The sequence below is a fragment of the Hippocampus guttulatus genome, chromosome 17, assembly GCF_054856545.1.
Source record: "Hippocampus guttulatus isolate MCC_2025c chromosome 17, RoL_Hgut_1.0, whole genome shotgun sequence".
NCBI classification, from domain to species: Eukaryota; Metazoa; Chordata; class Actinopteri; order Syngnathiformes; family Syngnathidae; genus Hippocampus; species Hippocampus guttulatus.
The window spans coordinates 1863975-2143390 of NC_141277.1; the positions used below are offsets into that span (position 1 = coordinate 1863975).

General features: G+C 44.9%; 22 protein-coding genes and 2 long non-coding RNA genes across 51 annotated transcripts in view; 12 read left to right on the forward strand and 12 right to left on the reverse strand.

Moving 5' to 3' along the window:
* The first annotated feature begins 8724 nt into the window (after positions 1-8724).
* On the forward strand, positions 8725-9252 carry LOC147191436 (uncharacterized). Its single transcript, XR_015103420.1, has 2 exons — positions 8725-8904; positions 8989-9252. It is a non-coding gene; the product is annotated as an uncharacterized LOC147191436 (long non-coding RNA).
* A 55-nt stretch (positions 9253-9307) lies between these two features.
* Positions 9308-13752, reverse strand: LOC147191437 (growth arrest and DNA damage-inducible protein GADD45 gamma-like). Of its 2 annotated transcripts, XM_086134228.1 has the most exons (4): positions 13716-13752; positions 10426-10717; positions 10129-10336; positions 9308-10040 (listed from the first exon to the last, which is right to left on the reverse strand). In XM_086134228.1, exons 2-4 carry the CDS (start codon positions 10524-10526, stop codon positions 9927-9929), a joined length of 423 nt encoding a protein of 140 aa, XP_085990354.1. In that variant the 5' UTR covers positions 10527-10717; positions 13716-13752; the 3' UTR covers positions 9308-9926. The 2 variants fall into 2 exon arrangements, with proteins under 2 accessions (XP_085990354.1, XP_085990355.1); XM_086134229.1 differs by lacking the exon at positions 13716-13752 and having other exon boundaries at positions 10426-11320.
* LOC147191438 (growth arrest and DNA damage-inducible protein GADD45 gamma-like) lies at positions 13442-14855 on the forward strand. Its single transcript, XM_086134227.1, has 3 exons — positions 13442-13650; positions 13740-13947; positions 14036-14855. The coding sequence occupies exons 1-3, from the start codon at positions 13502-13504 to the stop codon at positions 14147-14149; spliced, it is 471 nt and encodes a 156-aa protein (XP_085990353.1). The 5' UTR covers positions 13442-13501; the 3' UTR covers positions 14150-14855.
* A 1512-nt stretch (positions 14856-16367) lies between these two features.
* nim1kb (NIM1 serine/threonine protein kinase) lies at positions 16368-19968 on the reverse strand. Its single transcript, XM_086134225.1, has 4 exons — positions 19012-19968; positions 18109-18400; positions 17665-17933; positions 16368-17480 (listed from the first exon to the last, which is right to left on the reverse strand). The coding sequence occupies exons 2-4, from the start codon at positions 18398-18400 to the stop codon at positions 16716-16718; spliced, it is 1326 nt and encodes a 441-aa protein (XP_085990351.1). The 5' UTR covers positions 19012-19968; the 3' UTR covers positions 16368-16715.
* Positions 19969-20102: 134 nt separating this feature from the next.
* Positions 20103-22670, reverse strand: ccdc152 (coiled-coil domain containing 152). Its single transcript, XM_086134226.1, has 8 exons — positions 22453-22670; positions 22152-22257; positions 21866-21934; positions 21586-21650; positions 21323-21458; positions 21003-21130; positions 20511-20612; positions 20103-20390 (listed from the first exon to the last, which is right to left on the reverse strand). Exons 1-8 carry the CDS (start codon positions 22513-22515, stop codon positions 20265-20267), a joined length of 795 nt encoding a protein of 264 aa, XP_085990352.1. The 5' UTR covers positions 22516-22670; the 3' UTR covers positions 20103-20264.
* Positions 22671-23497: 827 nt separating this feature from the next.
* On the reverse strand, positions 23498-30536 carry ghrb (growth hormone receptor b). Its single transcript, XM_086134224.1, has 9 exons — positions 30399-30536; positions 29117-29195; positions 27189-27324; positions 26638-26816; positions 26397-26575; positions 26099-26243; positions 25610-25700; positions 25296-25365; positions 23498-24918 (listed from the first exon to the last, which is right to left on the reverse strand). The coding sequence occupies exons 1-9, from the start codon at positions 30441-30443 to the stop codon at positions 24145-24147; spliced, it is 1698 nt and encodes a 565-aa protein (XP_085990350.1). The 5' UTR covers positions 30444-30536; the 3' UTR covers positions 23498-24144.
* A 1273-nt stretch (positions 30537-31809) lies between these two features.
* Positions 31810-38011, forward strand: LOC147191442 (complement component C7-like). 2 transcript variants are annotated; one of them, XM_086134431.1, is made up of 18 exons: positions 31810-32080; positions 32302-32363; positions 32515-32590; positions 32715-32856; positions 32967-33111; positions 33258-33396; positions 33802-33930; positions 34014-34257; positions 34506-34619; positions 34687-34853; positions 35122-35350; positions 35556-35727; positions 35846-35933; positions 36240-36372; positions 36618-36809; positions 37148-37244; positions 37323-37486; positions 37767-38011. In XM_086134431.1, the coding sequence occupies exons 1-18, from the start codon at positions 31922-31924 to the stop codon at positions 37943-37945; spliced, it is 2631 nt and encodes an 876-aa protein (XP_085990557.1). In that variant the 5' UTR covers positions 31810-31921; the 3' UTR covers positions 37946-38011. The 2 variants fall into 2 exon arrangements, with proteins under 2 accessions (XP_085990557.1, XP_085990558.1); XM_086134432.1 differs by lacking the exons at positions 37148-37244; positions 37323-37486; positions 37767-38011 and adding an exon at positions 36888-37140.
* Position 38012: 1 nt separating this feature from the next.
* Positions 38013-44279, reverse strand: c6.2 (complement component 6, duplicate 2). Its single transcript, XM_086134433.1, has 18 exons — positions 44218-44279; positions 43560-43613; positions 43323-43479; positions 42970-43114; positions 42618-42759; positions 42155-42293; positions 41665-41835; positions 41257-41500; positions 40986-41105; positions 40739-40905; positions 40419-40644; positions 40112-40280; positions 39879-39990; positions 39598-39730; positions 39323-39517; positions 39142-39229; positions 38806-39050; positions 38013-38706 (listed from the first exon to the last, which is right to left on the reverse strand). Exons 4-18 carry the CDS (start codon positions 43049-43051, stop codon positions 38528-38530), a joined length of 2412 nt encoding a protein of 803 aa, XP_085990559.1. The 5' UTR covers positions 43052-43114; positions 43323-43479; positions 43560-43613; positions 44218-44279; the 3' UTR covers positions 38013-38527.
* Positions 44280-45097: 818 nt separating this feature from the next.
* On the reverse strand, positions 45098-49027 carry rgs7bpb (regulator of G protein signaling 7 binding protein b). The gene is made up of 6 exons (XM_086134434.1): positions 48485-49027; positions 48161-48333; positions 47363-47493; positions 46948-47086; positions 46754-46824; positions 45098-46401 (listed from the first exon to the last, which is right to left on the reverse strand). Exons 1-6 carry the CDS (start codon positions 48605-48607, stop codon positions 46310-46312), a joined length of 729 nt encoding a protein of 242 aa, XP_085990560.1. The 5' UTR covers positions 48608-49027; the 3' UTR covers positions 45098-46309.
* Positions 49028-50679: 1652 nt separating this feature from the next.
* On the forward strand, positions 50680-52151 carry htr1ab (5-hydroxytryptamine (serotonin) receptor 1A b). The gene has a single exon (XM_086135591.1). It carries the CDS (start codon positions 50758-50760, stop codon positions 52009-52011), a length of 1254 nt encoding a protein of 417 aa, XP_085991717.1. The 5' UTR covers positions 50680-50757; the 3' UTR covers positions 52012-52151.
* Positions 52152-53342: 1191 nt separating this feature from the next.
* Positions 53343-56671, reverse strand: LOC147191446 (uncharacterized). Its single transcript, XM_086135592.1, has 3 exons — positions 56635-56671; positions 56086-56299; positions 53343-55285 (listed from the first exon to the last, which is right to left on the reverse strand). The coding sequence occupies exons 2-3, from the start codon at positions 56238-56240 to the stop codon at positions 54862-54864; spliced, it is 579 nt and encodes a 192-aa protein (XP_085991718.1). The 5' UTR covers positions 56241-56299; positions 56635-56671; the 3' UTR covers positions 53343-54861.
* A 9739-nt stretch (positions 56672-66410) lies between these two features.
* On the forward strand, positions 66411-68089 carry scpp8 (secretory calcium-binding phosphoprotein 8). The gene is made up of 3 exons (XM_086135099.1): positions 66411-66569; positions 66750-66822; positions 67262-68089. Exons 2-3 carry the CDS (start codon positions 66760-66762, stop codon positions 67793-67795), a joined length of 597 nt encoding a protein of 198 aa, XP_085991225.1. The 5' UTR covers positions 66411-66569; positions 66750-66759; the 3' UTR covers positions 67796-68089.
* A 563-nt stretch (positions 68090-68652) lies between these two features.
* spp1 (secreted phosphoprotein 1) lies at positions 68653-78748 on the reverse strand. Of its 2 annotated transcripts, none has more exons than XM_086135622.1 (9): positions 78423-78748; positions 73330-73442; positions 72305-72374; positions 71988-72032; positions 71845-71919; positions 71657-71722; positions 71392-71559; positions 70990-71310; positions 68653-69563 (listed from the first exon to the last, which is right to left on the reverse strand). In XM_086135622.1, exons 1-9 carry the CDS (start codon positions 78606-78608, stop codon positions 69276-69278), a joined length of 1332 nt encoding a protein of 443 aa, XP_085991748.1. In that variant the 5' UTR covers positions 78609-78748; the 3' UTR covers positions 68653-69275. The 2 variants fall into 2 exon arrangements, with proteins under 2 accessions (XP_085991748.1, XP_085991749.1); XM_086135623.1 differs by having other exon boundaries at positions 73330-73555; positions 78423-78557.
* A 1458-nt stretch (positions 78749-80206) lies between these two features.
* On the forward strand, positions 80207-91926 carry sh3bp2 (SH3-domain binding protein 2). Of its 8 annotated transcripts, none has more exons than XM_086135086.1 (13): positions 80207-81094; positions 87389-87528; positions 88327-88429; positions 88529-88646; positions 88764-88831; positions 88942-89027; positions 89097-89186; positions 89454-90159; positions 90317-90440; positions 90603-90658; positions 90865-90940; positions 91338-91397; positions 91479-91926. In XM_086135086.1, the coding sequence occupies exons 2-13, from the start codon at positions 87393-87395 to the stop codon at positions 91602-91604; spliced, it is 1749 nt and encodes a 582-aa protein (XP_085991212.1). In that variant the 5' UTR covers positions 80207-81094; positions 87389-87392; the 3' UTR covers positions 91605-91926. The 8 variants fall into 8 exon arrangements, 7 of the variants coding, with proteins under 7 accessions (XP_085991212.1, XP_085991211.1, XP_085991210.1 ...); XM_086135085.1 differs by lacking the exon at positions 80207-81094 and adding an exon at positions 81352-84941 and having other exon boundaries at positions 89097-89177; XM_086135084.1 differs by lacking the exon at positions 80207-81094 and adding an exon at positions 81355-84941.
* A 1903-nt stretch (positions 91927-93829) lies between these two features.
* On the forward strand, positions 93830-105518 carry vldlr (very low density lipoprotein receptor). Its single transcript, XM_086134679.1, has 19 exons — positions 93830-94264; positions 96940-97059; positions 97165-97287; positions 98053-98175; positions 98252-98460; positions 98755-98917; positions 99213-99335; positions 99600-99722; positions 99861-99980; positions 100115-100240; positions 100469-100640; positions 100704-100928; positions 101039-101157; positions 101444-101583; positions 101802-101943; positions 102322-102471; positions 103373-103447; positions 103772-103941; positions 104510-105518. The coding sequence occupies exons 1-19, from the start codon at positions 94087-94089 to the stop codon at positions 104543-104545; spliced, it is 2637 nt and encodes an 878-aa protein (XP_085990805.1). The 5' UTR covers positions 93830-94086; the 3' UTR covers positions 104546-105518.
* A 405-nt stretch (positions 105519-105923) lies between these two features.
* LOC147191451 (potassium voltage-gated channel subfamily V member 2-like) lies at positions 105924-111118 on the forward strand. The gene is made up of 9 exons (XM_086134680.1): positions 105924-106213; positions 106508-106627; positions 106933-107111; positions 107211-107382; positions 108963-109163; positions 109240-109494; positions 109800-109916; positions 109992-110117; positions 110387-111118. The coding sequence occupies exons 1-9, from the start codon at positions 106058-106060 to the stop codon at positions 110741-110743; spliced, it is 1683 nt and encodes a 560-aa protein (XP_085990806.1). The 5' UTR covers positions 105924-106057; the 3' UTR covers positions 110744-111118.
* Positions 111119-111704: 586 nt separating this feature from the next.
* On the reverse strand, positions 111705-117480 carry pum3 (pumilio RNA-binding family member 3). Its single transcript, XM_086135212.1, has 18 exons — positions 117406-117480; positions 117005-117069; positions 116688-116921; positions 116427-116625; positions 116215-116290; positions 116019-116112; positions 115857-115923; positions 115498-115672; positions 115105-115208; positions 114752-114830; positions 114429-114527; positions 114093-114146; positions 113844-113924; positions 113375-113517; positions 113022-113244; positions 112776-112863; positions 112354-112444; positions 111705-112189 (listed from the first exon to the last, which is right to left on the reverse strand). Exons 2-18 carry the CDS (start codon positions 117066-117068, stop codon positions 112066-112068), a joined length of 1995 nt encoding a protein of 664 aa, XP_085991338.1. The 5' UTR covers position 117069; positions 117406-117480; the 3' UTR covers positions 111705-112065.
* Positions 112070-115111, forward strand: LOC147191453 (uncharacterized). 2 transcript variants are annotated; one of them, XR_015103530.1, is made up of 6 exons: positions 112070-112198; positions 112295-112531; positions 113178-113316; positions 113404-113550; positions 113634-113710; positions 114769-115111. It is a non-coding gene; the product is annotated as an uncharacterized LOC147191453 (long non-coding RNA). The 2 variants fall into 2 exon arrangements; XR_015103529.1 differs by having other exon boundaries at positions 112295-112486.
* On the forward strand, positions 117055-128884 carry LOC147191454 (cilia- and flagella-associated protein 44-like). Of its 2 annotated transcripts, none has more exons than XR_015103528.1 (34): positions 117055-117992; positions 118074-118212; positions 118368-118530; positions 118821-118923; positions 119008-119224; positions 119514-119628; positions 119706-119870; positions 119959-120114; positions 120195-120242; positions 120603-120702; positions 120819-120913; positions 120999-121193; positions 121445-121555; positions 121647-121799; positions 121940-122122; positions 122377-122519; positions 122613-122880; positions 123007-123062; positions 123418-123580; positions 123668-123798; positions 124106-124320; positions 124386-124530; positions 124639-124816; positions 124976-125214; positions 125325-125544; positions 125620-125823; positions 125982-126174; positions 126237-126335; positions 126459-126589; positions 127030-127146; positions 127277-127478; positions 127557-127689; positions 127830-127964; positions 128166-128314. XR_015103528.1 is itself a non-coding variant. In XM_086135210.1 (34 exons), exons 1-34 carry the CDS (start codon positions 117863-117865, stop codon positions 128427-128429), a joined length of 5337 nt encoding a protein of 1778 aa, XP_085991336.1. In that variant the 5' UTR covers positions 117058-117862; the 3' UTR covers positions 128430-128884. The 2 variants fall into 2 exon arrangements, 1 of the variants encoding a protein (XP_085991336.1); XM_086135210.1 differs by having other exon boundaries at positions 117058-117992; positions 127557-127717; positions 128166-128884.
* Positions 128885-129587: 703 nt separating this feature from the next.
* On the forward strand, positions 129588-141361 carry LOC147191455 (cilia- and flagella-associated protein 44-like). The gene is made up of 34 exons (XM_086135103.1): positions 129588-129611; positions 129746-129888; positions 130200-130362; positions 130529-130631; positions 130709-130925; positions 131912-132026; positions 132204-132368; positions 132458-132613; positions 132708-132755; positions 132827-132926; positions 133194-133288; positions 133374-133577; positions 133651-133761; positions 133864-134016; positions 134235-134426; positions 134575-134717; positions 134842-135121; positions 135545-135600; positions 135688-135850; positions 136130-136260; positions 136398-136603; positions 136683-136824; positions 136901-137078; positions 137280-137521; positions 137605-137806; positions 137911-138114; positions 138225-138417; positions 138494-138607; positions 138926-139056; positions 139620-139736; positions 139828-140029; positions 140103-140263; positions 140339-140473; positions 141083-141361. Exons 1-34 carry the CDS (start codon positions 129588-129590, stop codon positions 141359-141361), a joined length of 5268 nt encoding a protein of 1755 aa, XP_085991229.1.
* Positions 141362-141770: 409 nt separating this feature from the next.
* Positions 141771-143070, reverse strand: brcc3 (BRCA1/BRCA2-containing complex, subunit 3). The gene is made up of 2 exons (XM_086135993.1): positions 142165-143070; positions 141771-142049 (listed from the first exon to the last, which is right to left on the reverse strand). Exon 1 carries the CDS (start codon positions 142958-142960, stop codon positions 142178-142180), a length of 783 nt encoding a protein of 260 aa, XP_085992119.1. The 5' UTR covers positions 142961-143070; the 3' UTR covers positions 141771-142049; positions 142165-142177.
* Positions 143071-143908: 838 nt separating this feature from the next.
* Positions 143909-162674, forward strand: rab27b (RAB27B, member RAS oncogene family). Of its 7 annotated transcripts, none has more exons than XM_086134799.1 (8): positions 149440-150042; positions 150268-150570; positions 150650-150688; positions 157201-157375; positions 158328-158416; positions 159285-159388; positions 159531-159654; positions 160156-162674. In XM_086134799.1, exons 4-8 carry the CDS (start codon positions 157223-157225, stop codon positions 160340-160342), a joined length of 657 nt encoding a protein of 218 aa, XP_085990925.1. In that variant the 5' UTR covers positions 149440-150042; positions 150268-150570; positions 150650-150688; positions 157201-157222; the 3' UTR covers positions 160343-162674. The 7 variants fall into 7 exon arrangements, with proteins under 7 accessions (XP_085990924.1, XP_085990926.1, XP_085990930.1 ...); XM_086134801.1 differs by having other exon boundaries at positions 150454-150570; XM_086134798.1 differs by lacking the exons at positions 149440-150042; positions 150268-150570; positions 150650-150688 and adding exons at positions 143909-144037; positions 144115-144224.
* Positions 162675-166835: 4161 nt separating this feature from the next.
* Positions 166836-196973, reverse strand: LOC147191458 (uncharacterized). 5 transcript variants are annotated; one of them, XM_086135127.1, is made up of 23 exons: positions 196847-196892; positions 186340-186453; positions 184169-184296; positions 179986-180103; positions 179562-179746; positions 178996-179077; positions 175277-175774; positions 174595-174870; positions 173558-173659; positions 173147-173308; positions 172970-173071; positions 172684-172742; positions 172412-172559; positions 172238-172342; positions 171888-172040; positions 171181-171348; positions 170915-171088; positions 170033-170122; positions 169861-169944; positions 169358-169476; positions 169125-169233; positions 168696-168859; positions 166836-168614 (listed from the first exon to the last, which is right to left on the reverse strand). In XM_086135127.1, exons 6-23 carry the CDS (start codon positions 179023-179025, stop codon positions 168467-168469), a joined length of 2691 nt encoding a protein of 896 aa, XP_085991253.1. In that variant the 5' UTR covers positions 179026-179077; positions 179562-179746; positions 179986-180103; positions 184169-184296; positions 186340-186453; positions 196847-196892; the 3' UTR covers positions 166836-168466. The 5 variants fall into 5 exon arrangements, with proteins under 5 accessions (XP_085991253.1, XP_085991252.1, XP_085991255.1 ...); XM_086135126.1 differs by lacking the exon at positions 196847-196892 and adding an exon at positions 194040-194075; XM_086135129.1 differs by lacking the exon at positions 186340-186453 and having other exon boundaries at positions 196847-196973.
* Positions 196974-201172: 4199 nt separating this feature from the next.
* Positions 201173-279416, reverse strand: part of tcf4 (transcription factor 4) — a 112853-nt gene continuing 34609 nt past the window's right edge. For 2 of the 6 annotated variants that reach the window (XM_086134213.1, XM_086134212.1), the window contains 15 exons: positions 262448-262506; positions 256103-256229; positions 254649-254698; positions 224725-224830; positions 224407-224555; positions 224100-224250; positions 221822-221892; positions 221565-221643; positions 218864-218943; positions 218404-218613; positions 211857-211989; positions 209197-209362; positions 207896-208125; positions 207261-207402; positions 201173-205875 (listed from right to left, as the gene is read on the reverse strand). In XM_086134213.1, the coding sequence (XP_085990339.1) occupies positions 205827-205875; positions 207261-207402; positions 207896-208125; positions 209197-209362; positions 211857-211989; positions 218404-218613; positions 218864-218943; positions 221565-221643; positions 221822-221892; positions 224100-224250; positions 224407-224555; positions 224725-224830; positions 254649-254698; positions 256103-256229; positions 262448-262506 (1802 nt within the window). In that variant the 3' untranslated portion in view covers positions 201173-205826. Of the gene's footprint in view, positions 205876-207226; positions 207403-207895; positions 208126-209196; positions 209363-211856; positions 211990-218403; positions 218614-218863; positions 218944-221564; positions 221644-221821; positions 221893-224099; positions 224251-224406; positions 224556-224724; positions 224831-254648; positions 254699-256102; positions 256230-257131; positions 257768-262447; positions 262507-279416 lie in introns of those variants that run through there. The other 4 variants (XM_086134214.1, XM_086134216.1, XM_086134215.1 and 1 more) reach the window with 4 other exon arrangements.

A 279416-nucleotide genomic window follows, 5' to 3' on the forward strand; every position in this document is an offset into this window, starting at 1 on the left:
GAATCCTCCTTGTAGCCCAGCCACATTTTTGTCTTTGAAAGCCAATTAGCATTGATTACAGAGATTCTTGCCCTCAGCCCCTAAAACAGAGGGCAGGCCAGTTCTCTGCATATTTAACCTTGACTACTTAAGCGTGACCCGGGGGGAGGCAAATAACACATCGCGCTACGATTACGTATTTGCTTTAGCAAATGTGGCTCAGATGAATGCTTTGTTTTTCTTATTTTTCAATCATTGTCAACAATCCAGGCATTCATTATATTAAAAGAACACATATTCTCATATATACGTACACATTTCGGTACGATTTTAAAAAAATCCCCAAGTGTCTCTGACATGCTCTTGCGGTTCAAGAAAAATGAGATCATATTCACAACACGGTAATGTCCTGCATGTCGCATTTGGAGAAACTTATATTCATTTGGAGAGATCAAGTGAAGCAGAACGCAATGGCAACGCTCCTCTGAGATGTCTTATTGAGTTATTGAATTTGTCAGGCCGTTTCCCTCTCCAGGGCCCGGTCATTCCCTCGATCTGCTCCTAACTATGATAAACACACCCGCGCTCATTTGACCTCAACAACAGATTCAGTCTTGCGCTTATGACCAACTCTTGACAGTGAGAGAAAATACCCAGGGGTGACGAGGGTGGAGGGACTGGTGGGAGTATGAAGCGAGGAGGGTCAGCGAGTGTTAGGTGAAGAGATGGTGCTGCGGGGGTCTGCCTGGTGGGCTTGTGAGAAGTACTGACAGACTAATTAGGACTTTCCTGTGTGATGCTTTATTTTTATATTTACACCAGAGCATCAGAAGGCCAAACGACCCTCTGACCAGGCCATCTCTAACTCACACACACACACAAACACACACACACACACACACAAAAAACAAGTCATCAATGTTGCAAGAGGAAAACGACAACCAAGCACGTGACCAGAGAAGTGGTCATTTGTGATGCCCTCTGCTGGCAGCATCAGGATACTGTACTGTCCTATGTTCTAGGAAAGTTCCACAAAGATTTTTTTTTTACTTTACCTGCGACCAGAGGTGCCCAAAGTCGGTCCTCAAGGTGCTGCGAGCTCTCCAGCTCTCTCAGGAGCAACACACCTGAATCAAATCATCAGGATTGCTTGCAAGCTGCTTCGGAGCTGGCTGCTGATGAGCTGATCATGTGCATCAGGTGTGTTGCAGCCGGGAGGGATGGACAACGGACATGCCTGCCTTAGACCAATTGTTGCTATTCGATTTCATTCTTCTTCTTCTTATTTACAATTATGTTAAACGACACTGAAAGTACAACAACACTATCACATCTGCAGTAAAATATCTTATACTCCTTTCAGTAAACATCAGGGTTCAAATTAAGGGACAATATATTTTAAATGTGATTTGGATACTGTGTTGTTTTTATTTATGTGCCATGAAATGAGTCAGTAAATGTCTTCATTTCCTTCAACCGGAGAGCAGGTCATTAACTGTTATCACCACCAGCCGATTTGGCCCCAAGAAAAATAACAGGATCGCTCCTTTCTGCGATGTGTCACAACTGGCACTTATGCCTCGCTGTAAGGGATGAAACGGGAGCAAAGGAGGACATTGAATCATGTTATTATGTAAGTAACAGTGAAAAGTCAAATTCAAGGTTGATTGGTGGGAGGTTACTGTTTATATTGCTTTTTTTTTTTTTTAACCGTCTGCATATTTACGTAGCAATCTCTATTTAACTCAGACCACAGTGCTTTCCTAACCCTTAGTAAGTACTTGTTTTAACCTAAACTATAATATTCCCTGACATCAAACAAAGCGGTAATTGTGTCTGAGCTCAAGTCAGACATCGACTACTGCACACAATACAAACTTTTAAACTATGACTTTATTGTTTGGGGAGAACAAGTTACATGACCCAGTCATTAACTGTGGGGCTGTGATGTCCCCATAAATAAATCGGTGGAAGAATAATTTTAAATATACTATGTGTAAGTTTGCTGGACCATCGACAAATCTGAATCACTTGCCGTTGGTGATGCAAAAATTGTTTTATTTATGTTCTTGGTAAGTAAAAGTCAGAAGTTAACAAAAAAAAAAAGAAAAAAAGATGGGCTCCAAGTGCCCGGTCAGCGTGTCAAGATTAATGCATTTTAAGGTGACCCATATTACTATGAATTATTCATTGTGTAGTAAACAATGTCCTAATGCGCATTACTCATAGGCATATGATGGCCTGAAATTCATACCTGGGGAAATATGACACGCATCTCTGGAGCTTTCCTATATTTTTGGCTTTGGATGAGGTTTCTTAAATGTGTTTAAATTGTACACCGCTTCATTAAAACAAGGGTCCTCGTTCAATATTGTTCATTAAAATTCATTTAACGATGCATGACCAACTCTCCAGGGAGTCGCAGAGAAAATACAACTTTGGTTAGGAAAAAGGGGGCGACCGGGGGGGGGGGGGGGGGGGGGGGGGTTGACGGATCATCGATCCAACCATCCATTTTCTAATTGGCTCAACCTCGGGAGGGTCGCGGGCATGCTGGAGCCTATCCCAGCTGTCTTTGGGCAGTAGATGGGGTACACCATGAACTTGTTTACCAGCCAATCGCAGGACACACATGGACCAACAACCATCCGCGCTCACACTCACACGTCGGGACAATTTCGAATGTGCTGACGGATCAAACTATGTTCATTTGCATTGCTTATAACTCCAAAAACAACCTCTGTGTTGTGAGTCGTTTGCCATTCCCTTTTTCTTTTAAATACTTGCAGTTCTGTATCCTGTATAACACATTCAGCCCTGGCTTGTAAGAGAGTTTAGTTTAAATTAGGAGACAGCGGTCATTTCAGAAGGGCCGCTCAGGTGATCATCGTTGTGTCACGATGGTGGGAAAACGCAGAGTGGGAAGAGAGAAATGCCGGGCGTCACCTCAGGGTCATGACACGAGGTTCAGTGCCCACTGAGTGAGAAGGCCCCAGGGGGATCAGCTCATGTAAGACCCCCCCCCCCCCCTCAGCCCCCCAACAAAACACCATGTTTCATTTGCCTGCTTCCAGACGCTTATGCTCAACATTGTGTAGACATTAAAAAAAAAAAAAAAAAAATCACATTTGTCAGTCAGCACAGTGGAATTGTTCACTGCTATTTTTAAGACATGAGAGAACACTTTGTCAAGAAAATGTACGTGACCTTCTCACATTTTGTCTGGTTTGGAGGTCTCCAGTCCTGCCATTTAACATTTTGTCCGACTGCAATGGACAGTTCGGACTTCAGAAAAAAAATCATCGGCGTCGCCCTACTGACACTCAAGGACTTGCACACTGCAAGAACTAAAACAAGGGTACGAAAAATCCTACTGATCCCCCTACATCCTGCCCACCACCTCTTCCTGCAAGTCCCTTCAAGGTAAGTGCTACCGAACCACGCGCACCAAAACCGGCAGACATTCCAACAGCTCCTTCCCTCTTCTCCAGCTGAGATCAAACTCAAAGCATTCTCGCGGTCCCATTTGAACTAATATTTATTCATCACGAGCAGCATTCAGTTTGTCTTAAATGGAGGCCTCCTGCGTCTTGGACCAAAACCAATATCAGTTATCCCTTGAGCACGGCAAGGAAGAAAAAATTCCCGAGAGGAAAATAAAGTGTCCATGCGGATGCCGGTCTCGTATGTTCGCTGATAAGACAGCATGTTTTCACTTAGGTCTGAACATAAACGGTCATTGAAGTCCAATAAACAGTCTGCCTGCAATGGTTGCAAGAAGACGGAGTTAAATCACAAAAAAATGATAGGTTAACCGTGAAATACAAGAAGAATTCTTTCAATCATGAAAGCATGTTATGGCTCATGTTGATGTGACATCTGCTGTTAATCTCGAAGAACAACCCGACTGACCTTTCTAGCTCGTTGGAATTGTAAGAGAAACTCCCATCCGTCATCCGCCCATTTTCGAGATGCTTTTTTTTTTTTCTGTTCAGGTTTGGGAGTAGCAGGAGTGGATCCCAGCTGACTTTGAGCTGGAGCCACGCGAATGGTTGCCCGTCATTCACAGTGCACGAGGCAGACGGTCACGCTGGCATTCACGCCATCACCCGCGCGGGAACCGAACCTGTGTTTTGCGTATCAGCTGAGCAAACCATTCCATAGACCAAAAAAACGTATTTAAACATTCTTAATTGTCGCACAGGTGAGAAATGGAAAAAAAAAATGCAAGAATGCAAACCTGCAAGCTCAGAGTTGTTGAACCAGTTGTGCTAACCGTTCAACCACCCGGAGAGCCGCAAATGTAATCAAGACTACAGCCGACGTTCAGCTCTAATTCTTAAACGATGAGATGAGACAAAGATGACAACAACCATCCAATGAGGATGTCAGGCAATAACGGGATACGACTCATTGAACGGCAATTTTCGCCCGCTCATAAATATATTCACTTATCCGAGCGCCGATGAGATAAGAATCAAATCAGGTGAAGCGTAATGACCGCCATTACTGGCGTGATGAGGACAACATCGCTGCGAAAGTCGATTACGTCTGATCGATGAAGGTACTTGCTCATTCAGGGACGGGAAAAGTACTTCTCGTTTGCATATGATGTCGGTCGTAATCTTTTGTCTCATCTTCCTGCAATCACCGCCGAATTACTTTTTCCAAACGTTTCAAAGGCATCAAACTGACAACAGTCGCACTTTCTGTAAACACAGTTGGGATGGAGATGGATTGGGCCTCTTGTCTTTTATTTTCTTTTTGGGCCAATTAACGTGAACAAGGAGGAGTTGCACAAGGAGTGTTTAAAATCTCGGGATGAAAACAGCAGCTGCGACACGACGCGTTAAAACCCGAGCCACCTCATGACCACAAAACACGCAAACTTGCTTCGAGTTACTTGGATGCCAGAGTGGAAAAATAAATAACCTCGATGAAGGAGCCACATGCGACTTCATCAAGTCTTGAGACAAAGACCGTCTTTTTCCGATCTGTTCTGCTCCATTTCCATGACAGTCAACCTGAGGTATAACAATAGAAAGTTGGAAAAAAAAGTCATTAAGTCAGACACCGAGAATGTCCTCTTCCTTGATGCGATTTACAGCAACTTTGTTTCCTTGGCTGAATCACCGCCGTCCCCGTGAGCCCATCTAGTCTTTCTCAAAACAATGAGGTACTTTTCACAAAAATCAATCCGAAATACATACGACGTGCTTGATCCGGCTCGCTCCGGGGGTCTCCCGGAGCTCCATGTTTTCTTTGATGGATTACGTTTAGCGTTGCGCCATGCCTGATTTCATCTCATTCTGGTGTCACACAGAAATCTCTTGAAACTCGACTTCGCATAGCATATACCATCTTCTTCGTATTCATGTTGATTCTTTGCGGCCTCCCGCCGGACTCGTTCACATGTCAGCACTGTCAAAGTACGTTTGACAGCTGCAGGAAGATTGTGAGACATGAAGAATTAAAGTACACCCTGCGCCTGGCAGATGACGAGATGCCGCAGTCGTGCCAAAGTGTTGACACACAATGGAAAGCGGGGCCGGCTCAGTAATTGTCCTCCTTGTCAGCCTCAGAAGTGAGCCGAGGCAGCGAGTGCGATCTGCGATCCCCGTTGGACGGCGTTATCAGACTCCGAACAGCAACGGCGGAATGAGAACGCTAATGATCCACGCCCTGCTCCAAATGAGGAGCAGATTGATGGAGCACGGCGAGGCTTTCGAGACACCGACAAGCGTGCGTCAAGTCAGCGCATCATCTTGGCTGCTCAAGATTTCGAACCATAACAAAGGGTTTCTGATCCACACATGAATATTCATCATTTCCCAGAGTTTAATCCAGGCGGCACAACAACAGAATATCTCCTTTTAATTTTTTTTTATTTATTTTTTTTTTGTCTCTTCACTCAATTCAATAGTCCAGGTGTCTCTGATATTCCATTTGATGCCGTATTACGTACGGCATACAAGAATTTTAATGAAAGCAGTCAGGACATCATATTGTTTTAGGTGGACTATGCGCCAACTTTCAAAAAGTATATCGAACATCTCGATCAGGGGTGTCCAAAGTGGCTTGTCAAGGTCTTGCCTGCTTTGCAGCTCTCCCAGGAGCAACACACCTGAATCAAATCACCAGGATTGCTTGCAAGCTGCTTCAGAGCTGGCTGCTGATGAGCTGATCGTGCGAATCAGGTGCGTTGCAGCCGGCAGGGATGCAAAACAGGCCTGGCAGGCCGGCGGCCCGCCAGGCCCGGAGACGGACATGCCTGATCGAGATGATTCGATTTTGCGCGGCCCCCTTGACAAAATAACATGGAGTGAATTCAGCACGTTTTTTTCAGGGTAGGTCATTGCGTGTTTTGGGGAGATTTTCTTCGTGCTCATTTTAGGAGGGTTGTACCATGGTTATAACAACCATGCCGCATGAGCAACTTTTCACCACAAGATGGTAGTATTGGATCCCATAATATATAGGTGTCAAAGTCAGGTCCTGGAGGGCCGCTGCCCTGCATGTTTTCCAAGTCTCCCTGTTGCAACACACCTGATTCAAATGAACAGGTTCAATGTCAGGCTTGCGCAGAGCTTGCTGATGATCTGATCATTTGAATCAGGTGTGTTGCAACAGGGAGACTTGGAAAACTTGCACGGCAGCGGCCCTCCAGGACCTGACTTTGACACCTATGCGCCATAATACAAAAGAGCAGCTGAGCGATTTCAACATGCAGGATCTCCAAAGCGTCATTGGGTGGCAGCAAAAAATCCAGCAATCAACAGAAATGTGTAGCGTCAAATGACCTTAATTGAACGGATTTAGTATGATGCCCCAGAATTATTTTTGGTACAAAAGTAAAAGGGAAACCAACATATAATTCCAAAAATATCGCAGGATAAATCGTTTACAATTAAATAAAGAAAGTGTGTACATATTGAATGAGTTGGGTATCGAATGGACGTCTGACCTGCAGCTCATTTTGCGTCTTTCTCCGTGAACAGAAAGAACTCAGGGGGAAAAGGTTGAAAAGGCAACAGATTTCAAAAAGCAGACCTTGCTTAGCAACTCGTTGAGATGATTAGCGAATGGCAGCGACATAAATCAGAAAGCGCACTTGTTGTCACTCGGTTGAGATGAGGCCAAGCGTGATCTGCTATCGGTTCAGACTGGATTTTTAGGGGGGGGGGGGCAGATGATGTGCGTGCATCCATATGGTCGAGCTTGAGGCCTCTTTTGTTCCGTGACTGATGTGCCTCACAACTTTAAAGGCTTCCTCCTACACTTGAAGCCCCCCCCCCCCACCCCTTCTGTCGATCTGCTGGCTGAATGACAAGTCAGCCCCACGTTGATCTGGCAAAGTGTGCCTTTCGTTTTGTGCGCTCTGACCCCCGTGCTCCCCGGCCCCCCGGCCCCGAACCCGCCCACACCCGCATCTCCTCCTGCAGCCCGCACACTCACTCGCTCCAGACTTTGCGTTTGGGGTGAAAGGCACCGTCTCAAATGTCCAATGCAGCCACAGCAGCTGCTGCTGGACCACTCTTTTCTTTTGCACAAAAGAGGCGAGAGCTGCAGGGTCCCCATGCACCTTTGTTGGAGGCCCCTCCCCTCGTTTTTCTGCTCTCTGCGCCCATTGAAGAGGGCGCAGAAGTGTTGGCTGTAGCTTTTGTCCGACTTTTGTTTTGGCGAGCGGAGCTGTTGGAGGAGGTGCGGAACAAGCGCATTTTTTTAAATGTTTTTCTGCAGCGAACACCAACACGGACGCACGACGCAAAGTCATTGTGATGTTCGTGAGATATACATGAGTACAAGTGACGTTCAAGCCAAAAGGTCAATCGTGGTTTTACGTCAAAGGAGAAACGGACTTAGTCACTGGCAATGTTAAAAAGACAATGACGGGGAATTAACACGGGTAATCATTTTTATGATACACTAAGTTCCTTCTTGGGGAAGTAAGTTATGGTGATGTCTGACTGCACTGTACTATGCAAGATGTTGTTTCGAATACTCTGGACAATCCAACATGTATTCTAACACGTTTGAATTCCAAATGCGAGTCCTTAATTGCTGTTATTAGTGTCCGTGTAATATCACTGCTGCTGTGTCTGGAGGAAACCCTTGAGGGCCCCAGCCTTGCAGCACTCAGGGGAACAGCAACAGCTGTGTGTGGGCTTAAGTGTGTGTGTGTGTGTGTGTGCGCGCTTGGGTGCATGCGTGCGTCAGTGCATGCTTATGTGCTTTCATGGTCATGATGCATCATAATATTCGCATCGTTACCAGACGGCCTCTCGCCTACTGATGACATCATCACCCTACAAATCTACAAATCTCTCATTCACACACACAAAAAAAAAAAAACGCACTTAACGATATCACTAGTCCAAACATAGAGTTTTTACGACAAGGAAATCATATTTGAATCCAAGCTCAGCGTGGCAGCATGTGCGCGCTGGCTTACCGGCAGTGATGGCAATTTGTACATTGAATCGTTGACTTGAATAATTAATTAAACCATTCAATTCGATTTATTAGACATGCCCGAAAGCACGCGCGCGCACGCACACACACACACGCGCACACACGCACGCACTGAATGCAGTCCATCAGAACCATCTGCTGCAACTCTCGCACGTTGAAAAGATTTTTTGGGGGGGGAGGGCGACTTTTACGTTGAAGGGACACTTGAGAAGCAGCATGCGGCTGCAGCAGCAGACCTCGTCGACGGACCCGGTTGAGGAAGAGGGCGGATGAGGTTGCTGACGGTGAAGCTGCGGTGAATGTTGGCCAAGAGCACGACTTGAAGCCAAACGCGCCTGTGACGTGGAGAGCCGCGCGGATGGACGGCATGAAAGCGGGCGCTGAGTTGAAATGTGTTGAAAGTGGGTAGGATGGGGAAACATTGACACGAATAACCACGGTATGAGATCGGAGGTGCGTTCATGTTCCTCAAACGGCATCCGCGTACAGTATATGGATGAATTGCCTGAGCCTTGGTCGTCACTTCTCTTCATCCAGCCTCTCCTTCTTCTGCTCATGAAAGCGAAAAGCAGATGGAGTGAGTGCCGGGTGGGTTGCCGAGGAGATTGAAAGTGCTGATTGCGTTTCAGCTGGTCCTGCTTTGTGTGCGACGGTGGGGCGTGGAGACGACAGCAGCTGTTGACTCGCCAATGGTGACACGATGCTCCGAGGCCAGTTTGCCTTTGGAGTGGGAATTCAAAGTGGCAAAGGACAAATGTCTGAATTGCAACAGAGAAAATAAAGTGCGCGTGCCAAGTCCAACGTTTTTATTAAGATTTACCACACTCATTTTCCAAGAATATCTGAAGTTTTTTTTTCTTTTGCATTTTCTTTTCAAGTGACATACGCTTAAGTACATTTCTTTAATATTTAGCGTTCATTGAAATCAGCCGTATCCTAAAGTGAAACCTTTAGGGAACAGGCATGGGTTCTTTTTTTGTTTTGTTTTTTCCAATATGCATCTTTTTTTTTTGTCATCGTTAAATTTCTAAAGTGAAACCTTTAGAGAATTAAGACCATTCTGGAAAGTGGGAAACATTTTGGCCGACTGCAAGTGTTGCGCTGTTGCTCAGCCAAGAGGCCGTGGTTAAAAAGTCCCTTTTTAACAAGTCCTCTTCCTTCAGCACCGCTTCTTCTCCTGCTGCGCGTGCTTGGACGAGCGACGCGAAAGCGCGGCACGCACGCACGCGCCGCTTCTCCTTCCTCTCCAAACCTCATCCGCACAAAGAATGAGGGTCGATGCGTCGCTCTCGAGGCATACCGGACCTCATTCGCACAAAGAATGAGAGTCATCTCGGCATGGACGGGACAAGAGGCGACGGTCGCGCGGGGGCCCCTCGCGCCCGGATTGCGAATCCTCCTCAGGAGTATCCGGTGCATCGGGATGAGCGTTTCCCATCGATGGGAAGCTTGGCAGAGAGGAGCCCGATCCCGCGTCAGCGTCCGGGGAGGCTGACCTCGGGGACCCAGTCGTTCAGACGCCGGCTCTCCTCGCAGAACAGGTGCAGCTTCTCCAGAGAGGGGTCCTCCCAAGCCCCGTCCGCTGGGTTCTGCTCGGGCAAGAACAGGAGACGGAATTCAGACGCCTGCTCCCCTTTCACGCAAAAGTTTCGCAGTGGACTGATGAGCTGTACCGACCGTGATGAGGACGCAGTGAGCATCTTCCAGCTGCTGCGGCTTGTCGGCCACAATCTCGGCCAGACGCTGCGAGTCGCTCACTCGGACGATGCTGATGTCGTTGTCGAAGCAGAAGGACTGGATGAGGGTGAAGTGGATCTGCAAAGCGACGTCGCACTCGAAACCCTCATCCACGGCCAGCACGCAGAAGGACACGCTGTCCGGGTCGCTGTCGAACCAAAACACAGACGGTTGGCTGTTTCAACTGATTCAAAGAAACACAATCTGAGACGTTCACTGAAAGCGACTCCAACTCACTCAGTCATTATTTTGGCACTTTCATAGACTCCAACGGTGAGTCGAGCCTCGCTCCGAGCACAGAGCAGAGCTTCCTTCAGAGATTTTCCAGGAGGCGGCATTTTGGTGAGGTTGTTTCCAAGACAGTTGAGTCGACGATGAGCGGTTTTTGCTTCTGAACACGCCGCAGCCTTTTATACGGTCCCGGCACACGCCGAGTGTCTGATTGGCTCTTTGGTGCACAATGGCAACAACAGACCCGCTGGCCTCCGCCTGCCTCTGGGACGTGTGCCTTTAGAACTCTTCCAGCATCCTTTGATTGAAAGGATCAGATGGAGAGACTTTTTGACCTTTAGATTATTTTGGAATAATGAAACCGCACAAGAGAGAAACCCTTCTGTCAAAGCTCTGACTTAAAAAAAAAAAATTGAACATGTGGAGGTTGCGGATGTTTAAACAGTCCATTCCGAATGACATTTTTAGATGCCTTGATGTAGAAATGTTTGATTAATCTGATAGGAAAACTTGGACTACACTAATAATCCATTTTAGGGTCATCATGCCTTAATTGACCGCAGGGATTTTTTTAAAGAAGTATTTTAACAAGATTAGCTGTCATAAAGAAAATACAAGTGTAAAGTTAAATTGGCATGCCCTCTTCATGATGAACGCACCATGCAGAAGCGAGTCACGTTGCAAGTGCAATTGGTTGCATGCGTCTCTGAAGTCGTAATTGGGAATAACTTTTGCTCTGTCTTTACACATTTGTAAAAGCAATATGCAATTCATACTGTTCATGCAGCGTTGCAGCATTCAAAGAGCTAAAGAAAAGGGGAAAAAAATCGAACACACGAATGGTCTGTTTATTGGCAAGTCGTTCCAGAAAAGCAATCCACGTCGTCAAGCGAACCATGTCGAGTGTGACTTCTCGGACTTTGACTTTTCGAAGGCCATGTTCGCTTGTACTTTGCATAAGTGAAATGCGGCGGCACGCGCCGCTCGTTTGCATACGCAAAGAGCGACCTGCAGTCGAGGCGCGTGGCATCTGGAGATATACCTCCCAGTCTTATCTCCCCGTCTGCATCCATCTCCATGACGACCGAGCGGCGCCATCTGTCCCCCATGGGGAAGGTGAAGGGGAGGGTGGACAAAGGAAGTCGGCCAGCACCTGCTACGCGCTCGGGCCGCACACGAGGTACTTTTACATTCGTTCGACTACTAAGTTGAGAAAAGTGCATACTCAACAGACGTTCGGCTCCTTTGTTTGAGTCTGCATCATCAAAGTGTGCAATAATGCAGATGATCGGGATAGTTAAACGCTTCCGAGCGTCTTTTTTTTTTTTTTTTTTTTTACTTTTGTTCTCAACTGTAGATAATTATAATTATTATCCAGTGAGCGCGGGGATCCCGGAGTTGCAGTGAGTCACCAGAGATCGGGGGCTCATCCCCAAACCAACACCTGTCGCGCGACTGCCGGTCGAAGCCTCCGGAAAAAGCAGATGTGCCGCATCCACAAAGGATCCTATCGATTTGCACGCGCCTGACCCGTGGCTGCGTGGCCATCAAATCCTCAAATCCCCCCCCCCCCCCCCCCACGCATGTTTGACTGAGCGTCTGTCCGCATGGAAGCCTGCAACGACGAGCGCACAAGCCGCACAGAAAGTGAAAAAGTGCAAGTTTGCAAGTAAACACTTTTTGTTGCTGCAATAATGTCCCGATAAGCGCCTGTTGTCGCAGAAAACACACGCTCAACCTTCTTTTACGAATATGTTGACAGTATACACACATGCGGGCGATTTTATCACCGCGTTTGTGCGCCCATGACAGGTTCGGCACTTTGCATTGTAAAAGTCTGGACATGCAGCAAACTGACTGCGGCCTCTTTGGCATTCAAATTCAATCACAACTCACAACTTGTGGACAAAAGGTGCGTGCGGCGCCCCGGGTAGGGTTTGACCTGGGTTTAGGAAGGGGGGGGGGGTGTAGGGGGCCATCTCGACACTTCTCCATCTGCCGTTTTGACTTGAATTGCACAATGGAGCGAGCATCACGCCCCTTAAGCAATGGCAGCACGCCTGATGACATTTTGGATCATGACGCACGCGCATATATTTTTTAAATGCGAGCAATGGGCTTGAAATGAGTATGCGGCAATACAGAAATCCAAATTGGAATGACATGAACTCCACACAAAAATATTAAAAAATAAATAAAACATTTTGCCGAGAAGTGAGCAATTTTCCTTCAAAGTTTGCAACTTGAAGGTGTTCCCTATGGGGGGGATGAAATAATCATGAAATAACAAACAGGCAAAGTTTTTGTTGTTGTTTTTTTGGGGGGGGCGCAGCTGATGATCACGTGGTCTGGGTGACCCCTTGCAGCAGCACGCACAACGTTCTGGCACGCGCTGCTCATTTGCATTTGTATGGCCACTGTGATAATAGAAGGCTTTTCTGCACACACAATAGGGCCCAGCCCCGAGTCCACAGATGGCAGCGTCCACCTGCCCTCATGTGCATGGGCTGCTGGCTGGGGTGGGGGTGTGGGGGGGATTTGCACACTTTCTCGACGCTGCCCTTAAAAAAAATGAAGCAAACGGAGCTTTATGTTTGTATATCTTCTTCTGAGGAGGATTCCTCAAAAGCTTCGTTTTTGCATCCTATTTTTAGACGTGAACGATGCGTGTCTGCAAGAAATCGTTCACATGGAATTCACTGAACCGGAGTCACGTGCTGCTTCTTTTGTAAGTTGCACAAAAGAAGCAGCACACTTTTTTTTTTCTCTTTTTTTTTTTGCGTGCGTGCTTGCGTAAATTGGGCTATTTTTAGATTCAGGCCAGGCTGCCGCATCCCCGAGGGGGAGCGTGCGTGGCTCGATGACCACCATCAATCTGCCACGAGTCAGAAGTGCGACAAAGGCATTATCATACCAATACACGCGGCTGCGGCCAATCAGGGAGCAGCTCATTCAAAGCCTCGCGCGAGCGGCTCTGTATAAAAGGGGCGAGCCTCTCCTCCGAGGACACTGCTCTTTCTGCGGATCTACTCCACGCAACCTTTTTTAGATATTCCAGCTTGTGAGGAAACGCGTCATCGTCATGACCCTTGAGGAAGTTCTGAGCCAGAAATCCACCGAAGCCGAGCGTGCACGTTGCAGCGGCAAAGCCCTGGAAGAGGTGCTGGTTACCGCCATGGACAACGACGCCCTCACCGTGGGAGTGTACGAGTGCGCAAAAGTGATGAATCTGTAAGTATTTTATCGACCGGCAACTTTGCAAAAACTTCCGAGGACATTTGGAGACGGCGGTTCACCGTTTGCCCCGTTTGCTTTGACAGCGACCCGGACAGCGTGTCCTTCTGCGTGCTGGCCGTGGATGAGGGTTTCGAGTGCGACGTCGCTTTGCAGATCCACTTCACCCTCATCCAGTCCTTCTGCTTCGACAACGACATCAGCATCGTCCGAGTGAGCGACTCGCAGCGTCTGGCCGAGATTGTCGCCGACAAGCCGCAGCAGCTGGAAGATGCTCACTGCGTCCTCATCACGGTCGGTACAGCTCATCAGTCCACTGCGAAACTTTTGCGTGAAAGGGGAGCAGGCGTCTGAATTCCGTCTCCTGTTCTTGCCCGAGCAGAACCCAGCGGACGGGGCTTGGGAGGACCCCTCTCTGGAGAAGCTGCACCTGTTCTGCGAGGAGAGCCGGCGTCTGAACGACTGGGTCCCCGAGGTCAGCCTCCCCGGACGCTGACGCGGGATCGGGCTCCTCTCTGCCAAGCTTCCCATCGATGGGAAACGCTCATCCCGATGCACCGGATACTCCTGAGGAGGATTCGCAATCCGGGCGGCGCGGCGCCGGCCCGAGGGGCCCCCGCGCGACCGTCGCCTCTTGTCTCGTCCATGCCGAGATGACTCTCATTCTTTGTGCGAATGAGGTCCGGTATGCCTCGAGAGCGACGCATCGACCCTCATTCTTTGTGCGGATGAGGTTTGGAGAGGAAGGAGAAGCGGCGCGTGCGTGCGTGCCGCGCTTTCGCGTCGCTCGTCCAAGCACGCGCAGCAGGAGAAGAAGCGGTGCTGAAGGAAGAGGACTTGTTAAAAAGGGACTTTTTAACCACGGCCTCTTGGCTGAGCAACAGCGCAACACTTGCAGTCGGCCAAAATGTTTCCCACTTTCCAGAATGGTCTTAATTCTCTAAAGGTTTCACTTTAGAAGTTTAACGATGACAAAAAAAAAAAGATGCATAATGGAAAAAACAAAACAAAAAAAGAACCCATGCCTGTTCCCTAAAGGTTTCACTTTAGGATACGGCTGATTTCAATGAACGCTAAATATTAAAGAAATGTACTTAAGCGTATGTCACTTGAAAAGAAAATGCAAAAGAAAAAAAAAAACTTCCGATAATGTTGGAAAATTAGTGTGGTAAATCTTAATAAAAAATCACCTTAAATTACAATGTGGGCTTGTGTGTTTTCCTTTCCCTTAGAGGACAGGGTAAGGTCTTAGAGAGGAGGAGTGAAGGGCTTTTTTTCCGATAAAGTTAGAAACTTGCCTGAAAGGGGGGGCTCTGGTCTATCATCTGCTCACTGTTGTCCCCCTTCAGCACAAGACACGACCCCCCCCCCCCCCGCACCCCTCCCTCACCACTCATCTAATATGCATGTGTAAAGACACAATAGAGCAGCTCCGGGCCTGTCAGATCCAGCAACCCAGACAGAGCCCCTATTGTCTGCCCTGCAGATGTCTCCACAGCCACGCTACGCCATCTGCTGTTCCTACGGGAGGGGGGTCGGCCAGGGCATGGCTGAGAGGGGAGGAGCAGCTCTGTTGGGGGCGGGGGACGGGGGCCGTTGGGTTTGGATCGATCTGGTTTTGGCCGGTCGTGAAAAAGAGAGGGGTCCCGACCGCGCAGCATCTGGTGTCCTGCCAGCTGCGTTTGGGACAATTGTTGACTCGCAGGAACTTGCTGAAACTTCAACGTCAACAGTCCATACGAAGACCCCGTTTGCGTCAGGTATATGCCCTGTTCAGGATAAGCGGTGTTGAAAACGGATGGATGGAGATATCAATAAAGAGATGTATTTTTCAGCTCCTATGCGTTGTTTCCAAGCTAAACTAATTAATGAAGACCAATCAAGCCACAATTGTAAAAGATTTCCTTTGAAGAAATTCACCGGAACAATGTTATTATTTTAGCACTCATATATGGACCCAAATGATTATATGCCAGCGTCAATCAAATCAAATTCAATCCATGTTTGAAATCATGTCGTATGCTGTTTGACAAGGCTTCATAAAATCTCAATGCACCTTCCCCTGTCATGATTTGGTTTGGGACCAACAGGTGGCACTGTAGGGCTCCCTCGGCAGCTGCGCACCTGTTGGTCGTTAGGCAATTAGTTGTATAAAAGGACTCCCGCCCGACCACTCATTGGCGGGTCATTGTTGCTGTTTGCTACGGTCACGTTTGCGTGTTTGTTTGCCGCTATCAGGTTTCTTTCAGTCATGTTTCGGTTACTGTTATGTTTTAGCTTCAGTCGTGATTTTTGTTTGATACTTTGGACTGTGTTTGTTTTGAATTGAGTTTTCTCTATGTTTTAATACAACTTGTGTACCCCTCTCCTGCCTGCTTTTTGGGGTCCACCACCTTGCAACGTGACAACCCCACTGACAACAATTGCGGCTGTTGGCGAAGGTAGAAAAATGTTGCCTTCGCGGCAGAGTTCGTTGAAAGTCGCGAATGACCGCGAATCCTTCGTCAACAGTTTTATTGTTTTTTTTGTTCTTGTTGGCGCCCTTGAACGAACCCTGGCAAACTCTGACGTGAACGCAACAGTCACTGCCCTCAAAAACACTGGGAATTGTTCGCCGCTGAGTGGGATAGGGGCTGATAACCACGCGATGAAAAACACACTGGGGCGGACCTTGTATTTTTTAGATATATTGACTTAAAAACAAGTAAAAATACAGCAACACCAGAGAGGTTGTGGAATCAAGGAAACAGAGAATTAAGAATTACAAAATGCACATCTCTTGTATTGCAACAAATTATCCCCCTCCAAAAAAACCCGATGGGGACATTTTTGAATAAGAGTCGTTTCACACATCGAGATGTGAATCCCAGGGAACAAAACCTCGAATTCTGAACTTTTGTCTCAAATTCATATTTGATGTGAAACCCAAGTGTACAACAAAACCGGGGGAATTGACCGCGCCGTTGCAATACCTTTGGACGGGTCTGTAGAAAATCGATTGAAATCAACACAAATGCAAAACCGGTATCGGTACAAAGATCCGCTGAACGGAGACCTTTATATTATGAAAGCACGCAGAGTTTGGAGGTGTGCCTGAGGCCCCGGTATGCTCTAAGTCCCTCCCGCTTGGGGTCCCTCACCATCCCTCGAACCACCGGCAGACTGTCGCAGCCCCTCCTCCTTTGCGCCCGGTGCAGCAGGATTCGATAGACCCCCGTAAGGGGGCTGCGGCAGTCATTCAAGTGATTGTTCAGCAGGTGTGCCGAGGTAAACCCCAGCTTCTCCAGGGAGCGCCTGACCTCCTCCGTCTCCTCCTCCTTCACGAGGTCACTACTTTCCGAATCCGACAGGCCTTGCAGTGGGCTGGCTGGTTCCGGAGATGCCAAGGACCAGGGGAATTCCACAGGCAATAGCCAGTCGCAACCCAGCATCTGGTCAACGGCACAACGCTCGAGGGGATCTGCCTTTAAGATGCCTCTGATGAGCCTCTGACAGGGGCCGGGAACCCAGGGGGGGATACTGTAGGTGCCCTGGATGACGCATCGCCTCAGCTTGCCCATGGTTTCGGCACGGAACGGCATGGTGCCGGTCACCATGAAGAAAAGGAGCACCCCCATTGCCCACACGTCCACGGGAGGGCCCAGGTAGCACTCGTCCCTGAAGAGCTCCGGGGCGGCATACGGGGGCGAGCCGCAGAAGGTGTCCAGCGTATCGCTGCGCTTGGAAACCTGCGTGCTGAATCCAAAGTCTGCCACCTTCACGCAGCCGCTGGCGGTGAACAGAACATTTTCGGCCTTCAGGTCTCGGTGGACGATGTTATTGTTGTGCTGCAAGGAAAATCATGACAGCCGCTTTTATTTTTGAGGAGTGAGAATTTCGTTAGGACAAACCGCGGGAAGCTAACCTCCGTAACGAGGTTGGGTCGCCGTGTATTTCATGTTCGTGCTTACATTTGACCTGAAAGTCAAATATCTCGAACAACGGTGAGTCATGCTCACTGCACCGACTCACCATATATTTAATGGCAGAGAGGATCTGGGAGAATGTGATCTTGCTGGTGTTGTCGGCAAGTTTGCCCTCATTGCAAATCTTGTTGTGGAGGTCTCCACCACCGGCGTACTCCAGCACCAGGTAGAGGCGGCTCGGCATCTCCACCACTTCATAGAGACGGATCACGTTGGGGTGCTGTAAGGAGTTCATGCTGCCGACTTCCCTGGAGAGAAGTCGCTGGGCCTGATTGTCAAATCTCGTCTTGTCCAGGATTTTAAGGGCCACTTTATCTGGAAGGACAAGGGATGAGACTTCAAACACACCACATTGAAGCGTCCTTAAACAAGATATCAAAGCTGCAGTTGCTCCTGACGTGGTGTCATCATTGAGAAGACGGCGTCAAAGCACTCCCAGTACCGTATGGCAGCACAAACTCACAACATTGAGATCACTGTTGATGGGTACCTTTTGTCAGCGCATGAAAAGCCAGTTTGACTCTGGAGAAGGTCCCGTGGCCAATCTCTCCTCTGACTTTGTAGAAGCCGACCCTGCGGCCGATGACCAGTTCCTTGATGGTTCGGTCGTCCTTGTGCATGTCCATCGTGAGTTTCTGCAGCGGGGTAAGGCACAGCGGGCCATCTGCTTCCTCACACTCTGGTTCAGGGTCTGAGCTGTCGGTCAGGCTGTAAAGGCTGTGGTGGAGTTTGGGGCTCGCTACCTGGATCTGTCCTGCAGGCATCTTTGGTGATGCTTTCATCTGCAAACCATCATAGTCAATTGTAGAGAGTACAGCCAACAACTTCTAAATCAAGAGTGACTCACTGCAAAAAGTAAAAAGGAGCGTACAGGGTAAGTTTTGCGACCAAGTATATGACTAAATGTACTTTGCGCGCGCCAACCTCCTTCATGAACTTAGGCGAGTCTGTTGCTGCTTTCGCAATGTAGACCTCGCACCTTATTTGCACTGATTTTAAAGCGTATGAGACGAGTCGTTTCGACTGGCCCGGAATCAAGTCGGCCGCGTTCACTCCCACAATGGCGCAAATGGCCATTTCTACCTGCGGCCAGACTATAAAAATAGCAAAAGAAAGAAAACTCTACCCATGTGCACGGTTAGACAGGGAAATATTTGTGCACCAGACTTGCGCACAAATACTGCATGTCTATACGTCTCTTTCTCTCTATGTAACCCATTTGTTATTATCAAAGCCATTTTTTGTACGTACTTAAAAAATGGACGGCAGACCGCAAATGTGCCCCAGGCTGTAGTTTGGAAACCTCCGCTGTACACTTAAGTATGACCAAACAATCACACACAGATTGATGCAAAGCCTTCATCGGGCATATTTAAGAGATGCATTTTCTTACCGAGTTTCCAAACTGCTGGTTGGCATCAAAACGCAGCTGCGATGTCCATTTTGGGGGGGGGGGGGGGTATCACGAACTGCGGACCTTGGAATCGTTACCCATCACAACGCTCCGATGGACGACAAAACTCTGATGAGGAGGAAGGCTTCTCAGGCCACACCCATCAGCTCCACCCATCCATTATCTTTTTGCCTCATTGAGGGAAGATTTTTTATGCTGGGGTCATGAACTTGAATCCTCTTTAAGTTTGTCCCAACCCTCGAAAAAGGCTGATATCAGCTCACAACAACAACAAAAAATGAGGCGCGACCGCCTTCACGGCAAATGTGATAGCGGTGAATTGTGGATGCTTCCTGTTAGCGCGTGGCTGTGTCGCATGTGGCGACAAGTGATCTACTCGCTTTTGGGAGATGAAACGTTACGCAACCTTCTTACACAATGTTCCTGGTGAGATTTGTGCTGGGCTCCCTCTCAAACGCTCGTCTGAGTAGCGCAGATAATGAGATTACAAAGCGTTGTGTCAAAGCTTCACCAGGAGGAGCTTCTCCATTCAGGTGTTGCGACACGGCGAGCAGTAAAGCGGGCACACCTCGACTCTCAAGCGTCTGAATTCCTGGAAAGGTGAATTAGAAAAGGACTGGCGACCTGCTTCTTTCTTGCTCACCTGCAACCTCAATGAGGACAAGCACTATAGCAGATGGAAGGATCGAATATCATCATAAAAATATCACGATAAGTTGAACTATGAATCCATACGTTCATTTTCAATCTTGTTCACCCTGTAGACCACGTGTGTCAAACTCAAGGCCCGGGGGCCTGTTTCGAGTTGCGCTAACTCCAACAAATGAATCATTCAACGAGTGGACGTGAGTTGACCGTAGAAAAGATAAACAGAATCGTTTTTTGAACGGCAATCGGTCTCGTGTTTTTCGACTTAGTGCTCCTCCTGCCTGCCCTCCACCGATTGAGATGTCTGATTGGATTAAAGCCTTAGGCAGGAATACAGCCTGTGTTTAACTGCAATCTCGGTGCACTGGTCACCTGCCAGCTTGGCAGTCAAACAGCAAATCAAGGTATGACAGGACACGGCGCATTGGAGACGATGATCCTGTTGGATGACCCCGTGAGAAAGTCAAATACCGGAATTCAACGAATCCGGAAATGTTAACACCCAGGACACTCGCAGTTGCCAAATGTTGCTTGAACCTTCGGAAGTGACAGGGCAGCAGCCTCCTATTAGCGCTGAAAACAATTTAGGTTCTTCTTTTCTTCGAACGGCTGCAGAGGCTGGCAACACGTTGGCTGTCCTCCAGCTCTTTGACTCTCTGACGTAGAGCCCCAATCTCCTTGTTCTTTTCTTCCTGAATGAACTGCAGCTTCTGACGGACAAACAAGCGCAGTCAACACAAACAGGCAAGAGTTGACTAAAGGGCCAACCAATCACTGCGTGAGAACCTGAACGTCGCTCTCTCAGCAGAATCACAAAAATACGCGCTCACCCTCTTGAAGAAATTTTGTGCGGATATAACGGAGTCGTGTTGCTGTTGCTGCTGCTGGCTCATCTGAGCAGTATTCTGCATTCTCCCCAACTTTTCACCAAACTACAAAATAAAATACGCTTAGCACGTATGAAGCAACATCATTCAAAACCAAGGCATGACAGACGTTCTCCATTGCTCAATTTTAAAGCAACATTTTGACGACACAGTACACTGCCTTATAATGAGTAGAAGAGCATCGCTGCCATTGCACCAAATCATATAAATGCAATCGACGGTAGGCGAAATCCGTGAGGTAGTCCGGGTAACCGCTCCTTCAGCTTTTCTTCCGACTTTTGAAAGACTTGACGAATCGGACAATGTTCTACATAGATGATACATTAGTGCCTGCTGCTTTGGATCTGTATTTACCACTTTGGATGCTGGTCCTAAAGTCCATCTTAAAACTAAAAACAAACCGCAGCACTGACGGAGAACCAAAATGTAATGGACCTCAATTTGCAGCTTCAGAAGCTCGCTTTGCTGTTTTCTCTCCTGGTCCTTCAGCTTCCTGTTCATCTCCTCCAGATCCAGATCTTTTTGGGCCAGTAACTTCAAAACTTCAGCCTCTTTGGCTTGCACTGCAGTCAGACACATGCCGCCCAAAGATTTTTTTTCTATTGAACTTGCCACACTGAAAATGTATATGGACAACAACAAAAAATACAGTTTGGTGCTGTTCACAATGTGAATTTAAGAAATGGAAAAAAAGAAAGTTTATATTTAAAAAGAAACCAATTCAATCATGTGAGAGTAATGATTACTGCTTTTACTTTGACCCAAAGCTTCTTTGTGGGCATCCTCCACCTGCCTCTTGCAATCTTGAATGGCAGTGTCTAGCGCCCTCTTGTGGCTTTCTTTGTGTGCTTTCATTTCACCGTGCAGTCGTTGGAGCTCAGCCTCCTTATCCTGATGAGTGAAAAACAAGATACATCGCACAGCCACACATATTTTTATCTGTTCAAAAAAAACATCACAAAGCCATCAATATCAATGACTATACTCAAGCCCAGTTTTCACTCAATTCAAACGTTACCTCTGCTGTTCTGATACTCTGTTGCTGCAAGGTTGTCATATTGCTCTTCAGCGTCTCATTCTCCACTAGTCATGAGAAAATAAAGATCTGCATCATTATTCTTATATGGGCCATACTGTAACCTGAGTTATGTTGTGTCATAGAGAGGAAACGAACAGTAAGCAGCAATAAAAGAAACGACATCGGGGATACAGCCTACAGAAATGAAGTGACATCATCTTGGACTAGTTAACAAATATGTAACAATACTGTCCTAATTCAACACGAGCACTAGTGTTACCTCTGAGGTTGCACTGCTCCCGAAAAGCCTCCTGCAGCTTGTTCACTGTGGCAAGTAGGGCATCTCTTTCTGAAAGAATGTGATCCGATTACCCAGCAATTTATTGAATAAAAGCAGACATTTTGACGGATGAGGATGTTGATTATCACAACCCTCGGTTACAGTGTGATGCTGTACAATTCGAGGTCAAGACTATCTTTAGGATACCTCTCGTGTAATACAGTACTGTATAAACACAACCGTGCCACAATCATTTCAAATGGATTAAAATGAAACAGGAACTCACCTTCAGTGACTCTTTTCTCCTTGCTCTCATAAAATTTCACTTGTCTGTTGGCATCTTCGAGCATCGTTTCCAGCAGGATGTTTTTACCATTTAACGCTGTAATTGTCTGTGTTTTTAGAGAGAGAGAGAAAAAAAAAGATTGGGTCAAAATACTACCGCCAACATGAACATGCCTTTCTTTAGCACAGAATATACACTAAATATACTGCAAAAATACATGTTGCCTAACTTTAAATGCGGTGTAGTGCATACAATAGCACCGAGCTTAACTTCCCGGGATCAAAGTTAAATATGAACTTACATTTTCGAGGACGGTGAATTCCTCTGTTAATTTGTCAAGATTAATTCCATTTCGCAGGGCCATGTAGAACAGAGGTTTAGAATCAAAAGCGAAAAACGTCTTAAACTGATGGAGCAAAAGGGAAGTAAGCTAAATCGTGTCCTAGTAACAAGTAGCTAGCTGCGCAACAATGAAAACTAAACGCTACAACCACTACCGGTGACTGCCGATGTTTATTGATACGCTCTGAAGCGTCATTTGCGTTTTGAGTTGAAACCAGATACGGTACTGCCTCCACCATCACATAATTAAAAATTGAACTGACACAATAAAGTCTTTGAAAATGAGATGTATTTTATTTTCAGTCGAAGTTCACGTCTGTAAAACAATTCATTATTAATTTCCTCATTGGTGTACACTCCAGTTAAAACAATAATTAAAAATAATAATAACTGCCACGTTCTGCTCTGCCTTGTTTTTGTTTTGGTTTCAGCACCGGCTGGAGTGTTGGGCGTGACCCTTGAGCAGTGCACCAGTGTCTTGTCAAGCAATCAAGCTGCAGCGTATTTAAGGACTGACTTCGGCCTCTCTTTGTCAGATTCTTGACCTTGATTGTCGTTTATGTACAAGTGCCGTTTTCTAGTCCTCTTGCTCATAGTTGCTTTTGTTTCGCTTGCTTTTTGTGTTGTAAATGTCCTTTTGTTCAAGTTATTTTACTAGTGTTATGTTTGTGTGTTTGCACTTTTGTCATTTTGTTTTGTGGATTTTTGTTTGTCAAATTTTCCTTGCCGGTAGCAAGCGTTTTTTGTTCTTGATTGGTTTTCCTGGCTGTTTGTCCCCAGTGATTTGTGTTTGTAGTTTGTTGGCCTCTCTCCTTTCTCCAAATAAATATTTTTTGTATCGCCACTGATCTGAGTCTGCATTTTTGGGATCCACTTTCCAATCAGTCTTTGTTCAGACTTGACTATTGCAAATTTGTGTCGCATGAATTCCACGGCACAAGAACCAGACAATGTACACATGCAGTGAATACTCGAGAAGCTCAGAAATCACGATGACAGTCCAATTGTCACAGAGCATTTTTATTATAGCTGTATAAAAACATGGCAACACATTGCGAGATCGTTTTGCAATCTAAGTCACAATGAATAGTCCATTTACATGAAAGTTCACCCTGAATATGGAATACAAACACCTGTATACTGTACTTTCTGTAGAAAATGCTTTTGGCATATACGGTTTAGATGAAGGACAGCATGTATTTAAAATTCTGTGAAAAATGGCGTTTGCAAAAGGAGCATCGTAAAGCATCAACACATGCTTCTGGCTTGTACACAATCATGAATCAATGTTATATAAATGTCAATTCAGTAGTTAAATTGTTCAACGCAAGCACTTCCGCATGAAGCTCATCAAGCGTATTAGCTAGCATGTTACCCTCAACAGGCTTGCACAAACTGACGTGAGATGACGCACGGTCAAATTCATGTGCACCGACACATTTCAACTCTGGATTATAATACGGGTTCCCTTTTGTTTAAGAAGTAAACACATCTGCCACTAGGGGCAGTGTCGCATCCCTCTCTATTTTTGGTGAACTGACATTCAACACTGACACATACTATTCCCAGTCATAAATCATCAAGACTTTTTTTAGGAGTTTGTCCTGGCCGCTGACAGAATCATTTTAACTTTAGAAACGTCATTGCAGGTTCATGGTGTAATACTCCCCAAAAGGTCGGGGGTCAGGTAGCCATCTGGTGTTGTTATGGCCTTTGAGGCTGTCTGCTGCGAGGAAGGTATTGAATTTGATGTTCGTACGAGGCTCTTTTGCCCCTCGACATCCTCTGATGTAGAACTCAAGTCTTCACCCGTTGAACATAAGTCATTAAAATTGCACGCAGGCAAAGATGGGCTCATTTTTACTGCATTGAGCTCCGAGGTGTAGGTTACATGGGGCTCCAGATTGTTCTCGTCCTCCTTTTTTCCTGCTGTTTGGATTTCTTTGGCATCTGTGAGTGCGTTGTTTTGCATCTCATCCTCGGGGGACAGCAGCACCTTGCCAGATGGCTTAATCTCGCTTACCTGCGTGTACAATGCCTCTCTGGCAGGGACTTCTGAAGGAGGCTCACCTGCTGTGGCGTTTGGGCTCGGGCAGCCCGGTTGAGAAGCAATAGCCGGCTCCTTATTGCGGATTTGGTTTGTGACGAGGGAATGCAAGTGTGATGTTTCTGAATTGCTGGCTAGATCAGGATCACAGCAGCTCGCGCGGCCTGAGTCATCATCCCTGAAGCCCATGGAAAGATGTGAGCAGTTGGAGAACAACGATCGATCCATGAGAAAATCTGTGTCCAAGTTCGTTAGTCTGTCGCTCTGCTCCTCGAAGTCCAGATCGATGAATTCCACCCAGGCGTTGTTGGTGTCCAGCTCTGGCCTCAGATCAGGGGGGGAGCTCAGAATGGATGTCAACTCCTTTAACTTCCCTTTCTGTGGGATTATAGAAATATAACTTTGAGACAGAAGTTGACAACTTTTGTTTGATGAATCATCAAATAGAGCAAAATATAATGATCAGTGCAGGAGGTAGCCCGTGACTTTTGTAACGCGCTATGGTAATATAATACGTTGAGACGGGAACAAAGTAATATAACGAGTCCTTCCTTATACATTTTTTAATACTATTACAGTTACTGGGACCAGTAACATGTCACAATATCTGCACAGGACAAAAGTGGACACACAAAAAATATATAAATATATTTTTAGGTGCTACTTGGTCATGTCATTAATTGATACTGATCATTTTATTTTATTTCATTGCCAAGCAAAAATGCAGAATCAAGTATAAAAGCATTTGTGGGCACCTTGAGTAGTTCAGGGTCAATTCCTCTTATTTTAGGTCCAGGAACAGGTGGTAGAAGAATGACCAACAATCTTGAGAAAGGAAAGGTGAAAATGTCAAATGCCAGAAATAAAAAATAAAAATGGAACAAACGTATCTGAGCTGGCACACAGTTAGTTTAGTGCTGAATGTGTGCGTGTGTTTTTTTTTAAGTTCTCTATGTACTTGCACTCTAAGGTCAAGGTGTTACTTTGATTGAAGAGGCAGAAACTGTAAATCATTTACTGTATATACTTGTTGGAATTGCTGCACTGCTGCAGTATACATGTGACCTACTTTTCCTGCTGCGATATGATGGCCAACATCAGGATGGCTACCAAGCACAAGGTGCCAAAGATGAGTAAAGCCAACAAAGGAAATCTTGATGCTGGAAAAGTCAAGATACATGGGATTAGATATTATAATTGCTCAAAAGAAAAGGTGGGGGGTGGGGGGGGGAGAAAAAAAACCCTGCATGTATTTAGCGTAGTTCTTTGTGTGGTTATGGCTGTTGCTCATCATGGAATGCGTTTGTGCGGGTGTGCACGGGTGTTCGAGAGGTTGTTTACTTGTATCGTAGATCTTCTGTCAAAATAAATTTGGCCACCGCTGCTGTATCATGTCCCGTTATACTTTTGTGTTTGTAGAGTGTTCTCATGAATTGTCCCCCTGCAATTTTCCGGTGAAGTTCATCCCTACTTACCATGTGTGTTATTGACTTTTCAGTGGATCTGCTGTAAACGTTTAGAACAAACATGTTTGGGGTTTTTTTGTTTGTTTTTTTACCTTCAGATGAAACATGGACAAATATCGAGTCGCTGAAGCCTCCAAACTTCTTCTCGCCGTGCTTTTTGCAGCGGACCCGAATTTCATAATGGACATCACTTTGAAGCCCGTACAGAGAACAATGTGTGCTTTTTACAAGCTCGGCCTGTCGTCAACAACAGAGTCACATTTCAGAAAACACATTTTGGATTCGTATTTCAAATAGTGGGGATCATTCATGAGTCGGGAAACAAAATAACCAACAACATGTCTCAATGGGGAACGAAACGGTCAGGGTGCAAGTGCATTGAACACGCACCGTATACCAGTGTTCAGAATCGACTTTGCGGTGTTGGACCTCATACTGTAACGTCATCCATCCCATCTCCACGTCCGCAGATGGGGGCGGCTTCCAACTGAGCATGATGTCATAGAAGTTACCGGTCAAACTCACGTTCAGCATCGTCCAGTTCACGCCGAGAGGCGGATCGGGTTGCACTGGAAGCGGAGATTGGTTTTCATTCTTCCCGCATGATATCTTTGTCTTGCATGAAACTCACCAATGTCCTGAACATTGAAGTGCTCCTCGTCATAGAGGATGCTTTGATCTCTTGAGCGCAGCTGAACGCTGTAATCTATCCAGACCGATGTGTGGTTTTCACTGAAGAAACACTCGTTTAACCTCTCCATGGAGTAATGCGGACACTCGCTCCACTCTTTCGGAGATGCCTGCAGGGGTCTGCGAGAATATATGGGGATCATCTGGACGGTATCATAAGAGGTGGCTGGAAGTAATAATTCAAGCGGGGCAACGATAAGCGTGTCAACCAATTGTTGGGTGTTGCATCCCGTGCAAAATTTGCCCTAAAGTGCCAAGGCAGAGTGTTTATTTATTTATTTTTAATATATTTGATACTTACAGTTACATACACGAGGTTGAACCGCTCTTGAATGACCAATCATGCCAAAAAAAAAAAAAAAACCCCACCACCAACAACAACTTTATCCCCTATAGAGCCTCAGCCATGATGGAAAACAAACTACTTGGTATGGACGAACGGTGTTTTGCCTATCGGTACTTTGTAAGTCCAGACAGAAGTTTTCCGCTTACGAATTGGTCATGTAGAATAAGCGCACATCTTGTGGCTTGGAGATGTTCTGCAAGGTACCGACATCCCATCTGCAGTGGAAAGTCTCCATATTGGTGGACACGCAGCCGGTGAGATGTGGATACTTCACGGGTAGTTCTAGGAAAGCATCGAAGGAACGAGAGAGAAAAGCATTGGATCATGACAATTCTAAATTCTGTTTTTTTTTTCTTTTTCTTTAATCGCTTTTGCCAAAGAGAGAAGCTCAGTTGTACTTTTATGGAGCAACTGGGCTCTCGCTTAGCCGCAGTACAAACATTTGCATCTTCCAGGAAGTCACTTTACTGCTCTTCAGCGCAAGCTGCCACATTACTGCCGTGTCACTTAGCCAAGCAGCTATTTTCTGTCTACACCAGGACACTTTTTGGAAGGATTGGAGGGGAGGGGGGTCTAATTTTATCATCAAGCTCAACAAGAAGATAATTCTTTCGTTCAACAAAGTTAGTTTAGTTCATCCACACCGAAACAACCACCTAACATTTGGCAGGGAATATTAGCCGCCGTTAATTTGCCCTGCGCTCAAGTAAATCAGTTACTAGACCTGAGCACACCGATCGGAGGTCAACTTCGGTCAAATTCGACACTGTGGAAATGTTAGATGCTGCTGTGTCCTTGCTCGAAATCATGACATCATAACGTTTTTTTTCACCTCAAGACTCAGGGCTGAGCTACTTTGAAAAAATACTGTTGTTGCAAGTTTATTGTGATGTAATAGGCAATTTGTTTTGCAATGTGCACTTGCCATGCGTTTTTTTTTCTTTTTAACAAACAAGCGATAAATTGATTTGTATAATAAGCAATGTCGGGTTTATTATACATAAACGGTCTGGTCTTAAACAGTACGTTAGGCTTACACCTAATAATGGCAAATCATTGAATATGAAAGACGGTGAACGTATCGACTTCAGTTCGGGTTGTTAACTTACTGAACGCTTTGGCTTGAGCCTTTTACTACGATAACTTCTGAGCAAACCACAGTCAAATGAGGCTAATTATATTTACCGGCAAACGTGAACGTGTGGAAAGCAGCCAAGAGACACTCAATCCGTATTTACCTTATAGATTTTTTTTCTGCCATATAGATTTCGTCTGTCCAACAGACGTCCTTTATTGTATATGAAAATGGCACTGCATCAACTTTTTTTGCTTAGCATCATGCCTTATAACCTATAGATGTCTATAATGGGCGTTCCTCAGACTCAAAAGCTCCCCTCTCTGCTGTAAACAGACGAGTCACATAACAAGAAGCAGCACAGGAAGTCGGGACGTGGATTGTCAACGGGGACGTGAATTTATTGTCTGTCTGTGGATAAAACAAGATCCATGAACACAAAGCTGTTTTCTTCCTCAGCAGGGTTGAGTGGTCGCAAATCGGGGGCTTTGCACTTGAAACAAGCAACTCGCCGTTGTTCGAGCTTCACTAAATTCCTGGGAAGGCAATTCCCTAGAAATCTGCAGGCTGCTCTCCATGTGGAAGACGTTTTGTGGTTTTGCAACACAACTTACCACCAAGCCGCGATTCTCCAACGGGCTATATTCTATTTTCCTGCTATTTCAGTTGCCTTTTAACCTATGAAAAACCAAATCAACACCACAGCGGTGTTGAAATCAGGTTGATATAACGACACAGACAACATCCGGGTGGTCAAGGGCGGGTTTCAAATCCAAAACGCGGTCTCGTAATACTGTACTTATTCATGATGCACGTACTTTACTTTGAGTTGCGCAACATGCTAAAACCCTTTAACTCATTCAGTACCAGCCAATTCTGGACCAAGTCTGAAAAGACGTTTAAAAACGTCTTTGGGAGTGAATGAGCTAATGGGCGTATCTCCGTCTAATCAGCCAACAACAACAGTGAGCAAATAAATCCTGATCTTTTTCAACATACCTTTGCGAGAAGCAGATTCCAACACTGAGGCGGTGACGCAGTGAAGACAAAGAAAGAAAACAGCAGCCATTATGTTGACCTGTGAAGGCAAACATATGGCAAGTGTGCTCAGTACAGCCCGCAGGGCCGAATCAACTCAGCACAGGCACATCTGTACCCTGCGTCATAAGGCTCTCCCTCCTCATTCCATTTCAAGAGTAAGAGAACAAGGATACGTGCCGCTCGCCAATAAAATAGCTTACAAAAAAATGCCGCTCCCCTGGACCCGATGTAAATGAACTGTTACGTTGTTTTTGAGCAACAAAATAATGTCAACTTACGGATACTTGAAGCCTTGCAAGTCACAAAACTATAACTGGAAAAACAATCAGCCAGCCGTCCATTATCCAAACTGATTCTCCAATAAATGTTGTACATTAGATTAACTTGAAGCTGTTTTTTTGTTTTTGTTTTGCTTTTCACATGACAAAATACGTTGTCACTCATGAAACAAACAGTGAAATGCATACACCAATTCCCCACATTGGGACTCGGATTAAGTCGACCGCATAATATTGGGCAGACTAAACGGCCTCCGCTGCAGATGACGCAACACAAATGCAATTTTACAGTATAAAAACACTTCATATGAAATCATCCCGACAATTTATTGTATTTTATATTGAACAGCCGGAATCGGTTCTAACAGGGCCACAACAACTTGGCTCATGATGTGCCCAACACTTGGCGACCGCTCAAAAAGACTTCATGTCATGTCCTCGCGTGACTCCCGAATTCCAAAGCCCCTTCCAAGTGTAGTATTGACATATGAATTGTATTGCACAACATATACACAACTCATAACAAAGAGAGGAAACATGCATATATAATTGCAGGAAAAGGATGCAAATTACCATTCAATTAGAACATGGAGAATTACACACACGCACACATTGCTGGGTTGTCAACCAGACTTGCAAGAAAAAGAAATGCTACAACACAGTCACAACAGGTTTGTTTGGTTTTGTTTTTGTAATCTGTGTACAATCTCTTCCTGTTATTAAGGATATGAAGAACATTCTGTTTACATCCCCTCCGTTTCGTTCTCAATGCCAAATGAATGTTCCCCCTTTGATGTGCTGTCGAGGATCGCGCAACAACATTCCTCGAAAAAAGTCCAAAGCGAGGAGTTGTGACTCGCCTTTCTATAGCGTACTACCAAGCCCATACGCGTGACGACTCTTATGGAACACGAGCAAGTTAAAACATGCAGAAACCCGAGAGCAGACTTCAACTCGCTCACCGCTGAGAAGTGGAAAACAAGCGTTTCACAGCCGCGCGATCCCATCGGATTCCGTTGATTCAAATACAAGACTTGTAATAACACCGGCGAATTACAACCGGGGGCGGGGGGGGTTCAACCACACTACGTGGTGTCGTCTGGGGAGTGAGTACAGTCAAGCTCCGTGGCTGTTCAAATGTAAAATTGAAGTTGTGCACGCCATCTGTTGGCGAAATATGGGAAGCGCATAAAATGTGAGCTTTCCAGGAACCGCGCGTAATACGACGCGTATGAAGCCGACTGATCCGCCGTTTTAGGAATTCTTAAGAGTCCTCCTCGAAAGACCTGCAGTCACGAAACAAGTCGAAATAACATCCGTATAGCAGTTCTACCTTTGAAAAGGATTGCACAACCCACCCTTTAGAACTTGTGTTTGATTGATTCATTCATTCATGGATGGGGAGGGAGTTCCATTGACACATAGAGAGCTCACAATCACTTACTTCAATGCTAGTCCATAAGGAATTGGGAACCACACGACTTCACAAAATAAAGAAGGAATTAAAAGGTCCAAGTATCCATGTACTGCCAACATTTTCACAAAATGGCCACCGTCCTCACCACAGAGTAGGGATGCCATCAGACGTAAGCGTGGCCTCTGACCTCACAATATTTTGCTCTTGACAAACATCCAAAAGTCACACAGAGGTTTGTACAAAGTTCTCAAAGAAGAGTGAGAGGTAATATCTGGAAAGAGGAGGAGGGGGAAAAAATCCGTATTTTGTTCATTTTTTTTGGTGACTTCCTGTCCAGCCCGTGCATTACGCTCCTACATACTATTAATGTCGGTAACACCGTTTGACCGGTCATCATAATCTGCCATTTCTATTCCATAAAATGTTAGTTGAGGCAACGCAAGACTTTTTTGGGTTCCATAAAGTAGTTTTCCGTTGCCTTTCTTGCTTTATGTCGAACAAATGCATACTTGATAATATAATCCAGGCACGTCCTAACTGTGTGAGCTTTAGGGCTGTTGGCAACCCCAAAAAGTTGTCAAGATCCTCAACTATTTGCCTTAACACCTTGAACAGAAATCTGCTGAAATGAACTCAACAATACAAACGACACATTGCGGTAATTGCTTTCTTGACTGACTTTAGTTTGTCTCAAAAAGTTGACAAATTTAAAAATGGCCCTTTCAACCCTCCATTTTGCTGTAAGTGGGCCTCGAGCGAAAAAATTTGACCACCCCCGATATCGTGAAACGGTTCAGCAAATAGGATGTGTTGACCTTTGTCCTGTTCCAGCACACTCGGCTGCTGATGGCCCTGTTCGGAATAAACAACGATTACGCAACAGTCCTTATAATGGAGCACTCTGACAGAGTAAAATGCAACATTTGCTTTCAGTCAGGATTCAAATGTTATGAACAGTATTCAAGTGGGAATTATCTTAATTTATTGTTTTGGACACACACCACACATTAAAATGATTTGGAATTTGAACCGAGAACTCTGGCTCACGGTGTGTATGTAGTCAGGCATATGAAACGCGCTTGTTCCAATTTGATAGACGAGACTTTCGCCAGAGGGGGGGGAATTCCAAAAGATGGACCTCTGTTGAGTAATCTCTCATTGCTGGTGATATGCCACTGCGGGTTACGCCGCCGGACAGAACAAGCATCGAAGGAAGGCAGCATGAAGGTAAAGCCCGAAAATGTTGACGATCCTCTTCATGGGTGGATATTTACCGTACAGTGTTGATCAGATTCTGTTACTTCAGTCTGATCGTGTCCTTTTTGATTTGCCGCTCATGTTTGAAATGCCTCAATGAATTTAACCCACCGACATGTGTTTTTCTTTTCATGACTTTTCATAGAATTCAAATTCGTGAAGTCATGTTTGTTCTTCTTTTATGTGAACAGTTGGAGTTGGCTGGAGCGCTGCCTTCTTTGGCTTTGCTGCTCGCATTTCTTTATCCTGTTCAGTAAGTAACGAATGGCTGAACAGTGTGTGTGTGTGTGGGGGGGGGGGGGGGTTTAAATCTGAATATTAGCACCTGATAAATTCCAGTTATGCATAGAAAGTATGTGACATTCCATTTTATTTTTCAAAAAATTTCACGGTACTTGTTCTAGCTGCCAGCAGCCAATAAACTGCAGATGGGGGTCTTTTGGAGATTGGTCTGAGTGTGACGGCTGCACCAAAACAAAGGTAACTTTTGCTAGTGGTTTGCAACCTTCATTATAATCGTAACAAAATGTTCAGATTTTCGGCAAGTGTACATATACTTTTTTTTAAAAATCACATTCTAATTGACTCCCATTATACCCATGAGGTGCGCACTCGAACTGTGGAGGTGTATGCTCAATTTGGTGGTGCACCATGCTCAGGAGAACGCGCCGAATCGAATGCTTGCGTGCCACAAAAGGGGTGCCCCCTAGAATCGGGTTGTGGCCGAAGATTCCGATGCACATCCGGTGAGCTAAAAAGCACAAGCCACCAAAAGCATTTTTCCTTTTTGAATCAAAATAGAATGCGGGGAATTTTGACATTCTTTCAATCGTTGTCTCAAATGTCGTCAACGAAGGTCACTGCATTAGCCAGTCTCTGGTGTGCAATGGAGATCAGGACTGTGAAGACGGTCTGGATGAGAGAGGCTGCCAGGCAGATAGCAGTCAGTTTGTATGCGAGCTTGACAAAACACCGCCCAACTCTGAGTTGACTGGCAGAGGGTGAGTATCTCAAAATCAAACCACACATTCATCTTCAGCATCGTTCTTTATATCAATATTTATACAAACGGACACTATTTAGTTCCATACTTTAGATATGACACTGAGGTTTGTAAATGTGGTGGCCTTGTTGTTCCTATTACCAGGTACGACGTGCTTACAGGGAAGCTGAGGGCAGGTGTGATCAATACGCTGAGTTTTGGTGGGCAGTGCAGAAAGGTGTTCAGTGGGGACCATAAAATTTATTATCGACTCCCACAGAACATCCTCAGGTACAATTTTGAGGTGAGTAAAAGAAAACACATACTGGCAAAGTACCTTCTGCCAGTACGTGCTAGCAATGTGGAAAAAAAATAGCAGGAAACATTTACAAGGTTCCAGAAGAGAATCGGAACTCTACGAACATTGACTCAGATAAATATATACACAAATATTTATTTTACAGAAGAGTGGCGCAAATAATGATGTCGGTAGGCACACCCGGATAAAAACGAGAGAAACCCAAAGCTCGAGGCAAGAGAAAAACGTACTAATCAAAATAGCAAGATGATCTAATCGCTGGTGTCATCAAAGCAAAATAATTACGTTGAATAGTTATTTGGAAAGCAGGGAACAACAGTGCATGTGCGGTCGAGCATTTCAGATGTTTTCATTTGAAGCAGCGCGTTACGTTATGTTTTGTTTGTCCAGGTGAAAGTGGACAACGAGGAGAGCGATGAGTCCTATGAAAGCTCCTGGTCCTACATGCAAGACATCCAGGTCAACTCTTTAGCGGGACATGACCGTCGCAGCTTTCACAAAGAGCTCACGGAAACGACGGTAGCAACGCAGTAACATATCTCCAAAAGGATTTAGCCTGCATTTACTATATTCAATTCTCATTCTCTCTCAACGTCAAACAGAATCACAGGCTCCTCATTCTGAAGAACAAAGTGGAGTTGGCCCAGTTCCAAAATTCAGCCCCTCAGTATCTGACCCTGGCCGAAGAATTCTGGAAGGCCTTAATCTCGCTTCCGTTCACATACAACTATGCTGCTTACCGACGACTGCTGCAGACGTACGGCACGCACTATCTCGCCGAAGGCTCTCTTGGAGGCGAATACCAAGGCTTGTTGGAATTAGACCGCCAGGCATTCGTCTCATCCAGTAAGAATCGAAATCCGTATTTGTTGGCCTTTAGAAAATCAAGCTAAAATTTTAGGTGAATAGAAGGAGAGGGGTAAAAAGTTGTCCCCGACAAACATAAACCTGACTTCATGTTGAAGTCGGCTTACGCCGAGCGCACGAAAAATGTTCGTCTCGCCCATATGTTGGATCTTGTTTAAATTGTGATAAAACAGGACGCGATTAAGCGGTTGATGCGATGTGGTCTCGCTCTTGAAATTGTGTTCAAGGCGCAACAAAGATAGACTACAAGCATTGCTGGAGAAAGGTCAAAAGAAGGCTGTTCAGGAGAAAAGTCAAAATCGTCTGTGATAAATTCTCCAAGTCGACATCATTTGACGAAGGTGACCCTAAGACCTCACTCTCTCTGACCAATGAACCAAGACTCAAGTTGCATATTCTTCTCATCAGAAAGAGGTGTGAACAAGATGCCCATTAAGGTGAACACGTTTGGGGGCGATCCGTCGTTTTCAGATGTCTTGAAAGTTCTCGATCTTGAAAATCCAGAAGTCAACGGAGAGGCCTATGACAACTGGGCCTCCTCTGTCAAAGACTTTCCCGACGTCATTGACAAGAAGGTATTGACATCAGTCACTGGCTATTGACTTGATTGGGGTTCAAAGAAGGCATTATGAACAAGCTTGCTCAAAACCTTCGATGAACCAGGGCAACGCTGGTTGTTGTCTCAAGCCAATAACGCTTCTAAGTAGTCTAGAGTAGCTGGTGTTGTTTGGTAGACCAATTTATGCTCAACTGGTTTTTATATATATATATATATATATATATATATATACTGTATACATCAGGTTGTACTCTCCATTGATTGTCTCGAAACTTGCATTCCAGTTGCGCCCTCTGTATGAGCTTATAAAGGAGGTGCAGTGTGCAGGACTAAAAAGGCTTCACCTGAAAAGAGCCATTGAGGAATACGTGGCAGAGGAGCACCCGTGTCACTGCCAACCTTGTCAGAACAACGGCCAGGCGCTCCTTACTGGTTCGGAGTGTCGGTGCATCTGTCGCCCTGGAACCTCAGGACGAGCGTGTGAGCAAGGGGCTGTGATCGGAGAACAACCAGGTAAATGATCAGAAAAACAATTAAAAGTTCTTTCCACTAATTAATATGTTCACGACACGGCATTCTGACGTGATGACCTTTTCAATCAACAATAACTGACATCCCCCAAACGTGGTATTAATCAGAATCCGACCAGTGGGGGGTGCATACAACATTTATTTCAAAGACAATGTCACCATTGAGCAACAATCTTCTGTTTTTGCAGGCGTGATTCATGGCGGTTGGAGCTGCTGGTCATCCTGGAGCTCTTGTTCCGGGGGTCAAAAGTCAAGATCCCGCACGTGCAACAACCCCAGTCCCAGCAGAGGTGGCCAGCACTGCCCCGGGGTGCCTGTAGAGCAAGTGCCCTGTGAAGACGCAGACTTACAGTATTTACAGTAAGGACGTATGCATGAATCATTTCGGATCGAATGCAATTCCATAATTAAAATGACAACGTTAGAATTGATCCACAAGGATGTTCATGTGTGTAATCCGTCGCTAACTTGTGCGCAGGATGATGGAGCCGCAATGTTTCGGGCTGTCTGTGACCCCGCCAAAGATTTGTGGACCTCCTCCAAACCTCAGAAATGGCTACATCCAGGTGAATTTTGTGTGACTAGTATTTAAAACCAGGGGCGGCGCCACACTGGGGCTAGAGGATGATTTTCCTCAAGGGTGGGGGTGCAATGCTTGGCGATGCGTGTGTGACTACAGGGAGCATGTTTTATTTTATTTTTACGTTTTTTTTTTCCTGAATTAAAATAAAATGTAATTGCACATCCCCTACATTAGGTGGCATAGGTGCTCTCATTTCTTCTTCCTCAGTGGGGCGTAGCAAAAAATTGGTGCGAATCACTGAGTTAACTGAATGTTTTAAGTGTACCTTGCATCTGTGTGTGTTTTTCAGACCCCGAGTGACTTTTATTTGGCTGGGCACACAGTGCAGTACTCTTGCATAGATGGCTATTACCTCAGTGGAAACGCTTTGGCTGAATGTACTCCGAGTCAGACATGGAGGAGTGAAGCAATTGTTTGTAAAAGTAAGCGTCCTCCCCGGTGCTTTTAACATTGACTTTGGTCAGAAATAAAGAAACGGCAATCAATGAATGTAGCGTTAAAATAAAGTTAGACAGCTCAAGTCTAAGGCCACCAAAATAAGGCTCCGGTGGAACCTGGTGAAAGTGGGAGTGGAGTTTGGCACAGTTGTATGGAAACATTTGACCTCAACCGTTAGCTTGCACGTTCCAATTACACTCAACTGCAAGACATTGTTATGCGTTCACAGGTTCGATGTGTAATATTCCTCATCTCAACGACGATGTTGCGGCCACACCCGTTAAAGAGAACTATCCGATTGGAGACAGGATATCCTTGGCCTGTCCTGAGGGACTCATGCTGACCGGTGACGTTTCAGACATCATATGTAGTCCAAGTCTGCAATGGTCTCCTTCTCCCACCGCAGCTCACTGTAGGAAAGGTGAGCGTGACGATGTATAGCATGGCCGCATTCATTCACGTTCATCCAACCATTTTCTCGAGCGCTTCTTCTCTTTAGACTCACGAGTGAGCTGGAGCATCCCAGCTGACTTTGAGCGAGATGTGGAATAAACTCAGGACTGGTCGCTAGTCAATTGCAGGGCACTTCAAGATAAAGAAAGAAAAACACCGCTCTCATTTTTCTACGAGTCTGCCTTTCACCTTCAGCACAAACTTGAAAAGGCTCAAAACTTGCGTCGATTCTCCTCCAGAGACCCGTCTTTGCCCTGATTTAACGTTTCGTCTTGTATTTGAAGCTGATGTGACTTTCCCTCTCAGGCCCCACAGCTGCGACTCCTCACGAGGATCTGAAGTGTAAACTCTGGGAGAATGTCGGCAAAACCGAGTGTGTGTGTAAAATGCCATTCCAGTGCCCGTGCGTATTATTTGTCTGACTCTATTCTTTACATTGAAAATGTAATTGAAATCATTGAGTGTTTTTTGTGTTTCAAAGGACATCTCTGGAGTTGTGTGCCAGAGTAAGCTCAGGCCAGCCTCGGGTGCTTGGTGTTTGCCAGCTCGGAGCTCTGCAATGTTTAGGCCGCAGTTTTACGCTGGTCAACGATAACGAATGTGACTGGCCGGAAGGGAATAATACCTCGGGAACAAAGTGCCAGCGTGAGTCAGGAATACTCTAAAAGTATTGTCGTTGTGATGACAAAGTTTTTGTTGTTGTTCGAAAAAAAAAATACACATTGCCGCTGTTAAAACATTTGTGAAAGGTGAGAAAAAGTTCAGGGGATTTCTGTAAGACGAGGTTTTATGTTCATTTGTTGACTATTATTCCTTCCTTGTGTAGAAACATAGCCGTTTTCCTCAATTCTGTAGAAAGCGACCAAAGTATGAAAATGCACGCGGGCAAGTCCTAACCCCCTCTCCCCACCCTACCCTTTTCTAGAATTAGCTGGAAGTTGTCAATGCCAGAATCCATCGGAATGCCCAGAAGACTCAGCCCCACTGTGCGTGACCTCAGGTGTTGGCAGTGTCGCCATGACGATGACTGAGTGCCAAGTGGGGTCCAGGAGGTGCGCTGGGGAGCAACTCACTGTCATCGGCATTGACGCATGTCCCCAATAAATGTTCCCTACCATTTCGTTCTGTTTTAAACTGTTCATTCACGCAGTAAATAGTCCAAGAATCCAAGGAGATTGTCATGTCATGTCTTTATTGTGTCCAAGCAAATTGCAACCTTTGGTAACGACTATCATCCATTTTGCGACACTCATCGTAACGCTTTGTGAAACATGTCTCAGTCTCTATTTAGCCCGTATTATGTCTGTCGCGCACGTAGCATCACATGATTTTTCATGACATTGAAAAGCGGTGAGAGCAAACAGAAGTGATTCACTAAATGGGGTCAAAACATATGAATGAAAAAGAGTGGCAGAATAGAACAAGGCAGCCGTGGCAAGCTCGCTAGAACGTCAAATTCCAAAACTGCTTCCAAAGTACACTTGCTTCTCCATAATCTGCGTATTGTCAGTGCATTTAGGTGGGCCTGATTTCGGCAGTCCATCTTTAGCTTATTTAAAACTCCGATGCACATATTTTCTGGTCATTTAGAATTATGGCAGGAGTATTTTTGTATCATGTATTTTGCTTTTTTGAAAATGTAATTTTTCACAAAAGTATAATGACGTCATTTTTTTGGTGAGGTGATCAGGATTCGCACACACCTTCATTGAGGATCTCAAATTGATAGTTGGCACACCTCAGAGCAGCCATGGAGCAAAGGTCCACACTGCGAGTCCTCTGGATCCTGGTTAGCGTCAGACAGAACTTGTGCTTCTCAACTTGGGGACACTCGCGAGCAGCAATGCACTCACACTTCTGAGATGCTGTAGACACAATGAGGACGGACACAAATTTGTTTGGATTGATTGATTCCATTTCAGTTGTAAAAAATGGCCAACAAAATAATCATCAGTCACACTTACATGAACATCTCTCCCATTCATAACACGTGTCAAGATCACACGACTCTTTGAGAGAACTCTTGGAGGCAAACTTGGCTCGGAAACGGGCCCACTCCAGTTTATCCGGATCCACGGTGTCGCAAGCGCCTTTGGCGATAAAGAAGAGTGGATCGCCGTGGCAACGGCCGGCGTGGAAGGAGCAGAGGGACATCGGCACAGTGACGTTGATGTCAGTGTTCAGGATACAGAGATCCTCTGGTTCAGATCTGGGTGTACAATCACACACACACACAGATATATATAGACGTTACTGTATGTATCGTCCACAAAATGAAAGAATATGTGTGAAAAACTTACAGGCAATTCTCCCGCGGTATGCAGACACACTGGGAGCCTTGGTGTTTCTCCCCTGGACCACACTGACTGTCCGGTTCAAAAGGTTCCTCTGTAAAGTAACGAGAGAAGTCTTGTGTTTCTCGAGGGAAAATATAAAATATCAGAAAATGATATTTTCACACATGACGCCGCATGCATGTACCATTGGTGCAGTGCAATCCTGCAGGTAACGGAGGTTCCCAGGTGAGAGCGTCGCTGCACCTGTAAAAGCCTCGAGGCAGCGGCGATAAACCCGCCTCAACACAGTTCAAACCCACCGAATCGGCCACTTTGTACTCTTCTTTGCTGGGGAACAACGTCATGCCGTCAGGAATATCGGGGGGAAGACATATCTTTCCTAAAAGTGGAGGAGAACATGCAATCATGAAGAAAGGCAGATCATGACATGACAACTTATTCCAAGAATCCGAAACCCACTCAGGCAGCTTCCTTTTGATTGGCTCCACGTCCCGTCAGGGAGACAATTGATGAACTGGAAACCCTCCAGCTCAAATCCTGTGAAACACTGGAACTCTTCATCCTCGCCAAAATTATAGTATTGCTTTGCTTTCTGGACACAAAAAAATGGAAAGGTTAAAGAGAAAGAAGATCACTTCTGGGATTGCCGTGGAAAAAGTGCAAATGTATCCTGCCAGACAGCCACTGATGTGACACGCGCCACAAAAAAATGGTATGCGCATGAATATGATTGCCTTTACCCTGAGGAAGCTGTTGTCAGGCGGCTTTGGCCTGCGACAACCCTGCACACCAGGAGGAAGCTCCTCCCTCCATCCGGTCGTGAAGTCATCATCATTGTCACATGTTTCATGTCTGGACAAGACAACAAGAAGGGAAACAGTCAGATTCATTTCCACGACTATAATTCCCGTCATTGGTTGTAGCGGGTGGAGTTGACTCTCGTCATGTGTTTTCTTGTTTGAACTTCTCCTACGGTTTGAAAAGGGAGATGTGACACGGTTCCTCATCACTGTCGGGACCCCTGCAGGGTTGGCCTCCTCTCAGGGGGGCAGGGTTGTCACACCTCCTTCTGCGATGTCTCTTCATGGAGGCGCCACAGCGACTCCACGGCCCCCAGCAGCTCCAGGAGCCATCGACTTCCTCTGTGAGTTTCAAAACATACAAGTCGATAACCAGAGAGGTATTACTTCAACAATTCTTTGTCATGAGCGGAGTTTCGTTTCACTCATCCAGCTGACGATCACGTGTCGGGTCACAGATCGCACAGTGATCAAGTGTACCTGAATCGTAGTCAGGAGCTCTCTGCTCACAGTTGGGCCCAAATGTGCCGGTCTGGCAGGCACACTTGCACTCAGTCCCAAAGAGAAAAGCTCTGGCATTGTTGGGGCAGGGGGCGCACTTGCAGGTATCAAACTCTTGCAAGTACTGCAGCAAGGCTTTGGTCAGGTGCCTCCTCTTTGTGGCCGCACACGGGATCCCCCGCACCAGATCTAGGATTGGCTGCACCTGGTTCATCACGAAATGTAAAGTCGGTCCTTCGTTTGATTTTCTTTGAATTGAATTCAATACATTCCGCGTGTTTCAATCTTTTCAATTGAACCTTGAAATCAACCACAGCGGGATTATCGAGGACAGACTTGGCCCAGTTCTTGAAGGAGGTTCGATCAGGAGCGGGGCCTTGCCTCTCCCAGGCCAGAGACGCCGCCTCTCTGGTCCGTCCGCCTTTCACCGCAGAGTAGGACTTTTCCGCTGCCTGGATGTATGAGCCTGGCCCGGACAACAACATGAAAACAAATACACGCTGGCAATACTCGTCTTTGTGTTTGCTGTTGCCAAGTGGCAGGAACCTTGATATTTTTGAGTCATTTTGTTGTCGGCGCACATCGGTAGAGCCCTCCCTTGAGCCAGAACGATTCTCCATTTGGTCTCTCGGCCCAGACAGCCTTTGACATGTTCCTCCGTTTCACCTGTTGGCGAGAAACCATAAAGAATGTCGCCGCACAAAAAGGACATCGCATTTGTAGTATTTCTGAGTTAAAATTCCTTGTTACGGGTTTAATGCAACATTGGATAGCTTTTAGTTCCATGGAGTACCAAGAACCACGGGGCTTCCCGCACCTGAACTGGTAAGCTCCTCTCGGTTGTACTGGTAGAGCAGATCATAGAGGCCTCCAAGTGTCCCTGAGCTGTAGTAATGAGTTCCAAAGCGTTGAAAGATGTTTCTGTAGAGGCCGTAGTTGTATTCGACGGGAAGAGCGTGGAGGAACTTGAGGAACGGTCCGGACAAGACCAAATCGCTTGGGTCCCGAACTTTGAAGGTGGACACAGGCAGAACCTGGTGCACCCGGAAAAACATGGAATCCTAACAAGAACAATGATTACATTTAACTTGGTCGATGAAACAATCCTCATGCGATTGTTCAACATCGCTCACAATATTTTTCCTTCAACAATCCGCGAAGGAGCAAAGCCGCGAAAGGTGAACGTGTTAGTGAAGTCACTATTTGAACTCGTTTGCTTACTCACCGATTTCTTTGACGCTTCGAACGCGTCCTTTGACTTTATATGTGACGTCAAAAACCGCCGTCCAAAGAAAAAGACGTCTTGGTTTCTCTCCTCCTCATTGGACTTCTTCACATGAATGGACTCGGAGTGCAGAGGGCGGGGATCCGTGCTGAAGTCTTCCATCACGCCAGCCTTCACGACCGCGACCACAACAAAATGAATAGCAACTTTGTTGCAAGGATCCAATCGAAGGCAAACCAGAGGGCGTGGCCCCGTCTTTCACTAACTGATGGGTTTAAATGCCAAATTTGTGTTGTTGTCGAACCAAACGGGGACTTTGAAAGTGGCAGAGACACGCCCTTCCCTCCTCTTAAACCGCTGCTCACGTCGCTTTTCTTCGTTGCACCGTTGAGAAATTAGAGCGCCAAATTGATCGCATTCGCATTCACGTCCTCGACGAGACGAAACCGAAGCGCATCTTCTTTTGGAAGCGGACTGTACTTGACGTTACCTGAATGTCAAAGCTCTCAAAGTTGTGCGGTATCCGATGGTAAAGCAGTGTGCTCTGAGGCCTCCTGATGATACAACTTCCTCCCATGAACATGTTGTCCAGGACGGCCCCTCGCGGCTCATTTGCCAGCGCATCGAACCTTCCAAAATATATCCGTTAGCGGTTCAATCCGGAACACCTTGAAGATGAGCAGAAAGCTAAATAGCGTTTCGGTTATGATAGAGAAGGTCAGGGTGCCGGCTTGCACTGGAAGCTATCCCAACCAAGAGGGGGAGATACACTCACACTTCGCCTCCCTAAAATCATTTCCTTTTCAATAAAACAAACATGGATGTTTTGGAATGTGGGAGCAAGCCAAGTTAGGATGTTGGGCCCAACTGATGTTCATTCTTGTGGGCGAAGCGAGAAGATTTATGGGCGTGGCAGCACGGAATGCGAGCTGCTGCCTTGACCTTTCGCTCACCCGTTCCCCACCAGGTCAGCACCGGGAGCCACTCTCTTCTCGGCTGGACACACAACTTTGAAGTCGGCGCAATCCCTCTCATCGGAGTTATCTTCGCAGTCGTTCTGTTTGTTGCAAGTGAGTGTGGCGTTGATGCAGCGTCCTGAAACAGCGAGCGAAGATGTCAGAAGAAGTCTGCCGCAGATTCAATACCGAGGTTATAATATTTTGGGATTTATTTTTTTTTAAGATGGAAAAAAAAAAATACAGTTTAGTAAACTGTAGTTTTGAAAAACACAATAGTGCCCAAATGTAGTAGGAATTGGCCAAAATAGTAATACTGTCCTCCCAGTAGAAGGCACACCGCCGATACCGTTGTCGCATTTGAAGTTGTCTCTGCAGTCGATTGGTGCCAGCTTGCACTCTGTGGCAGGATAACAGGGCCTCTCTTCCATCAGTTCCACATCGCATGACGCGCCACCAAACTGGGATGGCGTCTGGATCGCCCTGGTCCGTAACTGCGGCAGCGACATCAAAAGAAAAGCTGATCACCGCTTTGTTTTCTCATGCAAAAGATTTCCCTAAAAAATTCGAATGATGGCTGTCCTCCATCCCGAGATCCCTTGTCTCCAATTCCATCACAGTCCTTTGCTCAGATGTCCTTTTTGTAAAACTGAAATGTGCTGACAAAGGAACCTTTTGTACTAGTTTTGCAATGTGACTTGCCTGTTTCTTGGCACAAGGGGAGCAGTCAGACCAGGGCCCAAACTCTGTCAGCAGGCAATTTATGGGACAAGCCTGCGCATTACAAGCTTTGCTGTCACGACTCTCGCACAGCTGCTGACAGCTGCTCTTCCAGTAGTAATCGTCATATTGAAACTTCCTGAACAAAACAAATCTTTTGCATCAGAATCCACAATCTATCGATTTTGATCTGTTTCGCGTCAACCAAGGTGCCCTTGCCTTTGTCTGCTCTGCGTGCCGTGGTTGCATGTCCGGGAGCAGGCAGACCATGGGCTCCAGGGGTAGCGATCACAAAAACAAGACAGACCGGCGGATATCAAAGTGAGGAGTTGGAGCAGCAGGAACAAACCGGTGGAAGAGTCCATCGGGAGGCTTCCAACAAAAACTGAAGGAAAAGTGCATATCCGGGACATAATTACTCATGCATCAAGTCAAACCTTCATATCATATCTTCTTGATGTTTTTTTTTTTTTTTTTTTTTTTAACACAGTGGGTGGGGTCCACCCTGAACCGGTTGCCAGCCGATCGCAGGGCACACATAGACCAACAACCATCCGTGCTCACACTCACACAGAGGGACAATTTAGAGTGTTCAATCAGCCTGCCATGCATTTTTTTTTTAATGTGGGAGGAAACCGGAGTACCCGGAGAAAACCCACGCAGGCACGGGGGAGAACATGCAAACTCCACACAGGAAGGCCATAGCCAAGATCAACCCCACGACCTCTGCACTGTAAGGCCGACATGCTGACCACTGCAAGTCACAGCGTCATGTCTCCGCATGCATCGTTAGAACTGTCGTTTACGTTTTGTTATAACATTACGTAAACTGCATCACAATACACCACGCGAAGACGGATGAAATAGTCTGACTCACCACACACAGGGTGGCGTCTCAGCCGATAACTGTTGAGTCTGGGAGGTTGTCTGCACTGCAGGCAGAGCTGATTCTGAACCGAATTTTGTATTGACAGGTCCTTATATGTGCACCCTCCCTCTGGAATTTCTCCTTGAATCCAGCTCGTTTTGGACCAACTTCCCGCTCAGCGTTCAAAAAAAAAAAAAAAAAAAAGTTCAAATTGGCGTACCTTTTTTGATAACAAAATTCTGAACATGTGAAGTAACATAAACTAGTTGTCCCTCCAAATTACGGGAAGGAAAACACTGAGAGGAGTTTCCCGTGTGTGCCAGATGTGCTCCAGATGTGCCGTGTTGAATCTTGACACGTTCATATTGAGAGAGAAGGAAACGTTTTCTGCCCTGCAATTTCACAATCTTGCACTCACACGGTGCTCAGTGATGCTTTATTCTCGTCATGCCGTATTTGTGAAATGGATCCATGGTTAGGAGTGTTTCAGAAAAAGTTGGCTCTTTCTCAGTTACATGGGTTGTTTTTCATTGTTTTTGGACTACGTCCATCATTACCAGACCGAGATGTCGTCGATATGGCCAAAATATCGCAAGGACATAATTTATGAGTTCCATTCGAGAACCCCTTGAACCCGCAACAGTGAATAGCATTCATTTTGAGGAAATATGACTTTCCATTTCTCAATCCTGTTTGTTTAAATGTGGTCTTGGGAAAGGAATGAGAACATTATCCTCTCCTCGGCCATGATGACAAATGTTTGTGCTATATTTGTAGCATCCATCCATTAGTGACATCTGACACGTACGGGACCGCGGGAATACAATGAAGCCACTTTTAAATGTCCGTATTTTTAATGGCCATATGCTTACAATTCGGAAAACTGAAGTACTGGATAGAAAACTTTATTCACATTATAAAATTAAGCTGTACATACATAGGCGTTGCTTGTCTACATAGAAGGACACTAACTACACAATACATGCCATGATAATAAAAATACGCATGAAAAGAATGGTTCAAGATCAACATGAACTTTTCAATTCCTTTGCATTTACATTCAGTGGAGAAACGACTGGAGTACAGATCGATGTGATCAGTGACATTTGTCTTCAAGTGGAATCGTGTTGAGTTTCTGCGGAAAGATGTCAAGCTGAAAAAGACGTTGCTTGGCATGCTGTTGCTGAAAACGACTGTGAGGTCTACTCGTGTCCGCTACAGGGGGCAATGACCAAGCCACACATGCATTATTGAAAACGGTCATGACGTCATAAAAGTGTGATTAACAAATGAAGACTTTCATTGATTTCGACCTTGGAGTCTGGGGGGTAATATAAACACAGAGAAGGTCAAATGAGGCCAGTTTTGATTGAACTGGTGGTCACTGGGAAATTGATATCATTCTTTTTTTGGTTTTCCTTTTTACCGGATAATCCGATCCGGTTACCGCCGAAGGAAAGGACAACGGGTGGTTTTCATTCAAACTCAATGTCATGCTGATAAATCTTGCAGTTGGACACGTGTCGTAGTCGATCGTAAAGCACTGAGCAACCAATACCACCACCATGCATCAACACTCGAAAAGGGGAAATCAAAGACGAACAACATCAAGAAAGAAAAAAAAACCGTTGAGACTCGGCAAACGTGAACGGCGATTCCCCTTCGCCCCCTCTCTCTGAAATGAAACGCATCATTGGAACCAGGTGTGGGGATGCGACATCCCACCGACACTGTGAAACATACGGTACGTATCTGGGATTAACACCGTGTACTGTGAAACACATATCGACGGGACACGAGCACAGTGAGAAAACAAGAACGGTGATAATGCTTGTGCATAGCCCAAATATATACAATTTAATTCAATATACTGTATATGTTGAAAACTGAATAATAAATGCAAAACCTTCTCAACTCCTGGAAACACCACGAAAGACTAAAAGGCCGATGCAATCTAAACAGTGCCGTTTGTGGAAAGATATTCTTATTCAATGCTGGAGGACCGTCCGCTGACCGGGGAACGACGGTGTATCTTTCATAAGGACGAGAGGAGAACCAAAAGTGTTGGTGTACAGTACATGATGAACGGAGTCGGCGACTGTTAACCGGACACCATGCAGCAGAGTCCTGGGAAGCGTCTCTTCCTTTGGCGGACCAGCGGGTGTGGAGTCAGATTCAACAAGCTGCTGTCGTCTGTGACACACACAGCATTCGGGTTCATACGTAGTACAAAATACACAATTGGGTCCTCTTCCAACATGAGCGGTTGTTCGTGGATCGAGAAAGTATCAAAACACGGTACCGAGATAAATTACTTCCAAACGTTTTTGACCCCATTAATGTGACCTTTAACCTGTACGACTCAACTGACAAAAACCCGGATATATATCCATTCAAACTCATGTTAAATATGAGTCAGCACACAACTGCCACCGCTTCAAGTGGCTCAGATGAATCCCAAATAAAGTTCAGCCGTTCCCGAAACATCGCATCGGCACGAGTTACAATCGGAAATGGTAAACATCAAATTTCACTCTTGACACACCTTGATTTTTCAGTGGCAAAGGCATTGTGTCCCTGAGTTTGCTAAGCAGATTTCTCATCTCCTGCATATCTCTGCCAACACAAAAACAGAAGTCATGACGAATCAGATTTTTGCACGGGGGGAAAAAAAAGTCTCGAAATGAACACACAGTGTATAGCACGAGGGGAAAAAGTCACTCTGAAAAGTCTGCATACCTCTCGATGTTTTCAATGTGGACTCCCACCAGCCACGGATCGTGAGGGTAGTCGATGGGTGAGGAGGAGCGGTCCTCGAGGATGGGAACATCCGAACTTTCGTCCACCCTGAAGTCCATCTTCGGCTCGGAGTCGGTTCCTCCAGGGCCAAACACAAAATAAAATTTCTTGAAGCAAAATACATACATTCTCCATACTCTGGATTGACAACGCGGCGGCTAAGTTCGGTAAACACGTGGACAAGCTCAGTCTGACAGTGCTGACACAAGCAGTCAGATCATTGTGGTTAGCTTCGTTGCCGAAATTGGTCTACGGTATAAGGAAGTGCTTTGCTCCTCTTTTGTGGGTTTGAATTCGGGGGCGTCGTCGTCGGCCCCATCGTGTGATGTCGCCGTGCGCCGTATGGTAATTGTACTTTTTCTGTGAAGCTGCAACACCCCCAGCAGGCACATGGACTTCAACATCTCCGTGATGAACATCTCCAAGCAACACTGCAGCTGGATGAAGAGCCGGCATATCTCCGGGTGGATCTCTCCGTCCTCCGGGCTGCAGTGGCGGTTGATAAGGGAGGAGTGGGAATTGAAGAAAGGGGCACACAGTCGATAAGAACAGAAGACGGAAAAAGAAATCTCGTAAAATGACAACAGGCCGTGTAAACATGCGCAAAACCCCAAATAAGACTCCCGGGGTAGCCCTTCTCTAATCCGATTATTGGGTCATGTAAACCCGATCGGGTTACCTCATGTCGAACGGATCATTGATTTGTCTCTCGCTCAAGTATTTGCAAAGCGTCTTTTCATCAGACCCGTTTGCAAGTAGCAATGATGCTAACGCGGTGTTCCGGATGGTAATTTAGCAAACAATTGTGTTCACATGATAAGGCGTATTTATTATTCCAAATCGCTACACTTCTTGGTAGTTGACTGTGTTATTTTATTTGACGACACTATACCTTTATTGTGCAGAAGATCAACACTGAATAAACATGAATAAAATATTGAATTTCTCTGTAATTATCGTTGTTGTCAGTAGCAGTCCTTTATAACAAGCAAATTAAAAGCGATACGGGGGAAAAAATGGTTTGCCGATCCGCGAACGGTGTGTACTTGTCTCGAACCGGTCCGTGACGGTCGGGCACCACTGCTATAAATAAGCAACGCAAATCCCGTCCATGCTATTTCATACGGCCACAGAAGGTGACTCTCATGCTTACCCAGACACAGCGATGAGGGCGAGGTCTTGATGCGCAGCCCGGGCCATCGAGCATCCTTTCGCTCGCGTGTAGTGCATCTGAGCCCGCAGGGAGGGACAGTCGGCTGACATCTCACCCACAGAAATGACCTGTTCCCGGTAGAGCGCCACCAGGGTGTTGAATTCCTGCACAGTCTGAACAAAATCATCCGCTTGTTGTTTTCCGTGCAGACAAGCGCGGGTACCGTTGACGTGTTTTCCAAACACAGACCGGCATGCGTTATGCACTTGCACAGCCCTGAAACGGGCTGCTGACGGGAAGCATCTTGCTGTGGCAGAAACTCACCATCCTGCTGACGTCCACGGTGCTCTCCCGGTGCTCCGAATCCGTCGTCGGCCCTCTGGTGACGGGCAAGACGCTGCCAGCGGATCGGGGGCGCTTTTTCCGCCCGCACGGTGCAGAACTCATGCATGCAGAGAGCTCCCGTCTTCTTCTGGCGGCTTGCTGTGTCCTCTAAGCGGAGCAAAAAAAAAAAAAAAAAAAAAAAAGAAGACGATACCGGCGAGGACGCCGCAGGAAAAAAAAAAAGCGCGGTTAGTTAGCCCCGAATGAGGCGAACAGATGTTCCCCGGATGAGGATAGTGTAGCGGGGCGGATGGACCGCCAGCAGCTCCCTCTGCATCCCCCAGCCGAGAGGAGAGTCACCTTCAGCCGCTCGTGAAGGCCGAGGGGGGAGGCTCCGACGTCTTCCGCCGCACGCTCACGTGTGAGGAGGGGAAACAAGTCGTCACCCTCCCGCCTGACTTCGCCTTAACCCTTCAGACGCCGCACAGTCTGAGGACACCTGCAACTGCTACTTTAGCAGAGTTGGGATTTCAAAGATATGAGCTTTTTTGTTCAAGATCCTGGGTACTTTAACACTTCAGTTAAGTTTTCTTGTAATGGACACAAATGTTCAAAATTCAATTTAAAAATGAATTCTGAGCTTTACAAGCTTCTACGTTTTGTGTACAATCCCGCCGCTGTACGGTGCTGGAAAATCATACAAATGATTTGAAATGATTGCCGGGCGGGTTTTAAAATGTTGACGTGTTTACCGAGGGTCAAACCTTGCCATTTTCTGAGAAATGTGAACCAACCCCCCCCCCCCCCCCCAAAACAAATCATAGAGTTAAATTTAAGCTGCGTGTAGCCATGTAGTTAAACAGGACGAACCCCAATTGGATTGTCTTCCAAGTGTTGAATACACAAGTAAGTGATTCAGCACCCCAGCTCGGCATTGAACCCAAAGACCTTCTTGTGGCAATTCCTTTTTAGTCCTTGTCTTATCTTACACCCTTCAGCGTCAGTGTGTGCATTGAGGTAAGAAGCACTCCATGCTACAGTTCTCCAAGCTGCGTCTATATTTGCCTGCCGCGACCCGACATGAAATTAGCGTCCATTCGCCAACGTGCGAATAACTCAGCCACAAAAAGTTCAGTGCATTGTTTTAATGGCCATAAAAGTGCAGGGTTAATTGTACTTACTGCATGAGCAAAGATACAATTTGCAGTCAATAATTTTCCGTCCAATTTTTTTTACATGAGCAATTTGTGAAGTGACTGATTTAACCTGCAGACAGACATTTAACATGATTCAGAAGCGTTTTTTCCCCCCTGCTATCACCCGTTTCCATCGAGGGTTGGCTGCAACGTCTTCAAATACCGTAACCTGGTGAGATGCCTAAATTCCCATCAGATGCGGATACAATTTGAGGTGCTTATAGCACAGTGCGTTCCCTATTCGCAAGAGTTTTGTGCGTTTGCGTGTGAGAGAATATGACACTGCAGACACACAAGATAAGAAATACTCAAGTCACCCCGCAAGTTACGGAAGGGTTTGCGGCAGCTGGGCAGAGGCCACTTAACACGTGAGGCATTTTTGAAGAACTGCTCGCGAGCGCGGGACACTCTCCGGAAAGAGGCTTCCTTCCGCTTTCCAGGCTGAGTTCCGAAAAAGAAGGAAGCGGAAAACAGTGCTGCATTGACTTGCGAGTCGAATCCGGCGTGACCAAGCTCCAAAATGAAATCGGATGGTTGTGCGTCTCTGTGTGCCCTGCGATTGGCTGGCAACCGGTTCAGGGTGTCCCCCGCCTACTGCCCGATGATGGCTGGGATAGACTCCACCCCCCCCCACACACACCCACACCCACCCTCGTGAGGATTAAGCGGATCGGAAAATGAATGAATGAATGAATGTATTGATCTCGATCGTACCTTTTTGTGTGTGTCTATTAAGGAATACTGTATATATATATATATATATATATATATATATATATATATATATAATTTCTGCATGAATACATTAAACGTGGGCAAACTTAAATGCACTGGATAGCTTGGGGGGAGGGTCAGGAGGAACGAAATGATTGTTTGACAGTGCCACAACAACACTGCTGGGGTGCAATTAGCTTCCTCCCCGCACCATCACACGAACACCGTGACGCACTGGTATAAATACGCAGCATCTCTCTGAGCCGCGAGCCTCCAAGAGTGGCTCGTCCGCTATGCGCTGCTCAAGGTGGGACAGCGCGCTCTGTGCCATCGAGGAGCATTTCTAAATCGTGCCCAAGCGGCATGGAGGACGCAAGCAACACGACAGTCTCGTCTCAGTTCGACCTCCCTTTAAACAAAAGCGGCACAGCCGCCGAAGACGAGGAGGTGAGGCTGAGTTCCCAAGTGCTCACCTCCTTCCTCCTCTGCGCGCTCATCCTGTGTGCCATTTTTGGGAACGCGTGCGTGGTGGCGGCGGTCGCCCTGGAGCGCTCGTTGCAGAACGTGGCCAACTTTTTGATCGGTTCCCTCGCCGTCACCGATTTAATGGTGTCGGTGCTGGTTCTGCCCATGGCGGCGCTGTACCAGGTCTTAAACAGGTGGACGCTGGGGCAGATTTCGTGCGACATCTTCATCTCTCTGGACGTGTTATGCTGCACCTCGTCCATATTGCACCTGTGCGCCATCGCGCTGGACCGCTACTGGGCTATTACCGAGCCCATAGACTACATGAAGAAGAGGACGCCTCGCAGGGCGGCGATTTTGATCGGCGTCACTTGGCTGGTGGGCTTCTCCATCTCGGTACCGCCGATGTTGATCATGCGCTCCCAGCCCAACAGCGTGGAGGAAGACAGAAAGAACCCGAAGCAGTGCAAGATCCGGCAAGACCCCTGGTACACCATTTATTCCACCTTTGGCGCTTTCTACATTCCGCTCGTGCTCATGCTGGTTCTGTACGGGCGCATATTCAAAGCGGCCAGGTTCCGCATTCGGAGGACCGTGCGTAAAAGCGAGAAAAAGAAAGTGTCCGACTCCTGCTCGGCTCTGTCGCCCGCGCTCTTCCACAAAAAGACGCCGCGGGAATCGCAGACGAAAAGCTGGAAACGAAGCGTGGAGCCGCGGCCGGAGCCGTGCGTCAACGGCGCGGTCAAGCACGCCGAGGACGGAGAATCTCTGGAGATCATCGAGGTTCACGGCAGCCTCAAAGACAACCTCCCGCTGCCGAACACGCCAGGCGCCGCGCCGTTGTTCCAGAGCAGGCACGAGAAGGCCACCGAGGCCAAGAGGAAGATCGCCTTGGCTCGGGAGCGCAAAACGGTGAAGACGCTGGGCATCATCATGGGCACCTTCATCCTCTGCTGGCTGCCCTTCTTCATCGTGGCCCTGGTCATGCCCTTCTGCCAGGAGTCGTGTTACATGCCCCGCTGGGTGGAGGACGTCATCAACTGGCTGGGCTACTCCAACTCGCTGCTCAATCCCATCATTTACGCCTACTTCAACAAAGACTTTCAGGGGGCTTTTAAGAAAATCATCAAGTGTCATTTCTGCAGACCCTAAGGGCCCTTTTCAATGGCGCCACCCTGACCGCAGCTGCCCTGAACAAACCGTCCCGTCCGGCGACCGATCCGAAAAGAAAATAATTGACATATATATAAGCCACTCCAACCATCACCACGCAAATCAGCCGGTATTAAATATGACCTGAGGTATGTGCATCCATAAAGCTCTTTGGTCCTCATGCTGTTCTGTCATGTTCAATTCAGATACAATTTAGAATAACCCGCTCGGCATTTTTAAGATTGTGCAGCTATGAAATTGAGACTGAATTTATCCACATGCATATGAAAACCTGCTGATGTCTTCTGGGTTCATCTGTGAGACTTTAATTAAACGGTTGGCATTAAAAATAAAGTGTTTGGGTTTTATTTCCTTAAAAATAAATCGCTTTGAGTGATATGTAATATTGTTTCAAGATTTCTGATTTCATTCCGTTAAAAAATTCAGGTGCAAAATGTACTTTCTGTTTCAGACGATCAGTTTTAGGAGCACATTTTTACGCTTAAGTACTTCTCCGTAACGAGGGGGAAATGTAAACGCTGAACTCATAGCCGAATCTCGATTTCAGGAGCAAGGGCACCTTTCTTGCCTTGTATTTTTATTTGTGTTTGTTTCATTCTTTCGTTCTGTTTTTTTTTTTTTGTTTTTTTTTGTCACCAGTCAACCTAAAAAGATATCGTTGTTCGGGTCAGGGTGTGTCTCTCACGGCCCTTGCCTCTGTCACTCTCGGTCTCATAACAAACAATATTTCTTGAAAGGCAGCAGAGGGAGGTGGGGGGCACCCAAATGGATGAGAGGTGGTTGCCATAGCAACATATGGGAGATGCAAACTCCGGGAGCCGAAGGGGCAATTACCTGATCAAAGGCCTGGTACAACACAAGAATACAGAGGTGTATTTGAGTGGCCCACAGCTGCCGGCCATCACACACAATGAACAGTTGTATTCTTTTCTATTATTTTTTTTGTATTCTGGTATTTGTTTTACACCCAAATGAGGATTCGTTTCAATATCCTGCAGGATAAGAAAACAAGCAAAACAGCCGGTGAACTTTAAAAAAAAAAAGGAGTGAATTATCAATGAATTGTGTATGTCATATATACAGTATATACACATATACAGTATGTACTGTATATATATACACATATACAGTATATCTCCAGGTCCAGGTGATAACATATATTCCCGATTGGTACGAAAATAAATAGATAAATAAAAAATGTTTAATGTGTTACTGTATTAAACTGAACGTATTAAATTTGTGCTCCATTAAACAGTACGTTGAGCATATATACTTGGGAGTAGATTGACTTAAATCAGCTTTCCCGTGGCTCTGCATGGGTTACAATTGATTGTAAATGGATAGCTGAATGGAACATTGGAACAGTGGAACATTTTGCTATTGCTGTCAAGTGCAGTTGCCCGCAAGTCATCCAGCTTATTGAAGGCGGTGAAAAGCATGCATTTGACTCTCGTATTGTTCCATCAAACTCACCCCACAGAGGCGCCGTCGGCACTCTGCTGTCACAGGAATTATGTTATGGCCTTTCACAAGCACACTGCACCCAAATAAGGGATTACATGTTTGCTCTTGGATCGTTTTTGCCCAGGCTTAGAAGTGAAGCAACAACAGTAATGCAGCTCATTTCATTAAAATAGCCAAATGATGGTTTGTTTGATTTTTTTTTTCCCATACACAAAATGTTTATTGAATAGTATACGGTGGAGAGAGCAGTGACTTAATTTCTTGGATTTTTGATGATAAACAGGACATTCACTTGCAATTATTGACCAGGTTCAACATGTATATAAGGTGGCCGGTGCTTCACTGGAGTGCAAATTCCAGCGCAGCTTCACCACTCTTCATTGCTTTACAGGACTGTCAATAAAGTCCCATTCTCTTCATTAATGACCAATACGTCGTGTTTATTACGCCTCCCTGGACTTGCATGGTCTCCCTGTGCTTGCACGGATTTTCTTCCAAAAGGTACACTGAAGACTCAAAATATCCCGTCAGCAAGTGGTTGGTTGTGCCCCGCAATTGGCAGGCAATAAATCCACGGTGTACCCAACCACACATCCAAAGTCCCCGCCCACTGCCCCAAGACGGCCGGGATAGGCTCCAGCACCCCCGTGCCCCATGTGAGGAGAAGCGGGTAAGAAAATGGATGGATGGAGGGACGGTCATCAGGTTTTGTTCTAATCCCATGGGGAGTCAATGGCAGTGTATTGACTTGAACTCACCAGGAAGTGTTTATCTCCTCTCTTCCAACTATTCTTGTTTGTACATCCAAATGTGGTTTCTTTCTGCCGTCTGGGTCTTTTCGCGAGGCCGGCAAACAAAGTGATCAACGCTAATTGCACATTTGCATCCCAGAGTTTGAAAGGGTTGTTGTGGTATCCTGCAGGGGAGACAACTTGGCGGGCAATAACAACAATTACCATTTTGCTTTCGCCACATGTTGTTTGGGAATGAGAGAAGTCAAGATTGCCTTCAGTGTCTCAAGGCTTTTCAAGAAAAGAAATCATAAGTCAGGAGTCGTGCACAAAATGCATATTGTCAGTTAATTGCGTGAGATCACCACAACTTGATAATATAAGGGATGATCGCGGGTTTTGGACACGTGTGGTACTGGTTTGGCCCCCCTTCTGCATGTCTGATTTCGCTCGCCGTGGTCCATGGAATGCTTGCTGAACTTGTTTTGTGGAAGGTAACACAAAAGTAACGCAGAAGAATTGCAACACATTGCAATTCGGAGAAAGTAACGTTCTCATATAATTACCCGAAGCAAAGAGCAACATGAAGAGGAAGAAGGAAATCAGACTTCACGATCAGCATCATGCTCTCGGGTCAGAGAGACGAGTGTTCGAAAAGAATGACCTTGGAATGACTGGATAGGCTGGAGAGCCTGGAGGGCCTGTAAGCGCCAATCCGAGAGTACACGTCCACGTCTGAGCAGGCTCCCCATGACAGGTGGGGGCTCGGCGCGGCGGTTTGGGTTGCGGGCAGAGGAGGCGTCACCTGGAGTGAAGATACTTCAGGATGGACGGGCGCCGGGGGCGGTGGCATCGGGGCCGGCAGGGCTACTGGAATGGGTGGCAGTGGGGTGGCGGCAACAGGTATTGCTATGGCAACGGTTGGCACGGGTGGAACGGCGTGCGCAACGTTGCCGTTGGACAGCTTCTCATATGATGGAGGGTGCTTGAACGTGTAGGTGGCCGCGTGGTAGAAGCTGCGATACTCCAAAGCGTGTCTTGCACTCGCCATTCTCAGCCTGCGGAACACCGCAAAAGTCGACGTGATCCGATGTTACGATCGTTCGAAGGAGGAGGGCGAACTTGCCCAATCTTTCGAGTGGTATCTCAAATTCGACTGTACCCCAACAGAGATAGCCCTGTGCTAAGGCTTGACTTCGGAAGGTGGACAGTTACCGTATGTTCAACAGATGGCGAAAACAGAAGCTCATTAGCTGAGGTAATTATGCGCAGTTTTGAAAGTGGGATATTAGTTTGACACATTGACACATTGAACCCGCTTTGTAATGTCACCTGAATGATAATGGCATGCTAATGACTGCAAGGTATGCCTTTCAAATTGAATTTAGAGGGTTTTTTTTGGAACAAGTTTTGTCTTAATCGGAAGTTCCGAGCTCCCACTCAGTGACACGGTGAATGTGAATAACAATTTCACGATCAGTGTTTTGGTTCATTTGGTGTCTACCAATCGGCTCCCTCGGCTACCCGTCACAGGTGTTGCTCCTTGTCTCATCGGTTTGCTTGAATTTAATTTGTTGCTGTTGTCATTGTCCATTTGTTGCTTCTGTTTCTGTCTTATTCATGTCTTATTTTGGTTTCTCCACTCTCCTTGATTTCCTTTTTGGAGGGATTAAACACTCGTCTAGATTCCTCCTGATCTGCCCTTGCCTCTCTGCTTCCCTGCCCCCGGGTACCCCGAAAACCACAAAATAAAGTTCGTGATGGAGAATGATGAGCTGAATTCGTATATGTCGGTGAGGTTGCTCAGTTCAGTCAAGACAAAAGTCGAAATAAATTTTGGCGGTTAGTTCATACACACCTGTGTCGTGTTTGTAACAGTCTGTACAGAAGCCACAAGATGACAGCTCCGGCGAGAGTCACCAGAAGCATCACGACTCTGGCATCCAAACTCCAGCACGATTTCCCACCCGCTTCGGATGAGCGGCATGTCCTGGAGGGCTGCGCTGTCTCCATTTCTTGTTTGGCTCTGACTGCTGCTTGGACTCGGCCTGGCTGGCTGCTGCTCCGCGCAGCTGTCTCGGGATGGGGAAAGAAAGAAGGAGAAGTGCTGTTGGCGACCTCAACTCGAACCGTCGTCGCTACCAGCGTTGATCGACAGAGTCAAGGGACTCGGCTATAAACCGTGCTGTCCGCGATGCTTAGCTTCGAGTGGCCTGGAAAATGAAATGTTAAAATTACCGCTAATGCCTATCGTATAGACTAAGAGCGATGTACATTGGCAGTATTTTAAGGAACATTATATTTATCTGTTTACTTCTGCATGTTATATATTTATGCATACACTTGAACTAGTGATGCATATGACATGTTTGAATAAATCCTGATCATCATCAAAAACAGAGCTTACCTTGAGCACCAAAAGAGTGTGCTGACTGTCTGGTGGCGCAGCCTTCCACTCCTAAATGCAGAATTCCAGGCATGTACAATTGGAGGGAAGCTAGTAAAAACAACAGGAAACGGTGCACTTCCTTAACAGAGTGCTGCGATGACTTCCCATCGCCATGGTTACAGGAAACTAGTCTAGGATAACTTTTTTTTCTTTTTTGGAGATGCATGTGCATCGAAAGCATGTCGAGAATAAATGTGCCGGAGATGCATGTGCATCGAAAGCATGTCGAGAATAAATGTGCCATTATGTGCATCTTCCTGACAAGTGTATAAATGAAGTCGCTAAATGCACACTCATAAAATGAAATTTGAGTCAAGGCGCAGCATGCCAGATGCACAGGCGGAACACACATCGTCTGACGTTTGTGATGCTGCTTTATGTGGAGCAAAAACCGAAACTAAACATATGTTGTCTCAAAGAGGAAGTAAACATCTGCTTCAATGCTGGTGGAGGTCACCAGATGCAGACAGACGGCAGGCGCTGTGAAAGGTTTGCTCCTATCTGATTTAGCCAGTATTCAGGAAACAAATAAATGACACACGCCGGCACTAAAAAGGCTCGCTTCAATGCAAGTCCGGCTTCATTTATCGGTCTAATAAGTTTGGATTCCGGGCCGAGCCAAAAGGGAGCAACTCTTAGCTCGCACTCAATATCCCTGCTTGGTACTTTCACAATCCTTTGATATCGGAGAGAGTCATATTAAAAGATCTGTTATCGCAAGTCCAATTGTGGTTGAGGGGAGAGGTGACCCGCCCAGACAACCTGGCAGAAAAATGGAACAAGGAACAATGCTCCGTCCTAAAAGCGCAGGCAATAAAAGAATGGCATGCCATTTTGATTCTATGCATTGCTAATTCCATCCATTAAATCCATCATTCCTCATTCACCAGCAGGCGGGCCACCAGTCCGTCATCATCGCTCCGCCATGAAATCTGTGTTAAAAAATAGCTTTGAAAATAACCAATTGGAAGTTGACCATCATATTGTCATGATTCTGTTTTTGACCAACAGATGGCACTGTAGGGCTCTCCCTGCAGCTGCACACCTGTCGGTCGTTATGTAATTAGTTTGTTTGTTTAAAAGGACTCCCGGCACGACCGCTCCCTGTTGGGTCACTGTTTGTTTGTTTGTCCTGCCATGTGTGTTTCTGTCATGGTTCTGTTCTAGTTTTTTTTTTTTTTGCTTCAGTCATGGTTTTGGTTTGCAACTTGGGATTCTTTTTGTTTTCAGGACTTTGCTTGTTTAGGAGTTAGTTGTCTGTGTTTTTATCAATACAATTCATCAAGTACACCCTGCTCCCCCCTCCTGCCTGCTTTTTGGGGTCCACCACCACCTCACAATCGTGACACATATAAAAGATTGTGGTTGCCATGAGAGGTTCCAAATTGAATTTGAAAACATGCTTGGACATAAACGTAAGATTTATTAGAAAACATTTGTTTTTTAAAAGATGGCCGGCATTGGTGAAGTCGGTCGCAAACAAAAGAAAAAAAGCCGGAATGTCTCTCACAAGGTGGTACGGATGGCTTTTTGTAGATGAAAGTGATATTTTCACTCTAGTTGGTTTTAGCATACGACTCTGGCGTCAGCACTTGATGGGTTGATTTATTTCGGAGTACTTGATGGAGCCATCGTGAACGTTCATTAGCTGTCTTCGATGACTCTTTTTTTTGTACGGTTCCCTGATGCTTTGCACTTAAGATTGAATCCGTCCTTCACACTACCTAATCAGTGCGATGGCACATTCCGTGGCAATGATGGTTCAATCATGGTCACAACTGCTCCTGAGGATGCACTCCAGATTCCCTAGGATGCTGGTGAAAAGGAAGACGGTTTGCGTGTGATTGCTAAAATAAATGCTAACAAAGAAAAAGAAAGGTGAGAGCAACGATGAGTAGGGTGAGGACGGCAAATATTTGGGAGATGAGAGCGTTCAAACGATGCCGGGGAGATATGTAGATATGATTTGATATGTAAATCTATTCATGAGCTTTTGATATGAAGAGTGACTGTGGTCATTTTCCTCATCATCATAATGATTATTTTGATTGCTATTGAAATCACGATGATTAAAAATGTTTATTCCTTTTTTTTCAATACTTGGCATTTATTCAACTGCCAAAATTGTACCACTCAAAGCTGTTGATGAAGCCCATGCAGAACATTTTTGGACAAGCTGGCTGATCAGCATGAACTCATCTGCAATTGCATTTCTCACCAAGCTTGTCAAAAGTGGAGTTTGTCTCCTTCAAGTTCGCCAGTCAAAGTAGGAGGTGTATATGAAATGGAACCTGTTGTCGCAGACAAGGATTTTATTTTTAGGTTATTATTTCCCTGACATGTTTCGCCTTCTTCAGACTCTGGATACCAACCGAAAAATAAAAAAACTCCTCTGAGATAAAAGAACCAACAAGTTCAATTATCAGTAAGATACAGCATGAACTTTATTCCCTTTTTTAGGTGTAAACGTATTTGTAATTTCCTGGGGAAAAGCAAAACAGGTTTCCTTGATCTATTTCGCATCGTTGTTTTGCACTTCAGCGTCTGCTTTTTCAATGGGCAAAATACACCTGCGTCATTTGACAATTGTCAACACATCTCACCATATTGGACACTAAAACCACGTCAATCAAATGACTAACTGCAGATCACTAATTGTCTAATTGATGCCCAAAGTAGCCAAAGCCTTCCCGTCATTCTGGGCCAGAATCTGCCACCTCCATCAAGCGTTTGCTCGTCGGCGATGTGCACATTCACGTGCACGCCTCCCGCTTGAGGCTTCGTGCTGTCAGATCGACTTTACCCAGCAGACAGCGCAAGGTCATCAGATGATGACCGGCAGCCGGGGCTGCCCCCGGTCACCAGGCTGTCCATATTCATCCTCAGTGAGGCGGCACAACACACTCACCGTCGGCACGTATTTTGGGATGGCGACTGCAATGCCGTCATCCTGACGGATCGGTTGCGATGCACACCAAACTTTGGGTCTTGAACTCGGGAGCTTTGCTTTCGTCTCTCGATGACTCGAGCCGTTCGTTCACACGCACAGGCCTGCTCTTGAGCCTTACCAAACGTAACCACAGACACGTATCATGAATCGATTTACTTTCGGTCAGCATTTCGTATCATGATTGTTCAAATCCTGCAACAGAGAAAAAAAAATGCGAGAGGATGAAACAGTCCTTCATGGAAGTCAAGCACATGTTCAAATCACTCCAAATGCTTTGTTTATATTTGAGACGTTGCTCAAAAAACTTCCCTTCTGACCACCAAGCTGTGACCCGCCGACACTCTCCGTCAACAAAACGGCGCCTTGCCTGAATGCTTAATAGAAAAGAGTCGAGGGCAGAACATCAGCGGGCTCTTGATGGCAATCATCGGGTTGCTCGAGCGGAAATTGGTGCGGCTTTTTAATGCGCCTCCGTATCAAAGAGAAAAACACTCGCCGACAAGCACTGAGCACAAATATACTCTCACTCGTTTCGACCGATGGCCGCTTTTCGCCTGCAATTTCATCTTCATATACAGAATCCTCAACGGGGTGTTCTGTGATGGCCCCCAGGGTATCACGTTCGTCCACAAAACAATGGCGGACTGAAGTTTGGAGCGCTATTAATAGAATCACCGCCTTTATTGCGGACGAAGATAACATGCACCTTGCCAAAGGCGCACGTCACAAAAAAGTCCTCCCCCAAGTGATTTTTTTGTTGTTGTTTATTTGTTTTTTTGCAGCCATCAACCTCAGATAACAAAGCAAAAGCAAAAGTCCGCTTTTGGGGCGCACGTTGCATTCATGGGATGAACAGCCATCGAAAACTACACCTTGCGGCACGAAATCCAAGAAACAGCACTCGTCGGTGTCTTTCAACACAGTGAACACAGTTATTTTGTTCAAGGGAGTAGGAAGAAACGTAAAAAATCGGATCTAGTCCTACCCCGTGTTATGTGTTTATATCTAATGGATCATTTTTATATCAATCAGGAAAAAGAAAGTAAGAAGAAAGAAGTTGCAAAATCACAATAAGCCAGCCGCAAATGCAAACAGGCTCTGAATGTACTCGTAGTTACTTGCTGGCTTTTCCTTTCTGCGCATGCTTGCGCACCTTTCTTTTCTGCGCGCGGCAGTGAAGAAATTGGCCGGAGAGAGACGAGCCGTTCAAGCTCGGGTCGTTCCTCGCTCTGGTTTGTCCTTTCACAAACTCGCAGAAGAAGGAGAACGGTGGGAACGGAACAGCGTGATCCTCTTTATATTTGGATCCTACCGTAATCCATTTTTCTTGGAGATAGAAGGGCAACTTCTCCACAAGTCGTCCCACCCCCCTGGGTGTGTCAAGGTATGTTAAACCAGGCAAGTGTCCATCTTGCTTCGCAGCCTCCAGTTCGCCGATGAGGTCCGACAGCTCCAGGAGCCTGCCGGGGTCTTTGCGGGAGAGCTTTGGGAATTTCTCTATTCTGGAAAACAAGGAATTTTCAATGGCCTCCGGCAATCCGTAGACTTCTTCGAGTCGCGTCCAGATCATCCCCAGACCAACGGAAGGGCGCCTTAAGTGGATCGCTTTGACCCTCGTTGCGTGTTGAGAAGATTCCGGGCCCAGCCACTTGATGAGGAGGTTTATTTCTTCGATCGGCGTGAGACCGACGTCGGCGACGGTGGTCTGGAACGTCAGCTTCCAGTTCAGATAGCTCTCCGGTTTGTCATCAAATTGAGTCAGCCCCCCAGATAGCAGCTGAATCTTTGCTAGGAACTTGGCGAGGTCACCGATTGCACGATCGGCGGCGCAAGGGTTTGAATTGAACCTCTGCTGCGCTTGAGGTCCACCATGGAAAGCGTCCGGCTGGGTTACAGTATTTTGCAGTTCCGGCTCTCGGTCCTGCGGCGAAAGGTGATACTGACCGGCTTCCTGTTTGATGTGAAGGCGTGTGAAGACTGATAACGGAGGGCCGGCGTGTTTCTCCTGGTATGGTGCGACATTGTAAAGCTGGGCAAAGGAGTTGCTTTCGATATGAGTGGGTTCTGCTTCTCCGTGTTTATTTATATATTCGCTCACTTTCTGCTCTGGGGTGGTCTGAATAGGGAGGAATTCCAATACTTCTTCGCCTCGTTCTTCCATACTAAAGTGGGCCGCAGCCGACTCCATCGCGTCTGCTTTGGCTGTAGCCGCATCGGCTTCTTTTCTCTGATGGAGAAGATCTAGGCTGGCTTCCAAGCGTGCTTTTTCCATTTTGATATTGATTTCTTCCTCAGCATAGGCTAATCTGGCTCTTGCGGCTTGAGCTTCAGCCTGAGCGAGCGCCGCCTCCATCCTGGCTCGGGATGAGGCGGATGACCTACTCAAAGATCCTTTTGAAGAGCTCACAGTGAGCTGCGTCGCAGATCTTGAGGATTTACTGGGGTGGGAGAAGAGCGACCCGGTCTCCCCGTTGCTTTCACCGCTAGCATCCGTTTTCTCCATTTTGACGAGCGAGGGAGGCTGCCGAAATTGAATGTGTGCACAATTGGCTCTGCTTTCAAGCTGGCGCGCGCGTTTTCCAAGGATCAGGCGATTGTTGTTTATGGCAGGGTTGATCATAAGATGTGCGACTGCAACAAAAGAACACAGCGCTGTTTGGTAAGCACCAAACCAAGTTAGCTAAGCCAATAGCATATCCGTGCAAACAATCCGTGTTGACCAGTATTCATCTGTGCATAATCGTTAAGTGTCGAGTATGAAACAACAAAAGAGTGTGAGTCGGTGTATCAGCTGCAAATTTATTTGCTCATGTTGCCACTCGTAACTAGAAATAACCGGTTGATATGAATGGAGAAAACTAACACCGAGGCATCTGTGCTAACATCATCATGGAATGTGACCAAGGCAACAATGAACAAGAATCCAATTAGACAATTAGACAATTACCTTTGGTCCTTTTTATTTTTTCGTGCTGAAGCTTCTCTTTCCAAAGTCTGTCGGGGAAAATGAGCCCTGGAGACCAATTCTATGTGACATCGCCTCAAAAGAAGTTTGCTCATAAAGCTTTGTGACATGGAGATGATTGCGGAGAGTAACGTGTCATTTACACTTGCTCTGTAAAAAAAAAAAAAATAAATAAAGGTACTGAACCGGCGTGCTGACTTTACACCCGACACATGTTGGCTTTTGTTGGTGTCTTTTATCATCGAAAAAAAAAAAGATTTGGGGGAGATTACACTAAAGGGTCAGTCGCCATAGAGTGACTTTCGAGCAATACCCCGCACCCTGCCCACCACCTTTTCCAGCTACTCCCCTCAGGCAGACGCTACAGATCCATGCGCACCAAATCCAGTAGACACTTAAACAGCTTCTTCCCTCTAGCCATTAACTCCTTAAACAGTCACTGACGTAGTCACTCTTCTTGTACTACAAATACTGCTACTGGTTACTCTAAAATGGTTCAATGATTTGTTGTTTACGATGATACTAATGCAGCGTGTTATACCGGAGACAAATTCCTTGTGTGTTCTACATACTTGGCCAATAAAGATGATTCTGATTCTGATTCTGATTCTGAAAAACAGAATGCTGACACATGCGCGTAACACTAAAGAAAAGCATTGTGCAGTTCGGCACTACGGGTAAGAATTAGACAAGGTCAGATCATATCGACAATCGCCATTCGACATAGGCTTTCATTTCTACAAGCTCGGTCTCCGTGAACATGCGTTTGCACGAAACAAAAGATACAATGTCTTCAGACGAAAGTGAAGTTAGTTACTTTGCTCCCGGCCTGATCGAGTGCACATTTCCTCAGATGCACAGAATGTACGGGTACCTAAGTGTTTCTTTGGAAAATAAGACAAAAAGGACTTGCAAACAAGAAATGGGGGGGGGGGAGGGGTGCACAATGGCAAATAGGTAACATTAAAGTGCATCCTAGACTACACTTTGAATCGCCACCTCACTCAAACCTCACAGCGTTTTGCAACGGCACTCACGTCTCCTCGTCCGCGCGGAAAATGGACTCATTTGAAAGAGGAGCGTTATCAGGCGACGTCTTGCCCACACGGCCGCTGATGGCTGCAATCAACAGGAGGAGGAAGAGGGGGGACTTGAGAAAGCGTCTCGTCGGCACTGATATGGTCTTCTCTATCACCTTTGATTGAGTTCAAATCCTTAAAGGACGTGCCGTGATGATTGCCGTTGCGCATAGCGCCTGCGCGAGTGGTGATGTCTCGAGAAAGCTGTAATTTTCTATGCATGGCCAAAAGAGTGTGCAAATGAAAGGAAAAACGGAAGGTCTCAGAGTCTGCCACAAAAACATCCGTCCATGTTCGCATCCGCTTCTCCTCGTGAGGGTCGCGGGCGTGCCGGAGCCTATCCCGGCCGTCTTCGGGCAGTAGCGCACCCTGAACTGCTTACCAGCCAATGGCAGGGCACACACAGACAAACAACCATTTGCACTGTGTGGAGTTTCTATGCTCACCCCCGGTTCTGCATGGGTTTTCTCCGGGTACTCCGGAGCGCCAAATTCACTTGAGGAATGAGAAAGGTACTGATTGGGTTTGGGTGGAGGCACGCGCTGGAAAGGACAAGAATGAATTGTCCTTAGCAGAAGTAAAAGACAATATATGTGTCATGGTTCTGTTTGTGTCCAACAGGTGGCACTGTAGTGCACCGCCTGCAGCTGCACAGCTGTTGGTCGTCGTGTCATTAGTTGTCGGTTTTAAAAGGACTCCCGGCACGGCCACTCGGTGTCGGGTCATTGTTTGTTGCGGTCATGTTTGTTTTCTGTCATTGTTTCTGTTGCTGTTAGTTAGTTTTTTTTTTGCTGCAGCCATGGTTTTTGTTTGTTACTTTGGATTCTTTTTGTTTTCTTATATTTAGTTTCCTCAGTATTTTGGTAATACAATTTGTCTAGTTCACCCTGCTCCTCCCTGCCTTCCTGCTTTTTGGGGTCCTCCAACTACACCGCCATCATGCTAATCGTGGCAATGTCCGTGAATGAGAGAGGAGAAAAACAAAATGGATGGACATCAATCTTCCCATTCGTCCTATCGATAGAAAGCTGTCGATCTTGCTTCAGAGATGTCCGACTGAGTGATAGGATGTCGTTAAAGGTCACACACTTATTGAGTGGCATCCATTGCGACGCTGGAACGATGAACATGAAGATATGAAATGGCATTTCTGTTGACCGCATTTCTCAAGTTTGTGACTCATAAGTGACGCTTATAACGGGAAGTGCCACATGTGGCTCAAGGTCATTTTTAGACAAGAGGAAGTGGTTTTGCTAAACAAAATATGAGGTGTGCGGGATGTCTGCGTGATAACAAGGATGACGATAATTCAGGTGAATACCCAAATGAACGTCATATGCAAATTATGACAGCGGTGTAAACATAGCCTAGTTTCGCTCTCTGTCTCGGTTGGCGTGGCCTTGACTAAAACGTTCGCTTTTAGAATACAAATCAATCTTTTATCAAGCTCATAATCGGCTGTTCACTTTGGGCTATGAAAACAAAGCCGTCACGCATTCCTAACAATCGCGATCTAAATCCATCAAGGTTGCTCTCGACGACTTTGTTCATCCGCGTCTCATGAAGCCTCTTGAATGACACGTCCCCTTTATGATTCGCGCTGAGGTAACAGGAAGACGACCGTTTCAGTCGTGTCTCCATCTATTGGAGTAACACAGTTGTGTCACACAGACAGACACGCACACACACACTTATCAAACTCTTACTCCCCTGTAAAATTCCACAGGCTGCCGCTCCGTCTGCCTAAATGATGAATAAATTCTTCATTTCATCAAACGCAATTTTTCATACGGTACCTCAGTCAAATCGTCGCCATGACGAACTTCACAGTTATCGGATCAACCGAGCCAAAAGCAGTAAAATCTGACCGTCATCTAGTGCCAAACACCCACAGACATTTTTTTTTTTCTTTCTGAATTCTTTCCTTATGGAATATCTGCACGACAGCAAACAAAGAGGCATACATTAGTTGCTGGCCACTTTTCCCATATTAACTCCATCCGAGCGTGTCGAACAAAGTCACATGCCCGTAATTAAGGAATACGTACAGAACAAAAGAGTGTATAAAGGCCTCCATTTTGTGCTGGGACATGCACAAGAACCGAGGTTAGTGTTCCGAATAATTTAGGAGAACTAATAACTTTAGTCCAACCCCTGATAGATTTTGTTGTTCTAGCTTTACGAGTACATTTGTATCAGCATAATTCATAAATCATCCAGTAAGTAAAAAGATTCAAAGAATCCAACACCATCTTAGAAATATAGTTGAATCTCGTTACAATGTACTTCGAGGGACATGACGAATCTCTACGTTATAACGGTAGTTCGCTGAAACCACTTCCAATAAATGGACCAACTACGATACAGTATGAACCTTTCTAGGTGTAAAAACATGAACATGTAATGCAGTATAACGGAGGGGTATCCTGCGCTGCCCATTTTGTTCAGCAATACGGGCGCCATTAAAACGACGAGAATCTGGTCGTTTCAATGACGTTGACGTTGTAAAAATGTGTATATCTTTATCTATATCAATGTCGATGTAGATATATCTATATAGAAATATAGATATATAGATATATCTATATAGATATAGATATATAGATGTATAAGTATATATATGTCAAGTGTAAGTGAAAACCCGAATCGCCATTTTGTGTAATCTGGGCCTTCTTGCCCCCCCCCACTGCCCCACAGTTGCAGGTAACCTCGACTCTTACTCATTCCTCTCCACAAAGCCACAATAGCCCTGCCCAGCTTCTCTGCACGGCCTACTTAAGCATCAGATCATCCCAAATGACACTCCCACATCTTTTTGGACTCAAGGCAAATACTTTAGACTGAATTTAAGGGAACTGAAAGATCCGAGTGACTGTTGTGGTGTCGCCAGGGGGAAAAGGTAAATCTATTTTGATGAATTCATTTTTGTACCCAATATATATGATATAATATTACCCAATAATACATACCGCTCCAAAAATCCTTGGAGCGGTATGTTTTGTCATATAAGTACAGTATTGATGACCAGTATTATGGTCCTTGGCGGTATGGGCTGCCATTTTATTGTTTTTATTTGCAGGAACCAATTCATGATGAATCTTCCAACTTTTTCACTGATGGTTGTACTTCTTGCAACAGCTTCGACTAAACCAGTAAGCCTTGATGTACTTTTCACTCCCCTTTGAACACACGTATCAGTCTCTTTAAAATTCTGGTACATCCTGTACATGAGTGTAATTGTCTCTTATTTTTTAAACGGTGTGAGTAAACTGCACTGTGCTTTTCAACCAGGTCTCTAAATGTGTAAAGGCAAACACCCGCAAAGTGTGTCTACCTTGTATTCAATCCTTTATGAGAGAAAAGTCAGTCACAGTTGTAGGCGAGTTGTGATAGGGAGGTAAGCAGAAGTGGAGACGGATTTCACATTTGACTTCACAGCAGTGGCGATTAGTCAATAACTCTGCTTCATTAAACCGATGAATGGAAGAACCTTTGTCTTTTTAATTCCAAATCATTTTTTATTCTGGATCAGCACTGCTAAATGATCGGCTATGGTGGATTATATTCTCCCCTTTGCTATTCCATCGACAGGTTGATGAAAACTGGCTGCAGGATGCTGCCATCACTGAAAATAACCAGAAACAAGAATCACTTGCTCGGGACAACTGGAGTCATTCTTCTGAGTCCGCTCGCTCACATGACTCAGGGGAGTCCAGAGACGTCTCTGAAAGTGAATCCACTGAGGAGTCCATTGATCTGCTGTCCGCGGAGCCACTGGCAGAGTTTTTCGAGGAGTCATCCGAAGAATCCTCTGAGGAGGCACCTGAAAAGTCTTCAGAGGGGTCCACCAAGTATTCCTCTGAGGAGTCTTCTGAGGAGTCATCAGAGGAATCCTCCGAGGAGTCTTCTGAGGAGTCGTCAGAGGAGTCCTCAGAGGAATCCTCCGAGGAAGTTGCCGTCACAGATCCCATGATGACAACCACAGAAGACACAAATACATCCACGCCCAAACCTGCCACCACAAGCTCAAATGAGCAAGGCACAACCACACCTGCTGGAGATGTGACCGTAAGCCGTGGCCTTTCCACAGAGTCTCACATCACTGAAAGACGCGGAGACAACTAACACGGTGACCGCGAACCGAAAATATATTTCAAAAGGTGATGATTGTGGGCTAAAAGTTGACTCATTGTTATCTGGATCCATTTTTAAAATTTGTTTCTAATCAAACATAATGTAGCCGCAAGGAAATCAGAAAACGAATGCTAATATTGCTTAATATTGCAAATATTTAAAGACATTTGTTAATAACTGTTCTAATGTATGAAATGTACTGTTTTCAAACGTACCATCGGGTGTACATACCATACCTCTAAAATCCCACAAATAAATGTTATGTTCCACAAGACTGAAAAAGAACTGTCAACATTTATGTATTCTCACACAAAATGACACTTACACATTGCAAAAAAATACATTCACTGGTCCAAGATGTCCCTAATGCTGTCTACTCGGTGTACAGTATGATATGATGGTAGGATTCATAGTTTTTACCGCCATCTAGTGGTGAAACGCATGAATTCAGGGCATGTGGGAATGATGCCCTTATATTGCCTGTGGGCAAATGTAATACAATTTTTTTTTTTTTATACTGTATATGAATTTCTGAAAATATGTCCTGTGAGCGAGCACTTGATGCCCCACTGTTGGAACAGCCACACCAATGTTTGTAAAGATTTTTTTTTGGGGGGGGTGGGACCATCGATCTATGTCTCTATATATCGAGATAAAAAAGTTTGGGCACAAAAGACAAAAAAGTTAACAACCACTACGTTAAAGGGTTAAGACCGAGATCATTGTGACGTAGCTAATATTTGCTGGTGTTCTATGTATGTTCGTCTATTTGTATCATTTCAAATGGTTGCCGTTTTCACCACTTTCATGGATTAAGTGCAAAAGACATGTTCACAAATATGCACATGTTCACGACAGTAAAATGATTTATTCCTCATTAATTCACAGCCAACGACGGTTCATTATTTCCACCGCAGTTGCGGTCACAATGCATAATAATAGCAGGCAGAATTTTGTTCGCCGGCTGAATGATTCAAGATGTTCTGTGTGAGCAAAATAAAAAAGCCGCGTGGCAGGGTGGATTAAAGTAAAATAATTTTATTTATACTTTAGAAATGGTACAAAAAAAAACATTACGATAGACATGAAGGGGCAGGTGCCAACATGTAGTGTAAAGTAAGAACTTGAGGATGCCGACAGATTTGATACGGATAGCAAGCAAACACGCTGAAGGACACGGGAGGCAAATACATGGCTTCAAAAGTTATGATGCTTGAATTGATGGCGGGCATTTGAAGCCAACTGCGCGTCCCCTGGAGTGCGACCCTGACACGCTTTGATTGGATGTGGTATTTTCTTCCAGATTAAACTTTTGAAGACCTGTTTTGATTTCGACAAATAAAGTTGTGCCACCGAGCTCACAATTATTTTGTGAACCCGACCAATAACTGATGCTGAACAAGCGTTTTGGATTGTCGCTGCTGGAAGAAGTGTCTCCCGAAGTGGACCCGAACGGGATTTTCCGGATGATTTATTTGGCGGTGATGACCACCGGCATGTCAGTGGTTTCACGGGCCGTCTCGTGCTCATCTGAGTCACTCTCCATGCTGTCGCTCTCGTCAGAATCGCTGTCAGCGGCTCCAGGTGTGGCCGTGGTCTCCTCGCTGCTCTGCTCGGGTTCGGACTGCTCTTCCTCCTCCGCATCTGCCGAGCTTCCGCTATCGCTTGTGCCGTCGGTCTCCTCCTCCGCTGGGAGAGCGTCCTGGTTCTCGGGAGTGCTGGTATCCTCTTCCAGCATGTCAGTGTGCTCCTGATAGGTCTGAAGCAAGGAATGCAAGCAAGAGATTTACACTCACAGTTGCATATGAAACGCGTGCAGAATGTGATGTGAAATTCAGGACGTTTATGGGATCGAATGATACACCGTACACATAAATAGGCGGCCATTGGCCATACAAAAGGTTTCGTGTTGCTTTGGGCTGCCACTGCTTCACTGAAAGGCAGGACTGTGTTTCCTGAAGGCTATTTTTGACAGATTTCCCGCTGTATTGGACCCCTTGTCATCCGTAGACCCAGCTATGAGGTACCAAAACTCTGGCCTTTTTTAAAAATTGACTTCTATTTAGGGTTACCTGCATTTTATGTTGCTCTCCATAAATAAATAAACCATTCGGGTCAGTGTGGGTAAAAAAGCCACATCGTGTTCGTTTGAGGGCATCCGTATGTTGACTTACAGACTGAAGACAAACATCAGGCTTTGAAGGAACAAATCATTTCAGGACCCCCCCCCCCCCCCCCCCCCCCCCCGGCTGGATACAGCCAGATGGAAGGGGACTCATTTAAAGGGCAGAATCATCCGGCCGGCAATGTCAAGGCGCCAGTCGAAACTCTGTAATTAGGATTTTCGTAAATTATGCCCCTGAGTATTTCGGCTACTGTATTTTTTTGTTCCCTTCCTTTGAAAGTTTGCACCCGGGGCATTACCGGTTTTGCAATATTGGCTTACTTTGGTTTTGCAGAACACAAGCAACAACTACGGTGGTCCGGGAGCTTTAAAAAAGGGATTGGCAAGGTGTTTTAATTGTAGGCCTACAAACTTGTGTTAAGTCATTCAATCGTTGTCATTCACATGCACGTATTTATTTATATACACGTATACAGCTCTGAAAATATAAACAAATAAAAGGGCCAAAATAATATTGGCCCGTTTTTTTTTTCCTCATCCATTATCTATTACGATAATCCTGTTCGGAGTCACGGAGAGCCGCAGCCTATCCGGGTGAAAGGCAAACTACATCCTGAACTCCATACATGTAACGAGTGTTTTTTGTTTGTTTTTTCTATATGTGTCATCGCCATGCGTGCGAAAGAAGAAGTCACAGAGTTGCTGAGGAACTGATGCTGAGACACAGCGCCTCTGTATCCTTCCAATATGGAATCTATATTCCGTTGACTGATCACAGCGCACTAGTTTTGCCTGTGGGCAAAGGCCTCGAGTTTTACACCACAAACACACAGTTTCGGCAAGCAGATTATTGAGGTCTTGTAAAAATAGCCACCACGTTACTGATATAACCAACCCAATGTGGAATAAATTACCCCCTCTTGCCACAAAGTTTTGTTGTTTTTTTTAAGTTGCTCTCGGTTTCATGCAGATAGATAATTTGTACTTGGATTTCTTTTCCGCATTTTTAGCAGTCGGACCTGAACGTCCATCAAAAATAGCATACGGTGCTCCGACTGACCTCACTCTTGTAGACTTCCGGTGACTTCTCCACCTCATTGTCGATGGGCACGTCGTAGCCCGATTTTTTCCCGCTGTCAACGTATTCATAGGACTTGTAAGATGAAGGGGCCTTGTGGTAGGTCTTCTCCTCGGCGTAGACGTAGCTCTTGTACTCGCTGGGGTATGCTCCCATGCTGTCGCCGCGGCCTGAATCCGTGTCTGTGACGATGGTGGGCAGCAGGGGTTCCTCCGTCACAATCACAGGCGTCACCGTCTCGGGGGCGACGGTTGAAGACTCGCCAGACTCTGAGCTGTCTTCCTCATCTTCCTCTTCGCTTTCCTGGAGGGGCAAATCACAACGCTCACCCTCAACCCTAATGTGGACCGTGACATGCAGACAATGTTTGTTTCGACTACTCACGCTCTCCTCTGATTCATCTTCATCATCATCCTCATCATCCTCATCATCCTCATCATCCTCATCATCGCCGTCTTTACTTGGCTCATCTTGGTTGTCGACGGAGGGCGTGTCTGTTGCGGCCTCGTCTGGAGTTTCAAAGTTGACTAAAGCCGGAATCTCGACTGCTGCCTGCTCCAAAAATGCAGAAATCCAAAGACAGACTGATCAATTATACAAGGCGAAGAGTCCAGGCGCACTGTATACTAGAATTGAAACGTATTCTGACCTCATCAGAACCAGCTGTAATCTCATCCGAACCAAGAGCAATGGGTGCTAAAAATTTCTGGAAAAGCTGCGAGAACATCGGCGACAGGTGAGTTGCAGTGTGCGTGGTCTCAACCGTTTCCTCGACACCAACACATTCGGAACGTAAAATGTCAGTGCTTTGTTTTTCGAATTGCGGGAATGCCGTACCCTGAAGGGCGACACGCGGAAGCGAGTCAAGTCGGCCATCTTTTTCCTGAAGAGTGAAGCCGCGGGTCGTCTGACCTGTGGACAAGCACGAGAGTCAACGTGGATGTCTCACCCTCTGTCTGTCTTTCCGACGTTATACCCACCATTTCTTCAGAGCTCTCTGCCGAACTGTCGGAATATTTTCTTGCCTGAAAAGCAGACGATCCCAATCAATAAAATCACTAAATGAATGAAACTACAATTCAGGAAATTGTGCGGGTTATCCACTGACATCATGCAAACACGAGCAGTGTCGAAAGGACACTTGAATTAGATTGGATGCTTTATAGGCGCTTTGAGACGATGCAATTGCACCGTGACCAAGTCATTGACATATTTCATTCAATTAAACTCAACTTAGTTGCAAGGGATGGAAAACAAAGCACATGAAGTTGAAGACAACCGAGAAGAAATAACTCACTGGTCGGCAGAGAACTGCAGCAAAGAGCAGAACAAAAACAAATACCACTTTCATGGCTTCTGTTCGGTATCTAGAAGAACCAAAGAAAAGTAGAAGCAGTGATGATGAAATGAAACAACCAAATACATTTTTGAAGGCAATTAAAAAATGAATTGTAATACATATCGACCAACATCAAGTGTAATACATGTATGTATGTTACGTCAACAGAAATAACCCGTTTTGGTTTTTGCCTTGGAGTTCACGAGGTTCATTATTTTCCGCTCACAGGAACGAGAGAGGACAAGAAAGTTTGGACTCTGGTTGTGTAATTTATGATTTGTGTCGCAGTGTTCAGGACACTGCGAGTTAAATCGCAAGTTAAAATTAAAGTGCCTCCGCCACAAGACCCAAGAAATATGGGAACAACTCAAAAAGCCAAGCGGTCCACTCGCCCACACACACACACACAAACACATGAGCAGACATACAGAGCAAAAACTAACATCTCATTTCCAAACCATGCCTAGTAATTTATTGCCGTTCGGTCTCAACTCTTCAGTCTTTTTTTTTTTTTGGGTGGGCTTCCCAACAAGTCGCAGGGATTTTCGACCACTGGGCCTCACAAGCAAGACACTGCTGTTGGTCAAACTCGCTTTACCGAGAGATGTTGGATGGGAAGCTACGAGAGAAAAAAAATTATCAGGTGTCTCCCAGCCTCCCGTGTGAATGAAAATGAATTGTTTTCACAAATTGGGATTGATTTGACTGTCTACTCAAGAAGATAATCCTACGTTGCTCAAATGAAATGCTCCTATTTAAGTTACGACAGGAGAACTTTCCACGAGTATTTGCTGAGGTGCTCCTCAGCTGTAACATGCGATTCACCGGCACTCAAATCCTCCCACTACGTTCCAGATGTTACGCGGTACATGTTCTTGCAGCTATTAAAAGCAGCGCATAGCAAACAAGCATTAGCGTCATCAAACCACAATCCCCACCGAACACTCAATATTGTCATTCACATCGCATGAACTCGTACTCACCTTAGCGAGAAGAAGACTGATGTGGTTTGATGGCAGTATGTTCCCGGGATGCTGCGCGCCGGATGCCCTGTGATGCTACTGCAGTCTCCTCTGGCCTTTAAATCGCCACGCTTCTGCCAGCAGCCAATCAGAGCCGAGACTGTGATGTCATGAGGTTAACCGCTCCACGGTCCACCTCTTGTCTGTCCCCCCCCCCCCACTCTTCCTTTGGTTTGCGGTGCGGGGGCTAACGTGCGTACACACATACGGAGAATTAAATTAATCTAAGAAAATACACTGGCATGATGTAGATAAAAAAAAAAAAAAAAAAACACCAACAAGTGCTGTGACAATGATTCAACTTCCTTACAGACAGAAATATGTCTGACTGAGGTCTAGCGGGATAATGGACAATTTACCGATTCATCGTAAACTGTCAACTGACGAGAATAACCACATTGTCATGCCCTTCGGTCGCCTTTCTTAAAAATGGAGATTAGAGACGGCCCGGTGTTTGAGTGGTTTGCACGTCGACCTCACAGTGCAGAGGTTCGTGAGTTCCTGTGTGGAGTTGGCATGTTGTCCCCATGCCCGCGTGGGTTTTCTCCGGGTACTCCGGTTTCCTCCCACGTTCCAAAAACATGCATGGCAGACTTATGGAACACTCGAAATTGTCCCGAGGTGTGAGTGTGAGCGCGAATGGTTGTTCGTCTCTGTGTGCCCTGCGATCGGCTGGCGACCGGTTCAGGGTGCCCCCCCCCCCCGCCCGCCCACTGCCCGAAGACAGCTGGGGCGACATGGACAAAGTGACACAGGCGTAGCGAAGATGAGGACATTGATGACAGAAATATCAGCACTTCAGTCCAATAACTGTCATCATTACCGCCTCTCAAAACGTTCCATGATGATTGGATGGGCGGGTGATGTTATTCCTGCGTCTGGTCTGGCTACATCGTCTCACTTCTTGTTTCCATGAAGGCACGTTGGTCTGGTCGTCAGTTTATTTTCGACACAATGACATTTCGTGAACGGAAGGACGACAGTTAGCAGTTCGACCTCGTTCTACGCAGTAGTTGTCGTCCATTCGCCTTTTTTTTGTTTAGCCTTTGCCGTCTTCCGGGTTGAGAGCTCGGCTGTTTTCTGTTTAAGTTCTGCTGGAAGTCGCATTGGTACCATGCTTTCAATTCTTTTCTTTTTTTCTTTTGTCATGCTGCACGAATGTTCCCATTTGGGTAATGCCGTTGGTCGGTGGACGCTGAAGCATGAGTGCGGTTGAGGGTGGAGGGATAAAGGGAGTGAATCTTTCATTGAACAGCCTGACTCTTTGTGTTGTGATTAATCAACTGTTGCCGTTTCCGGGAAGGAACAAAGCAATACGCATGTTTCATGATCGCGTGTTCTTCATCGTTTTCCTCTAATGGTGTTATGTCGCCGTTAAAATGATTGCGTTGACATGACCTTCAATACCAACATTCAAAATCAATTGTCTTTTACAAACGTTTCGACCTTATCAACAACTATACACATTACACAAAAGGTTTTAGGGGATTTTTTTTTTTTTTTAATCGGAACTGATGAACGGTGTTCTCCCGCATTTAATGACGATGACTAGACTTGATAACCAATGACTGATAATCGGTCCCTGTCTCCGCCGCAGATAGGAGACATCTCTGAGGAAGTTGTACAGACGGGAGGCACCGTTATTTTGAAGACTTTGGGGCGGAGGAAGATGCTTGCGTGAACCACCCTCCACATGTTGACTAGCATGTCAAAGGCTCTTCGCAACCACGTGCCCCCTTCATACCGGGACGTTTGCGACACGGCGACAATCCGATCTGCAAATGTTCATTCACCTGAAAAAAGACAAAAATGCATACAAGGGCAGATTTTTCCGAGCTTCAGTTAGAGCGAATCACAGATCTCAAATTCCTCAGCGCTCGATGACTCTGGAATTATACCTCATGGGCAGCCATCAAAATGTCTCTGCTCAGTATTGTGTTTGGTTTGGCAAGTGCGTCAGAGAAGTCTCGCGTTTGTCCTCAAGGGTTGTCATTACTCTTAGGAACTCACTGGAGCGGTCTTACAACAGCAGTTGATCGTATAACGGTGTTCTCTACGGATAAAGTGCTGAGAATTATCCAATGGGGAAAAAAGAATGGCACGATTGCGTTTGGTTGGCAACGCAGTTTGTCTCACCAGGGTGTGTTCTTCATAGCTGTGGCTGCGAGTGCATGTTGCCAGCAGGATTTTTGGGTGGAAAATATGGATTTGTTTTTGCACAGTTTAGCAATTACAGAGAACCAAGACGTTGCAAAAACTCATCGGAGTAAAGTTATTGTAGTGACTAAGGTTGACGAAAACACACCACGCCAATATTTTTTCAGTGGGTCTTGGGAGTGCAATGAAAACAAACGGCGAGTCAACGCCAATGTCGTTTGATGGTGCAAATGATCCGTGTTGCAGGGAAAAAAAATGCCGGATTAAAATGTGAAATAATAATCAAGAAATAATGTGCTGTTTGTACTGTACATTGTGCATTTAAAAAAAACAACGCACAAACTGAATTTCGGCTGGTGCCCTGTGTCATCCAAACTATTTTTATTTGAGGGTGTGGCTGCAGAGGGGCTGCACGGGTTATTTGTGTCTGGAAGAATGGCCGCTGTGGTCGTGTTGTGGTTCGACACTAACCAGACTTTTACACGCTTGAGAAAAGTCGGGGCGAAGAAAGAAGCGACGAGGACGGGAAAGAGAAGAAAAGCGAAATGACTTCCCCTAACAACATTCAAATGATCGCCATTTATCCGCCGAGTTTCTTTGCAGCTTGTCCTCATGAGGGTCACTGGTGAGTGGGAGCCTATCCCAGCGTTTCACTGCACTGGTCGCCGGCCCACCATGACCAAAATGGTCTGATAAGCATTTGTTTTTTTTAATCAAACCCTCTAGGAGTAGGCTCCATACTTAAATCCGATCTGCGTCCTCTATACTGAAGTAGGTTTACTTTTTGTCGATCCCTTGAGCATGCCCTTAACGATTGGGCAGAAATCTGTCTCAAGTGTGCTTGTTTTCACAAATGAAGGCCTCACTCACACAATCCTGATCTCAGTCGACCCGTTTGCTTTGTGGAGCTGTTCTGGGAAAATAACCGGAAACCACCATGACACTTGGGGACTTACCCCAAATGGTCAGCGTACTGTCCCATGGTTTGAGATGCTTATACCGTTTCATGAACAGATCATCAAAGCTCAGGAAAAAATAATAATAATAAAGTCAAGTCACCGACCGCAATCCAACCAAGTGGAATCGGTCAAATCGGCAGTTATCACACATGATGAGAGCAAAAACAATATTTTATTCTTGAATTCGTGAAGATCCAACTTCCATTTGTCAATAAGTGTAGATCCATGTGTTTTTCCACAAATGTTGTTGCAGTGAGCATTCTTTATTTTGTTTTTATTGCAGTCCTAAATTAAACATTGTTTCATCGTAATTTTACGTTGGCCCCTCATGGACGCCCCACTGTGCATTTCTGTCAAATTGTGTCCAGACGTGGAGATGTTCTGCAAGTTTATCCAGCATACTGTTTTTAAACATCCTTTACATACGAGAGCATGTGATTACATGCCTACGCACGTATGTTCCAGCTCTAATTGGCAAACATTTGAGCAAAAGTAGCGAGTTGAGAACTAACACTCATGTGGCTCTCATTGGATCGGCCAAACGTAATTACAGATCAGCACAAAGTCAAGGCTGACACTCCCCGAGAAGAGGCCCTGCTGCGGGGGCCAAGGAAATGACCTTATATGGCCACTTCCTTCGGGTAACTCCGGGGCCTGAAGAGCACCTTTGTGACCCCCAACAAACTTTCTAAACATGCTGAAAGGAAAAAAAAAACCCCAACAACAACAATTGAAAAGAGAACAAAGCATGACAAAGATGTAAGAAGTTCTGGCAGGTTATGTGGCTTTGTACTGTCTTCAACCCTCTTCCTCTCAATACTGATTTAACAACATGAAGTGGCCTGGCACTTCTCAAAAATGTGTATGATGACTAACTTTTATTCAAACCGCTGATCTACTCCCAAAACTGCTGATTTTGTCAATTGGTCACGACCCCACACTCATCTTTTGATTTAAAAATGCCACTCTTCACCTGTGGTGTGGACAATAATTGCTTGCCCTTACAAGTTTCATAACACTGTAATGTTACATAACTGACAACAGCCGGCGTGTCTTTTCTTTGAGACACACACACACACACACACACACAAAGAAAAAGCACAAAAACGTTCCGGTCAAGCTGCCAGAGATTCTACTTTGGTGAGCCGAGAGTGAGAGCTAAAAATACACACGAAATGTCTGAACCTGGGAACAGTCAGCTGCAGGACTGCCACATACAATGCTGTATGTCTTTCTCCAGTGTGTGTGTGTGTGAGTGTGTGTGTGTGTGTGTGTGTGTGTCCTTAATTACGATGACATGGGAAAGGAATAAATGAAAATGTTTTTTAAATTTTATTTTATTTACAACATGCAAGGAATAATGAGTACTTTAGCTCTCCATATCTTGAGAGTGTTTTGTCCTGACGAAGGTTATATTTCTTAGCAGTTACTGAGATACTGTCCTAAATGGAATTTTGTGTGGACACTCTGCAATATCGAAACATTATCACTAGATGTCGCCATTTTTTTAACTTTAAAATACTGTCTTTGTTGGGCTTAGTTTGCACTGTACAGTACTGTATAACCTTCGGCTGTATGTTCTCCGAACTGACACGCTAGAGGGCAGCATCATTCCTCAAGTGCAAATCGGCAGATGGTTATCGTAATTATACGTTTTAAAAAAATATATCTATCTATCTATGCATCTATGCACACATACACATACACACACAGACTTAAACGCAAAGTAATTGATTGCATTTTCTTTCCATCCGCCCGTTATCTTAAGCCAATTAATCCTCACCAAGGTCGCGGGTTTGTCGGACCCTATCTCGATGGTCTTCGGATAGAAGGTGGGTTCCACTCTCAACCATTTGCCAGCCAGGGCACCCCGAGACAAACAACCATTCACACTCACAATCACATCTAAGGGCAATTTAGAATGACCCATTAACCTACCGTGCATGTTTTTGGAATGTGGGAGGAAACCGCAGTACTCAGAGGAAAGCCACCCAGGCACAGGGAAAAGATGTTAACTCCACAAGAGTTGGCCGGAGCCGGGATTTGAACACGGGTGCTCTGCACTGTGAGGCGGGTGTGCCAACCGGTCGTCTCCGTGCTGCTGTGCCACATTGTATACGTCATAGTCAAAAATCCATCCCTGTTCGACGCCGCTTGACCTCACAGGTCGCAGGCAAGTTGGATCTTTTAAACTGCTGACTTTGGCCGAGAGGCCGGCTACACCCTTTCCTGCTCGCCAGCCACGCTCACATTTATACCCAAAGGCAATCGACAGTCTTCAATGAAGCGAGCATGCATGTTTTGAGAATGTGGGAGGAATCCACGTAAGCAGTGGGAGAACATGCAAAGTCCACACAGTAAGGCCATAGTCCACATTGGAGTCTCGAGGTGTATAATTAATCACAGTTAGCCAACTCAGTCAATCGACTACTGAATCATATCGGTCAGCAACATCTCGATAAAATGGCATCACTTTACCGAAGCATGAAGTCCTCTGGGCTCGTGAATGCGAAAATATGGTGATTATGCATGTGGTCATAACAATTATCTTAATCGAATAAGGAAAATGAATGGTAGAGGGGTCTTCGAATGCAGCAAAGAAAGAAAAAAAAACCCAACAGACAAGGAAGGCGTGAGTCAGAGAGTCCGCTCATTGTTGCTGTTGTGGTTTGACAGGTTTCCTGCGACTGCTAAAAATGGTGCAGTGTGTTGTTCTCTGTGAGAGTGCGAGAAGCGTGGGTTGAGAACCGACGCTTCGCGTTGGACGCGCTTTCTGTCGGGGAACGGCAATATCCCCCTCACCAGAAACATACACATTTGTTTTTCCCCTCACCAAACCAAAATAAAATGTTAAACTTCATTTTGTGTTAAAATGCCGACGGGCCGAATTTTAAATGCAGAAGTTCCAAACCGAGCATTGACAATATTAAAGGCCAAAGAGCAGAATCCGCTGCTTTGAGTAAATCCTGGGGTCATGTACGATTTTATTCTCCGAACTGAAGCGGGCTCTTGTAGACGCTTCTTCCACCCATGGCAGTATATCACAGCCAGAGGGGTTGATTATAAAATATAATAAAGATGATCATAAGGATAACAATGTATTCAATAAATTGATTTTGACAATGACTTAAAGGGTTCGACGCACATTGTTGTCAGATTGATGGAGGAAATACCATCCACCAAAATTGCACGACACGGCCGGCGCCACAACTTAGATCTGCTTTTAGCCGGTCTAAAAAGGAGTCTACTTTCTGCCACCAAATTGTCAGGTAGGCTGGGAACAATTCAAAGAAAACGCCCCTTCTCCGCTAGGAGGCCGGCATGGCAGAGCGAGCTCTGCCAAATTTCAAAACACGCTCAACTAAACTTGACCCAACATGAAAAACAAGATTGTTGGTGCGCTGCCTACGCACAATAGAGCACATACAATCACAATAAGCAAAAATATGACCCCCCCCCCCCAAATAAAATGCAAAGGCGTTTGCTCGATGTTGTGAGTGCAGGCCAGAGGGGGAAACGGTGAAGGGAGGGTTAATCGTGCCAAAGTACAGTACAGGAAAAGAAACGGCCGAGGGGGCGTGTGGCCTCAGTTCCTCTTCCAAAACCACAATCTTATTTGTTTTATCTCCAGCTGCCTGAACTTCTATCATGCCTGAAAGCCTCCCATTGAGTTCCGCCTAAAGTGTTGATTTTCATTCTGTGTTTGGTTAAGGTTTCATTTTCACCCTCTATAAAGCTGCGGACTGCCGGTCAAGTTCGCCTTTTCTCTTGAACCGCGTCTTTCCGTGCCCGTAATCTTGAATTCAGTTTTAAAACCTGGCGGCGTCGCCACATGCTTTTGCGTTTACCCAAATGTTAATTTTCACTGACTCGAGTTTCCATTTCAGTCTTTGTAACTTTCAACGAGACGCTACTAAGGAAAAACAACAGATGGGTGAAATCATCATTTGCAGTTGCAGTTCTGGACGGAGTTGGAGAAATACTTGCATCCATTGCATGAAAATGTTACCCCTACTTTGGATTAGCCTCAAGTGAATTGAAATGTTCAATTTTAGCAGTTTTTGAAGTGTTTCATTAAAAAAAATAAAAATGGTCATGATAGGGGGGGTGGGGCTGTAAATAACTTCATGACAATTTTATGTACATAAAGGAGACAATTTATCATTGGTTCGCAATGATTTTTTTTTTTCCTCTGATAGAAGAAGTAAAAGTAGTCTGTACCCACATTTGGGACTAGAAATGACTCGTCATCCCAACCTAATCCATTTATATCTACTGTTTAAATTTGAGATCCGGGGTGATTCAACTTGAGGCTCCTCGTGTGGGTGTTTCTGACATAATGACAGATGTTTGAGGGAGTTTTCTCGAAAGAGGAAGCGAATTCAGAGTCCCGACTGCTGTCAAAGCAGCACCCTTGCGCTCGGGATTTCTTTTTGCTGCTGTCATTGTTTGAACCATTTAAATGAAAAGCGTCCTTCTTTTTGCCTCGGCGGAATGGAGGCTGCCCTACTAACGCCGTGCACGGAAGGTTCGAAAAACCGCGTCAGGAAGTGATCTGGGCTGCGGGACCGAGAGCTGCAATGCCGCTCGACTGACGCGACACTCGATGGGTGAGTTTCCTCCCAAATTGCAGACCGGTTGAGCGCAATCAGGACTTTTATACGTTCATTTTGCATTTGCTATTGTGCAGTTTGTGCGTCAATAGACCTTTCTTCTGGTTCTTCGATAAATGTTGGGGTAAGCTCTTTGCAGGGTCCGAATAATTATCAAAATTTTATGAATGCAATGGGGGGGGGGGGGGGTGCGTGCGTGCGTGCGTTGAATCAACTGAATTTTATTTTGTCAAGTGGCTGCACATAGTAGAATCATCTGGATTTGCATGCATATTATTTATGAATTGTATCTGGATGCAGATGATTTTATTTTGTGCAACCGCTTAATGAAATAAAATTGAGTTAAAGTTCAACGTGCCTTTATTTTATGTTTATTATTATTTATTTATTTATTTTTACTGTTTTGCTCCTCATTGTTTGCCCGTGTCCCCTTTTCTTGTGAACAATGTCTTCTGGTTTTTGGCCTTGCAATTGTTTTCTTCCCACTTCTTGTCAAGCGCAGTGTCAAATTTGGGGTTTTACTCACTGACTACTCACCATAGTCTCCGTCGCCAGAAGCTCGTTGTTTTTATTCTGAAGAGTGTTCATCATCTGAGGTACCGTCTCGACAACTTCACTGAGCAATGACAGCTTTTCAAACGCTAAAGATGCGACCTGACGCTGATCATCTTTGCGTCAAACAAAACTCAACGCAGCTCTGCTTACCTCTCGGCTTCGACATGATTGTTATTCACCCTTTTGCGGTTAGGCTGAAAATGAAACCACCAAGCTGTACAATATATCCAAACTCAGCCACACACATACACACCGAGAGGGAAATTAGCCTGAAATGTTTTTTTTTCACAAGCTTAGACGAGACAGATGTGTGACCACATCGGGCAACCGGGGTTGCCACACCAGGTGTCTTCATGTGAGACATCGTCTGAAACGGGCCACCCAGACTCGTACCCAAACAGTTGAGTGCACAGATGAGTTACTCCGAATCTATCTCGGGGACCGTCACCTGAGTTTTTCTCTGCATTTTGTTACATTCTAAGTCAAGACAAATAAAAGCAGACAGTGAATTGGTGCGAACGGCAAGGGGGTTTACTGATGACACTGTTGTGAGAAAAATGTCTTTTGTGGGACAGTGGTAGAGAGAAGCAAAGAACAATTCCCGGATGGTGGCCCACATTCTCACCAGAGGTATCATCCATTTAGCATGTGCGGTTAACGGCGGAAATGCCACCGACCGGATATCTCGCACCGAACTCATCTCTTAAGCTACATTTGCAACATCCTGCCCAGTCTGTTTTAATATAGCTTTTCCAATAGTTCTTTCTGAAATATTACAACCATCATCATAATGATAGTAGCAATATGTGGCTTGAACACCGTTATGCTTTGTCACGTAAGTCTACGGATGGAATGAACGTACGGAAGCGCTGCGGTTTATGAGCGTCACAATTAGCGGCATTGAAAAGAGGGTCTTGTGTTTATTAGGTGCCTCTCAAAGAAAGAAAGTCACTTCTGACAACTTGCGGCGACCGTCTCCTTTCAACGAAACTGAAAGTCACGAAATGAAAAAAAAAAAGTCATCATGTTGAAAGCGGGTTGACACGGAAGGATTTCAGTTGAATTGATGCCGGTGACGCCGTCTGCCCGTGCTGCCGTGTTGCTAGCCGGCAGACAAAATGTCTTGCGGTTTGAGACTGAAGTGGATGTGTCACTTACTGTAACAGGAAGCATTCTCACTCTCAAATGTCGGAGACGCACATGTCAGTGTATCCGCTGCTATGTGTGTTAATATCTACTACTATCGACTGTATTTCGTACCTTTATTGTAATCCCGGCTGTCATTCCATGGAATTAGTTTTTATGGGTGTTTATTTGTTAAAAAGAAAGAAAAAAATATTTCCATAACGCTGGCCTTATTCAGCAGTTGCATTTTTTTTTAATTAACCGAATTAAAGTTCTCGATGAGAAGAAGGCATTAAACAAAGATGTATTTCATGTTTTATTCTAAATGTGTCATTGGCGGTCTATTGTATCACTGGCCTGACTTCCGTGCAGGCGGTGCGGGTTCAGTTCCCACGCGGTGACAGTGTGAATGATTGGTTTACAGAAGTCGGAGGATATGGACATTTATGAGCACAATGGTGTGTTCCCTGTGATTGACTGGCAACCAGTCCGGTGCTGTTTTTTAGCCAATGTATGATGGCTAAGGACTGGTCACTAGCAGGACACATACTGTACATTTACTGTATAGAAAAGCAGCCAGTCATACTCTCGTTCACATCTATGAACAATTTAGAGCAGAGGTGTCAAACTCGATTCACATTGTGGGCCACATACGACCTCAGTAGATGTCAAGTGGGCCGGAGCATTAAAATTATACCATACTCTGCTATAAATAACCAAAATATCATGTCTTTCCTTTGTTTTGATCAAAACAGTGTGTCCCCTTGCGGATACTCCATGAATTGCACCTCATTAACAATATTCATTCCGTGTCTTTTATGCATTTTTTTCACTTTTAAATGATCCTGCGGGCCTGATTGAACCTCCTTGGGGGCCGGTTCCGGCCCGCGGGCCGTATGTTTGACATCCATGATTTAGAGTCTTCAATTTACGTGCACCGTTTTGAGCCATGTTGCTGCCCATAATATTATGCCATTGAATTTGTTTCCACTATTTTGTTCTTATTTTCTATTGTTCAATTGTTCTATTTCACTTAGACTTCCTCCAAACAAAAGTATTTCCCAACTTCAGACTCCAGGTGAGCCGTGATTGGTCGTTACCTGAGCCCTGAGCGGCAGCAATGTTATTTTCAGTCGACAGCAAGTGGCAAAATGGCCGCCCCCTGAGAAGGCTAAAAGCGGTTGGATTTTGCTGCTCAACTCATATTCCACAAACGCAATAGTGGAAACATATTATTTTCAAGAAAATCTGGGGATTAACCTCCCCTTTATCAACTCCGTTTGTACTTTGCTGAGTCTTAACACAGGTCTTGTCATTCGTGCCCGCTTCCTTCAGCCTCTTTTCTCCTGTTAACTATATTTTAAAATTGGCAGCGTCAGGGAGGAAGTTGGTGAGTACAAAACTCACATCAGACTGAATGTTGTGAGATGTGAAAAAGCTTCACTGAGGGAAAATATGTTCTTGTATGATAGGGAAATCCAAAACAGAACCACCATGAAAGGCTTCGACAGGGTCAAGGTCACTCGTGGGACACGCGTACTCTGGCCCCACACTATACTTCTATGGCCAGTTACCTGAAAGGAGCAGCCATTTTCATTGACGGACGTTTTTTGGACTGCCAAGGAAGGAAAGGCCCCCCCCCCCATCTTTTTTCAGTTCCTTTGTGTGCACACGAAGAGCATGTTTGTGCAGAAGTGCGGGTTCTTTCCGTGAACCAATCGCATTGTGGCTGACACAAGGCAGGAAGGAAAACGCTTCGTGCAGCCAACCAATCACAACGAAACCACTGCAGGAAGTGAGGGACAGACTTTGAAGACTTCAAACCCACTCCGCAGAATTAAAAGAAGACACAACTGATTGACCTATTCTTCTTACGTTGACCTTCCGTACGTCCTTCTGCTCATACATTCTCTCAACTCGCCACCATTGGCAACCTGGTCTACATTTTCTGTCTCTACTCTCCAAACGGACGCCCCCAACTCTTGCTATGTTCAAGGAGATATTCAACCACCATCAAACTTCGTGAGGTAAAAAAAAAAAAAAAAAAACATGCTGCACTGGGATTTGCTACCACCGGCATGTATGTTCCATCTATGAGGAAATCCGCTCCGTGGAGCTCCAAGTCCAGCGCCAGGATGTGTTTTCCAGAACAGCGGGATGTCATGTAAGTGGGGACCTTTCTTTACTAGAGTTTATATCCAAGGCATATACGCACAGAAGCTGTGTACAATATACCATAGGAAGTCATTTGTTTTTGAAATGGGCGTCGTTTTTGTGGCATCTGTCTTCACCGATGTCAGTTTCTGTGACCACAGAAGGTGTTTCAGTCAGATGTTGCTTATTTCCTCCTGATACTGTTATCTGTTTGAGATAAGACTCCATGCCAAGTCGGTTGTTGCTAGGCTAATGGTTTGTGTGAGAAAATGGGCCATTTCCAGGAAGTGTTTTAGATTCGACCCTCTGTCAGCGGGGAGTATGGGCGTGGAATCTTATTTGTCTTCCGGCCTTGTGCTCTTTCTCTTCACCCTCAGAATTTGCTTCGATATGTATTCGTTTCACTTTTTGGTGTGGCGACAGTTGATGACCGGATTATGCATTCTGCTTTTTCTGATAAATGTTTATATGACGGACAGCACAAGTGCATACCAACTTCAACTTGAGGATTTGTGCTTCCTTTTAGCATTATGTAATACGTATACATAAAATGCATGTTTGAAAATAAGGCATTCGACTTGGCAACCTGACTTGAGTGGCCAGATTCTTAATTTATTTATTTTTGCTGTGAATAATCTTAAATGGTCCTATCGAAAGCATTATGCTGATTATTAATGCACCACATCCTCTGAGCAGAGGAAGTGACCTCAGAATGCATTGGGCAAAAAAAAACAACAACAAAGAAAATTATGCCTTCATTTTTCAAAATGGAGGTTGCATTGTGATTCAATGAAATGCAACCAAATTTGTCAGGAGAGGAATCAATTGTGTAGATGACTATTAAGATGAAGGACTTTGGGCCCTTTTTTCATACTCAGTGCAAGTCTAGCGGAAAGGAAATCCAGTTGATAAACGGAAGGAAAACCCGGACCTCTACCACACTAAGATGAGAATGGCGCAGTTCGCACCAGAAGCAAATCACGCATATCTTCTGTCTGTTTGCTTGCAGTCGCTCCACCCTAATGATGGATCGGCTTTTTTCATCTTTTATCTGCATTCCTTTTCAGCCGCCATGAGATTGCCATGCCTATCATTCCTGAGGCTTGACTCAGTGTTTCACTTTTAGCGCCAAAACTTGTCAGCGTTTCACACAACCCTTCTATAGTGGTATCACAAAAAAAGCAAAACGCAATGATGAGTTTCATCCCTCATATTTGCTAATGCCTCACATGATGTCACATGGGATGGTTTGAAATATTTATTGATAAAGTTCTGTTCGGTGACAGCGACAGGGAGTAGATGGCGTCGTTCTTAGGCCACAAATCATCATCCGCCATTTAGCCTCCGGGGTCTGCTGATAAACTGGAAGTTACCCATAAACTCCTTTTGAGGATGAAGGGCTGGACTTGCGGTGTTTATTTTAACACGAATGCACTTGCCAGACTCACACAAACACAGTTGCACACACACTGACTAAATGCGCAGATGGTTGGCGTGTTGAAGCCAAGGCACTATCTCGCTTAAGGTGTGTGAGGGAGGGCACGCATGAGAAAAGTTTTCCAGTAGAGGAGAAATTTAACTATGTCAACCTCAAGAGAGGAAGAGGAAAAGCAAAAGCAGCCGAGTAGATTTCATCGGGATCCATTCAAAGGTCCTGCCATAGAGCTGCTGCCCAGCGTTGGCGTACGGGCGGTCGCCTCGACTGTCCAAAAAGACAGCGATGCGGTGAAGAGCATCAAAACAAAAGTCGACTTGAGGTAGGCGGCAAACAGAACGGGTCGTAGCTTCTCACGTGGTGCAAAGGAAGGTCTGATATCGTTGCATGTGGCATTCATACGGCGCGAAAAAGGTAGTGCCGATCAGAAATACGGCAGCTGACATTTTATGTTTACTTTTGCAAAAGTGGTGTCAATTATTTTATGTGTTAGTGCCTTAAAATGTTGTATTTTTAATTATGCGAAGCGCTCTGTGCATAAAAGTGACTATATAAATTAAGCTACATTACCGTGCCCTGAATTGAAAGAAGCTTAATGATGTCATGGTTATTGCAGCAAGGGAGGAATTTACTCCATCCGCTTTTTCTTTTCTCCATTTGACTCACCAAAAATGGTACATTGCGTTTGTGTCACACATGGTGATTTGGGTTTGTCGGTTACACTTGTTTTTCATGGAACTGATTTTGTTTGCTCCGGGAGTGAGCAGTCAGCCCAATCTCTGACATATGTTGCCATCTACTGACCACTTTTGTCAGAGCACATATTCCTCAGAGCAGGAACTGACGCTCCACCATTTCATTTCTTTTTAACCTTGAAGCCGAGGGATGTGCTTACTGGCTGCGAAGCTACTTTAAATGTTCCATTGCTCACTACGATTTGTCTTTGTGTCTTCCTTTCGCTTCCTGACTGTGGTTCCCTTTCACTGGCATTCTTCCTCGACTTCCCTTTCTTTTTCATGCAGAACCATGTCATCTATGGAGGTGTGTTGGCCAGTGCCGATGCGAGCCATTGGCGCACAGAACCTCCTCACTATGCCTGGAGGAGTTTCCATCGCAGGATACCTCCACAAGAAGGGAGCCAGCCAATTGAGTCTCATGAGATGTGAGTCAATCATCCAATTTCTAGATACAAATGTGGAGATGTTGTGGTTGAAGCGCCAGGAGTCAAAACGAGTCAAATCACCAATTTACTCTCCAATTGACCAAAAACAACAACAGTCGTTTATGGCTCGATCGGTGTTCTTTGCATTCGTAACCTAGCAACCAGAGCCACAAGATGTGGCAGCTTTTCCGCCATCAACGGAAGTAGAGCCCCATGGGGCATGGTTAGCCCTTGGCGGTATCACAAATCGGTGCTGCGTTAGCAGCGTCAAAGGACCCTATTTTCATTCCCAGTGCAAGGGCCTAACTGCAGGCGTGGGTGGAGTTTTCTTTCTTTTGGTATTTTGCTCTACGTTGCACAGGTATCGTTTGGCGTAACGGGGCATTTGCCCCGTTGTGCGTCGTTGTGGGATGTCATTTCCGGTCCAGTCGTAACGGCATCCGTCATTTGCGTCAAAATCTGGGCCGTCGGAGCGCAGTATGCCGTACATGACATTGCGATACCAGAAATAGACTCACTGGGGTCCGTTCATGCCATTGGCAGGTAAACTGCAAGTTCTCCCCTTGCGGATGATTTAGTCAGCCGGGCATGCGATGTGGGCAATTGAAGTCCGCCTTAATTGCAACAACGATCTGTAATATCAAACGTTCTGAGAGAGTTCCAATAACATGATGATTTTGTGTTAGAATTACACAAAGAGATTGCCAACTGTGCTAATATCTACCTAAAATTTCTACTTGTGTACCCAAGTGTACCCTATGTGACCAGTGAGTGATTACTTTTTGCTTTTGTTTTCAGGGCCGTTGAGGTATATCATCATCCACAAGGGCTGTGTGTACTACTTCAAAAGTAGTACGTCTCCTGCACCACAAGGAGCATTCTCTCTGAATGGTTACAACAGGTCAGCAGTTTTTTTATCCTGATCGAGAGCTGCTCAGATTTGTATCCGAGTTTTTAAAAAATGCATTTCGTGCGACGTTATGTTTATCTCTGCCCACAGAGTGATGAGAGCAGCAGAGGAGACGACGTCTAACAATGTTTTTCCATTTAAGATGATCCACTTCAGTAAAAAACACAGGACGTGGTTTTTCTCTGCAGCGAGTGAAGACGAGAGGCGGGTAGGAACAATCACACCCACACGTTGTAGCTTTGTAATACCGTATGAATAGTTGTGATGTTGCGATGAACGAGGTAAACACTCAGACTGCAAATATATATTTTATGCTGTGATGCAGAGATGGATGCGATCCTTGCGACGGGAGATTGATCATTATAATGACAGAAAAGAGTCCCAGATTCCGAGGTGACCCGATTATATACCCATTGCAATTCTCCAAGACAGAGCCAGGATCGTTGTTTCGTTTGCTTTTTGCATCGAATAATTGAGTGAGAGCACTGTTGTTGTCGCCACAGTGACTCCGATTCAGATGCAGACAGTTTCTACGGGACCATCGAGAGGCCTTTGGATATTAAACACCCAATCAATAATGAAGACGCTGGTAAGCCGTGCGGAGGAAATTGATTTCGGATGAATTTGCCACTGAGCTCCTCAACCCTCCTGCAAGTAGAATATGGTGAGGATGATGATGAGGACGACGCTGAGGCAGACTATCTGAAGCCAGACGGTGACAGTTTCCCGGCATGTACAAGTAAGCCAAGTAAGCACAACTCCAAACACGCATGTCCACGTTGGGGTCCACATGCAATTGTAAAAGCAAGATTTGAAGGGCATACATTTGAATATATATATATATATATATATATATGCCTTGCCATGATTCCCAAAGTTTGAGCGGTGTCCTGTAGCATTCATCATCACGCTAAGTTGAACCGTCTCTTGACTTTGCCATTTGACAGTAACAGGAACTTCAAGAACAAACTAGCTGCTTAAAAACCAATTGAAAATGTCGGTTCTACTTCCACAGGTCGACCCACCGGGCCTCCGCCTTCTTACCCGCCTCCTCCCGTTCCGATGATTCCTCAGCGGCATCGAGGATCCCGTTTAGACGTCCACAAGGACCTCCCACCTCCAGTCCCATCCCACAACAGATTCCAAAATAGCGCAAACCTCAGAAAGACACCAACCTCGATGTCGACTCCCATTCTTAAGGACCCAAACAAAGGTCCGCCCCCACCGCCCCCCTTTACCGCCAAGCTGCACAATCGCCCGTCACTTATCCCTCCACCGCTTCCTCCACCCAATTCACAGCGTCCCCTTAAAAGTAGGGTGTGGTCCGTGGTTGGGCCGGGGCCTGACAGGAGACCCCAGAGGCCTTCCTCAGCTGTTTCACTCCAATCCCCCACCAACTTGCCCATCTGCGACCAACTCGAAAACAGGATGCTCATCATCAGTGATTTCGATCATTGCTCTCGCGATGCCGGAAGCCTTCCGGCTCCTGGCAGCAACCACCTCACCGAGCCGAGCCGACCAGTGACCAATGCTGCGAATTTTGAAGGCCCACCCCCGAAACCTCGAATGACTCAGACACCCTGCGGCTACCCACCGGTACCCTGCCACCCACCTCGATCTCCGCTTCTTCAAACTGGATCGCACAACCAGTGTCCAAAACCTCCCCCAGTCAAGCCTCCACTGCCTTTGACCAAGGCCAGGCAGCCAGGCACGCCCCTCCAGTAAGTTTCACTCGCATACACGTTCTGACATTTTGTGGCAGTTTGGCAGATATAATTCGCAAATATTCTTATAAAAGGGATGTTTTGCCGTCTTGTTTCAATTAGAATGTATTTTGGCGATAGCAGTCCTGCTATTTGAAATGTGTCTTCCCACCAGAAGAGCAGCCCCAGAAGGTCAAAGTTTCCGTTTATCAGGAGACAAGACTGCTACGGAGTTGAAGAAGAAACGCGACTTGAGCAAGTGCACTGAAGGCGACGGTTCCGATGAGGACTATGATGATGTAAGAAAGATTGCAAACAAGTTCTGATTTATTTCCAATCATGACACTTGAATTACCGTGAGCATGAACACAACACCCTGTTGGCAACACTTGATTAATATGTCACACCAAGTAATGAAGAGCTCATTTAAAATATATTTAACAAACAAATTTTTTTTGCAGATGTATCTGCCAAAATCTGTTTTCATTGACTCGACGGAAACCAGCTTTGTAGAGAAGTATGACACTGATAATTTGAATGATACTTGTGCTATCAGAGTTAGACGCATTGTAATATTGATTTAACAGTCATATATCTTTTCGTTTGTGGGCCAGCCTTTGATTCCTACATGAATGTAAACGTAACGCAAAAGACTTAGCAAGACAGTATTTCTTCATGCTTATTGCTTCCACTGCTAAAACCTGGTGACATTTGCTCCTATAGATTATTTAAGGAGAGCTCCGTCGTGCTGCAAGATGGTCTTTATGGCATCAGGAACTCTGGAACCAAAACCTCCAAGGTAAAAAAAAAAAAAGAAATAAAAAGTTTGCATGTTCTCCCCGTGCCTGCGTGAGTTTTCTCCGGGTACTTGGGTCCCCCCGCCCCCCCCCCACATTCCAAAAATATGCATTGCGCTATGATTGAACACTCTAAATTGGCCCTCGGTGTGAGTGTGAGCGTGCATGGTTGTTCATCTATGTGTGCCCTGCCATTGGCAGGCAACCATTCAGGGTGTCCCTCACCTACTGCCCGAAGGAAACCGGGCTAGGTTTCAGTACGCCCCGCGACCCTTGTGGGGATGAAAGTGGATCAGAAAATGGCTGGATGGATAAATATTATGGCCAATGTTTTGCCAACAATTGATGCTTTGATTTGATTGTGCAACCATGGTAACACCCTAACATCAATGTGTTCAGGTGCTGGTGGTATGGGATATCAGCATAGGCAAAGCCAGAAACTACCGGTTGTTTGAAGAGGTAGACATGTTCATATTTGACCATGACATCAGTATGACATTTGAAATTCCACACTGAAAGTTCCCACTGTGTGAAACGCAGGCCGACCAGGTGTTTCTGGACTGCGACGCGACCTTCCCCACTCTTTCAACCCTGATCGAACACTACTACAGCCATCCTCTTCCTCACCAGGGCTCCCTTTGCCTGCAGAAGCCTTACTCCAAATAAGCATCACTTGAAGCAAAAGGGAGAGCTTGCAACGTTAAAATGTCGACGATAGCAAGGACACAAACCTGCCTTCAATTCAGAACCGAATCGTTGCCATCGAGAGCTAAATATCACTCTCCTCACTTGGGGTCACACAACTGGCTGGTCCTCACTCTATATTTATATTTACTGTCCAGTACATGCAAATGTAAATAGGAATGCCATTTTCTACAAAGTAAGAAATTGTAAATGAGATGAAACGGTATAAAACTGGGCCTGATGTCATCTTTTCTTTTGTAAAGAAGTTGTTGAAATAAAGTCAAAAGTATAGCCTAAAAACCTGCCATGTATTCATCGAGTGATTAATATTTGCTAAAGACACAAAAGAAAAGTGATCGGTTTGTGACGTCCTTCTCAGGAATAGACACAACTGGAATTGTTCTCCTGATATTGAGCATCAAGTAGCGGGTAGGTTAGCCTTAGAGTGCATCTTGCCTGTCGTAAAAAAGAGAGAGAAAAAATATTAAAACTATTATTAGGCGAGTACGAGTACCTGTTCATCCAAACAAGGTTGGATGTGTGCCACCACACCAATCGGATGATGCCTCCAGATGATTGCAACCCACTTCAAGTGTCGCTGTCTGTGGTGCTGAAGTGTCGCAAAAAGAAAAATAGGATGCCCTGTGTATTTCTTTTATGCCACATTGCACGTCTATTTAGTTTTCCAGACAAACTAGGTCGTCTTCACCTTGAAAGGTCTGTTACGTAATCTGACACGACCAGATCCTGATTTTAAACACGTCGCAAGATGGATTTGACAATAAAGTTTGATTACATTTTACAGATGATAGATTTTGGAAATGTCTGTCATCTGCTTAGTTTTTGTGAATCGGGCTTTTCCATTTGGGATAGGGTTGATCTATGGATGAACGCATGAATGAAGTGCAGTGAATGCACCAATTTGACATGAAACACCTCATTTATTGCTGTGCTTGAAATCTATGGTTGTAGAGCGAAGGTGCATTTCGTGGGATTCTACTGAGAAAGTTGGTCGTTTCTGCCATCCTTCTGAACTTCTTTAAAGAAGAGTACATCATTTGTGGTTACCGTTATGTAGTAATAACCCATTTGACAAAACAAATGTTCAGTCATCTGCAGTGTTCCATCCCCCACCAATAGACATCGCAGTATATTTGATGAGAAATAATTATTACATCTGCAATATTAACTGATGCTGGCAGTCAACCAATGCAAACAGAATTGTTCAGTGGCTTGTGAGGGTTTTTTTCCCCCTCAAAGAACGTAAGAATCTAGGGCAGAACAAGCTTGAAGGGGAATCTGCGGCCGTCAGCCATCACTAAGGATGAGGTTCAATCCTCTGATGGGGACAGAGTCTGTGCGATCTCATATCATATTCTAGATATAAAAAGTTAAATTTAAAAAAAAAAAACATGGATTGAGCTTGAAAGTTAAAAATTGACAAGTGTCCCTTGGGTGGTGAGATAGGTATCATCAGCAACTCGTGGTTACACGGGCCCCCTCTAGTGGTATGCAACAGAATCATTGCATTGCCCAAGTACAGTACTTGAGCTGTATTGAAATTTTTGGTGAATGAAATTTGCATATAGCTTTACAGAACTGCTGGTTTTAAAACATGATGGTATATTTTCATTTCCCTTTCACATACAGTAAATATTAACTGAATCACTTTCCAAACAGTGTTTTTCTCTCCTTTCTTTCAGCAAAAAATTGTGCAAAATATTACAGTGGTTTACAATATTCTTATTAAAATTATTCATAATACCTCGGTCTTGGTTTGGATACATACTGAATTATTTAATTACTATAATTAATTATAATTAATATTTATTTTTATTTTTTTATTATTTCATTTATTATTAATACAGCATTTTAATATTGGTCGTATGGTGTTACTTGGAGAGCTTTTGTGAGGTGGCATTGAGAACCACAGGAGTACTCGAGATAAGCACGTGAAATGGTCGTTATTAGTCAGCAAGTCAACATTATTCAGGGCTCGTTTATCTAAATCTGTGGATCAATAAGCTGGGTTTTTGACATAATGCACGTTTTGATTCAGTCAAAAACATGCAGTATTTTGGTATTGTTGATGAGCTGAAAAAAATGAAATTAAAAGCAGAGTGTCATGCAATTTAGTGCGGATCGTTAAGGGTTAACAAGACGTAGGGAAGGAGGAGGGGAAGAAAAATCCACCTCGGTTGAGACTGAATCGGTATTGCACCAGCAAAGCGATCACCAGGGCCGGCCTACCGTCACATTTCCGAAATGGATTCGGTGTGGAATCGAGTAAACAGATCCACGAGCGGCCAGTGAGGCGCGTGACCATTAACGCTCGTCGGTTCCGTAAAGGCGCGCGTCAGTCGGTGGGCTGCGCGCGTCAGCTCGCGTTTGCGTGTGTACGTATGCGCGTGCGTGGGAGCGTGTACGTCCGAGCGCACGTGCGAGAGCGCGCGCGTACGTGCATATGTGGTGGGCGCTTGAGTGGCGACAGAGCAAGCAGGGTAGCGCCACAGCAGAGCGAAGAAGGCAGCGCTCGGCTAGCAACCAACCGCACGTTCCACGGCGAGACATGATCGCTTCCACACCCGGAATCCTTCTGCTACCGCTGCTAATATGCCTCCAGCACTGCGCGGGCGTTCGCGGTAAGTCTTGACTCTCACCGCGAAGCCAACCCTGGCAGCGCGCTGTCGGCAACGTTAGCTAATGTCGCCGCGCTTGAACACCTGTCTTGGTGCTGCCCCGCTGATTGAATGACCCAGCTCGGCTGCGCTGGTACCTCGCGTTTATTGTTAGCAATGTGACAATGCTGGTATAACTCGTTTTCTTTCCACAACACTGGATATTGCCATAATCTCCTTCCGAATGTATATTGGCCATTCACGCTAATTATTTCGGATTCCTTGGAATGAATGGCGATGCGGGCCCGTTTCGTTTGTGTTGCGCAGACACATTCGCGTCTAATTGTCGACCAATCAGTTTACTCCATACGAGGGAAAAAAAAACGTTTGCTGTTCCCATGTGTCCGGAATCTGCGCTTCTCATTTATCAGTATTGACTGTTATTGACACTCATTCATTGTCAAATTGCTGTGTAGAAGTGGGTCACGGTGAGCTCTGGGATGACATAGTGGCGACAGCTGAGTTTACCTGCCGCAGGTGACTTCAGTCTCGCTCTGATAAGCGTGCCGGTCTTGTCTGCCGTCTGTGTGATGTCGTTTTCTCGAACCGAATGCCGTCGAAATAATAAAACATGCCATGCATTGCTATACAGTAGTGCAGTAGGTGCAAGTGTTTGTGAGAATATCACTGTCAGCAATTGTAAATTTATGCCGTTTCTGCACCAGAGTTGAGCAGATTTGTACTAAAAATTTAAATACGACTGAGCTTTACTTGCGCAGTGATTCATTTGTGTCCCACTCGAGCACAGGTCACCTACGTGTTCCCTGTGGCTACTACCTAAGGAGCTAAATTGTAGACTGTGGGCCTCTTCTAAAAATAGATCACCAGTGATGGGATATTGTCATTTTCTCGGAATGCTGGAAAATCGATCATTTGAAAATGTCAACCCTGGCAGAGAGTTCTGAAAGTAATTTGTTGCCAATTGATATTTGTCTGTTTCCTAATTGTGAGAAATCATTAACATGATCAGTGTCTTCTCAGCCAATTACTGGGCACATCCACACAGCCATTCACACCCAAGGATAATTTAGAGCAGGGGTGTCTCAACCTTTTCTTCCAAGGCCAGCTGACAGACAAATCAAAAGATGCAATGGCCACTTTGACATTCCTCATCTTTAATTCATAAACGAGCTCAAATCAGTCTGTCTTTTTGCGCTCAGGCCAAAAGAAGAGAAATATTATCACCGGTAAAATCTTCATGTTTGGTTTAATTGTATTTTTTTGTTCGCGCCCCCCCCCCATCTGTTTTTGAGATGTCCTTTTTTGTCAGTGGTCGTGGAATTTACCTCATGCAAAAATGAAACTGGGTGTTTTTGCTTCTGTAGTGTATACTTTGCTAGCCTACATTAGCTAAATATTACTGCGTGTTAATCCCAAACGGTGATCTTTAAGAGTTAAAAGTTTGTCGCGTGGGTGAGTGCGCACATCTGTTTGGACACGTACAAGGCCTACGCAACAGTTTGCAGTCGGGTATTATTTGGGCTAGTATGTTAGCTAATATTTACTAACACTTCTGTCCTGAGCAGCAGCAGAATCTTACTTCCTCATTCAGAGCCAAAACAAGAGCCATCTGTACTTGGCAGACCTTGACAGCTTCTCCTTCACTTTGAACCCTCCCTGTAGAAATAAAAAGAAAATCAAAGCCCGGATGTGTACGTTGCCGCCAAATGGATTTTTTTAGATTGTGTGCGGGCTAACTTAAATCACTCATACACCATACGAGGCAGATTCTTGTGATTGAATATCATTAGCATTTGTAATACGCTCACCCTTTGGTTCAAACGGGCAGATCATAACGGGAACGTGACATTTAAAACTGACATCTCAAACAAGCAACTATTGCCTCATCTCCGATTCTTTGTGCTTGCTAAAGGTAACCGGAATGGAAGTGTTGGACTCTGCCAAGGCCAGACAATTCTGAAGAAGTCACTCGACAGGAAATGATGCCGGAACAGACTGTTGGACTCCTTTTACTTAAAGTTTTAACATTGTAGCCTCGTTTTCAATCTTTGAATTGAGTTCGCATCACATTGGTAGAGGAAACGCAGGCTCAATGATCAAAGGCTTTAGAGAGTGAGAGAGACTCTTTGGCTTTTTCGGCTTGCACTTTTTTTCTTTTTGTTTGATATTTAGGTGTGTTCAGTTTTCGAACGCACACCGTGTTATTCACTAAACAATTACCCCTTGAAGAAATAAAATAACGGGCAAGTACAGGCTCGTAGATCTCGATTTAAGAGCCTCTTGAGCAAGGAGTCTCACAAATTAGCTGAGCAGCAGCAGCAATGCTTGCCCTGATTAAAATGGATGGAGCTTCCCTCCGCTGTTACTATGATGGCACGCTAGACCCAGATCCTCAGCTACATGAGCGCAGGCGGCGTCGGGGTGGGGGGGGGGTGCGCTTGGCTGCCGAAGTGGGCGGGGTGGTGGACAGCAAAAAGAAGAAGAAGAAGAGGAGCAGCGGGAAACGTACTGCAACAGTTTGTGTTACTGGGGAAAATTGCCTTAACGTGACCGCCAGTGGGACAGCATTTATAAAAAGCACAGTGTCAACCTATTTTTAGCAGGACGCAAGGTGCAAAAGGCTATTTTTCTTTCTGTGAAAGTCCAGTGCTGTTTGTCATGATCGGTTTGTCTTCCAGGAACAAAAACGGAATGTGTGGCCAACCAGTTTCAGTGTGCCAATGGTCGTTGCATCCCGTCTGTTTGGAAGTGTGATGGCGACGAGGACTGCAGCGATGGCAGTGACGAAAGGTCATGTGGTAAGAAACTCTTGCTGATTTGACGTTTTTTTGTTTGTTTGTTTTTTTCGCACATTGCCTGCGATTGTCGGACTGATTGCTTTTCTCTTCCTCCTTCCACAACAGTCAAGAAAGTTTGTCCAGACTCGGACTTTGTATGTCGTAATGGCCAGTGTGTTCCAAAGAGGTGGCAGTGTGATGGGGAGCCAGACTGCGAGGACGGGTCTGACGAAACTGTGGAAATTTGCCGTACGTAGAGGCCAAGCCTGTCAACTTGAAGTCTGATTTTTGAATTTGTCAAGTGTTTAGATTGGATGTTAGCATTGGGGGTCTTTTTTTTTTTTTTTTACGACTAAAATAGCGTGCACTATACCGTCTCATTGATCAAACTCCACTTCATAATTCATCAGTCTTTCATGTTAACATTTTTTGGATTGTTGGAGATTAAATTACATCTAGTTAGTCGAGACTGTTTTCATTATCCCTTGGGAAAAAAAAAAAAAGGGTAATATTGCTCCTGAACTTTGGGAGGGATTTGCAAAGGAGCAATAATTTGATCCAGTTCACCGAAAGTCATTTCGCCCCCCCCCCTCTCTCTTGAACAATATTTATGGTCGGATTCCTGAAGGTCTTGTACTTTGAGGTTCCGTCCATGTGCATGTGATTTAAGTTCCAGGCATACTCACGGCAGTATACACGGGCTAAGCTGCATGTGCAAATGCTTATCACTGCGGGGTTTACCCAGCTGTACTTATTCTTAGAATGGATAATGCTGCACTTGCATTTTTATTGACCTTAACGGGCACCGGTTGACTTGGTCATTGGTTTAAAAAAAAATATATATATATATACATATATATATCTACAGTATATTAAAAGAAACTCCCATAGCATATGGCAATATTAGCGATGAACAATTCTGTGTAACAAAGCATAAAAGGACTGCAAGACTTTTTGTTGTTGAATTGTGACCTGTGTGGGTATTTATTTATTTTTTTTTTAAATCTCATGCAGATATGCGGACTTGCCGTCTGAATGAGTTTAGTTGTGGCGCCGGTTCCACTCAGTGCATCTCCAACTTCTGGACTTGTGATGGCGAAAAGGACTGCGACAATGGAGAGGATGAGCTCAACTGCGGTAGGCCATGATCATATTCTCGTCTACGAAATGAAAATGCCCTTGAATTACAATTTGGCTTTGTGTGAATTTGCAGGTAACGTCACCTGTGCTCCAAATGAGTTCACCTGCGCCAGTGAACGCTGCGTCTCCCGAAACTTTGTCTGCAATGGCGAGGACGACTGCGGCGATGGCTCCGATGAGGTGGATTGTGCGCCTTCTTCCTGTGGCCCGAGTCAATTCCAATGTGGGAATTCATCGTGCATCCCCGATAGTTGGGTGTGCGATGAGGATGTTGACTGCCAGGTAAGGGAGACGCAATAAAACGGGAAGCGTAACGTTTTACAAAAGGCGCAACTACATTTTCATGACGACGGAAGACGTCACCACTGTACTTTTCCTCCAATTCACAGTAAATGCAAATGATTTCAATTGTTGCTTGAGTAACTGTTGTTCATCCCTTTTAGTTGCACCCAGCCAGGTCTGCATCGGCTAGTTTGCGCTTCTTGTCCATTACAATCAAGAGCGCTCTTCTCACACACACACACACAAGGATGATGTGGTGCACGTTTTGAATCCAACTTGTCTGTTCTTCTGCAGGATCAGTCTGATGAGTCGCCGTCACGTTGCGGTCACCACCCAACCCCACGAGCCAAATGCTTCACCTGGGAGATGCAATGCCTTTCGGGACAGTGTATTGACAAAATGAGGAGGTGTGACGGAGACCCCGACTGCAAAGATGGCAGCGATGAACAAAACTGCCGTAAGTGCAAACCCATATAAACTTGTTTTTTTTTAATGCCACAATTTCGGGGGGGCGTTTTGATCGACGATGCGGACCAAAATGCAACCGTCGAAACAAATGGTTCGGCCATTTTTCACAAGCCATCCCGCCGATAGTTATGTGGCTTAGTTGTACTTAAATGTTCACACTGTGACGTAAGCTTTCCTGTTTTTTTTTTTTTTTCCATGAGGTGCAAACCATGTTTTTTTTTTAGGGGGGGTTAAACTTTTTTGGAGTGCCTAATGATTGAACGGATGATGTATGTTGTTGGCAGCTGTACGCAGTTGTGGAGCAGATCAGTTCAAATGTGATGATGGCAACTGTATCCCGGGCAGCAAACAGTGCAACGACATCCGAGAGTGTCATGATGGATCAGACGAGCTCAACTGCAAAAACCGTAAGTTCTGAATTCTTCAATTGCATCTCCTTCCCCTGCTTTCCTGTTTTGTTTTTAAGCAAACGAGGTGAGAATTTCACCCTATGTTCACTTCGGTGTTCCCCCTTCGCGAAAATTGCTTTCTTCCTTGAAATCCGTATCTGTAGCAGCAGCTGGGGAATAATGATGGAATAAGCATCACAATGGGTCAATTTCAAACGATGCAGGAGAAGTAGTTTTAAATGTAGTGCAAATCTTTTTTTTTTTTTTTTTTTATCTTCGCAGAGACTCACTGTCATGGACCCGAGAGGTTCAAATGTCGCAGCGGGGAATGCATCGAAATGAGCAAAGTGTGCAACAAGAATCGAGACTGCCCGGACTGGAGCGACGAACCCATCAACGAATGTGGTGAGTTTTGCAACACAAAATAAAATCGGACTTTAACGGCCCGTTCGACGCTGTGTGAAAGTCCCGTGCCATCCGTAGAATACATTGTCGAGTCGGCTGAACGCCGATGCGGTTTGCCCGTTTTGTCATGCTCCGCAGGTGTCAACGAGTGCCTGATGAACAACGGGGGCTGCTCGCATCTCTGCAAAGACATGGCGATTGGCTTTGAGTGTGACTGCACGCCGGGCCTGCAGCTCATCGACCACAGGACCTGTGGAGGTATGACGATTTTTCTTCACCCACAGTATTCATTTTAAACATTGCCTGTTCACGTTAGCTAGCGATTGTTTCAATACTGCCGAGAATGTGACCATTCCAAACGACTGACGTCATTCCCACCCCTCTTCCCTCAGACATCAACGAGTGTGTGAACCCGGGCATCTGCAGTCAGATCTGCATCAACCTGAAGGGAGGATACAAATGCGAGTGCCACAACGGCTACCAAATGGACCCCACTACCGGGGTCTGTAAGGCTGTAGGTGAGTCATACCTGATCCGATGGAATCGTGGCAAAAATGGTTGGGTACCGCCGGGCTAAAAAAAAAAGATCAATAATAACTTTCAACTTGAATGAGGTTGCGGGTTCGCATGTTCTCCCCGTGTCTGCCTGGGTTTTCTCCCGGTACTCGGGTTTCCTCCCACATTCCCAAAACATGCATGCTCGGATTACTATGAGTGAAAATGAACAAGTCCTCCTTTATCCAAAGGGAAAGAGCCCAGTCTGATTTTCACCAACCGCCGGGATGTCCGTCGTCTGGGCCTTGAGAGGAAGGAGTACACTCAGATTTTGGAGCAGCAGAGGAACACGGTGGCGCTGGATGCGGATTTTGACCAGCAGTTGATGTTTTGGGCCGACTTGGGACAGAAGGCCATATTCAGGTAACTTGCACGTTAGTCAAGCGCTGGTCGTCGTGTACGACTGCCGCCGTCTTTTCTCAACAGCACCGTGCTGGACAAACGAGGCGACGTGAGCACCCACAACAAAGTGATCGAAAACGTCCACTCTCCCGTTGGAATCGCCGTGGACTGGATATACAAGAACCTGTACTGGTCCGATCTTGGCACCAAAACCATTTCTGTCGCAAACTTTAATGGAACCAAGCAGACGATTCTCTTTAGTCGTGGCCTGAAGGAACCAGCTTCCATCGCAGTGGATCCTTTGTCTGGGTAGGTGTTTTATGTATTTTTTTGGGGCGGTGGGGGATGTAATGAACAGTATACTGCACAATCTTCCAAAATCTATTTTCTGACTTTTTATTCTCCTCCGTCAACTGTAGGTTTCTGTACTGGTCTGACTGGGGTGTGCCAGCCAAGATTGAGAAGTCCGGTATGAACGGAGTCAATCGGCAGATTCTGGTGGCGACGGACATCCAGTGGCCAAATGGGATAACCCTCGGTAAGAACAAAGCGGTGCACTCCAAGCCTACAAGTCGGTCGCGATATTTGATGCGCCCGATTTAAAATATCACTTCATCAGATTGGATGTGATTTCATGACATTATCGGCTACGGCGGGGCGGTGTTGAGGTCTTCATCTTGAACATGTGGCTTGTGGATGATTTTGGGTTGTTTTAGCCCTTCAACATTTCCATGTTTGTCCCTTTTTGGACCACATTTTAATGGCCTTTTTTGACATGTTGTTAATGTCGCATTCTTCTAATATTGCGTCTGTTGTTGGTCTAGATCTGATCAAAGGCAGGTTGTACTGGGTCGATTCCAAGCTCCACATGCTGTGCAGCGTCGACCTGAATGGTGACAACAGGAACAAAGTGCTCCAATCTTCAGACTACCTTGCTCATCCTTTTGCTCTGACTGTTTTTGAGGTATTGCTGCCACATTTCTTTTGCGTTTTTTTTTCTTTTGGACCAATCAGTGGGATTTTTTTTTTTGTCCTTGTACGTTTTTTTTTTTTTTTTTTCTCTCTCCAGCACAGCTTTTTATGTGCAGCATTTGAGATGTTGACAAATACATACTGGATTTTTTTTTTCTCTTTCCCATTAAATAAAAATGAGATGCATGTTGTCGTGACCCTCCTTTTCAGGATCGTGTCTTCTGGACGGACGGCGAGAAGAAAGCCATCTATGGAGCTAACAAATTCACCGGCTCGGACATCGTGACGCTAGCCAACAACCTGAATGATCCACAGGACATCATCGTGTATCATGAGCTCATTCAACTTTCTGGTAAGAACATAAAACAACGGAGGGTCGTGTACAGGCCCCGAATTTGTGTAAAGTCACACCCAAAATGGATTGTGTGATGAAACCATAAATTGGTGGGTTTGTGGGTTGTTTTCAATATATTTAGAAAATTCTTTCAGATATTTAGGTGAACGTCAAATGTTACAATTTTCACTGTATCCAGATCGACTTTCCATTCATCTTAAAGTGAACTTAATTATTTCCATTCATCGCTGCATGAGGTCATCTACTCGTCGAATTCCCTGACCGTCGACCCGGTGCCGCATGCCTTTTTTGCAAAGAGTCCGCTCGGCTCTTCCTTGTAACGCGATCCGGGAAACGGCAAGAGTGGATAACCAAAAGCCTCGACTTGTTTTGCAGGAACTAATTGGTGTGCAGAGAAAGGTGCAAATGGAGGCTGCAGCTTCATGTGTCTGCCTGCGCCACAAATCAACAAACATTCCCCCAAATTCACTTGCCTGTGTCCGGGAGGGCAGGAAGTGGCTGCTGACGGGCTACGCTGCGGTTCCGGTCCGTTCAAACGTATTGCTTGTCATCTTGTAGTTTTAAAGTGTCTCCATAATCCAAGAATGTATTTTCTTAAAAAAGATGCACATCTAATGGCTGCCACGCCAGCAGTCTTTCCATTCATTCCTCGCTTAACAATGTGACTGGGGGATACGCGTCTCCTCTACGCTGGCTGATTTTGTTGAGCCTTCTACCTCCCCTCCCAGTTTTTTTTTTTCTTTAAATATATACAGAGCCAGTGAGAGACGAACCCGGCAACGGAATTCCGCGCATATAAACTCCTAATTAGACTCTCGGCTGCAGACCGAGCAATCGGCGTAAACAAAGCACTGGAACATCTCCCTGACAACTGTGCGCCACTGTGCTCCTCAAAAGAAAAAATGCCCAGTTTGTCGAAGTTGCCTTGCGAGTTTGCGCGTATAATTGCGTTAACACGCCCTTCAGTGATTTTGGCCCGCTGAATTAATAGCGTGGGAGAAGAATGCCTTTCACCATCCCCTCGAGTTGGGTTGGAGCCAGAAGCCTTTATACTCAAACACATTTACAATCGCAGCTGCTCCAAATGGAACTGGGGATCATTTGTTCCTCGGCTTTTACTACCGCCTTGTTTTGTCACACAAGCTAGGTGCTAAGCACTGCCATCCAATGGACGGTGAACCTCCTTGCGGGAGGGGGGAAAAAAAAAAACGATCCTAGTAAATGTAGCGGCTTAAGCCAAAATGAAGTCAAATGCGTGTCCTCCCACGTAGTTCTTGCCATCGAATGTTTAGTATGTGGCGCAAGCGTTGGGCGATTTAAAATAAAGACTTTGCAATCCCATCTTGCGTTCTGAAGCACCTCCTAACATATATATGTCGCGTATTGCCTTTTTTTTTTTTTTCACGAGGACTCTTTGTTTTTCCAGAAGCCAACGCGAGTACGTCAGTTCAGGTGAACGCAGCCAGAGGTTCTGCAGCGGCTTGGGCCATACTACCCGTCTGTAAGTCATCCTTATCACATATACTTTAGAATTCTTGGAATTAGTACCAGCACCTAGGTTATATTTGGCACCCGATCTTGTTGCAGTATTTATGCGTGTCAAAATGAATCCTACTTTGTGCAAAATATGCTCCTGTTTGAATTCTGATTGACCTTTTGAAAGCGTCGGTACAAATCACTCATGGCGGCTGTCTGTTCATGGCTTGCCACTTGATGGCGCAATTCCAAGGTGGTGTTTCCCTCCCCCGATTATTTTTTTTTTTTCCTCTCCTTCCCTTCTTACTGGTGACTGGCTCAAAATTTGTGTGCGTGCTCACACCCTCAGTGGTGCTCGCCATGGCGGCAGCCGGCGGCTATTTGATGTGGAGGAACTGGACGTTGAAGAACCAGAAAAGCATGAACTTTGACAACCCCGTCTACCTGAAGACCACCGAAGAAGACCTCAACATCGACATCACACGGCACAGCGCCAATGTGGGCCACACATACCCAGCGGTAAGTAAAAGCCATTGAGCCGAAACGTACTCGACAAGCCACCGCATCTCACAACATGGCCCCGCCCCCCCCTCTTCGGTTGAACTGATAATATAAGCAGAGAAGTAAAATGGGTTAATTGCTGCAGAGTCCCTTCGCATTAAACTAGATTAAATCATTTCTTAGTCGCTGAGGATTGAGAGTGCTTGCCAATGACCTCCACTCTCATCTGCAGCCTTCCGTAATCTTGAGGGTATTGTTGGCCATCCTCGGAGCACAGATGAACTATATTAACCTCGGACCGCTCAAAGCTCCCAAGCAGGTCGACGCTGACCTCGGCCGCTTTCGACCAAACCCCGTGAACCGTGCAAGCAAATTGTCTGCAAAGCTGAATGAGCCTTTCAGTGGCTTAGTCATTTCCTGGGACGTCGTCAACAGGAGCCCCGTGTCACTCCGAAAGCCGCTTCATAACTTCAGAGTCGATGCATCTTTTGGTCACGCGATCGTACAACTTTTTGGACTTTGGAGGTCAGCGAGCATCTCGTTTGAATCATGATTCCCTAATTCTGTTTTCTTCTCCTTTTTTCAGATTTCAATTGTGAGCACAGAAGATGATCTCTCATGACCACGTCGGTGTCCCATCCCCCCCCCCCACCCCTTTTTTTTTGTTAATTAACGGAACTCATGGCAGAGCCTGTCATCTTCTTGTCCCCCTGCCGGTGGTTGTTCCATCAGCAACGTCAGCAGCGCTCAGTTACATGACATGCCTCCTGAAGTGCATTCAATCGTGGTCAGTGGTGGCAGGAACTGAAAGAAATGTTATTTATTTTGTAAATACTACTTTGGATTGTGTCGCTTTGTTCTCATCGCCCCGCTTTTGCAACTTTGCTGCCCTTGCCCTGAAAGCAATTTCAGTGTTGTTGTTTTTTTTTTTCTCCACCTTTCACCCCTCCTCTAAAAAAAAAAAAAAAAAAGAGGTGAGAAATTCCCAACAACGTACGAGTCGGTAGCTTCTTGCTGAGCTATTTGTGGGATCTTGAAATCATGCTGGAGGGCTTCAGTCCCGCTCTCACCAAACGGATCGAGTCTGCCGGACAGGTTTTCCAACTAGATCTGAACCACAACTTGCCTTTTTTTAAACCTAAATGCTATGCTGGGTCATGTATTCGGTAAAATGATTTCATTTTTGCAAGAAGTTGTGTTCTGAATCGTTATTATTATTATTATTATTGATAGCAGGTTTCAAGCACTGTACATATTTAGCCATCCTCTCAGACTGTCAATCAGGATTCTGTTCAATGCACTTTGAAAAGATTTGTGTAAATAAGATTGTATACGTTTAACCTGAGAGCTCTTTTGCTCTGGTCGGCCATTGTACCGGGGTTGGGGCTTCAAATGTACAAAAAGAGAAGCAACACGATTTGGTAAAACTATTTTGTATGTTTGCTGTGGCCGTGGCTCTTTTCTAGCCTTGTACAGTTGTTTAAACATTTCAAAAGCTCTGTATACAGTTTGTGTGTGTGTGTGTGTGTGTGTGGCGGGAGGGGGTGATTTGCAAAACGATTAAATTAAAACTCTAATCCAGAGAATTGTTCCAATCATAGCTTCCTGTCATTTGTGTAACGCTTGCTGCAACTCCGTTTTTGTTTTTTTTTTGTTTCGTTTCAACATAGTGTGGAAGCCCTTCAACTTGAGGCATTTTTACGAATGCTCTTGTTTCAATGAAGGGGCTTTAAAAATGTTTACTTTCAGATGAATGACATTTTGGAAACTTTGTTTTAGCCACGCAGCAAGTTTTGAAATGTCTATACATATATTTACCCCCTCAGTATATTTTCTTTTCTATGCCTATACAAGGCATGTGATCTCGCCATAGTCAACCTGATTGGTCAAGTTGTTATGGTGGGAGGAGAGGGATCAAGAGATGGTTAAGGGAAAGGATAATACCATCGAAAACGCTCTAAAGCACCCAGATCATCTTTGATTTCAAACCTCAACTGGGTTTAGGTCATCACCTCTCTCAACAATGCATTTTCTGCCCCAAGGAATGTAAATTCATCCCAACCATTTAAAAAAAAAAAAAAAATTTTTTAACCCCCCCCCAAATTACTTACTTTGGCATGATGCGTATGCCTTCATGTCTGCGAATCGAAGCATGTTGAGACTCCTCCGAGCCCGCAGCAGGAGTTTGTTCCCTGGTTACAAACCCGGCAGCCGATCTGGACCCTTCAGGGAACCAAACGACTTTGTGGATCTGACCAGGATCTGTGTGAAGCCATGGAATTCCATGCAGGTCAGACATTTCCTCCCTGTGTGTTTTTATATTATTTTTAATTTTTTTAAACTTTGCATTAAAGTACCCATTTTTTATTTTGTTTTCTGGGCAACTATTTTTTTGGACTGTTTTCCTTCAAATTATGACTTTAAAAAGTGTCATATTTTTAAAAAAAATTAATTTCTTGCATGCAGTTTCATCCCGATAGAATTCAGATTTATAATTTTTGTATTTTTTTTTTTTTAAGTTGGTGATGAAAGATACCTTATGTTCACCTTGCCATGTTTTTTTTTTTTTTTTTTGTGGGTGTAGGATCTAGGCAAAGACGTCTATGATCTTTATGCTGAGGATGAAGAGGAGGATGCGTCGCCGCCTCCCATGCTACTTTCTCCGACCAAGCACTTTGTGCTCAACATCAATGTTGGCGGAACTGTAAGTTTAGAGCCAATCAGCCGAAGTTGAAACCCCAGATTGTTCTGAGTGGTCAATTTTCAGGCAACCTAGCACTGAACAAATGAAACCATCTGACAAAGACACCATCCGTCATAATGTCCTTTTAACGTGGACTCTTTCAGTTTCAGAGGGCTCCTTTTTATCGTTTAACAGGAATGAGGATTTTCCAACTTTTGACTTTTTTTTTTAAATGCAAATTTGAGTCCGTTTGAGCAGTTCTTGAAAACCTTGACGTTTGAAAGTTCTTTGGCCCATTTTGTGATGTTTGTTTTTCTACTTTGCAGGTGTACCACCTGCCCTACAGGTTAGCTGTCAGGTACCCAAAAACACGGCTCGGCCGCCTCGCCACATCCACAGACCATAACGGGAAGTTGGAACTATGCGATGACTACGTTGTGCACAGCAATGAGTTCTTCTTTGACCGGGACCCCACTGTTTTCCAAAATATCTTCAACTTCTACAGGTACAACAAACTGTGGGACCTAACTAAAGTAAAACATAGGCCACAAATATGAAGAAAAAAAAGACAATCGTGCTGTATCTTGTCTTTTCCATTGCCAAGGACCGGCGTGTTGTGGATTAAAGATGAGCTTTGCCCGCGTAACTTCCTGGAGGAAATCAACTACTGGGGCGTCCGGATCAAGAACAGCCACCGCTGCTGTCGCATCTCATTCGAGGAGAGGCAGGACGAGCTGACCGAGCAGCTGAAAATACAGAAGCAGCTTATGGCAGAGGTGGGTCATCGGCCTTCGTGTCTCTGCCGTGGTCCGAGAAAGAAAAAATAAATAAATCGACAACCTTTAACTCTAAGACAATAAATGAAATGACTCCATGAAATGCTTCAGAAGTCGAAGGTAGCACGCACTTCTCCGGCTACTCTGGCATCCTCCTCCATTCGAAAAACATGTACGAGGTGACTTGAAGACTCTAAATCGGGGTGGCCAACGAGTTGATCGTGATGGACTGGTCCCGAGTCGATGGCGATGGGCGTAGGGCGAAATCGGGGTTTAAAAGTATTTTAAAAATAAAATAAGCATGTCACCTTTGACCTATGGTTGCGCAGGATCAGCAGTCTGCAATTGCAGCTTGCGATCAGAGCTGTTGCCATATCACTTTTATTCATCATATTTAAAGTTGGTTTCATCTGCGATCTGGCAAATAATGGCAATCTGGAGCACCAGAAGAAGCATTTCCAAACGGTACACCTACGTACGATAACGTCTGCCCTTAACGCCTTGCAAAAGTGCGCGAATTTGTTTTCTTACCTAATCTGCATGCTGACAGACGGTGTCTGACCTAAATCGGTGGTCTTGTTGACAGATGGTGCGAGGAGAAAAGGCTTCTTCTTGGCACACTTTCACCCAACATGTTGCCCATGTCACGAGTCTTTGCTCCGATAGTTTGTCGGACCGCGATTCACCTTGACGATGTCAATTTTCTGGTTGTGATGATGGTCCCGCTTCACCTTGACGATGTCAATTTTCTGGTTGTGATGATGGTCCCGCTTCTTTGAGTGTTTTCCCATTTTAGGATGTTTTTTCAACTTGAGGTCATATTTATTTTATTTAAATACTTTTTGGGTGCCCTTGACCGTTGTCATTTCCCTCGAGGGCTCATGGTGCATTCAAAATTTCTGGGAAACAGGAAATGGTCAACCACCAGTCTTCAACCACAAAGCCAACTTCATTTTTTTACATTTTACCAGAGGTAACTTGCTCACAGCAAAGGTTAAAAAAAAACATCCATGCAAAATGGCTTATGGATGGTAATATTTACTAAAACATGTTTTCCAAATCAAATTAAGGTCAACAAAGACCTCTTATTTGCATACTGAATATTAAATATGAACCATTCAAAATCTTTTTTTTTTCTTTTTTTAAATTAACCAAAAAATTGCTTGGAAATGCAAATTATCTTGCACACCTGATTAAAGGGGATGAACGAGTTTAAAATAATAAAAAGAAACTTTTAAGCAGTCCCAATTCTCACGGGTCAAAAGGGCGGACTTTGACACAAAATATTAACGGAGCATTCTAGTTTGAGGACGGGCCTATTTAAAAAAAAAAACAACAAAAAAAAGGTTTGACCAGATCGACCTGGAAAAGACCGGCCATTCAGGAGCTGTCCTGAGCTTCTGCGGTTACATCGTTAATATTTAAACCTCATACAAGAAAAATGAATGCAATGAATAGAAAACCTATCGCAAGCTATAGTAACTGCCGTAATCTAATTCGCAATACATTTGCAATTTCCTGCAAGGGAGCATAACTCATTTTTGTTTCAATTTTGTAATCTTCTCGACTGTCTCTTGCAGGTGGAGATGGTGGCGATGGAAGAGGACGAGGCCTTGTACAGAAACATGATCTTCGGACGCACTCGCTGGAAGATTTGGAACATGATGGAAAAGCCCTTCTCCTCGGTTGCTGCCAAGCTGATGGCTGTGGCATCCTCCGTCTTTGTCCTGATTTCACTGGTTACCATGACGCTGAACACCGTTGAGGAGATGCAGTATGAGGTGTGAAGGAGGAAATTGAAAAATGGAAGGGATCGAAAAAATAAATAAATACCGGATGTCTGAATGTGTGTTGCAGACGCCATCAGGGCACCTTAGCGGCAGGTTCTACGGCGAACACGTGGAAACTTTCTGCATCGCCTTCTTCACCCTGGAGTACGTTCTTCGCCTGCTGTCGACTCCCAGCATCAGAAGTTTTGGACGCAGCGTACTCAATTGCGTCGACCTGATCGCCATCTTGCCACACTACTTGCAGCTGCTCCTGGAGTTTTTCGATGAAGGGGACACACACGTACATCCCGGAGACATCGAAGCCATGTCGCGTGTCGGAAAGGTAAAAGCGGCACACTCGGTGACTGATGGGATGAACGTGACATGACATGAAGACGCACCAAAAAATAAATAAAAATCTTCACCTATGAGACCAAATCGTTCATGAAAGATATCATAAATCTGATAATTGTAATACATATTCATGTATTTTTTGTTAATTACATGAAGAGAGGACCTCGAGAGGAAAAAATCTGATTTAAATCACACCCACAATTTGTATTTTTTGACTTTCAGTGTTGTTGATGCTGATTAATTTTGCCGCCTGTGGGCCACGATTGCTTCCTCCCGTGCATGTTGTTTCTGTAGTTGGGCCAAGTTCTGAAGATCATGCGATTGATGCGGATCTTTCGGATCCTGAAGCTGGCTCGTCACTCAACAGGCCTCAGAGCCTTCGGCTTCACACTGAGACAATGCTACCAACAGGTGGCGTGCTACGCATGCTTTCATACCCCTCGGCCAGACCACTCGGGAGTGACGTCATTTGTGCGTGTGTTTTAGGTGGGCTGTTTGCTGCTCTTCATTGCCATGGGGATCTTCATGTTTTCCGCCATGGTGTACACTGTCGAGCATGACGTTCCCAATACCAACTTCACCTCCATGCCCCTTGCGTGGTGGTGGGCCGCTGTAAGTCATTCATTACTTTGCCGCACTCCGCACAAGGTTTGTCCGACTCCGCACTTCCCAAGGTTTGGGAAGTGCGGAGTCGGACAATCCTCCATTGAGCTCTCCAGTTGGTCCAAAATGCTGCTGCTCGTCTCTTGACTGGTACTCGTAAGAGGGAGCACATCACTCCAATTCCGATAGCAACAATCACATGGGACAAAGTTGGATTTTTATCCAAGGGGCTTCTGACACGATCACCCTTCATGATCTTTGCATCTCGAATCCCACAGGTAAGCATTTCCACGGTGGGCTACGGCGACATGCTCCCGGAGACCAACCTGGGCCGCATCTTTGCCTTCGCCTGCATTGCCTTCGGCATCATCCTCAACGGCATGCCCATCTCCGTCCTCTACAACAAGTTCTCCGACTACTACGGCAAGCTCAAGTCGCAAGAGTACGCCGCCGTCACCAAGGCCCGCGGCGATGTGCACTTTGCCCGAAGGGCGGCCAAGAAGGTTGCGGAATGTTATCAGGACGCCGTTCAGTCGAGGGCGCCTCGGCTGCAGTGTCAACCGCTTGGCACAGCGGAGGATAGAGCTCGTGTCAGGAAAGCTTTGGCAATCCACGCTGACCTCACATGCCCGTGACTTCATTTACCGATAAAACCGCACAAAGCATCAAGAATTTTTTTTTTTTTTTGGAATGTTTGCACTCATGGAAACTGCCCCCCCCCCCCCCCCCCCATCACACGTGCACCATCAACTTTTACTCCCTTCTCTATTCATCTTAGGACCCTCACAAAATTCAACATCTCCCGAGTCATTTTATGGATCCATCCATTTTCCAATTCGCTTATTCTCACGAGGGTCGTGGATGTGCTGGACCATATCCCAGCTGTCTGGAGTACCCGGAGAAAACCCACGCAGGCACGAAAACATGCAAACTGCACACAAGAAGGCCGGAGCTGGAATGGAACCCCGCACCTCTGCACTGTGAGGCCGACGCGCTAACCAGGCGGCCACCGAAGAAAATGGAGGTGAGAGGTCCCGCTTATCTTCAGCATTGATTTTATTCATATCCTTCAGATTCAGTTTAAGATTGTCCTAGTAGGCCACAAATGGCACAAGTAGAATAGGCATTGTACGAGTGCGACCTTGGCTCGTATCTGGACCTTAAACTGGATCTCAAGGAATACATTGGATGGCTTTCCCACAATCATGGGACTGTCATTGTCACTGTTGCCAATGCAACCTGACAAAAAGTGACGTCTGCTCTTCATGATATCTTTCCTGGGACTCCGCAATGGGTCAGCGCTAACATTCTTACTTCCACTTCACTTTTCCAAGTGTCAAACTGTGTCGCAATGTGAAGTGAATCATGTCGAATGTGCGTCAGAGCTCTAAAAGTACACGTGAGAAAGAGAGAGAGAGAGATACCGTGGAACCGAGTTAATGTGTAATGGAGGCAGGTGCGCGTGACCGGCGCCAGTTATTGTACAGCAATTGTGTTCTGAAAGGCTCAAACACACCCCCATACTGCTCACCAACTAAGAAACGACGGCACCGTTGCTGAATTCAAATTCAAAACTCATGAGAATTGACCAAAATATTTGGGGATCAAACATTTTATCTTAGTATTTCACTATATCATCGGTCAACATTTGGAGAAAAAAAAATTGACAAAACTGATTGAAACTATACATGAGTGTAAAACTCGTGTCATAATCTCACCGCTGACTCGTTGAGCCACACTGAATTCACGGTTTATGAACCATTACACACAAGAATGTTTTGTGCCGTCATTGTCACTGTTGCCCAGGCAACCCGGCACCTCCCCGTGGGAAACTTTTTGGCGGACACCATCTGGTCAAACGGCTCCGATCCGGGTGCTCATCAGTTCCTGACGCGACTCGGTCCAACTTCCGGATCCAAAATGATGGCGAGCGTCACCAATGGCGTATATGACGGGTTTATTTGCTCAAATTTTCCAGCAGGATTTCGGCTCCTTTGCTGCTGTTGGCGCTGTCGAGCTTAAAGTCCTTCAAGGCCGTCTTCACGTCTGCCACCACAGACCTGTCGCAGCTGTTCAGGAGGCTGTGGAAAGTAAAGACAAACTTTTACACTGTCGACTTACAACAAAAATGATTTTCTCTTGGGACAGAAAGTTCATTTCAAAACGCTCAACATCTCCTTGCTTAGATGAGAAGACGACGCCGCGCAGGAACCTGAGTGGCGTATGAACACAAATGCACACGGACCTGCAGAGCACCATGGCTCCTCTGTTGACTTTGGCCCAACTCCTGAGGTTTTCCATCCCGACGGTGTCCACCAGGATCCTGGAAAAGCGCTCTGGCAGGAGGACACCAAAAGAAGTTACTCAGCATTCGACTGGTATGGGCTCCGTCCGGTTTGGTCGAAGGCTCAACACATGACCAAGTACGTAACACCGATTGACTTCCACACAACAGAGTGTAAATGTTTCCTTTGGGGTATTTTAAGAAAACTGAAAAACACTATTTTGAGTCACAATCACCAGAATACATCGCTTCCTTGCGCATTCCAAAAACATCCATGTAAGGTCAACGAAGAGACACTTTGCAACCCTCATGTAGGCAAATGCTAAAGAAAATTAATTGTGTGGTGGAGGGAGAAAAAAAGTGTTGATCCATATGCGAAGTACCTTCTTTGCCAGCTTCGGCAAGAGTGACGTCCTGCTCTATGAGCCATTTGAGCACCAGATGTCCTGCAGGATGTTCTGCCATGTGGAGCTAAAAAAAAAAAATAGGGGGGGGGGGGCGCACAGTTGACTCACTTGTACAAACAACTCCACGCTAACACCGTCCAGTGTTATTTTCAAAACACGCTGCTACATTTAGCCAATGTAATGATTTGACACGCAGTACAATCGTCATTCGGTGGCACTGACCTCTCCTTCGACACCGCCCGGCACGAGTTCCTGATTGGCCAGCTGAGCTACAGCTGCCATGGCGGGTCGCAGGTCGCCGCAGGCCGACGACAAGATGTCGCTAACTGTCACGCTGGTGGCCTTGTCCATGACCATGGCGGCGGCGTTGTCGCGCAGGTAATCCAGCAGCGGCGGGGAGACCACCTCGAGCAGCTCCTTCCTTCGAAGGGCGGTGTCCTTTTTACTGGCGGGAGAAGGAGCGAAAGAGAGATGGCGGTGACGTTGCTCGGCTGCTGGCTCCAAACATCAACATGAGGTGCGATGACGTCGCGTTTCGACATGCGACCAACAAAACATGTTTTTCGATGTCTGACCTGTGCTGGTTGCCGTCTCCTTTTTCCAGCAGCTTGATGATCTCAGGCAGCAGGTGTGCGGGGTCTCTGGGACTCAGCAGGTACAGCAGAACCTTCTTGCCATACTTGTTACTGACGACCTCATCCAAAGATGACAAGAGCTCCTGGACAAGTGACAAACATGCGACGTGATCACGGTAAGATGTTTTCGAGAGCAAAGATGGAAACGCAAGCGTTGCACTGAAATTAGGTTTAAAGTTTCTTCCCCCCGACAATTCAGCTGTTTTCAAGACGCGTCACAAGGAAGCAGTGACAGCTCCAACGAAGGCTGAAGTGACAATCGAAACTGTCAGCTCGGTAAGAGTTTTTCTCTTCACCCCCGCCCCCCCCACCCCCAAAAAGACCATTGCCTGGGAAAAAAGAAACTCTAAACCGAATTTAAGCAATAAGTAGACAAGATGAACGTCCTAGCGCTAAAGGTTGCACGTACCAACAACACGGCCTGTTTAACAAGTTTGGTGTCGTCCACGCAGTCAAATATGGCGAGAAGAACCAGGTGACCAAATTCCCCCTAAGGAACACAACACAGTCGTTAACCGCATCCAGACTTCGTCGACAAAAAGCATTGAATTCATGTCATTTGTGTTTAAGAATGACCAAGAAAAGAGGCAAAAAAGACAGCTCGAGTGATAGTGGAAAATAACAAACATGCAAGCAAGCAGGTCGTGTGAAAACCCACCGTGGCAAACTTCACCATGTACGTCTTCATTGTTTTGATGATGACTTTCCTGTCCTGAAACACAAAAATGAACACTTGCAGCTCAAAACGATTTCAAAGCACAAGCTTGAAATCGCTGAGCCGAGAAATTTGTGTTGGATCTTCTCTGATCTTTGAACGGGACTCAAGTGGACTCCCAAGGATGATCTGATTACTGATCATCGGTTGCCAAGTATTTTATCGACCAATCTTTGATCAACAAAGCTTGGAACAAAATTGGCCCACCATTGCGATGACATTTACAGAAATCGTCTGCGACGACGCGAATTCGAAAGCGGTGAGCGGTGCCCTCCTTACCTTGGCGGTGCCGTGCCACAGACAGTGCATGGCCACTCGAGCTCCATCGTGGGTGTGAGCCATGTAGACGACGGCCTCCCTTATGGACTCGATCATCTCCTGTTCACAGTAACATCCGATACCGTTGAAAACGCGGTCACGCCCTGAAACTTTGACTTTGAGCATTTGCGCTTCAACCAGGCGGTCCAGTTCAGTTTGAACCCGTAAACCGAGATCTGACTCCAATTTGCTGTGTCCTCTACAGCAGGGGTCCCCCCCAACCACCAGGCTTTTTTTTTTTTTAACTAACTTTCAACATGAATACACAACAGAATGTAACTCACCGCTCTTTCTTTATCAGGACTCAACAAGAAAAAGTCCAGGAAGACTTTGTGGACCAGAGAATGTTTGATGACTTGCTCTCTGAAACAAACAGCGCCACGTGACGTCACAACTTCACATCCAGGTTTAAGCTTTGTTTACATTGTACCGGGTACTGAATGAAGATCATTTGGATGATGAAAACAAATTTTAAAAAACTGGATTCTGGATAAACAAAAACTACTAATCAATAAAATAAATGAGATGAAAAATCTGCTGTCTCAAATTTTAGGGGCAGTCTTTTGCCCCAGTACAGTTCTTGGATTGCTGTTATGTTGCCCGAGCGGTAGGACACATTTATTTTCAGTGATCTTACTTCTGTGCCATTGGTGTAATAATTTGCTTCATGTCCGTGATGATGTGGTTCAGCTTGTCTGGGTTGGCCTCTGCAACCTTCTCAATGGTGTTGCACACAGAGGACTGCGCACAGGGAAAACGACAAAGACTGAGAATCGGCATAATTCATTCGACTCGATTCCACCGTATAACCACTGGAGCAAAAAAAAAAACGCGGAGCGCTAACCCGTGATTCATCAGCCTCTCCGTTCTGTCACTCCTTTCGACTCGGCAACGAAATAATCCAAACAGTGAATCTCAAGTGGAATTTTCAAAGTCAACCGATTCTAGGTTCAACCAGCGTCACGGAGTGGCGCCCTTCTAGATCAAGATGCGGTCCGGTTGAGTGTGCGTGTTTGTTTATATACAGTACCTTACAGATGGTGAAGGCGTTCCCGTATAGTTCCTCGGTGAGCATGAGTCTCTGTGCAAGTACAGCTTTGTCGTTGTAGGCGTACTCGATGATGGTGGAAGCGGCAGCGTGGCGAAGCATCGCTCGCACGTTCCCTTTAAACGTTTGCATCACCGCCGCCACCAGCTCCTTATTCCTGTAGAGCACAATGGCTCGTCAACGTATGAATTCTACAACTCAACTGTATTTAGAGAGTACTTTAAAACAACCGCTGCTGTACATGGAGCAAAAAGCAACCTTACCGTGACAAGAAAACTCTTTTGTCTGATTTGTGCAACATAGATGTAATGTTAAAAGGTCAAAAGAGAGGAGCAGCTCACCCGTACATCAGCAACTTTTTCACCACATGCGTGCCATACTGCGACTTAGACAAAGCAATGATATCATCTGCAGGACACACAGTGACGACGTAGATGAACGGCACTTGTCAAATCATTCAAAATTAGCACTGTCTCACTTTTAAATGCTAATGAAAACCTCACCTTTCAGTTCATCAAACACTTCCCGTCTCTGCTCGTGGCTTCCCCACTGGACAAAACACTGCAGCACTCGCACAGAGTCGTGAGCGTACGCCATCTGGTGGAGGCAGATGGTGGCTCTTAGCGCATGCGAGCACACAGTGCATGGAACAACCGGGCCGGGCGGCTAAGATTGGTTTTCAACAGCTCGGACAAATACCTGCTTGTACTTCCCCTTAATCAGTTCATGAAGATCCTTCATCAGCTTCCGCTTCAAATCGCCGTCACACTTCTTCCTGTGGACAGGCACACATGACACACACACTAAAATTGTTCATATTCATCAGGGGTCTGTACTCCTATAAATTAAATGGGGCAACAAGCAGTACATTCGAACTTTACTTCTGTGTGCCTGAGTGGGGGTCTACGTACTTTCTTAGGTCTCCCCACATTTGTTTGGCCTGATTGATAATCTGGTACATGTCCTTTCGATCTGCCTGCTGTCTGCTTTTCTTCAGGTCTTTCTTTTTCTGCAACCTGTTCTTCTTCAGGTCTTCATCGGTCTGCTGCAGTCCCTGCTTGTTCTTCTCTAACTTAAATTCGCCTTTCTTGAACTTCTTTTCCTGCGGACCTGGTCACACGTAAAAATAAAATGTTCAATGTTTTCAAATTGTATAAAATTACATTTCTTACCTCCATCTTCTCCGTCCCCTTTTCCGTCAAGGATTTTTCTCTTTGGGCCTTGTCCACCTTCCCCTTTGTCGCCTGGGAGTTTTCTCTTTGGCCCTTTACCTCCTTTCACAAATGATTGTTGTTTCTTGGCAGGATCTCCACTCTTCCCGATTTTCCCCTTTATGTCCTTTTTGTTGTATGGTTTGAAGGGCTTTTTACCAGGTGGCCTACTTTTCGGGGCTTTCCCAGGAGAATCTGTCGAGAGACGTGTGAAAGACCACATCGGGTTCAAACTTAAAGATGAGCATTTTATTGTTTAACAGTGTTTCCAAGCTTACCTTTGCCTTTCTGTTTCAACTTTTTCCCTTTGGGGGAAAATTGTGTTTTGGGTTTGGCTTCCATTCTAAATGAGTGATGGAAACATGATCAGTATAAAATTTGATCCTACAGTCCCACGGTTAAAGGCTTAACACTTGATAGGATTAAGATGATATAGATAGAACCATGAAATGTAAATGAAACTGCCCGAATTATCTGATTCAATTTTGAAAATTCGAATTAGGAGGATTTTTTTTTTTATCAGGTCCAGTGGATTCAGGATACTTTTTAGCGAGCATTACGGTGATCAAAATGACCTAACTTTCGCCCCCGAAAAAAACACACAATTGACAGCTACTAATATGCTAAATCCATTTCATAACAGCACTGATATTTTTCGTCATTTAATAGGCTTACTTACATTGATTGCAAATATACAGACACGCCGTCTGAAACTGTACACGCGTTTTACCTCAACGGTTTACGACACTGGGCGCTCCAATCAAATTCAAGGTTTGCTGCCGTAAAACGTTGACATCGTTACGACAGTGCTGCAGCACAAAATAAAGTTAAGAGGCAATATTGTAATGTGATCACAGTTCAGGTCACGTTACTGTGGTGACTCACCCTGTGTCCACAAAAGGGGTTCTCTATCTAATTATTCTGCAAAACAGTTGTTACAAGTCTTTTGGCTGTAGTTTTCAGTAGTTATTCTGCGGTGTTTTAGAGTGTCATTCATAAGTCGTGCAAGTTGCAATTAATACTTATTAAACAATAAACAAAATCTAATTACTTTGGGTCATTAAAATATCCTCCGCTTTTTAAAATTGCTGGTGTTCTTAAATTTTTTTTAAAAAGTGGGTGGGTAACCAAGTAAGATGACTTCAGTAACCAACAGGCTTAGCAGTGTTTTTCACGTTTTCCTGTTGCTAGCCAACGGACGCAACGGAACGGGACAAACATGGTTGGACACGAGACGCGCTGAAATTGCAACGCTCAAGGAAAAACGTAAGGGCAAACTGATATTTGCCTATGATGAACGACTGTCACTACTATATATATTTTATTTTATTTTATTTTTTGTCACAGGAGCAGCTTGTGATCACATTGTGATATCTTCTGAGGGGAAACAACTCTCTGCGGTCATGCCTTATGCATATGAACAGCTTTATTCAAGACCGTTCATCACACCCGGCTCTAACCTGCCAGAGAATCTCCTGAACCTCTCGTATCCTTCATGCACTACCCTTTCAACCTCTGCCATGGAGGTTATGAGTGTTTGTGTGCCCAAATGTGTCAAAGGACTACCTTGATTTCATGTTAGATGGCTCTAAATACGTTTTGAAAAGCGTGATCATCAACCTTGATTCATTTTTCTTGAAGTCACTCCTTTGGCTATGACTGCAGGCGCAGAGCAAACCTGCAGTTGGTGGAAGACAAAACTCTGATCTTTATTGCTGGTCAGATGCTGATTCTGTTTGACGTTAACACCAAACAGCAACGATACATCCGTAGCAGCAGTGGCGGTGGCATTGGTGCAATCGGGGTAAGAGAATAGATGTTGTCATCAGTCATCGGCTGACCGGCAGATTGCTTTCCCAAATTCATCCCAAATCTTACATTGGCCTTGAATTGCACAAGCAAGACAGAAAATGGATGGAATCAGCCTGTTCAGGTCATCAATTAGTTGAAGTTTGTAGTGCTGCCAGCATGTTTAGCAAGCTTTAAAATCTTTAGGACACTAATACGTTTATATTTTTGTGTGGAGACTCCTCTGATCTCCATCCATGCAACGCGTGTCCGGTATAGACAATACATTGTTTTGTGTATGTATAGGTACACCCAAGCCAAGAGTACTTTGTCGTGGCAGAGAAAGGAAAAAAGCCAATCCTGATAGTATATGAATATCCTTCATTACAAGTATACCGCATTCTCAGAGGTAAACAGAACTAATATTCATCAGTGTTGTATATTTCTCTTCAGTGGTGGTGTTGTGATCACGTTTGTGTGTGTGTGTGTTTAGATGGCGCGGAGCGTGTGTTTAGTTCTGTGAATTTTAACAGTGACGGGAGTCTTCTGGCCACTCTGGCCAGTGCACCCGACTACTTGCTGACCGTGTGGAAATGGAGGCAGGAGGAGGTGATGCTCAGGTGCAAAGCCATTTCTCAGGAGGTTTTCCGAGTGAGCTTCTCCCCGTACAACCCTGGACTGCTCACATCATCGGGATCTGGACACATCAAGTACCAGACACAATGCTTACGCCTCCTAAAATGCATTTTTTTATTGGTGGGAATCATGATGGAAATATTTCAAGTCATGTAATGAGACCCAGTCCGATCTCGTGGTTCGGATGACCGCTGTATGGCGTACCCATGATCTGGTTTGCACTTCTATCGCAGTTGCGTGGAGGCAAGATGGTTATAGTTGCATTAGCGTAATCATATTTAGAGAACCTGCCCATAAATTCACCCAAAAACCCCCCACAATTGTTTCACTGACCATTTATTATCAAATATGTTCCTTCCCCAGGTTTTGGAGAATGGCCAGCACCTTTACAGGTCTCAAATTGGAAGGGCTTATCGGCCATTTTGGGAAAACGGCAGCTACCGATATCGAAGGCTACGTAGAACTTCCCGATGGAAAGGTTTGTGTCCTACATATCTTAAAAGGTGATGCGGCTCATCAAGATTGCAGCGCTTTGACCCGTGTCCACCCTCTCAGGTGGTGTCTGGCTCAAACTGGGGCAACCTGCTGCTATGGGATGGAAATGCTATCAAAGTGGAGATCTGCAGCAAGGGAGGACGCTGTTGTCACGCAGGCGTTGTCCAACCTTTTGCCTTGGAGGATGGACAACTGATGACCATCGGCTCTGATGGAGTGATCCGGGTAGAGGAGAAATTACTGGCACGGATGAAAAGGCTGCGACGGTGCTCTTGGTTCAATACGACATCGTAACCTCCCTTTGAGCCTGCAGGGCTGGGACTTTGAGACAATCGACAAGGCGGACGGCAGCGGTGAAAGTGGCAAATTTGAGATGGAGCCCGTGAATGAGACGACGGTCTGGCGCCATGCGTGTCTCTCCTCGATAGTGAAATGCTCCCAGTCTGACTCGACTGTTTGGTTTGCTCAGGTCAGCCGTCTTCTTTCACAAAAGGTCACAAATCGCACCTCGGTGAAAGATTCCAACCTGATCTCTTCTGTTTTTTGTAGGATTCCAATGGAGCTATTTGGAAAGTGGATCTCTCTTTCACATACACCGTAAGGCTCATCTACACAATAATAATAAGAAGAATAAAGCAATGTGTATCTTGACTTCTGAAATTAAACATCCCGTTGAGAGAACAGTATCGTAACCTGTTGTGGAAGCTATTGCCCAACAGATGGTTAAATTTGCACACTAAGAGGCACATTAGCAGAAAGGGCACCTCGCGAAATGAGTCTGCCACCTTTACCCAAATTTGGGCACTTAATCAGTCCTGGAACAAGCAGCTTTGAGGAGCAACACCTGACTGGAATGACTTTAAAACACCATTGAGAAAATACAAGTTCTCAAGTGTCTGCTTTGCTCTACGGCAATTGAAAACACGTTGTATGACTTTATCAAACCGAAATCTGCAGACTCCTGATCCACAGTGCCTGTTGTCCTCCCATGCCGGACCGATCGAGGCTCTTGATGTGTCAAAGTCAAGTCATCTCATGGCCACCTCTGCTCTGGACCGTGAGTCAATTGTTTTTATACGTATAATACCGACAATTGTGTCCACGTGTGAACGTTTTCAAACCGCTGACAACACAGCCGCCGCTTTTTTTTTTCCTGGACATTCGCCTTTCCAGGTTCAGTCAGAGTCTATGACTTTCTGACAAAAAGAGAACTCGTCAGTAGCCGGTTCAATCAAGGCGGAACCGCTCTTCACTGGGCACCACTTTCGGTAAGTATGGACGTGCGTTACTACCACGTCATTTTCATAAAACGTGGCTAATGGAATAAACAACCCCAGATATTTGTTTTTGTAGGTGAAGCACAGTGGAGGTTTATTGGTGACAGGATTTGAAGATGGGGTGGTTCGTTTACTGGAGCTTTATGACGCCAAAGGGTTGCACAACAACAAAGGGGATGCCCACATTCGACTCAAACAAGCTTTCAAGCCGCATAATGGCCCCGTAACTTCTGTCGCATACGAGCGCAACGGGAAAATATTAGCCACGGGGGTAAGCGCCTTATTCATAATCATAAAACTAACAAGGCACTTTGAAATTAGAACGAATAATTTGCTAACAAGACTCGCAGTGCAGTTCATGAGACCAATTTTAAATTGTCCGGAGGAATGTTCCCAATGATCAAGCGGAAGCAAAAACTCATGGAGTCACTAAGCTGTTGTTGTTTTTTTTCCCCCTTCCATTTTGTCTCTTCAGTCTTTATTGCTCTTCGTTTGATATTCAGCCTCTACTTTTATCCACAGAGCTCAGATTGCACTGTGTTCTTCTTTACTGTCGGAGAAAAATATGAGCCCATCGGTTTTGTTCATGTTCCCGGACCGGTGCAGTTACTGGAGTGGTCACCTCATTCCCATGTAAGTCTGAAGTATAAAAAAAATATATCAACACCTTCTACGATTCTTGAACCGCAGGAAAACCAATGTACCACTTCCCAATCTTGTACAGCAAGAAAACAGGTTGCTGATCCTGTGTCAGAATGCTCATATTGTCGAGGTACCATGTCCTGATCCGAATACCCTGAAAGCAACTAAATCCTTCCAACTGCTAGACCTGCCCAGAAGGTTCTTCTGCTTCAAGAGCATCAAATCCCAAATCAAGGTTTCGCTTCATGTTTCTTGGGTTCTCGGTACACGTTCCTCATTGACAAGATAAACAAACCGATGTACTGTATACAGTACTACCGGTACTTCATAACATTTCAATAATCAACGCAACTTGCATATGTCCGTGCGTCGTAGAGAGCAGAGGAAATGGCAAGACGTCAAGCTTTAGAGGTGAAGCAGCAGCAAGTGCAAGAGGAGCATCAAGGCGTGGGAGAGGAGATGCTGGAAGAAGAGTTACCACCCATTTTCATACCTAACCCTCGTAGTCCTCTCCTCTGTGGTTTCTACTCACAGCCTGGCCAATTCTGGCTCTCTATGGTACACATACATACCGACATATTGAATAATGAGCAATTTGTTGATGTGGATCACATCTTTTACCCAACATGCCCGCGTTGGTAGAAATGAACAGACGGTGGGCGACCGACCGGTTAGCACGTCCAACTCACAGTAGAGAGATGCAGGGTTCGATTGCAGGCTTACCGGATTAGTGGATGGATGAAGAACGGGATACACTCGTGATTAGTACTTTTGCGTGGCTGCCTACTTTATATTAACACTTTTATTTCCAGGGAGGGTTTGACTCCGGTTTCCTGTACCATTGCAAGTTCTCTGAGAGTCAGGATGAGAATCCAGACCAACGTCAGGATGAGCCATTTGACTTCCTGACCGTCCAGAATGCTGACCACGACGCTATTTGTTCGGTCACCTTCAAGTATGATGACGGAAGGAACTCCACTTCAGTGAAAATGCAGTTTTTACTTGATACGGATCGTGTCGGGCTTATGTTTGGTTGTTGTTGTCACAGCTCCAACAGGCAGCTCATGCTCTGCGGCATGCATTCCGGCTCCATCAGGGTTTACCCTCTTGATCCGGACAACCACACCATAACCTCCATGCAGGCATTCTGGGAACTAAGCATCCACGACGGCACTTATGGACACCTGCGGCACATCCGCTGCAGCTATGATGACCGGTTTGTTTTGACAGCAGGAGATGACGGGAATATCTTCTCCTTCAACCTGCTTCCTCATGACGAGCTGCAGAGGAACAGGGCCGTGGTTCCTTCTCCAAGGGTTAGTTCATCTCGTTCCACGAAGAAGCCTTCGACTTTTGCAGATGCATTTATATTGAAAAACAGACGAGCAATTTGATGGAATATCATAGAAAAATTAATCAGAATATTGTGATCCTCCAACTAGGACGGTCTTGAGAATGAGGATTCGGCTCAGGACATCGATGACCCAGCGGCCGACAAGTTGAGTATGAACCGATTGTTATTGGAAATCACATTCCCTGGGTGCAATTCTTAACCGTATTACCCACAACCTTAACCGTGCACTGCAGTACTTGTGGCCAAAATGCAGTAAGCATTACGTAGTGCAACGGGTACATTCAAATGATTCATTTGATCCCAATTAGTCTCTTTGTTCTACTTCACGTCCTTTGCCAGCTGTCTTTTTTTATTTTTTATTTTTTTTGGTGTGTTGTAAAATGGTATCTTTATTTTTCCTCCACTCTCATTGCCGCATTTGTTTGAAATCAAAAATGCGATTTTGTTATTTGAAAATATAAAGAAATAAATAACGATTATTGAAGTGATTTGATCCCAGCATGGAGACGGTCCAACAGAAGTCGGAGAAAGACCATCGTTGTCGGGAAGCTGAGAAGAAGAAATCCGACAAGCGGAGGAGGCTCGCTGAGATTCAGAACATTTTCAAAAAATTGCTCAAGGACAACCTTCAACTGCCAGAACATTCCCGGCTGACACTTCCGGTACTCACGCGCACACAATGAGTGAGATTTTGACAATGAAAAGGACTAATAAGAATTCAAGTAAATTGGTTCTTTACCACTTTGTAGGAGTTGCAGCTGGACGCGTGTTTTGCAGAGCAGGCTGAGAAGGAGAAGACCTGGAAATTAAAAGAAGTCCAAAAACAGATGAGCCGGGAAGAACAACACTCCCAGATAGCACTGAAAAAACTACAGGAGTGGTACCGACCAGTCACGACGATGGCTTTTATCTCAGTGTTTCAAATGCTTTTCATTTATAAGTTTTATCGCTCAAAAAAAAAATGGTAATACGGTACTTATTTTGCAATATTTTTGGGATGGGGATTCAACCCAGATGACTAATCATTTGCCTCGCGAACATGTTGTTCCTACAATTTCCTCACGCACATTTTTAAATGCCGGGATTTTTTTTTAATCACACGTCCGGATTGCAAGACGTACAAGCTGAAGCATTTTGTACACAAACGCCAACCAAATACACGTCTCGTCGATGTGTTTTGCTTTCAGGTTCAGGGGCTCTCTGGAGTCTAACAAAGTCACGGTGTTTGCCATCCGCACTGAGCGCAGAGTCTCCACGTACCGTATTCCAGCACTTGCTTCAGTGCGGGCCCAACAGCAGAGCGGTTACAGCCAAACCGGCGGCCATGAAACGGCTCCAGACGAACGCAGGACGTCCAAAGATCAAACTGTAAAAGACGGTCCCGAAACAGACGGCGAGACGGGTATTGATTTTAAATACCGTACGTACGATTTTACGGCCAAATTACGGCCGATGTGTGCTCGCCAGAGGACGATGTGCCGCACCCGCCGGTGACGCGATCTTCAGCGGTAAAGCTGGCACATCGGCAGATAGAGAGGCTCAGAAAGGCCGCGGAGAAAGCTGAACAGGCACGAGCCAAGATCGAAAAGAGGAAGCAGGAATGGGACAAACTGTAAGCGTGCCGTCACCTTTTTGCTACATCCGAAAAAAAACCGCATCCGATGATTTGTCGATTGCCGTTTGAGCTCACGCGACGCGAACCATTTTGTTGGCATGTCAGCTACACGGAGAAACCCAAAAAGAACCGCGAAGATCCGCGTGACGTGCAGGCCATCTGCGAAGCCAGAGAGAGCATCGGGGACTTGAAACTGAAAACGGACCAACATTTCACCGTACCAAAAGACTTACGAATGAACGCAGACAAAAAGAAAGCAGAGATGGCCAGCCTGGAGGAGAAGGTGAAGCGTATCCACTTATATTCTTATGCACGTTTATTGAACTCCCGGCATCAACTTGCTCCAGATTTCTGGTCACTTCAAATGCCAATCATCGAGATGACAACTTATTAGACACCGCCAGACATGATTTTTAAGAAAGAATTGCATCCATGCCACCAGATACGTGCGAAACAGACTGAGATGAACAGAGAGATCGTGGCCTTGAGAGACTCCAAACTTGGGCTTTTATCAAAACTACGGGCCGAGGCGAAGCAGTTCCAAAGGGTCCGGGGTCTTCTGCCATCCCATCTCCAACACCTTCCGCCCCCTCTACCAACTATACGTCCAGAGGAAATCCAGGACAAGATACCGTGCACCCGACGCATCCTGGAGAAATACAGGGTGCTGAGGGACCAGAGGTGAACGATCACCAGATCTGTGGTTCAAGATCCTGTTCTTCAGAGTTTCGTTCCCGGGGAGGACGTGAAAGATCAGCTTGCATTTTCTGCCCCGTTCTTACCGGCTGCAGGTTTCAGCGCGCAGAGCTGGAGGATCAGGAGGGAGGCAGAGATTTGCTCAAGCCACTGGAAAATGAGATGGGAGGAATGGCGGGAGCGGGAGATGCGGCACTTTTCTTTGCAGCCTTTGAAGAAGGAGAAGAGGAGGAGCCCGAAGGAGAGGAAGCAGCAGAGCTGAGCGAGCAGAAGGAGAGCAAATTGCTATCCATGCAGGATTCCATCCTGGAAAAGGTCTTTCATATAGTTTACATGTAGACCGGCTGTTATTTCATTCAGCAACTTGCAAACATATTTTTGAATCCCTAGATGGAGAGCATGGTTGCTCGGTTTGACAAAGAACACTTGACGTGCCTTCAAAAGGCGCAGATGCTGGACTGGAGGCTAAAACTCGGTCACCTCCGTCAGCTCACACTCTATCGGGAGCTGCTCCTCCTCCAGGAGGTGGACAAGCGTGAGGAGATTCTCCAAGAGAAGCTTGACGCACGTGTGAAGGAAGAGAACAACTTGTTGGTGAGAAAAATTCTCGCATTTTCTGTCGTACATTTATTTTTTTTTAATCCAAAATTGGCTTTATTTATGACATGATTTCTAAATCCACTTCAAATAGAGCGTTGACGTTACCTCATGCGGACTTTGCGTTTGTTTCAAACGATTTTTTTGTCAAAAAGTATAAGTTGGAGGAGTGTAAGGAAGCACTGGAGCTGAAGCGTAAAGCCGTAAGGAAGGCGTGGGAGAAAGAGAAGGCCGTCACAAAAGCCTTTCGGGCCTCGCTGGGTGACTGCAAGAACTATGAAGAGTACGTCACAAAAGTTTTCACAAGGAAAATGAAACGCGTCAAGAAGACGGAGGAGCCGGGTGAAGGTGAGTTGGCGGAATGCAAGCGGCAGTTGGTGCTTTTTGCTGTCATGTTCCAAATCTTGCAGAAGGAGAGGGCGACTTTGACGATTATGAAAACTGGGATGGTGACGACGACGATTGGGATGCATTAGATGGAGAAGCTGCGACGGACGAATGCCCTCCAGGTCAGTCGTTGACTTTCCTTATATGGGCATGTATGCACGGTGGGGCGGGTCGTGACCCGTCTTGCCTTCTCCCGATTCCAAAATACGCCGCCGCACCTCCTCCGCGTGTACTTTTGGTCACAGGCTTGGAGTCAAAGTTATTCGAGCACATACTGCAGCTGCGTGAACGTCGACTGGACCTGGAGGAACTGCTGACGGAAGAGAAGAAAAGCGCTGACGTTCTTGAGAGGGAATGCGACGGCCTTGTTAAGAAGGTACGTCGGGTGTTCGTGAAACGTGATTTCATCGTTGAAGATGAGATAACCTCTTTCGAGTCCCACGATGGGGAAATTTGCCTAAATTCAGCTTGAGTGGATACGGGAAAATGTTTCAGAGAACATGTAAGAGAAGACATCCCATGAAAATGTCCAACGACAGGTCAAAAGGTCAACTTACTACGTTTTGTGAAGATCGGCCGGAAATTCAGACATCCGTGCCAATGTAAATGCGTCCCACCGATGGGAACGCGCTGTTCCGTTTTACCTGAGATTTTTGTCACGTGAATGAGGGGACAGTGCGCCGGCTGCCGGGAGAGTGGAGGGGGTGGATGATGAATCTGAAGGACTCGTAATCGCTCGTGCTATGTGGCCGCCGCATATACCGTACACGTACGCACGCGCAGAATTCAAATTTTGCGGATTTTTTGGACCTCCAGCTCAATTCGGTGAAAATAATTCGCGAAGCAGCAGAGGATGACTTGGAGCAAGTTAACAGGGAGAAACAGCAGAAGATGAACCAACTCCATGTTGTGGTTCCTCTAAAACTGCACCAGGTAAAGATAACCCGGGCGGGGAGGGAGGTTCTTATTTATTTGAAGAAAAAGAACACAAGTCTCTTCTTTTGATTGATTTTTTTTTCTTTTTTTTCTGCCGCCGCCTTCTTTGCTTGGCCTTTTCTTCAAGATTGAGTTTGATATCGCAGTCCAGGTGGCTTCGGACCACAGCCCGGCATTGGTGCTCAACGGGACAGAGCTGAGACGTCTGCACGAGCGAGTCAAGCAGTTGGAGGTTGAAAAGCAGCAGCAGACAGAAGTCTACAATCAAGCAAGGCAGCAGCATATCAAGCTCATCCAAGAACGCAAGGACATGAACGCCGAGATCCAGCGTAAGACCCGAGTGGATCCGCAGCCCCCCAACGAGCAAAAAATGTACGCTGATCAAATTCTTTTGTGTTTTGGTGAAGTGCTGGAGAAGCTTTGCAAGCAGCTGATGATGAGAAGGTTTGGTAGGGAGGTGGATCTGGAGGTTCTGCAAACGCTATCCGGTAACAGGACGGTTGAGGAACTGAAGCAGGAGAAACTCCTTCAAGAAGCCGCGTACGCCAAAGAAATCCAACAGTGGGATGTACGCGCATCTTTGCGCGCGTTACGTCCGGCGGCGTGCCTTTGCGCTTTTACGAGCTTTGACATTCACCTCTCGTCAATATTTGTTGTTTTTGCGTGTATGCGTTTGACAGGTCAAAGTCGAAAAAGCTCGCGAGGCTCTGATGGAGATGACAAGGAGCAACACGGAGCGACTCCTCTGCTTGAATAGTCTCTTCGAGCAGAGGAAGGAGCTGGAGCGCAAACTCGACGCAAGGCAGAAGAAAATTGTAATTTTCTTCTCCAATTGACCGCATTGAATGCTTCGGTTGATTGACCTGACGCTTCCAACATTTTCACCTTTCAAACATCTTCCCTCTTGGAAACAGTTTTTTTTTTTTTTTTTAATCGACTTTATACCCGATGCAATTTGAAGCAATCCACTGACACAGCAGGGTCCCTTCTATGAAATATTCCATGCGTGTTCTCAGGGCAAACGGCTTCAAGAGTGTAGCAGGCGAGCTGACGGAAGCGAAATCTCGAGTCTCCAAGCGCTGGTGAGAAAGCAGTCGCAGCAGTTGGAGAATCTCAGAAGAGAAATCATCTTTCTGTCCCGTCAAGGAGCCGATGGCCTCGCCGGCAGGCAAACTCGGCTGCCCCCACTTGCTCATTTCAACAACCCAACAGTTCAGAAACACGCAAGGAAAGCAGGTAAAGCAAATTTGAACGGGAGAGACAGGAAGGCATGCGACTGAACATGTACAGTCAGGTCACAGAAGGAGGCAACTCCTTAAGGCCATCAAGCGCCAACCCAAATGTCAAGCTTTTCATTCAGATTTATTTTTTAAATTTGTTGTGCTTATTTGCAAGCCACAAGTTCAGATTTGAAATCGACTAGGACGAAAAAAAAAAAACCCCAAACGAAAACAAGCTGTTATACTGTCAACTCCAACGCACTGCATTCATACATGACAACAATCCATCCATCATCCAACCGGGCATTTTGTTGTGCTCAGCAAAACAAGAGTTGTGTATGATTGACAAATGCATTTTCTTGGGATTGCTCTCCTTACTTTTCACTGTACTTTTTTTTTTTTTTTTAAGGCAAAGGAGTCTCCTTTGTGCATTTGTTACTTGTATGATCATATCCTTATTTTTGTGTGAGCGTTTTAATGTTGTGTCAGGACAAATAAAGGTTACATCAAATCAACAGCATGTTAACTTTTATCTTATTTGACACAATTATCTGTATTTCTTCTGCAGTGTGAGCACAACGACTCCAGTTTTGCCACCTCTGCCGAGTCACAATGCGTTTTAAAACTATCAAATTGTGTCCTAAATGTGGAAATGTATCTGCAGTAATGCTAATCGGGGTCATTGTGAGTATCGTGTTTTGTTTTCATTTATCAAACGTCCACGCCCCGTCCGCCCTGCTCATATCTCAATCGGACTGGAAATAAGATTGATCATCATTAAGATGGGAAAGAGCCTCAAAGTTGACGGGTTGGATTTTTCACCAACTGTTCTCTTTTACGAAGTGCGACAGAAGCTTTCTCACCGTTTTGTTGCAGCTCAAAATGTGTTGAGTTGTCTTCTCCGAATTTGGCCGTTGATCGCTCCGGTTTCTCATCGTCCGTCTCAAACTTGATTATGACGCGACGCGTGACGTCACAGTCATAAACATCTGCATATGCGCGCGTCAAGACTTTTATGCACAATTCGCGGAATTTTCGTCTCACGGGGGGGAAAAAACGTGAGCCTGAACCATCAATTGAAGCTGGAAGAAAAATTAATATATATATATATATATATATATATTTTAGAATAATAATAATGCTTTTAAGCAGAGTAAATCGTCAAGCATAATTTATGGTTTGTGTCTTGATATCAAGCTATTTCACTTTACCTTACACATGGCTGACGACTCCTCTCTTCAGGTTAGTTTTTTTGTTATCAGTCAATTTTGAGAATTTTTTTTTTTTTTGCAAAAACGTTCATTATTGAACTCATATTCATAAACCGAATAATAAGGTATCTGAATGCAATGAATAAAGATGTCTCTCTTACACAGGCAGGCAAAGAAGACACAGAGTTGCAGGATGAGGAGGAACCGCCGTGCTTACCTGTTGACATGTGTTATAATTATGAGGAGCTTCACTCCAAGCCATTCATCACACCCGAATCTGACATTCCAGAGAACCTCCTGTTCCTCTCGTAATTATTTTGTAACTATATCAACCAAAAAAATATATACTTTGACATGTGTGGCCTTCCTCTGTGAAATTCGCATGTTCTTCCCGTCCCCGTAATTTGTGATTGGAAATGCCCATGATGCAATTTTTAATGCTAAATGAGTTGGTCCAACTAGCCTGTCGTTTTTAAATGGCCCATGACCTCATTACTTATATTCCGTATGTAAATAAGCTTTGTTCGGATTGTTGAGCTGTTTAAGTGGAGAAAAAAAAGGATTTTGCTGTCATGGGACATTGAACTGATCTCATCGTCACTTTCATTTGTTCTTGAAGTCATTCGTATGGCTACGACAGTGGCCGCAGAGCAAACCTGCAGCTGCTGGATGACAAAACTTTGGTCTTCATTGCTGGCCAGCTGCTCATCCTGCTTGATGTTTGCACCAAGCAGCAAAGGTACCTGCGCTCCTGCAGCGGTGGCGGAATTGGTGCCATCGGGGTAAGAGTGAAAAAAACGGACTACATCCGTTGTTAATGATGAGAAGTAACTTGCTCCCGCTAGTGATTTTGCACGAGACAATATCACAGTATAAGCATGGAATGATTGTTCGGAGGTCAATCGTTTGCTTTTCTTTTTTCAATTCTTATTACGGATGTTTTCTCAGGTGAACCATAAGAAAGATTATTTAGTGGTGGCAGAAAAGGGAAAAAACCCCATCCTGATAGTATTTAAATATCCTTCATTACAAGCATACCGCATCTTGAGAGGTAAATATAACAGCCATCCGTCACTGTCATGATTTCCCTCGAGGGCTTGCGTCTGATCATGCGTTACCTATGTGTAGATGGTACAGATCTTGCATTCAGCTCTGTGAACTTTAATAGTGATGGGAGTCTTCTGGCCAGCCTGGGCAGCGCTCCTGACTACATGCTGACAGTGTGGAACTGGAAGCAGGAGGAGGTGATGCTCAGGTGCAAAGCTATTTCTCAGGAGGTTTACAGAGTGACCTTCTCCCCGTACAACCCTGGCCTACTGACGTCATCGGGATCTGGACATATCAAGTAAGATAAGATAAGATAAGATATCCTTTATTAGTCCCACACTGGGGAAATTTACAGCCTCCGGCAGCAAGAATGTAGGCAGAAAGAAGAAGAAAAAACAAACAAACGCCGTCCAATTAAGTGCAATATAAATACAAAATGGATAAATCGCAGTGCCATTTACAGTTGTTTTCCACATCATTCAATTATTAAATCATATTGTTGCTATTTTTTATTCAGCAGCCTGACAGCAGTTGGTAGGAACGAGCGTCGGTATCTCTCCTTCTTGCAGCGCGGGTGTAACCTGAAAGTACAAAACTCATTAACACATTTCAAATCCAGCCTCAAAACACATCGGTTTAGACAAGCCTACTCACTCGGACCATAAAGCCATTATTTTTATTTATTTATTTTTTGTTGTATTTTGTCTTATTTTATTTGATGCTGTTTTTAACATTGTGTTTGTGATTTTAACTGCTTGTTGTAAGGTGTCCTTGAGTTTCTAGAAAGGCGCCCACAAATAAAATGTATTATTATTATTATTATTATAAAACTCTTACTCCCCTGGTAACTCGATACCGTATGGAGATGTTATAGCCCGGTCGGTTTCATGGCTCACAACTAGGCTCAATACGGGGCAGTACACTCCCTCCAAAAGCGAGTGTTGCAACAGTCAGGTCAATTCCTTTATATTTGCCGTAGAAGAAATGCATGCACCAAATGTTGGCTAAGTCATAAATTACGCTAGTGCTATCGATGACGAATTGACGAGCGAAAAAGTGGCAGCCCCTTGGTGAGAATTGTTCTTACTTTTTAGAGGGAGGATCTGTAGAAGACACTTTGTCACACAGACTACTATGTACAGTATTTCAGCAAGAGGTGCACGTCACAAAATACGCCCAGAGCATCTTTTTCATATGATAGGTCATTTTCAGACCCGGAGATAATGACGTCGGATATTAAGTGTCATTGAATGTTCATCTTTCGCATCCCTTCCACCTTCCCAGGTTCTGGAAAATGGCCAGCACATTTACAGGTCTGAAATTGGAAGGCCTGATTGGTCATTTTGGAAAAACTGCAGCTACGGATATTGAAGGCTACATCGAACTTCCTGATGGAAAGGTCTTTGTCCTGCTGATCTGCTTTTATTAAATATGATTGATTTGTCACACGGCGATACATCGCGGCAAGCCTGTCACTCTCAGTGACAGTGATGGCATGCTGCTAAGAAATGATGCCACTTGGTTGGAATGGTTCAAGACAACAAATCGTCCCCTGACCCGCTGTCCTTCCTCTCAGGTGTTGTCTGGCTCAAACTGGGGCAACCTGCTGCTATGGGATGGAAATGCGATCAAAGTGGAGATCTGCAGCAAGGGAGGGCATTGCTGTCACGCAGGCGTTGTCCAACCTTTCGCCTTGGAGGATGGACAGCTGATGACGTTCGGCTCCGATGGAATGATCCGGGTAAAACGCAGACGCACGACACGACGTTGTGCGGGTGCTGATCACGTCGTGAGCGCTCGGTGCCTGGTGTTTTCCTTTGCCCCTTGCAGGGTTGGGACTTTGAGACCATCGACGCCGCTGACAGCAGCAGTGAAAACAGCAAGTTTGAGTTGGAGCCCATCAACGAGATGGCGGTGGGGCGCCACGTTTGCATCTTTTCAATCGTAAAAAGCGCCCAGGCCGACTCGACCGTTTGGTTTGCGCAGGTCAGCGGTCACCCGCCACTTCTTAAAATGTACCTTTCGCGAGAGCTTTGACTCAGTGAATCTAAAGCCAGCGGGTTTCTCTGTGGCCTGCTAGGATTCTAATGGAGCCATTTGGAAAGTGGATCTTTCATTTACGTACGCGGTAAGGTTCCCCCATCCTTGGTGATTTTTTTTTTTTTTTTGATTGATGTTGTTTAATGTCTCTGCGAACAGACTCCCGATCCCGTGTGCCTGTTTTCCTTCCATGCCGGGCCAATCAACGGCCTCGATGTGTCAAAGAATAGTCATCTCATGGCCACGACCGCTTCGGACCGTGAGTTGCTATTTCTATACTCGGGCGTGGGGAATAATGGATTACACGTACTCGGTATGCACCGGTAATCGCAAAGATGTGAATATTTCCGGTAGTTTAAATTCGATTTTGATCCGAGAAATGTACTAAAGCAGACAGAGAGAAACTGGCAACATGATGACACTTGGATGACTTTACGAACATTTCTTAATCTACATACCGTGCCTACGTGCTTGCAAGTTGCAAAATACTGGCACAACACGTGTTCAACCACCAATTTTTGTCCAGGTTCAGTCAGAGTCTTTGACTTTCTGGCAAAAACAGAACTGACCTGTAGCTGCTTCACTCAAGGTGGAACTGCTCTCCATTGGGCTCCACCTTTGGTAAGCGTTTACGGCGCGGCAATGCTATTTCCTTCCCAATAGAGAGAGACGGAATAAATCGCCTCTTATTTTCGTCCATCTCCAGGTGACTCAGACTGGAAATTTACTGGTGACGGGCTTTGAAGATGGAGTCGTGCGCTTACTGGAGCTTTATGACCCCACGGGCCTTCAAATCGTAACCAGGCACAAAGTGGAGGCCCAGCTGCGCCTCAAGCAAGCCTTCAAGCCCCATAATGCCCCAATCACAACGGTTACATATGAACGCAATGGAACGGTCTTGGCCACGGGGGTAAGGATATTTTATTGTTGAGCATCCTTTTTCATCGCACCAAATTTCATCCCGCGTTTTCCTTGATCACCAGAGCTCAGATTGCACCGTGTTCTTTTTCACCGTTGGAGAAAAATATGAGCCAATTGGTTTTATCTGTGTTCCCGGACCAGTACAATTGCTGGAGTGGTCACCTCCTTCCCATGTAAGTCGGTAGTTCATTTTGAAAAAGAGCATACTGACTTTTTTTTCCTTCTTTTTTGTCATCTGAGAATATATCACTAAACAACTCCCTTTTTTGACCTAGCATGAAAACAATCTGCTCATCCTGTGCCGAAGTGGTCACGTTGTGGAGGTGCCGTGTCCTGACCCCGAAGCCCTGGAGACGGCCAATTCCTTCCAACTGCTTGAACTGCCTAGAAAAACCTTCCGCTTCAAAAGCATCAAATCTCGAATCAAGGTATGACGTAAATGATGTTTTTCATGTACTGTATATATTTTTCAACCAACAACTTTACTTATCATATTCATGTCAAAAGTCTCAGGTCTCTGTTTTCTTTGAGAGACACACACACACCTTGTGCACGGTTAGACTGCGCTCTGAGCTAGACTTGTGCTGGGCAGGAAAACAGGCGGCCGAATAAATCTCGATACGTTTCTTGCATCTGTGGTATTCAGAGAGAAGAGGAAATAGCAAGACGACAAGCACTGAAGGAGCAGCGAAAGAAGGAACGGAAAGAAAAAGAAATCCCAGACGACGAAGAGGAGGAAGAAGAAGAGGAGGAGTTGCCCCGTATTTATATCCCTGAACCTCCGAGTCCTCTTTATTGGGGTTTCTTCTCGGAGCCTGGCCAATTCTGGCTCTCAGTAGTACGTGTACAAAATACAAAAACCACAAAAACAGTTTTGATGAAGCTAAAACATTCATATGGATGTGTCATTTATCGTAGACAAGACACATCCTCCCTTTTGTGCTGCCAAATGCAAAACCATTCACGCCGTCTTTCCTCATCCTCAGGGAGGATTTGACTCGGGTTACCTGTACCATTGTAAGTTTTCTGAGGATCAAGATGAGAATTCCGAAAAACGACCGGTTGAGCCTTTTGATTTCCTGGCGATCCATAATGCAGACCGTGACCCCATTCGTTCACTCACCTTCAGGTATTGTGCGTGTTTGTTGCTAAAATTCAGTTAGCGGGTCCGATAAATCGGCAGGAGCACCGACGTTGACCGCTTGCAATCGTTTTCATCAGGTCATGCTTCTCGTTTATGGTTTGTGCCACAGCTCCAACAGGCAGCTGATGCTGTGCGGCATGCACTCGGGCTCCGTCAGAGCTTATCCTCTGGATCCCGACGATCACGCCCTAACCTCCGTGCAGGCGTACTGGGAACTGAGCGTCCACGACGGCAATTATGGACACCTGCGGCACATCTGTTGCAGCCACGACGACCAGTTTGTGCTGACGGCAGGAGACGATGGGAACATCTTCTCCTTCGGCCTGCTTCCTCACGAGGAGCTGCAGAAAAGCTTGCAGAAGAAAAAGGCAAAGGTTCCGTCACCAAGGGTGAGTTGAGACTTTACGGGATGAACGTGTCTTTATAAATATTACGGATTGAACAAAATTAATAATCATAAAAATGGAGTTACTGTACGTCTCATTTGACTTTCTGGATGAAGACGTTCCTCACCAGTCATTTTGTGAACACTGCCGAGCAAACCGGTTTGTTGATAATTACCAATTATGAGAACACGAAGACTTGAAATGATTAAAAAAGGGACCAATAGGCTCGTGTACATAATATGGGATATGACACTTTACACTTGGCAGATTTATCGAACGATGCTAAGACATTTTAGGCAACGCGGCACTTCCTCTTCGTGCTTTTATTTGAAACCTATTCACACCACTTCCAGTGCACGATTAGGCAGAAGGGGTACTGTGCCAGACAATTGGAGAATTTGATATATTGTCCTATTCTTGTCACAGGTGGGTCTGGAGAATGAAGTGTTAGCCAAAGACATTGACGATCCAGCAGCGTACAGGTGGAGCATGAATCAGCACCCGTGCAATTTGGCAGTGGCCGTTTCCTTGCTCGTCAAATCAACGTTTGCGATTCTGCCTCCCTCCAGCATCGAGACGGCCAAACAGAAGCTAGAGAAAGACCGCCAGCGTCAGGAAGCTGATGAGAAGATATTCGCCAAACGAAAAAGGCTCGCTGCGCTCCAGAGCACGTTTAAAATACTTCTGAGTGACAACCTTAGCCTGCCTGAGAAAATTCAATTAACTCCTGTGGTATGCGCGCGCACACACGTGCACACTACGTAGGTGGAACAGTTGATGTACAGTTTTTGTACACAATGTAACGACGCTATGCTGTCGTTACATTGTGTTGTAAATGTGTGTCTCAAAAGTTGAGCAGAGCCAGGTCACGTTTGTGATCAATAGCGATTTAGTTTGAATGAAATAAATGCATCATAGATGGATTTGACGTGTTCCACGGGGGGCCATTGGGGGGGAAAAAAAAATAATTTCTAGCACTGCGCCTCATTGCATGCATATGTTCGTAAGTAGGAACTGCTGCTGGACCGACGTTTCGAGGAGCAAGCTGAGAGAGAGAAGATCCGGCGATTAAACGAAATCCAGTACCAGATGAGTTGGCGGGAGGAGCATTCCCATTTATCACTCAAAAAGCTGCAAGACTGGTATTGTACTTCCGAATCGCTCATGAGGCTCGGCCCACATGCGAACTTTTCTACCGAATCGTATTTTCATCGTGACGTAAGAATATCCCGCCTGCAATCTGAATGAAAAACAACCGTTTGGCGTTTGTTACTTCCAGGTTCAGTGGCTCTTCAGAACCGAACATTGTCACAGTCTTCGCCATCCGCACTGACCACAGCATCTCCACCTACCGTATTCCGAATCTTTCTTCAACTCGGCTCGAAGAGGAAAGCGGTTCAAGCGACGTCGGTGTTAAAGGAACCGCTCCGGTCGAACGCCCCGTATCCAGAGACCAACCTGAAAAAGACAGCAGTGAAACAGACGGTGAGGCCCGTTGTTCCCCATTTGTTTTACATGTCAAATACTCTCAAGACATATTCTATCGCTGATGTGTGCTCGCCAGAGGAAGATGCGCCTCCTCCCTCCGCGCCTCGCGCTGGGGTGCAGCCTGCAGACCGGCAGGTTGAAAGGCTCCAGAAAGCTGCGGAGAAAGCTGAACAAGCACGAGCCAAGATCGCGAAGAGGAAGCAGGAGTGGGACAAACTGTGAGTGTGACATTCGACAACACCGCTGCTCCGGACGAGAAGATTTAGTTTCCAAGGTTTCTCGTTGATGTCGCAGTTATGCGGAGAAGCCGCACAAGGACTGCGAAGATCCACGAGATGTGCAGGCCATCTGCGAAGCCAGAGAGACCATTGGAGACTTGAAACTTAAAACCGACAAAACCTTCACCGTGCCAAAACATCTACGAATGAGCGCAGACAGAAAGAAAGTTGAGATGATAAACCTGGAGGACAATGTAAATCACGCACACCCTTTATACCGCGCCCTGAAAAAAAAAATGGCGTGTTGACTTTACTTCATTGGATTTTGGCAAGCGGTTGCACGCAATAAAACGGAATAAATTCAACACGCCGTTTTTTTTCAGTGTATATATATACTAGACGGAAAACGAAATGCCCCGGCAGGTTTCTCTAAACGACCGCATCCATCCCACCAGATACGTGAAAAACAAACCCAGATGAACCGGGAGATCGTGGCCTTGCGGGATTTCAAACTTCTCCTTTTATCAAAACTGGCAGCCCAGTCGAAACAGCTCCGGAAAGTCCAGAGTTGCTTGCCGTCCGAGCTCCACCGCCATCCGGCCACGCCGCCCGCCATACGATGTGAGGAAGTGCCGGAGAAGAGCCTGCAATGCACCCGAGCCCTTCTCGAGAGATACAGGGTGCTGAGAGAGAAAAGGTGGCTCTGTAGTTCCAAAAAAGCCGACCACGCGGTGATTAATTCCAATTGAAAAACAGAACATCTCTGAAATGTTGAAATAGGTTGAAGGATGACGAGCAAGAGGATCAAGAGAGTGGGATGAGTGTGGTGGATGAGCTGGAAAAGGAGATGGAAGGAACGGAGGAGATAGAAGATGTCGTCGGTTTGTCCGCAGAGGAGGAAGCGGAAGGACTGAACGAGGAAGAGCTCCGAAATATGGACCGGGACACGTTGCTCGACATGCAGGACTTTCTGCTGGAGCGGGTCTGTTTCGTTTTTTTTTTTTTTTTGGATTGAATCCATTGCCGCGGAACATCTCGATGTCGTGAGCAGTAATCCATCAATGTCTCGTTTGATGCTTTTACCAGATGAAGAGCTCGGTGGATCAATTTGATAAGGAGCACCTGATGTGTCTTGAGAAGGTGCAAATGTTGGACTGGAAGCTAAAACTTGCCAATCTCCGTCAGTTGACTCTCTATCAGGAGCTGCTGCTCCTCAAGGAGGTGGACAAGAGCGAAAGGATTCTCCAGGACAAGCTCGACAAACGTCTGAGGGAGCAGAACGAGTTGCTGGTGAGAAATCAGTTGTCCTTTGAAAGCTGCGGGCCGTGCCCGGAGTGTGAAATGTACAGTTCAGACTACCATTGCCATTCCCATGTTGTGTTTGTTCCTTTTTGTAACAGTCGGAGCTGGAGAAGCACAGGAAGGCGCTGGAACTGAAACGTAAAGACATTGCGAAACGGCAGGAGAAAGAGAAATCGAACACCGCGGCCTTCCACGCCTTGCTGGGTGATGACAACAACTTTGAAGAGTATCTGACCAAAGTTTACAAGAAGAAGATAAAGCGTAGCAAGAAGAAGGACCAAGGAAGTGATGGTGACGGGATGCCTTGATCACAGAATGTGGCGTAGATGTGCGTCAGTCAATTCAAAGGAGACCAATTCCTTTGCAGAGGAGGACGAGGACAGCAACGATGACTTTGACGATTACGAAAACTGGGATGACGATGACGACGATGATTGGGACGGATTGGATGGAGATGGCGCCGTGGAGGAATGCCCCCCGGGTCAGTATTTCTGTGGACATCCTCAGTCATCCGGGTCATTGAAAAGACCGCTAAGAGTTCCAGTGTCACGTTGCTCAACTAGTATCTTGATAAACAGCTCAACGACACTAAAAAGTCAGATTGCCAAGATCAAACAACTTGATATGTGCGTTGAGAATGAAATGAAAGATTCACTATAAAATGATAACAATAAAATGAATGAATTAGAAAAAAATTATAAATCAATAACTTCTCAACGATCATCAGTTTTACCAGTCGAAATGTCCCTAACAATACACCAATACAAATAATTATACCGAGAATATCCGCGTGCCGCAGGTTGTGACCAAAAACTGTTTGACGACATACTGGAGCTGCGTGAACGTCGCCTGGATCTGGAGGAGCTGCTGGCAGAGGAGAAGAAGAATGCAGAACAGCTGGAGAAGGAGTGTGACGCCCTGGTAAAAAAGGTCAGAGCAGGCGGGGGTGCGCGGGACTGGCCAACGGGCGCTACATAGTGACTTAGGACTGAAGCTTTGATATCAAACGTGTATTGTGTTATAGTCGCAGCTGGCTAAAGTAAAGCCTCTCCATTCTCAAGAGCACTTTTAATTCATGCCTTTGTCACATCTCGGGTGGACGACTGGAGCGCACTTTAGGATGGAGTCAGCCAATGCTCCATTAAGCGTCTCCAGTTGGTCCAAAATGCTGCCGCTCGCCTCTTGACTGGTACTCGTCAAGAGGAAGCACATCGCTCCGACTCTGAGTCCTTTTTCAGGTTTACCTCTCTGAGCAGTTGCGTTGAGCACTTTTTAAACTGTCCACTTGTGATTGTTTTTTTTTAGTCAATATGGAGTCTGATCGATGCATACTCACCGTTTTCTTTGACATTTTGAATGTGAAAATCATTGGAACTTTATTATCTGTGTTCCCTACAATATTTCAAAAAATGTACCTGGCACATACAATGTAATTGCAACTGTAGTTTTTTTTTGTTGTTGTCCTCACTCATTTTTGAGCTCTGGTCTCGCAGATGAAATCCGTGAAAATCAGTCTTAAGGCAGCAGAGGATGACTTGGAGGAAGTCAACAGAGAGAAACAGCAGAAAATGAACCAACTGGATGTTGTAGTTCCTCTTCGGCTGCATCAGGTGAAGAAAACTTGCCTCCACCCTTTTTTTTTGTTCATTTCGGTGATATACGGTCGTCTTCTGCCACTGCCGTCTCCTTGCGGATTTCCAGATAGAGATTGATATCAGCGGCCAAGTGCCTTCGGACCTCAGCCCGGCATTGGTGCTCACTCGGATGGAGCTCCAACGGCTGCAGGAGCGAGTGAAGGAGTTGGAGGTGGAGAAAAATCAGCAGACAGAGGTGTACCGTCAGGCCCGTCAGCAGCATATCAGGCTCATCAAAGAACGCAAGGATATGAGCAATGAGATCGAGTGTAAGACCCAAAACACCCGGAAGGACTGCGGCACCCAAATAATGTACTTGATTTTGTTTGTCATTTGGTGCAGCGCTGGAGAAGCTGTGCCACCAGCTGATGATGACGAGGTTTGGGAGGGAAGTAGATATGGAGGTTCTGCAAACGCTGTGCGTCAACAAGTCGGTTGCCGAGATGAAGCAGGAAAAAATCTTGCGAGACCTCGCCAACGCCAAAGACATCCAACAATGGGATGTAAGCTAAACTTTGCGCACGTGCGTCTTCTTGGATGCATTTTCACTTTTCTTTGTGTGTGTGTGCGACATCTAGAGAAAAGTACAAAAGTCTCGTGAGGCTCTCATGGTGATGACAAGGAGCAACTCGGAGCGTCTCCTCTGCCTGAATAGCCTCTTTGAACAGAAGAAGGAGCTGGAGATGAAACTTTACACAAGACAAAAGAAAATCGTAATGACATTTCCAATGTGTTTGTGTGCTGCCGTGATTCGTGATCCTCAAACTTTTTTTTCCACCTGGTACCACCTCAAATTAGCGCCACCACCACGACCGACATTAAAATACAGCCGCAGAGTAGGTGTACGTTTTCATCAAAAGTAATTTCGAGGTTTTATTCCTAAAAGGTACATGTAATACTCTTGTAAGCCATTGGAACGCACAGTTCAACATGAACACTGCAGCGGTGTGCATGAAAAAAAAGAAAAAAGATTCACTTGAAATATACTGCACATGATAGTTACATTAAAATTTTACCCAAATGGGTGTTTTGAAACTGAAAGATAAATCTTGACGATTAAATAAAGAACTTATGCCTAACTTAAAAGTTAAATAAAACTGCTCCTGCGTTGATTCTCTCGTCTACCACTAGAGAGCAGTGGTGTTGAATTCAGCCTTTGATAATTACTGCATCCTCGACAGGGGTGAAAATGGAAAATAAAAACCATTTGTCAACCTCAATTTGACACTAAAGACAAAACTATTGTTGACCCTTTAGTAAACCTTAGGTTGTAAAAAATATTTATCAGCCTGAACAATAAATACTCACTTGTGTGTACTCAGGGCAAGCAGCTTCAGGCCTGCAGCAGGCGAGCAGACAGAGACCAGATCTGGAGTCTTCAGGAATTGGTGAAAAAACAAGCTGAGCAGATCGAGAAGCTATCCGACGAGATCAGCCAACTTGGGCCTACTGGAGGACACATGCTTTCCACTGGCCACGCTCATCTACCGCCGCTCCCTCCTCTGTCCAATCCCACAGTACATAAACGCACCAGAAAACGAGGAAAACTCGTACCCGGTTTCAAGGAAGAGGACACGACTGAAAGTGACACCACTGACTAAGAACTGAATTCACCTGCTAATACGTTTTCATTGGGCTCGCTGTTCGAAGCAAATCACTACCTCGGGCTGCTGCTCGGCAGTAGACAAAGAAATGACACGACAAGAGGACCGCCTGTTATATTTATAACAACAGAATTCCACAAATAAATGGCAAGCTCACGAAAAAGTGGTCAGACCTGACCAGATTATTTTCAGGAGTGAAATCATTTTTGTTTCAAATAGACGTTGATCCGAAACTTGCACAAAAGTTCCAATCTTATGTTAACTTCTTACTACTGGTATTTACTTTTCTTTTAGTGGTTAAAAAAAAACATTAAATCAAGAACTGCAATTTAAGTTTTCCAGAACAGGTGGTTTTGGCTTTGGTGTGGTGCACAGAAATACGAGGTAAATAAATTCAAAACAAAGCTTATACATCCCAGTGTCTTTATGTACAGTCGAGAGTACAAAGGCTTGTCCATTAGTCCAAAGGCACGTCTTTCCTTCATTCATTAACAAATCATAGTTAGATGGGCTCTGTTAGACCACAAGTGGGTCACACACAAACCAATGCTTAACACCTTATGATTTTTTTTTTTTAATCGCTCGGTCTACTTTTTTTTTCTTTCCGTGTGCTGAGAGCGAACATTGTACGTAGCAGAACTTCATCAATGACCACGAAGAGATGGAGGCGTGAACATGACACTCCCTAAAACAAAGAAAATACACATGTGACAGCTGTGGACGTTGACATGAGGTAAGCATTTAGTTGGGCCACCAAGATGATATGGTAAAAAAGGAACAGAAAGTAACCACATGCCCACATTCTTCCCCCAGTCAGAGGGCACTCAGCTCCTGCATCAGCATCTCCTTCTCCCGCTGCAGCTCCGAGATGCTCTGCTTGTTCTGCTCCAGACGATCCTCCAGCCACTGCAGCAACGGTCCGCTTACCGCTGACATCTGGCTGCACAGGTTCTTGGTGAAGACAGATCCGTTGTGGATCTTGGTGACCGGGTCCAAGTGAGCCAGGCTGTGGATCTTGCGGTATGTATCCTGCTCCTCCTGACACAGTATCCGTGGCAGCTCCACGGCCGACTCCAGGCACACTTTACCGATAGCCTGGCGTGGGACGACGTGGATTGGGATCTCCACACGCTCGTACTCGGAACCCTTTTGGGCCTGAGCCGACTGGAAGCAGGTGTACAGGACGCGGCCCGTCTTGGTGTTTTTGTCCTCGATGAAGCAGGAGAAGATGAGGCCCACGAAACCCTGATCCAGCATTTGGTACATAGCCTGAGTCCGGACGTCAACGTGCGAGGGCCACACGGTGATGTGTGGATGGGAGTGGTACCAGCCCACCACCCGCATCGGCTTGCCCGTCATGTCGGCCAGCCTCTCGGCCTCCGTGGAGGCTGCAGACAGCTGCTCCGGGGAGATCTCCACACGGTCCTTCCTCTTGTCCGAGCGGCGGAGGATGATGACCGAGTGGATGTGGACGATCCGGCTGACTTCTACCTCTCCGATACACAAACCCATCACTTCTTCTTTCTCCGTGCTCAAAGCGTGATTCATACACACCAGGAAGGCGTCCGACTCCAGATGAACCGCACTGATTGCCATTCTCTCTCTTTCCTAAATTTTTTTTTAACGGGAATGACGTTAAAAACACCAGTAGAAAATCGTACGGGATTTTACTTCCGTGTTATTTTGTGCTTGAATTAAAACGGTCCGAGTTGACACACCGCTCAGTGAATGGTTCCGTCCGAAAGAAAGTAACGATAATGTTTCCGTACATATTTAGTTTGGAACACAGGTAGGTAGCCATCCAATCGTAGGACACATACACAAAAGCAACCATTCGCACTCACGCTCACGCCGTGGGATAATTTCGAGTGTTCCATTAACATGCCATCCATGTTTTTGGACTGTGGGAGGTACCGAGAGAAAACCCACGCAGGGGAGAACATGCAAACTCCACACAGGAAGGCCGAGACAGAATGGAACCCTAAACCTCTGGACTGTGAGGCAGACGTGCTATTCAGTCTTGAATCAGTATTAAAAGTGTCAACGAACACAGCAAAAACTTAATCACATGTTCACCCTCATCAAACTCAAAATAGTATCACAGTGCTTGTCAGCACCTGTTGAATACAGTATTGCAACCAAAAAAAGTATTCACTGTGGCAAGCGCTAGGACCATGGCAGTTGATTTCAGCTGTTGGCCAATGGCAATTCCGCTGAAATGGAGCGGAAAACAAATCGGTTTAAGTCTTTCAGAATTATGTCGTTAATTACTAATTGTAACTGTCATTTGGTTAGGTACACCTGAAAAATATACAAGTATATTATTATGATCAATATTATTAATACATTACGCGAGAAAACATCCCAGCTCAATTTGGAGTGACATTCTCAAAGAGGAACAATAAGGACCAATAATCACACTTCTAATGATATTGCATAGTTTAATGATTTTTACAGTGTTATTTTTTTCCATAGCCAGTGAATGTGATCTAATTTTATTTCAGATAGTATTTATTCTTATCCGCACAGCTATTTTCTTCATAACGAGCTTGCTACCAAAACGCAGAGGGAAATGCCTTTCAGTTTTCCGAGGCGTCCCTGAATGCGACAACAACGTCAACCTCCACCCCAGGAAAACCGAGCTTCCTCCATAATTCTGAGGTCCACTTAATGGTACGTCTCTCAGTAATCACTTAAAGCGACTTGTGTGCATCTCGGCCCCTCTGAGCCCGGAATTCGCTCTCCATTAGAACCGTGGGAGCGATGCCACGTCTTGGAGGTGGAGGAAGAGGAGACGAACTGGCCAGAGAGCAGCAGCCACCTGCGAGGGAGATCTGAGTTTGTTTCTCGAACGTCAAAGGTAAGAGCACGAGACGAAACGTCGTCGCAGCGACTCACACGCCCGACACAGCGTTGACTGAGGGGTTGCTTACTGGAGCGTTTCCGTGTTACTTGGGGCTTCGAGCATCAGTGGAAGGCAAGCGGCGGGCGATGAGTCATAACCCGGCAGGCGCAGGGCTGCTTGGGGCTCAGCTGTGGAGTGGAACAGCGGCTCTGCAGCATCTCAAAGCCAGTATTTTTCTTATTTATCCACTTTAAATTGCATGCCACACATGCGACGAACCGCCGTGCTTAAAAAAAAAAGCAGTGATGGCAAATGTTTGTCTATCTATGGATTTGTCTAATCCAGGACTATGGATCTTGGAGCACGGTTATTGATTGTCTTTGCGGTTCAGTTTGGTTTTGCAGAAATTCAACGAATGATAAAAATAGAATTTTAAGCAGGTTATGCGGAGTTTATCTTTGTCCAACCTCAGGTGCATGGAAGGAGATTGTGAGTCGTGAATCAACAGTTGGGGCTTGAAGCTTTCTGGTTTGAACAAAAATGGTATGCAAAGCCAGACTTTTAACAACCTCTTAGGAAGCATTTCGTTGTTTTAAGTAGGATTCTGTGCCATGAAAAAAAAAACATTAGTAGCTGTGCTTGATTCTTAAAGGAAATCCAATTTGTTGCAATGTATTGTTATTATTTTTTTATATCTGCAAGACCGAACTGACTTAACCTTTACCTTCTCACCTGGATGCTGTGTGCTGCAGTGCATTGTGGGAGACAATCAATGTAAAATCACTACCGTTCAAATGGTTTGTCGTTACTCGACCACATAGTCCATTTCGCCCATTGTCTTCTCTTTTTTTCTGGTTTGTTGCGTTCACTTGTTGCATTTTTTAGCTCTCTGGGAAGACTTGTTGTGGATCCCGCTCCTGCGGCGTGCTCACTGCTGTTTGAGGCGGACGGCAACTGTGTGTTTCCATTCCCACGGTGCTCCTGCCTTGATGATGTGGAGCTGAGATCCATAAACATTAAAAAGCTGCCTCAGACTATAAAGGACACGCTACTCTACCACTCCCCAGCAATACAGGAAGCACGGCAATTCCGATTATATTGTTCCTCAATTCCTTTTCCCTCTGTGTTGTCGCCATTATCTTGATTTAAACTTATAAAATTACAAATAAATAGTTGGCCATGAATTAAAAACAAGCTCGGCAGAGAGAGCAGGAAATAAATGAATCTGGGGATGAATTTCAGGGGAGTGAAAATACTTGCAGATCAATATTGGAGCTTGTACTGGTGCTTGGAAGTACATTTTCTTCCCCCTCAGCTGCCACTTTTTATCTTCAGTCATAAAGCACCATGATTACGACTATGAAGTGGTGCCGTTTTAATGACTAAGGCTGCATGTTGATCTATACAATGCTGTTCTCCGAGGGTATCGTACTGAAGATAAAAGCTGTTTGTCTCCAACGTTAAGCGGGGCGTTGTTCAAGTCACAGGCCTGATTCACAATGCCAGGACTTTTTTGGGATGGTTTTATCTCTTTATTGTCCCATTAGATTGGCATAGCACAGGTGGTCAACCATTTGGAAGGTTGCTAGTTTGATTCCTTTCAGCATCTTTTATTTATTCATTTGTATGTGTGTGTGCTTTTCAACAGAATTTTACATTCATTTGCTTTGAAAGCCTTCAAGCCTAAAACCTTGATGTGCAGGAGGAAAAGATGTGTGTATGTGTAAAAAAAAAAAAAAAGCACACGGAGTAATGTAAAAGAAAACAGAGTCACAAAGATGAGAGAGAAAGCAGGAAAAAAGGCTGGTTGCCTGGTGACAGAGACGGAACGAGTGAAAGGACAGAAGGTGAAGAAGGCATCCAAAATGAGGAGGTGGAGAAGTGTGGAGTTGTTTTACAAGTGCAGGGAGTTCCTGGTCACGATGCTGTTGCCTTCACTCCCGCAGCACTTGGAACTCTCAAAGGAGGTAGACAACAAATATGCTGTTTATCTTTAGTTTTGGTAACGGACAAATCGCAGAAGTTACTGAAGTTAACTTACTAAACTGTCTCTGTGAATGCAAAGTGCTGCGAAAAGGCCCACTGCCAGTTCTTATTCACGCACGCTGCGGGTTACTCATTTACCCTCTTGAATTCTGCACAGTTACGGTGTCCAAACCGCACGTGCAGCAACTGCATCTTCTCACGCGCTACTAGGTGAGTGATTGAGAGTTTGATTTATGGGATTACGTCAATTGTTGAAGATGGTCAAATTAAATGTATACTGGGAAAATAGTCCAACACTTACGATGCGGATTCATGATTTCACATTTATTTGATTGATGACTAACATCCGTCCGAGGTTTCCGTTTTCCATCAGACACAACGTGCATGTATTTAAGAGGCTGTTGCCCGAAAGAAAAGAAGAGAGAGTCACGGGGTGAATGTATCTGTTAAATAACCTTGAAATAACGTGCAGATAAAGTTTTGAGTTATGCATTTGTCTCAAGAAATGTCTTCACTTCACCTTTTAGAGTGAAGTTGTTGTTTTCAAGTGACAAGCGGTAAAATGGGTCATCTGATGACGTCCGATCAGCCTTTGTGGGTTCAGTTCCCACTCTTTGACTGCGTGAATGTGAGTGGGCAGTATCGAAAATGGATGGATCTTGGTTCTGTCACTCTATTTTAGTCTCGACACACTTCTAAGAACACCCGAAGGGAAACGGGGGAGCGGTCGAGTCCCCTAACATTCGCAATGTGCACCAATTATGGCGAAGGCATCACCGTGTTGCATTCTGGTTCAGTTTCAAGCCGTCTTTTCTGCATGTTGCCGTTTTAAATTGCTTTTTGTCGCTGATGTTGTCGCGGTGCACTCGTCTGACTTGTGTGGCAGCATGGGATCACTATTTTTTTTCCCAATATTTTCACCTTGAAATAAACAACAGAAGTCAGAAGCCCCAAATAAACAAAAACAGACACAACATTCAATATACACGGTCGAGATGAGAAAAGCGTGATGGAATGGAAGTAAATAACAGACACATGACTCAAGACAGCCCTGATTTCAAGCCGTAAAGTCTAAAAGAAGCCACCTAGGGTGATCATGACTTCCCCCGTCACGCAGACGCACATGCAGGTAATCCACAGGAGGCCGGAGGTTCATACATCTTTAACACTGTCGCTGCGTCATGAATTCTTTTGTCCTGTTTTCCCAACAACATTGTTTGGATGCTTTGGGTGAAAAATGTATTGATAGCATCTGCGTAGTGTGCGTGCTTGTAAGAAGCGACTCGGATGCTTGCAGCTTTTACAGGCCTACACGGAAAAGCGACATGAATGTCGCCCTTGGCGCGATGAACGGAAAGTATCGTGGCTTTTAACAATATAGATCGTACGTCTTTAACCGTATTCCAGTAAGGTGTCAACCTTAAGGCTGCTGCTTCCTATTATGAAGAGACTTGTGGTCTTCTTTAAGACTGAGGACACTTTTATCTGTCTTCGATCATCAATCAATAAGATGTTTACGGCAGCATGAATTTCACCCACTAGCTAATTGTATCAGCATTAGCCCATCCCTCTTGGCCCGCTGACTTCATTTTGGCTGCTCAAGAACATGACGATCAGCAAGTGCGCCACACTGGATCTCCATTGTGCAGGCCCGACTCGACATTGTGTTCTTTGAGTCGCTTATGTGGGACAAGCGTTGCCTGTCGTCAACAAGAGGTCCTGATGATTCAGCCGCTAATAATGTTTCAAAATTAGGCTTGCAATCTTTCCTAACTCCTTCCATTGTCTGATTGGAATGCATGAATAAAGTTCAGCTGTCTCCTGAAACGGTGCGGTGCAGGAATTGGCCAAATTGCTTGAGAAGCAATGTCTTCAGGTTTGCGTGTCTGTGTGTTTTTATGGCAAAAACTACCACCAGTTATTTAAAAGTGAACTGTGGCCAGTCTGCTGATCTAGCTATCTAGCTAGCTAAGACAGCTAGCTAAGCCACTACCACCAGTTATTTAAAAGTGAACTGTGGCCAGTCTGCTGATCTATCTATCTAGCTAGCTAAGACAGCTAGCTAAGCCAGCTAGCTAAGACAGCGATCTATCTCTGCCAAGCATCATAGACAGTTGCAACTCCCCCAGTTAGTACCTCCGAAAAACGTTTTGGATTTATGATAGTTGGTGAAAGAATCTCTCGCGTAGACTCCCTAATGCTTTGCAATCCCGTGTAAATTGGTGGCGTAGGGTCGCCATAGACCAACTAAAATGTCGAAAACCGAGACATGACTAAGAGGGCACATAACCAAGATTCTAGTTCTTTTTCTTTTGCGCCTTTGATATTGTTGTTGTTGTTGTTGTTTTTACACAATGAGAGTCAATTCTTTGTGCAATTTGTCAAATATTGTTGTCGTGTATCATTAGCATTTGTAGTGGAAGACGCTTCCCTTCGAGCTTCCCCTACTCAGAAGCCTGCATAGCATTAGCACCATTCTCATTCAGCGGTCAAAAAGGATAGCACCAATTACTGTTGGGTGGCCAGTGAACCGTAATCTGATGCCTGCTGTGTGTGTGCGCGTGCATGTGCATGTTTGTCATCTTTACACTTTCCTGTGAGCTTATTTCCATGTACGATACGCATCTGTGGTCTGTTCAATACAATAATAAGACCTGTTCCGGTTGACTGGGGATTGTGACTTGCCGTCCTCTCGTCGGAACATATTTGTTTGATGTTGAAATCTGAGCAAGTCGTCATGGGCCCTGTTGCCCTTTTCATTTTCCACTAATGGGAGCGGAGGGATTGTAACGGTTTCCCGACTGTAGTTGGCGGCAGTTTACGGCGTCTCTTCCCACTGAGGTGATGGGACAAAATACATAGCTGGGTTTGAACTTTGTACCTCAAAAGGAGAGAATGTTAAGTATTAGAATGTGGTTGACGTGATGGGAGAAGAAAAACTGTTCAGTTTTTGGATTCCGCACCCAAAAATGAATTCAGAACAACTGTCAGACCTAACTCCAAAATTGAATTCCTCAGTGTTATTAATGAAAATGTACAATTCAGGTAATTGGAGTGAATTTGTTATTTCAGATGTGTGTATGAAACTGTTTGCCCTTCACATGAGTGAGTACACAAAAAGGTCGGGGACCCCTGGTCGAAACAAAAAACTACCTGATGTTATCATTTATTTACCTTCAGGCCCCTCTGCCCCTTTACCGTCCGTGTGGCCGCTGGCGAGATTGGAACCAAGATAAGCAAATGTAATTGCATTATTGATCTGAAGTTAACACAGGTCGATATGCATGACCCTTTAAGCTCTCCAGCAGAGAAGCGAGAGTACCGAGCATTATTCTGACCGAACTATAATAACCGGAACGACACGCACGATTAGCTAATCCGATTAGGTGGATAAACTGCTTTATTCCCTTGGAAATATCATCCAACTAATTTTGAATTGAATTACATGAGAGAATGAGCAATCTGGACACATATCATCATGGACTGGAGTTTATTTGTTGCTGTTATTTGCGCAATACGTGAGTCGACTTGCGTAACAAATACAGAATGCATTTCCTCCTCTCAAGAGTTATCGTGCGCAGTCACATTTCAGGTCTGTTCTACTTCCTGCTTTGCTACTCCACCTGCATAACCTGAGGCTGCTCGCTTTTGCACTTGCTTCAAATCATGATGTGTGCCTGTGCGCCTGTGTGTCCACGACTAGAGCTAGTTTACCATATGCTGGCCCCACCCGCTAATTACACAGCACAGCAGCGGTAGAGTCAGACAGAAACAAGAAACAATAGCAGAGGAGGAAGAAAGGAAGAGGTGGAAGCAGAAAGAGAAACCTTCAAACGACTCAAACTCAGTAGGTAAAACAAAAACAAAAAAAAAACCCGGCGCGCTAGCAGGATGGCGCACATCAAGAGTAAACATGTCAGTCGACAAATAAGTGATAGTCGTCCATCAAGGCGACTCGGTAGAGGTTATTTTACTCAGGTTACGATTTAGTCACTGCAGTAGCTAGCTATTCTTCGTCTGTTGAAAAGTAGTATTGATCCCAGTAGTTTGTTTTTTTTTCTTCTCAATTCAGCTGGTTGGTGGCTACTCCTTTCTCTCCTCATTTAACTCATTCAGTACCAGCCAATTCTGGACCAAGTCTGAAAAGACGTTTAAAAACGTCTTTGGGAGTGAACGAGTTAATGAGCAAGTTAACCACCACGACAGCTACAGCAAGGTGGTCGGTCGCCTTAACCGGGTTACTCATCCTTCCCTGCAGCCGGGCAGCCAGTCAGCTGATCAGATAACTCGGTGGTGCTGCTTGTGGTCGAGGGGGTGGGGGGGGGGGGGGAGTGGCTGTTAAAGTTCCTCGTCCTCGTCTGCCTCCAGCCGAATGGTAGGTAAACAGTTAGTTGGTGTGTGTCCATATGAGGCTGCTGGTCAGCTGCTCCCTGACGCCTCCTTTCCCCCTCCAGGACCCGACACTGTTGAATCAGCTGAGGACCAACTGAGCGGTAAGTCAGGCCTCGAAGCCACGGAGATGGATGCATGTGACAGGCCACTCGATCAACGCGGGGGGGGGGGGTTGTCGAAAAGGAGCAGCAAAGACATCAGACACTACTCGGTTGTTTGTACAGGAAAATGTAAATGTGTGTGTGTGTTTGTGTGCAGCCGTGGAATCTGATCACACCCTTTTCTTTGAAAACTGCTGATAGGCTGTTACGAAAGTTGGAAGCAACCGACCTCCAGGGACGGAGGCTGGTGATGCACGCCGTCTCCACCTCCGTCTCGTGATCAAGTGATGTGGAGCGAAGAATGTCTTGGAAAACACTTTCTGCTTTCTTTTCTTTTGACCTACCCTGCACAAGTGGCGTGCTTTCCATAACGAGTTGATGTTTATACGATTACAACTACTACCGGAGCGGAGCACAAAACACCAAAGCATGCATTATTGATTGAGTTGAAATAATCACCATTTCCCCGACGGCAAAGGGGCATTTGCATAATATTTGTTTGGCGAAAATATCAAGTCAAGTGCTGTCATTCCAACTCGTGATGCTTTGCGGCCAAACAAAAATAAGGACGAAGCAAATAAAACAATGCTGTGGGAAAATGACCAGGAGACAATGAAACCGTTATTGTCCGCTCGCGACGTATTTTTTTCCTCACTAAGTGGCGTGATGATGTTTTGGACGCTCATGAGTTGTTGGCTGTTCTGGTTGTGCACGGCAGTTAGTCTCGTTCAAGGTCATTAAATTCAGCCCAGCACGACTAAACTGTGGTGGTTGCATTGTTTTGATTAGAAAGCCGTTTATTTCTGCAGAATTTGTTTTCTTTTTCGCTGCCAGGAATGCTACAAATGTTTAGCAATTCCTAAAACACTCATTTGAAAAGAAAATGACGTAACTTATGGATACCTTTGGCATTGCGCGCAGTCTCTTGACGGAATACTTTCAAGTCATCTGTGCCGAAAGTCGTGCAAGAATGCTTTGAAACAGGTTTGACTGCAAAAGGAAACACATCTGCAGCCATACGGTTTCTTTTAAAGCCTGTAAATGTTAGAGAAGTCAATAGCTGCCGGATTGGCTGGAGGCCTGAGAGTGTTGTTGAGTAATCCTTGTTGAGCACGGGAGGATAATTAGCCCGATATCAACCCCGAGTCTCCTCTCCTGGCAATCGTAAAGACGCTCGCATTACCGTAATGGCTCGAGAAGATCATCGTCACATATCTTCCTGTCGTTTGTTGAGGGTTCAGACTATTGACCGCTTGGCAGGATGTTTGGGCAGCTCCCGATCTCAAATTGGGGAGATTCAACACGTTGCGTCGTTTTGGCCCGACTTCCCACCGTCATTTAAATGACATGAAATGTATTTTTTGTTCATTCAATTTGTCGACCATCAATTTCGACCTATTTTGGAGTTGTTCTTCCCGCAACGCCAGTATCCACGCTGACCTTTCACATCCAGCCGTGGCAGCTGTCTGCGGTGTTTGTTGGTGCGCCTCCTGCTGTGGGATTAAGGAGGGTTTGAAGGAACTGCTTGAGACTTGCAACTCTGTCATGAAATATGCAATTGATTGCTGCACTATGGGCAGAAGTCGCCTAATCTTTGGACCACTATGATGCCACAATCATGGCCTGGGCTTTGAAGCAGAATGTTTCGACAAATGACGCAACGCCTTCCCCATATCAGCGCCACCATCTCCTTGGACCGACATAACTTTCCCAAAACGCAGAAGCGTTGATGACTTGATTCTTTTTGTTGAAAACAGTCCGGAAGTGTGAAGAAAGCCTTCTGCTCTTGACGCTACAGATTGCCGAAGCAGAAGGACCCAGCAGGCTCTGACATTACGAATGACTCGGTGCCTGGTTAAGTGGCGCTAAAATATGCCAACGTTTAAAATCGCTGTGGAATCCCAGAAGAGGCCTGGACGAAATAATTAAGGGCCAGTCTTCATTCCTTTTAGCAGTTATTGATGATTTGGAAAGAGATTGGTGCCTTTGGCGAAGACCTTCGCGGCTGTCCTCGGAGCAGGAACGCAATTAACCGGGTGTCCGCTTTGTTTAACAGGATCTCGACTGTCGAGGGCACATTAGTGTGTCGGTTTCTCTGACAAACGTCAGCTGTCCTTTTCATGTGCAATCGATCACGATTCGCCAAGTTGAAAACAAACGCGGCTGTACGTTTCAATAATGCCTCATGCATATGTAATGTGGTGTGGAGAATCCACAGTTGTTTCCTCCGGTCAATGGGCTTGGGGGGGCAAAAGCGGAAGACGCGCGGCACTTGTCATTTGTCAATCAAAGGTAAACTGTCAAGGAAACATTGCCTGATGAGCAAGCAATACAAGGGCCCGAGCAATTATGGATTTTTTGTGTTTCACTGGGTGCCAATGATACGCGGATTTTCGCTCTCTGTGAGTCGGCCTGGTCCCTATTCTCCTCGAATAACTCTAAATATGTTTTTCAAAAATCTCTATAACAATTCAAAATGATTCCAGAGTTGTTGGGTTGAATGTGAGCAACATTGCACCTTCGCCGAGAGGTGCAGCCCAAGTTCTTTTTTTTTTTTTCTCTTCGACTGTCATCAATACGTCACTTGTCAAATTCAAAGCCTTGGGCAAGATCCGGCCTGTTGCATCATTTCTTTGTGGCACACTAAAGCAACTAAAGTTTGTCTACTTCATGTTGCTAAATTGATTTCTTCTTTTCAATGGGGAGAAAAAAATCTTTTGGGGGGCTTCACGCAAGCTCCTTACTATACAAGCCGTGGCCGCGCACGGTCTCTGCATTTACACGGCTTGCTGTTTCCCATCTCCCCTGTTGCGTTTGATTCTTCATGCATTTTTAACGTCTCTCTGGTGCTTGATGGTTTTGTTCTTCCTTGTTATTGAGAGAGAAGATTTAGCATGCTCTCGGGACTACTTTTTCCTACTACGAGCTCGGCGTAACAAATCTCGCAGCAGCGTTTCTGAGAGTCTGTAAATATTGTATTGCTGTTGTGATGAGGGAGATGGTGTGTATGTACGTAGGCGTACCTCCTTGCATGCTGCTGTAAAGGGCATCATTCAGCACGCCATCACATCATATTATTGCTCGCTATCCGCCAAGACGTGACAGACTCCCCCCTGCAAATTACCCTCCCCTACATATTACTTCCCCCTACCCTTATTTCCCAAGTCATGCTCCCATTTTCAACCCATGAAAGCAGGCGCCACATAATTGCTAGAGTACATACCTATACCGATGACACTGACATGAAAACGATTTCAAAACATCGTAGGTCTAAAAATCACACCATGACATCATCATTCTGATTTGTTATATGGGTTTCTTTTAGTTGCAAAGTCAAGTCAAGTCAAGTCAACAGTATTTATAGAGCACTTTCAAACAGCCATCGCTGCATACAAAGTGCTGTACATGGAGCAATTTAACATGCACAATAAACAGTAAGACAAATCGGTAATAAAGGCGGTAGAAAGCACCAAACAGTAAAACCAAGAACAAATCTAAGTCATGCTGAGTCGAATGCCAAAGAATACAAGTGAGTTTTGAGGAGGGTTTTGAAGATGGGCAGCGAGGAGGCTTGCCGAATGTTTAGTGGGAGGTCATTCCAGAGAGAGGGACCAGCAACAGAAAAGGCTCGATCCCCTCTGAGCCTCAGTTTAGTTCTTGGTACTTCTAATAAAGTCTGGTCCACAGACCTGAGGCGCCGGGCAGGTGTGTAGGGGCGGATGAGCTCAGAGAGGTAAGGTGGCGCGAGATTATTCAGAGATTTGAAAACAAATAAGAGGATCTTGAAAATAACTCTAAAATGAATGGGGAGCCAGTGAAGGGATGCCAGAGTAGGAGTTATGTGCTCCCTCTTACGAGTACCAGTCAAGAGGCGAGCGGCGGCATTCTGGACCAGCTGAAGGCGCTTAATGGAGGACTGGCTGACTCCAAAGTAAAGGGCATTGCAGTAATCGAGCCGGGATGTGACAAAGGCATGAATTACCATCTCAAAGTGTTCATGTGAGAGGAGAGGTTTTATTTTGGCCAGCTGTCTAAGGTGAAAGAAGCTGGATTTAACAACGGCACCAATTTGCCGATCGAGTTTGAAATCACTGTCCAGTTTGAGACTGTTGACTTAAGATAAGGAGACAGGGGGCCCAAGTCTACAGGATGGAATGTACAAGGGCCACTGGGACCAAACAATATCACCTCTGTCTTCTTTTCATTGAATCTCAAGAAATTTTGTGCCATCCAGGTTTTGATTTCTTCCAGACAGGATAGGAGTGGCCTTAATGAGAAGGCGTCTTTCTTGCTCAGTGGGACATAGATCTGGCAGTCATCTGCATAGCAGTGGAAGGGAATACCATGTTTCCTTAAGATGGAACCCAATGGGAGCAGATACAGCGAGAACAGCAGAGGCCCCAGAATTGAGCCCTGTGGAACACCACATGACAGGGGAGCAGTGCGTGACTCAGAGCAGCCAAGGCTGACACAGAAGGTTCTGTCAGCTAAATAGGACCTAAACCACTCAAGAGCACTGCCGCCAATGCCCACCAAGTGCTGCAAACGAGACAGCAGAATACTGTGATCCACTGTATCAAATGCTGCAGTTAAGTCCAATAAAACTAGACACACGTGGTCTCCAGAGTCATTTGCCAGGAGGATGTCATTAGAAACGCGTAACAGGGCTGACTCCGTGCTATGCATCGTCTTGAAACCTGACTGGAAGACCTCCAAGATGTTATGTTCATCCAAGAAAATTTTCAACTGCATGTGCACGACTTTTTCCAGAATTTTGGAAATGAAAGGCAGCTTGGAAATGGGCCTGAAACTTGACAGCACATCTGGATCAAGGCCAGCTTTCTTGATCAAGGGTTGGACCACAGCATGTTTAAACTGTTGGGGAACTACACCAGAAGAGAGGCTGCTGTTGATGATATCCAAGACTGATGCGCCAACACTCGGGAGAACCTCCTGAAAGAAGTGCGGGGGAAGAGAGTCGCAAGGGGAGCCAGATGGCTTTGTCTGGCGAACTACATCCTCCAAAAGCGCCAAGGACACAGTTTCAAAAGAATTTAGCACAGCTGAACATGGAACATTAAAGTAAGAAAGTAGTATTAGTAAGAAAATATGGGTGCGTGGAAGCTTCCCGTCATCTTGAAAAGTCTTTTCCGAGCTATCAAGTTGAATAATTTAGCCGCCCATCCTAGCACATGCCCGCAATTGGCGTGCTTTTCTCCTCCTGCGCTATCTGAGTACGCGCGATTGGGAGCAGTTCTGCCGGGTTGAACCATGGCCTCTCTCGAATCAACTGTCTCAGCTGAGTGAATTGGAGTCTCATGATCGTCTTTTCAAACATTCTCACATTTAACCTTGAGGCCATCAACAGAAAAAAGAGAGAATGAGCCCAAATACGCTACATTCCTCTTCAATCAAACTGTTATCCGTACTCGGAGAGATCAGTCACGACTTCCTTTTGGCTTTGGCTCAGACGGTACAAAAGAGGACCATATGATTCGCCTTTGAAGACAATTTGGTCTCTTTTCTGTTGCAATACTTGCCATCACATGACACGATTCATTGATTTCGATTTCACTTTTCGACTCAAATGTGCTACTTTCAAACGTTACGGTGCATCTGCAAAGTATACGCTGCGCTTTACCGTTTCCCATTTAAAGTTACTGTATTTTCCGCACTATAGGGCGCTCCTAAAAGCATTCAATTATCCGAAGAGCCGACGGTGCGCCTTATAATCTGATGTGCCTTATATACGGCTCAATATTCTTATTTCTTGGATGTAGTCTTTTAAATGTTCTCTAAAGTGCTTTGTTATATCTGCAGTGTTGTGAAAGCTCCATATAAATGAAGCTGTAATGAATTGTATTCCTTTAGTGTAGCTCCATCTAGTGGATACACAATGCAAGCGCAGCCACTATTGTCACTTCTACTGAATGAAATAGAATCTATTCTATGCGCCTTATAATGCGATGCGCGCTGTACATGAAAAAAAGTTTGAAAATAGGCCATTCATTGATTACATTCCGAAGCACCTTATAAGGCATAAAATACAGTAGTCTTATTCCAAAATTGCGAAAATAATTTTTTCACTCACAATTCTATATACATTTCATAGTGACAGTGTGATTTTTTTTTCTTTTTTAGATTTGTTTACAAAAATGAATAATGGCAGCGCAGTAATGAGGTGGTTAGCACAACTCCCTTCCAGCTGAGACGTTTGCACAACATCGGGAGATCCAGCCGATCAGATCTGAGTGAAGTCTGTTTCTTAGTATTTTAAATGTTTGCACTGTATTTGCAAGTGTTTTGCAGTGTTTTTCCTTGCTCTTCACGTTGACATTATGGGGGTGCCGTTTGTGAAGATTGTCGACGGAAAATGAATGGATTCCGTTTCGCAATGAGGCTGCAACGTAAACAAAATGTGAAGCGCGGTGGATACTATCCGGATGAACTGTGAACCAACACGGTTAAAAATGACGCGGGCGTTAACATGCATCTGCGTCTGTCTTGTGCAGGGTTCTATTGGTCGTCATCACTATGACTGATGGGGATTATGACTACCTGATAAAGCTCCTTGCCCTGGGAGACTCTGGTGTGGGGAAGACAACATTCCTGTACCGCTACACAGATAACAAGTTCAACCCCAAGTTCATCACCACAGTCGGCATCGACTTCAGGGAAAAAAGAGTGGTAAGACAGCCTCGTTCCAAAGCAAGACACGCGTGTGCACGTTTCTTGTCTCTGCCAGTCATTTTAATGGGTGACACTCATATCAGTAAATGAGGTGATTCCGATTGATATTTTGCATATCTCGTGCCGCAGAAAACTTTGCGGCGCCATCCTCCTTGACCACTGAAAACAAACAAACTGTATCCTCATGCCATGCCGTTCTATCTCAGTTGACCTTTTGGCAAAATTGACTTTTCGTTTTGGGAAATTAATAAATCGGCGACTGCGAGTCATTCAATTTCCCCAGTAACGATGCCAGACATTTCCCCTTTGTCACGAACATGGGCCATCCGCGACTCTCGCTCTTACAGAGCAGTTCAGTTCATTACGCGGCTGCAGTGTTTTTCCTCACGGATGATGAAAAGGTTGCCGTCACATTTCTGCATTCGGGAAGTTAAACGGATTACATCGGGGTAGAGGTGGGCTAGGGGGTGCGGGGGGGTGTTTGTCATCTATGTTTGGCATCATGTGACTGCTCTAATTTGGAAATGGGGGAATACCCACATGGGAACCTTGCTCTTTCCCAGCTGTCTGAACTCCCAGGGGTGACTTCTGGAGTCGCTTTCGATCTGCTGCATGGATCAACCCTAGATTTAGTACAACCTCATTTTTTTATTTCGTTTTAATTCTGAACTGTTTTGTGCGTTGCAAGTTTCAAATTCTGGCATCATATTAATGATGCATTGTGAATACGGAGTGAACCATGACAAAACGGGCAATGGTAAAAATAAATAAATAAATAAATAAATAAATAAATAAACCCAAACAAAACAAGATACTATGTATCTCGTTTTCTGCCTTTCTGCTTTGCTACAGACTAAAGAGCCAACTGATCAATGTATGACTACCACGACATGGCTAACCATTCGTCCGAAGCTAACCCTATTGAAGGTGAAGTGATCTTTCTCCTCAGGTGTACACAGCTTCCAACCCCAATGGAATGACAGCAGGAAAAACCTTCAAGGTTCACCTCCAGCTCTGGGACACAGCTGGACAGGAAAGGTGGGCTTGTTTTTTTTTTTTTAGGGGGGAGATGTCATCATCCAAGCTACATTTGCTCAGGTTGTCTACCCCCCAAAAACTACGATTTTTGTATTTGCCAAGATTAAAAACACAGTTTTAAATAGACCGCAGCAATGAAGCGTCGGCTTTCTCCAGCCTAGTTTACGAATGTTTATTTGATGTTAAAGGACTGGAAAACGGATCCAAAAGCGCCACAGCCAGCCTAGCGCGAAGCAGAGATGACTCTCGGCGATCTCGACTAGATTTCCAAGCACATCGTGTTCACTCTAAGAAGGATGTGTATGTTGTTTGCTCGCACACGTCGTCATCTATCATCGAGGACCACTGTGCATGATGTACGCTCACGGCCGTCACGCTGTAAAAGGCTTTGATCTTGTGTGCAGTGCCGTTTCCAAGGATAGATGACTCACTTGAGGATGACTCAGTCACGTACATCACTTTGGAATGATACTTTCTCGAGCCTTCAGTGAAAAAGACAAAACGGATAAACGAATCTCGGTTGAAGTTCACCGTCAAAGCAATCGCAGCGAATTGCACGGTGTTTCTTTAAAACAACCGAAACCAAACTGGGGAATGCCATCGGCACAGCCTCACAATTAGCGTCTATGTTGCAATATAGCAAAAGTCACCGGCACGTCATCTTTATCCTCTGTAAAGAATGGCTAGGACTGCTGAAAAGCAGTTGTAGCGCGCACTCCGTGCAAATATCTGTCTTGCACTGCCTCCAAGTGGACAAGGTGTACACACCACAATACGTAGCACCTTGAATTGAACTAGTAGTTTAAAAAATAATAATAATAATTTAAATCTGCTTGACGCTGAACCCCGATTTGGACTTACGCTGCAGGTTCCGCAGCCTGACGACAGCGTTCTTCAGAGACGCCATGGGGTTCCTGCTGATGTTTGATCTCACCAGCCAGCAGAGCTTCCTCAATGTCAGAAACTGGATGAGTATGTTATTGATGTCACCGTTACATTCTCTAGAAACCGCAATTGCCTCTGTGTAAAATCCCAACTATTGGCACCAATGTTTGCTTTGCTGGATCACCGAACAAAATGAGAGCTCATTCGGTTGCTTTGTGTTGCCTTCCAGGCCAGCTTCAGGCCAACGCTTACTGTGAGAACCCCGATATAGTGCTGGTTGGAAACAAGGCAGACCTGGCTGACCAGCGCGAGGTTCAAGAAAAACAAGCAAAAGAGCTGGCAGATAAGTACGGGTACGTCCAGAGCGTTATGTTCTCTCTCTCTCTCTCTCTCTCTCTCTCTCTCTTGCTCTCGCTGTCTCTCCCTAGGCAGCACTAAGTCTCGTGGTTATCACATGTGCCTCCTGAGGCTTGGGATTTTGGCTCGTGCCTTCCTTTATGTACTGTGCATTTGGGCAGACTAAGAGTTGGTTCTAAAGTGCCATTTCTATCTATTTAAGAAAAAAAAAACCCCAGCCTTGACTGGATTAAATACCATGAATTCAAAGAAGGTTGGGCACCCCTGTCTTTGCGAAACGATCTGCACACAACCATGTTCTTCTCCACACTTTCGCATGCCTGTTTTTGAAATGTGAAACCAGAGATTCAATCCAACCAGGCAATGCGGATTCGTTTATGAGCCTTATGATCTGGCGCACAGACAAACACGGCTTGCATCTTTGCAAGTGGACATATTGTAGCAATATTTTACTTTTGAACTGTTTCACTGTTTAACTTTCCCCCCTCGCCCTCCAGGATCCCGTATTTCGAGACGAGCGCCGCGACCGGGGTGGAGGTGGAAAAGGCCGTGATCACACTGCTGGACCTGGTCATGAAGAGGATGGAGCAGTGCGTGGACAAACCGCCTTCAGAGCCTTCTAACGGCACGGAGAGCACAAGGCTCTCGGCCGCACAGCCCGAGGAGAAGAAATGCGCATGCTAGAGCTCGAGAGCTCTTTCAGGAAGTGACGGAGTGTACTCTCTACTCGCCAATCTTTCGCTGTCATCAGTGCTTGCATGCTTCTTTGGTGTCATCTTGATCATCTCCTTTCCGGCTCAAACTAAACTCTTATGTAACTTCGTTCTTCTCTTTCCCACCATGGATTTCTGTTGCCGAAATGCCTCAATAGGACTGGAGCCACCCTAGATCCCCCTCTAAGGGTTTTTCTAGGTACTGCAGTCTGATCACCTCAGTATCCATTTCAGTTTTCGTGGCAAAACGCTGGTGAGTCAAGGTCGGAGACTTTTTGTTCCCCCGTTGAACCCGCAGTCGACTATTCTGGCCCTTATTGCTGCTGCCGCTGCTGCTGCTTCTATTGTGGCTTTATGTTCATTTGTCTCATCTTTTCATCACTTTCTAACAGGGGAAAGGCGTCTTCCTGTGTCGGTTGCCTTTCAAGCTTGTCGTAGTTGGAGTACAATCAACAGGCCCATTAAATTAATTTCTTTTTTGGGTCAGATTGAGTGTCTTTGCATCCCAATAGTTATTCGTTAAAGCATTTCACAGTTTTTTTGTTGTTGTTGTACTTGTTAGACGGCCTGTTGATAATATGCAGGGTTTGGTCTGGTTGACTCACACTTGAAATGTCCTGAAATTAAAATCGATGCTCTATACACTTTGTAAACACTTTTTTTTTTTCTTGGTTGCTTACCGTCCCAGTTAAACCATGGCAAATGTAGAAGACTATTAGTTTCACTCTGTCGCCTTCCGTCACTTAAATGTATCTCACAACTTCTGCCCAACTTTCAATCTCTACATTGTTTTTGTGCAAGTCAACCATGTATCTAAAATCATAACACCTCTATTTGCCTTACATTATGGAAAATGTGTGTGGAAGTGTAGGATTTTCTCAAGGAATGAGAATCATCCTTCTTGCTTGCTATGTATTGATTTCTTCCCCCAATGACGCATTTGTTGGGCGTTCTAGTCTAAAAGTGTGCTGAAACCGGTGGCAGCCAAGAATCTTCCGTTTTTTGTTGTTGTTGTTTTTGTGTGTGTGTGTGTATTTGTTGCTGCTTCAAATGAGTTCCGTGGCCCTTTTAGGAATGACAATACAAATTGAAGAATACATGGGTTTTTTCCCTGTTTTTTTTTTTTTTTGGCGTATGCAATGAATCTGTTCAAAAGGTTTATGTGCCCTTAAGCTTTGGCTTCACTTTGTCACCTTTAATCTGCCAATGTGCCAAATCCAAATAAAAAGAGAAACTTGACACAAAAGCATTTCTTCAACCTCGGGTAAAAACTGCTTTCATGTTCTGTTTGGGTGTCCTGCGTATGCGTGCCAACATCTGATGACGAGTGCCATATGAGACTCACAAAATGTGGTAGCATCCTCACTTTAATGAGCAGTCAGGATTCGGAATCCTAAAAATCTGCCCAAACGACTTATACTACATGTGCTGCTGCATTTTATAAACTCCAGTATCTTATCGCTGACTTTTTTTTTTTTTTCTTGTGAGCTTCCCAACTTGTTGAATTGTCATTTCACAAAGTCTGAACAGTTTTTGTCATCTTGTGTTCCCATCCATCCATTTCCTACAGACTGCTACAAATCATCGTGGAACTCATCGAAGCTAACTTTTGGCAAAAGGCGGAGTCCACCGTATATTGATCGCCAGTCAGCCGCTGGGCATATGCAGAATAGACAAAAAGACAGTCGCAATCACATTCAGGCTTGTGCACATCGCATGACAACATGAAATGTAGTTTTACTTTCTCTCGCACGATTGATCACCGCACCACACGCACTACACTCCAAAGCAAATCAGTTTAATCCAAGCCTCCCTTCATGTACGATTTGGTCATTTCGAGCTCCTTCAATTTAATGTGTCTTCTTGACTGATGTACTTGATGCATGTTTTCCATCCACCTCAAACCTAAGTGTAGTTTTGGTATCCTCTTGAAAAGTTTACAATGTTTGAGGAGTCATTTTGTGCCTGTTACTAACTCTTCTTTCTGATCCTCTGTAAAGTGTGAGCTACTCAATATGTTGATGTATTATTCATTCTGGAGTACAACACAGAAGCAGAAGGCGAGGACGATGTTGTTTTATGTGCCAGGTATTAAAAAAAAACAAAAGGCAAAATACCTCTAAGAGCTTTTATTTTTGGAACTCCTCTTTGTGTGAAATTTCTCAGACGAGTGCAGTTTGTAGATGTTTTGTTTGATGCTTGTGTGTGGTTTCTATTTTCTTGTTTGTGGCACCGCCAGTCAGCATGTGAGAATGAAATGACTGTCATGCATTTGGTGTTGCAAATAAATCAGTTAGTTTTAACCTCTGTTAATACTTTTTTTTTTTTTTTTTTTTTTTTTTTTTTGTTAAGCCTCTGTCGGGACCGTGAAGCGTTTTTGGAGGTTTTCATAACCGAGAAAAAACGAACATGTATAGTAAGGCGTTTTTAGCCGAATAAAACGACCATGTATGGTAAGGCGTTTTTGGACAAAATTTTAGCCCAAAAAAACCCGACCATTTATACTAAGGCGTTTTTAGCCGAAAAAAACGACCATGTATAGTAAGGCATTTTTAGCCGAAAAAAACGACCATGTATAGTAAGGCGTTTTTTGCTGAAAAAAACCGACCATGTATAGTAAGGCGTTTTTTGCCGAAAAAAACGACCATGTGTAAGGCGTTTTTAGCCGAAAAAAACGACCATGTATGGTAAGGCGTTTTTTGCCGAAAAAAATGACCATGTATAGTAAGGTGTTTTTTGCCGAAAAAAACGACCATGTATAGTAAGGCGTTTTTAGCCGAAAAAAACGACCATGTATAGTAAGGCGTTTTTGCGCCGAAAAAAACGACCATGTATAGTAAGGCGTTTTTGCCGAAACTAAACATGGTCGTTTTTTTCGGCTAAAAACGCCTTACGATACATGATCGTTTTTTTCGGCAAAAAACGCCTTACGATACATGTTTTTTTTGGGCTAAAAACGCCTTACTATACATGGTCGTTTTTACAGCAAAAAACGCCTTACTATACATGGTCGTTTTTTTCGGCTAAAAACGCCTTACTATACTTTGTCGGGTTTTTTTCGGGCTAAAAACGCCTTACTATACTATGTCGTTTTTTTCGGGCTAAAAACGCCTTACTATACCATGTCGTTTTTTTCGGGCCAAAAACGCCTTACTATACTATGTCGTTTTTTTCGGCTCAAAAACGCCTTACTATACTAGGTCGTTTTTTTCGGCTCAAAAACGCCTTACTATACTAGGTCGTGTTATTCGGCTCAAAAACGCCTTACTATACTATGTCGTTTTTTTCGGCTCAAAAACGCCTTACTATACTATGTCGTTTTTTTCGGTTCAAAAACGCCTTACTATACATGGTCGTTTTTTTCGGCTCAAAAACACCTTACTATACTATGTCGTTTTTTTCGGGCCAAAAACGCCTTACTATATATACTATGTCGTTTTTTTCGGCTCAAAAACGCCTTGCTATATATACTATGTCGTTTTTTTCGGGCCAAAAACACCTTACTATACTTTGACGTTTTTTTTCGGGCTAAAAACGCCTTACTATACTGTCGTTTTTTTCGGGCCAAAAACGCCTTACAATACTATGTCGTTTTTTTCGGGCCAAAAACGCCTTACTATACTATGTAGTTTTTTTCGGCTCAAAAACGCCTTACTATAGTGTCGTTTTTTTCGGCTCAAAAACGCCTTACTATACTATGTCGTTTTTTTCGGGCCAAAAACGCCTTACTATATATACTATGTCGTTTTTTTCGGCTCAAAAACGCCTTGCTATACTATGTCGTTTTTTTCGGCTCAAAAATGCCTTACTATACTATGTCGTTTTTTTCGGGCCAAAAACGCCTTACTATACTATGTCGTTTTTTTCGGGCCAAAAACGCCTTATTATATGATGTCGTTTTTTTCGGGCCAAAAACGGCTTATTATATGATGTCGGTTTTTTTCGGGCCAAAAACGCCTTACTATACTGTCGTTTTTTTCGTCGTTTTTTTTTCGGGCCAAAAACGCCTTACTATACTATGTCGTTTTTTTCGGCTCAAAAACGCCTTACTATACTATGTCGTTTTTTTCGGGCCAAAAACGCCTTACTATATGATGTCGTTTTTTTCGTGGTTTTTTTTTTCGGGCCAAAAACGCCTTACTATTCTATGTCGTTTTTTTCGGCTCAAAAACGCCTTACAATACTGTCGTTTTTTTCGGCTCAAAAACGCCTTACTATACTATGTCGTTTTTTTCTGGCCAAAAACGCCTTACTATACCATGTCGTTTTTTTCGGCTCAAAAACCCCCTACTATACTATGTCGTTTTTTTCGGCTCAAAAACGCCTTACTATAATATGTCGTTTTTTTCGGCTCAAAAGCGCCTTAATATACACGGTCATTTTTTGGGGCTAAAAATTTCATCCAAAAACGCCTTTATACATGGTCGTTTTTTTTGCGACCACCAAACGCCTTACGATACAAAGAAAACCACTACAATAAGCCTGACTTATCATGTTGGTCAAGGAAAGAATGGATATGGTTGCAACCTCTGGGGATTGAACACCCAACCGCTAGTTTGGGATATGGTTCCTCTACCCCTGAGCCACACCACCACATAACTTCTAGTTTGTTCTGTGTTTTCTTCAATAAAGCTGCAAATGGTGGTTAAAGAAAGATGTGACCTTGTTGCAAACACTGGGAATCGAACACCCGACCACTGGATTTGGGACTTCAGCTTTCTACCACTGAGCTAATTCACCGTAATGAACCTCTGGGTTGTTTTGTATTTTTCCTCAAATAAGTTGTATGTGGTGGTTAAAGAGTAGACATTGTTGCAACAACCAGGGATCGAACACACAACCTCTGGTATGGCACTCCATCACTCTACCACTGAGCCAAAGCACCACATAGAACAGTGGAGTGTTTTTTTATTAATCATGGTCGTTTCTTTCGGCTAAACACTACATTGTTTTTTTCAGCTAAAAACGCCTTACTAAACATGGTCGTTTTTTCGGCAAAAAACGCCTTACTAAACATGGTCCTTTTTTTCGGCTAAAAACGCCTTACTATACATGGTCGTTTTTTTCGGCAAAAAACGCCTTACTATACATGGACGTTTTTTTCGGCTAAAAACGCCTTACTATACATGGTCGTTTTTTTTCCAGCAAAAAACGCCTTACTAAACATGGTCCTTTTTTTCGGCTAAAAACGCCTTACTATACATGGTCCTTTTTTTCGGCTAAAAACGCCTTACTATACATGGTCCTTTTTTTCGGCTAAAAACGCCTTACTATACATGGACGTTTTTTTCGGCAAAAAACGCCTTACTATACATGGCCGTTTTTTTCGGCTAAAAACGCCTTACTATACATGGCCGTTTTTTTCGGCTAAAAACGCCTTACTATACATGGTCGTTTTTTTCGGCTAAAAACGCCTTACTATACATGGTTGTTTTTTTCGGCAAAAAACGCCTTACTAAACATGGTCCTTTTTTTCAGCTAAAAACGCCTTACTATACATGGTCGTTTTTCTCGGCAAAAAACGCCTTACTATACATGGTCGTTTTTTTCGGCTAAAAACGCCATACTATACATGGTCGTTTTTTTCGGCTAAAAACGCCTTTCTATAGATGGTCGTTTTTTTCGGCTAAAAAAGTCGTTTTTTCGGAAAAAAACGCCTTACTATACATGGTCGTTTTTTTCAGCAAAAAACGCCTTACTGTACATGGTCGTTTTTTTTTGGCAAAAAACGCCTTACTATACAGGGTCTTTTTTTTCGGCTAAAAATGACTTACTATACATGGTCTTTTTTTGGGGCTAAAAACGCCTTACTGTACATGGTCGGTTTTTTTCGGCTAAAAACGCCTTACTATACATGGTCGTTTTTTTCGGGTTAAAAACGCCTTACCATACATGGTCGTTTTTTTTTTTGGCTAAAAATGACTTACTATACATGGTCGTTTTTTTGGGGCTAAAAACGCCTTACTAGTCTTCTTTGGCTCCGAAAAAACACCTTTCTACAAATGTTTCGGCCTTTTCAATCGGAAAAACATCTTTACAAAGAAAGCATTGCCACGAGACGCTGTCTGTGCAAACTCAAGGAACTTGGTCACCGTTGGTGCAGTCAAGCTCAAATCCTTTTCAGTCGAACAGCTGAGAAGCTGCCTCGGCTCGTGACTTTTGTCCCTGCATGTAGTCGAAGAACGGCACCAAAGTGAACCCGCAAGCTTTCGTATGGCCACTTGAGTTTGGCTCAACTCCTCGAGGCACCTGCCAAGTGTCCACTGTTGTAGTACAGTCAATTTACCAAGAGATGGTGCTGTTGCAACGTTTTAGTTCTGAGGAGTGAGGCAGCCGAATCGACCCATCTCGCCAATATACTTTAACAGCACCGACACCAATTTTCTAAGTGTGACAAGGAAATCATGGACAATATTGGATGAAAAAAAAGACAAATGTAAAACACAGACTAAAGAAATAAAACGTTTACAGTACATCGGAGAAGACTTTATTCAGGAAACTTCTCACCAAAAAGAGAATGTGGAAAACAGCAATAAATATCTGACATAAATGTTGACTAAAAACAAACAAAAAAAAAAAACCAAAAAAAAAAAAACAGTAGTATGTTTTAATTTGTTGCATATAACTGTCGTAGTTTCTTTTATGGAATGTAGAAAGACCAGCAATGAAATATAGCAGCAACACCATACATCAAATGGACTGATTTCCTTACAGCGTGGATCGTAAATACACCAGCAAATGTAAACAAAATAGATAAAACCTGACGTTACCTGAATATTAGGTTTCTAATGTACTGCATAGATTTAAAAACAGCTCACTTGCTCTCTTCACCCAAAGGCGGCAGTGAGTTGAAGTATCAAAGTATATCAAAATGTATTGGCCAAGATCCAAATATAAGAAGTGTCATTTTATGGAGACTCGGTGAACCCATGCAAGCCTCCTTATTTTTCTCCACGTTAATTCCATTTTAAAACTTCATATTACAGTCTGGTTGTTAAAAATAAATTCAATTAGCACTCTAGGCACATGGATGTTTAAGGCACAGCATTATTATTATTATTTTTGCATTCAGCAGAACAACTCCCTACAAATACATAGCGTTACAAGTATATTTTTTCATTCTTGACAAACCCGTTTCACCCAACAGGTAATTCGCCTGGACACAACTTTTATTCAGTATAAATTAATTTGTAAAAGTTGTTGTGTGAATCCTGTGCTCTTTTACGGTGTTTATATCATAACCCTGTAAGGTAGTAACAACCAGTAAGACCAATATAGTGATAATATTCTCAAGGCTTTTTAAAATAAAATGAAATTAAAAAAAAAAAAAACCTCATTTGAGATTGTCTGTGGAACTCCACAAAATCAACATGATTTTTTTTTTAAAGAGCCCATTATTATCCGAGACAAATAATCGCCAAGTAGCTAATTAAAATGTGCTATTTGTACAACTGAGTGAATTATAAAACTGAGTCTTAATTGGGATTAATTAATCGTAAACATCCAAGTGTAGCTATAGAAGAACATAAAAGGGGAATCTGTAAGCTCGATGCGACGCTCACTTTCGCTACGCCCGCCCTCGCAATGATTCAAAAGAATTGCAGGAACAAAACAGCTCAAAGACAACCAAAATAAACATATTGTGACATCATTACCTCTCTGAGAGTGTCAATCAAAACGGAGCCTTGTCACTTTTACCTTTAGCTCGTGTGCGGGAGCTTGTACAGGTGTACCTAAAGAAGTGCCTTGTGAGTTTATCCTAAGAATTAAAAAAAAATAAAAAATTTTTGACAGTGATACAAATCATAAAGACCTGTGATTATTTCCATGGGAGAAACCATGTGGCTCTCACGAATTATGTCTCTGTCTCTGATATTGTGATACAGCTAGAGCTTGTTTACAAATAATGTGACACACATGGACAAATGCTCTCCGCGCAATTTTAAAACCAAAAGAAGAATGTACTTGTAAAGATGTGGGATAGAACTGGGGCCCCCATGAATACATATAAACTTGATCCCAAAGAACATTATTGACACAAATGTTCTGATTGTGATATGTGCCCTTAACCTCTAACACGTTGACGGTTGGACTTTTAAACCTCAGTGACTTTACTGATCTGCTCTGGCACTTTTTCTACTTTCACTTCGTTCGGTTGTGGCGCTTGGTCACCTTCATCATCGACGCTGAGGTCCAGCCGCAGGTTATCAAGAGTCTGGCGAATTGTCAGAGTCTCCTTACGCCTAAAAAGGGCAAACAATTATGCTTTCACGTTCTGTGTGTGTGTGTGTGTGTGTGTGCGTGCGTGCGCGCCGAGAGCATACTTGGTCTGCAAGTGTTGGTCGAGCAGCTGCCTCTGAAGCCGCCCGTTCGATTCCCTCTCCTCGGCCAGTTCCCGTTGACAGTGACGGAGTTGAGCGTCCCTCCTGCTAGCCTCCTCCTCGGCCTCGTTCACCTGACGCTTGAGCGAGCGGATTCTCTGGGCCATCTGCATGAGCAAGCGCAGAGAAATTGAGCATGTATGCGCAAAAGAGAGTAAGTATTGACTACAGTATGTCAAAGGTAGAACTATTTTTCTATTCGACTTTTATTTTTATTTTTATTTTTAAAAGGCAGCTCTTGAATTTGTTTCTGTTCGACGATGGATTTTCATCGAATGAAGTATCCGTTCACTGCATAATCAGATTTGTCCTATTTGGAACATTGTCGACCTTAAATGAACATGAATGGGCCATGACGTGCGCGTGCGTTACCAGGTCTTTCTGCTCAGCAGCTATCCTGTGCTCTTCCTCCATCTGATCGGTCAGCTCATTGATCCTTCGCTCCAGTTTCCCAATAGTGTTCGAAAGAACAGCTTTGTTCCTGCCCGGAACATAAATGGAAACTGGGTCTGACATAATGCACTACATGACAGTGCTCTTCATAGAAATGCCAACACACATTTGATGCAAAAAATAAATAAATACAAATAAAAAAGCTACAGTACCTCTCTTCATTTCTCAAAACGTTCTCCAGCTCTTTGACACGACTCTCCGTTTTGGAGATGACGTCCTCCAAAGGTTTGGTGCTCTCCAAGTCATCCATCTCCAGACGCAGGTCACGATACTTCAGGCAGACACAGAGATCATTTTAGGTACGATGAGCACTATACCATCATTTAAGCCAGGTATTAAAAAAAAAACAACTATAATTAAATCTCCAAAACTTAAATGAACACACATAAAATATGTTTACATTTCAAAAAATTAAACACATTTATGAGAATGAAATAAGTGCTAACATATGACATTTAAAGAATGCATTTAAAAAAAAAAATTGGCATGAGTGTTTACAGCTACCCATGGACCTACCATTGCTACTTTGATCATAGATATTGACGCCATTCTGGATAAGGAAGTCAACGTGGGCCATAATCATCAGATTGAGAAACAACTTTGAAAATCCCCCAAATTCCACACTAGCACGCGCAAAACACACACGCGCACACACCTGTCTCTCAATGATGTTCTTCTCAGTTTCCAGTTGGTCGTTCTGATCTTTCTCCTGAATGAGCTTCAGCTGCAGCTGCTCAGTCTTGACAGGAAAAACACGAATATGTGATCAATCTCAAAGAAGATGTCTCCAATCAAAAAGGACAAATAGTGAAGTGCAGTTGGCATACCTGCTCAATGGCTCTCTTGTGCTTGGCGGCCCATCGCTGCTCGCTATCTTGCAGCTCCTCCACATCGGTCTCGAGGTCAATAATTTTCTCCTAGGAGGAAGAAAGGAATCAATAAGTCGCGGGGCATACAAGCTTTTCCAACTAGCGTGTCGTGTACCCGACGTGACCTCATCAGCAGCACACGCTGAGGTTATATCGAAATGGGATGGATTAGGTATGTTCAGAAATAGCGACGCGATGAATTTTGGGGGATTATGGAATTTGTGTGCTGATTGCTAAACGGGATTTGCATAATTAATACACCCTTAACCCCAAACTGTTGGCACGCATGGCTGATTAATTCAAGTGGACAGCTTTGTTTTCAATCATTACGTCGTACACGTAAACACGCCACGGAGGCAGTCTGATCTACTGCTGGAAGTGGAAAGCAGAAGAAAAATCCTGATCCCAAAAACTCTATTCAAAACTACGATGACGGACAATGACGGACCGGTGAAATTTGCCGATGGTCCTAAAATAGCGCTGGCGAACTGTAATTTAGCGTAGAAGGAAGTGCGGTTAAAATAACGAGAGTGTCGGACCAACGGTGACAGTTTTGGTTCGGCTTGAAATAATGACGGACTGATGACGGGACGGGTGACCCGACCTCTGGCGAATGACGGACTGGCAAAATTTACCAATGCGGCCACCTCTGATAATAAACAACGAGACAAACTGTATCAATAACTGTGTCGCTCTCCGTGCCCTTAATTGCCCAGTTGGGCTGAGGTGTCCAAACTATGGCCCGGGGGCCACTTGCGGGCCAGCATCCATTTTGGAAATGAACAATACAAACAATAGGACTGACTTTGGCCGTAGTAAAATATCAATTGATGGGAATACATGGGCCTGCTTGAGTTGTTTGGCCAGGTCGTCTTTGGCCTGGACGGTGGTCTGCAGCTCCATTTGGAGATCGTCCACTGTCCTCTCGGCCTGCTTGCACTGCAGCTGCAGTCTCTCTCTCAGCTGGATCTCCTCCTCCAGCGTCTGCTCCTTGTCAATGAGCTTACCAGACACCTGCGTCCAACGGGCAACGTGTAAACACACAGAAATATTAACGCAAACGTCTGGCCTTTGTTGAGGTCCGGCGGTAAGAGAGGGAGACTCACGTCTCCCTGGAGCCTGACGACGAGCGCTTGAAGTCTCTGCAACTCCTGCTCCTTCTCCAGCAAAGACTCCTCCAGTTCCTCCATCCTCAGCTGGGCATCTTGACGCAATTTCTGCTGAAGATTCAACTCCGCTGCGGACTGCGTGGACATCTGCAAGGCTTCGGCCAGCTGGAGATACAAGTTACGCGTGTCATGCAGGGGTACTCTTAACCCTATGTCGTAATATCTTATCGGTATTACTAATAGTAAGTTTACAGAAACAGGCTGGGCTCATATCAAGTTCATTACTCATATACAAGTCATGATGCAACATCATACGAATAATGAATTAGTAACACAGTATCATTAAAATACTAAAATGTGGAGTGAAATGGCACAGAATCCAGACCATGCCGAGTCATCACACTGACAGCAAATGAGCATTGGCTTCACTCCTCTTAATTGTTTCAATGTCAGTGAACCGATTTAGCTTGAACGCTGTCAAACAAATTAATTCACGACCGAGAGCAAGCAAGTCTATTATTCGTCCCAGCCAAGAGACTTACGGTTTAGGGAATATTCTTTTACTCAATGAAGGTCAAAAATGAAATCACGAGCACAATGAGGTGTGCGGGCACTCGTTGCTTCTGTTTAACTCGGCGGGCTGGCAGTGAGAGATGAAAATGGAGAAAGTGTCTGCGATGGTTTCCTAAAGTGTGTTACTGCACCTCCGTCTCCAGTCGGAGGACGGTGCTGCTGAGCTCAGACGTCTTCTTGCTTTTGCTGTTTTTTTCCACCTCCAGCTCCTCCAGTTCTCTCTCGGCCATCCATAACTTCTCTGCCAGAGTCTGAGAGTGCTGCGTCTGTTTCTCAAGGCTGTCCTGCAGGGCGCGCGCACGCACGCACACACACAAAATTGTCCACGATCTTTTAAACGTAACCACATTTGTTCTGTTCGATGTACACCCGTTCTCCGGTTTTGCTGGATTTGATTAAGCAGAACTGCAGATGTAGGCGACAAGTTACGAGATTTGTACCAGCAACAGGCACTGCAAAGTCTGTCAGTGTCATTTTGTACCTCAGCATCGTGGATCTTGTTTTTAAGGGACTGCTGGAGGAAGCCGAAGGCATACTCCTGAGTGTTGGCCTCCAGCATCATGTCGCGGGCCCGCTTCACCTCAATCTGCACGAATGGCCGTCAGTCAGTCGCCGCCTCGGTCGGTCGATCGATCCCATAGGTGCGTTTTTGTACCTCCATCTCTCTCTGCTTCTCCGCCAATGCCTGATTGGCTCGCTCCATCTCGATCATTTGCTCTCTCATCCGCTTCATTTCGTTGGACATTTGAGTGTTGGTCCTGAGTAGGTCTTCGTTGTTCACCAGCAGGCCCCGCATTTCAAACCTGAAGGCAAAGGACGGGATAAGAAGTTTGGCTTGCGTCACCACACAAATGCCATTACGCTTTATAAAAGCAGTTTCTATGAGAAATAAAGACAGTTGGAGGAGAATTGGGATGATGAAATCACCTAATCTGGTTCCTCTCCTTTTCCATCTCCACACTCTCTGCCTCCAGGAACTGGTTACGCTGGAGAGGACACACACCCCATGTTATTCGCTCCATGTTATTTCTTTCATTGCTCTTCAGATAAAGACCTCAAATACACCAAACTCGGGCAAAACGGCGCAATGTGCTTTCAAATAAATTTCGTTGGACACCGTCCATGGGGTGTTTTTGAGATTTTGGTTTCCTTCAAGGTCCACAATGTTGTAATAACCCTCTCGGTGTGCTGCAGCGAGGGGAGAAGGCCCCACCTTCTGACAGTTATCCAACTGTTTGGTCAATTCCTCGATGAAGTCTTTTCGACTGAGGCCTCCCAGAGTGGCGGCGCGCATGGTGTAGTGGGTTGCCATCACCTGCAGCAAAGGAGACGCATATCCGCATGACAGGAACGCAAACGAGGTAGATTGTTGAATTCTTCAGAAGCGTACGGAGTTGGGAACATCGTTCCTCCTCTTCAACAGAGAATCGTAAGCAGAATATCGCTGGCGAGGAATGATTTGGGCGGCGGGCCCGCCCATCGGCACGGGACTGCTGCTGCGACTGTTCAAGGTGTGCAGGCTCCACTCTGATGTGGCTGGAGAAATTCCTCCCTGGGTGAAGACAGAAGGCGTGTTAACCGCTGTATTCCTTTTGATCTGGTTCTCTAAACAAAATTCTTCATTGATTACTCAGTGAGAGGGCTGGACTGGACTCCTCAGTTCTCCTTAAATTTTATGACTTTCAAAGCCATTGTGGAAACACTTTGCTTTCAAGATTGTGGGAACAGTGTTCTTTGATTTTTTTTTGGATTGTTTCAAATAATTTTTTTACTGTTTGTTTCAGACGAAAATATTACAAACCTTAAACTCATTTGTTCGGTACATGGGGTTATAATCAGCAGATGCGTTCACATTCATGGTGTAGGGACTGTTAAAAACACGAGGGCTTTCAACGAAAATAGTCTGTAAAAAAACACACGCACACACACACAAACAATTGTTATATGGTAGCTATTTGACATTTTACCATTTGCATCTAATAGTTTATCTCATTACATTTCTCAACTCAAGTGAATTTCTAGACACTTGGGAGACAACTACCACTGTATACAAAGTGCCGTACATGGAGCAAAAAGAATTCATACAACAAACAATAAAAGCTTTTTTGCTCAGCAGGACATCGATCTGACAGTTATCCACACAGCAGTAGAAGGATGAAGAATACCATGTTTCCTAAAGACGGAACCCAAAGAGAGCAGATAAAGTGAGAACAGCAGAGCCCCCAGAACTGAACCCTGTGGAACACCACACGACAGTGGGGCAGTTCGTGACTCAGCTCAACCAAGGCAAACACAAAAAGTTCTGTCAGCCAAATAGGACCTAAACCACCCTTGAGTGGTTTAGGTCATATCCTCTAAAAACGTCAAGGACACAGCTTCAAAATGTTTCTACCTTACATATGCATTTTAAGGCGGGAAAAAAAATGGATGAAATGGAAACAGACAGAGGATACATTAAATCTGTACTTTTACCAACAGATGGCGCCGTTAGACAACAAGTCAGTTGCATCTGATCCGACAGTTGGGGGAAAAAAGCATCAGACATCCATCCTTCCATTTCCCATACCACTTTCTTGAGGGTGGGGGCGGGGGTGTCGGGGTGAGCAGGAGGTTACCCCAGCTGACTTGACTGACTCGGAGGCTTTGTACACCCTCAACTGCACTGGTTCACTTTACATCTTGCCACGTCAATGCCACAAACCCCTTGGAATTGTCAATCATTCCCCACGGCCCCGTGCGGCACCCTTGCATAAATAAAGGCTCCCTCCCTTCTGTCAATCACACAAACGTAGCCTTTGAAAAAACACAAACGCACACACACTCATCAGTCCCACCCACCCGATCAGTTTCCAATTCCCGCGAGGCGACCGATTCCATGGACCCTTGGAAGTTGTTGACCCCTGGCCGGGTCTCCCACCGCGACAGCCTGGGACTGTTGTCCCCCAGTGATCCTCCACCTCCAGGACCATCTGTATCCTTGCTACTCAAGCCGTTGGTCTTCGGATCATTCTCGAGGAACAGCTGATATTTGGGGCTGAGTGGCACGGCTCGAGGAGTGGAGGGCTCCTCCTCTGACAGGCTGTCCGATTGCTTGTTTGATTCGGTTTCAGGTTCCTGGGGAGAAAAAAAAGAATCCATCATGATATGACCACAATAAGTCACCGCTTTGCCACAAACGACGACTCAACAAGAAGCCACACAGGAATTACAAATGACAACGTCAATTTTACCACATCCTATCATGCAGTAAGTAAGATTGTCATTTGGGGATAACCTACGATGGGGAGAAAAAAAATCTACAAGGAGGAAGAAAGATAGACTCTAAAACCATCTAGTAGGTTTGATTATGGAGGACATGCTCAGAATCTCCTTGGTAGCCCGTGAGACTTATTTGCATGCACTTATTTTTAAAAAATCTTTTCAACGTGCATTTTGAAGAACATGCAGTGCCATGCTGCCATTTTGTCTCCATGCAGAGCAAGAGATCAGCCTTGCCTGTGCAAGATTTGTTTTCGCTTACCGATCCCATGCCAGAGTCCGCCACCGAATCTCTACCAGAGTCTGCCGTTTTGTTTGACTCTGTCCTCTGACTGCCGCCTGTTACTGGACAATCGATTCTTGCAGTTATCGGGCTAATTCCAACGTCTCTCTGAGCAGATCCATCGGATCGCTCGATTTTCTCCTTGAGTGGAGGGGTCACCGAGATACTCGGCAGCAGACTGTTGTCTCGAATGACAACGGTCGGACTCAACTTGGATTTAGGGGACAGGATTGTCTCAGAGGAAGTGAACTTTTGAGCTCTTCCTGCTTCTGAACAGAGACTCGGAGAAGACCCAGGATACAAGTCGTGCTCCGGACCGGAGAATTTACTGATAAGGTCTTTGACGCTGCCGGCTCGCTTGAGATTTGAGAGGCCCGCTTTCCTCTGACTGGCTCTCCAGTTCTGCTCGGCTTCTTCTTTGTCGGCTGTCTGCGGTGGACTAAGTGGCGATTGGGAGGAAGAAGACTCAGGCGTATGCTGAAAGAGGCGAACACAATAACAACCCGCCAAAAATCACGTTAAGGATGGAGCAGCAGTAACACGCCACAGCATTTGATGTGCCGGCCACAACCGTCGGACAGTTTTGATCAAAAGGCCACAGCGCTATTTTCTTTGATGTGCGTTTGTTTCAATGACATCGACAAAAATCTATCGATGCCACATGATGGTAGAAAAGCATGTTCTTCCTTCAGACAATGGCTTAGTTCCTCCCTCCGTGGCACCTAGGCCGAAGCGATACTTTTTATATTAGACATGGCTAGGGTCAAAGGACCAAAACAGCAAATAGGTGAGTTGTTTCAACGAATGACAGAGGAAAGGTGCCCACCCACCTCATGCTCTCGATCTTTAATGTTGTTTGTTTGAAAAATAGCATCATATTCATGATGCCCATGTGGGCACGCGCGTGTATGTGCGCGTGTTCTAATCCTGACATAAATCCCTCTTGAGAAACTGCAACATCTGCTCGCTCCTCTAAAAACATCTCCCAGCGAAACAAACACCAGGCTGTCTCTCACGGAAATGATTAGATAAAAGAGGTAGACTCCAAAGTCCACTTGACTTAATAACTCAAAAGAGACAAAAAGGAAATGAAAAAGGGCAACATTTTATTTCTTTTTTCTCGACGACCGTAAATACATCTTTAATGAGCAAATCATGACAACGAGGCCAATGCCACTTAGAGAAATGAAGTGGCAGGAGTCCAAGCGTTGAAAGCATGGCGTGGCCTTAATCCCGGGGACTCGCCTGTGCGCCTCCCCGTGGGATTGCGAGTCGAGGCCGGGCTGGGAGAGGAGGCAAACCCTGAGGGGGACCGAGGCGGGGACTAAAAGGTTATCTGGGGTTTGGGATCATTGCTCGGAACTACAGTATTAACATGTTTACATAACGCGAGAGGATTGGCTCGAAAGCGGTTATTTGAATGTTATTATTCTCGACCTGTAAAGCGAGCGCTCATTTTGACGTGGACGAGGGAAATCACATCTTAAATCCTGCTTGGTGTGTCTGGTCCAAACAAAGATGAAGAGGACAGGCTGTGAGACTCCTCGACGCAGCCATGTTGGTGTTTAAACTGGTGGCCTCCCCCGGTTAACCGCATGTTCTGTCCTCATGTCCTACCAGCCGTGATTCGCAGCCAGTCAAATTTGATCAGGTACCAAGAGCGATGGAGATGTTTGCAGAGATTTCTTTGGATGGGTCGACTTTGTTGACGAGGCACCCGCAAAGAGATTAAAGTCATCTGCGCAAAGACAATAGGAGCTAGAAAGCTTCTTTTTTTAATTAAAAACAACAACAACAACATCAACAGCAATCAATTTTGATGGACTGTTGATCAAAATATATCCCAACTCATGAAACTGATTTCCTCAAATGTATTTCAGGTATTGTATTTTTTTTTTTTTCAGAAGCTCAAATATATTCTTTCCCCCTCTATCAACATTTTTGTTTTCTGTGAGCATATAGCCATATGTTACAATTTTTTAAAGTCTCATAATGACGGGCTAGGATGAAATTTGGTCCAATCCTGCATATCTCTTTCTCCTATGTGGGAAAAATAAAAATGATTTTACATATCGCCGGATTAAACCCATTTGACTAAGCCTATTTAATGAGATGTATCGCGTAATGATGGGTTGAATAAGAATCATTTTAATTACTGTAAAGGATAACGGCAAATCACAGCGCAAAAGTAGGAATTTTAAATACACGAATACAGTCAATCTGGTTTTTGATTAGCAGATGTTCTTGTCAGTCAGATTTTTTTTTTTCCAGCTCGCAGCTCAAAAACAATGAACGCAAGCAATATACAGCTTTGACAGGAGGATTCCTCCAATTAACGACACCTATTTAAAATGCTCATTCTTGAAGTGGCATTCAACTTTGAATCGTTTCAGCGAGCCAACGTATGTGCGTGCACGTGTGACTCGACGGCATATGTGGCCTAACACAAACGCACAAATCCAAGATGTGTCTCAAACCTTTCATGAAATAGAATCCAAATCTATTAGGTTGATCTGTAATCATCGTGATATGTCATGACATGAAGCCTGGCTCATTTTCTGACAGATTAAGGCCGAATAAACTGATGAATTGGTTCGAAATCCTCTTTTAGGACCGGATTGGCTCATCTAGATTAGTACACCAAGTGTAAGAGTGCAGGTTTGAATGCTTCGAGCGGCCATTTCCACTCAGCTGAACAGCATCATTAGCCTTTTTACGTTACGACCAAATTATTTTGGTATTTCAATCAAATTAATAAAAAATAAATAAATCTGATTTAGGACAAATCACGCATCGTTCTTTGTACCGTACTTCCTCCCTGTTTCCTCCAGGTCAAAATGACCCAGGTGGAATTGTGGGGAAAAAAAGGTTGTCTGGTGTGTCTGCGGGACTTGACGGTGTTGTTCGCATTGGCTCTTTGTGTTTCAGCATCTCCAGTTAAACTCTGATGACACTTTGACAGGCTTTCCTGTTAGAAGACTCAAACCACCCCCCCCCCCCCCCCCCCTCATCGTTACCTGTCAGAGCCGTGTCAGTCTATTACCTTTTTTAGGGGAAAGATGCTAAATGTGTGTGTGCGTGAGAATGTGTGCGTTTGTTTGTATATGCAAGTCAGACTGAGCCAGATGAGCAGGCAGATGTTTCCTCTGTGTCTACTCCAACTGTCTAAGAAAGACTGACAACAGCTGGACCCATGCCAGACACACACACACACACACACACACACACACACACACACACACACACACACACACACACACACACACACACACACACACACACACGCACGCACTATTCTCTCTCATGCTTTGTGTCTGAAACTTATTTTAAACTATTATCGTTTCACTTCAACCATTTTGGGATTCCCAATTCTTGGACAGGTCGAGAAATCGTGGCCACCGATTCACTTTTGGGAAGACGCGTGTATGTTTTCCGCATGAATGGGCACCGCCGATACATAGCGAGGTCCATAAAGGCATGGTTGGGTGTTGAGACGTGTGAGAACCCTGACCTAAACCTCATCAAACATCTGAATGAGAACAGTGATGGTGATCCAGAGCCACCGACCTCTGACCTGACAATCAAATGCTTTGTGTTAGTATTATTATTAGTTTTTTGTTGTTGTTAAGAAAGTTCACAAATGTGATTAAAAACAGGGTGTTGAGAGTTGAGATGAGATGGTGAGTTTTTCACCGTACCATGTTGTTTGTCTCGTTCTTTTCTTGCATGCTTTGGCCACGGGTGCTGTTGGTGGTGGAAGGCTCGTCTTCCTCTTCTGGCCTGAAGGTAGAGAAGAGACACAGAAAGTTTCCACTTGTGGCATTACTTTTATTTACTAGAACCACTTAATCGTTGCGCTGAAATGAGTCCATTAACTTATGACATCAGATTTCAATGAGTCATATTTAAATGTTTCGGGATTAAGGACTCATTGTATTTTACAAACTCAGTAGGCGGCATTTGGTGGTTGGGGGGTATACTTCCGCCGCATAGTCTCTAGCGCTTATTAGCGCTCTGCATTTCAAGTCGACTTTGACCACCCCCACAGCGGCGCAGACCTCCCCCGAGCATTGCCACCAGCCTGTGCTTATCAATGAAATGATCAACATCAGATCTAACCCGCCTCCAGATGGAGTTACACCACACCACGCAAGAGTTACACCGGGGGATGAATTTTCACTAAAGCGAAGTTTTGCTCGTCTTCATGGCAAATAGCAACGCTAAAGGATCAGTTCTACTCGTGATGTGTCTCTGCGCCGTTTACCTGTGTTTGCTTATTCTCCGTGTGAATCGGGTAAGTCTCTTTGTCTCTTCTTGGTATCTGTGCAAGTCTTGTGTCAGAAGGTCACCAAGTGCGCTCAGTGCCTCCTTCCGGAACACAAGCTTCTCCAACTGGATCAGAGAACCGGCAATAGAGGGCTGAAGCTCCTTACAAGCCCTCAACTGCAACTGGGAGGGGAGACAAAGGACAGCAGCGTGACCAATAGTGCAGGTTGAACGCGCTTCTCTTCTCAATGCTTGTGAAAAACAAGTTTTAAGAGGTCGACTGCATGTTACAACACTATACTTGCATAAAGGGATTAAGACGCGCGTTATCTCGATGAATATTCAGCCAATCAGTGCAGCCACGGTCAACCTCTTCAATGCTACCGCAGCCTGGTTTTGTTTTCCCAACCACGTTCACTCACGGCGGACGTCCGAAGAGCGGGGCGACTCGTGAATTCTTGCTGGATTTGTTTCTTCTTCTCTTGCAGAACAAACAAGTCAGAGGTCAGCTGCTGCAGACGGGCCTCAATGTGGAGCTGTCTGACAACACACAAGTGAAAAAGGTTTCCAAGTGGACCCAAACAAACTCCTCGCTTGACTCCTGCGTCGGTTTTAATTAAAAGCACACCGCAGCAATTAATCATGAACCACGAACATGTAGTTTGAGGGTTTATTTTCACGACAGCGTCATTGACTATAAACCCACTAGGTGACGCCAAGCGCCTGTGTTCCAAAGAACCAAGAAGAGCCGTCGATGAGTCGAGAAGTGTCGGGTGTGAACTCGCTGAGAGAAGACTGATCAACACACTGAAGTTTGAGATGCAAAGGGGCGGAAATGACACAAACATTGGAAGAAAACCATGAAACTGTCCTGTTAATACAATCGTCAATGAGGCCAGAGAGAGTAGCACATCTTTTGAGAACCGATGAAAGCAAAAGGCTCATTCAGCAGTAACTGACATTCATCCAATGCAGTGATTGCCCCGCTTTATTGTGTGTCATCACTTGTGCTCCTGCATTCGTTCTTTACAAATTTGTACATTATAGATGGGACAATTGATTGATGGATGGTTGGACATACTGTATATTTGAGAGAGAGAGAGAGAGAGAGAGAGAGAGAGAGAGAGAGAGAGAGAGAGAGAGAGAGAGAGAGAGAGAGAGAGAGAGAAATTTCAACTGTCCTTCAAAACTGATCCAAACGTTCAAGTCTTCATTAAAAATGTGGAACATGTGACAAGTGAGGAGGAAAATTATAAAAAGCATAGAAAGTGCTGTGATTAACACGCACACATGCACACGCACACACGCGCATGCAGCCACTATGCCAGCTGTCAGTGTGTTCTGATTTGGTGCTTGCGTAAATAGGCCTCCATAATTATATGAACGTATGTGACAAACATCATAATTGCAGGTGAAAAAAAATGTGTGGGTGTCGCTTGTTTCTTCATTTTTATGAGCTAGAAACATTTTGTGCGTATTCATGAATGTCATACAGAAAAGTAAAAAACAACAACAACAAAAACAATTCTTGAAAAATTCTATGTCGAGATTGATCAAGTGCATGTTCAAATGAAAAAAATGGAATTTTAGGAAAAAGATGTGCTGTGTGTACACTGGAAACGTCACTGATACGTTACATGTTAGGAAAGTTGTACATCTTAAAATAGTTTATTCATTTTTTTGTGTGTGTGTGTGTAATTTGATATATATTTTGGGCTATATGCAAACTGTCAACGATATCATAAAGGGACAAGTGTCACACTGCAAACTGCACCCGCGTTTAAAAGTCGGTGGCAAATGACAAACGTCACATCATAATGTCGTTGACATTTTGTTTGGGATTATGTTCTTACAAGCCTCAAATCGGAAGATGCAGACTTTGTATTTTTCTTTTCCCCCTTAAACTTTAAAAGGCCTTATCACCACAACAAAGAAACGGCAGAAAGTGACTCAAATGGGATGAAGTCAAGGGATTACATCCTGACACTCGCAAGACAAGCGTACACCGACACTCTCTTTTCGTGTCACGCACTGCCAAACCCTTTTTCCTCCACTCCACGGGAACCAGGATTGACGTTGTCATTACGACATCACAAACGTAATTTAAGTGTATAAGGAGTGGATATCCTTTTTGGGGGTGGCCCATTGTGATCGCTAAAGTTCCTACTCAATATATGGCCATGAACGTGTCCGATCCAGCCTGAAACATGATGTCAGTCCTTTAGTTCAAGTGCCAAAATTTAAGGGAAATGAGGCGATTTCCAGGAAGTGTGTCATTAAACCGTGTGAGTCGGCCGGGCAGACTTGGTTGGCACACCTTAAATGCGGAGCTCTGTTTTAGCCTGCCGTGTCTGTCAAGGTCTTGTTAAGTGTTCTTCTGCCAAAGAACATGTCACGGCAGGAGCATAGAGAGAGGGAGCGCATGAGGTGAGGCCGACATCACCAGAAGATTGCCTTTCCACATAACGTGGGCCAGTAAAGGTCAAGTTCAAAGTTAAATAAATATGGTTGGTCAAATTTCTACCGCTGCATCCGTGATGTCATTCGACTCCAGCCTCAAACACTCCAATTTCCTCACCGGTGTAAATCCTGCATGGCGTGTGGCGCACGGAATCAGGTAGGACCCGCTCTGAGTAATTTCGCAAATGGGCGCAGAGGGAGGGCGGCGCTGCCGTGGGAGTGGTCACGGCCGACTTCAATCACGGCCAATCATAGCGGCGCCTTTTATTCCCTTATCGTTGCCAAGCACATATCCAAGACACTCTTTCCATCGCATCGGCCACATTTGGCCAAAATTGTCAAACACGCTCACTGAACCTTGCGCTCATACAAAATTTAGGATCCACCAACTTTTGGACCATGTTGCCTACAAAAACGGAGCCCTTTTTGTTCAAGTCATAAAATAAATGTTGACTGGATGCATTGAGCCGGCCGACTGGCTCGGAAGTCATGTGAAAGACTAAAAGTCGTTTGGAATTCTGCCTTCGAAATAATATGCTGATTAAAACAGGATTAAAAGCTCAATGTTCCTTCAGATGCCACTGAGTCAGGACCACATTTTCAGGGTGTCCCCCAAAAATATATCCACTTTTTACCTCGTTGTAAACTAGGTGTCTAATTTTCGACGTGAAAGAATTTGCACACAGTTTAATCAGTGCCGGCAAAACGTTAGCAATCCTCCGTTAAGTCAGGATTTGAATAAAAAAGTGATTCACTTTGCCCCGCATTGCAAATGCCCTGTGGGAATTAACAGTTATTGGCCAACAAGTATGGACTGTTTCTCCTTCGAGGCGTTCAATGTGCGGCTTGTCGTTCTGCAAAATGTGAAGAATGACTAAAGGAGATGAGATCATGGGAATCTTGTTTTCTTTCTCATCTTTGCACACCTGGGTGCTCACTTTGGGATGGCATTTTATTGGATGACAAAAGGTTTGATTTGGGAATGAAATAGGCAGGGCGGGAGGTGGTGGTGTGGGGGGAGTCATCCAAATGAATCCCAAGTCAATCCCCCAAATATTTTTATTTGCCCCGAACAGTGTATATATATTTTTAATTTTAATATTTTTATTTGTAAATATTTTTGCCCCGAACAGTGCAGCTCACTTTGGATGACAAGATGCAACAATATGACATTGCAAACCGTTAAAATGAAGCTGAGCCACACTTTCTGGGTGGGGGAAAAAAAAAGTGTAATATTTTCGGTTCAGTCAGTTGAAGCAGAAGGCTGATCTGGGCTGCTTTTTCGACGTCAATTGTTCCATGCGTTGCAGGTGCATTGTTCTTTTGGTCTCAATTTCTCTCAGCGGCGCGCCAAAGAGACCCAAAAATGCCAGTAATAGGCTTTTATTAAAAAGCCAACTCTATTACTGTTGGAGAGAAGGAGGAAGTACCAGCTAGACGTGAAACATGGTGTTCTCGCTGCACCGTTTGGTTTTGTAAAATCGACCATCTGTACTATTGTGAAGAACAAAGAGGCAATAAAAGCAGCAGATGTGGCTAACGGAGCAAATGTTTTGACAAAGCAAAGACCAAACGATGGAGGAGGAGAAAAAAAAAAAAAGGATGGCGTTCATCATAATCAAAATCATTACTGGTGTGAATTAAAAGAGAGTTCAAAAAATTAAAACATTGCCCAGCGAGATGCAAACAAACACACATGAATGCATGATTTAACTTTGGCCACGGTACTTCACTTGCTCGCCTAGATTAGACGACGAGGAACTCGACTAAATGTATTTCGACCACGGACAGGATCGTGCTGCTTTTTCTCGGACAGCCCTGAACCTTCTGCGGTTGCGAGATACAACGAAACATCCCCAGACGTGTTTCAGCAGTGTGACGGAACCCCACGAAGCCGCACCGAGCTGCCTCCTAACACGTTCAAACGCAACATGCGTCTCAAAAGGGTTTCACTGACGCACACACGTTTTTCCAGGTTAAAACGTCTCCGATCAGAACGTCTGACGCCCTTTTTCCAGAAATAGACTCAAATTGAAATCCATCTTTCCACGTGACAAAAAGCCGTGCCTCTGTAGTTTTGATGGTCAAAAGGTACGGGGAAGCGCATCTTCCACAAGACGCGGTAACTTTCATCGATGCACTCACTGTGTCTGTATGCTGTTGAGCTCGTGTTCGGTCTCTGTCTGCAGCCGCTGGAGGTGAAAGGTCAACTGCTTACTCAAGACAGCAAACTTCCACAGTCCTCCTCCGGCGTCCTCCGCAAACGCCACACCCTGAGACAAAGAATTCAGATGACCTTAGAAAGTATTTGCCGGCGACAAATCCAGAGGGTGAACGTGCGGAACACTTTGGAACGATTTAACCTCGAGCCCGAGTCAAGGTCACGAACAGAACCGAAAGGAGTCAGATTGAGGTTGTGGTTTTCCTCGGTGGGACAATTTGACCATGTAAAAACATCTAGATCTATAACAATCTTATAAAGGTTCCACAAAAAAAAAAAAAAAAAGATGGATAGTTAGTTTTGAAATGTGAAGTCCAGGAAAATTATTTGTTTGACTACATTGTTAAATTTATTTTGGAAAGTGAATTGGTACAAAAAAAAAAAAAGATTGGAACATCAATGTTAAAGGTCAAGTCAATTTGTAAATTGTGGCACAGTGGCAGGCCAATATTTTACCTGCTAAAGAAGAGAAGGAAAGGACTGCCCCCCCCCACCCAAAAACAATACCAAAAAACCTCAAACCAAAAAAAAAAAAAAAAACAGGCAGCAGGTGAAAAAGGGCAAAGCATCCCAAACGTGAACAAAACACACGACAGGACCGCAGAATATGAATCTAGGACACGAAATGAGAGGAGAAAGTCAAATTGCAAAACATGTTGGCCAAAAACAAATGTGTCAGCTTGCGAGACGTTAGGCAACGCGGTGAGTGAAAGCGAAGCTTGCTATGAATCACCAGCTGAGCGCGAAACGAGGAGAGGAGAGGAGAGGAGAGGGCAGACAGACTGAGGAGGCAGGAGGTGAGCACAGAAGCCCAGAGAGCAGAGGAGACGCACGGGGACACGACGTGGGAGGATTCAAGTTGGTGGAGGTAGCGTGGGCGTGTCTGAGCTCGTCCTTCCATGCTGGCTGTCGACCGAGAGACAGCAGACTGGATGAGTCACCCTGGCAGAACATGCTGATCACGCTCAACGCCTGTGAATCATGTGCTCGAACATGACTGGCTTTACAGAAGAAAAAAAAAAAAAAAAAAAGATCTCGGACCGAAACTGATCAAGTTCGTAAGAATGGGATTAGTGGTTAATATCAGAGTTACAGAGTGTGACAGCGCACTCTCGTAAAGTTTAAATGCACGGTCCGATTGGAGTTGATACAACGGCGGTTCTCAAACTTTTGACACCAATCACCAACAGGATTTTGGTGAACCTTCATCAAACGTGATGTCATCACAATCACACAAGTTTGCATCTCGTCCAACCAAATGAAAGGTGCACCTTTACCAGTCTGGAATACATCCATGTCAGCACTTCTAATACACCACTTTTCATCAAAGTCTAACATGTCAAAAAGTGGAAGTGATAGCTTGCCGCCGGCAAATTAAACCCAAGTACTCTAAACTCAGACAATAAAGAAACACGCCAGACACTATAGTAGCGAGTGTGACGTTGATCATCCAGTGCGTTCTTTTCCCGAGGCTGAAACTCACACGTGTCCTAGCTTGCGCGTCAATGGCACGAGCGGCTAAGCTCAAAGCCTGCGCCACGAGCCCACCAGCCAGGACCCGCTTTTGAGAATTTACGAGGCCCGAGGCCAGACAAACGGACGTGTATGACGCAAGCTAGCATCGGTCAAGACGGATTTGTCCCGCGCAAAATACACCAAACACTTTTAGAAGCTGCAGATGGTCATGCGTGTTTTACATTGAGGGTATTTTACGTTCCGCATACACCCACAGACAACCCTGTTGTTGCCGACAAGCTGACAAAACAGGACGGGAAATGGAGACAGCTGAATTCTGATTCTCAGAGGAACACCCCCCCCCCCCCCCCCCACGAAATACTTTCACATAATATTTCGATTTATGAAGCTGTAAACTATATCCTCAAGTTCACGAGGAAAAGAAAAACAATATAGAGCAAAATAATTTGTCTGAAGGTATTTTGATTTAAATTCATCCGCGTAGTTAGGCAGCCATCTAGTTGAATTGCAGATGACGTTCTTATGAAAAAAGAATTTGGCCGAAAACGAACAGAAACGTTCCCTACGGATTTATACAATGTGGTAAATGTTTGGAATGACTTCAAATGCCATAATTTACCTGTGGGTCGTCTGTGATTTCCGAATGTACAATATGCACCCTCTCTTCTATTAGCTGCTGTAGTTTGCTGAGAGAAACTGGGAATTCCCCTCCGTTTTTTTCAAACACTGGACACTGGATGCAAAAAAAAAAGAAGAGGATTTTGATTACAATATTTTCATTTGTCTCCATAAAATGTCACAAAATCCTTTAAATATTAATTTGGGGATTTTGGATGCAGAAATTCCGGTAATTACGCCACTGTTATCCTAACTTCGACAGCGCTGACCAACTCAGCGATACATTTAAATTTATCTTTTTCCGAAGGTTGCGCCAGCTTCTGCAAAACTTGACAGCAAACATTGAGCGCCTGCTCAAGATGTACTCATTATTGCGAGTGGTGATGATATATCTGATAATGATCAAAACACGGCATCGCCGAGCAAGACCGGCGGCGGGATCATCTCGAAGAAGGAAGTCAACTCCTATGCATATGCAAGACTTGCAGATGGCAATTAATTCCCCACTCGCGACATGAGTGATGGCATTCATAACATGAGTGGGCCGGATGGTCATGACACGTTGAGATAATGATGTCCAATAAAATGTACTTGAAAGACAGTTATGGTCTCATTAGGTAGATTGGGCGACACGTAAACAAGTCATTACGGAATATAGAAGATGTTGCAATGTGCCTGTGTTTGTTTTGACAAAGTAAAAAAAAAAACAACATTTAAATATAGTGTTGTCAAACGTTTTTTTTTCCTTTGTTTTGCTTCATGCCAGGAATTTGGGCAACCCAAGTCCGCTTTGGGAAACGTTGCCAAGTAACAGTAGAAGGAGAAACAAATGTTTCTCTTAGCCTTGCTGATGTACTAAAACTGAACGCTGGCGCAGATTCCTCGCCCTTTCATGACAAAACTTGCAACTGAAAATAGCGGGGACATCTATCCGTCAATGGAAAGAAAAAAAAATGAAAGCCATATGATTTGCTCCTGCATTGACACTGCTATTCCCCATGGATAGGTTTGAAATGCCAACAACATAGTCATGATAGCCTTTTAGGTCTGAACCCAGAGGATCAATGAACCATCACTAACTTGGCTCATGCTAAATCATTGCCCTCTTCAACACAAACGGAACCTCAACGCATCATCACAAAACATTTCTGTCGCCGCTTAATAGTCAAAGGTGAATCTGTAAAGTTTCGATTCGGGAAGACTTACTCGAAGAAACGGAGCGAGCGACGAATTCATGGCGACGGGATTACCTCAAACTCATTTCCTGACTGAGCTCAGACCACTCGGGGGGGCTCGTCTTTGCATGTGTGGCAGTGGGTGGGCTGCACTTGTGTGTGTACATGGAGACGACCCTGACAACAGTCTGGACAGTCTGCGTTGGTGCGACTGGATGAATGGCTGCTGGAGCCGAGGATGAGGAATGTATCAATGAAAACATTGAAACTCGCAGTCTGAAATCACACCGAAGTTATGGCGACCTTTCAACAAAATGCATCAACGAAAATATGACACTCATAGTCTGAAATCACAACTGAGTTATGTGACATTAAATAAACAATGACTAAATTGGAAGATAATGCAGGTTTCCAGTCCGCACCCCCCCACCCTGTCGTTTGGATCCCCACCCCAGGGTGTGTCTCCTTGCAGCCAGATAACTGCGCGGCAGGACGCCAGATCTGACACACCTTAATAGGCAGGTCGCTATGATGTGGGCATTGCTGTCGCTTCCCTTTTTTTTCCTTATCCTCATATCTGCCTCCTGATCAACATGCCCAATATGACGTGAATGCTTACAAGATTGTGCAGGCACTGCCTCGAACAAACCACGCCAAGTACTGTCGACGGCGTCATCTTAAACGCAGAGAATTCCACCGTGCGTTGAGTCAGACAAGGTCTGTTTATGACGGCAAAAAAATAAAAACGGTCACGAGAGGAAACAAACGCGTTGGTGTTCCGTGCAAAGGCCAACTTCATTTGCTACGTAGAGGCAGCAAACAAAGTGAACTCCTTGGAAACGGCTATAATAGGACCTGGGCCTTAAATAGCGAGTCTTAAATGACTTAACTTGAGTTAATGACAGCAGACAACACTGCTGTTCTGCTGAGAGCACGTACGTCCGATCACAACAACAGTGTCTAGTATGGTGCAATGAATCTGGCATCCTCGAAAGTCTGTTAGCTTGTGCGCTAGCTGGTGGCTAGCACCTCTCATTATATCATGGAAGGCCCCTCGACAACGCTCCGACATATATTCCAGCCACTCTTTTTTTTCCTTCTTTTAAACACGGCATGTGGTTTGTTCTGTAAAAACACAACAAGTTGCAACACTTGACACTATTCAAAAACAAAAATTTCATTTGACTTGTCAGGTTGTCCATGAAACTGTCTTTCCTTTCCGTTCCTGAGTCAACCTTGCGAAGTGAGGCTTTGTAAGGCACTTCTCAGTAGTCAGCGCACACAGCAGAGTTGTCACGGTTGCCCCACAACAGTTTGGGGGGGGAGGGGTGCATGGAGACCCGCTTTAAATAACACCTTGTGTGGTGTCTTACCAGCGGCAAAAGAAAACGGCGACACGTTTAGATTGCAATTAATTGCATTTTGAATCCTTCTCTGCTTATTAACGTGCCATGAGAAAGTGATTTGTTGTTGCTTCACGGTGAATTGGTTGTTTTGTATAGTACAGAAGAAACCAAAAATTAGTCGTCATATAATATGTAAATATTAGTTATAAATTTGACCCGCAAACTGGTGCCGTGAAATCCAGCTTCTTTTATCTTAGGCAGATGGCTAAAGTAAAGCCTTCGTCACTTCCCGGCTGAATTACTTAATGCACTTGACTTTGGAGTCAGCCAATCCTCCATTAAGTGTCTCCAGTTGGTCCAGAATGCTGCTGCTCGCCTCTTGATTTATTGCTTTGTTGAATGAATTCTTTTTGCTCCACGTACAGCACTTTGTATACAGCGGTGTATACAAAGTGCTGTACGTGGAGCATCGGTAGCTAAAACCGGAAGAAGCTAAAAATAAATGAAAATTGTTCCACCTCATAATCATGTTTGATTAGCATTGGAACGACTCATGTATCCAGAGAGAGCTGGTTCAGACAGGCATAAAAGATACGTTGTGCATTTTCAACTCTTTCACACCACTCCAAAAAGTAGAACGTCGACAAACAACAACAACAACAACAACAACCACAACTCTCCAAGCACTGCAGCTCCCACCAAGCCTGCACCCACTCGGCCCTGTGACGAGGCTTAATGAGTAATAAGCACTGGGTGACCAGTTTTGGAGTCAAGCCAACACTCCCAGATGCCAAATTGAAGCCTGGAGGTACTGCATAATGCAAAACAACACTCATTAAAACTTGAAGGGGGGAAAAAAACAAAAACAAGGCGCTATAAAATGCAAAAATTCACCACGATGCATTTCAGGAGAAGCTTGGTGGCAATTTCTCCACAACGGAGACGAATAATTGGAGCTCTCAAGCATCCATTAGGCGAAGAAATTACAACATGTAAAAATGGGCTTCATGACCTATACGAGATGGCTTGAGAATTAGCTAGAGGGGGATGGAGAGAGCTTGGAAATGGCAACGGAATGAAAATAAGGGACATCAACCGCGGCATCTCGGGGCCATGACCCCGCCCCACACAATCGGCCCCGGTGTTACATTTGTATTTGTGTCAATGTTTTTATCATTACAAAACTCTGCGTCTTTAACTGCTTTTGGCGGACGTGGCAAAGAAGGCCCGGCCCTTCGGCACCATATTATCTCCGGCTACAGTGGGATGTTCAAGACCCTGCCTCACTGTGTTGTGCACCGTGCGCAATTCCCTTTCGGTTTCTTCTGCAAGTTGGTGAAGACAGAGTTGTGAGCTCCATCATTGACATTTTTATTATCTGCACTCAACAGTGTGATTTGGATCAAATAATACATCAGTCATTTATCCGGAGGCTGCTCCACGCGAGGCAGGATGATCCCTTTAAAGAATGACGTCGGTCCTCCAAAATGTGCCATCCAAGAGAAATGCTGATTAGTAAGTTGATTATTCAGGAGCTCCTTCACTCTCATTTGCATGTAGCTAAAACTAGAAGGAGGCAATGTTTGGCTTATGACTGACTGCAGGGTAATACAAACACGACATAACAGGTTTGGTGAGTCAAACGCACTGTTGGTAATTTGGGATGGCTTTTTAAGAGGCCTTCTATTTCTGCATGTACTCGCATAGAAATGAATGTGAAGCTGGGCTTTGCTTTTAAAAGTACAAATGTTTTAAAAAAAGGGGGCGGGGGTGACAAGATTCTGGACAATTCTGTCCATCTTCATTGCGAACAAACTGGGGAAGGGCTTTTCGTGTTCCAACTTAACAAATTCTTCAAAGACGAGTGAAAGCGCCGAAATGGGGATGACCCAATACTTTCTATTCATTTCCTGTATTTGGAATGCTCAAGTGGCCCAATACTTTTGCCTGTATAATGAAACCGGGTAGCGTTTGAATCGTCTCAACTAATGCATTAAGCAAGTTAAACATCATCAAAGAAATTCATTCAGCCGACTTGCCTTCCCTTCACAGCCCAGCTAGCACACTATTGCACTGTCAACAAAGTCTGCTCTTGCTTGGTTTGTAGATTTGCTGTGATGGTAGGGGAAAAAAAAAGAAGAAAAAAAAGGAATTACGGGATTGAAAGGTTTCCTGTTGACATTGGAGGCATTTGAAGCCGCTTGTAACAAGTGGCAAACGGATCTGCACTGAATTCTCTCTTCTGTGACTCCCTTTTAGCTTCATACTCACCTCCCAAATCCATTTGCATGCATAAACTTTTAACCTCTGCCCAACATAGAAATGCCAGATGATTCATGAGTATTATTTGGTTGTAAAAGTCCCTTCAGATCATTTCCCAGAGATAAATCAATCATCCATTCTCAAAATGCATGACATTCCAAGAGTTCTTTCTTTAAGCTGCGTGCCCGCTTTCTATTTCAGACACATTTATAATTTAGCCACAGTCCTTGAGAAAGTTATGCTTTTGAGAGGAGGATCTGCTGCGCTTGCCAGGCCAGGATGAGCAACAACCGATGTTCAAACTGCATTTATTATTACTAGCATTTGATTTTCTTTTCTTTTTTTCGGAATACATTTTTCTCAATTTGGGCAGATTTGGTTGTAACTTTTATTCACGCAATTTTATTCAGCTTTAGACGTTTTACTATACAATACTATTCGATACATTTACACCGAAAAGCATGTATGCCGCGTTTTTGATTAGAAGCTCCAAATTATAGTTGACAGCCAAGCCAAACTGAACATAATGTCGCGTCAATCGAAGAGGCAACAACAAACCCCAAACTTAACTGGCACTAATATTAGTGTGGGTCAGCAATGATCTTTTACATACGTAAACGACAAAATGGTGGGGCAGAGGGAGAAAAAATAAATAGCATAAGTCATGCTGCTTCCACTGATCCAGTTTAGCATTAGCATCACCGCGTCAGGTCAATCAAACAGCGACGTTAAGAACTGATGCAAACTGATAACCCTTCGAACGGTGGCAGTTTGATACAAACACATTTGTTGGATTGCTCAATCGTCCACCGAGCATGAGGCACGTTCCATATCTCACTGCTTCGATAAATCACAGCTCTTACGAGCGGCTGGGATGTAATAACCCTGTAATAACAGGATGTAAGCATTCAGTGATGGACACTCGGGTGCAGAAGAATGTCAGCAATGACTAGTGCACACCGTGCTGTTCACTGACCCGCCTCACGGGCTGACAAAGCTCAATGACGTGAGAGGGTGAGAGGCAGAGAAAGTGGACAACACCACTTCACATTTCACTCATTGAGCCTTTGTTCCAAGGCTACCAACACACGCACACACAAACACGAGCGTCAAATATTCCAAATGTTTGGAGGAACGGTAAGTGATGTTCGCCATCCCAACTATTTCATGTGTGCTACCATTCCGCTCACACCCTCATTCCTCGCGCACCTGCAACAACCATCCAGCTTCCTACTTCCCATGATTCACTGCCGACTGGCAGATTAGGCCATGATGTTAATTTCGGGCAGACTGTGATTTAATTAGCTCTGTTGTACAAAATTCAACAGATCAACATGAAGGAAATAAATCTCATGAAACGACCGGGGATATGCAGTTAGGCTACAACTGGACGTTATGGTACCAATTCAAATGAGAGGAAAATAAAAACGTAACTTTCATATTCACCTATCCATTTTCTAATCCACTGAATCCTCATGAGGATTGCGGGCATGCTGCAGCCTATCCCAGCTGACTTCCAGCAGTAGGCGGGGGACACCCTGAACCGCGAACTGGTTGCCAGCCCATCACAAGACAAATCGCGGAGAAAATCCGGGCAGTAAATAAATAAATAGAAATGTATTGTCAAAAATAAATCCCACAGGCCAACCAGAATGAATCTTTTTTTTTTTCTTTCAAAAATTGTACTTTTTGCAATTTGAAAAATTGCCTTCTTCTACATTGCGATGTCAGTTTAAATGTGATTAATTGTTCTTTTGTAAAAGCTCGACTCACTTCTATGGTTTGCCTTTGAGGGATATAATATAGATTATAAGAAATACAAGGAAGGGCCTGTCAATCAAAAGTAGCTTCGAAATGTTTTAAAAATAGATCTATAGGAATAAAAACAGTTTTGTGGCACATCATTATCCAGCGAATAACGAGCGGCAGAGTGACACTCGTACTTGGTGACTGGATTGAGACGGCCGCATTCTAATGCTCGCTGTGAATTCCACAGCGTTAATGATTGATGGGCACCAAATGCCACCTCAGGGTGTTCCTCATACCAGAAGACTTGACATTTGCAGTATAATAGAAACTGACGGCGCACATAATGGGCGGCTTGTGCACTAAGTGACCAGTTCATCGAGCCTGATGCCACATATTGCAAGAAGTGTAAGGCAAGTCCTTCGCACCTACGGGCCATCCAATGACGATTGAGAAACTGCACAATTGTATAAATTGCAATTGCAGCCAATACAAATGCACAACAATTAATATGTGTGGCAAACATACAATTCGATGTAGACAAAATTTTCCAGATTACATGCACCGAAAATCCTTTGAACATTGATTTGTGTCACCTTTTTATTTTGACGTATTTACATCGAAATCTAAGTGGCGGTCGATTGTTTTCATAATGTAGCAGAATTTGGTGTACTCGAGCCCACGGGCCTAAAATAATGTGAAATTACAATTCCAAACACAATAGGACAAGGAGAGGAGAACGACAAAACTAACAATGACACCTTATGCCATCCTGATCGATGACAGATTGGCAACACCCTGAATGAAAAAAATCCGGCAAGGCTTGCACGCCTCAACAAAAAATTGGATGTGACACAGCCGCAGCAGGCGCTCGAAAATGGTCACATGGCCGCCATGCAAGACAAGCACATGGAAAGAATTTTACTCACAGTTACGAACAAACAATTTTGCCTTTCCTAGATTGGTGAATTGTTTTCCTGCTTGACACACTGATTGAACTCTCGGTAAGATGCAGCGCGGTGCAGCTCGGCATCACTAAAACTCCAACGACCGAAATAAACAATGAACAACGATAAAGCAAGCAGCTATGTGAATATCGTTGTAGGTGTGCCTATTGGTGTCTATGTACACTTCCGAGTCGTGTTCTTAAAGATAAAACGTTGCATCCTTACCTGCAGAACGCAGATCGGATCCCTTGTGCATTGTGTCTTGTGTTCTTTAAGAAAAAAAATCAAATAAAAGCAAGACTGTGATCCAAATCATGGAGGAACGATTGACAAATTCAGACCGTGTAGTTTCGGACCCCTTTTTTGGCAATAATGTAGCGTGTGTGTGTGAGAAAGGGGGGTTGGGGGGGTGGGGGGGGGCAGGAAGGAGGGACAGTGAGGGAGTGGAGCAAAAGCAAGAGGGGAAAGAACAACAAATAACTTCTTCAAATTGAGACTCTTATTTATTCCTGCCCTTGCTTTTCTCGCCTACATAACGCGGAATTTATATGCGACTCTTGCTAATAAGGCTTATTTGGAGAGCTTGAATTGAAATGCAGTGGCTGCGTGAGGGCCAAGAGTTGTGCTTTCTTGTTGGTCTGGTTGGTTAACTGTCTGCGCTGAAGTCAAGGGAAAGAATGCGGGCCCATTAAACACAATAAAGAGACAGTGAGAAATACTGTGAGAGAGCGAGAGAGAGCGCCTGCGCGCGCGAGAGGGAGAGAGCGAGGGAGGGTGTGCCCTCGGGTGTACGTGTGAGAGACGTGAATGAGGACTAATCCCCGCACATCGGCGGATATTTGAGTGTCCGTTAACCCTTCCCGGATTTCAGTTTTGAAAATGTTTTTCAAGTCTCATAAAGTCAGGGCCTCTCAGCTTGTGTTCATGTAATCCAAAGAGAAAGTTTGTGGTTGTAGTATGTTGCGCTGAATCATTAAATAGGACGCTTCCAACGCCCTATTTAATTTCTTCAGTGACACCAGTGCGATGAAACCTATTTGAGAGCCCGCTGCGTAATACGCCAGGATATCATTTGCACACCAAAGCAAACGTTAAACAAGGTCAACATTATGGTCTTTGTCCAAACAACATCCAGAAGTTGACCCGTCTCTTGCGCAGATCAATATTTCCTCACATTTCCCATGCCGCGCACGTGAAAATAAACTTTACTACAACCTATCACATTTACACATGAACAGACTAGTTTTCACACAACCCGAGCACATGCGGCGAAGAGCTAAACGCAGACTTTTAGATGCTAACGGCTGACTGTCAGCATTCCCCAACTCGTCGAAAGACTTTCACTCACACGAGTGATTGGCGTGTCTGCCAATGCGGGTGGACGCCGTTGACGATGTCTCGCCGGCGGAATGCCGCATGGCGATTCAGGCGTCTTTAAACTTAGCAGCGCGTCATCTGTTTTACAGTCGCAATCAGTGAATGATGATTGGTTTACAACCTTTTGTAAAATTCAATCTGTGGACACATTGAAACTATGTGCGCAATTTTTTTTTCTCTCTCTTGCAACATGTTCTGACAGCACCATGTCCTGACATATGTGTGAAAGAAAAAGAAAAAAAAAGTTAAATTTAAAACGTCACAGTTGGCTGCATTCTTGACTTGTCTGAACTGGATTCGGAATGATTGTTTTATCGTACGCGTGTGTTTGAACTGCCATCAATGGCCAAACGCTGCGGCATAAGAAGCGAGAATGCGTCCATGTGGAATACATACTGACACGCGCTACTGGTGTTGAGGCCAGCCATGGACAAGAAGCTCTGATACAGTATTTGCATCAATTTTATAACATGGCCTTCGTCACACTCTCTTCAGCTCAAAGTTTGTCTCAAAGCAACAAAGAACATTGATCGTGGTAAGCTCTCAGCACGTACGTGTGGCTTCACGTGAGCTGAAGTTGGGGACATGAGCGACCGTCCGCCCAGCCGCAATAAAGATTCTTTCTGTGCGTCTTCCTTATCGGAGCACAGTGCAGAGTACAGTCAGACGCGCCCTTTGACTCAACATAAGAGTTTTGCTTTGAGAAAAAACAATAACATGCTGTATATTTAAGCCATTGAACAAATGGAAATGAGTCTTGAATTGTCCCACCCATGACAGAATGGCAGCCCATCATTGTCGACATTTTACAGGAAGTAACAATGTGCAGTAAAAAGGAAAGTAGTTTGCCTTCCCCTCCCTATCTGACAGTTTCACAATGATGCCACAATCCCTTGTGAGCCTTAGTTACAAAACTGTCATACTATGATTTAAAGTGTTTTTGTTGGACTGTTGCAGCAAGACTTTGGGTCAGATATTAGCATGTTTGTTGGGATGTTGCCCCCAGTAACCTTGGGGAGACCTACACCCGTGCATATAACTGCCAAGTGCCCCACGAATGGTGCTACTAAATCAAAGTCATTATCGTGGGTTTATTTTTTTTAATTATCATTATTCATGGGGGTAGTAATATTATCAAGAATGGAATGACTGTGCAGGCCTGGGACATAAGAGTGAAAGAGCAGTTTGAATTACGCTGTTCATTCAGAACATAACAGTGTTGGCAGTGTCATCCAAAAGTGGATATACCTGATGGCATTTTTTTTTAACTACTTCTCTTGTATTTGGCTCTTATTTCACTTTGCAAGGGTATGGCGTGCCCGGGAGCACAGCATTAAGACTTCAAAGTGTCCACACACCTTAGTCTTTCAACTGTACAGCCTAAGATGCACAATTATGTCATTCCTCGACGGAAAATGTGCCCAAAAGTAAGAACTAAGGAAAATTCAATTCAGCTTCGCTCTTCAGACTACAAATTGCCATTTTATCTGTTGTTTTCATAGGTTGCATAGCACGCTTAAAGCGTTTTGGTCTATCCAGAGCACGTCTCAAAAGTTTGGAGTCACGCCAGCAGAAGTCACGGAGCGCCGGCGAAAGGAACTTTCAGCTGCCAAGTGAAAACAAGTCGTCAAGTCAAAGCGTCGATCATTTCTTACCTGTTGCCGATGCCTCTGCGGTGCTGGTGTGCACACTGACAGGCTGCACAAGATGGCTTGACAAGAGTTTGCCTGGTGGGTGGGTCCCAGGCTACACCTGCAGCATTCCCAAACAGCGTGCGTAGAGAGCGTGCGTCCACCCGGGGAAGTGACGTCATGACGCACGCTCACGGAGTGTTGCTCAACCGGGTACCCGAGAAGGCAGAATGGAGGGAGAGCCAAAGAGTCTATCTCTCTATCTGTCTATCTATCTGTCTGTCTATCTATCTATCTATCTATCTATCTGAGGCGGCAAAAGTACACACTCTAAATACTTGATTATTAAGAACATCAGAAATGTTGATTCTATTTCTTTACCCATAACTAAACAGATTGAAATGCACCTAAAGTCGAGAAGTATACGTGATTTTTTGCAGTCTTCGTTTTCCTAACTTGGCACATCAGAAAATAAACTGCACACAAAGTTTGCCTCTTGTGAAAGTCATTCTGAGAGGGCGGGGGGCTGATCACTGGACACAGCTTTGCTGCAAACTGTACTCTGACTGGATAATCAGGACTGACATGACTAGTCCTGGATGAGCAAATCAAAACAACATAACCCAAATGCTGAATTACATAACAATAACTTTTTTTGCCCTTGTATTAATCTTCTCTGGTTCACATACCCCCATGTTGCTGCTGTCTCCGTTTTTTATTTTAGTGTTGGTATTTTATTTTACTTTATTTTTTTAATTTCAAAAGTCACCAAGATCTCAGTCTATTAAAATTATGATATTTTCACATTGTCTTATCAACGGTGGAGGTTGAAAAAAAAGTAACTGGCCTATTTTGAACAATGAGAGGAGTAGAACACAAAGACATGTTTTTCAAATGTAGGGAGTCGGAGTAAAAAGTCACCTTAAAAAAATCTAAACGGGTAGTCAGGAAATTTACAAATTGCCCCCAAATCAACTTAAGTACAGTAATGAAGTATTTATAAATTAAACAATTTCTCAACACTGCAATCTGTTTATCTCTCAATACAAAAAGGCGGTGTCCCGCACGGTCCAGCCACCGCTCTCACCGGTTGAGATTTGACTACTTTGAACACTATATACGTTTACATACACACTTGGTTGAATTGCAGACAATTAGCAGTTGGTGATTCAATTCATCAAGGTCGCTAAAGAAACAGTTTCTTATAACGACACTTTGCGAGCGAGCTCCCGAAGACGAGTGTGGGTTCAACAGCAGCTGGTTGCTATGAGGTTGGCCTGAACACAGGATTGCTTGTGTTGCTCAAAACTGGTAATCACGCCTCACATTCTTCCGCGCACGGTCTGGGAAACACACCCATTCAACAGGTTGGATAGTACAGGTATCTTACTCTGGAAAACACACATGCAAAAGCTTAACTGTGAAGAAATTAAACATGCTTTTAAATTGTGTAAATTGTCTTCCGAATGGGAAGTGATGTTGGAGTCCAGTGAGGTCAAATCTACAACATTCTAGTCTTGAAATATATCATTAAAAGTGCCAAATGTGGCAAGAGTAAGCGTACAGGTCCTCAAGGTACAATTTTTTACAAACTTTGTGTACTTCATAGGGCCTCTAACGGCGACTGTGGGCAATGCGAGGAAGTTTTACGTATCTTAGCACATTTTGTCCAGAAGGTAACTCAATGTGCTTCACATCATTAAAAGTACGATACTTAAAAGCATTTACAAGCAAAATAGTGATAGACACTTAAAAGCAAAGTAAAGAAATAAAAGAAGCTGAATAAAATTACCAACAGAATTTACAGTGCAAGAACATGTTTTTGGAGAACAGGTTTTGAAAAATGCTTTATATTCACCCTAAGAAAGGGAAAAGAGCACATTTTTGCCTGACTTCACTTCTGTTGGCAGCTTATTCCATTTGTGTGCGGCATAACAGCTAAATGCTGCTTCACCATGTTTGTTTTGAACTCTGGGCGCCACGAAGTGACCCGAGTCGTCAGACCCCAGGGCCCAACTGGATTTATCTTCCTTTTGCATTTTGATGCCATATTGAATGTTGAATTGACAACGGATGCCCACTGGAAAGCTAAGGTTGGTTCCCGAAGACGACATTAAGGGCAAGTGGTACGATTGAATATTGTCAGGATCTCGCAGCAACGCATCTGAAGTGGAATTTGATGGGTTGCTTGAATTGTAATCTTTTTAATCTTAACGCTGAGTAAAATAATCCCTGTTATATAATTGTGAATCCTTCCATTGGCTTGAAGCACACAGCCAGTCGTGGCTGTGTGTGTCACCTGTTGTTCAGGGTGTGACTGGAGTGAAATTCTGAAGATGGGAGCGTCCCACGAAAAGGCAACCTTTACTCACGCTGATAACTCCCTCTGCCGCAATAACTTACATGAGATAGGCGGCTGATTCACTTCAACAGTTATGCAGAAAAACAGCTCGCTTTTGTGCAATGCCGAAAAGTGCTCACTAAGTTTTTGCTCGTGTTGTCTTGATGACCTCTGTGACCGAGAGTTCGTCTGCTAATTCTCAACAATGTATTTTTTTGAGAAGCCTTTCAGAAATGATTCCAGTAACAAAACTCAAGAGTTCAAACCGAAACTGACCCCGTCGCGATGGGGATTTACTGCTTCAGATCATTTATATTTAGTCAGGTATCTCAGATTTATCGACAGTTTTTTTTTTTTAGGAATTACTTTGGACAAAAGCATATAATCTGATGACCAACCAAAAGCAGCAAAAATATCATCAGTCAAGAATGTCGGCAATGCAAATATAACTAAACAATGACGACACGGTGCACGAGCGGAGAATTGGCTCAGGGTTATTTTTATCTGCAGTTGAGCTCAACCCAACACGTGTTGCAATTTCATGTTTGATACAACACACGTAAGGCAGTCCATATTAGGTTAGCGGTAGGACATTGACATTTAGTTAAAAATGTCCTTTACTTGACAGATAACAACTTCTACAATTCACCCTTTCAAGAGAGCAAGTACTGGAATGACAAACTGGATGTAATCACCACTTGGCCAGCCTTATCGCTCACAATTGGTTGACCGTTCAAATAGATTTGGAAACGGCAGAAAAACAACTATTCATATGAAAGGTGAGAAGGTCAGCAGCTGGACGGTAAGGCAAACATGACTCATTCTTTCGCTGAGGTCACCGTAACTTGTAACTGGGAGTGCTTCTGCAATCTTGCCTGTCCAATCCAAACAAAAACATCAGTCGCAGAAAAAAAAAAGTGTTCTGTTACAGTCGACTGGCCCATGGAAAGAAGGGAAGTTGGCACAATGGAGTTGCATTCCTACGGCGGCCACCCAATCCGAATTTCTACGTAAGTTTGAACGCACTTTGTATCACTTTTGTACGCTGACGTAGTCGTGAGGTCAGAAATCAAGCCAAGGAAGAGTGATGGGGTGGGGGGGTGGGGGTCTTAAAAAAATCAAGCCACATTGACTGGCTCCTATCAATGTGCAGGAGGTCCAACTTTTGGCGCACCGTGATGATCCTTAACCTCCTCAATCCACCACTGCATCAGCCAGTGTCAGATAAAACGAGCGTGTGACAGTAGAAGCCGCATCGATCTCTCTTCGAATGTTCCTTCTGTGTTCGTCAGCAAGAAGGCAAGATACTTGCAAGTCCTTTCAATGAGGAATGAATCCATTGGAGCCTGGTCATCGTGGAAGAGGGTTTCCCCCCATCTGCGGCCCCTTCTCAAGGTTTCTTCCTTATTCCCTCCCACGTAGAGTTTTTGAGATTGCCTTGCCCAGTTGCGGGGTTAGATCAGGAAATGTCGCCAATATCTGTCAACTGTGGGCTTGGGAAGCCCTTGGAGACTCTTTTGGGATTTAGAGCTACACAAATAAACTTGACTCGACACAATCTGATCCTTTAAAAATGTACAGTGTGATCCAAGCACAAACAAATACTAACTCCATTCGTTATTGAAATATAAAATGACTGAAGTGGATTTACTATTGCTACGCTCCATTTAATTTCATCCGACTCGTGCTGTAAAGTTTTTGCATGTGTTGTAGCTGCACCCTGATGGAAAAGACAACTCTCCACTTCACCAAATACTCTTCGCGATTACTTTTGGGTAATCCATGTTTTTTCTCACATGTCATCATTACTTTAGGAGGTTTCAGAATTTAACGTTGTTGTTGATGGAATGTTTAGAGTAGAAAAATATTATCTATTGCCTTTTTTTTTTAGATGACCTCAGTTATATTTCATAGAAAAATGCACATTCAGACGTGGTCCACATATTGCTGCCTGTCAGTTAAACGTTACTGTATGATAATTAATCGTGACAACAAAGGACACGAGTGGAGATTTTGGAATTCAACTCATTATTGCAGGAAAACTGGTACAGAGTAACAGATTACAAAGATCTTGGCACAGTCACAGAAAAACAGAAATGAGATGCGTATGTACAACAGGGAGGGAGAAGAAATAAACACGTTGGCTAAGAGGGTAAGACAAAATGAGGACAATGCGAAATGACATGATCGCAAAAAGCAATGGAAAATTGTTGAAAAGAAATGTTGCAAAAATAACATTACAAAAAAACACATTTATTTTACACTGACAGATCAAATCCTAGTGTTCAGGCTAGGTCCGATTCGAAGCAGCATGGCCTTTTGACACAAAAGTCAATTGTCATGGCAAACATTAAAATCAAACTGAAACTGCCTTGCACGCCATCTGAAACCGTTTTGGGGAAACAGTTGATACGATCGTTTGCTGACAACGTCTTCATTTATATTAGAAAAGTCCAATGTTATGATTGTTATTATTGTTTCTTATTAGTATAATTTTTTTATTTTATAATTTTTTTTTACAAAACTTGATTACGAATCGTGTTCCGCAGGACTTCCATTCACACCTCGAAGAAATAAATAAACAGCCGTCAGAGCAGGCCCATCGCCGCGAGTCATTTGAATAGACGGACTTTCTTTGGGTTCATCAGGTCACTTATTTCCCGACACTTCAAGTAAGTGTCATTCAACACACAATCAAAGTTCTGCTGTGACAAACATGTTGGGGGATAATCCAATTTTATATAACAATGTTGAAATATGCACTTTTGACCCTCCCGCCCTGAAAAAAATACTTTGGGCAGGCTCTGACAGAAGATAATCATGTGACTTCCACTTCTGCTGGCCTGCAACTACGATGACAGCGCCGCGTACAACGGACAACGGAGAGTTGGCAACCGGCTGCTGTAAACAGACAAATACTATTTTATTAAAAACAGCTTCATCATCATTGTCACATCTCATAGGCAAGTCCTCACCCCACTGAAACCTCACAGAATTTGATTGGTAACTATTTACACTTTTATCCGGAAGGTAAAAAAACAACAACAAAAAAACAATTACAGTGGACATATTCTGAGGCATGGGGAAATCGAACAAATATACCGTTTTGATCTTGTCAGCCATCATTGTCCTAACATCCCTAACATCTCCAACATGATTTAAAAAAAAAAAAGTTGGTGAATTTCTGATCTTACAATGAATTCAATATGACATTTCCTTCTTTTTTAAACACACATTTTCAAAATAATCCCCGGAAAGAAAGAAAAAATCAGAGTCCTAAGAACACAAATAACAACATCTACATGTAAAAATATAACTTTTACGTACACAATTTCAAAATATGGGTTCGGTTTGCTGTTTTGTTGCATACAATTTACAAAGTCTGTGTGTCGCCGCCATGATGGATAGCGGTGAGTGTCGCTGTTGGACCTCCGGTGCCATTTTGTCCTGTGCACGGCGCCATATTAGTCAGAGGCAGAGGTTGTCATGGCAACAAAAGAAGAAATAACAGAATCCGCTGATGATTTAGAACACTGGGGGCCTGGCAGTTCAGTCTTTGGAAAAAAAAAGTATTCCTCCCCCAGCAAAACACTTATTTGCAACAGAGGAAAAAAAGGACCCAAAATAAAAACAAATGGAACATTTCACCCTCCTTATATATTGTATATATATATTTTTTGTACATTTATATATAAATTGATCTATTCAAATAGATTATTTTCCAGTTTCTGTGCCCTCCCGATGATTGAGTAGGATTTTTAACTGTGCCGAAATGGACGCTTGTCAGAGAACAACACTAACGATAGTAAATGGTGTTGATTTTTATTTTTATTTTTTAATTTCTATTTTCTGTAATAGACATGTAAACCAGAACATACAAATAAAATGAACAAGAAAATTATTTTCCTTAAAAAAATAAAAGGAGGAAAAAAAAAGAAAGCGCTTTACAACATACAACCACACACGTTGTACTGGAGACTACAGTGGCCCAAGGAAAAGCCCATCAAATATTGATAAAAAGCTGATCAGCTATATTACAAGACGAGACGCGTTCACCATGAAAACGGGGCCAGGTGCAGGATTATGGATGTCTTCCAAGGGACTGGGAGAACCGGGGCGAGGGCTCGTTTTGCTAAAAGCGTCTGTCAGAACACGCTCTAGTTACACATAAGCATACAGTACATCAAATACACTTTCTTTTTCTTTTTGTTTTTAAATCCCAAAAATACTTTTTTATTTTTTATTTTCTTGTTTGTTTATTTTTTTTCAACTTTTTTTTCTCTATTTTTTTAAATTCCCAGGTCTGGTATAAAAACCTGACTGCATAGAACCTAATGACCAACAACAGGTTTCCCTAAGCTTGCATCCTATGAAAGACCAGCTCCTCCTCTGGCAACTCCAATGATATGAACTCTAAAAAGGCACATTGGTAGAAGTGTGAATGTTCAAATTGCATCTCTGGACCACTCTGGGGCTAAGGGATTGGGTGGGGGGGAGGGGCAGAGGGGGCTCTAGACCACATCGTTAGGGCTCATAAGGCTTGGATCAGCACAAAGGACAGCACTGAGCTTGAGAATCAAACATATTGGCTTTCAAAGATGTCAAACCGGTGGAGGTAAAAGTGTCAGAAAACAATATTCTGGTTGGACTTGTCTGTTTTCAGAGGTTCGACATTCACTGCAAACTGATACGATCGGGCACAACTCATGACTTTTACTATTGAAATACAGCACGTCTCATACTGAGACTTCAAATAACAACGCAGATGATTCGGGAAAAAAAGAAAATCACAGGAGTCGTCCGTATAAGAGGTTGGCGGAAAAGTACGGCGGGGGCCCCTGGACGTCAAACAGTTTGATGGTCTGAACTGAAAGTGAAAGGCAAAAGTGGACTTTCATACCAGATGTTTGGCCAGATGGAGCAACCGCGGACTGCACAAAATTGGAGATGAGATGAGATGGTTCTTTTTTGATGGGAATGCTTTACCAGCGTTGACACTCGTCGCCGTGTGGAGCGGCCCAAGATCTGTCCTGCATGTTAGCAAAGACCAAAACGGCATCAGGAGAAAATCCAAAGGCGACGTCATGTTGCCCATGGTTCAAACATGAAGACATCGCCGCTAATTTGAGGTATTTGGGGACATGTGAGAGGGTTTAGCTTTGGATGAGGCTCGGGTTCGATGAACCAATTCACAAGGGTATGGCAATTGAGTCACCGACGCTTTAGCCCCAAACTGACCGATTTCTTTTGGTCTTGCCTTGCTGCAATGTGATCCAATATTCTCTTTGGCCATTGAAACCTGACGGAAGTCGGTCCATTTCACTCCCGGGTTGACTTCCTCAGCACTCCCTTGAGCGGCGTATTTGCGGAATGTGCAGAACGCGTCCTAAGATACACTTCCATTACTTCTATTCTAGTCTTTCCCCCCCTATCCCGTGGCCTTCTTTGATGCAAAGATATACGGGTGAGGAGGGATGTTTTTGTTGAGGCCGCGATGATCAGCTTTAGCATGATCGCAAGCCCTCTTGACCTAATACGTTTTGTCCGTCTGATTCGTCCTTTCTTGGTGCAATTTCCCAACTCGGAGCGATCGCAGTACCCCCAGCCCCTCGGTAGATTTGTTCTCTCGCATGTGCCGCACTTTTGTCCTCGGACAAAGTAAGTAAGTTTGCATCAGCTCCCCAAAATAATCAGGCGTTTCCAATTTTGCAGTCTGGTTACGATCTGCCGAGTAATGTCACGTTTATGCTGCCTCTCGCCCAAAGTCAGCAGGAGGCGGGCTCCAGCTCACCCACAAGTACGAATAAAGATGCAGAAAAAAGGATGGATGGTTAGAAAAGGGTGAAATGGTTATTTTGCATGAAACATGAGTCAACATCTCGATGATACTTTTTGACCTGTGTGAGAAGGGGAATTTTTTTTCTGCTTTGATCATTTAAGTAAAAAAAAAAAAACGATTTTTTTCTTTCATCGCAAAAATGTTGGAATCCTAAAAATGCCTTTTTTTGTATCCATAATGAATCCGTGACCCGTCATCTGCAGGAAACTTGACGATCATTTGTTTCATGTTGTTTCTCCTTGTGTATCCATCTGACCGTTTCACTGTTTTGCATCCAAGAGGACGTCAGGCACAGCTTCATCCACAGTGTGGCATTAGTTTGCCGTTCAGTCAGAAACATGGTGAGGCTGCACATTGTTGCTCGAAACAAACCAAAAACAAACAAAAAAAAATCTCTTCAAATACTTGATATGTTTTGTTTGCCTCCTCGATGCTCCCCACTGCACGAGTCCAATTTTTATGTGTTTTTTTTTTCTCTCTATATTTGTACATATACAGCACTACACAGATCTGATAGAGCCCAATGTTCTTAAAACCGGGAATGGTGCTTGCTGTAAAAGTAGAAGAATTTCATAAATGATTGGTCGTAGGTTTTCTTTCCCTTTGCAGTGACTTTGTTGCATGGGCCAACGGGCGTCTCCACAAAGCAGGAGTTCGTGACGGCGCGGTTTGTTTTCTTGAAAGAAAAGGGAGGCAAAGTTGAAGAGGAAGATTAGAACACGGAGGAAACCCTTAAGGCCCATCCGATTGGTCCGGAAAATCTTGATTGGTTTGGCCAAGCGACGGTGGGTTTGATTGATTGCTGGGGTGTCGTCGAAACACTGTCAGAGGAAGTGGTCACTCATCATTTTGATGAACTCTGGCACCTTGGACCTGGAGGGAGAAAGACACGTGCAGACGCTATAGCCATTTGTTTCGTGAATAGCGAAATTATCTATCAGAACAAAAATGCCAATTTTTTGTTTATAGTTATATTCACATTATCTCTCAATAAATAAAATACCGCTTGCTATGCATCTTGATGCACGTGGGTGCGACACGATTCAAGAACAGCACATTTTCGAGCGGAACGGCTCCACAAAGTCCAATTCCGAGTGTTGCATGAACCTGTCATGCCGGTTTTTGGAATGCAGGAGGAAACCGGAGTACCCGGAGAAAACCCATGCAGGCACGGGAAGAACATGCTACGTGCTAACCAGCTCACTAGTTGACCACAGTGTCGCATATTATATTATATACACACACACACACACGCACACACACAGCATATATATGCGACACTGTGGTGCTTGCTGTATCTTGGTCTGATATTTCCATTTGTTTGCTGATCTTCGATAGCAAAGTGAGAAAGCAATGCGCAAAAAAATAATTTGATGAGATACTTTTACACGGCACAACATACATGTGCACACCACACGCACATACCGTCGACACACACATACACAGGCAGGCAGGCAGACAGACAGAAAGACAAACGGACAGTACATAGCGTGCACGGGGTCCTTGGTTGACAACGGAGTTGCCGCCCTAATTTGATGTTAGATTGAGTAGCTATTGTGACACATTTTTGTAGGTTTCTTTCCCCCTGCGGGTGTCCTGTCATTGGCAATAAATGACTTGATTCCTGAAAGCTAAAAATGTTTGGCCATTCAAGCTGACCACCAAATTTACCTGAGTGTTTGGACTCACTCTTCTTTTGTGTGTTGCACAGCCAAGAACAGAACCGCAAATGCATTTCTCAATAATAATAAAAAGACACAAAACGATGACGACAGAACATAAAGTCACACATCAAAATCACACTTACTGCCAATCTGTTGTTACAATGTACCCAGAGCAGACGGGAAACTAAATCGTGTCCGTTTCTTTTGTCCAGCTGTTGTATCATCAGCTCTGTACACATTTTACTTGTCAGGAACTGACTGTTTGAATTTCATGCCATTTTCTGGACTGCTTGGATTCATGGGATTGCATCATAAGCATCCAATCGAAATAACATCTTGTTGAATAACAGCATCATTCGCTCTCTTTTTTTTCTCCTGACATTTTTTTTTCTTCATCACAATAAGCTGTTCCAAAGCCCAAAGATAAATTCCATATGAATTTTTGTCAGATTGCAAGCAAGTTGCACGCCGAAATCATTCTGGACATTTTAACAAGTCGCAAATTTGGCTTTGAGTTGAAGGTACAACAGCAGATTAGTGAATAAGTGAAATCTTCTGACCATCAATGGGGGAGAAGATGTTGCAGCATTTTACATTTGTCCCAATGGGTTTGCGCCATCGCCCATGGCGGCGTGGTGCGCGGCGGCGAGTGAGAGGGGAGTCCCGTCCGATGCCACGGTGACTTTCTCCTCCTCGCGGCGTTTCAGGCAGGCCGCCTTCGGGTTCAAGTTTCTCTCTGGAAAATCGGAGGAGGAGACAGAAACTGTCAAATGACTGTCATCGTGCGAAAACAATCACCTGCGCCAACAATGACCAAGTCAATGCTGACCTTGAAAACCGGGAAGAAAGAAACCTGGGCTCAACAAGGCATTGCTGCCCTCTCCTGGCACTGTGCGTGTTACCAGCCTTCAACAGATGATACTATTGATCGTTTACTGACAGTACCTTTATTTGTGCACAGTTTTTTTTCCCATCCTTGAAAATTACATTTTTCCCTGAGCAATTTTCGAAAAATGTGAATATTAACCCCCCCCCCCCCAAAAAAAAATCTAAATGTTGTTTAGGTAGGAAAAGTATCCTGTCTGTGAAATCATTTTGTAAATGTGTTTATAAATGAGCGATACAAATAAGGTTATTATAGAAAATAGTCGTCAAGTAAATACGTTTATGCAAATTACTGTACATAGAGTGGTTCAATTTTGTGCATCCTTTATGGATAGTACACTGACCTCTGACTTGCTGCTCCAGACTGAGGATGACTGCCACGGCCTGGTGAAGGATTAGTAACTTGGTCTGCGGCTTATCGCTCTTTAAGTGCAACTGCACCATCCGGCCGAGCTCCTTGAACGCCTCGTTGATGTCGCGTACTCGCAAGCGCTCTCGAGCATTGTTGGCCATTCTCCTTTCCCGCTCCCGCTCCATCTTCTGCTCCGGAGACAGGTCCTCATCGTCGTTGTTGCTATGGTGGCCAATGATGTGGACGAAAAGGAGAAGGGGGTGGCGGGGGGACGTTACGGGTGGCGGTATGGGAGAAAGATTTGAGGATGGAAGTTCAGTTTCAAGGTCTTTTCTTATCACCGGTCGGTGAACAGAAAAAGGGATTCACATCATCAATATCATGACCGCCATCATCATGTCTCAGTCTCTGGGTTTGGGATCCAAATGGTTTTGAATTCGTTTCACCTCCAGGTGGAACCCCCCCCCCCCCCAAGAACAAAAACACGTTCAACAGTTTTTGTTTTTTTTAAATCACTGGAGGAGTGAAGGCTACTGAGCTGCATCCAGGGCGGGAAACGAATCGGGTGATTTTGATTGTGATTTGTTCAAACACAGTGCTCATTGAAACACTGTTGTGAACTGAAACTTGTTATGTGTGCTAAATTGAAGTTTCTTGTCTTTTGTAATGTAAACTGTATTATTTACGGTACGGCCGAATAAAGTGATCCATTCATTGCACTGATCAAACATCTTTTGGTGCTGGTTTCCAGTCCCCTGAATGCAATGTAGCACGTCTTTGGGAAAATTGATGGTGGGTTCTACTCTGCTGTGTGAGAAACAGTTAAAACCAGGCTCAAGACCGTGGAGAGACAAAGAGGATCAAACGGGAGCTTCTTGTCCACCAGAAACCTCTGTTTTGACTCAACAGCGCTGCTGCGGTTCTCGGCCGAAAGCACTGGCTGAACTCAAATCCATTAGCAGCGGCCACGCTTCTCAAAACAGAGCTGCCTGGTGATTTTCGAGCAAAAATGCCTCAGCATTAGCGGCTGTATTTAGCTGCTTCTCGTCACACTTGGTCACTTCATCAAAGTCTAAAGGCTGGGTCCCAAAACCACTCACCACTTCAAGCCCTTCCTTGTTCAAGTGCTCTCTGAAAACAAGAGAACATTTTCCGATCCACTCTTTCTGCAAGAGTTTCGGTTACAATGGCGACCGTCAACTCGGCGGGGTCTCTCAGAACCGGAGATGCTTTGGGGAACCAGCCTCATGAGAGTTTTGATAGAAGCGAACATCTAAGAGGTTGGCGGGTTACCTAGATCTTGACCTATCAATTCCTTTGAGATCCTTGCTGTCAATGTCTTCCTTCTTGGGGTCCAAAGGCTTGGAGTCCTGCAGGAGGTTCTCATCGCCCTCATCCTCGGACTTGATCTCTGAGCTGATGGAAGAGGTGCTCTGGCCCTGAAGGCCTCCAGATAGAGCTGCAAAGAGCAAAAACAAAGGTGCTTGAATGAACGAGCTAGCTAGCTAGCTAGCTGTCTGGCTAGCATAAAGACAATGATAGCACCCCCAAAATATTTGAGAGCTTCACTTTTTTTTTAAACTGTTTGCTGTTTGGGGCGGGGGGGGGGGGGGGGATTTGTAGAGTGGCAAGTGCTCCACACCAGCCCCCTCACCGGTTGATGCACAATAGCCAATACCCGCCACCAACCCGCATTTTATTATTTCAGAAGCAAGGGATTCAAACCGTCCATCCATTTTCCGAACCGCTTGATCCTCACTAGGGTCGCGGGGGGTGCTGGAGCCTATCCCAGCCGTCTTCCGGCAGTAGGCGGGGGACACCCTGAATCAGTTGCCAGCCAATCGCAGGGCACATAGAGACGAACAACCATCCACACCCACACTCACACCTAGGGACAATTTAGAGTGTCCAATCAGCCTGCCATGCATGTTTTTGGAATGTGGGAGGAAACCGGAGCACCCGGAGAAAACCCACGCAAGCCCGGCGAGAACATGCAAACTCCACACAGGGAGGCCGGAGCTGGAATCGAACCCGGTACTTCTGGACTACCGGGCCGCCCGGATTCAAACCGAATCATTTCAAACATGAATCCAATCGTCTTTTCTTTGCAGAGCTATCTCGGAAGGAAATCATCCCCTCTCAAATTGAGCCGTACCATATCGAATCGAATTGTAATCGCACTGAGCATATATTATAATTGATTTTCCCGGATATTTTCAGACAATGTCAGTGACAGTTTTGTACGATCCAACAAATTTGGGATTTTAAAGACAAACAGACAGAGAAGAATTCAAATTAAAATCACTATTACAACACTCATCTCGAATTCTATGTCAGGATCAACAGAACAAAAGGACGGGGTGACGAAACAGCCAAAGATCTAACAGCAAGTGGACCGTGCGCAAGCTATAGCGCAAATGTAAATGCCGCTCTCGCCTCCTGTCCGTCTCTCTCCTCGGTAGAACAGTTAAGTCTTTATTTGACGTCTGTATGGATCGGTAACTGGGAGGCTGCCAAATTCTCTGTCAACAGAACACTCTCCTCTGTTCCCACACAGACACCACCAACTGTCGGCCATTTTGAATCTCCGTCTGCCTGACTGGAGACATTTTGTGTTCACTTTTGAGTGACAGTCTGTGTTTGGCTTCATGGTGTCCGTCAGTACAATTACTGTTACTTTGCGGAAAAACAGTTGCATTTCAATGAGTTGAATGTGAAAGTGACTTTTGTCCATCTGAAGGTCTGAATGAACCCACACATTGAGGGAGACTGGACACATTTGTGAATAATGGGGATACGTGTTCAATACAATGAATTTTGTTTCTCCGATCTTTGAATAGGAAAATATCTTAGAGTTGTTGTCTCAATCGATAAAAGAATCCCTGTCCCGTTTATCCTACTTTGCATTATATATGACATTTGAGTATATATACTCTATACTCTTTATCTATTGTCCCTCTTTAGGTTCACAGGTAAACTGGAGGCTATCCCAGCTGACTTTGGGCAAGAAGCGGGGTGCACCCTGGATTGGTCACCAGCCAATCAAAGTTGATTAGATTTTGTAAAATAAACAAAATATAATAGAAATACTTGCAGTTAATCACCATTTGTGAATCAATGCCTGCCAACAGATTTAATAGTTCCTTTTTTCCCCACAGCCTTGAACACTTCCATTACAGTCTGTGTGTGTGTGTGTGTGTGTGTGTGTGTGTGTGTGTGTGTGTGTGTATGTTAGAATGAGGAGCAATGGCTCTTTTTTTTCTGCTTGAGTGTGTGTTTCCCTCTCTCTCACCTCATTACACACTTGGCTGTAGTTTCTGCTTGCTGAACTTTGCTGCCAGCAAACTCATTTGCAGCCTTTAAAAAGAGCTCAGGGCTAATTTGTTTCACATTGCGCTCATATACACTTCCCTCCTCCATATTCATAGCGTATATTTATTTAGTGTTTTAGTGCTCAGTAAATGTGGGGTTCGCCAGCTGAGCCTTGACTTTAGCGCGCGTGTCTACTTTTGCCTGAAACGACCTCCTCTTAAAAAAAGTCCGTTTTGATGTTTCTTCATGAATTATGGGCAAATTACTCACCTCCCCGACAAAAATGTAATATGAATTTTTGTAATTTGAAGTTGAAAGTGATACTGCTAGCATGCTATGCAACAAAAACTAATTTACTTGATGTGAAACCGCTACCCAAATAACACAACTGTATTTATTATTTTTCTCTTGTTGTTGTGTGTGTTTTTGTTTTCCCTTGTATGTCAGTGAGCCTTTTAAAATTTGTTTTCATTATTCATTCGTCCATTCATTTTCCGAACCGCTTGATCCTCACAAGGGTCGCGTGGTGTTTTCATTATTAAAAGGCAAAACACACACAAAAAAAATGTCACCCTTTAGGTACACAAAAGTTGGATGATGATGTGGATGAATGAGTCTTCCCTTATGATGAAGGGACTTACCGCGGTAAGGATCAGGTTGGCTGAGGTCTGGCGAAGTGGCCGACTGAGCCGGCAGCTGAGGCACCTGACTCGCCGCCATCGAGTGACCACCACGTAAAGGACCCATACTGCCGTCTTCTCTGTGAGAGCTCACCTTGGGGGACAGACAAAAGGAATACAATTACTTAACCAGGGAACTGTACATTTTAACTAATTGGTAAATATTAATCAACACTTAAAAGTTGTAAGCAGGAGATATTGCTGTGCGTTTGGCAATTGGGTCTTAAAATGTAATGTCAAGTAAAACTGAAAAAAACAATAATACTGTAAATTCAAATCTGTTTCCCACTAATTGTACTGTAGCATGGATACATTATTCAAATTTTTTGTCTTTGCGTCATTATCTCACATAAATTGAGGTGTAACCCCCCCCCCCCCAGCCCCCTCGTATGTTTTTTTAAATAATATAATATTACATACAGTATATATAATATTTCGTTCATGCTCGTGAGCGTTAAAAACCTGCTTCCGGTCTTTTACTCCCCAATTGTTGTAGTTCTGCCTTTGGCCTGTTGGAGGTATTATCTACCTTTCTAAGAGGCTTAACTTCGAAGGCATCCTGTGTGTGACTGTCCCATTGAATCTGCCTGTTAGAACATGTATGTTTTCAACTTGTGTGTGGGCTCTTTTTGTTCATTGTGCTGTTTGCCGGGCCATACAGTGAGTGGGGTGCATTTGTGTGAACGAATGCGTGCGTGTGTGTGTGTGTGTGTGTGTGTGTGTGTGTGTGTGTGTGTGTGTGTGAGCTTGGCTGCATCCTATCCATCTGTCGGACACACACGCACACGACAACACAACAACTGACAATTATCTCAATGCCCATATGTTTGATTGTGGGATTTCTAATTCCCAGGGCACCAAGCAGCTTCCAGCGGGGACTCACTGTTTTGGCACGAGATGGGATGATCTCTTTAAGTGTGTGTGTGTGTGTGTGCCGGTGTGTGTGCAGCTTGTCTAACGATGCCGGCTTCCTTGTGGGCATCCTTAAAAATGGTCTTACACCCTATATGGTTAAAATCTTTGTTGTACTTGGAGCAGGCCATGAAAATGAAAATCATATAAATAAAAGTATTCGAAAATATATGTATAGCTTTTTTTTTTAATTTTTTTTTTTTTTTGGATGAGCAGCTAACTACTGTACAGATGATGATGCGTAGTTTTTATTCAGATGTGATGTCCCTGATTTGTGATTTTTATTCCACTCTGGGGAGGCAAAAATCTTTATCGACTCTTGTCTCGAGCTGAATGGGCTCCGCTTTTCGGTGTTGGGTGCACATAATGGACTAACAATTGAACTAACTGAAGCAAGAGGGCTAAAGTGAAAACGCCATGGAGAAATCAATATATTCAAGTAAGGCACGCTAAGCCAGTGGCAACGCAAGATGGCCACCGATGGCTTCACTTCACTTTATGGCGTGTAGGCGGCATTTTTAGTCCAATACAAGTCTGGTTCAATGGCATGTACATTTCCGGTCGGGAGATAAATGCATCGTGACAACAATGGCAGGGTTGAGCTCGTCAAAGTTCACTTGCTGTTTGCTGCAATGACTGAAAGTTAACGTGACAATGATGCCCGAAGAAATGGATCTGCGGCGCAAATCCTCAGAGTAGGGTTTCGTGTTTTACATCATCGTTCCTCTGCGGGTTTGCTCGCGTTGGTTGCTAGCTTACGTTAATACTGCTTGGCTGACTTGCTAAAATTCTCCCAAACATATCCATTTGCCGTGACTAATTCAGTGGCCAGCAGTTGAAGCCGAAGGGATTGTTGCAGATGTTATCCCAAGGACGCAGTTGGCTCATCGGGCAAACCAGCCACCGAGCGTAAAGAATGGAGTGGTGAAAGAGAAAGTCAGACCATATAGGGGGACATTTTAGAATAATTCAAACAAAAATATTCTTGCTATTTTCACCACTGAGGCTGCAAACAGCGCAGTCGCAACAGAAGCTTTGCAAATGTGGAGAATTTAAAACACAATCTACCAATCAGACTGAATTGCACAAATATTAATAGAGATAAACTTTGAAAGCGTTGTCACATTTGGAAGCATCGCTTGCATCGTCACGCAAAGCAAAATCCTTTGTCTGTTTACGAATCACACTGGCGAGCAACAAGGTCTTGCCAACCGCATGCCAACGTCCCCTCTCGTTGCAGGCACAACATTTTTTTCGTCACACAAAATGTCGGCTACGCGTCGCACGACGGAGTGTCATTCGTTGCTCGCGTATAGTGTCTCCCATCTGTCCGTCCAAACATCTGCGCGTTGCCGTACGTCGGATTTTGCCACTCATCCTTCTACCCCCATTCTCCGTCTTTCGCCCGGATTCCCAAACGCACAATGGCAGCGGTGAGGAGAAAGAGAGGCCGGCGTACATTTTTAATGGAGGGCTTTTATATTTTAACGAGCCTTCCTTCTCTCCTCCTTAATTTGGTTCAACGGGGACGGCAGGACGATGAGACAGACGGCAGCGAGAATGAGAAATAAATAAGACGTTGCCATGAATTGGAGCCACGCCCTCACACCCCATCATTCATCAGGTTCGAGCGAGACCTCCGATTAGACAAACCATAAATCCGATCGCGCACTACAATAGACCAGAGGTATCATTCGGACTTTTTTGTCACACTGTTGGCAACCAATAGTAGGTCAGTTTGTCAGCTTTTATTATCTTTGCACAAATGTCCGTTAAATCCGAACCAAGAGGGAACCTTCTCAAGTCTGATGAGTTCATGCATTAAGACTCAAACAGTCACTCCCCGCTTTGAACTTTTATGTTTATGAGGCATAGAAAAAGTAATCAATTAGTCACTAAGAATTTGGTGGACTGCGTGGAACTGCTTGTTGATTCATCACATCTCGACACCGTGACTGAGGCCAAATGAAGTGCTGGAAACAGCTGAGGTGCCGTTCATTGATTCAGGCTTCACCCGTTTGCGGCCTAACAAGGTCAGTTAGCGCACTCTCATCATTCTTTTTCTTGATTCCTATTTTTTAACAGAACTCCAAGATTTCCTTTCATCCATCAAAGAAATTTAGTCCAATGCACATCGCTTATTTTTTTCTGAAATAAAGTCACATTTTAGTTATACAGGAAAACCTTGATGTCAAGTAAGTCAAGCAAGATTGAAAAAAAACATGTAATTGCCACTATTAGAAAAACCAAGAGAGTGAACTTCCAAAACGCACACATGGGAGAGGCTAAGCGGTAGCGGCTGTGATAAATGCCACATTGCTAATTGGATACATAGATCTACTTACATTTTTTTCGACCTATAGCCATAAGTACTTGAAAACAGTATATCCACTGTGCAACACTGCAAAGTGAAGGAAAGCACCTGCTATTGCTACATGTGCACGAATGCGCGCGCGCACACATACATACAGACACACAGTCAGGAAAAATGAGCAAGGACATTTTCCAGGGTTATGGCATGCACACAACGAAGCGTATTTTTCAATTTTTCTGCAGCTTTGAGAAGCTCAGTACGATAATTTGAATGTTAGAAGATCAAAAAGCTTCAAACATAACAAAGACCGCGGATGTCTGTCCTCCATTTACTGTAGTTCAGGTCGAGGCCTTTGTTTTTTTAACAAAAAATATATTCCAAAGGAAATAAAAGCAAATTAAGAATAATAATTAAAAAAAAAAAAAGGTCCTCCCATGGTTTTTTTGTTGTTGTTGTTGCGCACAGACTGTTCATTTTTGTTGGAATGAATGTCAGTGAAATGGCAAGAGACTATCATGGCTTTACTTGAACGGATGTTTTTGAGCACACGGTCCTACTAGACCTGACAACCTGTACACATCATGCCCATTTATGGATATCGGCTCGGCACGCAGCTCGGTTCATTATGATCATCTCACACGTGCTTTCATTCAGGAGGGCAATGAGATAAGAGCACATGTGGAAGCAATCGCGCGGTTTTACGTGTCAAGAGTCCTACGCATTCTTAAGGACCCCGAAGGCCGCATTTAAAGCAATGAAGGAAAAACACTGGTTATTCGGTGTCATTTGGGCATGGGGCGGAAAAAAAAAAATCTGTATTTATTAACATTGCATTTTGCATTCAGTACTTTTCGACTGCTGGGTTAAAATTGTTCGAGTCCATTACAGCATTTTTAAATGGATCTCATCAGAAGTGATGAGAAACGGGATACACAGTAGTTCTGCATTCTACTGGACATGTCAAATGCAGTATCGTGTGTATGTATGTATGTAAGTTGAGTAAATGGCAAAGTATTAGTCTCTCTCTCTCTCTCTCCTCCTTTCTCACCCACATCCGTCTGCCACCTGTTTTCCCAGAGTTATGACCTCAGTCTGCAGGCGTCTCTCCCAAACAAAGCCAAACTACATACAGCTGTGTGTGTGTGTGTGTGTGTGTGCGCGCGCTCACGATCGTGCATGTGCATGAGTGTGCGTGCATGAGTGTACACATGGGTGCATGTGAATGAGACAGAGAGGGAATTAAATCCAGTGGTGCCTTGAGATATGAGTTTAATTCATTCCGTGACAATGCTCGGAATGCAAACCTCTCATATCTCATCTCATCTGTCCCCCAATGAAATGAACGGATATGCAAAATGACGACAAAAAATTGTGTCAAAAATAGCACTCAATTATAGGATTCTCTATACCATGGTATAAAACTATAGGGTACTTACATAATAACATAACATTTTACAGTTGTTTTCACACTGCATCAATTGATTCATGCTGTTGTGGCCGGATTGGCCAACTGGGGGCAGTATAAAACAAATGGATATATTGTTCATCGATGCATCTCAACTCCTCAACTCGGCAGTTCAGCACTAATATTCGTTTTTCTTGACAGAGGATTAAGAATATATGACCATTAGTACATATTGTCTATCTAGATGTGCTGCCGCACCGTTTATGTTGAATCAACTGCTTAAAGAGTACGGCACCGTAACAGACGTCTAATGTAGCTTACTTCGACCATATTTATTGGGCTGAGCTATTGCTTTCAATGATCGATGAACAGTGCAGTAGAGGTGCAGGGTTCGATTCTGGCTCCGGCCTTCCTGTCTGCCGTTTTGCATGCGCCTATGTGGGTTTTCTCCGGGTACTCCGGTTTTCTTCCACATTCCAAAAACATGCGTGGCAGGTTAACGGAGCACTCGAAATTGTCCCGAGGTGTGATTGCGAGTTAGCTTTGCTTGTTTTTCTTTCCATTGGAGCACCGCTTAATGTGACTCACTTCCTGCGATTATGTTTTTAATGAAGCAGGCAAAAAGCAGTCAGGCAATCACGGGCCACATCCTGCCCCGACTTCAACAATGCAACTCACCGAGCACTGACATAACGTGCAATGACGCCTTGTGCGAAACCACGCCCACTGTCGGCAGATTATCACACGCAGACATCTGTGATGAGGAAAGCAGGTGTTTGGGTTGAGTCTCAAGCCGCAGCTCTGTGCTTCCTCATCATTTTCAACCTGAACGCGTCTCTTTAACATTACGTGTACAACAGAAGCAATATGCTTACTCGTTGGAATAAAGACAGAGGTGACAAGAAAATGTGTTTGTCTGAGACAAAGACGCAGGTACTGGGACCCGGGTGACACACGCGCAGAAGGGCGCACAGGCACACGCCTCTACAGCAGGTGTTCTCCATTCAGAGAAAACACTTCCAAGTAAATGCTACCAGTTCGACCGGTGGGAGTGTGACACAGCTCCTGAACTGTTCCGGTGAGGACAGCGCAAAGTTCAACGGATCACAACATAGCGTCCGTAGCTCGGCCAAAGCCGCAACAAATTCTTCGGTGGTATAAGTCAGCATTTCTTCTGCTCATCACTCCACCAGGTTTTCTGGAAATGGGTTGTAGGAAAACACACCTCACCGGAAAGCAGACCTCCTTGGCACACTCCGATTTAACTTCATCCCATCAGAACAAGCCAAATCAACGGTGGCGAGTTTGAACCAACTCAGACGGACGGAGACTTTTAAGTTTCTAGGGGGTGGGGGACTATCGTAGGAGCACCGTGATATTTAGAATTAGTTTTATCTTTTGAGACTTTGACATTTTATTTCATCACAGCAAAGTCGACATTTTGACTCAATTCTGGCTACAATAGTATAATTACAAAAAAAGAGAGAACCAAACAATCCTAATGCGTAACGGGCCCATTGCAGCCCTGAAAGTTGCTCTTTGGAAACCCGCCGGATGACGCCACATTCTATGAAGAGACATTTTAAGGAGAAAACATGTCATGTGTGCTCGCAACATGTGTGTGTGTGTGTGTGTGTGTGTGTGTACGCCAATGTGCAGAGACAAAAACAAACAACCCGGGCCTGAATGAACGTGTTCAGGCATCGGAAAGTGTGGATGCCTTTCGAAATGTTCCTCTCTCACAAACACGCCCACGTCTCCTTATGTCACGCAGCTGTTTGCCGTTCCAAGAAGACCAAACTCTCACCCGCGGGTTCGTACTCAAAGAGTGCACCGCTAGCCATCTTTGCACATGAGCAACGATCATCGGGTCCTACCATGAGTGAGTGTCTGTTGCCGGACAGCAGTCCCGTCCCGTAGCCGCTTCCCAGGGAGCCCATGGCGCCGTTGTGCGTGTGCGCGGGCCCAATCAGGCCGTGCATGTCACCGTGCCCGCCGCTCATGGCCGTTGATGGGCCGACAGCATGGCTTCGCAGTACGTGAATGGCGTCGTCCAGGCGCTCCAAACGGTCCTCGATGCGACTTTGCTGCAGGCAGAAAACAAAAGAAGGGCTGAGACACCTCCCCGAGCTTACCCAACAGAATTCTGTTCACCGTGTGCCACTTTCTCAACAAATTCCAAGTGGAACAAGGCTTTTGAAGCCTACTCTCGGTATTAAGACCGGTTCGACTTGTTGGAAGGGCAAATTGCGACAATACTATGGAGTGTGAAGTCAAACTCTTCAGAAACACCTCATATCTTTTTTCGACACACTGCGGAGGTGTGGGTCCGCCTACCAGCGAGTGCAGTGGAGCCTCATAGTTTGGCGACGATGCTCCCTGCCCGCCGTTCCTGGACCAGACAGCTGAACTGGCGGCTGGGGAAGAGAAAGAGCGAGAGAGAGAGAGAGAACCAGGATTGATCAGAAGAGGAGGCCATTACATCATCAAATGTAAGGATGGCGGTGATTCAAATCAATTTCATGTATTGCCCAAATGTCAACGCAAATGGGAATAGAAAAACGGGACCTTTTCTTACCACCCAAAACAAAATATTTGTTTGTTTTATTTATTTTAAAGCAGACAGCGAAATGGCGTGAAGTTCCCCAAGCTAGCAAGGCTAGCACGTCTTCTGCACATGACTGTTGACACGTTCGTGTTTCTCAATGAGAATCATTGGCAGCGATTTGATTACGGTGTTGTCTTGACACGGGGGGGCAGTTCCTTTTTGTTTTTACTGCGGTTGCTGACAGCGTAGCGTTCCTCGAATCAAGATTTCAGTTTGGAACAACGTTGTTATTATAAGATCACAAATTGGCGTTTCTTCAAATGCCCATCCCCAATTATCGATGATGGATGGCGTGCAAAAGAAGAAAGGTTTGGTGTTAGACAAAAGATCTCGACGCGCAAGAGGTCTCTAATCATGTCCACTTGTGATGTTTGGACATGAAAGACACAGTGACACAAAAAAACAAAAACAAAAGACAAAAACAAACCAAGTCATCATATTGCATCATAAGAGACGTGCAAATATCAGATGTGAGTCTTTGAAAAGAGTCCAAGTGTCTGTCTGATGAGCGTACGTCCTCAGCGAGACAAACATGCTTTGTGGATTCTTTTTTTTTTGGGGTTGTTTTTCACTTTGAAAAGGTGATATCCAAATCGACGGGTCTCATTAGCCGGTAGAGAGAGATGAGAGACACATGTTGAATTTCCATTAAGATAAGACTTTTGAGAGTTGGCCGACTTCAACGGCATCGGGCGTGAGAGTATTATTCTTTGGTTCAAGTAGCTTGCAAATTAATTCGAAGGGGGGGAATCCAATTAAATTGCTGGAGAACATTTGAATTGATAAGGACAATTGGAAGTCTTCAGCTTTTGCAATGTGGGAGGAAATTGCAGTACCTGGAGAAAAGCCACACAAACACGGGAGAGAACATGCAAACACAAAAGATGGAGCCCGGATTGGGACCCGCAACCACTGCATATACAGGTATGTGCCCTGCAATTGGTCGGCGTGCGCTCCACCTTGGCTACACTGACAAAAAAAAAATTGCTGCCTTTAGTTTACTCCATTTTATTTTAATACTGTATAATCATTTCATCATCAATGAGGTCAAGTGCTCCAGAAAACGGATGGATGGGTAAGTGTACCAGACAGTCTGCAAATTCTCTTTTTTACATTTTGCTCTTCCAAATAAACGTCAGTTTTGAGCATACAATGAAACTCAGAAGGGGTCTCAGTTCCTCATCTGCAAGGACTGCAGTCGTTTGAGTCCTATTGCAGACAAAAAAGAAAATAAAAATGGCCACCCCGGCAAATTTGACTCGAGCTTTGTGTCGCCAACTTACAGACGCACGATAAATCAGCATTAAGGACAAGCGGATGCGGCGTAGGTGCCGCACGAAGAACGAGATGCTCCGCAACCACCGAGGTAGCCAAACACGTTTGCTGTTAAAACACCGCACGACAGAAAAAGTGTATCAATAATTGACGGGGGAAGGAATACTTGAGTTTGAAGTTGACTTCAGTGGAAGTCACTTCCCTCGACATTCAATCTCCTCCGTTTTCCCTTTCTTCGTTTCTCGCACGGCATCGGAATGGCCTCGTCATTGCGCTTCCCGTCTCATCTCTCCTTTGCTTGCTCCCTGTCCCGAGCTTCGGTCTCGGCTTTATATCGCTGAATTGATCTCATTAGCCCAGGTATGCCTTGCGGTGTGTTCTCCCTTTGCCTTGATTCACAATCCATGCAAAATTTCCACATGCTAATTAATATACAATCACCTGCGTACATTCATGTGCAAATACAAATATAGCTATTATGTGGCAGGGCAAATTGCTTTCAGTCCAACGCTGTCAAACACCCTTGCAGCATTATTAGCCTCGGATATCAATTTGCATGTAGTTTGCGCTAATAGGTTTCAATTCTCATTTGTAAAAAGTAGAGTGACTTTGACACAATCATAAACACCAATTATGGTTATGCAAGCATGAACCCAACCGGCTAGAATAGCGGAGAGCGGGAGAGAGGGACTGAGAGGGGAGGGCGATGGGGTATCTGGGGGTTGGGGGGGGGCCAGGAGGGGGGGGGGGGGGTACGGCTCACAGAGCCCGTAGGTTTGTGAATAATTCGTCCAAGTGGTGCGCGTAATTAAAGCTATCTGTCACAAGGCTCGGAGGAGGAATATAAAACGATGTGTGACTGCGACAATTAGAGACAAATTCAACACAACTATTATTCCGAGTCATTTTTCACTTTAAGGAACAGGAGGAAAGGGGTGGGGGTGGGGTGGGAGAGAAAAAAACCACAAACAGGTAAGCTCGTTGTATTGTGATAGTTTTATTTGATGCCGATCTCGTTTGTGTCGGATGGAACATAATTCGGCGGGTTTTGAACAAGTTCGATTCAAATCACAGTCGAGTTCCGATGATGATGATCATATGGGAAAAAAAATTGGAAAAAATGTATTGGTAGGATGTCGGACTTCATGTGTCTACCTGTGAGGGTGGGCGGGGAGCCCACCGGAGTTGAGGGATTGGAGGAATAGCTGTTGTTTGTGTGGTCTGGGGAGTAGATCTGAAGGAACAAAACAACCAACACAACACAACACAACAAAATGAGTTTAGGGCTCGTGGAACCTGTAAAGAATAATTCATTGCGATACCCGACGCAATTAGAAAAGCGATAGCGGAGTCGAGAATGATATTTGGATATTAATGAGCAGGCCTGGTGCGCGCGCGTGTGCTGTACTTACCGAGGCTAGTGCTTTCCCTAAGGCGTCTCCTGTCTGGGAGCTACTGGCTGCGCCGCTCTGTGCTCGGTTAGCTGTGACACATTCAAATGCACACACACGCACACGCACACATTTGAACAGGGGAGGGAAAAGGATGTTTTGTTGCAAATCAGGATGCGACTACATTCAAGCTACATATTGTGGCGACCTTGCTCGTCTTAAGTGGGAAAGGTACATTCGCGCTGGGCAGGACCAGCAAAACCAGAAAGGTTGTTCTCGTAGGAGTCGAGGCGAATTTCGTACGCAGGCTTGCCTGGTGACAGATTTCAGGTAAATTGGTAATCAATGAGCAAATCCAATTGTTGAAGATTTTTTTTCCCAATGGCGCACTCGCTCACGGCTCCGCTCGATGCTTCGGATTTCTTTATTTTGAAAGCCATACACTATACAGTGTCACAGAAAATGAGGGCTTGCGATGCCTCCTCCATATCCTGGAGCTTAGGTACAAAATACCAAATATCTCTCGAGTCTTTTGATCTTTTTTCCCGTTTACAATTTCCCACAACAGCTCAGCTATTTCACTTTCGAAGGTGAATTGTTATCGTACGGAGTTGCTGCAAAAGTATTTGGAATATATCCATTCATTGGCCGTGTCTCGAAATACGCACGCTATTGGCCACAGAGCAGCGATGCGCAACACGAGCATCTACTCTTGGCAAACTTTGTGCCGTTTGTGGAGGGTCTCGGTCCCGAACCTTCACAAATAGACACGATTTACTGTGCAACCAAATCTGTTTCACACACTTGCAGTGTGCCGATGCCAAAGAGGAAGGATGTGACCTCAATGTACCAGATGAACACACGAGCGCACGCACACACACACACGCACACACACACACACACACACACACACACACACACACACACACACACACACACACACACACACACACACACACACACACACACACACACACACACACACACACACACACACGCACACACACACACAGGCAGATAGAAGAAGTCTGACATGCTCGCAACTCACAACTCCTGATGGCAGATCCCAGATGGAAAGTTTACACTTATCCACACAAGTTAGACATAGGCTCGCACATGAACACATATGGTATAAGGAGGGGGGGGGGGGGAGAACATTTCACGGCAAATGATTGCATTAAAGAGTTTGGCAGAACGGTATTTCTTTCAGCGGCGACAGTCGAGGAGAAGACGTAAAAGGACACGGTCGGGAACAGGGAAAGGAAGCAGCATGTTTTGGGGTAAAAGTCTGCCTCACGAATGGCCCGGTAAACCACATCCGAGAGGTTACAACCGTGAACCTCACGCGTAAACTCCCATCTGGAATTGTTGCACCATGTCGAGCGCCGTTGTCAAACTCAAGGCCCGGGGGCCATATCTGGACCGCCGCATCATTTTTATGTGGCCCACAAAAGCAAATGAAACCTGTCAACTTTGATGTTGGTTGCTAAAATCAGTAGCAACATTTTGAATTTGCTTATCTCATAAATGACAGCGATATTGTAAGCGTTTTCTTGTTACCAAACCTCTCATGACAGCAACCGAAGACAATAGTTGAAGAAACCATTATTCGTGACTTTGTTTTATGGTTTCACAGTCATAACATAAATCCAGGGGTGAACTACTGACTATGTCAAACACAATCCTGTTCAGAACAACGCCTTGACAGACATTTTTAAATTCGTAGCGCACTGTGAAGGTTTGAAGAAATAACACACTAGTGGACTTGTTCGCCAACCTTCTTGGTCGTACACAACAACTATTTTATTCTGTTTCATTTTTGTGTGTATCCATACTCTGCCCTTCTCTTGGTGCGCCGACGTGGTTCCTTACAAATCACTCACATTGAACTGTGAGTGTGTGTGCGTGTGCGTGTGTGCGCGCGCACGAGCGCGCACAGGCGCAATAACTTTCTGGAATGCTGCAGATGTCTTTCCGTGAAAACAAACTTTCAATCTGTTTCTTATTGCTTTCCTATTTGTTCTGTTGGACTCAAAGCAACGGCTCCATCTGGCACGTGAGTGCGAGCGCATGCGTGTCGATGTCAAGGTGGAGACCAAATGGAGCACAAGTGTCTTGTCCGTTGCAATTAACTCGGTTTTGGAAGGCCTGCCGTTTCCTGTGCTCGCAAAATTTCAGTCCGTCCGTTTGTGTCCATGTCATGATGAAAACGATCCATGTGCATAGGTTGCATTTTAGTATAGTTTTCGTCGTGGTTTTTTTGTTTGTTTTTTAGTACAATACGATCAGTGGGTCTTACCCATAATGCTGTCTGTGCCGTTGGTGGGAGCGGTGGAGCAAGAGGCGGTGCTGTAGTGATTAGCCCCGCCCCCGCCGCCTGCTCCTCGGTGGAAGCTGGACATGGGAGGAAGGCTGGAGTTGATGTCTGCTGATGAATGCGCTGGGTAGCTCTGCCCGGAAATGATAAAAATAATGAAGCACACGATGTTATATGTTCACAGAAGTGCATGGAGCAGGTATGTAAAGATGACGTTTCAATATTTGCGATGATGAGATCAACATCTGGAAAACGGCGCAGTTGTGAAATCAATCACATCTCGGCTCACCAGTCTGTCGTGAGGGTGAACGCCACAGTAGGAGGAGCTCTGGGAGGGGCCATGGGCGGCGTTCCCGCCTCCCAACATGCTGCCGTGGTAACCCTGTTGGCCGAGATTGCTGCTACTGCTGCTCCAGGGTTCGCCGCTGTGGTGACCATCTTAAAACGAGTTAAATAAAATGGCACAGGTGACATACATAATCGTGGGCTTCTTTTGGGTTTCGGCTCAGTTAAGGCAAAACATTCATCTGTATACAGAATGCACAAGTAAACGTTTCAAGTGTAGAGGATATGATGCGACTTTTTTTTTTTCCTACATTGAGTGTACCTGGCATAAAAAATGAACTTGGGAAGCCGGAACTCGTTGGTTTGGAGTTGGGATAGCCCGGTGAATCCCTGTTGTAGTCGGCTGTGCTGGCAGATGGAGCGTAAACCTGCAACAAACAACACAGACATCTCAGAAAGACTCGCACAGACAGTCTGTCATCGCTATTGGCTGATGGTTCTGGAGTGAGACTTGATTGACATATCCCTAAATCGACTTGTTCCTCAAGGGGAGGCGGGGCTTAACGCATTTTCCCGGGGCCTCTGCCTGTTGTACGGAAAATACACTCAAGCCGTTATCCGCAGTCCATCAATCCAGTCGTCCGTCCATCAATTTTCCACACCGCTTATCTTGTTCAATGTTACCGGGTGAAGCCTAATGCCAACTGACTTTGGGGCGCGAGGTGAATTTCAACGTGCGGCTCACATGCCGCGCGGGAAAATCACCGTTGACGCCGAGTGAGCGCTACACTTGCACAATTTCCGAAAGAATTTTTGCTGAGCGTCACAAATTGCGGAGACAAAGTGATAAAAAGCTCCATTGGCAGCAGTCGTTTTTAATAATGACAAGGTTCAATTAGTACACTCAGAATTTTTTTTATACATAAACAGTAAGCAATGTAAATATTCCGTGGCGCCCCATTTTTTAAAAAACGTGTAAGGGGAAGAGATGTTTATATCTGCACTGGAAAAAAAATGGTGCCTTAACTCATTTTATTTTGGCAAGTGGCTGCACACAGTAGAATCATCAGTTTTTTTTAGGAGCATTTTAAAATATCAAGTCGATTTTTAGCCTACTTAAAAAAATGTATCTGCATCGACATGACTTCAATTCCGGCAACCATTTGTTGAAAAAATCAATTCATCACACCATTTTTTTCCCCCGTGCGTGGTGTTTATCGGGCTGAACAATCTTGCCTCACAAAAGGCTGGTGTGCCTGTACACTAAAAACACACCCATGGCAAACAAGCTCCAACATAATATTGTGATGCACTGATAGTTTGCTTCAAAATTCTTTTGAGAATAACCATTCTCTTGACCGACCCAACCCGCCCACTACTTGTGACTCAAACGGTGTTTGACAAAGCAGTCGCAACACGTTTTCTGCCCTCCTCTTACTCAGGCTCGGTTTGATGCGCAAAGGAGGAACAAAGCGTTGATTTTCTTCTCGGAGGGGGAGCAGCGGCCGAGCGGCGTCGCGCCCAAAATGCAGTCAAAAGTGAGACGCCTTGCAGACGCAGAGGCCTGTTATCGCTCAAAGCAGGTGACGTTGCAGCGGCCACACGGGGAGACCAAAGGGGGCTCGCCGTTACATTCCTCCGCTTGTGCGTGTTAGGAAGTGCGTGCGCGCATATGGCGTGCAAACACTCAGCCATGACGCCAGCTCGCGCCGGATGACGCAGGCCCTGGAACAACTGTTAGAAGCTCTCCTCTCCTCCCGCCATCTCTCGCCGAACACTTTTACCCCATGAAATCAATACGCGGCGGCGAGCACTTCAAATTTGGAGTGTTTTCACGTGAACGCGATATAAACGGGCTGCAGATGCAACGATGAAATGCAGATGACCTGCAGATGAAAGGAAAAAATAAACACTTGGGGTGCCACAAAAATCTATTGCCTTCCTCAGAATCAGTATGAGAAACAGAAATTGTCTGGAAAATAAAATCTGCCAAACTCTTTCCATGCTCAGAATCAGATTTTATTGTTCACGCGATTCAAGCGGAGGCCCGCAAGAGCCGGACGTGCGCAGGTGTGGGAATGAATGAAACAAATGGCTCAATTGAGTTATGAATATGGGATCCGCTGACGTGGCGTTGCGTCAGAACACTCCGAAGATGATATCGGAAACATCGGCCCCGCTGATGGAAGCAAAGGAACAAAGTGAGGATTAGCATGAGCCTGCCACCCAATATAACACGCTTTAATCATGGGTCAAGCATGGCCTTGACACGTCCAGCTATTGCCGGCATGCACGCCAAAGAAGGAATCTTTCACTACTCGGTCTCTGCAAAATGTGTGCCTCACTCCAGTCCCATATATATATATATATATATATTTATATATATACACTCTCGCTTATTTCCCGCCTTGGTGCAGTCCAATTGGATTTGTGTGAAACTTCCCCGCAAAATAAAAAGACTAAAACTAAATTAAACTAGGCTGCACTGATGATACAAACTGCATTCATGCTTTTTATTTATTTATTTTTAAATGCTAAATAACTCTTCTTTTGTTTTCTGGAACAAACAACAACTTCAGCTGTCAGCACTGTCAGCTAATAGAAGACACCCACGTATTCATAATATACTCCCACTCCCCTTTTCAAAAGGCATGTAAACTCATTTGATGTCTTTGTTTTTCTGCATTCTTACAATTTTTTTAAATTAATAAAAATGTATCAAACCCGCAGCGGACGGGTACGGTGTTACAACTGATTTTGTCCTGAGAAAGTTGAACTACCGGCGCAAAGGCCCCATTTACAGACAGCACGCTGCAAAAAAAACTATGTAAAAAAAAATGGATGGAGCAAGAAGGCCGGGAGCGCTTCTGCTGAACTGTTGTTGCTTCCAACAATCGGGCACACAAATGCACGCGGCGCACGCACGCGCCCGCAGTCTGTAGTTGAGATTAGAGCTGAACTTGAATCCCCTCAGAACCCCTTCCTCCTTTTCTGCTGTGAGAACTGAACTCTCTGATCATAAAACCACATTCATTGACACGAACGCCACTGGAAAAAAAAAACACACACACGGGGATATGTTTTTCCGGCGTTTAAAGAATTTGAATTTATGTCCCAGAGACATTTTTTCCGATTGAATATGTTGTTTCAACTGCTGACGAAAGGACGTGATTTGTGTGTGTGTGTGTGAGAGCTGGACATACAGAAACAGGTGCAGCAGAGTGTGTTCAAGTATAAAGAATGCAAAGGGACCCCAATAACAAACTCTTTTCAAACACGCACACACGCACGCACGCACGCACGCACACACACAGTGGTATCAGTATTCCCATTGTAAGCCGATCCGAAGCCAGTCAGAAAGCTCTTAATAGTGTTGTCACTCCTTTCACAACTGTTGAACTTAAGATGACAGGGAGGAGAGGAGGAGGTGGCGGGGGATCAGAAACCTCAACGGAAAGCAGTCAAAAGCAAAACAACAGTAATAGAAATGTAGACAGAATTATCACTCCACATTACTCTTTAAATTCTTCCATTCTAATTCGAGACGTCAGAATTTTTCAAGACGTTTTCAAAATGAGACGCGAAGTTATGACGCAATGTTTTCAGATTCTTGCAGGGAAATCTGAAGAGTTCTTATCCGATCTATGCGACAGTGCACAACGCAGCGAGGGTCCAGTCAATTATAATTACAGATGAATAAAATCCAATCGCAATTTAAAATGTCTAAAAAGGCCAAATGTGTTTCCTGTTTTGCTCCTGACGGCTGAAACCCATCCCGCGAGTTGATCCATTTTCTAAAATGCAATTGCCTTGCCAAAAGTTCAATTGACTTGAGAATCTACACAGGTTGTGATGAGAGATCCACGTGGACGCTGTTCACGCCGAAGAGCGACTTGGCAAGAGGCCGAAAATTCCCACTTTCAAGAAGCAACGTGAAAGTGGAGAATGTGAAATGAAAACAGCAGACGCTCATTTGAATATCCTGTATGCGACACCTAAATGCAGCGCGGGAAGCGTCAGTCAACATCGGACAAAACAATCGCGAGGCAAAAAAAAAAAAAACTTCCAAGCGCACGACAATCACGCCGAGTTCCGCCATTCTTGTTTTGACGGCGATGTCACAAACCCGAGACGCGCGCCCCGCATTTTAACAGACAGCTTACCGTTTACAGCCGTCATCGCGCATGGAAAGTGTTCGGGGAGCTAACGTGAAGCTAGCGCCAAACAACGACGATAATGTGGGCGCGATGGAAATATTCGAATGTGGAAAGCGGAGATGGTGTCATGGCGACTTGCGAGGTGGGGGGGGGGGGGGAATCACCACTGGTCCCTAGCCATATAAAAGGTGTCATGTTGGGATAGTTACGTTGACTCGGACTTGTGACTCATCAGATTTTACTCTGTCACATCTATTACGACTCCACTGAAACACGTCAAAGCGGATATTGAGCTTTTTTTGACAGACATCCTTACTGTATTGCACCAAATGACAACAACAAAAAGAGGCCAAAGAGCCATTGAACGGACTCATGACAGTTTCAACCTGCTGCACTCCGTGACGGACCGATGATACTGAGCCAAATAAAACCCAGTGGAACCTGCGTTCGCAGAACATCGCAGACCGCATCAAAGCATCGCCCTCGGCAACGGCGGCAGAAAATAAAGACACATTCCAGTGAAAACTGATTCCTCATGGGGCTCAGACACACACATACACACACACACACACACACACATATACCCCTGCACACAAGCAGCAGCTGCGTGCTCGCTAATCTGAATCACAGGTAAAAAACAAACGCTTTGTTGAAGTTCTTTGGAATTAGCATACAGTCTTCAGAAATAATAAATCATGGGTACGAGATGTGAAATGTCTTCCCCCCCCCCCCCGTCATGTAGCGATCGATGGAGACGCACTGTCCACGATTCCTTTGAAAACGACGAGACGGAAGAAAGAGCACTGTGCGAAATGTCTTCCGTCATCCGTGGCGGCGATTGCAAAGGAAACGCAAAGGAGCATCGATGAGTACTCGCTTAGGAGTGGAGCATGTTAAGAACTTCGTAGGAAATCAAATGAAAACGGCGTTCGCTGTTTTCCGTTCAAACTGGACTATTGCTGCATTCCGGAGTGTTGGGAAGTGGCATATCTCCCACTTGGAGCACCTCAAGGTTAGCATTCCGGCAGAAAGAAGAGACGAAACATGTCTCCTGACCTCAACGAGCACATCTTGAGAATTTGAAATATTTGATTGTGCCGGGAAGAAAAAAAAACAAAAAACAACCCGGTAGATATGCTGACGTTTTATAGCTTCCTCTACATTTGGCCAAATTACTTAAACACTCATAAATACTAATGTCTGAAAACGGATCCATAAAGAGAGTTGATGTAACTTTTTAGAATGAATATAGTTTCCAATTGCCGCCACATCTCGGCGACGACGGCGACGGCGGCGGGCAGCGCTTGACACAAAACCGGCAGAATCATTTCCGCTCAACATTCCGATGCATTTTTTTTTCCAACTCGTTTGAGGGCCAACATGTGTTTTCTGGAACGCAGAACTCTTAGCACGTCTTCAAGTAACATTTTTCTCCCGAGTTCTGCTCAATTCTTGCGGAAACGGAAAAAGAGAACATTTGGACTGACTTGGATGTTCTCGTCAGTCGTTTTGCCCTTCACTCACGCCGCAACTCTTTCTGGATTCAATCGCGCTCTCCTCTTTGGATCTCCACTATATTTTTTGTCATAAAGGGAGCAAATAAAACTAATTAAAATAAAAACATACATTTCCACAGCAAACACACTACATGTAAATCAGACACATTTTCCTTGGTAACCACCTCGCTCACTGACAAACATGCACACACACACACACACAGTTTACCACGCTTCATCCAAAGCAGATGTGCTGGAATGTGAACACTCAAAGGAGCAGTCACGAAACCTCTTGACACACACACACACACACACACACACACACACACACACGCGCACACAGGCATGCACATGCACTACCACACAACAAGACACATTCGCGCAGCCCGCTGCACCTGTGCCGATCCATTTTTTTCCCTTCTTTGTTTCCTCTCTCTGCATCCTCCTGCCTGTCCTCTGCCTCTCATTCCTCAACGGCTGCGCTCTCTTTCATCCTTCACAAACATTTCAGCACCACGGGGCGACAAACAGTTGCCAGATCTGAATAGAAGTGTACGAGTTGAACGTACCATTTGCTAGTATCTCTTTTTTTTTTTCCTCCCCCCCCCGGTTGGCTCGAGTACCTCAGGACACTGACCCGATCTGTCTACCTGTCTGATTCATCTCTTCCCCCCCGCCATAATTCTGCACTCAGAACCAGACCCGAGGCAGACTCGGTTAAGTGACTCAAACATGCCGCAGACAGATCAAACATATTTTCGGGGGCTTTCTGTTTTTTAGATGTATTTTTATAGAGGAGATCTGAGCCACGGTCTCAGAGCCCTCTGAAGGTTAATTATGTCCCTGATTCAAACCACATGGAAGGGAGAGAAAAAAAAAACAAAAACGGTGCATGTGTGTGTGTGTGCACGCGTGTGCGTGTGCACACGTGTTTGTGAGAAAGCGGAAGGAAATCCCACCGAGCCGAGCCCTTTATTCTACCAACCTGCAATTGGGCTAATGTGAAGCAGATGTACGTGCGCGCGCGCACGCACCCCAAACGTTCAGTTTGAGCACGGCTGCTTAATGGAGTCCATATGAAGAAATCCAGGATTTTTGGAAAGGAAAAAGAAACAAATAAAACACCGAGTAGAAAGGCAGAGGGAAATTAAAGCGCAAGCAATTTCATTCGGGAACCGCGTGGTGAAAGGTGAAAAGGGAGATACTCGTCAAATATTAGGTGATAGGTAATGAAACAGGACAGGAAGCAATCAAATACATTGAGGGGTAAAGACGGAAAACACACCGGTGTACTCGCACATCTGCAAAAAGTACATGTGGGTAATTGAAAACACGCCTTCGCGCCAACACACACTTGCACACTTGCGCACGCACACACACACACACACACACTCTTTCTTATCCTCCTCTTCCTCTCTCCTCATGGAGCTTCAGCTTCCTGTGGATTGATTAGAGCCCCCAATGTGAAGATAAGTAGACTCAGCATGTCTGTGTGTGTGCGCGCACATTTCTAAGCATTCGGCACCTGTGACCGAAGGAGGTGGGGGGGGGGGGGGCTGCGTTAGACAGAAAATAGTAGGGGGGGGGGGGCGACCGAGCGGGAGCAAAGGAGAAAGGTGCGACACACAAGTGAAAGTGAGCTGAGAGGAGCTGGCTACGTCATACGGGGCGGAAAAGTACGTCGAGGCGGGGGAGGAATTCAGCTTGAAGCTTCATATTTCATTACGCAGGAAGAAAAAAAAAATGACTCAAGGAAGCATTTTTATATTCCCGTCCACCATCATCGTTTGATCTCTCTCCCATTTCACTACAAGAGAGCAATAAGAAAGAAAGAAAAAAAAAAGAAGAGAACGTTTTAGGGATCCTCAAAACAGATTCGGTAACGTGACATCATCAAATCGGGAGTTACTACTCGTATGAGGCCTGCCCGGCCACACTGAAATCCTTTCAAATTTCAACCCCCACAATTCTGTTGTACGACAATTTACTGTACGGCGGTTAGTTTGTCCACAGGCGTGAATGTGTTTTGGATTGGCCGCAGTCATTTGTAGGCAGGCGTCACCAACATGGTGCCCGCCGGATCCAGGAAGCCTCCCCAAGTCCAACTTCAGTAGCCAACAGACCTCTTGTAAGAATAGCTCGCCGGTTATTTTCATGTGCTATTTTTCAGTATTTTTTTTTCAAATCATACTTGTATTATATTTAGTAATAATAATTGATGGAGGGGGGGTCGGGGGGGGGGGATAGCATCGGTCAACGGTCAGCATCGTAGAGAATGACCGAATCAGCGTTCATGGAGAAAAGGTGAGGGGATGATTTGCTACTTAAGAAGGGGACGTCAAACTGTTAGCCCTTCGCAGTCATCAGTACTCAAGAAGTCGATCTCAGTTTCAAAAAGATTGGTGACCCGCTAAGTCGAATTTTCGGTTTCAGATCATCCGCCGCCTGAGCAAGGATAGGCGGGGAATTCAAAATGAATGCTTTTGACTCACTACCAACACAGCACAACAAAAACGGAATTTAGCTTTCACAGGAAATGTGCAAAATGCAAGCAAAGTGCCTGCAAATGGATCAAAGGTCTTCTTCTGGCCTTCTCCACTCTTCTCCTGCGCTCTCGTGAGGCAGCAGACTGTTTATCTATTATTGAGTGGTGTTTTCCAGCACCGCTAACCTATTTAGCAGCTCCCCTTACGTCCCCTTCGCAAAGTTATCCGAGTTCACTGCTTTGCTGAGAGCTGAGTGCAGAAACCTCGGCCTTTGCTAAGCCGACGGTGTTTTATGGGCATGTTGGTTAACGATAAAAAAGGAAATCGAGTCCCGATCACACTTTGGATGCAATGCGTGGGATAAAATGAGAATGCGCCGTTTCGTTTTGATATATTATGGCTTCGTAAAAGGAAATTAATCTACTAAGCAGAGAGAATCAGAGACTAGAGACAACGGGCCATGTAAAAGATGGCTCGGGAGAACCCCCCAAAAAACAAAAACAAAAATAAACAGCTGAAGAGTCCCAGATTTTAGCAACCCGACCAGATCTCCTCCAAGTGACACGATGAGGAGGAAACTGAAAGCGAAAAGTGGGGAGCAGTCGCGTGCGTGTTGATATTGTGGCCCGTAAATGAATTCAAGATGGCGTTTTCTCTCGCCAACATCAAAGGTTCAGACAGCCAGTGACGTCGCGGCGTTTAAAATGACCACTAATTACACACATTAGCTCTGGGAATGCCTGCGTGTTTTTCAGCTGCCTTCTCGATATATGCTGTCGACGTGGACGAGCGCGAGCGACACAGACCGATGCTGACGTCGGAAGCAGCTCGTCCGAGAGGTTCGTATCGTCCGAGCAGTCGGCTTGCACAACACCAAAGCGGCAGCATTTTTGGAGAACACCGACAGATTTTATGTCAATGTTCACCGAGTTGGCTTCTCTTTCATGCCCGTCTCAAAAGTACCCCGTTCATGAGCAACTAGCTACATTTGCACAACCTGTGTGCATCGATCAAGGCTGATTGATGCACACAGGTTACGATTTCTTCAATAAGACCTCAAACTAAATATCTTATTTATTTCCAATCATCCAAGCTTTGCATCACAGGAAATTGACAGGTCTCTTCTCAAAACACATGACACAATTACAAAAATGGAAACCGGAGGCTCATCGTGAACGTAATAGGATTTGATAATACCCCCCCCCCCCCCCCCCCCGCCTCAGCCCCATTCCCCCGACACAGGAAATAATCAGGGGTCCGAGAGTGAGCGTATGTTGTTTGTGTTCTTGCGTGAGTGTGCGTGGACATTTTTGTGAGTTGTCTCAGTTATCCATCAGATGAAGGAAATCACAAATGACACTTTGGCGTTTCAGAGCAACGAAAGCCTCCGTAAGCGCGCGAGGTCTCCCAAAAACACGGAAAACTTAAAGATCGACTTGGTTGCTCCTCAGATGCATCGTCACATGTCGATGCCTAATAGGGCTGCAGGGCGTAGCGAAAAAAAATAAATATCATGATGGCAATAAAGCCCCATACAATATGCTTATTGCAAATGTGCGCAATACGTTTCATATGTAATTGTATGTTTGTTTGTTTTTTTTTTAAATCTGAATTTCATCTCACCATCCAATCAGGGATGCATAATTTTGTTTAAATTTCTTTCATTAGATTGTAAAAATGTCATTTGTGTAGGTACACATTAAATATTGCAATAATATTGAAATTGCTATATTGAAATCCCATATCGAGTGTTTTTTTTCCCCCCCAGCCCAAATGCATATTAGTAAAGTCCAATTTATTAAGAGGTGAATTAAAATTTTAGTTGAGCTTCATCGGGCTGTTTTTGTTCCAAAAGATAAATATGAACACGCGTGTGTGTGTGTGCGTGCGTGTGTGCGGAAGTGTAACCGCTCTTCCACATCTGTGTGTGCACAAGTGTGTGTGTGTCTGAATGCTTTCTCCATCTGTGCGGGTGAGTAACGAGGTGGATTTGCATGTCTGCTGGCACACATGAGAACCTTGCTAACTGAGTGTGTGTGTGTGTGTGTGTGTTTATTCATGATTTTTTTTACATCTATGATATATATATATATATATATATATAATTTATTTTTTTGTCTGTGTGTGAATACTGCTTTTCGAGCCGGAGAACAAAAAGCTTTCTCCACAGGTGACGGCTCTTTAGAAGTTTCTTCCACACTCATTTTATTAGGCTCCCATTTTCCTTTCAACCACCAGGACCTTTTTTGGCAAAGGAATCACAACAACATTTTTTTTTTCTCCACTTCTGTTTCACCGATTTCCTTTGATTTAATCACTGCCACATGCTGATGACTGCCGGCCACTGTTAGCAGGAAAACTGCTTCAACACACACACACACACACACACACACACACACACACACACACACACACACACACACACACACACACACACACACACACACACACACACACACACACACACACACACACACACACACACAGACCACAAAGTGAAGGCTGGTATACTTCGTACTTCTGCAACACTACCTGCAGGTGGTTTTATCACTATCTGTCTGCTTGATGCACACAGATGTGCAACGGGTCTAAAGGTGCTGTGTGTTTGTGACGGAGGCTCAAGAGTTCAACACACGTGCGACTGCTCCTTTAAAAATAGCCAAGAAGACATCTGGCCCGGTTTGGAGGAATTTTTTTTCCCCTCCTTTCCGATCTAGACCTCATAAATAGCAAAATTCAAGTACGGAAAAGACAATTTGGCCTGAAACCGACAAGACCACACAGGAAAAGTGAATGAGAGAGAGAGAGAGAGAGGGCAAGAGAGAGCGCTTATGAGACCTCAGCTGCAAACGAAAGGAGAGCGTGGGTCCGCTGGAGCCTATCCCAGCTGATTTCGGGCAAGAGGCGAGACACACCCTGGGCTGCTTGCCAGCCAATCGCAGACAACGCACACGCACATCACATACAGAAATGTGCGTTCAAAATATATGTCCAAACTGAATGCTTCCGTTGTTTTAAAGGTCAACAAATACATCAGCGTTCATTCAACATTTACTCCTCGTGTCTAGATTGTCATGCTACCGATTGATCATCATCCCCCCGGAAGGGTTGCAAAAGTATTTTAATGTCATCTTTGAATGCCAGCTACGAAAGTTCATGGAGTGGAACGTGACCAGTGTCACGAGAGCACCGGGTCGGAAGAGCAGCGTTGCCAGGGCAACGTGCTGGCAGGCAACCGCATGCGGCCAAATGCTAAGATGGCGGCCGCCGCGTCAATTATTGAAGACTGCAGACGGAGAGTGGGGAACAGTGAGCTGTACCCTCGGATGCCGGGTCACGGTGAACCCATCGCCATAGTGACGCAGACTGGCAACATGTGCCCCGCTCACACTCACCATGGCAACGTGGCAACCGTAGCATTCGCAAAACATACCACGTGCCACACGCACTAAAATGGCTGCCATATCGAGTCCCGATTAAAGGAAAGAAAAAAAAAAAAGCAAACGACTCAAAATACAATTTACAATCATCTGGAAATAAATAAAAGGTTGATTTGGACCAAAAAGAACCACTTCAGAGAGAGAGAGAGCGAGAGTATGTGTTAAAGTGATAAACACATCAAGATCCACGAATACATTTAATCCTCCATCTCCGTCATTTTGGCTTGTCGGGACTTGAACCCCTGACCTCTTCATGTCGAGAGAGCCTGTGCAGCTATTAGCTCATCCGGCTGCTGGGTTACATCACCGGATGTGCTCATAGCGCGTTCGTGATTCATTTCAAAAGAACTCTTGCTCACTTGAACGGTGATGACAGACAGACAGATAGAACTTAAGATCCAGACTGCTCGTGCTGGCCAGCCTGGGACCGGAGCATTCCTCATATGTGCCAGAAGCAAGAAGAAAAGACCTAATGGAATGTCCAACACTGCGCATGTGAAACAACACTTGATCTATTGTTTGTGACTGAATAAAGTATTTTTGGTTGTTTATAGAAATGACCTGGAAAAAAACAACTTTAGGAAAAAAAAAAAAAAACATACGGGAGCGTGACTCTTGTGTTTGTAACTAGACGAGAGCACCAATGCAGTCCTGGAATCAATATCTGATCTAAATTGTTGACTCCGCATCTGCAAAGCTTCATGCCAGTCAAACCGCTTGAGTTCCTTTGGAACGGAAAGCAGAAACGACTGAAATCCAAGCCAATTAGGCTAAATATTAAGCAGAAAAGACATCGCTGAAATTGATAAATGGAAGCCAAAAGGGAACCCTGCTCGAACTGGGGGACTGTTCCAAGATTGTGACAGGTTAAATCACACACGCTTTCAGTCAAAAAAAAAAAAGAGAGGGCGGCTGGCTCTTCTGAATTTCTCCTTCCAATCCTGCCCAACCATCGCGATCCGTGAAAAAGTTAAGACAGATTCGAATACTGGCTTCCATTTTCATTGGCCTCTCTGAGTGTTTTAATTTGGCCTGGAGAGATCCTGATAGGGCTTTTTTTTTAAAAAATATATCAGGAAATATTCAGCTTAGAAAAAGGGGCAACTCAGGGAGGGGTCGTATTCGGGTTTAAAAAAAATAAATAAATATGGGCCTATTTGGGGTTTTCCGCTCGTTTACAAGGGCATTCAACACCCAAACATTGCCAAATACCAAAATTCTGGTTTTGGAACGCTTCTTGACCGCCTGTAAATGTCGTCATTGAGATTGTTGCGAAAGCAAATGTTCACGCAAGCGAGGCCCTTCTTTGCCTTCCCCCCCCAAAGTGATGCTATACGATCCCCACTTCTCGACAGCGAGAAAGTGCCAACAGGTGCTTGAAAAAGTGCGATTTAACAACTGAGCGTTAACCTGATCTTTTCATCCGCATGTTGACGCCGAGGTGCATCGAGCTAGCGAGCTCTTGCGTTTGACACCGTCACTTGGCGATCGGTTAAACAGCCTTTTTTTTTTTTCACAGAAACAAAAACGAAAAAAGACAAATAAATCAGCAATCTGCATTGTGCTTGGACTGCCACTATGAAACTCTAATAAGCAACGCATGGACGCTCACTCGGCTGCCAGCAACACAATCGACATTCCGTTATTAGGCCCGCACTGGAACAACAAAGGAACACCATCAAAGAGATGATTAGCGCAACACTTTGGAGCTGCGGCGTTCTTCTTCTTTCTTTCCCTTCTCTTTCACGTCTTTCTTTTTGACTCAAACCTCGACACCCGTCTTGCCACGAGAGCGCATGAGAAACACCCGACTCGCGACTAAAACCGCACGGCTGCCCCATTTTACCGCGCCGCCGCGTGTTACGGTTTGCTTGTTTTTTGCTTCAAGTGTGACAGCTGTCCGGTGATTATCTGTGAGGCCGCGCGGGCTCCCTAACTGCCCGCCACAGCATGACTGACCCATTAAACACACTCCCAAAGACAAAAACACACACAGACGTATGCCCTACAAAACAATAAGCGCGGCGGGTTTTTTTTTTTTTTTTCCCCACGTCGACAATAAATACCGGGAATGTTTCGCGTGCGCGCGTCCTTGCGTGTAGCGGCCCGTCGAGTCCACGCTGTAAACAACACAAAGAGACGCACGTAGCCACGCTTTGCTCTTGAGCCAAAAATGTGAACTTGCTTAAGCGGGCCTTCCTGCAGCAAAGCTTGTGCTTAGTACATATGAGAGCCTCGCGTCCACACGCCGTTCTCAGCTCAGTGGCAGGATGGCAATGCCGGATATTGAATCCGACGGCTATTGCAGTGGTTTTTATGAAATGATATTAAGTATGCTATTCAAGTATCAATACTAATAACATACGCGATTTTGGTGCAATACTTTAACTGATTACATTTATTTTAAAAAAAAAGTGCGTGTTAAAAGATCTAGTGGGGAAAAGACTTGATGCGTGAATTAATTTTCACATACATTTGAAAGTCATTTTGGATCGTAGACAACATTAAACCAGTCTAAAAAGGCTTTTGCATCAAAGTGAACAAAAATAAAAAATGTATTAATTGCAGAATTTGCCTTTTAAGAAATAAGGCGTCATGGATGATGCCAATTGCTGTCATGTACCGGAATGCACGCAGGCAACAGGAAATTGGCAATTCAAGAAATGAGAATTTGGTTCAGCAAAGTTTCAAATTGTATTGTTTTTTTTTTCCAATTGTAAACTATAATTTGGTCAAAAGTCACAATGATATTTTAGCATTAAAAATTTGACTTTGAAAAGCTCTTTGATTCAGGTGATTTTATTGGGCGGAGGTCGAATCAATTTCTCGTTAGCGCTAACTCTGTCTGACCGCTGCATACGCATTCAGTCCGTCATTGAGCAGGTGAACGCAGGCCCGACGACATCCGCGCCGCTCAAAGCCCTTTGGACCTTGATTGTCTGCGCGCATCGACCGTCAACCAACCGAATCAACCAACCCTCAGCGTCATCCGCCTCTGCCGTTGACTGCCTCCGTCTGCCAGCTGACCTTGATTTTCAAAGGTTTGAGCGAGCTGGCAGCCACTCGGTCAGTCCACCGGGTATCAAACCCGTCACTCGCACCAAAGAGATTGGCTTCTCATTGGACAGCGGAAGGTGCAAATTGCCAGCTATTCGAAGAACGCCGCTCGATTCTGCTCTGCAACCGTCATGCCTCCCGTTTACGCTCGCGCGTCGCATCTCTGCCCTAAAATGTCTGCTTGTCTGCTCTGCATGCGTGCCGGCGTCACAGTGAGGTTGTGTACACGGTAGATGCGCGCGGCGCGGAGATGCCACGCGCCGTTTGGCAGGAGTGACCGTAAAGGTTCAAGTCACCGGTTGATAAAGATAGAGAGAGGGAAGTGACCAGGGAGTCGGCTCAAGAGCGCATGTTGCGCAACCCACGCAGAGCAGACAATGCTTCGTGGCACGGGATGCAGTTCATTCATGATCAGGCAACTAAGAAAAATACCATTTGCGATTGAGAAGAAGGCTCAAACTCCATGATCAACAACAATAAGACCAATACTAACAATCGGACCAATCATGACAATAATTGTATTCGTTTACTGGTGCTCAAGCATAATGAACGTAGTGAGATCAGAAGATTGAGCAGAAAATCTCATTATCGCCGACCTCACATCTCTGACATTCGTATTTGACAATTATGACACTAATGGTCTTCTAACGACCCTTTGCGCAACATTACTAATAGTGAGAAGACAAAATCACAAGGGAGGGAAGAAACGTCTCGTCCAGCTAAGAATAATTAGTGAATAATCACCTGAGCTCTTTGCGGAGTTTCAACGAGGTAAAAAAAAAAAAAAAAAATGGATGCCAGAATATTAGCACAATACCTCTAAAATATCTAATCTATCTAATCTTCTGGAATACACACACGCACACACACAACCACTACAAAACAAATCTTAAAGACACCAGCGACAACCTAAATAACCGAGCTGAATTCACAACACACAATGCTGTAAAACAAACAAAACAAAAAAAACAACAACAATAATCCAGTCGCATTACGTGCACACGACACTGATAATATCATAATAAACACAAATACATACATCCCCGCACTTGTCTAAAACGAAGCAACTTTCCCTCTCTGGTAGCAAAGCAAGGTCAAAGCCCATCACTGTTGTCTTTGCATACTTACATGCCCAATTATTCCATTTTTGACCGTGTATATTTCGGAATGTGTGTAATTAGATTTATACACACTCTTGAAAGATTTTTTTTCTTAGAGTGGTACACCAAGTACAAGGGAGGCAGATGGAGTCAGAGGTCTGCAAACACACACTCACACACAACCATGCGCGTGCACACAGCACACGCTCACACACAAGCGCGGACAAATGTTTCTATTTATAAAGTGAGCATAACATGCTGTGCTCTCATTCCAGCGTAGTACGCACACAGGATGTCCACAAAGCACCACGTACACCATGATGAAACTCATGAGCAATACTCATTAAGGTGACATATTAAAAAAAATAATAAATCTAAAAAGGAAACTAAGCGTTTGTAGAAAAATAAGTCCACCGATCTCATGATGATGAGATATATTTATACTTAAAGGCCCATTGCAAAGGCCCACTTTCCTTTTCCTTTTAACAATTTGAATGAAATATGATTATTTTGACTTGTTTGTGAGTTGACCTCTGTGATTCAATTCATCTACCTTTTGAATAAAAAGCAATGACGTCGGAATGATTGGGCCTTGACCTCTGACCTTTTCGGAACAAGCACTTTGGATGAAAGGACCGATAGGCCAAAAGAGCATCTGGGTGCTTTTCCGTCAGGTGGGTGGGCTAGATCATTGCAGGTGACACATTTGGATGGAAGAAAATAAAAACAAATAACGAGTTTCAATCTGATCATAAAACGGAGCCAGCGCAAAAAGCAACGAATGCAATAAGTGAACTTCAGGCGGGCAACAATAAACAGTGAAAGCGTTAAAAGTGTTTTTGTTTTTTTGGGGGTCGGGGTTTTCTGTAGCACAGTGACAGTGGACTGCAGATTTTGGCAGGCTGTTTCGGGACCCTCCTAATTAAAACTTACTGAATATTCAAATGTGGCGTTAGCATAACAATAGCCGGCTGGCCGGCCTGGTTTTAAATGAGGCCTTTTGTTTTAGCCGAGCTTTCTGTTGCCTCATTAAGCTGCAGGAGCTTAAGTTAGCGAGCCGACAGCCGCTAACCGAAGCGCAGGCCTCGGCCTTCGCCCTCCTCTCCTCCTCATGGCCTCTCCTCCCCCACTCGCACTCTCAAGCCAAAGCCCCGGTTCCGGCTCTTCCGCATTTGGTCTCTGCGGGCCCGGCTCGCGGCTGCTGCAGCACATCCGTCCGGGCATTTCTGTCTCTGCTCTAAAACCCCCGACAACTCTGCCCCCCCACCGCTCCTCCCGCTACACGGCGCAGAGACTACAGAGTAGCCTCCGCAACGGACACACCGCGCCCCAAAACCCAAAGTCGGCCTTGCGAAAAACCTCCAAACACGGGACACAAGACGACAAACAACATTTGCTTATCGCGGTGTTTCTCTCTCTGATTCGCCCGTTTCTCTTTTTGCCAACAGACACGGAATGTAAACAAGCTGTGATACAGACAGCGAGAGTGAGACAGAGGGTGGGGAGGGGGGGCGAGCGTGGATAGAAAGGAGCTTGGCACCGGATCAAGACCGTCGGCACAATGTGCCATCCAGCATCCAGGCACCAAACAAAGCGGTGCCACGCCGAGCCCCGTGGCAGCGCCGAGCCGGAGAGCTCTGAAGCCGAGGGAGGCCGCTGAGATCAAAAGGGAGGCCGGGAGCCGTAAGGAGAAAGATGGTATTCAAAAAATCGGAGACTTTGGGAACCCGCAGCCCCAAGTTGACCGTTACAAGTCAAGGGTTCGATGGAGGCCGAAGACCTGCCAGGCGTCAAGCATAAAGAGGCCGAGTGTTGCTGAGTGTTTAGACAAATAGAGGCTTGTGAAACCTCACTGAATTCACTCGTTCTCCACGCTGGGCAATGAAAATATTACTTTTTTTTTTCTTCAAATACACAGTAAAATAGCCCACCTGAATGGAACCAAACTGGCCATCCATGTTAAACCAATGGCATGTATATTTTCTAATAAAAGAAAATATGAAATATATTTAAAAAAATATAGAGAGCATAAAATATTTTAGCTGTCTCCTACATATGCTTTTTTAAAAAAATTAAATATGGTCACAATTTTTCTTTTATTTGGGTGGGGTCTGCGATAGGATGATCTTAGCTGGCCCTTTAAACGCCAAAATTGTGTGTGTGCATTACAGTTCAAAAATGAACATTGCCATTATTTTTGGAGGGATCAAATTTGAACACTTATGTCAAGCAATGCACGGAACCATTTCTTTCCTTTTGACATGAAAAGTGTCCGAAGTGACAGAGAATGCAGACAGGCCTGAGGAGAACTAACATTTCCCTGGCAGGTGAATCTGTCGAAAATTTCATCCGTCCATTTGAATTTACGCCGTGCATCTTTGCAGAAATCGCGACTGCATTCCAGAAACCCGTGAAATTCATTCTAGTTTCTCCTCAATTTGCACCCTGTTTCTCAAATCTAAACGCCCCCCCCCCCTCCCACCCACACCAAGAGGGTGCCCTTGCTCTAAATCACCCCCATCCACTTGCTGTTTTACAGGTGAGGGTCAAGGAGGGAGTCTGACTGGTTCATTAGAGTTCAAACACCTCATAATTTTTTTTTAGGGGCGTTTCTTTTTTCATTTTTTAAACGGGTGATTTAAAATTTTAATATTGCAAAAATGTTATTTGTTTTTAATCGTATGCCGATTTAGAAAAAAAAACGTTCAAAGGACAATGGGCAATTCTCATAAAAGTACAACAAAACACAGAACAGCAAATACAACTCCATATATTAAAGGGCATTATTCAACTGTTTCAGGTATTTTTTTTTTAGTTTGAATTTTATTTAATTATGCTCTCATTTTTGAGGCAAGACGAAAATGTATTAACTAATGAATTTAAAACCCAGATTGAGATGAAAGCGCACGGACACACACACACACACACACACACACACACAAATCATTTAATTTTCATAACCGATTTTAGGAAAAGGAAATAAAAACCCACGCCATATATTTTTTACACGCACGTCCCTCCATTTGACGGCACCAAACGCAATGCTCGTCTGCCTAATAGGGCTCTTATCCATTTTGATGTGCACATCAATTTAGATAATTTGAAATAAGTGATGCAGCGAGAGCGAGAGAGGCAAGCGAAATAAATCTGCGCGCGGTGGATTACTTCGCTTGAGACTTTTGCGAGCTCGAGACGCCAAATTGCAAAATCATCAAGAGAAACGCCCGCACAGCGAACCCGCCGTATTTTGCGTCCGATCCCGCAGCTTCGGTCACGCAAACACGCGCGCGCGCGCACGTACACGCGCGCACGGGCGCGCATTTGAACGGCGTCCCAAAGGCACGCAGAGGGCCGGCAAGAAGCGACCGTCGCACCTCGACGCGCTCCAAGTTGGAGCGCGAACTCGACACACTTTCACATCCACACCTCGTTTCGCCTCCTTCGATGCTCGCATAGAAGAAAATCTAATTTAAAAAAAAAAAAAAGGAGAAGACCGAAGAGCCCTTACCGCTTTGCCATTGTAGTAGTACATGAGCGAGCTGCCTGTCATCCCCGGGATGGTGTACGCGCAATACATCGTTCCTGTCCTCCGCGGAAGCAAGAAAAGCTCGACTTTCTCCCCTTCGGTCTTTGCCTTTCTTTCCGGATTGCGCGCTGTCGCTATCGATGATGTTGTTGATGATGATGATGATGATGATGTTGACGATGATGATGTTGATTTGAACTCGTCCTCGATCGCCTGCTGCCCCTCGCGCCTCTTTTTTCCCAGTCGGCGCGCGCGAACTTTTTCTTTTTTCTCGCTGTGTTGTTTTAGGATGTCAAACTCTTTTCCGCTCCGCTCGCGTGTCCGTGGCTGCGCGCGTTTTTTTCGGCCGACAATTCCTTCAGTTGCATTTTCCCATATGGCCGAGCCGAGGCGCGTGGAATATGCAAAGTGGGCAGGGAGAGAGAGCGCCGAGTGCCCCTCCCCTCCCCTCCTCTCCTCTCCTCTCTGCCGCCGCCGCTTCCACCCTCCTCCCCATCCGTCAGGCGCGCACACATGAAGTAAAGGGGGTGGGGGTGGGGGGCGCACACAGATAAGCGCGGGCACGCGCGCAGTTGCCTCCACTCTTTCAACTTTCCTCAGCGAAATCTGGAAAGCACCTCCTCGCCTCACCTCCCCCCCCCCTCACTTTGAAGTTGGACTGTTCACTTTTTCCACTCCTCCCGTCTTTATTTGTCTCACTCCTTCAGCGTTTCCAATGCGCTCTTCTTTTTCTCCTGTCTTGCACCTTTCTTTCCTTGCACGTGCCTTCCTCTTCCGCCTTTCCACTTCCTTCCCTTTCACCGAGGGTATCCAGGCCACTTGCTTCCTCCTCCTTTTTTGCCCCCCCCCCCACCACGCACGTCACCGTTTCACTCTCTTCTCATCCATTCCGTTTCCCCAACTTTGCCTCATTTTGTCTGCAACAGCTTCCGGCCCTCCCATCATCTTCCCTGCTTTCATTACCTATTTTTTTTTCTCTTCACAATCCATTTTCCTCCTCAATTTCCACCCCCGTTTAAGTTTTCAAATGAAAAATACTCCGGTTAAAATTTTGTTGTTTGTAATTTGTTTCCATTTGGATTCTAACCTGAATGGAACCCGCAAATTAAAAATATTCAGTTCCATTTCCACTATTTCACATTCATCGGTGGAATGATGTCTTCCTTCCAATAAAAAATAGGACCAACTTATTATCTAGAGAGCCGTTTCCCAGATTTGTTTACACCTATTCTCTAACTGCAGGAGCGAATGCTATTGCTGAGACTGAAAGAAAAATAAAGCCCTGAAAGAAAACGAACTCATTTGGATATTCAAAATTCTACCATCATTTCGCGGGATTATGCCGTAATATTGCCGTCATTGGTTTATTTACATTGACATGTATGGCTTTTTCCGACTTATGAATTATGTTTGCCTTGACTAAAGGTTTTATGACGGTGACAGTTTGACCCTGGAACGGATGATTATTTCTGATCATATTTCCTGGCGTCTGTCAAATGATGATCTTCTTACCTTTAACAATACATAAAATGAGTTCCATCAATCTCTGTGGCTCAGTGGGTAATGCAACAAGGATCAACCCCCGCCAAAAATGGAGTTATGAAGGTGTGATTCTGTTAAGGAAATGAATATTAACTTTCGTCATTGCGATTGGAGTCAATGTAAATTTTTTGCTCCTTGATTTGCTTATTCAAATCGGACACACGGTCGAGCTGAGAAGGGTCGCTCCTTTCTCGCAGGCCGAGGTGGGTTGTGAATAATAGGAAAAAGGTGCACTTGATGACTTTTGAGGAACCCCCCCTCCCCCCAAAATATTTAAATGAATTCACTGTGAGGACAAAATACTCAAAACCAGATTCAAAATGCCATTGGGGATGGCAAGCACCATCTGTTTTTGTTTGATTTGTTAAATGATTGTTTTCCGTCGTTTTCGTTTTTGGGAGGGGAGGGGCACAACGATGAGACATAGAGGATTGTTTTGCATGACCTTTTATATTACTTGAACAACTAAGACAAACATTGCGTGTAAAGGGATATTTACAACATACGAACTTTATAGATGCCAGAACCACATCACACCAAACAGACGACAACACAAAGTAGGTTTATCCTGAAGGATCATTCGCCTTTTTTTTTTTTTGAACCTTTGTAAAATGGCAGGATCCGGTCATATATTTTCCCACAAAAACTGCTTTCTGAAAATGATTGCGAAAGCCGACGCATTGGCGATTGTGATTCGATAACACGACTGAAAATTGCAACGACAAAGCTAACTTGTGCTGAGAGTTTTTCAGGTAGCACATCGGGCGCCGTGAGGACTATGCGGCGGCTTGGAGATGATTCGCACGACATTACAGCCGCCGTCATTCAATTCCGTTCTATTCCATTTTATTTATGGAGCACCAAATCACAGCAGAAGTTGTCTCCGGGCAGGTTACTCATGTAGCGGGTCAAAGGGCAAACTCCTCACTGACTCAAAGACAGGTCCGAGTCGAAACGTGTTACGTGTGCGTCTCTTGCAATGGCAAGAATGACTTGAATTTGGGTTAAGGGTTAAAAGGGCACCTCCAAGGAGCCACATCAGAGACAGATTCTCCGCAGAAAATGAGCGGGTTTTGCCGACCAAAGACACGGAGAACAAAAACGAGGGTGGGGTGGGGGGGGAGGCACCGATGGAAATAAAAATTGGGAGACAAAAAGAAGACAGATGTACTTGCAGTCACCATAACAGACAAGGCGGTGTGTTAGTCTCCCTAAATTTCATTTTAATATTATCATCACTCATCCTATTACAACAAATAGTCGACTCCAAAACAAGCGAGCAGACCTCCCAAAGCCCTCTTGCTCTCCTTCTCTGTCACTCCGGCTCTCGATGGCTCCCCTCTCTTCCTTTGGCTTTAATTTGATTAAAAAGCGAGCTGCAGGAAGGGGAGGGAGGGCTGATGCACATCTAATAAGTGGACCATCTGTCTGCAGCACTGGCAGCCTCCCAGCATTGTACCCAACCAGACTGAATGGGAAATGAAGAGAGAGATGGAGGGAGGGGGGGGAGGGAGGGAGGGAGGATGATCAAGGCAAAAAGTAGATCGAACCCAAGTAAAAAAAAAAAAAAAAAGTGAGCCGGTCGAGGAAAAATAAGCCGAGGGGCATTTTCAATTTCGTCTAACCGCTGCGTGGCCAACAAACTGGCGCGAGCAGTGACGAAGACTGAGGACGAGACAAGCACGAAGGGCAAAGAGACAAACATGGGAGCGGGGAGAGGAGGAGCCGTAAAAGATGGGGAATGAGAGCGTGAGAGTGCAACAAAAAAACGGCAAATGAAGGGAGGGGGACCGTATAGAAGAGTTTATGAAGAGGAAAAAAAACCCCGCTGTCGATACTGGAGATGGAGGAATGAAATGATTCCAGAATAACTGATTTGGAGAAAAAAAAAAGAGGACAGCGACATTAGAAGATGTCATGAGACCAAAAAGGAGGAAAGAAAAGGACAAGGCAGATGAAAAAGGGAAGAATGCGACAATCGGGGAAGCATGCGGGTGGACGGTGGACTTCTTCAGATGAGACGAAGCAGACAGGACGGCCGGTGACAAGTAATGTCTCTTCCAATTCTCTTCCACCATCCCTTCCAGTGCTCCAATCCCGCTTTGGATCTGACTTTTTGATTGCCCCGCCCTTCCCGTACTCGCCCCTCCCGCTTGTTGTGAGGCGCTTCGTCAACAGGCACATGTATTTGCTCTTCTGCTTACTTCTCACCGCTTAAGGGAGAGAAAGTGGGCCTAATTTCACTGTGGCTGTTGCTCTATTTTGTCATCCGTTACCTGGCAGCTGACCAAATCATCACAGTCAGTTCGAGACTAACCTCAATCAAATTTGCATTCACAGCCCTCAGACTGTACTTGCAGCAGGCGCATGCACAGATCGACCCTTACGCTGCTCCGGCACCGGCCCTTCTGTCCCGGAGGAGCAGAAAAGTGCCTTTTAACTGGAGCCCATTTGTCCCTGATTCATAAATTAAAACAAGAAATAAATCCTTTTTCTATGTTGTCAATTTCCACCCCAACAGCATTTGATGTCAAATGGGGATCCACAGTGCAAACTAGCCCCCGCCATTGGAACAGGGGTGTGTGGACTTTTTATATCCACCGTAGCTTCCCTTCACCGGACTTGCGGGATATTTTAAACGATAGCGATCCTGTTTTGGGAGGTTTCCTTAGTGTACGTGTGTATCACGTGACCTAACCATGCCTATGCCGCCTCTCCCCGTCCTTTCTCTGCCGTGTTACGCTACAAAAGCGCGTGCTCATCTGACCAGTCTTCGTTTTTGGATTGGACTGCAACTAGTAGCTCCACAAATCGCTGTGCTCACCTATCAGGCTCCAGCTTTCCTGTCATCATCACTGTGCTCAACTTTGTGCACCCCCCCCCCCCCCCCCCCCCGTGTCATCAGCGCCAGTAGAGTTAGTCATATTCTGTTGACCAGCTTTCCAAATGGCCTGAATTGTACACAACGTTCTCGGATCTGCAGTAAAATCTGAAAATGCCTTCCTGCGCCCCCTGAACTTTGCGTTTGTTCCACGCCGATAACCGTTTCACACTAGCTGTCGGGTTGTCACGAGAAATCCAATGCAGTCTGCTAACGAGCTTCTCCCCGAAGCTGTAAATAATCAGGAGATGTTTAATTAAAGGCACATTAAGATACCAACAAATGATTGTTAAGTAATTAATAGTGTATTAACACGTACGAAGATGGTGTGTATCATACAAATAAGTGATAGTTCATAGTGTTCGGTGGAGCTCGCGTGTCAACGGATGACATTAATTGGTGGCGGAACGATGTCTGACGTGGCAAAGCGAAATGAAGTTGTTTATATCCCGTCAAAGATGAAGCCCCCCCTCACCCCCACTGTGATCAGGTTTAAAAATAACGCAGGGCCCGAGCTCATTTTCCTGAAAATATAAACGGAACAGAGTGGGAGGGAGTACACAAAGTGTGCGGAGAGGGCGGGGACGCGCGTCTGTGAAGTGAGTCTTTGAGAGTCTCAATAAAGTGTTTGCGTGCGCGTGCGGCACCCATCGGAAAACTCGGCAAGCACGGAGAGGCGAACGCACGCTGCTGCACGCTAATTATGTATGCATGATTTAATCTGCAACTCAATAATATGCAAATGTATTCATATGTTAGTTTCTTAATTAAAAATGCAAAGCAGCCCTTATGGTGATTTTTCTGTGATTTTCCGTTCAGCCTAACAAACGGAACGTTTTGAGAAATTCTACAAACTGGAGGGGATATGCTATGGTGGGGGTTAACGACGGAATTGGGGGGTGGGGGTGGGAAACTTCCTCTCGTAACTTGTTGAATGAAAGGAAATGTATATGTCGAAACACGCATGCGTTCATGTTCATTAGAGCAGACCGTGTGCATGGCAGAGAAAAGTGATTCTGTTTACTTTTTCGTGACAAATTTTCTCTACTTGTAAACGCACACGTCTCCAGTCCTACAGCCACAAGGGACACCGTGCATGCCTACAAAGTATGCAATTTAGTTACCCAAGTCAAGGTTAACATACTCGGAAGCCTTTTCTACAATGATAAAATAAAAAGGTCCATCCATCCATCATCTACCGCTTATCCGGGGCCGGGTCGCGGGGGCAACAGCTTTAGCAGGGAAGCCCAGACTTCCCTCTCCCGAGCTACTTCTTCCAGCTCTCCCCGGGGGATCCCGAGACGTTCCCAGGCCAGCTGGGTGACATAGTCTCTCCAGAGTGTCCTGGGTCCTCCTCGGGGTCTCCTCCCGGTGGGACATGCCCGGAACACCTCACCAGGGAGGCGCTCAGGAGGCATCCGAATCAGATGCCCAAGCCACCTCATCTGGCTCCTCTCGATGTGGAGGAGAAGCGGCTCGACTCTGAGCCCCTCCCGGATGACCGAGCTTCTCACCTTATCTCTAAGGGAGAGCCCGGACACCCTGCGGAGAAAACTCATTTCGGCCGCTTGTATCCGGGATCTCGTTCTTTCGGTCACGACTAAAAATAAAAATAAAAAGGTAACTGAGAGAAAAAAAAAGAAGACTTTTCTGAGTCTCAAGCCTCAAATGGGAGATGCAAGCTACTTGGTGGGTGGGCATGGCCCCATGTGACCCGCCCCTTCGTGACAGGTCTGCCTCCCAGCATGGGCATCTTAAATTTTTGTCGCCACATAATGAAGATCACTTTTGAAGTCACAACTGTCTGCCCGACTAAATTCTTCCATCTTCTCACCGAGCAGATGATCCAGTGCAGAGCGCCGCCGCTAAGGAAACACGGCTCTGCTCTGTGCTTTGTGCACTGGTCTACGTTTCACAAAGTGCAGCCACAATGGAGCAAACGATGAAAGATGACGGTAATCTGCAGCGGCAGTGTGGATTACAGCCACAAGAGGCGGCGGCGTTGTTTGCGCGTGAGATTGGGGCTGATATACAGGTCGGCTTTTTTTTTTTTTTGAAGCAACAAACAAACATGGCGTGCTGCAATTGATCTCCTGTTTTTTTTTTCCCCTGGGATCACAAAATTCTCGAAAACAGCTTTTGACAGCTTGTCATGTTAAGATCACAAAGCAATTAGCTGTCAGCAGGCACCACTCTGAACACTTGCTGGTGTTGCGCGCAAGGTAACGCTCACTGAGAACTGATCATCAGGATCATATGGGGAAACTTTGTGTAAAGATGTCTTTGTTACTAATATGTTAACCAAATAATACTGCCTAATAATCATCATCATCATCAGTGATTCACTGTTTATAATGTTACAAAAAAGACAATGCATGGCGAGCAGAACCACAGGCAAGTCTAGTTAACCATGTTTGGTAATTTGGGAGACAGCGCTGCGCCTGAAGAAGCATTCCGGTGGATTATTTCCTGCACATTTGGTTACTAAAAGTAGCCTATATGTTAGACTACTTAAAAGCAGGTCTAAGTAGTGGATTTTGGTGACAGATTCTGATCTGTGCGGATGCGTGCAGTTGCCGTCATGGTACTTCATTCAGAAATAGGACAAGAGTGGAGGATGATCCCTCTGAATCATTGTAGAAATCCATTTGGTGAACAAATTACTGTCATTGCCATGTTAAAAGTCTTTTAATAGCACCCGACTGACCGCACCACACAACTGTGGGTGGTGGTGGGCTGGGGACACACACGCACATGGAGATGCACATGGATGTTGACCACAATGGTAAAATATTTCGTTTATTGCACCGTCTGAGACAGCCGTCATCTAATTTTATGACATTCGGGGCAACACAAACTCGTGAGGCCTCATTTAGGTTTCAAAAATACAGAATTTGCCTTGAGGCTTTTATGGCGGTTGATTTCAACAGATTACCATAAACTACTGTTAGTCGTACATAAGATGTCACGGGGGGGCCGTGGAAGGTCACAGAGCCTCAGGCAGTCGGCTCCTGGTCGTGTTTTGTAATCCATCCTTGGCATACGCGCTTAACCTTTACAAGACAAATACATCCGTAATCCAGTGTCTGCTACGTAGATAGCGCCACACTAATAGATGACAGCAAATGTAAAACAAAGCTGCGAGAAGCAGGAGTAAGATTTGGATTAAAACAAAAGTGGGGTGGGCTGGGGGAGGGGGGTTCGTAAGGAAAGTACCAATGTGAACAGTACTCGGTCATGGAATTTGCGCTGAATGGCGCGGAAAGGCCTTCGATAGTTGACAACCCTGCCCCTTCGTGGTCAGAGAAACGAAAGCCAAACTCTGAACTGGCCAAACAGTATCGGGGCCAAAGTGGGCAGTGCCTTGAGACAGCCCGCCCACACAAAACGGGCTCAGTTCAGAATGAGTCACAGAATTGCTATTATGACCATGCAACTGACTGGCAACCTGCCTTTCACTCACCTGGCATCGGTACAGAAAATGGCTTGACGGATGGACGTTATTAAATCACCTGGGAGAAGGAAAAATGCATCATACATGCCTATGCTTACTTTAACAGGAACTGTGTTGTCGCAGGAAATGGACATATGACACAATACAAATTTCATGAGACAGTGACAAGGTCTAGAAGTATAAATTCAGACACACGTTGTCCTTTAAGAGTTCATTTACAGTCATTGGATATGGGCGATTCACTATATTAAACAATAATATTAGACACATAATTTGATGAGTTCCTTTTCCATTTTGATAAAAAGGAAACAGGACGCGTTCTAAACTGCCACCAAGCTTGAATTCAGGAGCCGAGTTGACGACTGGGGCTTGGCACAACTCTGCAATGCCTCAGGCAGCCTGAGGGGGGCAGGGTGGTTCACCAAACAATCTATCCTGCACCCCACGCCCCCTACCCCTCCAACATCCCCTCATCCACCCGTGGACCACTGGGGACCGTTGGCAGTCCTACTGTGCCTTCTGCAAGACCTGGCTTAATTTAATTAATGCTGTCAACTTTAAACAAACCCACAACTGAGAGAGCTCGAAAGTCACACACAGAGAGAGAGAGAGAGAGAGAGAGAGAGAAAAGGAATGCTGATCGGACCGCATCTCTCCCACATTGCACTGATTTCTGATTTCAGTATTTCATTGGTCAACACGAATCACCGGCTTCAATCACATCAAATGTTTAATTTCCAAGGAGATAAAGTTTGAATCTAAAGGCCCACTGATAACAAGATAAGGCACGGGACCAGCTCGATTGCAAATAAGTCACCGACATAAGCTACTAAATTTGAACTGTGACCAAGGTCAGGGTCGAAGTCTATCCTTTAGCTTATCTTTCATCTGCAATGCTAACGTTGTGACGTGTGTGTGTGTGGACTTCTGGTAAATATAATAACAATAATAATAATAATATTATGTGAAGGATTGAGCCAATAAAAGATATGATTAAGTCAATGACAGTGGCATATAATGTACTGTAGATGCTAATTGCTTTCTGTTTCCTTTGTCGGCGTAACTGTCATGAATATTTGCCGGCCATTTTGCATGTTAATCTTGACGTGCACTATTTGTTTTGTCACTTGTCACTTTCAAGCCTCTGAAACGGATCACCATCGGAGGAGCGCGGTGAGAGAATTATACAACCAACTAATGTTAGCCTAATTTCCTTTTGATTACAAAGACATCCCACGCTCTCCTCTCGCGTGTGACTTAATTGTTTCTCCGAGTATATCATTGACTCAGCAAACCAAATTTGACAAACAAACATAAATGCGAGGCGTGGGGAGAAGAAGTGGAAGAAATAGAAATAATAGAAATATTACAATTCAAAAGGCAACCTCCATTGCCCACACAACCCACATGGCTTTTTACTGGCAGCAGCGTGCGCAGTTACTCTTGGGAGAGGAGTGGCGTGTGAAATGTGACATATTTCCAAACCTAAAAAAAATTCTTTTTTTTTCTTTCTGATGTTAAAACTGTCAAGTGTCATCGAGTTTTTTTGAAAGATTTCTATTAATTCATCCAACCATAAAAAATAAATAAATACAATTCAGAAAACATTCCGCATTATGGCAGTACTGCTTACCATAAACATGTTTTTTGGGAAAAATAAATAATAATTTGTACATGTTAGCATTACAAATGGTTTATCTGTCAAGATACGATCATGAAAAAAAATTCTATGAGGATTTTGAAAACAAGGTGTTACTTCCTAAGAGACAGTGATGAAGCGACAAGGTCGCAGTTAAAACCTTGGCTGAAATATCAAAGCCCCCCCCCCACAGGCTCAGTGCGCTGATGACACGGTGAAGAGATGAGACAGAAGCTCTTCCTTAAATTCTTCTTTTTTTTTTTTTTTTTGTCTGAACAGTAACAACAATTTCCCTGAATATTGCTGTTGTCCAGTCAAGGTTAGAACCGTTTTGTATGAAATCTCATCACATTACAGAACAAACAAACAGTGTGCTTCCCCTTACACAAAAGCCCCCAAAAACATCAATCTGTGAAACAATTTGTGCTTCCTCTTCGCTTTCACACGCACACACACACACACACACACACACACACACGGATGATGTAGGCCGAGAGAGGAAAGAGCGGAGGAAGCAGGGACAAAGCAGGCCGAGGTCACAGAAAAGCCGGACTCCCGCTGAGCCAAATAGGCAGCTGACACCGCGCGTATTCAGCACTCGTTAAGTGATGATTAATGAGGTCAGGCGTTGAAGAATAAAAATAACTCCACCAGTGAGATGGATGGAGAAAACAGACAAAACCAATCTCGACAGGCAAAAATGATGACGTCACCCGACCAAATAAAGGTAGGTGCCTGCCTTTTCAATTGAAAAACAACAAAAATCTCTCTTGACAGAAAAACAAAAAACTTGCAGCAGCTGCTGCTTTGAGTTCATTTCATTCATTTTTTTTAGAGATTCCCTTTGATCAGATATTCTCCCCCCCCCCAAAAAACAAGAAAAACTGTCAGGGTGCATGTTTTACTTGCCTATTTGTATCTTCTTGTCATGATGACATGATTATCAGTACATGAGTACTCATGGAAAAAATCAAAGAAAAGCAAGGAAATTGTACGACCAATAGCCCGAAAGCCAAAACCAAAAAAACCCACCAAAAATCCAACATAAGCTACTCTACAATTCCTCTCAATTCAATCACAAAGTCATACCTTACTCTTTCGTGGACACATATCCATATTTTATCAAAAGGTTACATTCATTGCTCATAATAACTGAACGTGAAGAACAAAGACACAACAGCAGGATGCAGCTTGTTATTTTTGCTGTAAGATGAGCGTGTAACTTTATGTGCCGTGATTTACCGGTTCTGGTTTTGTGCAACCGAATGTGTGTTTTTGGGGTATATACATGTCTTTTTTTTTCAAACAATTATAAGCAGCCTTGCCCCCCGCCAATCTGTCAAAACAGGCCTCTGCTGCACTCTCTGGCAAAAGCAGCCCCGCGATTAGCAACCGCAGCATCAGCAGGTGACTTTGCTCACAACGCAACTTGAAAGTAGCAATTTGACTGAGGATTGTTATCACTTACTGAGGATGGCAAGCCCGGCGGGACCTTGCGGACTTTTTTGGGGTGGATTTCTGAAAGAAAGAAAGAAAAAAAAATGTATGAATGAAAGGAGAGTTTAATTTGCCAGTCTCTCGTTTTGATTGAATCAATCTGGCAACGAGGAGAGACTTGTAAAAAATGCCTGTCAATGTATTTACAAAGACTGCAAACACGGGGAACAAAGATAAGATGGCAGGGAGGTCGGGGGGAATTCACTACTACAAAAAAAAAAAGGCTAGTTTTCTCTGTCGATTGGCTTTGATAAAAGAAAAGAGGTTATATTTATTTTGTTTTGTATTCGGACTGTGTCTTCTATTCTTTCAAATGGAGCAAAGGAGCAGTCCATTAACTGGGGAGGGGAGACTTTGATGGAAAAAAATGAAAGAATGTTTTTTTGGAAATTGGCCCAGCATCGTTTGTGTGTGCGTGCGCGTGCGGCGCATGGGTGTGTTTCCCGTGTCCTATCAAGGCAAACACGACCAAGGCTACACTTCAGCATTATTGTCCTGAATGTTTTCCTTTCTTCCGAACACACCTCGAACCAGACACGGCGCGCCGCAGGCCACACGCACGTCATATCAAAAGCTTTCAATCGATAAAGGAATAATACATCAATAAATAAAAGACAAATTCCGAAATGTTGGCAGCGCACATTTAACAGGTAATCCACACTGGATTTTCACAGGAGTTGCGTGGTTGAAAACATTTGGAGTTTTGCGTTCCAAGCTGCTCTTATTGGAGTGAGCAGTTGGAGTGAGTTGATTTGTTTTATTTTATTATTTTTTTATTATTCAGGACATTGAATGAAATCAAATCAAGAAAAAAAAAATTCAAATAAAAAGGAAATAATGATTATGATTATTTTTGACTGGTTGAATGGTGACACAAACTACTGCAGCGTTGTGTGATGTCGAGTAGGAAGGAATTTGATGACACATTCATTACACATTCCCAGAAACGCCACTTCATTTGTCGTGATTATGTTTAAGGTAGAAAGACGGCGGTTCAAAAGCACTTGAAGGCAGAAATATTGAAATATTGCAATTGAAGTGGACACTTGACTCTTTGTGTATTATTATTATTATTATTATTTTGCTTCACATCCGTTTTATCGATTAGGAAAAAAAGTCATGTTTCATTGAAAAGAAAAAAAAAACGGGGGGGGGGGGGGGCAAATAGTTATCTCCATATCACCAAGTATTTATTCTTGCAAAGAATGGACCAGATATTGCATAACCTCAAAACCACGAAAAAAAAAAAATCTGGTTTAAGCGTTTCATGAATCAGAACACAAGGTATGGACATCTGAAGGTAACCCACAGTGATCGGATTTACGCCGCACAATCTATATGTTGTTGATTTTCCACATAGACAAAAGGCAGATTATTTGTAAGGATTGCCTTGACGACGCTCCTCCATCCAAAGCGGCGCCTTACCCATGGAGTCCATATGCAGTAGTCTCCTGCGGGGGTTGCTGCCGTAATGCTGGTAGTACTGACCGGGCGGCTTGGTGGGCGAAGTGGCGCCGGGACTCCCCAATGCCATCTCACCGCCCAATAATGACTGCTCCAAACATAGAGTGGGACACAAAGAGAGGGGGCGTTAATCCAACCATTTTGTGCGATGGTATGAATAAATCGCTGATTTCAAAATCAATGCAAAGGCATCGGAATCTCACAAGCTACATATTCAGACAGCACGCCAGAATATGGAGAAAATGGGAGATTTTGGCGCTCGGATGAGGAAAAGTTGACCGGAGCTGGCAGAAAAACAAGTCTGACATCACAGGGCGAAAGTGGTGCTCAAGTTAAAATGTGCATTCAATGAATAGATCAATTGTGTTGATCTGTACACGTGATCCAAGTTGCCAACACTCTTTTTTTTTTTTTTTTGGAGTGGACGCACTCTCTCTCTCTCTTTGAAGGTATTTGACAATTTTTTTTCCAATTCTTTTCAAGGCTGTGCATTCAGCGAGAACACGTTGAGGTTGGAGCTTGGAAGTTCAAAGCGGGGTGCATCTATAATTGGACCGGTTGCTAGAGAGATCCTAATCTTGACCTCTAAGACTTTTCAAGTTCCCTTGAGCAAGGAATCAAAGCCCCAACCCACTTTTGCCAATGCTGATATCGTTCCCTCGACAGAAGCGTCCTCTCAGGCGGATAAAACGAAAATCATCAAGCCGCAACATACTGTAAGTGGAACAAAACAAAGTCTTTCCTGTAATCTCCACTTTGGAAACAGAACCAATAGTAAAAAAACAAAACAAACAAAAAAAAACTTCTATAACAAATACAACAATGACAACAAGTACTACTGCTACTACTACTTCGACTAATACTAATAATTTAGTAGGAATTGAAAATTTGAATCCAAAAAAAGTAGCAGATATGCAGGTGGAAAGTCAGATAAAGAAGCTGGATAACGACAAGGGAAAACACAAGGCCAAGCTATTTTCAGTACTGTACCTCCGTGAACGCAACATCAGGCCGCCCAGTGCAGACTCGGATTCAAACTTGTCCTCCGTGCTGCCTCTTGCCTCCTCTAACTGTGACTTGGTTTCCCAACTTCCAAACAGCTCTCACATTGTCGCGCTAATTGAGTTCAATCACTCTGCGGCAACAAGTGCCGGCTGGGCTGATCAGCGGAGGAGCAAAGGCACAAATAAAAGACAAAACAAAAAAGGGAAAGATGGATGGAAACTTTTTTTTTTTTTTAAGGGAGGCATAAAAAGTTATTGAGGAAGAAAGCGGTGGAAAAAGAACGAACCCCCCTCCCTTCTTCTGTAAATAGACTCTTCCACTACTCTGTTAAAGTGTAGATTTTTTTTTCCTCCCCCAGCTTTGTCGTCGGGTAATTAGCGTGCAGTGTTTCTCAAGCAGAGGGTGGAGGACTGTATTGGTGAGGTGGCAGGGGATGTTTTTCAGACTAATCTGAATTTTGATCAGCATATCGGTCCTCTCTGTGCTGAAAACAAGAGTTGGCTCGGCACTGGTGAGCTTTTCTCATGCTAAACAGGGTCTAAGTAGGCCAATTACAGGGCCAGCCTCGGCCTCGGTGCCTTTCTCCTCCTTAAAACAAAAGGCTCCTTGTCTTAAATAAAGTCAGCCTCACACACAAGCAGGAGTCAGACACAAAGGCACGACCAACACACACACACACACACACACACACACACACACACACACACACACACACACAGCATCTCCGTCATCTTGCGCCGTGAGACCGCGCGTCATCTGGGGGTGAAAAGGGGGTTCCCACTAAAACAAAAAGAGTCTCATTGATTGCGGCGCTTTTCTTTCTTTTCTTGCTTGCTTTCTCCTCTTGTACTTGAGCACTGAGCCAGGCCAGACGGTCGTCCTGGCAACTAGACGAGCTGGAGGAGAGACAAAATACCCATCTGTCTGTCTGACTGCCTCTCTTTACCTGCTTGTCTCCGTGTCCCTGCTCGAGATCTACTGTACTCGCTCCGCGGCGATGTCACTGTGGGTCCCGACCGGTGATGCTCAGAGGCAAGTGCGAAGGGAAACCCAAGTCAGTTCAAGTGATGACACATCGTCACACAGCAACCTTGACATTCCAGAAGTTAGCCTTTTTCTCGCGCGGCTCCTCACGAGCTACAAAAACGTAGCGCCGCACCGCCCGTCATGTTAGCTAAAGTGTGTACGTGAGCCCCTGCTTCTTGCCCCCTTTCTCACGAAGACCGGGGGCGGCGCTAGGTGCGAGGGCGTCGAGGTGAGGCGAGCGGCCATTCCGTTTGTTTGGATCGCTGAACTCGCTGTAAAGGGGCATCAACGCTACCTCGAGTAGCGGAAGCGCGCGCGTCTGCGGCCAAAGGTCAAACTGAAGCCAGTGCACTTCACAAAAATAACCCGATTCGTTTGGATCTGTAAATGTCGTCATGGAGCGCTCTAAAATGTTTAGCTGAGATTTGGGATGTGCATGCACGTGACGTATGACACCCACACACCCACACCCACAACAGCGGGGACCGTTTCTCGCAGAGCTGACTGGGCTTTCCGTGGCCAGCTGCTCACAAAGAAGAAAGGAACTAAGATAGATCACCGCAGAGTGTGGGGAAGAACGGCACAGACAGACGCAGAGGAGCGTCTCTCTCATGACACTCATCAAGACATACGGCAGAACGCCACTGGCAGAGTTCTGTCCATCTGACCTTCAGCGATTAGGCGTGTTGTCTTGCCGGAGCAGTGAGGATACTTGTTTAGCCGCATCATCAGTGTTGGGTTTGCTTGGTGGAACAGAATCTTGCAACAGGAAAAGTATCTGGAAGTCTGTTTTGTTTTTGCAACAAATTTCACTGTCGACCGACGTTTAACTGGAAGATACGCGGCGTCAAATGGAGTGTATGGTGGCACACAAGAAACTTTGGTGAATTTCTGAAGCAGCATCCAAGTGTATTTCTCATTTTGGATTTTTTTTTCCCACAAAAAATCACCTCAAACTCGTGTTTTGACACAGATTTATCTTTGGGCCAAAAGATACTCTTGCTGTCATGATGATGAGATAATTAGCGACAAGAAACATTTTTATTTGGGCTTGAGAACATATGCACTGTGTGCTGTGCACTTTTAGATTCTTCTCAATTTGTATTTTGCCCGTCACTCTCACTTTTTATGTGACTACAAAAGTCATTCGGGTGTCATCAATTCCGGTCCAAATCGGAGAGAGAGAGAGAGAGAGAACACCATTAATTACAAGGAAATGCTGGCGAGACACCGCCACACCTGTATGCCAGCTTTGCTCCAGCTGATACACACACACACACACACACATGCACACCTTCCTCAGGAATTCAAACCCAGAGGCACAGCGTCAATATTCAAACCACCAGACTCAGGCCAACGACACCGTAACCACAAATGCCGACTCATTGGCCACAAACCGCAGTTAATGGAATGTTGAAAAGCTGATTAGAATGCATCGAATCCAATTATCGGCGCAGCAGTTAGCACGGATGTTTTCCAGTCAAGCGGTCCCAAGTTTGATCCTCGGCTGGGGCCTTCCCGTGCAAAGTTCACATGCACAAACGTGTGAGAGAGCAATTGCACACTCTCCATTTTCCATCCACGTGGCTCTGAAATGGTCAATGGTGGTTTGCATGTGCCCTGCGATTGGCTGTTGACCCGGCGCGCACGCATTTGTCGCAGAGAGGCCCCCCTGCCGCTAGCGTCCTTCACCACTAATATTGTCGCTGCCCATAATAATTCCAACAATATTTACAATATATTATACATTTCCCTACCTGTCGTGCTGCAGTATCTAAGACCCTCCCCCCTCACCCATCTAAGACCCCTTGAAATGCGACCCCCCCCCCCAAAAAAAAACTTTCACAATCTTTGACAAACACCGGAGCCAAGTGCGAAACTAAAAGCTAAATTAACCCAAAACTCAAACAGTACAAATCTATTTGACTGCCGATTAAACTGAAGTCATTTGAATCTGCCAGCTGTCACCATGTGAGCTCATCTTCTCCTCTAAATGTTATTTTACTCTTTTCTTTTTTTTTTTTCCTTCGCTTTATTACGAGGACAGAATTTTCACTAACAGCCAAGGATGAAGCCAAAGGATTTTGGACTTCAGCCCAGCATGTAAAATTATCTGCCATTTCCAAACAATTTCCATCAAGAGCCATTCAGACTGTGCGGCAGGCTCATTTGACTGCCGCTCGGCGGGAAAACGGCCAGCGATGCAGTCATATTTGATTTGGTTCCGATTTTTTTTGTCCTTTACCATTTGTTGTAACCACCACATCGAGACCACAGCTGCATAGGAGAATCGATCATAAAGGGAGCAATTCATGGACGATTGGGTTGGAGGGATGGCGGGCGGGCGGGGGGGAATACGGGCAGGCGCTCTCCGAGTGCTCGGATGGGCGGACCAATGGACGTATTGATGATAATCTACCCATCGACGAGTTTCGAGCTATCTCATGGAAACGATCGTTTGGCATCACAGAAAAGTAAATAAAGAACAAAGACCAAAAAAAACTCAATCCAGCCAAGTGAACATTTTACGACATTCCGTCGAATTCACTTGTCAGATGCGAAAATGATGGCAGAATAAAAACTTGACACAAAGCTTGTTCCTGGTCTATTTTCCGGAGCTCTGTCGAGGCCATTCTGCGTCCTCGTAACACAAAGGAAAGGCTCATACCAAAGGCAGCAAGCTTCTTTTTTTTTTTTTTTAAATACCCTGACATCAGCCCATACGAAAGCTTCAAAGTTCACCATAGGGAATTAGGCGACGGGAGGAGTACAGAACAACAACAACAACAAAAAGGATTCTTGGCTGAATTGCGATTCAAATGCAAACAATCCTGATTAGGTTGATGAATATTAATGTAATATATAATCTCGTCAATGCACGCGCGCATGACAAGAGTCGAGCTACCTGTCAAGGGTAGAGAAGCAGCATGTCAACCACCGCCAACCAACTTCTCCCAATCTTTCAAGAGGGAATTCAAAGCCACTTCTGGTCTCAATAATTTTAGACTTTTACAACTTTGTCTTCATAAAAACTGATGTGAAAACATGAACAATTATCATGAAACCAACGGGAAAATGTGGCACGGGTTTTTATGAGAAAAATGAAATCACAGGAATTCATCTTGACGACCCTCAAAAATGTTGGATGGTTGGAATATTATTCTTATTTTTTTTTTTTGGGGGATTTGAAACATGCGACAACGGTTGCTATGGTTTAGTTTGCGCATAGCGGCACCCCTTAAATTAGGCACCGTCCGAAAATGGTTTACAGTTCTTAGCTATCACAAAGCCGGTCCTGGTCGCTGCTTCCCGGGCTTCGCTCGCAACTCTTCGCGGGCCAATAAGAGGCCCGCATTTGGCCCGCGGGCCGTAAAAAGCGCTCGAGTACTCTTGTACTTTGGAGTATAAAACGCTCCATTGCAATCGAAAGGTGTCGTGGCGACGAGACATCTGTATCTCTCAGTGACTGAGCGGTTAAATAAAACCATCTAATGTCCCTCAGGGATCAATGAAGCTTCATTCAAAGCGCAAACCGGTGCTGAAAAGGGGGATATAATACATATTCATTACGCTTTCGAACATCTTTTCATGCCACTGACTTTCACAAGGACATACATCCCTTTGATAAGCTTTAATTGATTAAAGCCATAACATGGCTCTCAGGCAACTGACGAGGATGGAACCTGCGTCGCATCAAACTAGCATCTGTATATTATCTGAATTATTAATTTGGATTTTCTAATGGTGTTACGTAGTAGATTGTTATTCCCCCCCCCCCCCCCCCCCAATGGTATGAAAGTCTTCACTGCGCGTGGCACCACAAAACGCTCCTTTGAAAACAACATGAGCCAACATTACAATTGATGGCGTTTCCGTGACGTCAAGAGTGAAAACATTTGCCCTCTATGTCGTCAACAACCATAAAAACAACGCGGCACTCAGTATTTGGTTCTATAAGAAATAACAAATAAATACTCTTGAGTTGAACTTAATCATTTCATACATTCTGAAAAGTGAAATCTGCTTGTAAGAACTGAATTTTGTTTGAACTTTTCCGTGACAAGTCTTGAATCATTTCTGTTTGTGCGCGTCATTTTCTTTTCCTTAGCAGCGCTTGATATGTTAGCGTGAGACGCTAAACTACATTGGCAAGTGCGATGGCAGCGACAACAATTAAAAAACAACGACATATACAATGTGTGCGACTTCATAGTGGATAAAATACACATTTTTGCTCTCCGTTACTGCGAAATTGACATTCCATGAACCACTGACCTGGTGGCAGTGCGGGTTTGATTCTCTGCCATATGAATATGAACTCCTCTCTGTTTTACCTGCAGACAGAAGGAAAAAAAAAAAAGAGTGTAAAGTTAGATGATGACATTTTGTGTATAATTTAGGGGAAACAACATCATCTTTAGTTGCAAGTGTATTTTCAGTGTGTACATTTTTAAGGAATGTTTTTCGCATGAAGGTAAAAAAAAAAAAAATGGATTCATAGAATATTCCTTTGTTCAATGTGTTATCTGACAAAATATGATTTCAATTTGACCAAAGGGTAAAATCAGTCAAAAGCAATTATGATGATGATTATTATTATTATTATAAAGCATTTGTATCGCAGCAGCCACAATGGGTAATTTATTTGTATATTCCTGCGGAAGCAAAAGCTTTGATCTCCCACTTCTGATCATTTTGTTGCCGTAAAAAATGACAAGCAGCTCTCCCATGACTCGTCAAATGCAGGCAAAGCAGTGATCACGCGTGACAGTGAGGCACACCATTGGCAGGTAACCGACCGCCATTTTTTATAGACAATTTGACCATGTGTCTGGGCAAACGGAGGCGTCTGATAAACTGAGAACATGTACAGCCCACCGCGGTGTTTTGACAAAAAAAGAAAAGAGGGGGAAAAAAAAAAGCTATTTTCCCCCCTCAAGCTTCTGAACAGGCGGTCCTGCTCTCCTCGGAACTGTGGGACCACTTTAAGCCTATTTTTACCACGCAAACCTTTTTGGATAAAGCCTTAAATCTTCAGCCAGTCTAAATATCAAACCACTGCTAGTGTGTAATTACATTCTGTGGTTGGTGCAGCCATACGCGATGAAATGAAGGGGCTTTATAGTGAGCGTGTGTGGAGGAAAATGAAGCGTGTACACGGTGAAGGGTTTGAATCGGGCATGTATAGATGGGGCTGAATACACGCCAACATGGTAGTCGATGCAGAAGAGGCTGATAATTAGAGGCGTAGAAAGTGGCAATGTGGTTGGCAGTGTGTACGTGTGTGTGTGTGTGTGCGCGCGCGCATGTGCGCTGGTGTGTATGTGACTAATCCAGGGGCCTCAGCTTCAGCTACCGCTGATGCCAGCTGGACTGGTTTGGCACATATACAAAGACACCCCCCCCCCCCTCCCGCCCCCACCACACACTCATCCACATACTGACAATCACTGGCACACAGAGCCACACATGTAAATGTGTGCAATTCACTGTGCACATACAGTATAGCCACAGCAGTGTGTATGTGTGTGCGTGTGTGTGTGTGTCATTCAAGTACATTCAAAGATTCCAAAAAAATGAATGATTCCAACATTCAGTTCAACACGAAGATTCTATCGTAAAGCATTCAACTCCCTTCTCTATTTTTTTGTGTGTGTGTGGGGGGGGGGGGTTGTATTTTTATTTCTTTGCATTATTTTGTTTTTGGCGAAATGAGATTACAGTCAGCTGTCATTTTGTTGGTATTTTATTCGTGCCTGCAAAAGGATTCACTTTATTGTAGTTGCACAGATTAAATGTGAGTTTAAAAATATACCCCCCACCCCAAAAAAAAAAAAGATACAAGGAACAAAAACACCTGACCAGATAATAGAACAGAGAAAACAGATACTTCAACAAAATTGAAGTGGTCTCAATCTCATTCACTCTTCGATATAAAAGAGCTTCAAGATATTCCTGGAGAAATTGTCCTTTAACTTGTCAGTAATTTCTTGATTCCTTCAAACTCTATTTGGCCTTGTTTGAGAAAAGAAAAAAAACTGGTTAAAACTGACCAAAGGACATCTAACCTCAGTATATTCTTTGACCATTCAAGGTCATCTTTGTGAATTTCATCTGGAGGAAGAAAACCTTGACAACAAATACAGAAACGTTTCCTTTACTGTCAAAGCCTGAATGTCTCTCACCAACACAAACTCAGGAGGAGGACCTTGGACGTTTAAGGCACTTTTCCTTTAGACCTGCTCCACACGGGGACGGCCTTGCATGGCCCAGGATGTTTGGTTTTCCATTCGACTTTTTATGGGCCGAGTGGTTCCGACGAAACCACTTTTCAGAACCATCTCGGAAGAGGTTCTGAATTGTCGGCCGTCCGGGGCCTAGCGGGGGCTCTGCCGTGACTGTCCTCTGATCAGCTGACCGAGATGTAGCAAGGACTCTGCCGCAACAATACAGTCTTTAAAATAAATGTAATAGTGTTTGACAACAACTCTGAACCATATTTACAATTTCAAACGTATCGATGGATGCATTTTTGAGGATGAACGGTAAAAACATTTGCAAGCACTCGTACTGCATGCTGCGCCCTGACCAGGCCTCGCGGATGTTGGCTTTGCGTGGCCAATTGACTGACTCGCCCACCTCTGTAAAAAACATACAGCAGGCTAAGAAAGCACGATGGCCGACAAACCGTACATGTCTGCCACGAAAATGATCCTGACGCAATGACATATAGCCGATTAATGACGGCTACTTTTAGTCACAAGCATTTGGCAAAAAAAAAAAAAAAAGTCATTTCTATCGGACTTTGATGCCCATTTTCAAGCCAGATAAGAGCCGAAAGCAGCCCAAAAAGAAATATTCCCCAACATCAAAAGACTATATTCAAAGGTCATTTAAGGAACCTGATTTTGCTGACCTCGATATTCTTTCTCCCGGGAATCCAGCGGTACCATTTGTCCCCCCCCCCCCCCCCCAAGGCCCCCACCACCTCGGCGGCAAACCCAAACAAACTCAGTGGCTGAGATGAGGACCCCCCCCAGACAGAGCGCTGCTTGTTAAGAGTGCGCTGGCTGCAAAGGTACAAAAGGTGGAGGAGGGGAGGTCAAGTCCACTGGGCTGTATAATGCTCATCGAGAAGTCGGTGAGCAATGAGGACCAAATCCCCGCTAATCCACAATGCCGGGAGACACAGCAATTCCGTGGCAACTTGAGAGCAACCACGAAACTTAACCAGACGATGAGCTAACAGCACACACTCTTTGGACAGGCTTTCTGTCATTACTCGGATGTTTTTAGAAATGTGCCACATCCTTAACATGGCACCACAACACACAAATCAAATATAGACATACTCTAAGATTTTTTTTTTCAGTTTTTTTTTAATCCCATAAATAAAGTGTAATTTTATTTTATTTTTAAAAAACTTTTTTCAGTTGGAAAAACATTTTTTTTCACCAATTTTTAATATCGAATGTGAGATGAATTCACAGATGTTATACATGCATGTTCCTGCTTTTTTTAATCCTCATTGTAAAACATAGACTGTATATATATATATATATATATATATATATATATATATATATATATATATATATATATATATATACACACAAACACACATTTTTTTAACTTGGTGGATAGTGTCTTTTTAAATCATATTTTGGGTTGTAAATATACATATTTACATTTTTCACGAATGTTGAAAATACCTTTGTATTTTACTCACTCATATTGATGGCGTTTCATTTTTGACAATTTCACAACAATGAATCAACTTATTTCTCTACCTCAACCCCTTACCCCCCCCCCCCCCCGCCCCCCTTTGAAATCTCTTGTCTAGTGACATTCATTGCTCTTAATCGGAATGACGAAAAGCGACGCGGCAGGATGGAGTTGCTCGCAGAATCAATGCCAATGTCTCGACTCTTTTCTTTCCGAGCTTGAGAGATACGTCAAGTTCTTTGTCGCCGTGAAAGGAATCGTTTAGAAGACATGATCTCCTTTGACATGCATATAATGAGTCGATTTGATGAAACAATATGACTAATAGTGTGATTTGCAGAGGACGGCCCGATGACGGCAAAAATAAATAAATAAAGAGAAAGAGGAGAGGAGAGAAAGGGCGCGAAAGGGGGGGGGGGGAAGGAAGATGGCTGGAAGAAGGGTTTAACTCCCCCTTCCCGTGTGTGTGCGTGGGTGTCATGGGGGAGGGTGTGATGCTTGCTCTGCGCAGACATGAATCATTCTGAAGGATTCAAGCGTTTCCATGACATCGCTGGGCACCGGTCCAGAAGTTTCCACAAAGTCTAAAAGGTAGTGACAACACACACACACACACACACACACACACACACACACACACACACACACACACACACACACACACACACACACTCAAACGTGTATCACATCCAAGCAGATAACCTGAAACTCTTCTCGCATTCAAATTTAATACGTGTATTCCCACGTAAAAGCATCTTTATTTGGAATGGATGTTAATTTAACAGACGACAGACGATGACTAACCCTCGTCTAACAGACATCACCGCCGCCTCCCCGAGACGCCCAGCAGGCACCCCCCCCCTTGCCCCCCCCCCCCCCTCTTTGCACTGGAGCAAGTGAACACGTCAAACAAGGGATGAGCACATATGAGCGTGGAGAAGGACTCGAGACGCAGCGTCCAGCTCATATCTGTCCATTTCTACCTTCAGCCGTGCCGCGCTGCAACCACGCGGCAGCAGACTTCCGCCAGCGGCCACAGTATTTTGGAGGATGTCGCCGAGCTATCCGATCATCCATTTCCTTTTCAGGCTCCCAAGGAACCTGGAGAATAGCCCAGCTGTGTGGCGAAAGTCGGGCTACCCCCTGGACCGGTTAGGGCATATGCACACGAGGCTATTTTTAGACCGCATGGTTCAAGTTACACAATTCCAAATTTTTTATTTTTTTTTTTGTCCTCAAATGGCAGAGGTGGGATGTGCAGCGAATCCAAACTATAGATGCTTTGAAATAGCATCCTTCTATGGTCTTTGGCCTCCCATAGTCCAAACGATGGGGATTTCTGTTGATTATCTTGCATATGGTACACAAATGTTTGTACTGCTCAACGCAAATCTCAAACGCCAGTGAGGAAAAATGTTTTCTGGAATAAATGCTTTGGATCTTGTTCGGACTTAAGTGGGACAGAGACACGGACGAAGAAATACAAAACATATTGTCAGAGCTTCAGAGGCCCATTAAAAGAATGTGTACTGATAAGTTGAAAGGAACTTAAACACGGTGGTAGAGATTCGGGTAAAACATTTGCGTTCTGTGAAGACGGATATAGCCGAAAATTTTGCAGGCGCCATGACACTTGTTCTCTGTTTGCGTGAGAGAGGCCCAAAGAGCAACCCCGCCCCCCCCCCCCCCTCCTCCCACCCCCCGCCACCCTCGGTGCCAAACAGTTCTCATTATCCAAATCCTACCCGAACACGTACATCGACCCCTCCACCACTCGGTCAAACACGAACAAATGGCACAACAACGAGGCACACATGAAAAACTATTTTCAAATGAATACTCCCAAGGAGCACTGTGTATCTTGAGAACGATAAAAATTGCTTGTAAATATTCCCAAGATTATTTATTTATTTATTTATTTATTTATTTTTTAACAAAGAAAATTATTTATTATTTGCGGGGGGGGGGGGGGGTCTTGATTTGAATGACATATGACCTGACGTTAAAATACTTTGGTGAAAATCATGTGAAAGCAAATCGTAATTATGTATAGCGCGTAGAAATGTGTCGCCGTGTGTTGCTCTCAGACAAAACGGGGCTGCTGAAATGCGGCAGATTTTTGTTGGCGGGCTGACAGCGGCGCGTCGGTGCCAAGCCCCGGCGGCGGAAACGACTAAAAGACGCATAAGGCTGGCATTAGAGCCCCAAATCTTCTCTCCCCCTCCACCCTTACATCCCCTCCTTCCTTTTTCTCCTTCTCTCTTCTCGATCCACGACGTGGCCTTTACTTTGGTTGGGGCCCGACTCCGTTTTGGCATCACTCGGAGTCGTCCGTGAATTTATCAATCTGTCTTTGCTTTGCTCTGATCTGTTGTGAGGCGGGGAAATAAAGCTGGCACCTGAAACTCCGCAGGAGGTTTAGGAAGATTATTGTGTTGCTATGCCCCCCACCCTACCCGATATCACCTTGTTTTTGGTCTACGCTACCCCACAGTCCTCCTTTCAGAATTGCGGCTGAATGAAAATGACAAAGGATTCCAATATTTCCAACGTGGATATCCTCCTCACAATAATCATTGCCTTTGTCTTGAGGATTTTTGGGCAGCGCTTCCAACTCAAACCTTGGACACCGCGGCATCTGGAGTGAACATCCACGAGGCACAAACAAACAAAGAAAACAACGTACTCTAATTATGCTCACAATACAATAAAACAGACCCCCCTCCAAAAAAAAAAAAAAAAAAGAGAGAACAAAATGTGCCGTAAAACATCCAGGATTACCTCAAACGAAATGTTTGTGTGTGTTTGGAGTCTTTCTTTTATTGATGAGACAATATTCAGCGGCGGAGTAAAGGACAAAGATGCCAAAATGTGTCGCGTATTGTGTAGCAGGCAGACGACGACTGCTAATGCTGAATTGAAAAGGCTCTTAGAGATGGATTTAACACATTTCCCCTTGTCTTCGGGCTTGCGGCGGATGGGAAATGACGCAGGCAGACAAAGGGAGAGGTAGCGACGAGAGGAAAGGTGTGAAATTTGGAATTAGCGGCACAATATGCTAAGTATTAAAGTGCAGCACAATGAGCAGCGCAGGCGGCGCGGCAGACGGCAGCACAAATCACAGCCTGGCCAAAGAAATACGCTCACTTGTGACCTAGAAGCTTTTCATGTCACTAACAAGAGGCCCCAAACGCTAGCGCGGCGCGTTGGGGAATGAAAACAAATTCGCTTCTCCTTTGGCAAAACTGTCCTTCTCACATAAACCGCCGTGACGAGAATTGATGTCCATTTGTTTGCGTGTTGCGCACAGTCTTTGTAGTTTTTTTTCATTCATTCATTTTCCGAACCGCTTGATCCTCACTAGGGTCGCGGGGGTTGCTGGAGCCTATCCCAGCCGTCTTCGGGCAGTAGGCGGGGGACACCCTGAACCGGTTGCCAGCCAATCGCAGGGCACACACAAGCGAACAACCATCCGCGCTCACACTCACACCTCGGGACAATTTGAAGTGTTCAATCAGCCTGCCATGCGTATTTTTGGAATGTGGGAGGAAATCGGAGTACCCGGAGAAAACCCACGCTGGCACGGGGAGAACATGCAAACTCCACACAGGAAGGCCGGAGCTGGAATCGAACCCACGACCTCCGCACTGTGAGGCCGACGTGCTAACCAGTCGACTACCGGGCCGCCTTAGTTTTTTATTAATTGATTTATTGTAATTTTTTTTAAATTTGAAATTTCTCAAATCTAATTCATATTTCAGTCAACGTACATATGGTTCTTTTCATATAATGATGTGGCGGGCCAGATCTGGGTCCCCAGGCCTTGACTTTGACACCTGTGGTTGAAAGGGTCTAAAAGGCATCACACAGACACTCACATACTATACACAGACACACACACACACACACGCTGACGTCTCAAACATACAGAAACAATAATTTTTCTGATCATTCTGATGAAAAGTCGATCCATACTAAACAAACAAACAAACAAGCGATTCCTGACTGTGTTCCATTATTTTCCTTTTTCCTCTAAATGGAAATTGGGATTTCATTCTTCCTGCCTCATTCAACCTGTTATGGCAGGACAGGAGGAGGAGGAGCGACCCAATAGAGATGGATGAGGGGTCAGGTGCTGTCAGACGAGAGGGGCAAAGGTCAAAGGATACCAGGGTTCAGCATCACACTCTGGCTTTTTCCTGTCATACCTGTCTGGATCCAAACACGCATCTTTCTCTTTTCTTGTACCTCACTTCCCTCACCGTACACATACACACTTGAAAACGGTCTTTCTCAATTCTCAATCAACATATTTCTTGTTCAGTCCCACCATTTAGTAGCAAGGTGTTAAGATATGATTGCTTTTGTTTTTTTTTGTATTGGTTTGAACAATTTGCCCAAAACAGTTCTGTGGTTTGAAGGTCACACTTCAGTTCACAGTAAGGGAATGCTTATGTGTTGTGTAAACAGGAACAAGAACTTGAAAAAAGTGCACACTACTGGCAGTAAATTCTGTCTTCGGGCAGTGGGTGGGGGACACCCTGAATCAGTTGCCAGCCAATCGCAGGGCACACAGAGACGAACAACCATACACGCCCACACTCACACCTAGGGACAATGTAGAGCGTCCAATCAGCCTGCCGTGCATGTTTTTTTTGGAATGTGGGAGGAAACCGGAGCAAACCCACGCAGGCCCGGGGAGAACATGCAAACTCCACACAGGGAGGCCGGAGCTGGAATCGAACCCGGTACCTCTGCACTGTGAAGCCGACGTGCTAACCACTGGACTACCGGGCCGCCCCTAAACATAATAATAATAATAATAATATATGTCGTATTCCTTTTATTTTTACGAGAAACTGCAACATCAGTAGTTTTTTTTTTTGGGGGGGGGGGGGGGGTTACATACCGAAAAATGTCAACAAGGGGAATAGTAACAGTTTAATTAGTGTGAGTAATTATGGTAAAAAAAAATAATAGAAGAAAAAAAAAACCCAACACATTTTTCATTGCAGAGACTCAATTAGAAGTGCCCAAGTGCCGGAATTTGAATTGTCACTGCGCTAGTTTTGCGCGTGCGCCTGTGCCGCTGATATTCACGTTCTTGTGATGTCACCGCAAATAAGTTAACCAGTTTGACAGGATATCAAATGAATCTTGCGCGTTCATTTATTTAATTGAGAGCATATTTTAAGACTGCACAAAGAATAAATCCATAAATATCACGCTCAACCCCGATCTCATTGAAAAAAAACGTCAAGGTTTTGTGGCGATTCCTGCTGAAATTGACGGAGCTTCTGGTGGTCCACCGTAACAAGCTAACTTTCCTCTCGACTTCCCCCCCTCCCCCACCACCCCGTTGTGTAGGCCTGACTACCCACTTAATACCCGTATTTAGACTAATCCGACAACGTTCCAACACCTGCACGGGCTGTCACTCGAGTTTGCGGAGCCTCTGACCACCGCATCACCGCTGTGCTTTGTGCGATTTCAGTGTGACCACCTGACGGCACGTAATGACATGGCTGCGCCCACACGCGGCTCGGGAGACGCCGATCAGAGCGGCCTCATCCCAGCAGGACAGACTTGCCTGACGTTGTTCCGCAAGGGGGGATGAAAAGGGTGGCGAGACACAGACGGCAGGAGAATTGTCAGCAATGGAAGGAGGAGGACAGAAAGTCAGCCGGCGCAAACGACACACACAAAAAAAAAGGGGGGTAGTCACCTGCTTTCAACTAGATGCACACATGCAGAAAAGCGTCAAGTAAACAAGACGCGTGGCCCAATCATGACTTCCCATCTGACGACTTCCTACGGATATATTTGTGCTTTTCATATCTTCCATGAAGGCTGGCATAGCGAAGCATGTCGTGAACTGTCAACGTCTGCTCCCGGTGTCGAAACGTCGGAATCTCATCGACATGGTTTTCCACTTTCTTCCCACATTCCGTTTTAGTGGATGAGCTGGGAAAGGCTCACGCTCACCTGCGATGCGCGATAACAGGGATAGCCAACCGGTCAGAGGCTAAGAGCCACCATTTTTACTGTTATTATGGACAGACGCTGTCCCTCATACTGTTTTGCAAGTTTGGTCAACCCCCCCCCCCCCCCCCACACACACTTCATTGTATGGCTTCTTACGGTACTTGTGCTGCACACCACACAGAGCACCAGATCCCAAACGTGATGGCAAGCAATGACAACTTCACAGTGAACGAAGTGCCTAACAAAACAAACGCAACATGAACTGGGATGTGGGGAAAATCCAAACTAGCCTCCCTCCGATTACCGATTGCCTATTTATTGATTGATTTATTTCGTTCCGCAGCGGAGCTCAACGCCAGAGCCCTTCTTCTGTGACGACTCAACTTCTCCCAGCGTGACCTAGCGCTGTTCCAACAATAATAGAGTAGCGTAGGGCGAGAACAAGCATGAAAGTATCGCAAGACTTTTGAACACGGCTCAAGGGTCGCTTTAGGACACTTCTATATGTCCAGAGCACATTACAGCTTTGCTAATTGTTGAAGAAATCAACCGTTGTTACGTACACACACCAAGCTGTGAAATTAACCGTTTGACTTTCTCACAGTCTAGTCTAGCTGACCTCCCCGATGGTGTGACGCCGCTTTCTCCCACCTATACAAGACATAGATCGGGAATTAAGCCGGTCACCCACGGTCCCATTCAGACTGTGCCAGCAACTGCCATGGCAGTGCCCTGGATGCATGGGAACCATTTTACTCTTGTCTGCTGCCATGGAAACGAATGGTCGTGACATAAAGGCGGCGATTCCAAGTGAAACATTGCGTGCAACTAAGTCAGCGTGATCCTTCCTGTTGGGTTTTCTTTTCTCTTTGCCCAGACGCTTTCAGGAAGTTCAGCGGGACACCCTCAGTGTGAACTTTAAACGGCGTGAGGAGAAAAAAAAAATGCAATTATCACCATGATGATATGATACGGTCAGAAAGGAGCAAAATCAACAAACTGTTTCGATTTTTATTTTTCCCCCTCGGGTAAAGATGATAAGGGGGAAAAAAATCATACAAAAGTTCATTTTAATATGGCTCATCCTGTTCAGGGTGCTAAAGAGCAGGAGTTCATCTCAACTGATTTTGGGCAAAAGGCAAAACGATATCCTGGTCTGGTCACCAGTAAATCAAAGAGCACAGAGAGACCAACAGCACACCTACACACACACACACACACACACACACACACACACACACACACACACACACACACACACACACACTCTCTCTGGCGTCGTCACTACATGTGAACTAAAATGGCGGTACCTGCAGTCAGACAAGTTAATGATGAAAAAAAAATGATGAAAAAAGAAGACATAGAAGAGAGGTCAAGTGATAAATTTAAAAAAAAACAGCAATCGAATGAGATCTGATAGAAGAGATGATCGTACCAGCTTTGTTTTATGTCCAATTCAAAATTTGGAAGAAATTTAGCTTGACTTTGGCACCATAGTCCAATCAAATGACTCTAATTTGTTTAAGCTTAACTCAGTGTTCATGATTGATGAGTTCTTTTCTGTATAGATTTTTTTTCCAATTTTTGTTTCTATTTATTCGTCACATTTTTTGGCACTGTTGCCACCTATTTTATAATTATAGTGTGTGTGTGTGTGTGTGTGTGTAAGGGGGAGCAGGTGATTGGTTGTAACAGCTGGAGAGAAAAAAAAAGGAGAACACAGCTGCAGGGAAAGAGGAGAGGCCGACGAGAAGAGGAAAACACAGAGGATGAAAACCAAGCAGTGAATTGAAAAAAAAGCGTAGAAATAAAGAAATACAAAACTGGAGGCGGGTTGTCTTGCATGGCATGACCACCTTGTCAACGTCCAATGAGCAACATGTCAACGTCTCCCTGTCACTCGGCTGTGACAAGTCACTTGCGAGGCCGGTCAGTGCAGTCCCAACATCGTTTATTATCATCGTCATTAGCCCGGAAGATGGCTGGAAACGTCAAGCAATAAAAGTGGAAAGCAGCTGTTGAATTGTAGAATGGTTTTAAAAAGAAAGAGAGTTGTCAGTGTTTATGATAATCCTGAAAAAAATTATATTATAAATTATATATATACACATACTGTATATGTGTGTGTGTGTGTGTGTGTGTGTGTGTGTGAGAGAGAGAGATTGGAGTGGCCACCCATAAGTGAGCGGCGCACGAAGAAAGACGAGCGACACACAGCGTGTGTGAGGGAATTTTTGGGTTGATTTTGCTTCATGATTCCTCATCCCACAGTCGAGAGCGTCGGCAGCCATCATGTAACACACGCGCACACGCGCGTACGCTGAGGCAGCGAGTTGAAAGCTAGCGCTTAAAGCAAAACTGGGCTTCCATGGCCATCCATTATCAGTGACAAGCTAAATGTACCATGGTACGCCATATGGTACTGAGAGAGAGAGAGAGAGAGAGAGAGAGAGAGAGAGAGAGAGAGAGAGAGAGAGAGGCAGAGACAAGTAAACTGTGGGCAGTGAGTTAGATGAGCTGAAAAAAAAAATTGAGACAAAAAGAAAAGAAGAGAGCAATACATAGCTTGATTCAAATAAACCTCTGTGCTTGCTTTAACAAATACTCGCTTCGACCCGGATGCTCATTCTTTTTTTGAAAATAGAACAAAGTTGATCAAACTTTAGAATTGTTTCTTTTCTTCTGAAATGTAAAAATATCTTTGTGTGTGTGTGTGTGCATCGAAGTGTTTAACGAGAGACTCCTCCGTTAGGGAGGTGCTGCCATCTTTCATTTTAGCAAGAAGAGTGCATCCCTGAGTCCGGACTAAGGCTGCCACCTGGCAAACCTTTAACAGCCAATCCGTCCAGTCAGTACCTGTCAGAAAAGTGCAATATGCAGCAAAACCTCAAGTGCAGACTTTTTTTCTTTTTTTTGGGTGGTTTGTTTTCTTTCTTTCTTTCATTTTTTTTATTTTTTTTTGCACACACACACACACACACGCACACTTGCGCGGTTGTTAAGGCTGTTACCTAAAAGCCTCCAGCAGGAAACATCTGCGCAGACAAAACAGACACATTCAGTTTAGACAAAACCACAAACGGGACAGCTTTCAACACACACGCGCGCACACGCACACACACACACGCGTCGACACATTTCACACAGACATACACGCGTAAAAATAGTGGATTGACTGCTCGGAAAAGATCATTGATTGATAGCTGCTAAGGAGGGCATTTTCATCCAATGGAATTCAAAATGACCGATATGAGATGAGGTCGAGCACACAGGTCAGAACAAAAAGGTCACCGATCAGTCAAGAAAGTCGTCGGATGTTGTCACCGTGGTAGCGGGGAATGATGGTCTATTATCTGTACATTTGACATAAATAAAGGGAAAGGCGTTGAAAAGGAGGCAAAGAAAATAATCATTACCGGGGGAGGGTGACGAAGGTGACGCGCGTGAAAAGCGACGCAGAAGGAGGCTCCGCACGATGAAAGTATGAAAAACGAAGGAAAGTGTGGGTGACAAAGGAAGGAAGGAAGGAATGAAGTAAGGATATGAGGATGGATGCTTCAATGCGAGGCAGAACAAAGCCAACTGGAGGAAATGAATGAGCACAAGTAGAGGAAAGACCAAAACAAAGGACAGGAAGAATGCTTTCATGTCCAAAACTGCGATTAAAAAAAATAATAAAATAAAAATGATATCAGTCAAGAGCAATCCAACACACACCCCCCCCTGCGGAAACATCCACGCACAAACATCCAGACGCATGCGGTGCACTTTCAATTCGCAGCACAGCAACTCCGTTCTTTCAGAAGATGAAATGCTTCGAGAATTTGGGATGGGGTAGCTCGCGCGCAGCGACACGGCGCGCACGCGGCACAGTTACTTTCATTACAAAGAGCGAGGACCGTGCCATTCTGCTGCAAAGGAGGCAATGCTACATTGGCAAGGCCCGGGGGGCAACCGCTATCTCGTGCCAACACTTCACACGCACGCGCCCGCACGCACACGCGATGCCACACAACACATCAGTATGCCAACACCGTTACAGCGGCGACTCCTCCGCCGACTTTATGTTCGACGTGGCGCATTTGTGTTTTCCGAAAACCTGGATGAGAATGCTTCTGTTTCACACCACTCTTCAGATTCAACACACACGGGGGGGGGAAGCGGACTGTATCCTAATTCCGCAAGCCCAACATTGCGGGATTGAGCGTCGGGTCTTTGTGTTGGTTTTCGCACTGCGCGTCAGGAGAAAGGCGGGTGGAAGTTGAAACGATCAACTTTCACTAAATATCACGAAATGACAGTCATTATTATTACAATCATTACCGTGGCGCATCATTAGGGTCATCTGTGGACGAGGTTCATTTTTTTTTTCTTCTTCCGTGATTGCTCCGATGCTAAGCAGACATTACGAGGGGGGTTGAAGGCCACAATGAAACAGCACTTTACTGAGATTATCCGGCTTTAACCTGAACAAACCCCAAACCGTGTAATCTGCACAGTTTTATTCTTCCTATGGATTAATATGACGAGCCCACCCGCCGCCCTCCCGCCTCTTGTTTTATGTACTTAAACCAAAGTCTCGACATTTTAAATGGACTGCGCTGCCCCTGTCTTCCAAAACAATGACGATTGATGGAATTCTATGATTAGCTGCTATATAAGGACACCTCTGAGCCATTTCAACGTATATTAGCGTCATCGATGTCATGTCTGCTTTCCTGAAGACCGTTGGCCGTTAATCATGGAGACACGATCGCGTCCCTCCGAGTCTCTTCATGATTGTTTGACAATGGAGACAGGCTGAAGACGATAGCGACTCGCCGTGAGTGAGGTGTCGCCATTAGCGGCGTCGCAGGTGACGGACCGCAGACACCGCGCGCTTATCTGTCAGGATCATGCACGAGAACCACACGTGCTAAAACACTCACGCGGGCACATGCATGCGCGTACGGGTTGGCGAGTGAGCGGCGGCGTTTGTCTCTGTGTTTTACGCAAACTGTGAACGAAAGCGAACCGTAGGGCGTCCAAACTATGGCCCGGGGGCATCTCCGGCCCACCATGCATTTTTCAGCGGTCCGCTACGTGACATGAGAAAAAACAACAACTAAACTAAAAAATGACATTTGAGATGGGCTCCAAAGTTAGTTAAAAAGGTGAAGGTGGGCAGAGTGAGTAGGGAAGGTGTCAGATAAATAGGTGCCATTATTCCGAATGAATTTGTTTTTATACGAAAAAACTTTTCTCGCTATTCAAGGATACAAATCAACCGGTTATTTGAAGATTAAATTGTCGTGTGATGTGAATTTGCATGTGAATGGTTGTTTGTGTGTGTGAGAATTGTGATTGACTGGCCACAAGTCCAGGGTGTACCCCACCCCTCGCCCAAAGCCAGCTGGGCGAGGCTCCAGCTCATCTGCGAACTTCGGCTGGACAGGAAATGGATGGATGAATGGGCATAACTGAAAAATTAGGATCGAGTGTACCTCCACTCCACCGCAAAATACAATCACAAGACTATTTGTTGTGTTGAAAAGGTACACATATTGTGCACTTAAATGGACATTCGTGTGAATATGGCCACAGATTGTGTACAATTATAATCTGAGCTCATAGCTTGTCATATACAATCTGTCCCTCTTTGCATTTTATCTTCTTTTTTTTGTGTTTTTTTTGTCCCTATATGTCCCTCCCTCACTCTTTGTAGTCGCTTCTCTGGTTTCTCCGTCACTTGCTCACTGCCTGTCTTCCTTTCATCTCGCGCCATCTGCCTTCCTCTTTCTCCATTTTATTCTCTTCTTCCTCTCTCTTTCTCTCTCTCTGTCTGACTGTCTCTCTGTCTAACTCTGCACTCGTCTCACTCTCTCAATATGACCCCCCCCCCCCCCCAACCAGCCTCCTCCCCTTATCTCCCCAAAAACTTGGCAGTGATCCCCGTCGTGTTTTTCTCCACTCCTCGTTTGGGGGATTGCGAATGAATGCGATCCAATCTAGGACTCAGCTAAGAGACATGAATTTTCATTAATTACAACCTTGTCAGCAAAAGCATTATGGGATCTGAATATGAAAATGCTAATGAGCGGAGCTCATTTGCATATTTTTCTTTGTTGGAATGTCATTAATTATTACGTTTTATGATGATGAATGCAGCTGTCGATGGCTAGCCCTCCATGGCTAATTAGCTATCAGAAAATGTTCGGATCAAAAAAATAAAAAGGAGAGGGACCCTCGACTACTTTAGTGTATGGCGACTTATAAACTTATCGTCGATGTTTTTAACCTGCAACTCGAGCTGTTACGCTGGATACGGCCGGTCACATTCTGAGACTTGTGTTCTTATTGTCCAGCCGGCCTTTTCCAACTTGGTCTGCTTTGAAACTTTAACTTTAGTAAATGAACGTTGGCTATTTTGATAGAACTCTAATTATAACGAGTAATGTCCACATCACATCCCTGAAGTCATGACCGATTCTCTTCAACAACAAAGTTTCATGAATTGCCTCCCCAACACATAATTGTCTAACTTTGTTCTTTTCTTCGTCAATTTGTCCGTGACTCAAACTCAAAATTTGCATCGCTAATGACAATTATCAAGCTATCACAAGAACAAGAAACTTTTCGGGGCTAACAAATTCAGCAAAAAAGGACATATATCACGGTCCCCAAGGTAAAACCCAATCTGGATAAAATGATGAAGATGTGATATGATTCTGTGATTCCACCCCCCCCCCCCAAAAAATGGATGTTTCTGTTGGCAAAACTCATCACCGTGGACTTCAAAGTGAATTCTCGTGTCCATTTCGTACCATTTTTGTCGCTCTCTATTGTGTAAAAAGTGCATCACGAAAGACCTAACAAATCCCCCTTTCCCCCCCCAAAAAAAAACGCCACTAACGAACACCCCCCCACCCCTCCCTTCCCCTGGCTTAATGAATGCCAGGCTTAATTAGAGCACCATGATGTCAGAGCATTAATTATCAGTTGGCTTCATTTCAGGAAATAAACACTGTCTTCCTTTCTGATTTTCACTCTGTCTTTCTCCATTTCCCTCTGCAGTAGTCTTTGTCTTTTCTCGTCTATCCGGCTCGTTGTATTTCCCTCATCAGATGAAAATTTGAAGTGACTCTGTGAGGAAGTATGCCATATTTTTGGACACGCTCCTAAATCTGATAGATGGATGTGACTCCTGACAATTTGCTGTGAGTAGCCATTCATTTATCAGATTTTGCAAAGTTGAAAGCATTTGTTGGCTGGAAGATATATATACCGTAGACAGTAAGACGATATACATCATTTACGGCAGTCATGGCCAACAAGGTGTTAAATAAAGCTGTGCGATGCTGTTTACCGCTTCAATAACAAAAACGGCACAATCCTAAATGAAAGCGCTGACGGACGCCGCTTTTCGTCCATCACTATCCCCAGTGGTGACATTTCAAATCGCATTTACAACAATGCTCCAATCCTATAGCATGATGTCATCGGCAGGCGAGCACCCTGTCGGTAACGGAAAACTGTCGGATAGCTTTCGGTCCCA

Coding starts and splice junctions, on each gene's coding strand:
- rab27b (XM_086134798.1), top strand. Junction 144,225..157,200: donor TTGTTTCTCGAACGTCAAAG/GTAAGAGCACGA, acceptor TGTCTTGTGCAG/GGTTCTATTGGTCGTCATCA. Junction 159,655..160,155: donor GAGCTGGCAGATAAGTACGG/GTACGTCCAGAG, acceptor CTCGCCCTCCAG/GATCCCGTATTTCGAGACGA.
- LOC147191451 (XM_086134680.1), top strand. CDS start 106,058: ATGTCTGCGAATCGAAGCATGTTGAGACTCCTCCGAGCCCGCAGCAGG. Junction 107,112..107,210: donor AATATCTTCAACTTCTACAG/GTACAACAAACT, acceptor TCCATTGCCAAG/GACCGGCGTGTTGTGGATTA. Junction 109,164..109,239: donor TTGAGGAGATGCAGTATGAG/GTGTGAAGGAGG, acceptor TGTGTGTTGCAG/ACGCCATCAGGGCACCTTAG.
- vldlr (XM_086134679.1), top strand. CDS start 94,087: ATGTGGTGGGCGCTTGAGTGGCGACAGAGCAAGCAGGGTAGCGCCACA. Junction 94,265..96,939: donor GCACTGCGCGGGCGTTCGCG/GTAAGTCTTGAC, acceptor TTTGTCTTCCAG/GAACAAAAACGGAATGTGTG. Junction 99,723..99,860: donor CGAACCCATCAACGAATGTG/GTGAGTTTTGCA, acceptor CATGCTCCGCAG/GTGTCAACGAGTGCCTGATG.
- ghrb (XM_086134224.1), bottom strand. CDS start 30,443: ATGGGATCGCGCGGCTGTGAAACGCTTGTTTTCCACTTCTCAGCG. Junction 25,366..25,609: donor ATCATATCGCAGCAGGAAAA/GTAGGTCACATG, acceptor TCCTTTCTCAAG/ATTGTTGGTCATTCTTCTAC. Junction 24,919..25,295: donor TTGACCCTGAACTACTCAAG/GTGCCCACAAAT, acceptor ATAATCCCACAG/AAAGGGAAGTTAAAGGAGTT.
- htr1ab (XM_086135591.1), top strand. CDS start 50,758: ATGGAGGACGCAAGCAACACGACAGTCTCGTCTCAGTTCGACCTCCCT.
- nim1kb (XM_086134225.1), bottom strand. CDS start 18,400: ATGAAAGCATCACCAAAGATGCCTGCAGGACAGATCCAGGTAGCGAGC. Junction 17,934..18,108: donor TTTTCATGCGCTGACAAAAG/GTACCCATCAAC, acceptor TTGTCCTTCCAG/ATAAAGTGGCCCTTAAAATC. Junction 17,481..17,664: donor TCTCTGCCATTAAATATATG/GTGAGTCGGTGC, acceptor TTTTCCTTGCAG/CACAACAATAACATCGTCCA.
- c6.2 (XM_086134433.1), bottom strand. CDS start 43,051: ATGGAAGAGAGGCCCTGTTATCCTGCCACAGAGTGCAAGCTGGCACCA. Junction 42,760..42,969: donor CAACTTCAAATGCGACAACG/GTATCGGCGGTG, acceptor TCGCTGTTTCAG/GACGCTGCATCAACGCCACA. Junction 40,645..40,738: donor CCGCTGTGGTTGATTTCAAG/GTTCAATTGAAA, acceptor GTGATGAACCAG/GTGCAGCCAATCCTAGATCT.
- LOC147191438 (XM_086134227.1), top strand. CDS start 13,502: ATGACCCTTGAGGAAGTTCTGAGCCAGAAATCCACCGAAGCCGAGCGT. Junction 13,651..13,739: donor TGCGCAAAAGTGATGAATCT/GTAAGTATTTTA, acceptor TTGCTTTGACAG/CGACCCGGACAGCGTGTCCT. Junction 13,948..14,035: donor CTCACTGCGTCCTCATCACG/GTCGGTACAGCT, acceptor TTGCCCGAGCAG/AACCCAGCGGACGGGGCTTG.
- LOC147191454 (XM_086135210.1), top strand. CDS start 117,863: ATGACTTCAGTAACCAACAGGCTTAGCAGTGTTTTTCACGTTTTCCTG. Junction 120,914..120,998: donor TTCACTGGGCACCACTTTCG/GTAAGTATGGAC, acceptor TTGTTTTTGTAG/GTGAAGCACAGTGGAGGTTT. Junction 121,556..121,646: donor AGTGGTCACCTCATTCCCAT/GTAAGTCTGAAG, acceptor AATCTTGTACAG/CAAGAAAACAGGTTGCTGAT.
- LOC147191442 (XM_086134431.1), top strand. CDS start 31,922: ATGAAACGCGCTTGTTCCAATTTGATAGACGAGACTTTCGCCAGAGGG. Junction 33,112..33,257: donor TCTGAGTTGACTGGCAGAGG/GTGAGTATCTCA, acceptor TCCTATTACCAG/GTACGACGTGCTTACAGGGA. Junction 33,931..34,013: donor AAGAGCTCACGGAAACGACG/GTAGCAACGCAG, acceptor AACGTCAAACAG/AATCACAGGCTCCTCATTCT.
- pum3 (XM_086135212.1), bottom strand. CDS start 117,068: ATGGAAGCCAAACCCAAAACACAATTTTCCCCCAAAGGGAAAAAGTTG. Junction 116,113..116,214: donor TTAAGGGGAAGTACAAGCAG/GTATTTGTCCGA, acceptor TGCCTCCACCAG/ATGGCGTACGCTCACGACTC. Junction 112,445..112,775: donor TGCCGAAGCTGGCAAAGAAG/GTACTTCGCATA, acceptor TCCTCCTGCCAG/AGCGCTTTTCCAGGATCCTG.
- LOC147191446 (XM_086135592.1), bottom strand. CDS start 56,240: ATGGAGACAGCGCAGCCCTCCAGGACATGCCGCTCATCCGAAGCGGGT. Junction 55,286..56,085: donor CTGTTACAAACACGACACAG/GTGTGTATGAAC, acceptor GGTGTTCCGCAG/GCTGAGAATGGCGAGTGCAA.
- LOC147191437 (XM_086134228.1), bottom strand. CDS start 10,526: ATGCCGCCTCCTGGAAAATCTCTGAAGGAAGCTCTGCTCTGTGCTCGG. Junction 10,337..10,425: donor AGTGCCAAAATAATGACTGA/GTGAGTTGGAGT, acceptor TTGGTTCGACAG/CGACCCGGACAGCGTGTCCT. Junction 10,041..10,128: donor CTCACTGCGTCCTCATCACG/GTCGGTACAGCT, acceptor TTGCCCGAGCAG/AACCCAGCGGACGGGGCTTG.
- LOC147191455 (XM_086135103.1), top strand. CDS start 129,588: ATGGCTGACGACTCCTCTCTTCAG. Junction 132,614..132,707: donor CGACCGTTTGGTTTGCGCAG/GTCAGCGGTCAC, acceptor GTGGCCTGCTAG/GATTCTAATGGAGCCATTTG. Junction 139,057..139,619: donor GTGACGCCCTGGTAAAAAAG/GTCAGAGCAGGC, acceptor CTGGTCTCGCAG/ATGAAATCCGTGAAAATCAG.
- sh3bp2 (XM_086135079.1), top strand. CDS start 86,513: ATGTCAACCTCAAGAGAGGAAGAGGAAAAGCAAAAGCAGCCGAGTAGA. Junction 89,028..89,096: donor AATCAATAATGAAGACGCTG/GTAAGCCGTGCG, acceptor TCCTGCAAGTAG/AATATGGTGAGGATGATGAT. Junction 90,441..90,602: donor CCGATGAGGACTATGATGAT/GTAAGAAAGATT, acceptor TTTTTTTTGCAG/ATGTATCTGCCAAAATCTGT.
- rgs7bpb (XM_086134434.1), bottom strand. CDS start 48,607: ATGAGTTCTGCACCGTGCGGGCGGAAAAAGCGCCCCCGATCCGCTGGC. Junction 47,494..48,160: donor GCCCTCATCGCTGTGTCTGG/GTAAGCATGAGA, acceptor CCGCCACTGCAG/CCCGGAGGACGGAGAGATCC. Junction 46,402..46,753: donor TTTGCCACTGAAAAATCAAG/GTGTGTCAAGAG, acceptor TGTGTGTCACAG/ACGACAGCAGCTTGTTGAAT.
- scpp8 (XM_086135099.1), top strand. CDS start 66,760: ATGATGAATCTTCCAACTTTTTCACTGATGGTTGTACTTCTTGCAACA. Junction 66,823..67,261: donor CAACAGCTTCGACTAAACCA/GTAAGCCTTGAT, acceptor TTCCATCGACAG/GTTGATGAAAACTGGCTGCA.
- LOC147191458 (XM_086135128.1), bottom strand. CDS start 187,574: ATGAATTCGTCGCTCGCTCCGTTTCTTCGA. Junction 173,309..173,557: donor ACCGAACAAATGAGTTTAAG/GTTTGTAATATT, acceptor GTCTTCACCCAG/GGAGGAATTTCTCCAGCCAC. Junction 171,349..171,887: donor TCCTCCGACTGGAGACGGAG/GTGCAGTAACAC, acceptor TTGTATCTCCAG/CTGGCCGAAGCCTTGCAGAT.
- spp1 (XM_086135622.1), bottom strand. CDS start 78,608: ATGACGTATACAATGTGGCACAGCAGCACGGAGACGACCGGTTGGCAC. Junction 73,443..78,422: donor ACATTCCAAAAACATGCACG/GTAGGTTAATGG, acceptor GGCTGCTGGCAG/AAGCGTGGCGATTTAAAGGC. Junction 71,311..71,391: donor AAGATGAATCAGAGGAGAGC/GTGAGTAGTCGA, acceptor TTGCCCCTCCAG/GAAAGCGAAGAGGAAGATGA.
- ccdc152 (XM_086134226.1), bottom strand. CDS start 22,515: ATGGCCCTGCGAAATGGAATTAATCTTGACAAATTAACAGAGGAATTC. Junction 21,131..21,322: donor CAAAGAAGCTTTGGGTCAAA/GTAAAAGCAGTA, acceptor GTCTGACTGCAG/TGCAAGCCAAAGAGGCTGAA. Junction 20,613..21,002: donor TTCTGAAGCTGCAAATTGAG/GTCCATTACATT, acceptor TTTATTTTGTAG/TTTGGTGAAAAGTTGGGGAG.
- brcc3 (XM_086135993.1), bottom strand. CDS start 142,960: ATGGCAATCAGTGCGGTTCATCTGGAGTCGGACGCCTTCCTGGTGTGT.